At 46.0% G+C, this 288,358-nt stretch overlaps 4 protein-coding genes across 5 annotated transcripts; 3 read left to right on the forward strand and 1 right to left on the reverse strand.

The window, feature by feature from the left end:
* The first annotated feature begins 50,569 nt into the window (after window positions 1-50,569).
* Window positions 50,570-128,671, forward strand: lama4 (laminin, alpha 4). The gene is made up of 40 exons (XM_030110324.1): window positions 50,570-50,805; window positions 62,273-62,374; window positions 62,456-62,583; window positions 62,664-62,744; window positions 63,158-63,372; window positions 63,966-64,066; window positions 67,105-67,285; window positions 67,575-67,658; window positions 67,747-67,898; window positions 69,882-69,992; window positions 77,706-77,817; window positions 79,517-79,681; window positions 80,379-80,572; window positions 85,013-85,129; window positions 87,056-87,204; window positions 87,685-87,826; window positions 87,897-87,990; window positions 88,073-88,189; window positions 89,020-89,205; window positions 89,337-89,476; window positions 96,399-96,563; window positions 98,220-98,365; window positions 100,755-100,917; window positions 101,003-101,136; window positions 101,743-101,914; window positions 102,030-102,161; window positions 102,259-102,401; window positions 104,134-104,263; window positions 104,363-104,500; window positions 104,578-104,711; window positions 108,106-108,270; window positions 108,429-108,582; window positions 111,979-112,163; window positions 122,515-122,704; window positions 123,131-123,286; window positions 125,206-125,365; window positions 126,817-126,944; window positions 127,025-127,118; window positions 127,992-128,111; window positions 128,195-128,671. The coding sequence occupies exons 1-40, from the start codon at window positions 50,701-50,703 to the stop codon at window positions 128,338-128,340; spliced, it is 5,631 nt and encodes a 1,876-aa protein (XP_029966184.1). The 5' UTR covers window positions 50,570-50,700; the 3' UTR covers window positions 128,341-128,671.
* Window positions 128,672-130,983: 2,312 nt separating this feature from the next.
* Window positions 130,984-173,699, forward strand: tube1 (tubulin, epsilon 1). Its single transcript, XM_030110626.1, has 12 exons — window positions 130,984-131,128; window positions 133,865-133,938; window positions 135,067-135,119; window positions 135,220-135,268; window positions 153,217-153,332; window positions 154,599-154,720; window positions 161,534-161,721; window positions 161,795-161,967; window positions 168,360-168,500; window positions 171,523-171,663; window positions 172,253-172,427; window positions 173,482-173,699. Exons 1-12 carry the CDS (start codon window positions 131,104-131,106, stop codon window positions 173,629-173,631), a joined length of 1,407 nt encoding a protein of 468 aa, XP_029966486.1. The 5' UTR covers window positions 130,984-131,103; the 3' UTR covers window positions 173,632-173,699.
* A 318-nt stretch (window positions 173,700-174,017) lies between these two features.
* On the reverse strand, window positions 174,018-207,522 carry ccn6 (cellular communication network factor 6). Its single transcript, XM_030109774.1, has 6 exons — window positions 207,496-207,522; window positions 205,900-206,061; window positions 186,016-186,292; window positions 182,848-183,075; window positions 177,377-177,549; window positions 174,018-174,394 (listed from the first exon to the last, which is right to left on the reverse strand). The coding sequence occupies exons 1-6, from the start codon at window positions 207,520-207,522 to the stop codon at window positions 174,113-174,115; spliced, it is 1,149 nt and encodes a 382-aa protein (XP_029965634.1). The 3' UTR covers window positions 174,018-174,112.
* Window positions 207,523-248,871: 41,349 nt separating this feature from the next.
* LOC115401798 (organic cation transporter protein) lies at window positions 248,872-274,682 on the forward strand. 2 transcript variants are annotated; one of them, XM_030110127.1, is made up of 10 exons: window positions 248,872-249,273; window positions 260,645-260,748; window positions 260,872-261,026; window positions 261,675-261,843; window positions 262,101-262,224; window positions 265,982-266,088; window positions 269,535-269,746; window positions 270,936-271,044; window positions 272,220-272,432; window positions 272,984-274,682. In XM_030110127.1, the coding sequence occupies exons 1-10, from the start codon at window positions 248,935-248,937 to the stop codon at window positions 273,003-273,005; spliced, it is 1,554 nt and encodes a 517-aa protein (XP_029965987.1). In that variant the 5' UTR covers window positions 248,872-248,934; the 3' UTR covers window positions 273,006-274,682. The 2 variants fall into 2 exon arrangements, with proteins under 2 accessions (XP_029965987.1, XP_029965986.1); XM_030110126.1 differs by having other exon boundaries at window positions 272,220-274,682.
* Window positions 274,683-288,358: the final 13,676 nt, after the last annotated feature.

Consider the following 288,358-nt stretch of genomic DNA (forward strand, 5'->3'; position numbering starts at 1 on the left):
CCTTGTTGATGTGACACTCTCGGAGCAGAAGTTGATGTAGGAGAGCACAGCAGATGTGTGACTCTCCAGGTCTGCCCCTTCTGCCAATATCCCCCAGTCTGTGGTCTCAAAACAGTCCTGCAGGGCTGAGGTGGCTTCTTCAGTCCATACACCAACTGGTTTTGTTGACAGTTTCTGACTGCAGATCTTAGGTCTATAAGCAGGAATCAGGGACAGAGAGAGATGGTCTGAGAGTCCTAGATGTGGCAGGGGGGACGCTTTGTAGGCACCAGGAATGTTTGTGTAGACCTGGTCCAGAATGTTGCTTTCCCTCGTTGGAAAGTTCACATTCTTAGAGAATCTTGGCAGCACTGACTTCAGATTGGCACAAGATTCTATGGTACCCATAAGATACAGTAATGAAGATGGTGGATCAATAATAATAACTAAAACGTCAACTGCAGAGAGAAGTGATTTGTTCTCTTGTTGGCCACTTGTCACTCCTTTAATTTCTTAATTTGATCAAATACTCACTGAAAATGTTTCCATAAAAATGGGAAGTAACAGGACTCAATGAGCACCCTTGTCGGACACCCAAAAAACTGAGAAATTAAACCATTGGAAATGACTGCTGCCTTTGGTTCTTTATACAGTATTTTAACCCATTTAGTAAAGTCAAACTGTGATAAAGCCAAAAAAAGAAGCTGCCGTTCCACTTTATCATTTAGGGAGAAGACTGTAACTGGTACATCCGTTAACTGACTTAACCACATTACATGTAATAAATTATCAGGGAATGCGTGATGCCACTTAACACTCTTTGTAAGCAGAGCCAACACTTCTGTGAGGATTTTAGAGTCCAAACTCAGCAGGCTGATTGGCCTAAGGTCTGATGGGTCAGTACTATCTTTGTCCTTTTTTGGTATCAGATATATCAATGCTTCTTTAAAAGGTGTGAGGATGTGATCTCTTTCTAAAGATTCCTCATAAACTTTATTATGTAGAACAGGAGCAGATTTTATAATACTCTGCAGAGAATCTGTCATAATCCGTGTATCATTCGTTCAATTGATATTCAATTAAGAATCAAAAAACAAAATATTGAAAAATGAGTCGTTTTTCCTTTTTTCGTTTTTAAAACGAAAAGAAATAAATGAAAATTGGTTTGTTTTTCAATATCCTGTTTGTTAAGACAGATCAAATAAAGGAAAGTTGAAATACGGCCACAGAGCAGACTTTAATGTGATTTTTCAATTTCTTCGATCTCCGTGACCCGGAAGTTCTGTGTTTTGGTTTTTGTCGGCGGGAAGGTGGGCGGGTCACGGGACCCTGTGGGTCAGTTTAAGGCCAGCACACACTACTATACACTACTACAGAAGGATCAGGCCGAATTTTGCCCCGATCTTCTCCTCCCGACCGAAGCCGACAAGATCCGACTGTCGGGAGTATGATAATGATCTCGGGTCCGATCTTCGTGTCGTGTTCGGGGGGTTCAGAGAGATGTTTTCCGGTCGGAGCCTCTCGGGAGGCGTCGGAAGGGGAGATCGTAGATAATGAACATGTTTAATATTTCTGATCGCAAATCCTGTGGAGTGTGGAGCTCTGAGAGGCGCTGATCAGCTCCGAGCTGACCTGTCCACACCCTCGAAATAAAGCTCCCTGATTGGCTGGTGCTGCTGCTTAAAAAAATCCCCTCTCAGCTGCCAGAGATGGAGACATATTATGACAGTGAAAGAGAAAAGTCAGAACTCCTAAACTCAGCAGTGAAGAAAGTGAGAGGTTAATCCTCAATACCTGGATCGCTCCTGGATAAACTGGATTTCCTCCATTCAGACCCAAACTCAGATCTGCTCATTCATCTGCATCGCCAGTCCTGCAATAATCCCGATGTTTGAATTCATGTCCACTATTAACCATCATGGAAAAAAAAAAAAAAACAACTTTCCCTGCCTTCAGAGAGACGAGCGACGCATAATGAAATTTACCTAATCGCTTAAGAGCAGTAGCAGACTCTGACAAAGCTACTTTTTTAAATCACCATATATCTTAAATCATTCTTTTGTCCCCAGATTGGTTAGTTTACACCAGAATAAAATCTCGTTGAGCTTTGATTAGGTAAATTTCATTATGTGTCGCTCGTCTCTCTGAAGGCACGGAGTCAGGATATTAAAGTTGTTGTTTGTTTTTTTTTCATTTATTTTTTTCCTCATTCTTCCATGATGGTTAATGTAGGACTTGCGATGCAGATCGGAGTTTGGGTCTGAATGGAGGAAATCCAGTTTATCCTGGAGCGATCCAGTTATTGAGGATTAACCTCTCACTTTCTTCACTGCTGAGTTTAGGAGTTCTGACTTTTCTCTTTCACTGTCATATAGTGAATATATTTCACATATGTCTCCATCTCTGACGGCTGAGAGGGGATTTTTTTAAGCAGCAGCACCAGCCAATCAGGGAGCTTTATTTCGAGGGTGTGGACAGGTCAGCTCGGAGCTGATCAGCGCCTCTCAGAGCTCCACACTCCACAGGATTTGCGATCAGAAATATTAAACATGTTCATTATCTACGATCTCCCCTTCCGACGCCTCCCGAGAGGCTCCGACCGGAAAACATCTCTCTGAACCCCCCGAACACTACACAAAGATCGGACCCGAACTCATTAGCATACTCCCGAACCTTGTCTTCGGTAGGGAGGAGAAAATTGGGGCAAAATTCGGCCTGATCCTTAAGTATTGTGTGCTGGACTATACAGGTTGACGTGACCCGCCCACGTTTCCCGCCGGCAAAAACCAAAACACAGACGATAGAACTTCCGGGTCACGGAGATCGAAGAAATTGAAAAATCACATTAAAGTCTGCTCTGTGGCCGTATTTCAACTTTCCTTTATTTGATCTGTCTTAACAAACGGGATATTGAAAAACAAACCAATTTTCATTTATTTGTTTTCATTTTAAAAACGAAAAAAGGAAAAACGACTCATTTTTCAATATTTTGTTTTTTGATTCTAAATTGAATATCAATTGAACGAATGATACACGGATTTGTCATAACTGGGGGATTTTACAGCTTTCAGCAGCGAGACTGCCTTTCTAATCTCCACTTTGATTATTGGAGCATCAAGCAATTCAACATGTTCCTGAGGCAATTTATGAAGGGTAGGTTTGGAGGAGAAATTTCCACTGTCCTTTTGAAAATCGCTTTCAGGTATTTTAGAAGAATGCAGTGTCTCATAATACTGTTTAAATACATTATTTCTGTATGGAGCAGTGGTGACCAGTTCATTTCCTTGTTTAATAGCTGGGATGGAATTAAAAAAATCCTGGTTTTTATCTTGGCTTGCTCGCACAATTCCAGTTTTTTCTCCTCCCTCATAAAAACTTTTTAAACGGAACAGAGAAGAGAAGTTCTTTACAAGAGTTGAAAGTTTATTCAGTTGAAATTTTAACCCACAGGTGTCTCAATATAATTAATCTTTTTTTTCAGTTTGTTTAACTTTATTTCAAAATCTGTCTGAAATTCTTTTATATTTTGTAAGCTGTCTCTCTTCATTTTTGGTACAATATGTTGTAACTTTTCCCCCGTGTGTAAACTTTGGAGGCTTCCAAAATGCTACTTTCAATGTACTTCATGCTCCCCATATTAAATTTGAACTAGAATGTGTCACTCAGAGAGTGCAGACCTCCGCCACAGCTCAAATCAGTCACCAACAACAATAAGAACACCATATATAATAAAACAACATCTTATTCCTCCCCAACACAAACAATGTCTGGGAGAAAGCTGTTTGCTGCTTGTTCATATCTCAGTGTGTTTCCTCACAGTGACTGACACTCCGGAATCCCCCTGTTTTTGTCTCTTCTGGATCCTGGTATCCGGAATACTTCCTGATCTGGATCAGCAGCTGATATCTCTTAGGGCTACTCAACCCTGGTCCTCGTGGGCTGCAATCCAGCATGTTTTAGGTGTTTCCCTCTTCCAACACAGCTGATTGAAATGATCAGGTTGATAACATCCTGATCATTTGAATCAGCTGTGTTGGAAGAGGGAAACATCTGAAACATGCTGGATTGCGGCCCACGAGGACCAGGGTTGAGTAGCCCTGTCTTAGAGTCATTGAAGAACTGACACTGTAATTTTTTGCTAAGCCCCCTTGACATTTATTGTTGAGTTATGCCCAACTACAGGCCTGCTGACAGCTTAGCGGCACGGCATGCGGCGCAGCGTGTGGCGCGCGGAGCAGCGTGCGGAGCGGCGTGCGGAGCGGCATGCGGAGCGGCGTGCGGAGCGGCGTGTGGCGCGCGGAGCGGAGCAGCGCGTGGAGCGGCGTGCGGCACGGACAGCGCGCAGAGCGGTGCGGCACGGTGCCTGCATGCTGCGTCGGGAGCCGTGAGTGGGGTGCTGGATGGGCCCCCCCAACCCTGGGCCCGGGACAACAGACCTGTTTGTCCCCCTGTCGGCGGGCCTGCCCAACTATGTCAAAGACTCCCTATCCTCTCAATGATAAAGAATCCTTTAAAAACTTCCTGGATCCAGACAGTGATCCGGATCATCACTAAAATTTAATGGATTCTAAGTTAGCCCAAGACCCACCTTTCCACTAAGTTTCATTGCAATCCGTCCATTATTTTTTCCATAATGTTGCTAACAGACCGACCAACCAACCAACCAACAAACCAACAAACTGATGTGATTACATAACCTCCTTGGCGGAGGTAATGAAAAGTCTAAGATCTTCCCCAACTGATGTTTAAAGGACCTGTATCCTGCTTTTTTAGCTAGTCAAAACCCTATTATTGACATTAACATGGTAATAGTTTATTTTTGGCGCTAAGGAAGAGCCATTTTGTGTTAAATAAAGGATTTTCGGAGGTTAATTCTGAAACCCGGAAGAGAAAACGCTCTGTTTCACTGAAAATCCCGCCTCTCCCCCTGTGGACTTGACGTGCTTCAACCAATCGGAGCTGCGTTAGCTTCTCTAAGGGTTAGCTTTAGCTCTTTAGCTCTAGCTTCTCTACACGCGAAGACACGCGAAAACGTCTTTTCCTGTTAGAAACTCACCAAGCGCAGACCCTCCAGACCCTTCAGACCCTCCAGACCCTTCAGACCCTCCAGACCCTCCAGACCCTTCAGACCCTCCAGACCCTTCAGACCCTTCAGACCCTTCAGACCCTTCAGACCCTTCAGACCCTCCAGACCCTTCAGACCCTCCAGACCCTTCAGACCCTCCAGACCCTCCAGACCCTTCAGACCCTCCAGACCCTTCAGACCCTCCAGACCCTCCAGACCCTCCAGACCCTTCAGACCCTTCAGACCCTTCAGACCCTCCAGACCCTCCAGACCCTCCAGACCCTTCAGACCCTTCAGACCCTTCAGACCCTCCAGACCCTTCAGACCCTCCAGACCCTTCAGACCCTCCAGACCCTTCAGACCCTCCAGACCCTCCAGACCCTCCAGACCCTTCAGACTCTTGCTCTTGCTTGATTGTTGCTTTCAAACGATGGTTAAAGTTTATCTCCGTAATCAGAGATACAAAAAGCGGCAACGCCGATTGCCGAGGGCCTGGGGGGGGGGGGGGGGGCATCTCCTCGGGGGAAAATGCGAATCAGCTGCTGCTGGTCAGAGGAGAGTGGGGTGTTGTCTGGCGGGGGTGGGGTGGGAGAAGAGTGGTGGGAGGAGTTCAACTTTTGTGATGTACTTTGGTTTGAAGAGTTTCAAACGAGCTGTTTTCTACCCGAAGGGAGGGGCTGCTGTAGAGAGCAGCAGACTGAAAGAGATTACTCAGACATGCGTGGATGAAAGGAAAGAACATTGTGGGGGTGGTTTTAAAGGGAATTCAACTTTAGGGCATGCTAAAAACCCTAAAAAAGTGGATTTTGCATGATATAGGTCCTCTAAAGGATTTGTCCTGTAATGAAGGTTCTGAACGGTGAATGCAAAATTAAAGTACAGAAAGTCTCCTCTGAACCTGCTTCCGCAGAAATTCTCATCCTCACATGTCTGGATCTCGAGAAACTCTTTTATAAGTCTCGTTCTACAGAAAGCCTCCTCCTCTGAGTCGTTTCTACAGAAAGTCTTCTCTCAGTCTGTAATATATAAGTAGGGATTTTGTATGATAATAAAATGAAACACTTGAGCCACAACCACGCCAAGACACACGTGAAGGAACAGGTAATATTACAACGAAGACAGAGTTTACTATCAAAGCTCCTGATAAAAATAACATGATAAACACACAGCTCATGGGACATTAACAATTTCTAACATGTTATAGTTAATTTCTAAAGATGAACAATGCCACTCCTGCATTCCAACAAGGCTTTCTGCAATTGTCTCACAATTATAACCTGCAGGCCGCTGGGAGAATTGTTCCTGAAATAACTTCACCTAATTGTGCTGTGTTTACAGTCTGACTGTACTGTAAATAGTGACAAGCTAACATTCCCTTGGAACTAAAACTGCAAGCATCCACTCTGAGAGCCTCACAGACTGCAAAACAACCAGAGAACAGTATCACAGTACCCAGATATTTAAAACAGCAAAACAGTATTCTGAGGTAAGAGGGGAGACTTGCTCAGCTCGGCACTCTGTTCACACTTGGCGGAAGACAACCTGATCTCACAGAAATGCGTGAAATGAGCACGCATTGTTAGAACCAGAGGGTCCCAGATTGCTGCTTATTTCACGCAAAGTGCTGAAAATGCGTGCTGTCACCACGCAAACTGTCTCCACTAAAAGTCAATTACAATCAGTGGCGTGGTGGAGACACGCATTCTCAGCTTCAACGACGTCGCTCCGTGGGTGTCGTTTCAGAGATCCAGGAAGTGCAAATGTAGACTGATCGATATTCTGAAGAAAGATGTGATTATTATCCAAAGCAGTGCAGCCATCCGAGGCAGACTGTGTAGCAGTGGTCTGAGCTTCTGCTGAGTCAAAAAGCCCCGTGAAATATCAACTCTATTTTAAGAAAACACGTTTTATTGTCAATGTAACATCACGGAGAAGGACTACAATACCCATAATCCTCATGTTTAACAACAACGTGTCTGATTGGTCCACCTTACTGTTACCAGCAGATTAAAAAAACAAATTGAGCTTTTATCTTATTCCCTTGGTCCTTTTTGTTTTCAACATTGAATTTTCACTTTCTAATTCAATGAGTGAAAAGTTCTTTTTTTTCAATCTGAAAAACACTGGCGTTTCCCGTTGCCTAGGTAACGCTGTCGGCGTATCCGCTTAGGGTGGTGACAGAAAGAGAGCGAAACATTTATTTCCCGGTCGGTCCCAGTCATTATATGTTCTGAATTACACATATGATGTTTGTGGAATGAAACGATAATTTGTCGTGTTGAGAGTATGATGGTTTGTTGCTCTGATTGGTTCCCTCCACTCGCTCCTGCTCGGTGCCTTTCAAAACATAACAAAATCATTAACAATAGTTTATGAAAAAGATCAGAAGCCATACATGAACCACACAAAAAAAAAAAAAACCCTGAAAACGGAGATGTCTCTAAATTGTAATTTACAAAATGCTTTTCTACCAGTAAATGGTCTACAGTTATATAGCGCTTTTACACTGCATTGACAGAGCCCAAAGCGCTTTACACTGCATTAACACCTTCACCCATTCACACACACATTCACACACCAGTGGAGGCAGCTGCCATGCAAGGCGCTCAGTCCATCCACTGGGGGCAGTTCGGGGTTCAGTGTCTTGCCCAAGAACACTTCGACATGCAGACAGGGGGAGACAGGAATCGAACTAACAACCTCCCGATTGCAAGACGACTGCTCTCCCCACTGAACCACAGCCGCCCATAAATGTACATTTTATCTTCATATTTTCCACTTGATTTATGGATGTGATCTGTAGTTTTTTTTGTTTCAAAGCGCAATCAGTCTATTTTGCCTGCTGAACTGCCGCCAGGTTGGTTGTTAGGCTGTTGCTAAGGACTCTGACCCCCGAACCGCAAGGAAGTTGATGTGCGTCACGGACTGCTTTTTTTTTTTTTTTTACGGAGCGAGTTTTTGCTCTTAAACTAATTATATTTGTCTACAAATACGCTTCCGTGCATTATATAAAAAGTTCTATTTAATTTTAAAAATAATATTTATTTTGAATCAGATGTGTGTATTCATCTTTACACACACAGTTGCTGAAACATGTTTGTTATAAATCATCAATCAATAAATTGATCACTCTGTCTGCATTTATGTATTATAACATTAAGATCATACGTTTTCAATTGTTTTAATTGTATTCCAGTAGATTATGAAGTATTGACATAACGACAACAAAGAAGAAATAGGTGATAAATCAACTCATTTCTTTTAGATAGATAGAACTTAAGTCATCCCTTTGGTGTGTACCTGAGGGAAATGTCAATCTAAAAGCAGCACAACACCACCAGCGCCGTGTGTGTGTGCAGAGGAAAAGTAGCTCTGAAAAATGAACTTTTCTGAGCTGTTAACAGGGTTAGTGTGTGATTAGCTCACGAAAACTTCTTTTTGGTTGATGTTTCTCTTCATTCAGGCATATTTGAGTATTCTGTAAGAATAATTAGTTGAAGCTCCGGCTCCCTTCACACCACTGCCTTCCCACCGGTTTATGCCGGTCTGTGTGGCACCAACCATGAAAATCCAAATGCGTGTGCGCAGCATGGTAGCGTACTCCAACATCAAGGAGAACCTTTTAACATAGATGTGCATTGCTGAGACTTAGAGGTTTCAAACATCCTTATTTCATTTTGAATTCAGTCTCAACAAAAGATCCAGCAGACGGAGCTGCAGAGGCTTCTCTCCAGGTCAGTGTGGGTCCATGTATAAAAGATACACACTACAAGGCCTGTTTATTTCCTTCATGCTGTGAGAGCTGGATTATTGTCAGACAGTCCTTTAGAGGGGCCCCATAAAGTCACTAAACCCTCTGAGGCCTTCTCTGAGACATGAAGCCTGTTCTGACCTTTGACCTCTGTTGCGCTATGGCTCTTATTTGACCTCTACAGCAGAAACAGACCTGAAACCTGAACTGCGAGGCCTCTGGGAGCTATAAAACCATGACCTGTTGGATTTTTTTCATAAGCTCCTCACAAACAGGAAGTAGCTTCAGGAAGGAGGCGGGGCTTTGAAATTCTGCATATGACTTTCTGGCAGAGGTGTGAACACATCCCACAAATCTCAGCTTATTTGGAGCAAATCTGACCAAACGATGGTGTTTAATTGATTCTTTTAACTGGACACTGCGGCGCCCTGTACGGGCAGCAGAAAGGACCGAGTGGAGTCAAACCACCACAGGTGTGATTCTGAGGGAAAACAAACAACATCTTAAAAAATCAGCTTCTTAACTTGAATGGAAGCAACTCTATCAGCTGATGACACTGGGGGGGGGGGGGGGGGGGGGGGGGGGGTCATAGTATGTGACCTTTACACTCTCAGAGCCTTTGTGAGCAGTGTGGAGGATCAGCTGATGAAGATTTTGGGTTAAGAGTTCCAGTAAGTTCAAACAAAGTTCTCAATGAATAATTTGGCCACTATGTTTAAGATAAATTCAATTTAATCACATTTCATACTGCTGAGCCTCACATTTCTCCCTGAAACCTACATGTCAAACAAGCCTGTGTCAAGAGGAGGGAAAATAAAAAATGTGCCATAGGACTAAGATACATCACTGTAAAGGGCTTGATCCAGGGAGTAAGATTACACCAGAGTGGAAGTTTGAATTTGCTCCTGCTCAGAGATATTGACCCTTGAACTTTGACTTTGCTGCTTCTTTAAAAGCTTCTGACAATGAAAAATGCTAGAATCATGGGACCAACTGTTATACAAAGCTCTTGAACTCCACTATCCTGTCAGGTTTGACTTGATATTATCACCAGCAGGGGGCATCACAATATGTGGTAAAAACTAAATTTCACTTACAGTATGTATGTCAGTTTCATTTGAAAAAATAATCCAAAGAAACATGTTCCTCATCACTCTAAACCCCTAAATGTACTTATTTTGCATATTTCACTCTTCTATCTGGGGAAAACAGGTATTTTGAATACAGAACTACAACTGTTATGGCGTCATCATACAAATCAATTGATGACGTCATGAATCTTGTAGTTCTTTCTGGGGTTTGAACATAGGGTTACGTTTATGAGTTTATGAACGCCAATAAACCATATGAACACCTCAACATGTACTACTGGTAATTTGTAATCAGTGTCTTATGAATTGAGTATGAAGAAGTTCATTGCTTTGGATTTATTTTTTTTTTTTTTTTCCCTTGTCCTGTTCGGTAGCTGGGGCGTGCAATATTGTATGATTGTAGCCTTTTACTATCCGAACAGATTTTAATATTAGCAGCAGGACGAGACTGAGTCTCCTCCTGCTGCTGCCTTTATTTAAAGCTGGCATCCGGCATGGCTGAGGACAGGACCGGGACGGAAACGCTCAGAGAGCAGGGACAGAAAGAGAGAAAGATAAAGACAGGGAGAACGGAAGGGGGGGGGGGGGCGGCACAACCTATGTACAAAGTCACAATACAAAACAGTGTTGTCGACGCACCACACACAACCTAGAACAATCCCAAACCCCCAATCTAGACAACACCAAAACAGAGCCGACAACCAACACAGAAAATTACAGAACCATACATACATTTTTTTTCTTCTTCTTTTTTTCCAAACCATATTAATGAACAGAACAGGCCACAAAAATAAAAGGAGGTGTAGGGGAGGAGGGAAATGCAAGGACACCACAAACCGTATTTTTTTTTTTTTTTTTAATATAGCTAGTCGTAACTAGTAGTAACTAGTAGTAACTAGTAGTAAACTCGGGGCGTGCATCAAGAGAGGTCTGCTACAGATCACCATTAGTCTAACCACCACAAGAAGACAAGGTAATCCAGTATGTGAAGAGTGATTAAAGATCAACGTGATCATGTGAATATGATGGTGACAGTGATGGTGATAGTGATCATGCATATATGACCTCTGACCCCTGAGAAGGCCAGAAGCAGGCCAGAGAGGCCCTCAGAGCCCAGACAGCCGGCGGACATCACAGAGCCTGGATCCAAGCCGCTCCCCCAGGCAGACGCCCACGCTCCGGTCCAGAAACGGGGCAGAGGAAAGCCCCGGCCGGGGACCCCAGCGCTCCGCGGGGCCCGGGCCGAGAGCCCAAGGCCCAAGAGCCCAGGAGCCAACCCCCCACCCAGGCGGAGGGCCATGACCCCCCCGGGAGAACCAGCCCACACGGGCGGCTACCCACCCCAGGCCAGTACACCCCCCAGCGCCCACATCCAGGACCCCCCGCCACCCACAACTGCCGCCCCCACCCCCCCACCCCCCCGCCCCCGCCGCAGACAGGTATGCACCCCCCTGAGCCAGCAGCCCCCCAAACCACAGCCGCTCCAAACCCCCGGCCTGTGGGGAAAACAACAGCCCCCCCCCGCCCCACCCCCCACCAGAAGGAATCCGGAAACGGGGGCGCAGAAGACCCCATTGCCCTCCCTCCCCCCCCCCCTCCGTCTCGTGAGTGTTGATGGAGTATATGTTGTTTGCGATTAAAATTTGAGGGTCAGTAACCACACCGTGCCGCGAGTGAGGCCAAACGAGCAGTCCCATCCACCTGAACAGCCCCACCCCCGACACAGCTAACAACTACAACTGTTATGGCGTCATCATACAAATCAATTGATGACGTCATGAATGTTGTAGTTCTTTCTGGGGTTTGAACATAGGGTTACGTTTATGAGTTTATGAACGCCATTAAACCATATGAACACCTCAACATGTACTACTGGTAATTTGTAATCAGTGTCTTATGAATTGAGTATGAAGAAGTTCATTGCTTTGGATTTATTTCTGTGATTTGCCAGCGATTGTGTGACTGACAGATGCTGCAATTCCCGCGAGATCTTCTGTTCTCGCGATACCGACAATCCCGCTCCCAAAATCAGTGGGTTTTTGTCCATTGACAGTCTAAAGGATGATTTTGGCTCAGGGTTCTAGGCAGATGTGGAAGCACGGATGATTTGGCACATAAACCTGCAGACCAGATGTGCATATGAGACGCATGTGGCGGGTTATTGTGCGTGGGACCACCGGTGTTGCTTTGACTACGATTCCCATAATACTTTGCGGCCTGTTTGATCGTCGGTTCAAACACAACGGAGGACAGAGCTTCAAACATGAAGCTCCAGGCACATTATCCACCTCTAACCTGTCAGTCGCCACAATCTGTTGATATTTAATGCAAAGAGGAGTGTTTGTGGGCAATAATTAGTTAAAAAGCAAAATTCCGGTCTTAAAACATGCTGTCCGTGACGCACATCGACTTCCTTCCGGTTCGGGGGTCAGAGTCCTTAGCAACAGCCTAACAACCAACCTGGCGGCAGTTCAGCAGGCAAAATAGACAGATTGCACGTTGAAACAAAAAAACTACTGATCACATCCAGAAACTGAGTGGAAAATATGAAGATAAAATGTACATTTATTGGTAGAAAAGCGTTGTGTAAATCACAATTTAGAGACGTCTCCGTTTTCAGTTTTTTTGTTATTATTCAAGGCAGAAAATTATATTCGTGTTAAAACGTAGCTACTTCTCAGAGCACGTAAAAAAAGCGAGGAAAAAACCCACTCCTTCGGTCCGTGATAATATTTACATGACCAATATGAGACACTTGATTTTAAAATGTAGCTCTTGTCTTGGTCGTAATTTGGATCCTGAATTAATATTTGTATATGAATTAATGACCTATGGGGTCCTTTTGAAGGATTTTTCGTGAGGTGGAAGTAATGAGGAGCATGCAGTCCACTGCCAGGGTAAAATACACATTTATTCTGTCAGAAATAAACAACAGCTAAGAACCATATTGTTGTCATCACTTCCAGATGATCCAGAATTGCGTCTTGGTTTCCATGGAGATCAAGATGCGCAGTGCAGCGTCGGAGAAGCTGCAGCTGTCTTCTCTGGTGGCAGATCACGTTGGAGCCACTCTGAAAAAAATTCCCCTAAACAACAGGTATGTTAGAAATACATCAGGAGGGTATTATTAGCTCCAAAACAGCCCTCGTCTGAATCAGGGTGAAAACGGTGACGCCTTCCGCTGGAGCCCATGGGTCCTCTTGAATAATAAAAACATTTATTTCCTGGTCCCGGTCATTATATATCCTGGATTACACATGATGTTTGTGGGATTAAATGATCCGTTTTGGCGTTGAGAGTTTGAAGTTTGCTTCGCCGATCGCTTTGTAAAAGGTTGAGGGAAAAGACAAATTCCAAGTGGCATGTGTGACGTCATGCTCCGACCGTCCTGCACCGAGCGCGAGCGAGTGGAGGGAAACAATCAGAGCAACAAACCATCAAACTCTCAACACGACAAATTATCATTTAATTCCACAAACATCATATGTGTAAGTCAGAACATATAATGACCGGACCAGGAAATAAATGTTTCGCTCTCTTTCTGTCACCACCCTAAGCGGATACGCCGACAGCGTTACCTAGGCAACGGGAAACGCCAGTGTTTTTCAGATTAAAAAAAAAGAACATTTCACTCATTGAATTAGAAAGTGAAAATTCAATGTTGAAAACAAAAAGGACCAAGGGAATAAGAGAAAAGCTCAATTTGTTTTTTTTTTTTTTTTTTGCAGGCTGGACCAATCAGACACGCTGTTAAACATGAGGATTATGGGTATTGTAGTCCTTCTCCGTGATATTAGATTGACAATAAAACGTGTTTTCTTAAAATAGAGTTGATATTTCACGGGGCTTTTTGACTCAGCAGAAGCTCAGACCACTGCTACACAGTCTGCCTCGGATGGCTGCACTGCTTTGGATAATAATCACATCTTTCTTCAGAATATCGATCAGTCTACATTTGCACTTGCTGGATCTCTGAAACGACACCCACGGAGCGACGTTGTTGAAGCTGAGAATACGTGTCTCCACCACGCCACTGATTCTAATTGACTTTTAGTGGAGACAGTTTGCGTGGTGACAGCACGCAATTTCAGCACTTTGCGTGAAATAAGCAGCAATCTGGGACCCTCTGGTTCTAACAATGCGTGCTCATTTCACGCATTTCTGTGAGATCAGGTTGCGGAAGAAGCGATTGAAAGTGTAACCGGTCAAAGAATGTGTGTGTCCGTGACTATCTCGCATTTCCAGTGTATTTAGTGAGGGCAGGAATGCTCGTGGGTTTTTTGTTTTTGTTTTTCAGTGAAATGGTAACAGCTGCTCCTGACTGATGTGTTTGATGGAGGTCAAGAGAGCAGCCTCCTTCTGTTTACTTTAGCCACAGCCTTGGAAGGTAAACACTGGAAAGGCTGCAGCCTGCCATCGCAGGCCGAGCGAAGCCGTTTCCTGCAGCAGAACATGCCGAGCTACCCTGGGCGTTGGATTCCACTGGGTTGTGTCCACTGCAGTGTCCACAGCTGGGATTTTACAGGTCAGCACATTTCAGGTGAAAGCTTGCACTTGGATCATGGGAAGTGTTGGAGCCCAGGACCTCCGTCCGGCCGACTCCACCCGGTTCTTTTATTCTATGCTTGGTATAAGGAATGCCAAAACGACTGACTTGAGATTATTACCGTTTGTTTAAGTATAGCCAGATGTAATGCTCAGCTGGACCTTACAGGGAAAGATACAAAGTATTTCGCCCCGAAAGGATCCTGATTGTTGATGAGTCAGAGTTTATATTCCATGTTCTTCTGGGCGGGGCCCCGACAGAGAGGCTGGACTTTGTTCACTATTGGACAATTTTGTATTGATGTCAGCTGCCAACCAAGAGCTGACATCCTGATGGAGGATGTTTGGAACAGTAGTGAGTGTGTGTTGGTTTCTCCGGAACGTGTGGGTATGTTTACACTTTAGCACAGGGCTACTCAACCCTGGTCCTCGTGGGCCGCAATCCAGCATGTTTTAGATGTTTCCCTCTTCCAACACAGCTGATTCAAATGATCAGGATCGTTATCAGCCTGATCATTTGAATCAGCTGTGTTGGAAGAGGGAAACATCTAAAACATGCTGGATTGCGGCCCACGAGGACCAGGGTTGAGTAGCCCTGCTTTAGCAGAGCATCTTATAACCTTGGTGTACTTCTCTCAGGAAAGGCCGAATGTGCAGTTAATACAATTATTCCATGGTAGTAGTGATAATTAAAGTATATCCCTAACAGTTCCCCCCTTTGATGTGATTTCATCATATCACCAAACAAATGAATGTGTGTGAGTGTGTGTGAGTGTTAATGTGTATGCCGAGGTAGGGAAAATATCCTGTCATCAATCCTCAGTGACGTAGCCCCGCCCCCTCTCGGTACATTCCGATCTCAGACAGGATCCTTCACCGTCCCAAGACATATGCAGCTCTGTGTCACCGTGCTGAAAAGGCAGTTAAGAGCAGCAAGCGTTCTTCATTGCCGGACGCGTGTGTAAATCTGCATGTGTCGGGAAAGAAAGTGAAAAGAGAAAAATTAAAAGAATAAAAATAAGAAGGTAAAATAAAAGAGAAAAAAAAATAAATAAAAGAGAAAAAAATAACAGCAAGCGTCCCTTCACTGATCTGGGCCTGTCTACCTCCGTACTGACGGAAAACCTTTCCTCAGGAGCTCTAAACCCTGAATTACCACAGATCACAGCTCCAGCCATTTGCACAATTTTGTTTCTATAATAAGCATGCAAGCTATTTTCTAATGCTAGTATAGGAAATTAAAAACTTATATTAAGGTTTTTAATGCTAATCATTTCTAATCATTATGAGTGTCCAAAAATCATTTTAGTGTTACTATATTACTTTAAGATTTTTTTTTCTCAATCATTCCCAGTAAAATGTGATCTCTAATAACTATGTGATTTGTACTGTTAATACTATTATTACCATTATTTATTTACTGACTTTATTGATTGATTAATTTAGTTTTATTTTGTATTATTGTTATTTTTTCAAGAAAACATAATATATCTATTATTGTGATTAGTTTGTTTCAAACCGTAGTTTTCATTTTTAATACAATTGTAATTTTTTTTCTGATTTTCCTTTCGAAATCAAACTTAATCTAATTTGAAGGAAAGGAGACAGAAAAAAGAAAAAGAGAAAGTGTGTAACTGAATCAACCCATTTATTAATCAACCTATAAATCATCATAAAAATCATCCCAAAAAATTAATTATTCTAAAAATTAATCTAAAAAAAAAAATTATATATATATATATATATATGTATATATATATATATATATATATATATATATATATATATATATATATATATATATATATATATATATATCAACACCCGATCATTCAAACGCTGAGATGGGCGAGGTACGGAAGTTTCAGTAATGCCATGCGAGCCCCGTCATACGATGAGCTCACCGTAGATTTACACCCGTTTGAAAGATGGATTCATAAATGAGGGCCAATGAGTGTTTGTGCTGCTCACTCTTTTACAGGTCTTTTCCAACAAATTGAACATTTTTTACCCGTTACTACACCACCGTCTGCAGACACAGAAACACGTCTTCTGGACAGATAAAGAGTTCACCTGTACCGTGAAGCAGCTTTACATCCTCTTGATCTCTGTGTGCATTGGCATGAGACTGCATGACACAAAAATAAATAAACAAATGAATCAATAAATAGATAAAGTCAATGAATAAATAAACCAACAGCACCAGCCAGCATTTTCAACTCTGAAAAATGAAACTAGAAAATGTGATTTCCACTCAATCATTACTGTGTGAACAGTTTGTCTGCAGCTGTCCCAAGCCAAAGGGAAGCACTTGTGGCTCTTTCAGAGGAAATCAGGCCGATGCTGGTGAAACATCATTCTGGATCCTGCTGAGGAAACAGGAACGGTCCACGGGGAACAGTCTTTCTGTTCAAATATTGTTTAAGGTGCAGCGTTAAACGAGTCCACGGATGTTGGGGTTATGGCACAGGTGTCTCATTCTGTACAACAGCTTCAACACTGCTTCCTTCTGCTGCTCTATTCTCTCGCCCATGGGGGAAAGGCTGCCACTCCACTTTCTCCCGACACAAAGGGCTTTGGTACCCAATGATGGGAAAAGTGAGGTGGATGGGTGGGGTGGGGGTGTTGCAGATGATTGCACACCCATTCAAGTGGATGTTGCCTTTGGTGGTTAAATCAATTTGAGCTGGTGACGGCACAGCGAGTCTCCACCACTGTAACCCTCACAGATTACAACAGTGCTTTCCCCCTCCCCCTGAAAGCTCCTCTGAACTACATCAAACACTCCACCCGCCTCCACCTTCACCCCACACTGCCTTTCAGATAGAGTGAGGTTTTGAAAAGGAGAGGCAAAGAGGGGGACTGTGGAGAGGTGGGAGGAGCTAAAGGGTGACAAAAAAAAGAAAACTGCTGAGGAGAGAAGAGACTAGTTTGTCCAAAGCTGAATGCACAATGCCGCGTCACTCCCTCAAAGAGAAGGTTTTTGAAAACCAGAATCAAAACATTGCTCAGATGAGAGAGCCACTTTAGTTAGCTAACCCCCCCCTCCATCCTTCTTCTCCTCTCCTCCTCCATCTCTTCCTATTCCTCCACCTCTTTCTCCTCACAGCACATTCATGGATGCACACCAGAACAGCTTCTGCCCTTTTCTGTTTTCTGTTCTGGAGGTGAGGTGAAGCTTGTGGCAGCTGGCTGGAGGGTCAGTGATCTTTAATCCCAGCCAGGGACTCCAGCGCTGGCTGGCTGCTCTTCTCTTCAGCCTGGGTTGCGACACAGCAGGTTTGGATGGATTTTATGTGAATTGTGTTGAGAATGTGTCAACAGAGCTGTTGGACCAACAAAAAAAAAAAAAAAGAGGCTCAATGCCACCCCCTTCAGCTGAAAACGAACAGCAGCCGACTGAGCAGCCCCCCCCCCCCCCCCCCCCCCCCCCACAACTATTCATTCTGCAAATGTGCAAAATAAACAACATGTGGTGAAAGTTTTTTCCCCAGTTCATATTGATATGAAGGTCGATGAGAAGACGAAGTATTTCACATAGTTCTGAAGGCAGCGTTTCCATGACACAAAGAAGATGGTGTCACTCACATAGACATAGACACAATTACCTCCTCCGCGTCAGAAGGCTTTTTGTTTTACAACCGCCCTCTCAGCCCCAAAATTCGCTTTGACGGTCCAGCTCACAGCTGAGCTGACAAATTGACCTTTGGCGGCAACCGCAGTTGGGACGGATCCGTCCATGCGGGACCCACTCCTGGAGTCTCCTGTGTACACCTTCTCCCCTCCTGGGAGGATTATTTATGGCAGAGATGACCCTTTCGGGCCTCAGGTTAAATTACACAGAAACAACACACTCACATCCAGAAACTGTGGAGTGCTATTTCCTTAGAAAAACCTCAGCAAGCATTTACACATGAAAATTATGAGTAATTGTTACCTTGACTATCTCCAAATAAACCCTCACTTTACTGCAAAATTCTTTTTTAATAAAGATCACTAAGAATTTAAAATACTTAAATTTCAGAATTATCTAAACTTTTCTATAATTTAATTGAGTAAACAATGTGTTGTATGTTAAACATGACATTTTGAATTTAAAATATTCAAACAAACAAATTTGCATGCATTTTACTCCATGTAAAATTTAGAACTTTGTCTAACGTATTGATTTACAGTTGTTCCTGTCTAACAAACCCTTAGTGGTATCTGCACCTCCGCACTGGCGCCTACTCCCGTCTTAGGAGAATGATCCTTAAGCGGATCCTGCTCTTATACTTATGCCGACCCTTCTCTAGCCGCTATGCCTCCCCCTCCTCAGAAGATAAGACACACAGCAGCCTGAAGACAGTCCGCGCATGCAAGCGGACCCCTTTCACCCTTTCCACACCATAGTCGTTACTCATGCGGTTTGGTCATGTTTTGCATTCTGACTCCGAACTCCCACTTTGAATTTCTTTTAAATGAAATTTTCTTTTTTATCTTTAAAAATCACTTTTTAACTTTAAAGGGACTTAAGGCAAGATTTGTGAAAAACTACACATGCATTTCCACTTTATTCAATGCTAATGGGTCGTGAAGCATTAAAAACCTAAACTAACAGGCCAATCCGCGTATCTGTCTGCTGCCTTATTCAGGCTGTGTGCCAAATAATTTGTTGCTGTTCGGGGTCTGAATTTCCCGCGCAGTCGTGGGGACGTGACGTAAATTGATGCTGTATGCGCGCTGCCGAACAGGAAGAACATGGCCGCCGTGGACACGGACTCAGACACTGCTGGGATCAGGGGCGGCAGTGTTGCCAACTTGGTGACTTTCTCGCTAAATCTGGTGACTTTCCAAAGCCTCTTTTAGACTTTTTTTTTTTTTGTCAAAAGTAACTAGCGACAAATTTAGCAGCTTTTCCTGGTGCTCTGGAGACGTGACAGGACGTCTCCGCTGTCCTCAGCAAGCAGCGGTGCTGCGTGAGCCCCTCCCCCGTCCCAAAGCTCTCACAGGCGGCCGGTCTCAGCAGCGCCCCCTGCTGAGTCGGGGCCGATTGGGTAAACGGCCCGGAGCTGCTCCACGGCGGCGACGGGAGAGCTCCAGCAGCCGCGGCCTGCTTCACGCGCCTCCGTGGTTATGCGGCGGGTCCCCGCCGCTCCGCGGCCGGCACGGAGCGCGTCTCCGCCCGGGAGCGGAGATCCGGAGCTGCCGCGCCGCCGCTTGCTCCACGGAGGCGCCTGAAGCAGGCGGCGGCTTCCACGGGCCGAGTGGAGCTGCCCCACGGAGGCTGACGGGAGAGCTCCGGATCTCTGCTCCCGGGCGGAGACGCAGGGACCCGCCGCATAACCACGGAGGCGGAGAGGAGCTCCGCCACGGATTTAAAAATGAATCCTTAGATTAATCAATGCATAGAAGAACTATTTCCTAGATTAATGGATTACAAAAGTAATCGTTTAACGCAGCCCTATTATCAGCGTTATCTCGTGAGTCAAAAAAAAATAATAAAAAAAATAAAATATGAACGAAGCAGCACCCGAATAAATATTGGATCTGCGTTTGATTCATGGAGGAACTTCAGCTGCATTTGGGAGTGAAAATGGATGCTTACAAAAATCACATAATCTGCGCTGTGGTCCTGCAGTAATCCGCGACGTAGTAAACAGCAGGAGCATCCCTGGTGCAGCGCTGTGAAGACGGACTTTCTGTAAAATGTTTGTGGCGCTCCCGTGCCGCCTCGGCTGGTGGCTGCAGTTCCCCGCAGCGCCTATCGCGGCAGCACTGAGGTACATTTTGAAAAGTTGCCCTAAGTCCCTTTAACTAGGTTCTTTTGGATTAATTAAATCCGGTTTTAGACTTCACCTGGGCGGAGTCCAGACATCAAGCACACACTCAAAAATTTAGAAGCAGAATAAATTAATCTGCTTACCTCCAATTGTTGTGGCCACAGTGTGCTGAGTCGGTCCTCCTCCACAGACAAAAAATCACTCTCCGGTTGCTCCTCCTGGCTGGAGCTCGCCAATAATATGTCGTGGATTTTTATTTAAAAAGTATGCTAGGCCAGTCACGGTGCAAAAAAACCCCCACAAACATAATTTCTTGAAAAATCTCAAAATCTTCAAGTATATCCACTCTTGTTTCTTGAAGTCTTCAATCGTAGTTCTCCTCGGAACAATCAGGCAGAGTTGATGTCAGAATGCAAAAAGAGGACTTTATTTCCAAAAACCCCCTGGCAGCCAGGCCGACCAAAAAGAACTGGCGCGCCGATCGCTCTCCTTCTATTTATACTATTTTTTGGGAGTTCGTTGCATCTCAATTTGACATCTTCGTCAAGACACAATTGCTCTAAACCATTTGTTGCTTCTCAATTGACTCTCTTCCCCCCTCCCAACAAAGGTCAATGTCCGTGACCCCTTGGGAGGCCCTATCAGCCTCCATCAAGTCTCCATCCATCCTTACCGAATGCCAGGTGTTGTGCAACAACTCACATAGTGTCACATTCCTTGTCCAATCAGTCTCATTTGCGCAAGAGGGAAACAGAGAGGCAGTTGACCTGTAGTCTTAGCTTTAGAAAAAAGCAAACTGTCCAGCTGCCGAGAGGCTGCCGTAAAAATGAAAAATGGCAGGCAGGCGAACCTGAAAGAATACATTGTTTTTTCCACACATGAGTACACACACAACCAAAAACATGCATAATATGAATAATACTAAATAACATGAGATAATGAATACTAGATAAACATAATATGAAGAATACAATATAATTATTCAACAATGGCTGGCAAGGACGGCTGTTTTTTGGGGGAGGTCGGCTTTTCAACAGGCTTAAACCAGAGGGGTCTGGGGTTACCATGGCGACGCTGTAGGCAGAAGTAGCCCAGGGCATGAACTGAGAACGGAGAAAAGGAGGTATCCCAATCCCAGGATGTCACAGTGGATTTAAGTTGACTGTCATGTCATTTTGCCTCATTTCAGGCTTCAAACATAAAGATATACAATTTTAATTTTTTTTGTCAAGAATCAACAAGTGGGACCCAATCGTGAAGTGGAACAAAATTTTTTGGATATTTTAAACTTCTCAAACAAATAAAACTGAAAAGTACGCCGTGCAATATTATTCGGCCCCTTTACTTTCAGTGCAGCAAACTCACTCCAGAAGTTCAGTGAGGATGTCTGAAGGATAAGTGCTGTCCTAAATGACTGATGATGATAAATAGAATCCACCTGTGTGTAATCAACTCTCCGAATAAATGCACCTGCTCTGTGATCGTCTCAGGGTTCTGTTTAAAGTGCAGAGAGCATCATGAAGACCAAGAAATACACCAGGCAGGTCCGAGATACTGTTGTGGATAGGGTGGCCATACGTCCGGATTTAGGCCGGACAGTAGAGATGCGCGGATGGCTCATTTTTCCATCCGCAACCGCTTCTTAAAATCTCCATCCACCCGTTATCTGCCCGCACGAAAGATTTTTTATCAATTTTCAAAACCGAACCCGCCCGCCATCCGCAGAATAGTGTTTTGGCTATTAAAATGTTGCTTTTTTTTTATTTGAGTGCTTCAACCGCAACCCGAATGTAACTAAAATCTTAATTTTTCGACACGTCATCCGCCCGATCCGCGGTTATCCGCGGGCTCCGCGGCTATCTGCGGGTGCAACCGCAATCCACACATACTGGACAGTACGGATTTTAAACGCCTTGTCCGGCATCCGGCGCAGTCTCAAGCGGACGCTCATTTGTCCTCCTTTTTAGAGTTGCACCTGAATGCAACACTGCATGTCATCCAATGGTGTAAGACTTTTGGTTAAAAAAAAGAAACGCAGTTAAAAATGATTGGCTAATAGTAGTGTCACTCAATTCTCTGGTTTCTCATTGGTTGAAAAAATGTAACCAAGTGCTTGCTGCTACATCTAGTTGAACGTCAACATGCTGAAAAGACCGACGTCATTCAACTCAGAGTGGTCAAAGAGCAGCATTTATTAGTAAGAGCAGCAAAGGCGATTTACATGCTTATTGCACACTTTGTCAATGTGATGTTGACATTAGCACCCAAGGAAAGGCGGCCATTGAAAGGCACGTGGCACAGAGAAGCACCAATGCAAGAGCCTCCTCCCTCCGGTTATTTTTTCGGGAAGCAACGTCACCTGAAGATGAAAAGATAGCTGCTGCAGAACTTTGTAAAGTCTATCATGCACATTTGTTGTTTACATAAAAAGTTCTAGACATTTTTTGCACTGTACCTTGAAATGTTTTGAATCAATACAAATATTGTGAAAAAAATCACCTTCTCAGGAATAATATTTTTTCCTACATACATATGCGCCCCCCACTGTCCTCCTTTTTGGTGTTGTGGAAATGGCCACCCTAGTTGTGGATCATCACGCAGATGAACATTAACCATCGTTTGAAAGCTGCAATAAGTAAAGTTAGAGCCAAAATACCAAGAATTACAACAACCAAACAAGAGCAAGAGTCTGAGCCTGGTGAGGTTCCAACAGGGAAGGACATTTTCGCGTGTCGTTGCATGTAGAGAAGCTAACGCATTTTGATGATGCATTTGTTTTGAAGTGCTGATTGACTGATTGTCAGTCAAAGGAGTGACCGACACCCCCTGCATGAAGTTTGTATTAACTTGACTCCACTCTATCCGCTCAAAAGAAAAAAAACAAACACAAAACAGAAAAAAACACACACATGAATAAGCTGTCTGATTGTCAAATGCGGAGGTCAGATTCTAAGACATTTAACTGTTTCCCTCCTCTGTACTGTAGAACTTAATTTTTCTGACAGGCTCATCACAGTCCTCACAGAGAGGGGGGGGGGGGGGGGGGGGGGGTTCACGCTGACGGAGATGCCGAAATGAATGAATGACCTGAGGGAATGAGCTCTCCGCTTATTCCTCAATATCGGAATGGAGGGAAATAATGATTAACACCAGAACTAAAATGATTAACACTAGAACAGCCAGCATTCTTACCCCCCCCTCCAAAGGCCGCAGCGCTCAGCCAGACCGTCATACATTTTGCTGTGTTTTTGCTCAGGAGCACACCAACAGGTTGTTTTTCTGTAATCTAATGTATTTGAAATTAAGATAAATAAACAAAATATTAAGCCAAGAGGATCAGCAAACCTTTTAATGCCTCGTGTCTGCTTTATTAATGCCTCAAGTCAGGTTTTAAAATTTATTTAATTTTTAGGGTGCGCATTTCAGCAGCGTCACCTCTCACTCACACTCCGTGCACTCATTTTCCTGATAAACACGCACACACACGCCAACACACACAAAATAGTTGCATTATTAGCCATCAATCAAAAGCATATTAAAATTAGTAAAATAAGTCTCCCTGGCTGCGCGCCAGGACGGACACCCCCCCACACGGTCCGTCCTCACCCTGCTCATTTGATTCTGGGACTGCAGGCTCCACAGGACAAAGGTATTTATTCAGAAAATATGTTCGTTCAAAAATTAATTTTTTAAACGAAAAATACCTGGTTTGCTGTACTTTGATGGAGGATATAATATTTTACCTGAATCTGTAACTGGCCCCTCTGGAGACGCTGCAGTGCTCCAACTACCTAGTTCACTGTTGTGTTGAGATTTAATGCGTGAGTTTATTTATTTTTCACACCATTTATGGCATTATAATTTAGTTGTAAACTGACAGTAGTGTACAGTAATTCTCTATACCTGGAGGTGACGCGTGAGCGCTTCCATGCGCCACTGCAGGTTCTGCGCTGTACAAGCAGACACTTTCAGTGCACGGCGGGGAGCAGAGGACCCTTATTTAGAAAAAGGGTTCTATGTTCCATACAAAGCGGGGAACATACGACCCTTTTGGAGAAAAGCGGGGAACATAGGACCCTTATGTGGAAAAAAGGTCCTATGTTCCCCGGTCCATACAAAGCGGGGAACATAGGACCCGGGGAACAGGTACACTCCCATCTGGTCACGTGACCAGACAGCCGCTCGCGCTGCGCGCTCGTAGCTAAGCTACTCGATTTAAACAAGACATCAAACATGAAGCTCCAGGTGCATTCTCCACCTCTAACCTGTCAGTCACCATAATCACACAGTTTGTCCTCCAGTCCCCCGCCTGCTACGTGAGGAGAAGCGGCGCAGCTGGCACGAAAAAAAGAAACTATGCAAATTGACGTGCCGCAGCAGCATCGTGATAAAAAAAAAAGAGGCTTTTGGCAGAGTTGGTAAGCAGCTTACAGTCAAGTCGGCACCGACCAACTCGGCCACTTGAGAGCCCCCCCCTCACGAGGCCAACTTGGCTTTGATGCCGACTTGACTGTATCCCGGAGGCTGTGCCGAGTTGGCCAGGGCCGACCTGGAATGGTGCCGACCTGACTGTAGGGTAACCCTAACCCTTGCCACCCTGACCAGATTGCTCTTGGAACTGTATTTAAAAAAGAAAGAAAATAAAAACATATCACCTTAATACTAAATCACTATATCACTCCTTAATTTATATCCATTATCTCTTGTAGATATAAAAGCAAAAATTGATAATCTTGGATTATAATCACAAAATCATCCATCCCGGTGCCTCGCCACCGAGGAGCTTACCAACCACCCCAGTGTCTTCAGCTTGGGTGATGGACGAGTCCACCTCTGCACCTCAGTCTCTGCTAGTCCACGGAAGATGTGACGACGGGATTGAGGAGGTCCTCCAAGTATTCCTTCTGCTGTCGTTTAATCCGCCGTTCAGGTCAGTAGTTCTCCACCTTGACTGTAAACAGTGTTGGTGGTGGCACAAACACAAAGCTGGAAAACACACATAAAAAACTCAAGCTCGAGGTAACACATTCAATAGATGGTTTATGTGCCTTGTGCTTTTGCAAGTAGACTCCCTAAACTGAGTCGGGGATTTTTGCTGATACTTTACATACCAATATAAAGACTGAGATATTTTATTAAAACTGGCCAGACGTGGCTTTCAGAGCACAGAGTGACCGTGTTTCACCGCTCAGTTTCAATTGGGAAGCAAACTCCGTTTGCGCATGGTTTTACCGTTGACCAGCATGATGGCTTCCGTGACAGCTGTGGTGCTGCTTGTTCTGCTGAAGATGCAGCCTTTCAACGCTAGACTGACAGGCTGACAGTGATCAGTGTGGATCAGTGTGGATCAGTGTGGACGATGTCTGGTCCCCAATTCTCACCACATGAGGCCTGTGGGTGAGAAAGTCTCTGATCCAGAGGCACAGAGAGGCTACAGACCAAGCTGTGGAGCTTCAGTGTCAGCTTGCCCAGGATTCCAGTATTAAAAGCTGAATGGAGACACAGGTGTTGGGACGCTCCAGATGAGTCAGGGCTGTGTGCAGTGCTAATGAGACTGAGTTCTCTGTCCACCGGTTCTCTCTGTAGAACTGATGTCTGTCCAGAGTAGCAGTCATGACATTCTGGATGTAGCTGAAGACAATCCTCTCAAATCACTTCCTGAATGCATGCTTCAGAGCAACCGAGTGGTAATCACTGAGGCAGGTGAAAGCAGATGTTTTAGGCACAGTGATGGAGGACTGGAGGCAGACAGGAACTGAAGCTAGCTGCAGGGACAGGCTGAAAATGTCCACAAAAACACCAGCCAGCTGATGTGCACACAGCTTCAGGACCCGACCTGACACTTTATCTGGGCCTGCGGACTTGTTGGTGTCGAGCCTCCTCAGGTGGAGCTCACCTGGTGCTGCTGCTCAGGGTGGAGCTCACTTGCTGCTGCTCCTCAGGTGGAGCTCACCTGGTGCTGCTGCTCCTCAGGTGGAGCTCACCTGGTGCTGCTGCTCCTCAGGTGGAGCTCAAATTATGTTCCGTTACTGAAATCAACAGAGGATGACCTCTTACGGTGGAGATGCTTACCTATATCTCTTAAGGGGAGGGTTGCCACCATTAAAATGATGACTTTACCTAAGGTTAACTATTTATTTTCAATGATACCAACCAAACCATCGTCTGGCTGGTTCAAATCGCTGGACTCATACATATCTAAATTTCTCTGGAAAAACAAACCATCTCGTATCAGTTTAAAGACGTTACAACAGACTAAAGACAGAGGTGGGCTCGACTTCAGTAATGGGCCATTTTCACAGCTCCACTACTTCCTGAAATTAACTGTGCACATTCATTTCCTGTCTTGCATTATTGGCCAAAATGATTAATCCAGGTGTGTCTTGTTGCAGCAGTCTAAACAAGACACACCTGGATTAATCAGTAAAAAGTATACCTTTAATCAATTGCAAGGACAGTTACCTTTCGGGGTCGAAGAATTCTTAAACCTCAGTTCCCCAAAGTTGCTATCAAAGATATATAAAATATTATCAAAGGTAGAAGATAAAATCTTCCTTCCAACCTTAAAATGGGAGGCTGACTTATCTAACAACTTTGACCAAAATGCATGGTCACAAATATGTTTAAATGCTTTCAAAATGACAAAGAATTCAAATATACAACTAATACAATTCAAAATTCTGCATAGAATTCATTACACAGGACAAAGGATGTTCCAGATGGGTCTATCACAATCTGATATCTGTTCACATTGCAATGATAACATGACTGAAAACTACCTCCATGCCTTGTGGTCCTGCACACCAGTGCAGAGGTTCTGGCTTCAGGTGTGTGAAGACCTGTCAACATGGTTCACATGCAATATCCCTGCAACTCCCACACTGTGCCTTTTAGGTGATCTGGGTGAAATTAACATGTTGATAAACTCTGTCTACATGGTTCTCACCATCTTGTGCATCGCAAAGAAAACTATCCTTGTAAATTGGAAATCCAGAAATAATCTGAGTATCAGGCAGTTCAAGAATCTTCTATTAGATCATATCAGCTTGGAGACGATGTCTGTCTGTTCAGAGGATCAATCAGCTGAATCTGGTTCCCTCTGGTCCCCTGTGATCAGCTCCATCACTTAATGTAAGGGGAAGATGAGGACCTCTCTTCTTTGAGGGTCGGTGGTTGGTGGGGGGGGTCTCTCCTCTTTGAGGGTCGGTGGTTGGTGGGGGGGGCCTCTCCTCTTTGAGGGTCGGTTGTTGGTGGGGGGGCCTGATGGCTGCGGGTGGTTGGCGCTGTCTTGGGGTCGGGATCTGGGCTGCTTCGCTGGGGGCTGTCTTCGTGTTTGGTTTGGATTGGGCGTGGGGGGGCCGCCGGTTGTTGGGGCTGTCTGGCGGCGGTGGGGCGGGGGCCCCGGGGGGCCGGGGTCGGCGGGTGCCGGTTCATGTCCGGGCGGCCGGGGTGTCCTGGGGCGGGTGTGGCTGGGGGCCCTGGGCCCTGGTGCCTGGGGGCTCTCTCCTTCCGTGAGGGTGGGGGGCTCAACCTGGCTGGGGGGGCCGGTCGGCTCGGGCGTGCTGCCGCGGCCTGGGGGTGTTGAATGTGAGTGTGTCTGTGTGCGTTTGGTTTAGGGATGAGTGGTTGTGTGTGTGCGTGTGTGCATGTGTGTGTCAGCATGAGTGAGTGGGTATGAGTGTTGGGTTGGGGCGGGGGGAGTGAAGCGGGAGAGGACAGTGGGTGGGAGGGGTGGGCCGGGTGGTGGACGGGGGGGTGGGTTTCGGGTGGGGGGGGGTGATACCCTGGATCTCGGGGTGCGTGGCCGGAGCACTTGGGGGTGTACTGGCCTGGGGTGTGTCACGTTCAAACTCACAGACCCAAGCGCGGACAGAGACTCAGCAGATCAATAGTTCTTCGAACAATTATTTTATTTACAGAGGAATCAATACCGAAACCAAACTAATCCCGCTACTCCTGAAAATCACGGCGGCGCTTCACAAGAACAGAACAGGACTCCAAGCCTTCTGACAAGCCGTGAACAGAACAAGGACTGAGCCGTAACCTAATCAGTCATAACCAAACCGGGACTAAGGAACCAAGGAGCTAACAACTAAACCCAAAGACCCACCCCGGCAATCCAGCGAGGGAAAGAGCTACTGCGGATGAAGCGTAAAGGAAGAGGGTTCGTGGATGCTCAGCCAGAGGGGAGATTGTGTGGAAGTCCTGGCGCAGCAGCCCAGAGGGGTGAGGTCCGGAGAACCTTTCCAGCGGAGTCGGAGCGAAGCAGAGGAGGCTCAGAGACGTCATCCAAGGCGGGGCAGCGAGTGGTTCCTGCAGGTTGCAGAAGACCAGCTGATTTAAGTGGAGTGAAGCGGAGCACAGCAGAGTGCATCAGAATGCAGCAGAGCAACCCAGTAAGAACTGACTGTGGTGGTATTACGGTCCAACGCTGCACTGTGGTCTGAGGGAGCTTTATAGGGTGATGAATTGTTTGGTGAAGACCAGGCCCAGTTGCAGGTGGAAGCACTCAAGTAATCAGCAGCTTCCCTGCACCAGTCCACACCTCACTCACCAGAAGCATACGCCCACCTACAGAAAAGGAAAGGAAAGGAAGGAGGGGAGAAACAAAAGCAAGGCCTGCCACTAGCTGGATCCCGAGGTAAGGGGGTGTGACAGGGTGGGTAGCCGCCCGTGTGGGCTGGTTCTCCCGGGTGGGTCATGGCCCTCCGCCTGGGTGGGGGGTTGGCTCCTGGGCTCTTGGGCCTTGGGCTCTCGGCCCTGCCCGCCCCGGGCGTCCGGCGCCCGGGGTGGACCGGCTCCTGCCGGTCATGGCTCCGCGGGGCCCGGGCCCCGGGACTGCCGGGGTCCCCGGCCGGGGCTTTCCTCTGCCCCGTTTCTGGACTGGAGCGTGGGCGTCTGCCTGGGGGGGCGGCTTGGATCCGGGCTCTGTGATGTCCGCCAGCTGTCTGGGCTCTGAGGGCCTCTCTGGCCTGCTTCTGGCCTTCTCAGAGGTCAGAGGTCATATATGCATGATCACTATCACCATCACTGTCACCATCATATTCACATGATCACGCTGATCTTTAATCACTCTTCACATACTGGGTTACCTTGTCTTCTTGTGGTGGTTAGAATAATGGTGATCTGTAGTAGACCTCTCTTGATGCATGCCCCGAGTTTACTACTAGTTACTACTAGTTACTACTAGTTACGGCTAGCTATATTCAAAAAAAAAAAAAAAAAAAGGGTTTGTGGTGTCCTTGCATTTCCTTCCTCCCCTACACCTCCTTTTATTTTTGTGGCCTCGTCTGTTCACTGTGTGTTCACTACTATATGGTTTTGAAAAAAAAAAAAAAAGTATGTATGGTTCTGTAATTTTCTGTGTTGGTTGTCGGCTCTGTTTTGGTGTTGTCTAGATTGGGGATTTGGGATTGTTCTAGGTTGCGTGTGGTGCGTCAACAACACTGTTTTGTATTGTGACTTTGTACATAGGTTGTGCCCCCCCCCCCCCCCCACCCATTCTCCCTCTCTTTATCTTTCTAATAACCAAGATATCCTGGCTTACTCCCTTATCGTGGTTTTGTGAAACAGGCTGCAACAGGTCCACCCAATACTCAGGGCGTCAGACGACAGGTCTTTTGGGGTTTTTTTTACCAGGAAAGGCTGAGATGACTTTCAAAACTTCTACCTTACAGAATAGACAACACAGGGCTCTGTCTTCCAATAAGCTGTCTGCCGTGTGGTGTGTGTGTTCGCATGGTGCTAGAAAGTGACAGAGAAGTTATAAAGTGTCCTGTCAACAGCTTCAGTTGTGTCCAATCAGCTCACACTCAGACCAAGAGGAACAGTAAAACGACTGACTGGAAGTGTGTGTGCTGTTGGTGGGAGGAGAGAAGACCACTGCTCCCTCTCAACATCAGACTTGCCCAGAATAAAGAGATGTAAAACTGCTTGAATTAAGCTACTTTCACTGTGAAATGAGTGAAAAAGAAGTATTTCTTAAAGACAAAGTGGCCTTTCAACCAGTTACTTCTTCTTGCTGACATGTACTTTTTAAGTGGCTTTTTCTTAAATCAAGTGGAATGAGACATTTATACTCATCACACGTTTAAAGAAACTTGGAAGGATTCTGTCCTCAGTGTCCTCACCGCCTCCCTCCATTCGTGGTAATGGTGTGTTCCTGACAGAGACCAGCGCTGTGTGCTGCATGAATCACCACACAGCAACGTTCACATTCTTCTGTCAGCGAATGAATATGTTTCTCGTCGTCAACATGACAGTTTGAACCCTGAAATCATGAGGAGGAGCCGCTGATGGGATATCTGACAGGATTTCAGAGGATGCAGGACTCTCAGGACTTCACACACATTCACATGCTGTCACCAAGACGAGCTGTGTGGACATTTTCCCCTTCAGTTCTCGCCTCCTCGGGCCTGATGTATCGTAAAACATATATCGTTCCTCCCTTCCAGCTCCCGATGTGAAAATATTCTCTGTCAAACATCTGTTTGAGGAATGTAGGGACAGAGAGCGGGCCTGCTTCCTGTCTGTCTAACACACAGACACACAGACACACACACACACACACACACACACACACACACACACACACACACACACACACACAGATGTGTACTTCTTAGTTGTGAGGACAAAAGTTTCAACAGCTTAAGAATCTTCTGCTTCCACCAGTTGAGGAGAGCAGCTTGACTCATCAGCCATGCTCGCCAACATTTTAATCAGTAAAAAGGCGTGATGGCAGCACTGTACACTGCTTGGACAGCAGCGGTGTTGCACTCTGAAATTAGAGCGCTACTGTTTTGTTGTATGTGATGAATCACTTCAGAGGTCACAGCCAAATGCACTGAACACTCTCTGGATGACTCTTGTACCCCAGAGGTGACATGTTTGCAGTTTGGGTTACTGGGGGTGGGGGGTGAGCGGCGTGCCGCGTGGAGCCGTGAGTGGGGTGGTGGATGGGCCCCCCCCGCCTTTAATTCTGGGCCCCCCCCCAACCCTGGGTCCGGGACAAACAGACCCGTTCCCCCCCCCCCCTGTCCGCAGGCCTGCTGGCATGTAACCCTGTTATACAACATCTCATCACAAACACAAACCCATCAAGCTGCCAGTTTTCATTCCAACAAAAAGCAACATTTCACAGCAGAGAAACAAACTGCTTTACAGTCTTCAAATTACAATCAGAACCAGGGTTGGGGAGTAATGGATTACATGTAATAGAGTTACATAATTAGGATACAAAAAAGTAACTGTAATCAGTTACAGTACATAAATAATATGTAATCTCGTTACAGGTATATCCAATAAAGGCACGGATTACTGAGCGGGATTACTTTTGAAAACCGGTCTGAACATACCAGAATTACAACAGATGTACGTGGCGTATACAGACATGGTGAAGCTTTACGACACTTTACAGCACTTAACGGCACAGCAGAGCTGTGACGTTCAATGACCGAGTCATTCGTTAGAACGGCTCTTTCAAGTGACCGACGAGAGCCGGTTCACAGCTGTCTGAGAGCCGTTCCTGTGTTCAAACTGTCCACGCTTCCCTCACGTGTCTCCTGACTGCCTGATAAGTCCAGCTGTCTCCGCTGCCTTCATGTGAACGACCGAGTTTCAGTTTTCTGCAGCAGCTCCAGTCACCTGAACGCAGCAGCTAGCTAGCGGAAAAGAAGTGTCCAGAAACCGGAGTTGGCCGGTGTTTTGGAATAACTGATTTCCCTATTAACTGGCAACTGGGATTTTTTTCACGTCCCTTGTTAATGGTGGATGTTAAAAACCAGATAAAAAGTCGTGTCAGACCTGTAATGAGTCTGATTTCAACACTGACTGCTACTAGCAGCAGCAGCAGGAAATGCTAAAGGAAGTAAGTTGCCAGTTAACAAGGAAACCAGTTAATTTGAAACACCACAATGACGCTTTGTCAGAAGTGTTTATAAGAGGATAACACACAGCAGAAAATTCTCAATCAAAGGACATGTAGCAGCATTTTGAAGCTCTTCTCTGGGGACGACGTCCAAGGTTGACCACAATGTCAGAAAAACATCTCTTACAGGAGAGGTATTATGCAAATCCGTGTATCATTCGTTCAATTAATATTCAATTAAGAATCAAAAAACAAAATATTGAAAAATAAATGAAAATTGGTTTGTTTTTCAGTATCCCGTTTCTTAAGACAGATCAAATAAAGGAAAGCTGAAATACGGCCACAGAGCAGACTTTAATATGATTTTTCAATTTCTTCGATCTCCGTGACCCGGAAGTTCTATCGTCTGTGTTTTGGTTTGTGTTGGCGGGACAGTGGGCGGGTCACGGGACCCTGTGGGTCAGTTTAAGGCCTCCACACAATACAGGATGATCAGGCCGAATTTTGCCCCAATCTTCTCCTCCCAACTGAAGCCGACCAGGTCCAACTTTCGGGAGTATGATAATGAGTTCAGGTCCACTCTTCGTGTAGGGTGCGGTGTGTTCCGAGAGATTTTTTCCAGTCGGAGCTTCTCAGGAGGCGTCGGAAGGGAAGATCATAGATAATCAACATGTTTAATATTTCTGATCGCAAATCCTGTGGAGTGTGGAGCTCTGAGAGGTGGTGATCAGCTCCGAGCTGACCTGCCCACACCCTCGAAATAAAGCTCCCTGTTTGGCTGGTGCTGCTGCTAAAAAAAAATCCCCTCTCAGCTGTCAGAGATGGAGACATATGTTTGTGAAATATACATATACATTAATATACATTAAGCAAAATCCACTTTTTTAAGGTTTTCAGCATGCCACAAAGTTGATTTCCCCTTAAAACCACACCCAAAATGTTATTTTCCTTCATCCAGGCATGTCTGAGTAATCTCTTCAGTCTGCTGCTCTCTACAGCAGCCCCTCCCTTCAGGTAGAAAACAGCTCGTCTGAAACTCTTCAAACCGAAGTACGTCACAAAAGTTGAACTCCTCCCACCACTCTTCTGTTCAATAGCGCAGACAACACCCCCACTCTCCTCTGACCAGCAGCAGCTGATTCGCATTTTCCACTGAGGAGACCCCCCCCCCCCCCCCCCCACACACACACACACACACACACAGGCCCTCGGCAATCAGCGTTGCTGCTTTTTGTAACTCTGATTACAGAGATAAACTTTAACCATCGTCTGAAAGCAACAATCAAGCAAGAGCAAGAGTCTGAAGGGTCTGGAGGGTCTGGAGGGTCTGGAGGGTCTGGAGGGTCTGGAGGGTCTGAAGGGTCTGAAGGGTCTGAAGGGTCTGGAGGGTCTGGAGGGTCTGCAGGGTCTGAAGGGTCTGAAGGGTCTGAAGGGTCTGGAGGGTTTGGAGGGTCTGGACGGTCTGAAGGGTCTGGAGGGTCTGGAGGGTCTGGAGGGTCTGGAGGGTCTGGAGGGTCTGAAGGGTCTGGAGGGTCTGAAGAGTCTGAAGGGTCTGGAGGGTTTGGAGGGTTTGGAGGGTCTGGAGGGTCTGGAGGGTCTGGAGGGTCTGAAGAGTCTGAAGGGTCTGGAGGGTTTGGAGGGTCTGGAGGGTCTGAAGGGTCTGGAGGGTCTGGAGGGTCTGAAGAGTCTGAAGGGTCTGAAGGGTCTGGAGGGTTTGGAGGGTCTGGAGGGTCTGAAGGGTCTGGAGGGTCTGGAGGGTCTGGAGGGTCTGGAGGGTCTGAAGGGTCTGAAGGGTCTGAAGGGTCTGGAGGGTCTGAAGAGTCTGAAGGGTCTGGAGGGTTTGGAGGGTCTGAAGGGTCTGGAGGGTCTGGAGGGTCTGAAGAGTCTGAAGGGTCTGAAGGGTCTGGAGGGTTTGGAGGGTCTGGAGGGTCTGAAGGGTCTGAAGGGTCTGAAGAGTCTGAAGGGTCTGGAGGGTTTGGAGGGTCTGGAGGGTCTGAAGGGTCTGAAGGGTCTGGAGGGTCTGGAGGGTCTGAAGGGTCTGAAGGGTCTGCGCTTGGTGAGTTTCTAACAGGAAAAGACGTTTTCGCGTGTCTTTGCGTGTAGAGAAGCTAAAGCTAAAGCGCTAAAGCTAACCCTTAGAGACACTAACGCATGAAATATTTGTTTTGAAGCTCTGATTGGTTGAAGTAGCTGTCAGTCAAAGTCCACAGGGGGAGAGGCGGGATTTTCAGTGAAACAGAGCGTTTTCTCTTCCAGGTTTCAGAATTAGCCCCAGAAAATCTTTTATTTAACACAAAATGACTTTTCCTTAGCACCAAAAATAAATTAATACCATGTTAATGCCAACTAGAAATTGGCACTCAGAGAGGCAGACCTCCGCTGCAGCTCAAATCAGTCACCAACAACAATAAGAACACCATATATAATACAACAACATTGTGATCGGGGTGTGATCGGAGCGGAGCGCTTCGGCGTGCGGTGCCTCTCTCTCTCGCCCTCTCTCCCTGTGTGTGTGTGTGTGTGTGTGTGTGTGTGTGTGTGTGTGTGTGTGTGTGTGTGTGTGTGTGTGTGTGTGTGTGTTCATCTGAAAAGGAAAACCGAAAAGCAACATAATTTATGTTATTTTACTTCATTTTAATTTGAAACTTGACCGGATTCTCTCGTATTTTCCGTTCCCGACTTCCTGTGTGGTGTGATCTGCTCTGTCCAGCTTTACAACCAGCTTTACAATAGCGTGCGACCCGGCAGCTCCTCGAGTGTTGTTTCTGTTGCTTGTACAGCGTCTGAGGTGTCACCTTGTCAGTGATCAACAAAGTGGTTACTCAGATTGGACTACTTGCTGCTTTTGTGCGGACTGCTTCTCGTGCTCTGTATGTGTTACGAGCCGAGTGAACCTACCCGGATTGGTTTTCTCCCGCGCATCACCTTTAGCCGGGAGTCTTTCCTTCAGCTCCGGTTCCCCACGCTTCATGTCAGGCCGCCTCCGGGCATCCCACCGGAGCTCCGATGCACGGCAGCTAAACCCGCGCGCCGCAAACAGGGTAAACGTGGTGGATTAATCCGGCGACTGAAGAGGATGGATCTTCTGGACCGGCGTCGGCTCCCGGCTCTGCCGCCGATCGTGCTAGGGAACGCACAGTCGATCCGCCACAAACTGGATGAGGTAGAGGCGTGGATCACAGTCCGACAGGAGATCAGGAACGCCTGCCTGCTTGTCTTTACTGAATCCTGGCTCAACGACTCTGACCTGGATGAGGATCTGTCACTGAGCGGCTTTAGGGTCCCGCTGAGACTGGATCATGACAAGGAAGTTACTGGCAAGTCACGCGGAGGAGGAGTGTGCTGCTGCATTAACCAAAGGTACTGTGACACTGTGGTGGTGCGAGAGAAGATCTGCACACCTGACATAGAACTCTTGTGCATCTCTCTACGGCCTTTTTTCTTGCCGCGCGAGTTTCAGCAGTTATTTTCCACCATTGCGTACGTGCACCCGCGTGCAGACGCTGCAGCCGCTGCACAGCTGATCGGTGACGTCACGCACCGGCTTGACAGTATCTGCCCCGACCTCCAAAATTTATCCTGGGGGACTTTAATCACTGTCGTCTGGGAGATACTCTGAAGACTTATGAACAATATGTCACCTGTGCCACAACACAGAGGAACACGACCTGTGCTATGGCAGTGTGAATGGAGCGTACAAGTCAATGCCGCTTCCTCCACTTGGATCATACCTGTGTTTACCTCATGCCGCGGTACGTCCCTGTGTTCAGGCGCTTGCCACGCAAGGAAAAGACTGAAATGTTGGTCTGAGGACAGCATTTCTACTCTTCAAGCTTCGTTTGAATGCACAGACTGGGACTGCTTCTTTGATTCTTCTGATGATATTAATGAAATGTGTGACTTGATCTCTTCTTATGTCACGTTTTGTGTGGATTCAGTTATCCCGTCAAAAAAGGTTGTTATTTACCTAAATAACAAGCCATGGGTAACTAAAGAGCTCAAATCAGTTATCAATAAGAAGAAATTGATTTATTGCACTGGTGATCAATGGGAGAAGAAAGAAATCTCCAGAGAAGTGAAAGGTGAACTTAGAAAGGCCAGACTTAAGTACAAAGAGAAAGTTGAGGCCCAGTACACCAGTGGTGATATCAGAGCAGCTTGGCGTGGCATTAAAAACATGGCCTCTGGTAGCCATCAAAAGGAGGACAGGAAGCCTGTCACAGTTAATGGTGTGTCTGATTTTGAACTGCCAAGTGCTTTTAATTCTTTTTTCACTCGGTTTGAAAGAGTTGATGTGGAGGAAAATGTGTCAGATTGCAGGAATACTCTCAAGCCTGTAAGTGAGATTGTAATTTCTGAGTCACGTCACTGCCCTCTTTAAGAAGGCCAAAACAGGGAAGGCGAGGGGCCCTGATGCCATCTGTGGTCGTACGCTGCACCACTGTGCCACACAGCTCAGTGGTGTGTTCTCCAGGCTGTTCCAGTCTTGTATGGATCGCTGTAAAATTCCCTCTCTATGGAAGACCTCAACAGTAATTCCTCTTCCAAAATCCAGCAAGTCAAGAGAGCTGAATGAATTCAGGCCAGTCGCACTCACGTCACTCGTCATGAAATGCTTTGAGCAAATATTAAAAGCCCACATATTGCCCTTTACAGCAGGGAGACTAGATCCACTGCAATTCGCTTATCAATCAAATAAAGGATGGAGGACGCAAAGCTTTTCTTACTTCACACCATCTACAAGCACCTTGAAAATGCAGGGGCCCATGTCAGACTCTTATTTGCAGACTTCTCTTCTGCTTTTAATAAAATGAGGCCTCACATCCTGATTCAAAGGCTGGCTTCAGATTTTAACCTTCCAGACCAATTGTTGTCATTGTATTTGGATTTTCTCACTGATGGGGTCCAGCGTGTTCTGGTCTCATCCCACCACCTCCAACACGGGGTCTCCTCAAGGCTGTGTCCTGTCTCCTCTTCTGTTTATTCTCTACACCAACAACTGCAGATCCGCTGAGGAGAACAGATTTCTGATTAAATTTTCAGACGACACAGTTCTGGTTTATCTACTGTCACGAAAGGAGGGAAATCATGGTCCTGCTTTAGGCCATTTTGTTAAGAGGTGCGAGGAAAATTACCTTGACTTAAATGTTTTAAAAACTAAGGACATGGTCATTGATTTTAGACGGACTTCCTCCCACAGTGTCAGTGTCCATGGAGAAAACGTGGAAATTGTCAATAGTTATAAATATCTGGGCACGGTGATAGATGACAAATTAAGATTTGACATGAACACTGAGCACATTGTCAAACGTGGGCAGCAGCGGACCTACTTGTTAAGAAGGTTGAACTCTTTTAATGTGAACAAAACTTTTAAATAATTTTTACTGCTCATTTATTGAGAGTTTACTCACATTTTCTTTTATCTGTTGGTTTCAATCCATGTCTGTGAGGGACAAAAACAAACTGCAGAACATTGTCAAGACCTGCTCTAAAATCACAGGTGTTAAACTGAGAGACTTGCTGTCTCTGTGGAGCAGCAGCTGCTGGGTGAAGCACAGAGCATCGTGGCTCAGCCTCTTCATCCTCTGACTCCAGAGTTTATCTTGATGCCTTCTGGACGCCGGTATTATGCTCCAGCTAGGAAAACTAATCGTTTTTCAAACTCCTTTGTGCCTTCTGCAATCAAATTATTGAATTCCAGCTCCTAAATTGTTTATTGTATTGCTTGTTTTAATATCGTTCAACCTGAGTTCCACTTGTGGTTAAACTGGACCGTCTCATGTTGTATTTACGTGTGAAATGACTCGAGATGTGCTGCAAACGAATTGCCCTATGGGATCAATAAAGTTTTCTGAATCTGAATCTGAATCAACTGGCGCTCCACGGCGAGGAGCAGAGCGGCCGCGGTCCACGGCGGGAGCCTCTCCGCCTCCTGTATGAACCGTCAGAGAGGTTAACAGGGGCGGCGATCTGACAGTCGGTGCGCGGCGCTTCCCACTTCCGCGTCGGAAGCGGTGCGTCCTGTGAACCAGGCGTTTGTCCCCCCTGTCGGCGGGCCTGCCCAACCATGTCAAAGACTCCCTATCTGTCAATGATAAAGAATCCTTTGAAAATTCCTGGATCCAGACAGTGGTCCGGATCATCACCAAAATTTAATGGATTCTAAGTTCGCCCAAGACCCACCTTTCCACTAAGTTTCATTGCAATCCGTCCATTAATTTTTTCATAGTGTCGCTAACAATCCAACTAACCAACTAACAAACCGACGTGATTACATAACCTCCTGGTGAAGGTAATAATAGGGTTTGGACTTGCTTAAAAAGCATGATACAGCCCCTTTAAAAACATTGACCAAGAGTATGAGATGGGGTCTGTCACAAAGTCAAAGCTGTAGGAACATGAAGAGCAAGGGAAGAGATTTATTGAAGATTTCAATAAAAGATTCAACTTAAAGAAACTTTTACAAACATTTCAAATCAAATCGCAAGTTGTAAATGACCTATTTTACTACCAGGATCAGTCATGTGAAAGTGTGAAATCAAGCTGTGGCAGATCACGCGTTGGAGAACAACTTATGATCAATTTTGTTATCAGTAATAATTAATTATCATTATTATTAATACAATTTTCAATCTGATGTACATCAGATAACCTCTGGAGTGCCACCTAGAAAAGGAAATGGTATCCAATGCATTGCAATCAGCGTCATAAACTGGGTTAAGCTATTCATTTGGAATTCAGATTAATTAAATTATTAACAATCAGATACTTTTAACTGTAAAAATGGAATGATTCTGGAGTTCTTCAGCAGAAGAGGTCGACATTTCATTCATAATTGTGTAACATCAATAAACACAAGTGATTCCAAAAATTACATTGATTAACAATAAGGATAAAACACACTTATCTAGTTATACGAGGGGGGACCCAAAAGTTTCCGGACTGATTCTATTAATAAAACTAGAAATTGGCACTCAGAGAGGCAGACCTCCGCTGCAGCTCAAATCAGTCACCAACAACAATAAGAACACCATATATAATACAACAACATTGTGATTGGGGGTGTGATCGGAGCGGAGCGGCGTGCGGTGCCTCTCTCTTTCGCCCTGTCGCCCTCTCTCCCTGTGTGTGTGTGTGTGTGTGTGTGTGTGTGTGTGTGTGTGTGTGTGTGTGTGTGTGTGTGTGTGTGTGTGTGTGTGTTTATCATAAGCACTGAATCTTAGACGGCAGAAATTAGAGCCAGCTTTGGTGAGTTTGAATTGCTTATTGTGTTGTTGTTGCTGTGTCTGGGGGTGGTTAGGTGTTTGCACTGCAGTTTCGGTTTCTGTCTGCCCAGTAGAGAGGTCGTTGACGCGGGTCACACCTTCTATTGTCTGGCTCCAGTGACATCAGACAGGGGCGGGTCAGCCGGGCGCAGTCAAGTTGGAAACAGCTGTTACTCCGTCAGGTACTTCACAGCACGGACTGCGCTTTGGCGTCAGCCACAGCGTCAGCCCACAGAGGATAAAGACCTGCGAGTCTACCTGCGCGAGTCCACCGAGCAAGGACACCAGCTTCACTAAGGTCTGTCTGTCACAGTCTAACACACAATGTGTTTCTTACATATCCTAGTCATCGTCGGCAACTGGAAAAGACGCGTAGTCCTCCGCAAACGCAATCCACACAACCTGTCCGCTCTCTCTGGAAGTGGTCCAGCCCACACTCAGTTACCTTCGGTCTCTGGAACTGTCAGTCATAAGACAGAATAAGACAGAATTCATCAGTTCTCTGATGAAACTCTCAGACATTCTGGTCCTCGCCCTGACTGAGACATGGATCCGCCCAGAAAACTCAGCTACACCAGCTGCACTCTCTGCATCCGCTGCGCTAAGCCACGCCCCTCGCTCTACTGGCCAAGGAGACGGTGCTACATTAAGCCACGCCCCTCGCTCTACTGGCCGAGGAGACGGTGCTACATTAAGCCACGCCCCTCGCTCTACTGGCCAAGGAGACGGTGCTACATTAAGCCACGCCCCTCGCTCTACTGGCCAAGGAGACGGTGCTACATTAAGCCACGCCCCTCGCTCTACTGGCCGAGGAGACAGTGCTACGTTAAGCCACGCCCCTCACTCCACTGGCCCAGGAGGCGGTTCTGGCATTCTCATTCCGGACAACTGGTCCTTCTCCTCACTGCGCCCGTCAAACAACAACGCAACATTTGAATATCATGCTTTAACGGTCACTACTCCCATCAAAGCATATATTCTGGTTGTGTACCGCCCACCAGGGGGTAATCTGGATGGCTTTGTCTCTGAAATGGACATGTTACTCTCTGACATCCCTGATGATGGCACACCACTGATTGTCATGGGAGACATGAACATTCACGTTGACAAACCCCAGGCACAGGACTTTTTGGCACTGATGCCCCCCCCCCCCCCCACAAAGCTGGCAAAATCCTTGACTTGGTGCTGATTTGTAACTGCTCCATAGCAGAGGTGACGGTTACTCCACTACACCTATCTGACCATTTCCTGGTAAAACTTGCGGCTGCCTTTCTGCCGCTGCAGACACCGACACAGATGGTCTCCTTCTGCAGAAACCTGAAGTCCCTCACAGCAGCTCAGCTCTGTCCTGCCGGACTACTCTCACTTCTCATCGCTTCCTGTTAATGAGGCTACAGAAACACTCTGTTCCTCTCTGGTGTCCTCTTTGGACAAACTCTGCCCCCGGGTGTCCAAACCAGCCAAGAAAATACAACCAAGTCCGTGGCTCTCAGAAGTCCTGAGAGAAGAAAGAGCTGGACTCAGGGCAGCAGAAAGAAAGTGGCGTAAACCCCAAGAGCCTGCTGATTGGTCCTCATACAAACAGAAACTTGCTTCCTTTACCTCCCGCTTGCAGTCCTCAAAGAAAGCTTTTTATCAGAACAAGATCTGTGCAGCTTCTGATTCCAGAAAACTGTTTATGGCGTTCAACTCCCTGCTTCCTCCTCCAGCTGCTCAGCCGTCCACTGAGCTGATCCTGATATGTTCGCCTCCTTTTTCACTGAGAAGGAGGCTGCAGTCAGAACCAGTTCTCTGAGCCTGACCAGCCCAGTCAGCTCAAACCCACCACTGCTCCTTCTCTCTGCTCGTTTGCTCCTCTGAGTGAGGACGAGGTCTCCAGACTTCTTCTGAGCTCAAAACCGACAACATGTCCTCTGGATCCAACACCCACCAGCATTCTGCAGACCATCTTGCCCATAATCAAACCTGCAGTCACGCACATTGTCAATTCCTCCCTGGAAACCAGCATTTTTCCTGTTACTTTTAAACAAGCCATCCCCCCACTACTAAAAAAGCTTCATCTCAACCCAGCCCAGGTTGAAAACTACAGGCCAGTCTCACTTCTACCATTCCTTGTTCACCCACTAATAGGGAACGTGAGCTGGGATTAGACCGTCGTGAGACTTTTACCCTACTGATGATGTGTTGTTGCAATAGTAATCCTGCTCTGGAGCTCTCAGTATTTAACCAAGTCTCTGAACACCTGCAGAACAACAACCTGCTGGACCCTTTTCAGTCAGGCTTCAGATGAGACCACTCCACCGAGACTGCTCTTCTTTCAGTCACAGAATCTCTGCAGCTGGCAAGAGCTGCTGGTCAGTCCTCTGTCCTCCTGCTGCTGGACAGTCCTCTGTCCTCCTGCTGCTGGTCAGTCCTCTGTCCTCCTGCTGCTGGACAGTCCTCTGTCCTCCTGCTGCTGGTCAGTCCTCTGTCCTCCTGCTGCTGGTCAGTCCTCTGTCCTCCTGCTGCTGGACAGTCCTCTGTCCTCCTGCTGCTGGTCAGTCCTCTGTCCTCCTGCTGCTGGTCAGTCCTCTGTCCTCCTGCTGCTGGTCAGTCATCTGTCCTCCTGCTGCTGGTCAGTCCTCTGTCCTCCTGCTGCTGGTCCGTCCTCTGTCCTCCTGCTGCTGGACTTGTCTGCTGCTTTTGACACTATAAACCATCAGATCCTCCTCTCCTCACTCTCTGACCTCGGCATCTCAGGTTCCGTCCTGTTGTGGTCCAGGTCCACCTCACAGGCAGATCTTTCAGAGTGTCATGGCGAGGGGAGGTGTCAAGGTCACATGGCCTATCACCAGGGGTCCCTCAGGGGTCGGTGCTTGGCCCCTTACTCTTCTCTCTGTACACCACTTCACTTGGTGCAGTGATTCGCTCCCATGGCTTCTCCTACCTACCACTGTATACTCAGCTCTTCCTCCCTTTTCCACCTGACGACACCACAGTCTCAGCTGAATATCAGCAGGTCTGGCTGATATCTCCACCTGGATGAAGGAGCGCCACCTTCAGCTAAATCTGTCTCAGACTGAACTCATGGTCCGTCCAGCTGTCCATCTGTCCTCAGATCAGTGTCCAACTTCACTCCAGCCTACTTGTGCCACAAACTCAACCAGAAACCTGGGGGTCATGATTGATGACCAGCTGACCTTTAAGGTTCATGTGGCCTCAGTTTCTCGGTCTTGTCGTTATGCCCTCTACAACATCAGGAAGATCAGACCCTTCCTGACCCAACAGGCCACACAGCTTCTGGTTCAGGCTCTCGTGATATCACGCATTGGCTACTGCAACTCTCTCCTGGCGGGTCTCCCTGCACGTACAGTCAAACCTCTGCAGATGATCCAGAATGCAGCAGGTCTGGTCTTCAACCAGCCCAAAAGGGCTCATGTCACTCCTCTGTTCATCTCCCTTCACTGGCTTCCAGTTGCAGCCAGAATCAAATTCAAAACTCTCCTCCTGGCTTACAAAATATTTACAAGAACAGCTCCGGCCTACTTGGACTCCCTGATCCAGGTCTACTCTCCTTCACGCCCTCTTCGCTCTGCATGTGAGAGACGTCTGGAGCTTCCAGCCCAGCTCGGCTCTGAACCTCCAGCCAGACTCTTCTCCTCTGTTGTTCCCAAATGGTGGAACGAACTTCCTAACTCTGTGCGTTCCACCGAGTCCCGCTCTGCTTTCAAGAGAAAATTGAAGACTCAATTGTTCAGAGAACACCTAGGGTCTTAATCCGACCCCATGTTTGGGGAAGATTAGGTCAGGTGTTCTAAAACCCAGCACTTATGTACCACTGTGTCAGGTGTGCGACGGCGGCGGTTATTCAGCTTTTCCCTTTCAGCTGCCTCTATGGTGCGCCACCCAAAGCACCGCTCGAGTGCGGTGATTAATGTGGCCAGGATCCGCTCTTCTCCGGGCATGAAGTCGAAGAGAACTTGCTGGGCCTTGCCTTCCAAGGCCAGGGCTAAATGCGCGGCGGTGTCTTGGTCACTCCAGCTGTTGTGCGTTGCGGCGACTCCTGTCTGCTTGATGAAGAGCTCCAGTGAGCCGGCGTCGTCATACTTCGGCAGCTTGATGGCGGCTCTCGCTGGAGCGGTGGGTGGGCGAGCTCCCGCATCCACGCGATCGCCACCGTCCTCAGCCATCCTCGCCGCTTCTGGACGGTGCTTCGGCAGATCGCTGGACCCGTCGGGCCGGCTCGGAGTCCCCCACTGCGCGGCGATCCTTCCTGCGTTCTCCGGGCGTCTTCTCTCTGAAGCTTGCCGTGGCTCCATCCAACTTCTGACACCAATGTGGCAATTTTGAGCGGCCCCCGGGGCCTACTATCAGTCAAAATGGTGGCTTGGCAACAGTGCATTTTGGAGCAATCTCACGTTGAATTTGGTTGGATGAGTCAAAAATGCGCTTTTTCAGAGGGCTCTTATTTTGAAAATACAAATCAGATCTGGATGACACTTGGTGAATGGCACCCTTTGGGGGGGGGGGGGGGGGGGGGGTTGGGCTACTATCAGTCAGAAGTGGAATGGTTGCTCGGCAACAGGGCGTTTTGGAGCAATCCAACTTTGAATTTGGCTGGATGAGTCAAAAATGCGTTATTTAAGACGGCTTTTATTTTGAAAATTCACATCAGATCTGGATGACACTTGGTGAATGGGACCCTGGGGCGGGGGGGTTCTACTATAAGTCAGAAGCGGAGTGGGTGTATGTGTGTGACTATGTATGTGTAAGTGTGTATGTGTGTGTGGGTCTGTATCTGTGAGCGGGGTATGTATGTGTGTGTGGGTGTGTATCTGTAAGTATGTATGTATGTCTGTACGTGTGTGTATATGTGTGGGCGATTGGAGCTATGTATGAGAGAGTGCGGTGTCCTGTGGGGGGGGGGGCCCGGTGGGCCTGGGGGCGGTGGGCCCTGGGTCTGGGTCCTTCTGCTGCCCCCTGTCTGTCCTCACCTTCACTCCTCCTGATGCATGATGGGTGTGTGCTTCTTGGGTCGGTGGCTCTCTGGCCATGGTCGCTGTCCGCCCTGGTCCTGGGGGGGGGGGGGGGGGGGGGCGGGTGGCGCTCCTGGCCCTGTCCTTCATCGGGGGGCTCCTGGGTGACGGGGGTGCTGCGGCATCCCCGGACCCCCCTCTCCCCCCGCTCTCATGCACACACACGTAGGGCTTTGGGAGGCGGGCTTATCAGGTTGGGTGTGGTGGAGGGGGCCATCTAAGTGGCCTCAATCACTGCACGCTTCAGTGGCTCGCCTCTCAGTCTTAATTGCACTTAGTCATCTAACACGACCAAATACATACAAACACACACGTCGGGGGGTCTTGGCGCGCTGTGTCGGGGGTGGGGCTGTTCAGGTAGATGAGACTGCTCGTTTGGCCTCACTCACGAGTGATACATAGCTCACATACATAGCTCCAATCGCCCACACATATACACCCACACGTACAGACATACATACATACTTACAGATACACACCCACACACACATACATACCCCGTTCACAGATACATACCCACACACACATACACACTTACACATACATAGTCACACACATACACATACATATCCAGATACACACCCACACACTCACATACACCTACATAAATACCCACACATACAAAAACATATATACATACTCACACATACACACCCACACACATATACACATACACGTACACGCACCTTCCTCAACCCCCTAACCCCCACAGCCCACCACCCCCCTATCTACCCCCTCATCCACCCCGCCCCGTCCCCCACCCCCCACCCATCCACCCCACCCCCCTGTCCCCCACCACCACAACCACCCACCCCAATGCCCTGAATTCCGGGGCAGCAACCAGACACCAGGGCGTGCACCGACCCAGGCCGTGGCAGCACGCCCGAGCCGACCTCTCAGTCTTAATTGCACTTAGTCATCTAACACGACCAAATACATACAAACACACACGTCGGGGGGTCTTGGCGCGCTGTGTCGGGGGTGGGGCTGTTCAGGTGGATGAGACTGCTCGTTTGGCCTCACTCGCCGTACGGTGTGGTTACTGACCCTCAAATTTTAATCGCAAACAACATATACTCCATCAACACTCACGAGACGGAGTGGGGGGTGGGGGGGGGGCAATGGGGTCTTCTGCGCCCCCGTTTCCGGATTCCTTCTGGTTGGGGGTGGGGCGGGGGGGGCTGTTGTTTTCCCCACAGGCCGGGGGTTTGGAGCGGCTGTGGTTTGGGGGCCTGCTGGCTCAGGGGGGTGCATACCTGTCTGCGGCGGTGGGGTGGGGGGGTGGGGGGCGGCAGTTGTGGGTGGTGGGGGGTCCTGGATGTGGGGTTCGGTGTTCCCTTGCCTTCCGGGGGTGTCTCCCACAGGATGTGACAGTTGGATGACGCGGGAATGTGAGTGTGTTTGGGGTAGGATGGACTGTGTGTGTGTGTGTGTGTGTGTGTGTGTGTGTGTGTGTGTGTGTGCGTGCTTGTTAGCGTGTGCGTGAGAGTGTGTGAGTGTGTTGGAATGTGAGTGTGTGTGTGGGGGGGTGGGGGGGTGTACTGGCCTGGTGGGTAGCCGCCCGTGTGGGCTGGTTCTCCCGGGTGGGTCATGGCCCTCCGCCTGGGTGGGGGGTCGGCTCCTGGGCTCTTGGGCCTTGGGCTCTCGGCCCTGCCCGCCCCGGGCGTCCGGCGCCCGGGGTGGACCGGCTCCTGCCAGTCGTGGCTCCGCGGGGCCCGGGCCCCGGGACTGCCGGGGTCCCCGGCCGGGGCTTTCCTCTGCCCCGTTTCTGGACCGGAGTGTGGGCGTCTGCCTGGGGGGGCGGCTTGGATCCGGGCTCTGTGATGTCCGCCGGCTGTCTGGGCTCTGAGGGCCTCTCTGGCCTGCTTCTGGCCTTCTCAGAGGTCAGAGGTCATATATGCATGATCACTATGACCATCACTGTCACCATCATATTCACATGATCACGTTGATCTTTAATCACTCTTCACATACTCGGTTACCTTGTCTTCTGGTGGTGGTTAGAATAATGGTGATCTGTAGCAGACCTCTCTTGATGCACGCCCTGAGTTTACTACTAGTTACTACTAGTTACTGCTAGTTACGACTAGCTATATTCAAAAAAAAAAAAAAAAAAAAAAAAGGGATTGTGGTGTCCTTGCATTTCCCTCCTCCCCTACACCTCCTTTTATTTTTGTGGCCTGGTCTGTTCACTAATATGGTTCGGGGGAAAAAAAAATGTATGTATGGTTCTGTAATTTTCTGTGTTGGTTGTCGGCTCTGTTTTGGTGTTGTCTAGATTGGGGGTTTGGGATTACTCTAGGTTGCCTGTGGTGCGTCGACAACACTGTTTTGTATTGTGACTTTGTACATAGGTTGTGCCCCCCCCCCCCCCCCCCCCCCCCCCGTTCTCCCTCTCTTTATCTTTCTCTCTTTCTGTTCCTGCTCCCTGAGCGTTTCCGTCCCGGTCCTGTCCGGCAGCCATGCTGGATGCCAGCTTTAAATAAAGGCAGCAGCAGGAGGAAACTCAGTCTCCTCCTGCTGCTAATATTAAAATCTGTTCGGATAGTAAAAGGCTACAATCATACAATGTTGCACGCCCCAGCTGCCGAACAGGACAAGGGAAAAAAAAACAAAAAAAGAAGCGGAGTGGGTTGTTGGTAACAGGGTATTTGTTTTTGGCGTCTGTCCGTGTTTGGTGTGTGTTCGAATTTATTTTCATAGTTTGTTCTGACATTGTAGCAGGAGAATATCTGTTTCACTGTGCCTGTCACTTCATGTCGTGAAACTTAAGAAAACTAACTTGGTTAACCAAATCAAAAGGAAGATCTCATTCAACTTAACCCAACTTTTATTGTGAAGTCACTGTGAAAACGCTGTTCCCGTAATGCACAGAGTGTCCGCGCACCACAGAGTCAATTGAGTGCCAGGTTGACCGTGCTTTCTGAAATGAGGGCGGGCTTGACCGCAGTGTCTGCAGGACTCTGAGGAAAGTCTCTCCTGGAGCGGTGGATCCACCGCCTGCAGGACTCTGAGTGTCTCCTGGAGCAGTGGATCCGTCTACATTTTGACAACTAGTTCAATATTTTTCTATGTAATGACTCAAGCAACGGAATGAGGGCTGTTCTATAGAGAATCACTGTTGAGCATTCACAAGCAGGGATCATTTTGACTGACATGAGAAAAGCAAATGAAATGTTCCAAAACAGTATGGAAGCAATTGATGCATGTCCAGAAGCAATTTAAATTTGTTACAAGGTATGAGAAACTGTTTCTATGATGTTGTGGAAGTTGGGAAAATGTTGATAGTGATGTGATGCACCAAAGCCACTGAGAATAACTGCAGATGACGCTGTCAACTGAACCCTCGTGGAGCTGTTCATTCAAGCTGCTCTTCATGGTTTTGGCCACCAGATGCCAGCACAGAGAGCAGTATTGAAAAACTTTAAGTATTGAACCCTTCGCAGATGCAGGCCTAAATATTTCAGAAAGAGCCGTTGGGCCATCACTGCCTGCTGGCATGTAGACGCTGCAGAGAGAGAGGACGCCTGCTGCAGCCAATCGGCATGGAGCAGCACACAAGCAGCGCCCTGCAAACACCCATGCCTTCAGCACAGGGAATGAAACAAGCAGCCAGTGAGCTGAAGCGGTGCGCAGCCATACCTGTCAGCCAAATGACCTCTGACCCGGAAGTGACGCGCCAGTGTCAACAGGGAAGAAGGATTCTTTTCACCTGTATATAATATGTATACATAATATTTAATATTTATATTTATAGGCGGAGCGCCGTAATTGGCTGCCTGGGCGTCTTAAAAACCCTTGAAATTTCGTTGCACTTGTAACTTCGGTAACCTGTTGCGATGACAATAAATATGATCCTGATCCTTTATTGGAGTGATGATGTTACCTGAAAGCTTCAGATAATATCAGCTAAATGTTCCCTCTAGTGCAGTTATCCACATACATAATAAATACATGCGGAGCAATATTAACGATGATTAAAAAAAAAAAAAAAAACGCAGCCTCAGCCGGTGTTGCGTTCAAGTTGACTCAGGGATGTGAAGTCAGCTAATAACGAGCGGAGCGCTGTGCGACAGCTTCTCTGCCTGGAGCTGCTGCTGGGTGGAGGCTGGGTGGAGGCTGGGTGGAGGGTGGAGGCTGGGTGGAGGCTGGGTGGAGGCTGGGTCAGGCAGAGCTGGTTTACAGCAGCAGTACAGGATCTACAAGAGACCAGCCGCCATAGAAACACCCCAACAAGGTGGAGGAAGAGACGCTGAAGCTAGCACCGAGGCTAATGCTAGCTAGCGAGCTACCGCTAGCAGTTCACAAGCTAGCATGAGGGATTTTATATACAACAAATCACAGAAATGTGAAAAGACACTTAGTGAACAAACCATCAAGTTAACAGCTGAAACGAACCTTTAGTCTGATCACTAGTGGAACGTCTTTGATTTAATGGATGATGAGGGGCTGCATTTCAATGGAGACAGAGCCCTCTAGTGGTCATATAGCGCAACTATTAAAACTAGATCCCATTAAAACTGCTATAAAGCTATTTGATGTTTAGTTTTTTGTGTTACAAAAGTAACTTTATTGTTCATTATCTTTTACCTCATTTTTAAAAGGAGATAAAAGCTTAAATCTCTGAACAAAAAATAGTTCTCAAGCAGCTGTATCTCAGGTTATAGATATTCAAGTTAAATTGTTTTTGTTCTAAATTGTTGCCCTTTAAGAGGTAACCAGCTAAGTTTGCATTTTTATTGACCCTTTTTAATAATCTATTTGGTGCGTTTAGTTTTTGTGTTACAAAAGTGCACTCTGTTGTTGTTCATTACTTTTTATGTTTGTGTTCATTGCACATTTTGATTAGAAAAACACCTGTACCATTTAAATTAAAGCCAGTTTCTTTAGCTTAAATTGTCTTATTTTTCCTTTTAGGGTTTTACATGTTTAAATGCATTTTATATGTTATATATGTTTAAATTGGGGGAAAAAATGGTCAAACTTGCAAATTAGAAAAATCAATATAAAAAAGAATTGTGATAAAATCATGATCATGATATTGATTTTAAAAAATCGTGATATGACATTTTTGCCATATCGCCCACCCCTAACCTGCATCATGCCTGTGGACCAGTGGACCATGGACCAGTACCAGTACCAGTAGACCTGGTCTAGTCACCTGCCAATAAACCCTTTGTGGATTAAATTAAAACTGAAGGTGCTGCTGACCTCCCCTGGCCTGAAACTCCATCAACCTCTTTTGTTTCTGTCTATATTTTTCTTGTCATATTGAATTGTTTGTTTTCATCCTGATTGAAGCATTTACAGGCCTTTCTCTGTCATGAAACAGTGCAGAGTTTCTGGAAATGTGGCCTCTGCAGGACCTCTGTGACTCTGACACCCCTCTACTGCCTGCAGCAAACATATCAAAGAAAAACCTCTGACATTACCAGATGGTGGTTTTTCCTGCACCACTGTGTGAATGGCTTAAATGTGGAGGACCTTGTTCTGCTCTTGTGTGGAGGAAATCTCTGCCTTCTGTAACTGGAATGCGGCAGACTGTTTATTAGTCACTTGAGAGACAGAACCAGCACATGGTCAGCAGGCTGCATAGCTCGGACATATTTGGAAATGCTTACAATGTCAGTTAAAGACCAGCAGATCTGTGGGATTGCTTCTTTTACAAGTTTTCACACGTACTAGAATAAATGTTCACATCTTGAGGAAATGCTGTTTTTAGACCGGGACAATCCCTTCATTGTTCTTGTGTCCCGTTCAGCTCTTCCTGCTCAGCGCCTCTCGCAGTATCTGTACATTTACCAACTTTTGGTGATCTGACCTGTGAAAACAAACACAAATCTGCTGTGTGGGGCTGCCAAGTGGAGCCGGGACATCGACGCCCAGCCAGCTGAGGGAGGGCTGAGGGTGGGGGGGCTCTGCCCACTGAGCCCAAACTGAAAGAGTGTCTGCAAATGGAGACGAGGTCCTGACACTGCATGGCGCTCACTCCCGGGTGACTGGTGGCTTCTTCTGTTGCTCTTTTCCCTGTTGCTGTCCATTCTCATTCACTCTCTCTCTTTCTCTCACCATCTGCATGTGATTTAAGCAACTGGCTCAGGGGGGAGACATCAGAGCTGGGAGGGAGCGGGAAAGAGAGAGAGAGGGAGAGAGGGAGAGAGAGAGGGAGGGAGACAGGAAGCCCACTCACAAGTTAGTTTCAGAGCTCGGGTCGGGACGTGGGGGCAGCGTTGCTTCTGGACATTGGGAGCAGAGAACAAGTGAGCCGATCGAGACAGTTGACCACAGCCGTCCTCGGGTCAAGGAGACAGAGACTGAGACCCAGGCGTGGAAGGAGGACCACCGGGCAAACACAAACATGGCTGCTGCTTGTCTGTCCTGCCTCCTTCTCTACATCCTCTCAGGGATCGTCGACCCAGCTTCACCTGCCAGACTCGGGGAACAGCAGCAGGCACTGCTCAATGTAAGACGCTCCGTATTTCTTTCTCTGGCGCTGTGAGATGAGGGTGAGGGTCATGTGTGCACAGCCATGAAGGATAATTAAGGTTGAGTCAGAGTGTGGGCACTGTTTGCTGTTTGAATGTGGATGTGAAGCTTCAGAGTGGCGCAGTGTGTTTGTGTCATCAGACGAACCCCGAGGCTAAAGCTCCGATGGGCTCTGAGCTGCCCCTCCTGCCCCTCCTGCCCCTCCTGCCCCTCCTGCCCCTCCCTGACAGTTCCCTAATAGAAACCAGCTGCCAAATGTTGAGCAACAGCAGTGAGAAGAGAGCACTATAGACGAGAAGTCTTTATTGAGTGCTGGGACCCGGGCCTGAGTTCTCTACACATGAGCAGAACCCTGATCTCTTGAAAGCCTGGACATAAAGAGAAAACCTGCTGAAGTCCGAGTCTGGCAGCATTCAGTCACCATTATTAAATATCAGGATTTGTTTCTCTGTTCAGACTAAAAACTTTGAGGAATTTATGCTATTAGCTCCCAATGACTTTTATTCAGAGTCTGTTATCATCTCTTCTAATATATCGTTTCTTGGCCTGGTCTTCTTTGAGCTTCTGGATCCCTTCTGTTGCTCTGTTTTGTCCTCAGATCTTTCACGTTGTGAAGACTGATATTAACTTGCTGTAACACTCTGATCTGTTGATAATTATTCTACTAGCACACCAAACTCTATGGTGTTAGGGTTTAGTATTTGAAGTACTATTCTTAATGAGTGACCTGTAAAATGCCTTCATGCAAACACAAATCCATTTGAAATCTGCTTGTGTGAAAAACTAACTGAATGTGGAATCTGTGTCATTTTAGTCAAGTTTCTTTTCTTGCATTTGTCACTCTGACAACACTGTGCACATACAGCTCTGTGTTTACAGAAGCACAGATGATGTCGATGGAAGAAAAAGAGGAATTGAAGACTGAGGGCTTGATGTGGTTTTGCCATCTCGTGTTGTCGTCATGCTGCAGTGTTGCTCAGACTGCAGCAGACCTCTGTCTGCTTCCAGACTAACTAAATCAATCTTCGATCGACCAAGAACAAGAAGACCAAGACCAAGAAATGGAGCCTCCAGGAATGTGACCCAACTACAAAAAAATGCTTCCTCTATTCCAACATCAGCTGGTCCATCTTCTTGACTCACTGAGGACAGGGGTGTTCAGTCCTGGCGCTGAAAGACCTTCATGTCTTACAGTGTGTCCACAGGAGCAAAACCCACTGCGTCTGAACATGGCAGGCTTGATGGCAGGGTTGTCTGCAGGCCACTGGGTGGTGTCTCGATAAAAACAGACTTTCCTCCAATCACAACGCTGCAGGATGGCGCCACGGACAGAAGAAGACTGGGACTCATCGCCCTATACCGTCCTGCCTGTCCCTGACTGGACAGAAGCTCAGTCTGTGGATCTGTCTGCTCCTGGAATTCAGATCAGACCAGTAGTTAGAAACTCGCCTGTGAGGTGAGGAATCGGCCGTTCAGTTGCTGAATCTGTCTTGGTGTTGGTTCCAGTACAGCTTCTTCGGTTTCACCAAAGCTTAGCCATGTTTCAGACCTCTGCTCCCTCTGCTCCCTGTGAGGATTCTACTTTATGCAAATGAGCAGAGGGCAGCTCCAAGGCGACGCGATGCACCGCACCTAGCATGCACCACGGAGCAATTCATGTAGACCATGAATGGGATGTGAGAAAGTGCTGTCCCATCAGGTCTGTCCCAACTGCAACACTCCTGCCTGTTAGCAGGCTTTTGTACAAGCTCGTTAGCTTCAGGTGAAGCATTCGAACGTCCAGGACCAGGGCTGGACATGCCTCAGTGGCTCTGGGGGTTTTTGATGCCGGGTGACCACAGACCAAGAGGGGATACGTTGGACAGGTTTCAGTGGATCACAGGGCCAACTGCTTTGGAATACCATGCTGTGCCTTCTCTGCTGGTTAAACCAAAACCAAGAACCAAAAACCTCCACATCAGACTCCCATTCATTTCCTTTAGAATACTATTCATACTGCTCCATAGGCGGAGACAGCCTGATCTGGGTGGAGACAACCTGATCTGGGTGGAGACAGTCCGATCTGGGTGGAGACAGTCTGATCTGGGTGGAGACAGCCTGATCTGGGTGGAGACAGTCTTATCTGGGTGGAGACAGTCTGATCTGGGTGGAGACAGTCTGATCTGGGTGGAGACAGCCTGATCTGGGTGGAGACAGTCTGATCTGGGTGGAGACAGTCTTATCTGTGTGGAGACAGTCTTATCTGTGTGGAGACAGCCCACTGGGATCTGGGTGGAGACAGTCTGTGATGTGGGTGGAGATACCCCACTGGGATCTGGGTGGAGACTGCGACAGTGGCGGAGGTCTCCCTGTCCTGCTCTTTGCTTCGCTGCTCCTCAGCCTGTGGTCTGACTTCAGTCCATATTCTTCTAAATTCTTTGACGTGCTCATTGTCAGTAAGGAGATCCACCAGGAATCTGCAGAGAAAAAGTTTAGATTCCGCGGAGCATAATCCGGAATCTGCCAGGAGGAATTCTTGATTCCGCAGCTTGAAAGTTAATATTCCGCGGGCAATGAAAAACACCAAAGTGGTCCTTTATTGTGGATTTTCCTCTGTGATCGGTGACTGGGGAGCGGTGGGAACGGGACGGAGACAGACTGTGAGGACCATGTCAGAAAATAATGTTACAGTACAGGAGAGGAAAACGGAGTTTGAGATAAATTTCTTATAATTTACCCTCCACATTTGATAATAATTGAGCTTGTGTGTGTGTGTGTGTGTGTGTGTGTGTGTGTGTGTGTGTGTGTGTGTGTGTGTGTGTGTGTGTGTGTGTGTGCGTGTTTTACTTTTGACTCCAGAGTGGAGCAGTAAAAATAAGTTATTAGGAACTGTTTTTGACAAAGAAAAGCTACTTTTTTAAATCACCAAATATCTTAAATCATTCTCTTTGTCCCCAGACTGGATAGTTTAAACCAGAAAAAAACACTTTGAGATTTGATTAGAAAAACTTTCATTATACGTCGCTCCGTCGCTCTGAAGGCACGAGTCAGCGGAAAGTTTTTTTTTTTTGTTGTTTGGTTTTTTTTCCCCCATTCTTCCTTGACGGTTAATAATGGAGATGAATTAAAACTCTGGGATTATTGCAGGACTGGCGGAGATGCAGATGAATGCGTCAGATCTGGGTTTGGGTGTGAATGGAGGAAATGCAGTTCATCCAGGAGTGATACAGTTACTACTGAGGATTAACCACTAACCTTCTGCACTGTTTAGGAGCTCTGGCTTTTCTGTTTCACTGTCATATAATGAATATATTTCACTGATATATATTCATGTCTCCAGCTCTGACTGCTGAGACAGGATTTTTTTTTTTCAAAGCAGCGCATTAACACCTGGTGAGACGGAGCTGTTCAGCCAATCAGGGAGCTTTATTCTGAGGGTGTGGGCAGGTCTACTCGGAGCTGATCGGCTCCTCTCTGAGAGCACCACACACAACAGGATCTGCGATCAGAAATATTAAACATGTTCATGTACTATGATCTCCCCTTCTGACGCCTCCCGAGCGGCTCCGACCGGAAAAAATCTCTCAGAACACACCGCACGCTACAGGAAGATCGGAACCGAACTCATTAGCATACTCCCGACAATCGGACCTTGTCGGCTTCAGTCGGGAGGAGAAGATCAGGGCAAAATTCGGCCTGATCATCCTGTAGTGTGTGGAGGCCTTTACATGGAAAATGTGAGTTTTCTGCACTAGGCTTTAAAATCCGCAGAAGGTCCGTGAAACCGCGGACAGACAGGATTTCCGCGAAAAATTCTGCGATCGTGGAATCGTGGATTCCTGGAGGGTCGAAGTAATGCTTCAGTCAGTTGTTCCCTTTCTGTCGGTATGATGTCTTTTGTCACATTTCCTAATTGAAACGTCCTACATATTAAAGATATCCTCTCAGTCTCGTCTCAGTTGCACCAGCAGTTAATGCTTCAGATGCTTGTTAGACATGATGAAATATGCCAAGTAAAACTTTATAAATCAAAAATGTTGTGTAGGAATTCAGTTTCCAGTGTCGCTGTGTCCAGCCTGATCCGACAGCCTCCACTTCCCGTGTAGTTTTATTTATTTCTGCAGCCTTGACTTCCCTCTGACCTCGCATCCCTTGAGAGGAGCAGCCGGTCTGAGATTCTCATGAGCCGACTGAAGACCAGGATGGGCTTTAATGTGACTAAATCCCGTGCCTGAACCTCACTTCAAGGTCAGTGTGTGTGCTGCAGCCCGCCCTGTTAGAGGCCAAGAGGAAATTACATTCAACCTTCAAGTTTAACAGGATAATCCACGCCACTTCCCCGGGTGGGAAACTCAGCCACAGCAGATGTAAAGAGAATGTCAGTAAAAAAAAAAAAAACATTATGGAGAAGCAGCTGTTTGCTTTCCCACCCATCCAGGGGTGGAGCTGCATAACCAGCTGGACCCAGCTCGTCTGTAAAGTCAGATCCTGTTGTGCTCCAGCCTGCAGTCCTTCAGCGAACAAAGGGAATAAACAGAACCATAAAAAACTGAGGTATCTGGAGAAGACTGCCTCTCTCCTTCACATTACGCAGTCCGCTCATCACTCACACACTCTTCTTTGATGAACTTTTCACAGCGGTGCAGTTTTCCTCCTGACCTTCAGACGGAGTAGCAGTGTAGCAGAGCAGGCGGGCAGTGGCCTGTTTCGTTGGAAGAAAGCTCATCACTTGACCTCACCACCTTTATAGAAACACTTCAAACTGCTTCAGGACATCACCTGTCAATGTTGTGGAGGTATAAAACAGTTTTTGCATTTCCAAGGTTCCTCTGCTTGCACGATTGTCTGTCTGGCCGGTTTTACATCATGAGCCAAAAGTTCAGCAACCCTGGAACAGACTGAGTTATTTAGTTTAAACAGCACAAACAAACAGCTATTCAGATCATCCTGACGTCTCTGACCATCTGTGTTTGGGTCAGAAACAGCAACATAGTCTGTAACTTCCACATTTCTTCCATTTTTCTCCAAAAAAATGAAATTAAAGTTGAACGCACCTCCTGCCTCTAATACGAGGGGGTACCGGAAAGTTCCCGGACTGTGTTTATAAAATAAAAACAAGAATGATGTCAGATTTCTGGTAATTCAATCTCGCTACAGCATGTTCTTGTGCAGATGTCACGTGTGCAGGAGGGAGGACCCACGCGCAGGCAGTCAGAGAGAGTTGAGCTGGTTTATTGTCCAGGAAAGCAGGGTAACAGGAACGCAAACAAGCTGAGGTGCGGGCAGGGACACAGACAACACACACAACGGACCGGCAAGGACAAGTGAGGGCTACGGGCTTTAAATAAGGTGGACACAGGTGAGGCACATTAGGGCGCTAACGAGGAAGGAGACCAGGCAGGAGAACATGAGGAACAGACAAGCAGTAGAGACAGGGCATGTAAAAATGGGGAAAACAAAACCAAAACCAGTCCAGAGCGCCCCCACAAGGCTGGAGGGGCACGGGGCGTGACAGCAGATCTCTGCAAAGTATCGTCTCACAAAGTTACACAGGGAAAGCACACACAGCGGCGACGTCAGCACAGCGGGACCGCTTTTTCGGAAAAGCACAAAATGGCGGAACACATCACTAAACGCGATCAGCGCGCAAGCATCCGATTTTGCTTTTTGCTTGGAAAAACTGCATCGGAAACACTCACCATGGTCCAGGAGGCGTATAAAGATGATGCCCTGGGGAGAACGCAGGTTTCTGAATGGGATGAGGCTTTAAAAGGGGAGAAATGTCCACTGAAGACCAGCCCCGCTCCGGACCACCCGCATCCTCAGGAGAAGATCCGCGAGGTGGAAGCCGTGGTCCTGGCTGACGGGCGAAGGACGATCGGGGAGGTGTCCACCTTGACGGGGGTTCCGTGGAGTTCCTGTCAGGAGATCCTGTCCCAGGATTTGGGCTTGCGGCGGGTTGCAGCAAAGATGGTTCCGGGCGTCCTCCCTCCGGAGCAGAAGGCGGCCGGCGTGGATGTGTGCCGGGAAATCCTCCAGCACTCTGAAGAGGATCCTGGGCCGCTGGGCAGAGTCCTCACGGCGGATGAGACCTGGCGTCACGCCTACGATCCCGAGACGAAGCAGCGGTCGAGCCAGCGGCGACACCCGGACGCCCCTCGGCCGGAAAAAGCGCGCCAGTCCCGGTCAGCGGTAAAAACCATGCTGATCTGCTTTTTCGACGCAACAGGGGTCGTCCACAGCGAGTCTGTGCCGCCTGGCAGTCTGTTCACCAGGACCACTACATCCAGGTCCTGAGGGGCTCCCAGAAGCAGTGAGGCAGCAGCGTCCGGAGCTTTGGCGGGACGGCGAGTGGTGGCTGCACCACGATAACACGCCGGCGCACCGGGCCCTGCGCAGAATGCAGTTCCTGGAGAAAAACGGGATGATCCTGCTGCTTCATCCACCCTATTCGCCGGACTTAGCCCCCTGTGACTTTTTTCTTTTCCCAAGAATGAAGAAAGAGCTGAAGGGGCGGAGATTTGAGGATGTCGAGGAGATTAAAAAAAAATCGAAGCACTGCACGGGATCATTACGCACGAGTTTTCAAACGCCTTTGAAAGCTGGAAGACACAGATGGAACGGTGTATTCAAGTCAGCGGGGATTACTTTGAAGGCGACAGCTTTGAATTAGGGCTGTCGCGGTAAACCGGTATTGACGATAATCGTGGTGTTAAAAAAATGAAATTTCAATATTGTCTTCAAAATGCGCCAATGATAATATCGTATAGAGGATCTAGTGCCGCTTGAAACGTGTTGAAGTGTATTTTCAAAATCTGCTCCTGTTCTTCCGCCCTGCCTCGTCTCCCTCCTGCAGCCCCCCAGCCTCTCCCCCTCCCCTCACATGTAAACACAGCAGAGCAGCGGTAGCCGCACGGCTCCTAGCTAGCGCGGCTCCCAGTTAGCGAGCGTCACGAGTGAACTAAACATGTCGGCGGTGGCCGACAACGACAGCGAGACGCTCTATCCTGACCCGAAAAAAGTGTGTTTAGCAACACTGACTGCAGGTAGAAGCTAGCCGGGTAGCAGTGGGGCCCCATTAGGTAGGTTCCAGACGTGTCATTGTAATGTGTCCGGGGGGTTTCAAGTTGTGTCGCTGATATCCACCGTCTTCTCCGCCGGCCTCCTTCTAGCAACTGACCGGTGAGCACTCAGAAAAGGGTCCCATGCGGGGGATTTTCGACACGTTGTCGTTGCAGCGTCTAGCGTAGCGCCTTAAATTTGTCATGGAAATTGACTGATGTCAGCCGTCCCTCGGGGCCCCCTTCAGCTCGGGGCCCTAGCCAGTAGCGGCGCCTCTGCTGGAGAGAAGCAGCTGCTGCTCATTCCGCTTCGGATTTAAACAACAAACAAACAACAATCCTGGGCAGTGTGGTGGTGGGACAGGATTTCACCCCAACAGGGCCCGTGGGTTTTCAGAACACATTACGCCTCTGCTGTGGATCCTCTGTGAATCAGTTCATCAGATTTTATTTAGTTGAGTGTAACTACACTTTCTGCATGCAGCTGTACAGTTACTGTTCTCATATTGTTTCAACACCTCATTTGACAGGTATTCTGACTGTAATTCATCTGGGAAAAGAGAGAAAACAAACAAAATAAAATTAAAGATGAATCTGAATGTTTGTACTATTATTAGTTAAATTTTTGCTGATATCGTGATAATATCGTTATCGTGATATTTTTTGCCCAAGATAATCGTGAAGAGAAAATTTGATATCGTGACAGCCCTACTTTGAATAATTGTTAAAATAAAACAAATGAAAAGTTATGACCAGTGTCCGGTTTTTTTTCGGTACCCCCTCGTACCTCTTTCCAACTTCAACTAGCGGGTCGACCGTGTCTGCGACCCGCTAACTATCGCCTTTTTAGACGCCTTTCCCACTGCCTGAAGACCCACGTCTGACCGCCTGCTGGCGAGCCGCGTCGCTGCGTCTTCCCGCACTGATGGTGTCCCACGTTGATGACATCATCAGCGCGATGAAGCAAAGCGAAAGTAAACAATGCAGCGGAACACAGTCCCCGTTACCTGGAGACGAATCTCCTCTTCCACACGGATCCTGAGCAGCTCTCTGGCCTCGCTGTCTTGCCAGTGCTGGGTCGTCTGGACGAAGGAAATCTCACGCTGTGTCCAGAAACAACAGCTAGCATGCTAACGTAGCCGCGCTGTTTCAACGTCATAATGTAAGTTCCCGGATGCGTCCCTCCCACTAAAAGCCGATATAAAGCTGACCCGGTAAATTCCCGGGTCGATTGCAGGGTCGAATGACCCGGGTCGAAATGCCTGGTAAACCCTTTACACTGCCATGAGGAGTTAGCGGGTTTAAACGGGTTTTTTGGCCGGTGGGAAAGGGGTATAAGTCATAAGGGGAAACAGGACAGTGTTGTTCACGGTGGGACACCGATGCGAGCAGGGCGGAGGTCACGCTTCCTGGCGTTCAGGCAGAGATTTCTTCATTTCAGATAGTTTTGAATGTTGAGTTGGTGAAATATGTTTGAGTTTGATTAGTCTAGATAGTTGGTAGAGCGGGTCGTCTTATAACCGGAAGGTTGGCGGTTCGATCCCCGCTCCCGCAGGCGTAAAACTGTCGTTGTGTCCTTGGGCAAGACACTTCACCCACCTTGCCGAGTATGAAAGTTGTGAGAGTGAATGGTTGGTGGTGGTCGGAGGGGCCAATGGCGCAGTTTGGCAGCCTCGCTTCCGTCAGTCTGCCCCCCCCCCCCAGGGCAGCTGTGGCTACAGCAGCAGCTTACCACCACCCAGTATGGTGTGAAAGGGGTGATGTGATATTGCAGTGTGAAGCGCTTTGGGCTCTGTCAAGCAGGGTAAAAAGCGCTATACAAGTGTAGTCCATTTACCATTTACCATTTACCATCCCACCAAATGAGACCGCGGTGTGGACACATGCAACATTTACTTTACCAAGTCTCACAACAAAATATGTTCTTCATGAATTCAAGCACACATGTGCTTTGGAAACACCATAAAAAAAAAGGTCCTGAAATGATCACCAGAATAAGGTCAACATGAATTTAACAGTGCCCACAAGGTTACTCAGCAATGGGTCAGTGCTGCAGGAGCTTTAAAGTGTTAATTTGATTGAAGTCAAGTTTGGATACCTACTCTACTACTTTTATCCCTGTATGTTAAACTAACAGCACTTTTACTTGAGTATATTTATTAGTACTCACCCCACTTGTGATTTATTTACAAATTAAATATTCTTAAATAACACATTAGGACTGACATTTTAAGGTTAGAAATACTTTTTGGAGTTTCCTTGAAGTTGTTAAATGGCCCTTCATGCTCACCAGCTGTATATCAGAGCTTCTTTGTTTTCTCGCCCTTCTTCCATCACTGAGCGGCAGAGTACTGAACATCAGCATGGCTGGTTTCATATATGATTATGATTGGTTTTCAGCTTGAATTGCAAATTTTTCCTCAAGTTGTCACCAAAACGCAGACAGAGAGTTGTTTTTCTGCCAGATAAACTGTCTGCTCCACAGCCCGCCCTGTGTATATACAGTGCAGCTGTTTGGGCCGTCACACGCCAGGCCTGCTCCGCTTCACCATACAAATGGTAAACAGCAGGGATCTCAGCAGTTTGCTGCAAGCTTGGAGTTTATTACTTCTGAAGAAGTTGCAGATGGTTTCTGAAGCCTCCTTTTTCTCCAGAGCACCCGAGCCTTCTGCAGCTTTATTAGCATTTTGCAGGATGTGTTTACATGTGAGTGTGACACATGGATGTGTGTGTGGTGGTGGCGGATGGCTGTGGTGTTGGTCCAGAAGCAGCGAGGCTCCCAGGAAAAAGCTGTGCAGGAAGAGGCAGAGCTGCTGTCTGCAGGATGCTCCTCATAAGCCTGTCTTTGTCTCGCCACCCATCTGTGACTAAATCAAAGGAAATATGAGTCACAAGTGGGCTTACTTACTCTTCTGTATGTCTGCGGAATGTTCCGTCTCCTGACCGCTCTGAGCGCACATCAGGCCAGCTGACGGCAGCTCCGAGGTCAAACGGCTTCTGACCAGCGGCTGGAAACAAGCTGCTATTGTCCAGCTCACTGAACAGCCTGCTTCACAAGCTCAAAGGGTGTGTGTGTGTGTGTGTGTGTGTGTGTGTGTGTGTGTGTGTGTGTGTGCATTCATGTAAGACACAGCTCTGTGCTGACTTCACGCCATTCTGAGAAGACTTAGATAACAAATTGGAGGCAGGATGCAGTCTGGTTTCCTCACTCTGGAGTTTGAAGTTAGATTTACTGACTCAGTACATTTTAGTTCAGACTTAAAGAATATCTGAGGTGTGTACATTCTCAGCAGCGACTCTTCACACTGCCTTCATTTCCCCAGTGGGATTGGGAAAGTAAGATCAGTTTGGATTAGTTTAGTTTTGTAAATATTTCAAAAAGAAAAAAAAAAAAAAAAACATAAAACACTTTCTGGAATCCAAAGCAAGCTGCATGCTGTCAGTGCATCTCTGCATGAATCAATGAGCCAAACCTGGAAATGATGGAGCACTAGCATAATCATCTCAGCTCCTCAACACTGGCTCAGAATAACCATCATGGCCTGGTGACAGTCTGGAGGAGAGAAAGGCTTCATCAAGACCTGGGAAGTTGATCCTGATCCTGATCCTGATCCTGATCCTGATCCAGATCCTGATCCAGATCCAGATCCAGATCCAGATCCATCAGCATTTGGCTTCAGTGAAATCTTGCTGACCTTCAAAGATCAGTGAGGGTCTGCAGTTACGTCTCCTGGAAAAGTATTTGGAACCGCAGACTTTGTTTTCAGAACAAAACAACCTTTTTGCTGAGTCATATTCTTGCTGTGTGAAGTCTGCATGGTCTTCCCGTACCCATGCGGATTTCCACTGGATCCACTGCAGACATGCCTGTGAAGCAACCTGGGGCCTGTAAATTGTCTGTGACTGTGATTGTGTGCATTTCTGCTGTGTCGGAGCAGAAGCCTGTCCACGGTGGGACGGGTCTCACTCCACACAGGGACTCCCGGACAGGGTGACAGAACTCAAACCAAAAGCTGCTCTCCATTTCTTCCTCTGAATAAAACAGACGTCCTGTTGAGAGACTGGTAGATGAGCTGAGGGTCCAGGTTCTTCGCCCACCCTGGCACACCTCAGGTCCTGAAGCCTCAACTGGGCCACTTCTGGATATTCAGACACAGAGTTGAGATGATTGCTTTCAGAAGCTTGAATGCCTTTCTGAGGAGCACATGAGCAGGACTGGTAGCTTATTCACTGGGGTTAGACGTACCTCGGTTTGGCCCTGGCTGGTCTGGATCATTTTGAGGGGATCACTGTTCTGTGTCTTCAGGTTGCTTTCCAGAAGGTGGTGCTGAGTGTGCAGTCACTCTGGTTGATCTCCACTCAGCTTCACACCCTTGTGTTTTTCTCTGTCTGTTCCTGCTGCAGGTGTGCACCAAGGGCTTTTTCCTCAGCGAGAAAAACGAATGCCTGCCATGTAACTGCAAAGGCCATGCTTACCACTGCGAGGACATCACTGGCGTTTGCATAGTGAGTTCCCCGGCTTATTTTCCACCCCGAAAGCATCCTAGCGTGAAAAGTTGCCCTGATGAAAGGCGTTCCTCTGTGCAGAACTGCAGGGACCACAGCACCGGAGACTTCTGCCAGATGTGTGAGGACGGCTTCATGCCCACCCTGAGCCTGGACAGACGCCACACCTGCAGACCCTGCGCCTGCCCCCTCTCCGTCGCCTCCAATAAGTGAGCCGGTCTGTTCGGTCTGTACGGCCGCGGGGCTGCAGCGCTGTCTCTGAAACGCCGTCCTCTGCTTGTGCGTCCAGCTTCGCCGTGCGCTGTGACCGAGGAGCCGCCGCTCTGCGCTGCAAGTGCCAGGAAGGCTACGCCGGACCGGTCTGCGAGAGGTCGGTCCTGACCAGAGCCGCTCACCCAGCTGCAGGGAGCCTGCTCCACCTCCAGCCAGCTTCACATGACATCTTCTGTCTTTAATTCATTGAAATCTCGCTTCACGCAGTCTGTACCGTTGTATGACCTTGATTATGGTGATTACGTTTTAACCAGCGCAATCAGCCCCGCCCGCTAGGCCTCACGCCCCTCCCCCACCTGGTCCTTCTGTGGAAAGGGGTGGACCTTCTTTAAGGCTGCATATCGGAAACATATGGTGTAGATGTGTAGATAGAAGTGAAGCAGCTGAATAAACTGAATAAAAATAAGGTTTTTGTTTCAGTAAATCAAGATTTGTGTGCCAAAGATCAATAAATGACTTGTAGATAAGTTTTACTGTCTTTAAGGGCTCATTTACCATCTCCTCATCCAGGTGTGCTCCAGGATATTACGGCAACCCAATGGTGATTGGTAGCTCCTGCAAGAGGTGTGACTGTAACGGCAACTCCGACCCAAACCTGATCTTCAACGAGTGCCACAACGTGACGGGCCACTGCCAGCACTGCTGGGGAAACACCGCCGGCGCCAGCTGCGAGAGGTGTGCCCCCGGGTTCTATGGAGACGCCATCAGCGCCAAGAACTGCAGAGGTAGGAGGAGAGAGTTCAGCAGCCTTCATTCATACGCTCAGTGAAGCATTTCAGTCTGCAGGGAAACCCTCCAAACCCAGCTGGTCTTCACACATGATGGCAGGATGATTAAAGAGGCTGTTTTACATTCCTGTCATTCACTCAGTGACAGATGTCGGCCCTTTTCCCTGTTTCAGGTGACCTGCAGTAAAACGACTGACTGACCCCAAATAAAGTTTCTTTATATTTAACTAATATGAACGTTAAAATAAAAGCCAAATGAAAAAGGAATGGATTTATCAGAAGTTGTCTCCGGGGTTAGTGAAGTACTTCTCTTTGTTCTCTTTTCTTCTATTCTTTTCTATTTTATTCTATTATGTAATTTATTTCCTTGCTGATGTTTTGGACAGTGTCAGAGCTCCGCTGTGGAAAAATGAACCAAAGTCATTGTTGCAGGATCAGGGATTACCCTTCACCTCCTGAGGCCTGGCCAGGCCAAAAATAGCCTTCTCCAACATGCCCGCGCCATCATATGACCTCTAACTCTCGCATTGTGTGTGTGTGTGTGTGTGTGTGTGTGTGTGTGTGTGTGTGTGTGTGTGTGTGTGTGTCAGAGTGTGGGTGTAATAAATGTGGCACCTCGTCATGTGACGACAGGACAGGAGTGTGTCACTGTAAGCCCGGAGTCAGTGGACGGCTGTGTGACCGATGCGAGGTGAGAAGACGCTGCTGCAGGCGGAAACGCTGTAGCTACAGTCGCAGAAGGACGGTGAAGCCACTCCCCCACATCTACCATATCCGCCCCTGCTGGGGCACACGCAGGAGCCGAAGCATGGGAGGGGAGAACACACACATGCAGCACAGGTCGACCTGAGACAGGTTCACCCAGCAGCTACCGCTATCAATTCATCAATACAAAATCATATTCACATGAACAGTTTTCTTGCGAATGATGTTTCACTCTTGATTCCAAAGCATCAAGCAGCCATTGCTTATTTATTTAGCTTATTAATTTATTTTTTTAACTGAAGTAATAAGCAAACGATTGCTTATGAAGCAAAGTAATTAAAGAAGTTATTTGATTACTTTTTTTACAGATTAATCAGTAATCAGTAGTTGGATTACTCTTATGGAATAATCCTAACACTGTACATGAATAACCATGCTTGGAATCCAGTATTTACAATTCAGAAACAAATGGAGGGGTGCAGCAGTGAAGAGCAAACTTCCATACAGAGCGTCTTCCTCCACTGACTGCTGCAACTCTAGATTACAGAGCGTCTTCCTCCACTGACTGCTGCAACACTAGATTACAGAGCGTCTTCCTCCACTGACTGCTGCAACTCTAGATTACAGAGCATCTTCCTCCACTGACTGCTGTAACTCTAGATTACAGAGCGTCTTCCTCCACTGACTGCTGCAACTCTAGATTACAGAGCGTCTTCCTCCACTGACTGCTGTAACTCTAGATTACAGAGCATCTTCCTCCACTGACTGCTGCAACTCTAGATTACAGAGCATCTTCCTCCACTGACTGCTGTAACTCTAGATTACAGAGCGTCTTCCTCCACTGACTGCTGCAACTCTAGATTACAGAGCGTCTTCCTCCACTGACTGCTGCAACTCTAGATTACAGAGCGTCTTCCTCCACTGACTGCTGCAACTCTAGATTACAGAGCATCTTCCTCCACTGACTGCTGTAACTCTAGATTAAAGAGCATCTTCCTCCACTGACTGCTGTAACTCTAGATTACAGAGCGTCTTCCTCCACTGACTGCTGCAACTCTAGATTACAGAGCGTCTTCCTCCACTGACTGCTGCAACTCTAGATTACAGAGCGTCTTCCTCCACTGACTGCTGCAACTCTAGATTACAGAGCATCTTCCTCCACTGACTGCTGTAACTCTAGATTACAGAGCGTCTTCCTCCACTGACTGCTGTAACTCTAGATTACAGAGCATCTTCCTCCACTGACTGCTGTAACTCTAGATTACAGAGCATCTTCCTCCACTGACTGCTGCAACTCTAGATTACAGAGCGTCTTCCTCCACTGACTGCTGCAACTCTAGATTACAGAGCGTCTTCCTCCACTGACTGCTGCAACTCTAGATTACAGAGCATCTTCCTCCACTGACTGCTGTAACTCTAGATTACAGAGCGTCTTCCTCCACTGACTGCTGTAACTCTAGATTACAGAGCATCTTCCTCCACTGACTGCTGTAACTCTAGATTACAGAGCATCTTCCTCCACTGACTGCTGTAACTCTAGATTACAGAGCATCTTCCTCCACTGACTGCTGCAACTCTAGATTACAGAGCATCTTCCTCCACTGACTGCTGTAACTCTAGATTACAGAGCATCTTCCTCCACTGACTGCTGTAACTCTAGATTACAGAGCGTCTTCCTCCACTGACTGCTGTAACTCTAGATTACAGAGCATCTTCCTCCACTGACTGCTGTAACTCTAGATTACCAGAGCATCTTCCTCCACTGACTGCTGCAACTCTAGATTAAAGAGCATCTTCCTCCACTGACTGCTGCTACTCTAGATTAAAGAGCATCTTCCTCCACTGACTGCTGTAACTCTAGATTACAGAGCATCTTCCCCCACTGACGGCTGCAACTCTAGATTACAGAGCATCTTCCTCCACTGACTGCTGTAACTCTAGATTACAGAGCATCTTCCTCCACTGACTGCTGTAACTCTAGATTACAGAGCATCTTCCTCCACTGACTGCTGTAACTCTAGATTACAGAGCATCTTCCTCCACTGACTGCTGTAACTCTAGATTACAGAGCATCTTCCTCCACTGACTGCTGTAACTCTAGATTACAGAGCATCTTCCTCCACTGACTGCTGTAACTCTAGATTACAGAGCATCTTCCTCCACTGACGGCTGCAACTCTAGATTACAGAGCATCTTCCCCCACTGACGGCTGCAACTCTAGATTACAGAGCATCTTCCTCCACTGACTGCTGTAACTCTAGATTACAGAGCATCTTCCTCCACTGACTGCTGTAACTCTAGATTACAGAGCATCTTCCTCCACTGACTGCTGTAACTCTAGATTACAGAGCATCTTCCTCCACTGACTGCTGTAACTCTAGATTACAGAGCATCTTCCTCCACTGACTGCTGTAACTCTAGATTACAGAGCATCTTCCTCCACTGACTGCTGCAACTCTAGATTACAGAGCATCTTCCTCCACTGACTGCCGTAACTCTAGATTACAGAGCATCTTCCTCCACTGACTGCTGTAACTCTAGATTACAGAGCGTCTTCCTCCACTGACTGCTGTAACTCTAGATTACAGAGCGTCTTCCTCCACTGACTGCTGTAACTCTAGATTACAGAGCGTCTTCCTCCACTGACTGCTGTAACTCTAGATTACAGAGCGTCTTCCTCCACTGACTGCTGTAACTCTAGATTACAGAGCGTCTTCCTCCACTGACTGCTGTAACTCTAGATTACAGAGCATCTTCCTCCACTGACTGCTGTAGCAGAGCGTCGTCCAGTCAGTCTTCAGACTGACCCACACTGTGCTAACAGCTCAGCGAATGCCAACACTATATGATCACAGTTATGTGAACATTCATTTTACAGATTCAACCTGATTTTATTACGAAAACATCTGAAATATTGCTCTACTGTAGGGAAGAGTAGTGAGTTGCTGCAGTCGGCTGCACAGCACTCTGGGTCTTTTTTCTGCAGTCACATGTCTCACAGTGTTTCTCATCCATGTAATCCAGGAGGGCTACTCCGGTTTCTCCAGCTGTCAGGGCTGTCGGAGGTGTGAATGTGGGCCAGCCTCCATCCGCCCCACCTGCCACCCCCTCACTCACAGCTGTCCGTGCCGCCCGGGGGCAGGAGGCCGTTACTGCGAGCGCTGCCTCCCAGGATTCTGGGACTACAGCCCATCCGGCTGCCAGAGTAAGTCATCTGTCTGCAATAAGAGCATTTTTTTTAAGCATTTGAAACAGATTCCCAGAGGAAAGAGCGGAACGCCGGTGTTCCCACGCCCACCACTGTGGGTCAGAGGCCTGTGCAGAGGGCTGCTGGCTCTCCTACACCGTGCAATCCAAATCTATATGTGCTCACAGCTGCTAGAGCAGTCCCACACAGGACGGAGGCCTGAAGCCAGAGGGCCAGTCTGGACTTCAGAGCTGGCCTGATTCCTTCCCAGCTGCTAAGAATCATGAATTGTGTCTGTTTTTCCCAGAGTGTGACTGTGAGAGTGGTTACTGTGACACGCAGACAGGGGAATGCCTGGCAGAGGCTGCCACAGTCAGCCTGTGCAACAGCGGTAAGCAGAGCCAATACTCAGCTGAAGCACAAAATAAAAAGATTGGCAGATCTGCTTTCTGTAAAGTGGTGTATTTTTCTGATTTCAGATTGTGATGATTGCATCTGGCATCTGATTGGTGACCTGCGGCTGTCCAATAAGACACTAGATCAGCTGAAAGTTGGAGTGTTGAACATCTCCACTGGAGCCGCCGCTAACGACAGGCTCAAATACTTCAACTACACGGCTCACCGCCTGCAGGTGCACCAAACACCCCCAGTCCACCAGATTCAAGGCCTCTGACGCTGCACCATGCTGAAACATGCTGTCCTTCATTCTGGAGGAAGCAGTGGTCACTGTGCAGTATTTAGTTATTACTATTATTACTATTACAACAACAACAATAATAATAATAATACATTATTATTATCATTATTATTATTATTATTAATAATAATAATAAATTATTATTATCATTATTATTATTATTATTATTATTGTTATTATTATCGTTATTATTGTTGTTGGCAATAAAAGAAATGACGCTCCTGTTGCATCCTGAGCCACAAAGTGTAAAACCTGACATGACGAGTCGTGGATCTGTTTTGTCGCCGAATTTCTTTGCCTGTGCTCCCAGCATTCTTGCATTTTTACAATTCATTTCAATGTCATTGATTACATTTACATGTAGTCAAACCCCGTTCATAATCAGAACATTAGCAAAAACCCGGTGACGCTTGGTCAAGCAAACACTGCCAAATACCTGCATATGCTCATATTCCAGTTTTTAAAAACCTGAAAAAGACTCCTGGGTTACTCCCTTTCTAAACCCAATATTTGGTCATATAGACGCATATCGGAATATCCCCATTGGAAGGAACATTCATCTGTTCTGCGCATGTTCTATGTGGTGTCTGGCACCCATCCCACCAGAAATACACATCAGAGATAAACATGAGGAATCTCAGATGCAGCACAGTGCCACACTTTTAGATTGAGGACAGAAAAGACTTCCTTAGTGTGGTGAGGGACGTGGATATGATGTCTTTTTTTGACAGTAGAAAGTATCAAGACAGCAATATCTGCAAGATGGTAGTCGGAAAGTTGCCTGAAGCAGGATTAGTGAAGCAGGATTAGTACTCAGGCCAGAAAGCTGGAAGCCGCTGAAAACGGCATACCACAAAGTGAAAAAGCAGAACGGTACCAGCGGGTCTGGCCGAGCTTCCTTCACCCAGTCTGATATGATGGAGGAGATTTTGGTGAACAGACCCATCACTACAGCCAAATTTCATTTGCAGTTTCTTTTTCACGTTCATTCATTCTCTTAATGAACACTGTGTGGCACATGGCTCAGTACCAGCAGTAAACACTGGACTGTTGTCAGAGCCACTCGACTCCGCCTATTCCACCAGGTCTACGGCCGGACTCACTGGAGGGAATGGGTGGAACCAAAACCAGCAGCCACACCGGCCCTTTCTGGACCAGTTTAGAGACCCCTGGTTTAGACAGTTTGGGTGCGTTGCCCTGGCAGCGTGCACGTAGTCACATGCACACAACCGGTGTCGCACATGCGTCACACGTGCACACTACTGGCGTCTGGTGCACGCATGCACACGACTGGTCGACTGACGGCACAGCCAGACAATACAGATCGCTGTGCTGCTTGTTTAGCAACCTCAGGAACTCGCATATGATTGACTCTGGAACCAGGAAGTGTGACGGTCTCGCCCCGCCCATCAGAGTTGCTCCGTCACGGAAGTCTTATTTAAAAGAAAAAAAGAAAAAAAACTTGACCGAGACATTTATTGACTGAGATGGCATAGTATGAAGGCAATGACAGGAGAAGCATGGATGACTTTTATTGTTTTTATAGTAAATTACTTATTGTATCTTTAACTTTAATATTGACTCCATGTAAATGTAGCATTGATGCTACACTAGCATGCTAATTGTCTGCGGCTCACTCCACCCTCCCTCACCGAATCTCCTCTGCACCACCCTCCCTCACCTTGCCCCATTCTGCCCTCCTTGCTCCACCCCTCTCCACCTTTGCTCATTCTGCCCCACTACACACTCCTTTGCCACGCCCCGCCCCCCCTCCCTCACCCCACCTTGCTCCACCTTGCTCTTCGCGCCCCGGCCCCCGTCCCTGCTCCACCCGCCCCCCTCTCCCTCTGCCCATCCTGCTCCCCCCTCCCTCGCCCCACTAGGGGGGTCGTAAACGTTCCACTACTTTCCTTCCAGGCCCAGTTTCACGGCTGGAGGAACAAGTCAACAGTGATGAAGGAAGAAGCTGCTGAGCTGGAGGAGACGGCAGACGAAGTGACACTCGACCTCATCTGGCTTACAAATTCGGTTAGTGTTTTAAAATTTTAGTTAGTTTGAAATTTTTTTAAAAAATGTCACTTCAGAGGACTTCATTCATTCAAATCGATGTCATTTTACATTTTGCTGCATTCCTGTGATAATCTGTGATAATTCCATGGTTTCACACTTCTCTGAATTCTTTGTTTTTTCTTTCCAACTTAAAGGAATACTCTTTTGACCCACGCCCTTTCCCTATCATTGACAAAGTGAGCCAAGCTCAAAAATACCCACAAATCTGCACATGCGCAGTGCTCCGCGTAAGGATTTACCGGAGCACAACAGCAGCAGCTGGAAGAAGGCGACAAAACTCACCGGTCGCACATTTATATACTTCTGCTCCTTCCGGCTTCTATTGCTGTGCTCCGGTATATCCTTCTGCAGAGCACTGCACATGCGCACGTCTGTGTATCAAAACGTTATTTTAACGGATTGAAAAGAAAGCACGTCTCTTAAAATGTTTTATAACCATTGGGATTTACTTCACGTGCTAATACGCCGTCCCCTGGACCACTGGAAGGAGGAATTTGTCCACTTTCGTCAGTCCGGCTCTGTTTCCTGTTGACCTCCAGCAATTGAGCTAAGCTAACTACGATGCTAACAGCTGGGATCCAGCCACTGGATCCCAGAGAAAAGAAGAAAAGGTATTTTTCAGCTTGGTTCACTTTGTCAAAGGGCGTGGGTCAAAAATTATCGGAGTATTCCTTTAAGGAACCATTTGATTTCAAGTGGGCTGAACAAGAAATGTAATACTGTAGTTTCCTAATGTTTGATTACTAACAACTCCTAAAGGTTACCTTGGTCCTTTCGGAAATTCTGAAAATGTTTGCCATTAGTACCCTTCACACAACATTTCCAAAGAAAAATAAATCCAATCTGAGATGGAATCCACAGCAGTGTTTGCAACTGATGTTCCTCAGAACAGGATATCACAGTTTCTCTCTGGCTGTGATGCTAATGCTATTTCATTAACATCCATAGTTTCACTGCTGTTTTGTTTCGTTCTGGATCCCAATGCTTATTAAAGGCCGGTACACTACAGAATCATCGGGCTTGGTCAAAGCCAGCAAAGCCCAATTGTGGGATGTGTGTCAACTCACTGCATACCAACATGTTGGTTGTCAATATGGTGTCTGATGATGGTGTGGGGTGGGTTGTGTTAACGATCCACTCGAGAGGACTTGGACGGGGAGATCATAGATAATGATCATATACAGTATATGCACTCAGAAATACGTTATTGTGTGTGGAGCTCCGTGACAAGTCAAGAATTCAGTCCATGTCCCAACTCTCTCGTGATAAACCTCAAAATCCCGCCCGATTGGCTGGACAGCTCCGACTCACCAAGGTGTTGGTGGTGCTGCTTCTAAAATCCCCGCCTCGCCTGTCAGTGTGTACAGCAACAGTCCATGCTTCGCGGAGTGGTGGTGGTGGCGGTAGGCTGTGGGGGATTGTAGGCTGTATTGGGACCATGGAAAAAGTACCTACAAAAGTGAATTTCGCTCCACTACGCTGGATTTACGTGTTCAATGCATTTTTTCAAAGACAGTACCCTTCTAGACTCTGGGTTAAAAGTTCTACTTAGAATATTTGTCCAAACTTTGTCACCAGCCAGGACTGTCTTTATGAGAATACCCAGTGGTGGGCGCAGTCTGCTAATCAGCTAACCGCTAATTAGCCAAAGTAACATTTTCATTAGTGGATTAGCTGTTCAGCTAACTTTGAAAAACATTAGCGGACTAATTAGCTTCCGCTAAATGTACACGTTAGCGACTCTGGTTTCCAAGGGTACTTGAACGCCTCTTGTACGAGCTTCGTTACTGTGCAAAGTAATGAAAAGTCTCTTCTCTGCGGTGAAAAAATGCCGAAAATTGTTTCGAAAAAAACATGGATTTTGTAATGCATATAACTCCCAATCCGTTTGTCCGATTGAAACGATTCAAAAACTGTTAGAAAGCCCCAGAACTCAAGATTCCGGGGATATTTGAATGACTCGCATATATGCGCTTGCGCCATGGCGCGACATCAACAAATAATCCCCTATGCGCTCTCGGCGCTCGGGGCTCGCGGAGAAAATAGAGAGGAGCAGAGCGGGCGCGCTGCAGAGCGCGAACCGCTCCGCTCGCGGCGCTACCCCGCGCCGATCAACCGTCAGACAGGAGCTCGATCCGAAACTCGGTGCGCGTGCAGCGCATCCTGTGTGAACCAGGCGTTAGCAGTTAGCGGTTATTCTTAGCTTCAGCTAAATCTTTTAGCAGTTTATCGGTTTAGCGTTATCAAAGCTAACTTTTCAGTTAGCGGAAGAACGGTTATCCAAGCTAACTTTTCAGTTAGCGGAAGAACGGTTATCCAAGCTAACTTTTCAGTTAGCGGAAGAACGGTTATCCAAGCTAACTTTTTGGTCAGCTGTGCCCACCACTGAGAATACCCAAAAAACGAAAATCTGGTGCTGCTGTTTGTGCTTGTTTTAAGTACTGTGTTAATTCTGGCAACATAAAATCTTTATCAAATGTCATAAACACATCTACCAAACATTTGAAACAAGTACTGGTGCCTTAGTGTTCACATAGGTGAATTCAGAGTGAGAAATGTAGCTAATTTCTTGAAGGAAACACTTCAACTGAAGTGATTTGCACCCAGCAATGAAATATGTGGTAAATTTAGCTAAAAGATTATGTGTCATATATTAAAAATATCACAACCTACTGTCTAATGAAAGATATAAAATAAAAAATGCACACCATGGCCATAAATGGCTGAAAATCAACTGAATTGCGACCACGCCCTTTGAAATCGGAATAATGGCAAAAATGGAATAAGACAAAAAATAAATGCACAAACGGTCAGAATCCTTCACAAGCATGGTATAAAACATTTATTCAAATATGAAAATGTCTCTGAATATGAAAATATAGATTAAGCGGCCAAGCGTTCATAGCGACGTCGCTTTTTGATCCTTGGATGTCGGCTCTTCCTGTCATTGTGAAGCAGAATTCACCAAGCGTTGGATTGTTCTCCACTAACAGGGAACGTGAGCTGGGATTAGACCGTCGTGAGACAGGCTAGTTTTACCCTACTAATGATGTGTTGTTGCAATACTAATCCTGCTCTACTCACATGGTGAGTAGAAAGAAAAAGAAAAACTCTACATGCTGACATGGTGCGTATATCACTCATCAATATCATTTTCATCAAAGCCATCATCCCATACAGCTCTGTTCTGTTTCTTCTGAAACATTCTCATATGCTTGGCACTGACATAAATCTGTACAAGACAGTCTTGCAGACATACAAGAACATCTTTCAGTTTCACATTTAGTTGTATTACAACTACAGTGGAACTACCTGCAAAACTCTGTCAGGGGCAGGATTTGTAGTCCTCCAGTCACTGCCAGCTCCCATCCTCACTGTGCCACCCGCTGCCTCACATTCTACCAGTCAGACAGTGTTTCATAATCACTGCTTGGTAGTTTGCTCTCCTGCAGTGTCGGTACAGGGCATCACTTGTTGGGGGAATGGAGAGATCTGGCAAGCTGGTGAGGCCATACAGAAAGATTTGTATCGAGCATCATTTACATTTTTGGCAGATGACTGGCCATACAGGAGGCACATATAGAGGCATTTATTCAGCGTGTTAAAGGTAGGTTGGTCAAGTTTGAAACTGCTGCCCAGCTTTGCAGACCCAGTCAGGTGTTCTTCTGTTTGACATGCAACATTTCTGAAAGAACGGGCCGCTCTCAGGATCTCTGTGAATTCCAGCATGGAACTGTCATAGGATGCCACCTGTCCAACAAGTCCAGTCATGAAATGGCAGGGCAGTGGAAGGTGAGCGTCAGCTGCCTCTTCAGTAGATCCTGCCTGAAACACAAACAATACGGGGAAAGATGAGTATGTGTGTGTATGCATGTGTGTTTAGCACATACATGCATAAGCGTACATGCATATCCTTTTTTATGAGAATATGTCAATAACATTTAATCTTGTAGTATTTATTTTTTTTGTTTACAAGAACCGAGAGAGAGAGACATGATCAGTGACCTGTATTCTGAAGCATCAAGACCCTCTGGATTCTTCACTATGTCCACGGATGTTGTTCATAGCTTGTCCATTCGCAGCACTTCCTGGTCAACTATAAGCTTTTGACGGATGAGAGTCTCAGAAGAAACTGTAGCTGTCTGTGAAGGGTTCTGAAAAACACACATACACACACACAAACCATGTGTAAACGGTTACAGCCATGTCACATTTACATAATCATCCAATCAAATAACAGTGACAACAGGTTTGTTTTGCAATGACGAGCACAAAAGACCTCTCTCTCTCTCTCGCACAGCCATTAATCTGGGCTGGGCTGGCAGTAGTGACCTGTTGCTCAAACTACCCCCCCCCCGGCCAGTTCTTTAATGGCTGTTTTTCAAGTGTCAAACTAAACTTTTTGCTCAATGTAAAATAATCTTATATAATAATGCTAATTGACTTCATCAAATGACCTCAGACTTGGTCTCTATTTGTACATCTGTCTTAAACAATGACCAATACATCACAGTTGCAGCCCAGAATTCACGTCTGTGATCTGACCAGAAGCCCCCCCCCCGTGTGGCTTACCTGCAGTCAGTGTCTCGGCTTGTTAAAGTCTGTCCCTCTGTCGGCGATGCTGATTGAGAGGCTGATTGATCCGTCTGTCAGGTCCTTAGACGCACCGTGCAGAGAAAGCCGCTGTCTTAACAGAAGTTCTGTAAGTTTCCCGCCGTGTCCGTGTAAAGTCCTGCTCGTCTTCGCCCTGGACAGATGCCAGATGCATATCGCATCGCTTCGATACTTTTTCAGTAACTTTTGAAGGCGGCTTCCTTGTCTTTCTTTTCTTTTCGTCATCTATCGGTGATAGATACAGTCGACGCCATGTTGTTTGGGATCTGAAACCATGGCAACAGGACTCGGCTCCTATTGGTCCACATCACCAACGACCTCTGCACGCACTGCAAATCCTAGTCCTCCTGTGTAAATATCACTATGCCACATTGCAAAAAAGACAGACACAAATACGCTAATTATTAAAAAATGACTGGATACCGTGAGTAGAACTTTTTTTGGGGGTATTAATTCGCAATAGATACATCTTATAAAGAAGAGTTCGTGTAGATCCACTTGAGTGGAACGAAGCAACACAATATCGCTCAGCCAATACAGCCTATTGCACTGAAAGAGAGATGTGGATATGAAGGAATGAACTGAGGGAATGAGCTCTTCGCCAATTGTCAGTAGTGGAGATAAATGAAAACAGTTGGATATGGGCCTGTGACAATAACAAATTCTGCTGATCAATATATTTTTCCACAAATTATTGTTGATAAACAATATTAATGTTGTAATGGTGGATATGACAATATATCATAATGCAAGTACACCCTTTCAAATACTATTATTTTTTATTTCTCATGTTTTCTAATGGAAGTTGGAATGTTAAGATCTTTTAAACAACTTGAATAAAACAAATTCAGCACACTGGTTGGTCTGTGTTGATGAGCTCACCTTCTTCCTCATTTCGAAGCTGAAATATTCCCGCACTGGGGCTGATGTTTGACTTTGCATTCACTTTTTTGGGCCCTTGATGCTATTCAGAAGGCTGTGGTCTGCTAGCATCTCCACGTCTTTCCACAGAGACAAAAAAATCCTACATCACTGTGAAGAACATTCACTTCTATCATACAGCTGTGAAACTAAATCAGTCAGGTGCTGAGACCGACGGACAGAGTGGATCATCCTGGTCCATTTTTTCTCATGTACAGTTGAAAGCTTGCAGAATACAGGACAAGCCTATACAGCCGGGTTCCTCAATTAGCGGCACACTTGCTGCGGACCCAGGGCAAATGTATGGAAAAAAAAAGAAGAAAAAAAATCTTTCTTTAAACACTCCGTGTTCCGTGTGAGCACCGTTCTGCGCGCGCTCCATCGCACCGCACTGCCCGGCACTGCCCGGCATCCCTCGGTGTCGCTCGCGCCCCCCACCACCACCACAGGGCGCTGAAGTCCGGACCCATGCTTGTATATGAAAAAACAAATGTGGACCTTCAAGATTTGTATTTGAGGACCCCTGGTACACAGCATCATGAAGCTCCATTGCTGGAAGCCTTGCAGCTGTGTTGGTCAGTGCAGTGAATTCGCCCTCCAGAGGCTGCAACGGTAGCGACCCCATTTCCATCACTACCTGGGCGGTTGGACACCACTGCGGCATCTCCGTTGGTGAGAAATGCTGCAGCCTCTTGGCCGACAGCAAGGTTAATGATGGTGTTGGCGTGCCAGCTGTGACTGCTAGCGATACAGTTGATGTTGGCTCCGCCTCCACATGGAGACGCCACTTGTGCATCCCTCGCCCGAGAAGTAGAAGTGCATATGTTTTGGACTGGTTGACAACATGGCTGGTGTGACCGACTGTTTTTGAGGCCTCGTTTCAGCTTTTTCCCCGACTATCAGGCCCCCGCCATGGCCGTTAGCTGCACGGTCGGCATTAGCTTGTTGCCACTAGTGACGGTCGCTGGGGATTTTCCATTCAGTGATACTGTTGCCGTCTCGCCCGCTCGCTGTCCTGGGGGAGCTGCTGTGTGGTCGCTCCCTCTCTGGAACATACCCCAGCGGGATCTTCTGGGCTAGGTAGTCCAGGATCTGCTATGTGGGTGGCGTAAGCCCCCTTTCTTCAGCTTGTTGTAGTACCATTGTTTTGGCCTGTCGTGCACACCCTCGCTCCTAGCGGGTTGGAGCTGTCATGAAGGAGGAGTGAGCGCTGAGCGCCCTCTCTCTCTCCTATCTTTAGCTGAGTTGCGAGCCCGGTGATCTGCGTTTGCCGTCCAGGTGACGTAAGCCTCCTTCCCTCGGCTTGACTCATCACTGCTGTTTCTTTTGCCTGTCCGCTATGTGCACCCTTTCCCCCGGTGGGTAGCGCCACTGCAGAAACAGAAGGAAGATGGAGCTGCCAAGCAGCCATTCCCTCTCCTGGACATAGCCTTGGCCGGGCTTTCCCCCAGTGATCTTTGCTGTGCAAGCAATGTATGCCTCCTTCCCTCAAATTACCACACTACTGCTGTTTCCTTTTCTGACCTGCTGTGCGCACCCCCGCTCCTGGTGCATGGTGCCGCTATGAGCGCAGAAGAGGGAGCCGCTGGGCAGCTTGATCCGGCCATAGCTCATCTCATTGTGTCCCTGGAGGATTCTCTCGAGTCACCTGTGAGGTGTCCTCAACCGACGACCTCCTCATGAGGGCCTATAATGCTCGTGCATGAGATGGGTGTATTGGGAATTCCTTGGCTCAGAATCCTTGTGTTCACACGAGAAGTTTACAGAGGAATCGAGCCTGGTTTAACACCAGGATTTATAACCGTCTAAGGTCACCCAGGGGTCACAAATGACACCAGTGCGATGACCGCCAGCGGTCATCCAGGATTCATAGAACTGTAGTTCCATTCCGAAGTTTCGTTTTAATGAGGATTGTTTCTTCTTCTTCTTTAACCCCCTTGCAGTCCAACAGATGAGCCATTTCAATGTCTAAGACAGGCCTGTTTTGGCCCTACATTTTGTTTTTTGGTCATCATGGCACAGCTCGTAAAACAGTTGTTGTTGCTTAGACTTGTCGTATTTGCTGTTACAGACACTTTAAAACTGAAAAAGCATTTGTTTTGTCCCATCATTAAGTAATTTGTGTGGTTTCTCCAGGAGGGTGTTGTGAAGAGTCTGGAGGAGGAGCTGGATAATAACACCCTGGAGACCTTCACCCAGGCTGAGCAGCTCAACACCAACCTCACCCTCCTCAACGCCCGGATTGAAGGTACTTTACAGCTGTGCTCCCTGAGTCCCCTTAAAACACACACACACACACACACACACACACACACACACACACACACACACACACACACACACACACACACACACACACACACACACACACACACGTTGGAGAGGCAGCGCTGGATGCTGTCAGACATCGGGATGGCATCCAGCTGGGCAGCAGCACTGAACACAGGGAGGAGCAATGTCTCACTAATGTTGTGTGGTTTCCTTGCCTTCGCAATGCATAGCGGTACACGGTGTGACGCTTTGGTTGTCCTGGTATTCACAGTGCCAAAGGCCTCTGTGACCACCATTCATTAAGCCTCCGATCAGCGAACTCCTGCGGGTTGGTCGTTAACCTTTGGTGCTTGGCTTCAGTATGACACTGGAGTTTGGTTGCATACTGTGGTTAGCTAGCACCTCTGTGCAGATAACACACTGTGGCAGCCAGTGGCGGCGCCACAGTATTTTTTCTGGCAGGGCTGAGGCGGGGCTGACCCATATTGTGCAGGGTTCCAAAAAATGCCAGAGCTTCAGTGTGAATGTATATTTAAAATAAAACACCCCGGCTCCATCTCGATGCAGTGAGAACACGGTCGCTCAGCGATTTGTATATCCTGCAGAAAAATCATGTACAACAGAACCACCGTTCTGGCTGCGTTCCGTCTGCAGAACGGAGTCACCGCAGCACCGTCTGCGGTGACTCTGCAGTCCGCTGGAGGAGGTTGCCAGATCTGTCATGAAACCCGTTTAACTCAATAGAAAGCAGCCCAAAACGCCATCTTGGTTGGAAATGCACGTTAAAACTATATTTGTATAATTAAAAAACACATCATAAACACATAATCATTTCATCAACCCGTCCGACGTGTTCAATAAAGAAGCTTGATTTGGCAGAAACCCGCCCAACCTGGCAACACAGAGCCGCTCCGTTACATGCGCTGCAGTGGTGCTGTTGGATTTAAAACTTTTATTTTGTCTTGGTTGGCTTATGGTAGGGCTAATGCAATTCTTGGTGGGGCTTTAGCACAACCAAGCCCCACCCTGGCGCCGCCTATGGTGGCAGCAGAGCATCGTCAGGATCAATACATGAAAAGTTAAACTTTAAATAATCAGGGTCATATCTCCTCCGTTTTCTGCTCGCCCCACACTCTGTGCACTTTCACTTTAGATTCTAAAAATCGATCCGTCTGGCCTCTTGCCAGGTATTTAACTTTTTTTTTTCAGGTTTATTTCTTGTCTCTTACGCCTCCCTTCAAGCCCTCTGGCGCCCCCCAGGGAAGGCACACCTCACACTTTGAGAACAGCTGATTTAGAGGATATCAGCTCAATGAACTGAGTTTGGTGAGAGAGATGGGAAGTGAACCAGTCTGATGGATTGTGGATGATACCAATGGAAGATAGTCACTCCTTGAATCAGAGCTGTCACATGTGAGGTCAGGTTCCGTATTCATCCCAGTTTTAAGTTTAGTGGTCAGCGGAGTAAAATAAAACCTTTAAATTTAAACTTTCCTTGTTTTTTTATTGTGGGACAGATGATGAATATTTTCTTTGGAATGTTTGCTATTTGGTTCGTGGTTTGGCTGTGTGTGCCCACAGGCCTGTTGTTTGACCGCCCTGCTTTAAAATCATATGAATCCTGTGAATCTTGACAAGAAGAGATATTTGTTCTGATTGCATTTGTGTGTCCACAGATATGATCCGTGACTGGGAGCTGTACAGTGAATTCCAAGATGTAGATCCGGAGGTGGAAAGGAGGAACACGGAGGTGGCTCAGAGGATGGTGGGCTGGATGAGGAAACTGCACCTGTCACCACAAGAGCCCGTTGCCACCAACGAGTCCACGGGGGCCTATGACTGTGAGAAACACACATATTGTTCAACAACACCCCCCACGGTTATTACTGTATTTATTCTTCATACCTCAGTCTGATAACAGCACCAATAAAGGTCTATGCTTGTCATTGTCAAGAAGGTGTCCATGTTAACTCACTGCAACACCAATTCATTGTGCACCAACTCGCAGCAACACCAACTCACTGCAACAGCAACTCCCCTTCGACAGTGAGTATGAAGTGAATTCATGTGTTGGCATGCAGTGAATTGCCAAAGCAGTGAGTCGAGGTGTTATGCTGTGAGTCGACAGGGTGATGTACAGTGAGTTCCCATGGTCATGATTTGACAGTTCACTGAGCTGGCAGTACAGTGAGTTTACTGCTCCATGCACAGGGAGTTGACAGTGCAGTGAGTTGACAGTGCAGTGTGATGATCCACATTTGACTGGGAGATGTTCAGTGTTAAACAGTCTGAATGGATTAAGCAGATGTGCATTGAAGCTGATGGTACGCTATTCCTTCCATTCTCACTGAAACAGTGTGTACCCCAGTGGTTGAAGGAGGGACGTCATGGTCTTCTGTACACTTTCAATTTGGGATTGGAGCATTATGCTGGATGATTTTGGCCCCTTTGACACTGCTGGTATAAACATGAAGACACCCAGAGTCACTGAAACATCGTCACTTATTGTAAGGTCTCTCCTCCTGGTTGTTCTTGTAGTGCTGCGACGCGTTCGTCAGATGGAAAAGAAGTTGATGATGACCGACAACCGACTTTTCCCGCTCAGGGAGGGATTGTCCCACTTCTCTGCCGGCCTGTCGGAGGCTCAAGACCACCTCCTGAAGGCAGCCAGCACTGTGAAGGAGACAGAGGACAGGAACAGAGCCAGCATCCTCAAATTCCAGAGGAATGAGGTGATTTTCCAGGATCCCCTTCCCTATTCCTGTCTGAAGTCCTTCCTCCCTGTGTCTGTCACAATATTTGGCCAAAGTCATAGATAGTTATGAAATGAACTGTGAAAATGGAGGTGATTGACAATGCATGTGCAAAAACAAGCAAACATGATCCTGTGTGCGATAAATGTGATCCTATCCCGATGGAGATTATGTGCTTTAGGAGAGTATTATGAGTGATCGGGGTCAGTTATCAGGAGTAATCACGGTCTGTGTTGGTCGGAGTGATTAGGGTCTGTTATCAGCAGTGATCAGGGTCTGTGTCATCAGGAGTGATCAGGGTCTGTGTCATCAGGAGTGATCAGGGTCTGTGTCATCAGGTGTGATCAGGGTCTGTGTCATCAGGAGTGATCAGGGTCTGTGTCATCAGGAGTGATCATGGTCTGTGTCATCAGGAGTGATCAGGGTCTGTGTCACCAGGAGTGATCATGGTCTGTGTCACCAGGAGTGATCATGGTCTGTGTCATCAGGAGTGATCATGGTCTGTGTCATCAGGAGTGATCAGGGTCTGTGTCATCAGGAGTGATCAGGGTCTGTGTCACCAGGAGTGATAGGGTCTGTCATCAGGAGTGATCATGGTCTGTGTCATCAGGAGTGATCAGGGTCTGTGTCACCAGGAGTGATAGGGTCTGTCATCAGGAGTGATCATGGTCTGTGTCATCAGGTGTGATCAGGGTCTGTGTCATCAGGAGTGATCAGGGTCTGTGTCACCAGGAGTGATCATGGTCTGTGTCACCAGGAGTGATCATGGTCTGTGTCATCAGGAGTGATCAGGGTCTGTGTCATCAGGAGTGATCAGGGTCTGTGTCATCAGGAGTGATCAGGGTCTGTGTCACCAGGAGTGATAGGGTCTGTCATCAGGAGTGATCAGGGTCTGTGTCATCAGGAGTGATCAGGGTCTGTGTCATCAGGAGTGATCAGGGTCTGTGTCACCAGGAGTGATAGGGTCTGTCATCAGGAGTGATCATGGTCTGTCTCATCAGGTGTGATCAGGGTCTGTGTCATCAGGAGTGATCATGGTCTGTGTCATCAGGAGTGATCAGGGTCTGTGTCACCAGGAGTGATCATGGTCTGTGTCACCAGGAGTGATCATGGTCTGTGTCATCTGGAGTGATCATGGTCTGTGTTATCAGGAGTGATCAGGGTCTGTGTCATCAGGAGTGATCAAGGTCTGTGTCACCAGGAGTGATAGGGTCTGTCATCAGGAGTGATCATGGTCTGTGTCATCAGGTGTGATCAGGGTCTGTGTCATCAGGAGTGATCATGGTCTGTGTCACCAGGAGTGATCATGGTCTGTGTCACCAGGAGTGATCATGGTCTGTGTCATCAGGAGTGATCAGGGTCTGTGTCATCAGGAGTGATCAGGGTCTGTGTCACCAGGAGTGATAGGGTCTGTCATCAGGAGTGATCATGGTCTGTGTCATCAGGAGTGATCAGGGTCTGTGTCATCAGGAGTGATCAGGGTCTGTGTCACCAGGAGTGATAGGGTCTGTCATCAGGAGTGATCATGGTCTGTGTCATCAGGTGTGATCAGGGTCTGTGTCATCAGGAGTGATCAGGGTCTGTGTCATCAGGAGTGATCATGGTCTGTGTCACCAGGAGTGATCATGGTCTGTGTCACCAGGAGTGATCATGGTCTGTGTCATCAGGAGTGATCAGGGTCTGTGTCATCAGGAGTGATCAGGGTCTGTGTCATCAGGAGTGATCAGGGTCTGTGTCATCAGGAGTGATCAGGGTCTGTGTCACCAGGAGTGATCATGGTCTGTGTCATCAGGAGTGATCAGGGTCTGTGTCATCAGGAGTGATCAGGGTCTGTGTCATCAGGAGTGATCAGGGTCTGTGTCATCAGGAGTGATCATGGTCTGTGTCACCAGGAGTGATCATGGTCTGTGTCATCAGGAGTGATCATGGTCTGTGTCATCAGGAGTGATCAGGGTCTGTGTCATCAGGAGTGATCAGGGTCTGTGTCACCAGGAGTGATCAGGGTCTGTGTCACCAGGAGTGATAGGGTCTGTCATCAGGAGTGATCATGGTCTGTGTCACCAGGAGTGATCATGGTCTGTGTCATCAGGAGTGATCAGGGTCTGTGTCATCAGGAGTGATCAGGGTCTGTGTCACCAGGAGTGATAGGGTCTGTCATCAGGAGTGATCATGGTCTGTGTCACCAGGAGTGATCATGGTCTGTGTCATCAGGAGTGATCAGGGTCTGTGTCATCAGGAGTGATCAGGGTCTGTGTCACCAGGAGTGATCATGGTCTGTGTCACCAGGAGTGATCATGGTCTGTGTCACCAGGAGTGATCATGGTCTGTGTCACCAGGAGTGATCATGGTCTGTGTCATCAGGAGTGATCAGGGTCTGTGTCATCAGGAGTGATCAGGGTCTGTGTCATCAGGAGTGATCAGAGTCTGTGTCACCAGGAGTGATCATGGTCTGTGTCATCAGGAGTGATCAGGGTTTGTGTCATCAGGAGTGATCAGGGTCTGTGTCACCAGGAGTGATCATGGTCTGTGTCACCAGGAGTGATCATGGTCTGTGTCATCAGGAGTGATCAGGGTTTGTGTCATCAGGAGTGATCAGGGTCTGTGTCACCAGGAGTGATAGGGTCTGTCATCAGGAGTGATCATGGTCTGTGTCATCAGGAGTGACCAGGGTCTGTGTCATCAGGTGTGATGAGGGTCTGTCATCAGGAGTGATCATGGTCTGTGTCATCAGGAGTGATGAGGGTCTGTGTTTTTAAGAGTGATCAGGGTCTGTGTCATCAGGAGTGATCAGGGTCTGTGTCATCAGGAGTGATCAGGGTCTGTCATCAGGAGTGATTAGGGTCTGTGTTTTTAAGAGTGATCAGGGTCTGTGTCATCAGGAGTGATCAGGGTCTGTCATCAGGAGTGATTAGGGTCTGTGTTTTTAAGAGTGATCAGGGTCTGTCATCAGGAGTGATTAGGGTCTGTTGTGCATTGTGCTCTCACCAGCAGCAGCAGGACAGACCAGGCCACTGTGCTTGGCTGCCGTCTGATCCAGTCAGTCATTTTTCTACCCATGCTGCAGTGATCTAGCCATGCTCCAGTGATCTAGCCATGCTCCAGTGATCTAGCCATGCTCCAGTGATCTAGCCATGCTACAGTGATCTAGCCATGCTACACTGATCTACTCATGCTCCAGTGATCTATCCATGCTCCAGTGATCTACTCATGCTCCAGTGATCTAGCCATGCTCCAGTGATCTGGCCATGCTACAGTGATCTCGCCATGCTACACTGATCTACTCATGCTCCAGTGATCTAGCCATGCTCCAGTGATCTACTCATGCTCCAGTGATCTAGCCATGCTCCAGTGATCTAGCCATGCTCCAGTGATCTAGCCATGCTCCAGTGATCTAGCCATGCTACAGTGATCTAGCCATGCTCCAGTGATCTAGCCATGCTCCAGTGATCTACTCATGCTCCAGTGATCTAGCCATGCTCCAGTGATCTAGCCATGCTACAGTGATCTAGCCATGCTCCAGTGATCTAGCCATGCTCCAGTGATCTAGCCATGCTACAGTGATCTAGCCATGCTCCAGTGATCTAGCCATGCTCCAGTGATCTACTCATGCTCCAGTGATCTAGCCATGCTCCAGTGATCTACTCATTCTCCAGTGATCTAGCCATGCTACAGTGATCTACTCATGCTCCAGTGATCTAGCCATGCTCCAGTGATCTAGCCATGCTACAGTGATCTACCCATGCTACAGTGAGCAGGCGTGTCAGGGCAGGTTGGAGGGTTTGATTCCTGCTGCCTTCAAAACAGATCACTAAAACCAACGTTTCTGGTCCATGGCTCACTGGCCGCTGCCGATCCGGCCGGTTCCCACTGGCCTTCACTCAGTTCCCCTGATAGCCAGCACCCTGATAACACCCTGATCAAACAAAGCAGTGGAAATAGTGCGTGAGGATTGGCTCTACTGGACTTCAGATTAAAGCTAGCAGCCTGCATTATTTCATTGTTTTTTGACATACATGGAACCAAAGCAGCACGACTAATGAACAGGACACTGTGTGATAAAGAACAGGAAGCTGAGGCTCTCTTCAGTGTCCTGAGACAGCTGGAATAGGTTGGTATGTCACACACAAAGACAAAGCAATGAGCAACAGCAGAAGTTTCACACAGTCACTTTGATAGTTTGGTGGCAATCTGCTGCAGCTGAAGAGCCAGATGTTTCCAGGAAATGATCCAGTGTTTGACTTGATAGCTGACCGTGTCAAATCTGCTCAGTCTCCCAGTGAGCCCACACCACACTCATCACCCACGCTCCAACGGGACGATAAAATAGGAAATGTTCTGTCCTAGTTCAGCTCCAGGTCAGGAGGTCCAGAGTAAAATCTATCTGCCGTGTGCCTCAGTGACTGATGGATGTGTGTGCAGGCGAAGCAGCAGACGTTTACTGAGGAGGTCGTTTCTGTCCACAACACTCTGGAAGCAGGCCGAGGCTTCATCTCCGAGGCACAGAGGACCGTGGCTGAGGTGGACGTCCTGGTGCAGGTCAGCCTCACACGCCTGAGGGGGGTGAGGGGGGCTGCAGGTACAGGAACTCAAGGTCTTCCCGGTTCCATTTCAGAGATTTTTGGAGAATTTCAACATGATCTGTTTATAACTTTTTGAGTAACGTTACTAACAGACAAAACAAAAACCCTACTGAAAACATAAGCTCACAACCAATCACAATGTCATTCCCAGGCTGTGCGAGTTAGTTCTTGTACCAAATCAGTCCAAATAGACTAAGAATATATAGTTTGCTGGAAATTCAGCATGTTATAAACTCTGTAGACAGCAGGTGGCAGTATAAAGCTGGGACATGTCGATGCTTCCCTGTCACCCTCTTACCCCTTTCACACTGGCCAAAAAACCAGTTTAAACCTGCTAATTAACCGGGTCCTCGTGGCAGTGTGAAAGTGTTCACTCGGCATTAGACCCGGGTTTTTCAACCCTGCAGTCGACCCGGGTTTTTAGCGGGTCGCTACTATCGGCTTTTTAGTGAGAGGGGCGAAAGGGAGTGTGAAAGGCAGACGCGAGTCGACGCAGTAACTTACATGATGACGTCGACGCAGCGTGGCTACGTTAGCGCGCTACTTGTTGTTTCTGGACACAGCGTGAGATTTCCTTTGTCAAGATGACCCAGTATTGGCAAGATAGCGAGACCAGAGAGCTGCTCCTGATCCGTGGGGAAGAGGGGATTCATCTCCAGGTAACAGGGACTGTGTTCCGCTGCATTATTTACTTTCGCTTTGCTCCGTCTCGCTGATGATGTCATCAACGCGGGACACGATCAGCACGGGAAGACGCAGCGACGCAGCTCGCCAGCAGGCGGTTAGACGCGGGTCTGCAGGCAGTGTGAAAGGACACAAAAGGCGATTATTAGCGGGTCGAAAACACAGGTCGAAAACACGGGTCGACCCGCTACTTGCAGTGTGAAAGGGTTATCTGAGTCAGTAACATGGTGAGTTCAGCCCACACGCCTTTCTTCAGGTTTATGCAGCTCTTTAAATTCGCCACAGCCTCATCCTTGCTACTCTGAGTTTACTGCTCGCTTTCACTCGCTCTGCTTTGTACATGATTCTCATCCAGGATCCATCTTAAAGCTGCTGTAGGCAGGATTTAGCTAGTCAATGCTAATTTTTCTGTGTTTTCTTTGGATTAAATGTCAGAGTATCCATTGATAATCCTTTAGGAGTGTAGCATAACTGCTCTACCGCGAGGGCGCAGCGTTTCCATCTGTCTCTGTTCTGAGCTGAAAAGGAATCTCGACAGCTCCAGGTATCTTTGACCAATCAGAAGAGCCCCTGAGGCTCTAACCGTGATTGGTCGAGGGGCTGTTCATCGCACGTTCTTGTGGGAGGGGCTTAACTTGCGTAAGGGCGTGATGTCAGAGAAAACAGGACAGGATTGGCTGTGCTGGGTTTCAAATCGCCATCTTAGATGGGTCAAATCGCCATCTTGCTGAGGTAACCCTAAGCAAGATGGTTATGTTATTATATATTTTAAGTCACAGCACAGGTTTGTAAAAGGGACATTGTCCTCTTCAAATCCAGAATGCATGGCCGCTGTTTGTCACAAAGTAAAACAAGTAAAGATGTGTTACCAATCCAGAAACTGATTACCTTCAAATAAAAGAATTGCTCATCCAAAGTAATATTGTCTTACAATATCTTTTGACAGTGTACCTCATGTACATATGCATCAATATACTTTCACAGGATGACTTTTTTTTTAATCTAAAAATGTATTTCTGGTGCCAAAAGCCAGCACTGCATTGAACCGGATTTCACTTTGACTTGACGCACTGGAATGCAGACTTGTGACAGAGGTGAATGAGTCTGAGGAGTATCAGTGTCGGTCCTGATGGAGATGGAGTCCAGCTGCCCTGATCCTGTTGAGCCTCTCCTCACACACCTGTGTGTGTCGATGCAGAATGTGAGCGAGTACCACGCCGCCATCGACGGAGCTGCTCAGAAGCTGACGGAGAAGGCGGAGCGCCTCTCGCTGGCCGACAGAGACCTGGTCCAGAGAGCCGACCGGCACGCCGCCCGGCTGGACCAGCAGGCGGAGCAGCTGGAAGAGTGAGACGCTTTTCACACACCATCCTGGGAAAGACATTTTTAGTTCATTTATTCATTTATTTATTTTAGCTTGTGCAGCTTTGATTTGTTTTTTGTTTGTTTGATTTAATGGACCTAACTGTTTTCACCATGTTAGTTGTTTAAACTGTTTTGGGCTTTTTTCATAATGGATTCTGTTTTATATATTTCAGGAAATCTTGCTGTTTCCGCTGAATTAGTTTTATTTATGTTTTTTAATAGAAAGTTATTTGTCTTGGCTGTTTTACCTTTTATGACTCATTTTGTTTGTCCAGTGCGTCGTTCTGTTTTCAGCTTGTTAAGCACATTTAGTCATTTCCAGTACTTAAATGTTTCATTAATCTTTATGATGAGCTTTTCTGAAACTTTTCTGTTGATCCGTTCATTTGTGAGGATCTCCGTGAGTTCCTGGGGCTTCTCTGGCCACACTGCTCTGATGTTTCTCTGACGTTTCTCCTGCAGGGACCTGAAAGAGAGCGATGCCAATGGCTTTGTGCAGAAGGCCATTAGTGCTGCTAACGTGTACAACAACATCGTGAAGTACATCGACGACGCCAACATCACCTCCCTCACCACCTTCAACCTCTCGCAGAGAGCCGAGGACGTAGGTGGCCTGTTGGTCTGCAGGCTGGTCCATGCAGGGCAGCTGTGATGTTTGCATGTTTGTGCTGCAGGCCATCAGTGGGATCAACACGCAGCTGAGCCACCTGCTGACGCAGAGCGACCACGTCTTCAAAGAGTCGGTGTCTTTACACTCAGAGCAGACTGGTGGGTGAGGAGCTCCTCTCAGCCGGATTCTGTCCTGGTGAACTGCAGCTTTGACAGCTCCTTTTTCATTCTGCTGCTGCAGAAGTAGAATCTGAGGTGGCCGACAAACTCAAATACATCGAGGAGACCGAAGAGACGATGGACAAAAACACCAAGAAACTGTCGGAAATCATGCAAGACATCAGAGAAATTCACAAAGGTGAGAATGATCAGTGCTTTGCTAAAAAAAAAAAAAAATACAAATAAAGATGTGATTTCCCTAATGAGCTCATAAGTTTGTAACCAAATGAAAATCCCATATAGCCATCAAACAGATTTACCTTTAGAATGATGATCAGAGCTGAGAAACTGTTTTTGTAAAGCGTTCCCATATCGACCAGAACTGAGGTTTGTTGTATTGACAGAGTTTAGAAATAACAATGGGGACAAAAAAAAGCATTTTGAGCTGCTTTATTCCTTGTTTTAAGAGTTTCATTGATCCTTTCCCACCTTTCAGGCCTTGAGTTCTTTTAACTCATTTACTCAGTTCTAGCAGTCGTAATCACGATAGCGTTGAGCCGTTGTGTAGCTATCCATGCATTTGAAGGGCAGGCAGAGCAGGCAGCTGTCATCATTGCCTTCTGATTTAGCTGCTTTAGCCATTTTGGGCAATTCAGCTCTGATTGTTGTTCTCTCTGAGTTTTTTATTTTTAAGCAATTTAACTGTTTTCGCAATTTTAGCTTTTCAATTTTTTTTTATATTTTATATTTTTTCTATAGCCATTTAAGGCATTTCACATTCTCAATATAACTCTCTTTCACTCTTTCAGAGATGGTGGCTTGAAGCCTGTTACATGTTTTTTTTTTTTGTTTTTTTTTCAAATTCTGGTTTCCTCTGTGTGCTCTGCTGGTTTGATGTGACCAATCACTTCCACAGATTACTGTGCAGAAACAGATCCATCACACCAGGGTTTGTTCATTTGTTTTCATTCAGCCTGGAGAGGAAGCATGTTCCTGGTGTTCTTACTGCCTTTCTGTGTCTTTTTGCAGACCGAACAGCACAGCGTCTGAACTTCACCATGGAGGTGGCTGAGGAGACTCTGAACCGCTCGGCTGAGGTCCTGCAGACTATTGTTCCCATCAGCAGCAAGGTGGAGCAGTGGGCCAGCAACATGAAGAACAATGAATACTCCACCACCGCCTACCAGGAGGCTGTGGACTCTGCAGGAGAAGCAGGTAGAAGACTCAGCTTCCAGGAGTGTTTCAGGATCACATAAATGAAGAGCCTGATCACTGGCAGTCAGGACACAGTCTCACCACATGCACGAGTTTGAAGGTGTTCTGGTTTTGTTGAACCTGTTCTGCAGTGGAGAACCTGAATGTTCTGGTTCCTGAGCTGCTGGACAAGCTGAGGGTGGTGGAGGAGAAGAGGCCTGTGAACAATGTGACCACCAACATCATGAGGATCAGAGAGCTGATCGCTCAGGCCAGGAGCGTCGCCAAGAAGGTCAGTCCACTGCTGGGCAGGCTGGACGGCGCCACCAGTGCCATCCACGCCCTGCAGACCCTTCCATGTGTTTACACAAACTCCCTCAGACAGCGAGACGTTCAGGACGTTCCTGCTGATGCTGCGCTTCACGCATGACGCTGTCGCCATCAGCACTGCTGCCGTGTTCTGTCTCACTGATCAGGGTGTGTGTGTGTGTGTGTGTGTGTGCGGGTTTTCCTATGTTGAGGGGACAAAATGTCCCCTCAACATAGGAAAACCAGGCACAATGTCATTTGTGGGGACATTTCTTGGGTCCCATGAAGGGAAACAGTGTTTTCTTGACCATGTTGTTGTTACTGAAAAACGTAAAAGTGCAAAAACATTTCTTTAGGGCTACACTTTGTTTTGGTGTGGGTTAGGGTCAGGGTATTAGGGTTAGGGGTTAGACATGAATGGAAGTCAATGGAAGGTCCCCAAAAGAGGGGGAAACCCAACACTTCTGTGTGTGTGCGTGTGTGTGTGTGTGTGTGTGTGTGTGTGTGTGTGTGTGTGTGTGTGTGGTAGTGGGGGTGGGGTGGGGTGGGGTGGGGTGGGGGCTAAGACTCAATTCAGATTTACTTATATAAACACAGCAATTTCTAGGCTCTTTTACAGAGAAAAATATTTGATTCTGATCAAAATTATCCAATCTTCAACAAAAAAACAATCACTTAAGAAATTTGGTGGTTTAAAAACGTCCTTACGTCCTTTATCTGCTGTACCACAAAATAAAATTGAAATTAGGACTGCACAATAAATCGAATTTTGATCATGATCACGATTTTGGCTGCTGCGATTAAATTTAGATGATCGTCGCGATTTTTAAATTGAAAAAACGGCTCTGCTGCGTGTCAAATCAAGCACTTTTTTAATCCAACAATCAACCAACCACCAGGGGGCGACCTGAGCCGTGTAGCTCCTGCTGCCTTCAGGGACACTCCGTAAAAGTAGCTGCTGATGGACGCCACTGCGGTGTCTCAGTCAGCTGTTAGCTTAGCTGTTAGTCACCGGTGAACTAGCTGGCTTTGAACGATTCCTTCAGGCTCAAACATCAGTCGATGGAACGCATCTCAGCTTCTGTACCGGTGGAAAGAAGATGTAAACGCTGAGCGTCTCGGACAGAACGGGAAAAGCTGTTATTGACGGACAGTTCAGGATGTGAGCGGCGTAGCGGCGGCTTGGAGAGGAGGAGGGAATCATTGTTCTGGTAGGTTTCATTTCTGGGTTTAGCGTGGCTGTTTACTGTTCTCTTGTTGTTTTATCTTCATCTTGTTGTTCAGTGATCATCGTGTTGCTCTCAGGGGTTAGAATGCAGCAAGTGGCGGTCGCTCAGCTGTGAGGCGTTCAGGTTCCAAAGTCATAATCCGGCTCTTTTCAGAACAGAGGTCTGGTCAAACGTTTGTAAAAACTCACAGTCGGCGCGTCTATATGTTCATTTCTAAGGGAAAGCGATCGTTCACAACATTGACATGGTTCTAAATAGTTGTTTAGATTCTAATTAAAACATCTTCAGTTATGTGCGCATGCACACCAGACTTCGCTGAAGTGCTGAAGACGCACATCTTCAATTTGACACTTGTTTGTTTAAAAAAGAAGTGCAATAAAAAGGTATGTTTTACATAACATAATGAATAATCGTGATTACAATATTGACAAAAATAATCATGATTATCATTTTGGCCATAATCGTGCAGCCCTAATTGAAATAATAATAATAATAATAATAATGAGAAGAATGATGAAATACCTCACAATAGCAGCCTGGTGGTAATGTGGCTGCTGTCTTTAATCACCAGTTTTTTACATGTACAGTCATTAAAGCTCGTGTCCGGAGTTTACGTTTGTTTCCAATGTATGTATCATTTTTCAACAGAGCTTAAATGTCTCAGTCTGGTTCAATACTACAATATAATATTAGCATAAAGCAATATAAAAATGTATTTATGAGCCCTGACTTCGTCTCATAGACCCCCATGTTATCCGAAAAAGCGCCGGTCAGCTTCAGCCAATAGATTTCGAGCTTCCGCATTCTGGTGTTGTCAATCAAAGTGTGGAGCAGCCAGAGAACACGGCCGCTCGCCCAGCAGAGGAGAGTTAGCTCTGCAGCAGATATATCCACTGTCTGCTGAACATCCACCGGAAACAGCTCAACATGGAGGATGCTGTAGGACTCGGAGGCTCTCATTTTCACCTGATGGATAACAGCGTGCACAATTAAAGGAGCGTGGCTTGGTCGCTCATGAAAGCAGAGGGAGGGGGAACCTCGAGACATTGGATGAAAATAAAAACCTCACTCATTCAAAACTCCAGACACGAGCTTTAACATAAGAATATGTAAAATGTGGAGAATAAATAGAATATAAATAAAATCTCTCAAGCTAACTCCTAGCTTCCCATGTCAACAGTTTGGTACTATTTCAGTTTTGTGAATGACTGTTATTCCTTTGAAGTGAACATTTAGTGAGACTTCTTATTTGAAAGGAACATTACTCTTATTTTGAAACGTGAAGGCAACACCAGCGCACATCGCAGAGCCATCAGCAGCAGCATCTTCTACTGCTTATCCGGAACCGGGTTGCGGGGGCAGCAATCTCAGCAGGGATGCCCACACTTCCTGTCCCCAGACACTTCCTGTCCCCAGACTTCCTGTCCCCAGACACTTCCTCCAGCTCTTCCGGGAGGATCCCAAGGCATTCCCAGTCCAGCCAAGAGACACAGTCTCTCCAGCATGTCCTGGGTCTTCCCCGGGGTCTCCTCCTGGTGGGACATACCCGGAACTCCTCCCCAGGGAGGCGTCAAGGAGGTTAAATCCTAAAGAGGAGCTGAGCCTCCTCACTGCTCCTCTCGACGTGGAGGAGTAGCGGCTCTACTCCGACCTCCTCCCTGGTGACTGAGCTCCTCCCCCTGTCTCTAAGGGAGTCCAGCCCCCCTACGGAGGAAGCTCATTTCAGCCACTTGTATCCGGGATCTTGTCCTTTCAGTCCTGACCCAAAGCTCATGACCATAGGTGAGGGTGGGAACGTAGATTGACCGGTAAATCACCACAACGGACCGATACAACGACAGCATCACTGCAGCCGCTGCATCGATCCGCCTGTCAATCTCACCTCCATCCGCCCCCCACTGTGAACAAGACCCCAAGATACTTAAACTCCTCCACTTGGGCCAGGGTCTCTCCACCGACCTGAAGGGGGCAGGCCACCCTTTTCCGGTCGAGGACCATGGCCTCGGATCTGGAGGTGCTGATCCTCATCCCTGTCGCTTCACACTCGGCTGCGGACCGCCCCAGTGCATGATGGTCCGCGTTCGATGAAGCCAACAGGACAACATCATCTGCAAAAAGCAGAGATGAAATCCTGTGGTCCCTGAACTGGACCCCCTCCGGCCCCTGGTCCCTGAACTGGTCCCCCTCCGGCCCCTGGTCCCTGAACCGGACCCCCTCTGGCCCCTGGTCCCTGAACTGGACCCCTTCTGGCTCCTGGTCCCTGAACCGGACCCCCTCCGGCCCCTGGTCCCTGAAGCAGACCCCCTCCAGCCCCTGGTCCCTGAAAAAGACTCCCTCCGGCCCCTGGTCCCTGAACCGGACCCCCTACGGCCCCTGGTCCCTGAACCGGACCCCCTCCAGCTCCTGGTCCCTGAACTGGACCCCCTCCGGCTCCTGGTCCCTGAACTGGACCCCCTCCGGCTCCTGGTCCCTGAACCGGACCCCCTCCGGCCCCTGGTCCCTGAACCGGACCCCCTCCGGCTCCTGGCTGCACCTAGAAATTCTGTCCATAAAGATTCTGAACAGAACCGGTGACAAAGGGCAGCCCTGCTGGAGTCCAACATGCACCGGGAACAGGTCCGACTTACTGCCGGCAATGTGGACCAGACTCCTACTCCGGTCCTACAGAGACCAGATGGCCCTTAACAAGGGGCCCCGGACTCCGTATTCCCGGAGCCCCCCCATAAGACACCACGAGGGACGCGGTCGAACACCTTCTCCAAGTCCATAAAACACATGTGGACTGGTTGGATGAACTCCCACGAACCCTCGAGCCCCCTATGGAGGGTCTAGAGCTGGTCCACTGTTCCACAACCAGGACAAAAACCGCATTGTTCCTCCTGGATCCGAGGTTCAGCGATCGGTCGAATCCTCCTCTCCAGGACCCTGGAATAGACTTTCCCAGGGAGGCTGAGGAGTGTGATCCCCCTATAGTTGGACCACATCCTCCGGTCCCCCTTTTTAAACAAGGACCACCACCCCGGTCTGCCAATCCAGAGGCACCGTCCCCAACCGCCACGCGATGTTGCAGAGACTTGTCAACCAAGACAGTCCCTGCACATCCAGAGACTTACTCAAATCTCATCCACCCCCGGTGCCTTGCCTCCGAGGAGCTTACCGACCACCTCGGTGACTTCAGCTTAGTGATGGACGAGTCCACCTCTGGGACCTCATAGGCCTGTGACCAACAGCTCCAACTGTGGCTAGAACAGAAGTCCAGTAACAGAACACCACTCGGGTTCAGATCAGGGAGGCCATGCATCCAGACCCCCCCTTCCAGGTCTCACTGTCACTGCCCACGTGGGCGTTGAAGTCCCCCAGTAGAACAATGGAGTCCCCAGTCGGAGCACTGTCCAGCACCCCTCCCAGGGACTCCAAGAAGGCCGGGTATTCTGCACTGCTGTTCGGCCCGTAAGCCGAAACAACAGTGAGGCACCTGTCCCCGACCCGAAGGACCAGGGACCAGACCCTCTGGTTCACTGGGGTGAACTCCAACACCTGGCGCTGAGCTTGTGGGGCTATAAGCAGACCCACACCAGCCCGCCGCCTCTCACCGCGGGCAAGAGAAGTGGAGAGTCCAGCCCTTCTCCAGAGGTTGGGTTCCAGAGCCCAGGCTGTGTGTGGATATGAGCCCGACTATATCTAGCTGGTACCTCTCAACCTCCCTCACAAGCTCAGGCTCTTCCCCCCCAGCGAGGGGACATTCCATGTCCCGAGAGCCAGTCTCTGTGTCTGAGGATCGGGTCGCCGGGCACCCTGCCGTCGGCTGCCACACAGTCCACACTGCACCCGGCCCCTACGGTTCCCTCGGCGGGTGGTGGGTCCACCGGAGGTCAGGCCCACGTCGCCCCTTCGGGCTGAGCCCGGCCAGGCCCCGTGGGCAAAGGTCCGGCCACCAGGCACTCGCTTGCGAGCCCCAACCCCAGGCCTGACTTCAGGGTGGGGCCCCGGCTGCACCATACCGGGTGACGTCACGGTCCTAGATTTTAACTTCTTCATAGGAGTCTTTGACCTGCCCTCAGTCTGGCCCATCACTCAGGACCTGTTTGCCATGGGACACCCTCCCAGGGGCATAAAGCCCCGGACAACATGGCTCCTGGGATCACGCAGGCACTCAAATTCCCCCACCACTTTAAGGTAGCAGGTCAGTGGGCGGGAGTCATTGAAATGTATTAGTTTAAAAAGAGAGGCGTGGGACACGAAAAAACTGCAAAACGTGCTCCTGGACACGATTCAATAGATTAATTTGCATGACCAATGGCATGATCGCCTGAGACTGGGTTGTGTGCACTAGGAGTGTAACGGTATTTGTATTAGTGTACGGGGGTCACGGGTCAGTACACACAATCACAAGACGAATACAAGAGTGAGTAAAAAACCTGTATAAATCAGCTGACAAGATACGTCACAACAACATCACATGACTCTCTGAAGAAGACAGCTGACAGCTGCCGAAACCGTCAGGTAAATAACAAAATACCTCCCTGGTCTTTGGAAAAGAACCTTTGTTTTGGAAAGTACAAGCTTAATGAGAGATGCAGCGTGTGGCAGAGCGGATTAAACGGGAGAGTATTTGTTCCGCATGCGTTCCCCCATGTGTAGTGACGTGTGACGTGCCAGTAAACGGGAAGCAGCACAGTCAGAAAACCAGCAGAGAACGCCACGGTGGTTGAAAAACACTTTTTTAATAAAAAAAATCCCCGACAGAAAAAACATTGGAGAGGCGAGATGGAACCAAATCGCGCAACAGCGAGTTGTATAAAGAGCTCCATAGCAGAATACGAGCGATCGCCGGCTGGTGTTATGGATTAACTGGTTCCCGTGTTAACGAATGATGACAGAGGTCTGTGTAAACACATTTTGATTACAGCAGTTGTTAAAGTAAGACTCACAAAAGACTTTGAACGTATACACTCACTGTGACTGTCGATAACCGACGTTCTCCAGAACGACTACATGTTTCAGTCATGTACTGGTCACAAGTTAACACGGGCACCAGTTAATTCGAAACATCGGCATGCGGCGCAGACCTCACACCGAGACGAGCCAGGGGAGCAGCCGCTCCTTCAGCAGGTATCATGGAGATGTTGGGACATTATTTGAGCAGATATCAGCAGATAAAAACTCTCTGCTTGGCGCTGAGGACTGCTGCTGCAGAGAGGAAGACCTGCAAGTTCCTCGTGAGACTTTGTGCGCATGTCACAGGACGGTGTATAATCCGCTTCACCAGGGTCCTCCTTGTAAACGAGGATTCATGGTGGATCGCTTTGTATGCTGTACATGAACACACTCGCGTTTAATATGATTGTTTACAATCGGATTGAAAAAACACCATGTAAACTGGGCCAATAATGTGTTGCATGGGAAAGCTTGGGAAAAATGTTCTGGTACATTGTGAGCTTTTGTTACTTTTTCCCCACTGTACCGAAAAACGTACTGAACCGTGACCCTTCCACCGAGGTACTTACCTTACCGTGGCTTTTGTGTACCGTTATACCCCTAGTGTGCACTGCTGCAGTGGAGCGATTATTAGTGAGTTTTTTGTGGTCCAATCTTTTCTCGTCCCTGATGCTTTACTGATTCCTATTTGCGGTTTTCATTGATTCCGGTATGTTTCTGTCTTGGTTTCTGCTTCAGGTCCAAGTTTCCATGAAGTTTGATGGTCGGTCCTCAGTGGAAATTCATCCCCACAGCAACCTGGAGGATCTGAAGACGGTGACGTCCATCAGCCTGTTCATGAGGGTGGATCCTGACAGGGACCCTATAGAGGACCGATTCATCCTGTACCTGGGAGACAGGAATGTGAGGATCCAGCAGAAACACTCCAGCTGCTGAGCCATTCACACTCATCAGTTTTAAATAAGCAAACACACCAGTCCCACTAAAAAACAGATAAAAGAGCAGTTTGTGATGCTGGTGTACTGTATAGACAGGCAGCTGAGGCCTCTCAGGCTGCTTTCATACCAGGGAAGTCCAGGACTGGGCTCTCCTGTGTCGGTGGGAGGTCAGAATGATCACACCTTCCTCTGGCTGGGCTTGCTGCACTCTGCACTGTTGACAGTGGACCATATACAGACCAACCGCACAGACATGGCCTGCAATTACAGCAGCTGCTCATCTGTCAGTGGAAATGAGCGCTGACCAGACAGGCAGAAGAAGAAATCCGGCTCATCTGATTGGTGCAGACTGAAACCCGGAGCACCCGGCTAGCGGCTAACCGCTAACCACAAGCAATCATGATTTATAGTCTTTTAACCATTTATCAGTGAGCGTCTGTTCTTCCTCACCACTCCATGTCTGACCTCTGACCTCCAGACAGTTTCTGTCTTGGTGCATCTGCTTCTTCTGACTGGAGCCATTGGTTTTGTTTACTCTGCTAGTCAATGCATTGAGCAACAAACATTCTTTCGCTCCTCTGAAAGATTTGTTCAAATAAATTTGTTCAAATAAATTCAATGAAATAACCCATTACTGCTACAACATCTGGAAAGATGAACCTGAACTGATCAACTCCCTCCCTGAGTGTGTTGGTGCAGAATGCAGCTGCGCATCACTCTGGCATTTAGAGAAAAAGCCATCGAAATGCTGTAGCTCACCATGAAAGTGAAAGTAAACAAGACAAACAGTTTCAGACGCTTACATCCATCCATTCACAGCAGGTCATGTTTTCACCAACATCACTATTTTGATAAGATTGTCTCACAAACAAGGCAGAATCATTTGGAAAATGTTACTGTGTTTTTTTCATTTTCCTCGCCTGGGGTCTCTCGTGACTGGCACCAATCGCAGCTCCATATGGGTGAGGGCGGGGTCCACCTGGACAGGTGGAGGGCGGGGTCCACCTGGACAGGTGGAGGGCGGGGTCCACCTGGACAGGTGGAGGGCGGGGTCCACCTGGGCAGGTGGAGGGCGGGGTCCACCTGGGCAGGTGGAGGGCGGGGTCCACCTGGACAGGTGGAGGGCGGGGTCCACCTGGACAGGTGGAGGGCGGGGTCCACCTGGGCAGTTCAGCGGTCTGTCAAAGGGCCAACACACAGAGACAGACAGCCACTCATACCTGGGGACAATTTAAGTTAACCTGACATGCGTGTTTTTGGACCGTGGGAGGAAGCGGGAGTACCCGGAGGGAACCCACGCACACACAGGGAGAACATGCAAACTCCACACGGAAAGGCCCAGGCCAGTATTTGAACCCACCGCCACCGCACCGCCATTCCGCCGCGCCACCACCACCAAAGCACCTGAGCAGTGCAGCAAGCCCCTGTGAGGCCTCTGTCTCCGTTAGCGGCTGGGGATTTCACTCCACTGCCATCTGGGCCGGGCGCGTTCACTGAAAGGCCAAGCTGTTCGAAAACCACGTTCAAGGATCACATTAAGAATGAGTCTCTCCGGTGAAAACCACCATTGTAATGCAGTGATGGAAACATTTCCCATCATGGCTGATACTTTGTGTTTCAGGGAAGAAAGGATTACATGGGTCTGGCTATCAAGAACGACAACCTGGTGTTTGTGTACAACCTCGGGGGTGAAGATGTGGAGATCTCACTGGGTTCCAAGCCTGTCAGCCAGTGGCCAGCAGTCTTCAACTACGTTAAAATTGAGAGGTGAAATGTAAAAATGTGTGTGTGTGTGTGTGTGTGTGTGTGTGTGTGTGTGTGTGTGTGTGTGTGTGTGTGGGTGTGGGTGTGGGTGTGTGTGTGTGTAAAATCCTCATTAGGGGGAGGCTGGAGTGCTACACCAGTCACTTTCACACAACAGTGCATCAAGTTACATCAAAGCAAAAAGATGATTTCAAATCTTCATTGACCAAGTGATCCCAGCTGACATCAGAGGAGATATTAGTACTTTAGGTCAGTGTTCCTCACACCAGTCCAGAATGAGCTGTGGCTGCTGGTTGCTGGTTTTTGTTCCAACCGAGCAAGAGCACACTAGACTCCACCAAGTTTCACCAAGTCTGCAGCTGGATATACTTTGGACTCACTTGAGGAAATGGGCGGAGTCTGGAGTGCTCCTGCTTGGTTGGAGCCAAACAGGAGCACATCAGACTCCACCCACTTCCTTCAGTGAGTCCACCTGTAGACTTGCTGAAACAGGTGGAGTCTAGTGTGCTCTTGCTTGGTTGGAACAAAAACCAGCAACCAGCAGCCACAGCTCATTCTGGACTGGCGTGAGGAACACTGCTTTAGGTAATGACAGAATGCTTTCTATTGAAAGATGCAGTGTATTGATATTCAGCAGAACAGGTTTACTTTAAAGGGGCTGTATCATGCAAAATTCACTTTTTGTATGTTTTAACCTTGTTATATAGTTATGTTCTCACCAAAAACACCCCAAAGCATTGTTTTCCTTCGTGCCTGTGTGTTTGAGCTTTTCCTCGTGTTTCTGCTGCTCAGAGAGGCAGCCCCTCCCACCGTGAAAACGCTCTGTTTTCCCATGTTCACGTCACACGGTGAAGATGGCTCCCCCGAGCCCCCCTCCCACAGGCCCTCGGCAATCAGCGTTACTGTTTTTTGCAACTCCGATTACGGAGATAAACTTTAACCATCGTCTGAAAGCAACAGTCAAGCAAGAGCAAGAGTCTGAAGAGTCTGCGCTTGGTGAGTTTCCAACAGGAAAAGAGGTTTCGCGTGTCTTTTGTCGTGGATTTTTATATAAAAAGTATCCTAGGCCAGTCACGGTGCAAAAAACCCCAAACATGTATTCCAGAAAAAACGTAAAATCCTCAATTATATCCATTTGGTTCTTGAAGTCTTCAATCGTAGTTCTCCTCGCAACAATCAGGCAGAGTCAGAGTCAGAATGCAAAAAGAGGACTTTATTTCCAAAAAACCCCGGCAGTCAGGCAGACCAAAAAGATCGCTCTCCGCTCCATCTATTTATACTATTTTTTTTTAGTTCGTTGACTCTCAATGGACTCTTCGTCAAGACACAATTGCTCTAAACCATTCGTTGACTCTCAATTGACTCTTCCCCCCTCCCAACAAAGGTCAATGTCCGTGACCCCTTGGGAGGCCCTATCAGCCTCCATCAAGTCTCCAAATGCCAGGTGTTCCGCAAAAAATCATAGTGTCACATTTCTTGTCCAATGAGCCTCATTTGCACCAGAGGGAGACAGAGAGACAATTGACCTGTCGTCTTAGCTGTAGAAAAAACAAACTGTCCAGCTGCCAAGAGGCTGCCGTAAAAATGAAACATGGCAGGCTGGCCAACAGAAAAAGGATACATGTCTTTTCTACGCCTGTGTCTACTAGCATACTATAACTAACAGAGACATGCATGATATGAACAATAGTAAATAACATAATATAATAAGCATGATGTAAAGAATATTATAAAACTATTCAACACTTTGCGTGTGGAGAAGCTAGAGCTAAAGAGCTAAAGAGCTAAAGCTAGCCAGCGTATTTGTTTTGAAGCTCTGATTGGTTGAAGTAGCTGTCAGTCAAAGTCCACAGGGGGAGAGGCGGGATTTCAGAGAAACGGAGCGTTTTCTCTTCCTGGTTTCAGAATTAGCCCCAGAAAATCTTTTATTTCACACAAAATGACTTTTCCTTAGTGCCAAAAATAAACTATTACCATGTTAATGCCATTTCTAGGGTTTGGACTAGCTAAAAAAGCAGGATACAGCCCCTTTAAAGTTTTCAGTCACACTTTTCATAGATTTTAAATTTTGATGTGCTCCTGGTCACACAGTACTGGTTGTGGCATCTTGGAATAATCGGTGATGTTACTGTCAAGAGTGTGGGATCAGGAGGAGTTGGTCCTGTTCTCACTGCTTTGCACTGTTGATCAAATGCACACATTCACACTCCAGAGGAGGTAGCTGCCATGCAGGAGCTCATTGGGAGCACTTCGGGGCTCAGGGTCTTGCTCAAGGACACTTCCAAATGTGGGCAGTGGTGACATGTAGGCAGTCAAACCTGCAACCCTCTAACTGAGCTGAGCCGCCTCACCACTACCCTGTGGCCGTAATGTGGATCACTTTGTGCTGCAGGCTGGGCAGACATGGAAAAGTGTTCCTGACCATCCCCAGCCAGAGCTCCACAGACGAGCAGAAGTTCATCCAGAAAGGCCAAGCTCCCGGCACCGACTCCCTGTTCGACATCGACCCCAAAGACATGGTGTTCTCGGTCGGAGGCGTGCCGCCAGGCGTGAAGGTAGCCCCTGTAACTCCACGCACTCACGTCCCAGTGTGTGTCTCAGTTGTGATCTGTGAGTGTGTGTGTGTCGTGTTGGAACCAGCTGCCGCCCCCCCTGATCCTCGCTCCGTTTGTGGGCTGCATCGAGTTGGCTTCACTGAACAACGACGTCATCAGCCTGTACAACTTCAAAGAGACTCACGGAATAGACATAGTGGCGTCTCCGCCGTGTCCCAGGTACGAGCAGCAACATTTCCCATCAGTCAGAATCATCTGGAGCTAAAACTGATGTGTACCTTCAAACTGAAGAGAACACAGCTCATAAAGCATATTTATCGTGGTGAATTCATACAAAAACTGCATCCCAGGTTGCAGTTATGAAGTTTTATAACAGACATTTTGAGGAACAGACCTTTTATTGTATTTCTTTTTGTGCTCTTGTTTTTTTTTAATCTTTTACAGGAGTTTGAAGTTTCTCCATTTAAACTTTCATGTTTAATTTTCTGTTGTACAATCAATATTCAAATAAAATAATGTTCACATAAGTATGGATGTAAGCTTCAAGGTGCCACTGCACTTGTGGCTCCAGATGTTATCGAGCCCTGTTCAGCAGAAATCTGCTGTCGAGCCCTCAGCTTCTCACATTCGGCTCTCACCAACACTCTTCCAAACATATATTCACTACTGATATATGCGCAATTCACAAAGACAAATATGGACAGTTTCCGTTTCATGCCAATGCAAATGTGGAACTGCAGGACACTGAATTAAAAGGAAGTCATGGAGACGACCTTCACAACTCTAAACGTCCTGTGTGTAAAATACCTGAATTCTGCCTCTCAGGTACAAGCTGGCGTTCTCCCAGAGTCGGATTGCAAGTTACCTGTTCGATGGGACGGGCTACGCACTCATAAACAACATCGAAAGGAGAGCAAAGTTTGGTGTGGTCACAAGATTTGACATCGCAGTGCGAACAGTGGCCAATGATGGCGTCCTCTTCCTCATGGTCAACGGGGTGAGGACAGACTCGTTGCCATCATCACCAACACAGGCACAGGGACTCAACTTCAACTGTGAAAATGTCCATTTGACCAGAGTTTGTCAAAAAGAGGATTCTTCTGTGTTTCCAGGACAACTTCTTCCTTTTAGAGTTAAAGAATGGCTTCCTGCGCCTCATGTATGACTTCGGCTTCAGCAACGGCCCCAAACTTCTGGAGAACAACTTACCAAAGCTGCTGATAAATGATGCTCGCTACCATGAGGTGGATGGCTGTTTCCAGTATTTCAGCCTGAACTAATCAGTGTATCTGTCAGACAATTTATCTTGGACAATTTAGACAATTTATCTTATTTCTCCAGGTGTCAGTGATCTATCATCAGTCCAAGAAAGTCATCCTGTTAGTGGACAAGAGTCACGTCAAATCCATGGAGAATCCAAAAACCACACTGCCCTTCTCAGATATTTACATCGGCGGCGCCCCTTCCAGTGTGCTCCAGTCCAGGTGAGACTATCTACCTGCAGAAAACACATTAGTACAATGTTCGCCTTAAAGAAAACACTTTGTTTTATCAGGATGCAATTTGCAAAGTAAGAAAGATGGAAGAAAGAATGGGCCATTTTCACAGCTCCACTACTTCCTGAAATTAACTGTGCACATTCATTTCCTGTCTTGCATTATTGGCCAAAATGATTAATCCAGGTGTGTCTTGTTGCAGCAGTCTAAACCACACACACCGGGATTAATCAGTTTGGCCAATAATGCAAGACAGGAAATGAATGTGCACAGCTATTTCAGGAAGTAGTGAAGCTGTGAAAATACCCCATTGAGGGGCATTCTCAGTCTTGGTGTTGCAATCCCAGCACAAGTTTGAATCACGTTTTAACTTGTTTCCAGTTCTCAATAGTGAGTGTGAACTATAAGAAGTACTCATTTCAACCCTGTAACTGACGGGTCGACTGCAGTCATGAGGCATTATAGACACTTTTAGAGGCCCTCCTGCAAACATAGGAAACACAAACAACTCCAGTTCCTCATTGTTTTGAGGAAAACATATCAGGAGGTATAATGTGGAGCTCGCTGTAAATTCACCTCAAGATGTGGCTCTGAAACCGTTTCCTTAGAGTGGTGCTGAACCACTGGGCACGATCAGCAGAGAACTGGAACCACAGACCACGAGGTGTGCAAGACTGGAGCCAGTTCAGACAAACACAGAACACAGAACCAAACAGTGAGAGGAACGCTGGGAAATACCAAGAACTGCTGCACTGCACCACTGCAAGACAGACGATCTGGCTCCAGACAGGATAAGAGAGGAACACACAGGGGAACCACAGGAGAACCACATGAGGGAACACATGAGGGAACACACAGGAGAACCACAGGAGAACTACATGAGGGAACACACAGGAGAACCACAGGAGAACCACATGAGGGAACACATGAGGGAACACATGAGGGAACGCACAGGAGAACCACATGAGGGAACACATGAGGGAACGCACAGGAGAACCACATGAGGGAACACACAGGAGAACCACATGAGGGAACACATGAGGGAACACACAGGAGAACCACATGAGGGAACACATGAGGGAACGCACAGGAGAACCACATGAGGGAACACATGAGGGAACGCACAGGAGAACCACATGAGGGAACACACAGGAGAACCACATGAGGGAACACATGAGGGAACACACAGGAGAACCACATGAGGGAACACATGAGGGAACGCACAGGAGAACCACATGAGGGAACACACAGGAGAACCACATGAGGGAACACATGAGGGAACACACAGGAGAACCACATGAGGGAACACATGAGGGAACGCACAGGAGAACCACAGCAGGGAACACACAGGAGAACCATATGAGGGAACACACAGACGGAGACCTGGACGGGGACGTGGATGAGGACCTGGACGGGGACACAGGCGGAGACCTGGTTGTTGGTGTGGTCCAGATCACACTAACAGGGTTACTGTTCAGGTGAATGTGCTGAAGAGATGCTACAGGCTGAGCTGAGTGATGTGACCGACTCTGCATCAGTTCACTTCTGACCTTTTTATGATTTTAACTGAGATGTTTGGTCTTCATAAACTACAAAATGCATAGTTTTTTGTCTTTTTTCGTTGAAACAGCTCGTGGTCAGTGTAGTTTGCTCAGCAGCGTTACAGGGTGAGTCAGTTTAAAGTCCATCTCTGAGCAGCCAATGGAATGTGTGTGTGCAGGCCGGAGCTGTCCTCAGTGGTGGGCTTGAAGGGTTGTGTCAAAGGTTTCCAGTTCCAGAAAAAGGACTTCAACCTGCTGGAGGAGCCAGGAACCATCGGCATCAGCAGTGGCTGCCCTGAGGAGTCTTTTGTAGGTCTCACACACACACACACACACACACACACACACACACACACACTGAGCTATGCGTTCAGGATAGTGAGAGTGAAATCTGTTGGATTATGACAGATGTCCCACAAAGCCTATTTCAACGGGGAGAGCTACCTGGGATCCACCGCCAAGATTTCCCCCTTGGAGAGCTTTGAAGGAGGACTGAACTTCAGGACGCTGCTGCCCAGCGGCCTCCTCTTCTACCACAGTGAAGGGGTGAGCACGTCCTCCACACTGTCAGCATGACACATGTTTGTGCCCTCCCGTCTCACGACTCCTCTTCTCATGTTCAGTCTGAAGAGTTCAGCATCTCCCTGGAGAACGGAGCCGTGGTGCTGAACAACAGAGGCACAAAGGTCAAATCGCACAAGAAGCAATACAACGATGGACAGACGCACTTCTTAGTGGCCTCGGTCAACGGTCAAAAGTAAGTGTTGTCCTTCACTGCACAGCTCCAGAATGCCATTTGAAAGCAAGAACCTAAGAACATTGGCCAAGTCGTACATGGTGACCCTACATGAAACAACCTCAGGTTTTCTCAGTCTCAATGGATCGGGTATAGAAAATTCTTTCTTCATTTGGCAGTCCTTGGTTTTCAGTCCTCAGTTGAAGAACCACTTTCTCTTCTTTTGAAAAATAGCAAACATAAATTATGATGAGAAAAGCTAAGTCCAAAAGCTAACAGTTAAATCCGTGGAATCTGAACCAGCTGGTAAATGATCCACCAATAGAGCTTCATCTTCATCTCCATCTGAGAGGTCTGCAGGTGTGCAGAATCAAGGCCATCCCTATAGCCTGAGGCTCGTGCAACATTTCCCCGTGTGGAGCAGAGGAGAACATGTTGATAAACAGTCAGGAGAAGATGCTGGGGTCATAACGGAGATTGAAGGCTTCCAGAGACTGATGAGACAAGGTTTAAAAATAGTTGGGAACATGAGTTTTTTTTTTTTTTACAGAAAGTCAGCTAAATAAGTCTTATATGAAAGTCGCTGATTTATAGAGTATAACCTTCGTCGCCACTATGAAACACAAGATTCTCATTAGTTCATGAAAGGTGAAAGTTGGAGACTTGATGTCAAAGCTAATCTCCCAACAGTGTACCTGCAGGGGAAGTTATGGGATGGATCAGCTCCTTCATTGTCAGAAGTGGACGACTTCTCGCGGTGGGTGACTTTGTGAAACCGTGCGTGACGGTGGCGGCGGACACCATGTGCCCAAATCAGACGTGGGCTTTTTCTCAGATTAACTTATCACGGAACACGGTCGCTCGCCACATTGAGGATATGGCTGAAGATGTTGATGGGCAAACTGTCCAGGGAGCAGGTGCGTTTTCTGTCTTTTCCATAGCATTTGATGAAAGCACGGACATATGGGACTCGGCCCAGCTGTTCGCCTTCCTGCCAGGCCTTAATGAGGACTTCGCAGTGAGTCAGGAAGTAGCGGGCCTTGAGACACTGGAAGGCGTGGATGTTTTCATGGCTGTGCAGCGAGTTCTGGATAGGACCTGATAGTAGTGGAGAGACCTGCCTGGCATCAGGAATGCTGGAGTCCTGGCTGTAAGAGAACCGGCCTCACTGTACTTGTTTCAGACAAAGTCGGCTAGTGTGCTGGGCCAGTTTTAAAATACCACTGCAATTTACACCAAGAACAGCTCTGTGCCAAATCCAGCGGCCTGAAAAACCTGATCAAGATGTCGTTGCCACCGTCAGTAGCAAAGGCGCTCTCACACAGTCAGTCCAAGCTCTTCTGGAGGAGGTGGATACGCATTCCAGAGCCATGCCGTTCCACCAGGAGGTCCCATGGCTGAGCAGGGGGAACGCTGTTTGGCGTTTCTTTGAGGAGATCAGGGCATTTCAAGCTACAAAGAAAAATAGCATGCGAGTGGTTTCTGACAAAAGCTGGACATGTGAGCTGGCTTTTCTCGTGGACATCACCGAGCTGCTGAACTTCCTGAATCTTCAGCTTAGAGAGAGGGACCAGATCACCAGCGAGCTGGATGATCACGCCAGGGCCTTCAAGCAAAACTCCTGCTGCTCAGCAGACATCTCTCAACAAGTGAGTTCTGATTTTAATTTTGCAATCAACTCAAAATGCTTAATTCGGCTTGTCATTAATACTAAAAATGTTACTTGTGTGACCTATGCTTCCATATTTTCTATCATTAAACATTAGGTTGCTTCACTGAATGAAAAGCAACATATTTCTATGTCTTTAATTGTTTGTTTTTGTGTTTCCATATTCAGGAAATCTGGCTCATTTTCCCAGCCTCACAGAAGTTGAGTTGATGGAGGAAAACACACCACATTACTTCAGCATTCTCAGTGATCTTGTGGAGGAATTTGACAACCACGTCTAAGATTTTCAGGAGAAGGCAGCAGCTGTTTGTGCAGCCCATTCCTGTGCATGTGGAAGCAGTCAGTGAGGAGCTTCAAGTGGAACTGCTGGAACTTTAGTCTGATTCAGACCTCTGTAGCAAGTTCAGAGCTTCCCTTACAGGAGTTTTATAGATGTGTTCCTGCACACAGGTATGCCGAGACCCGCAAACATGCACAGGTGATGCCGTCCCTCTTTGGAAGTACAGATGTCTGCAAGCAGGTTTCAGCCTGTTCAATCTCAATAAGTGCAAATTGAGAAATGTACTGCTGATCTGCATGATATTCTCACTTAGTCAGCAAGTCAGCTGGAGCCTGACATTTGGAGGCTTTTAAAAGCCAAAGACAGGCTCCATGTTTCCTACTGACAGGCTTTCTGCATGTGCACCGAGGATTGTAAAAAGCCAGTTCCGGCCAGTGGTGAATGAAGCATCTTTAGACCATAAAGTCATTTTATTTGAGAGTCATTGCACCAAAGGACTATCTGTGGAACACAGAAGAACGTAGCCTATAGGCCGACGCCTAATATATGTCATGTTGGAGCATGTTTGGTGATGTTCGGTTATTTTTTCAACATGAATTAATGTAAATACAGTCAGAAGAAATAAATGAATTTGATGTGTGCATTTTCAGTAATTTCATGCTGTGAGACACAAAGACTGTTATTCATTTTTAAAATTATTTTGTTAGTTTTTATTTAGCACAATTGAGGTAAAGGGGCGACAGTAGCTCAGTTGGTAGAGCAGGTCGTCTTATAACCGGAAGGTTGGCGGTTCGATCCCCGCTCCCGCAGGCATAAAACTGTCGTTGTGTCCTTGGGCAAGACACTTCACCCACCTTGCCTAGTGTGAGAGTGAATGGTTGGTGGTGGTGGGAGGGGCCGATGGTGCAGATTGGCAGCCTCGCTTCTGTCAGTCTGCCCCAGACTGGGCAGTAGCTTACCACCACCCAGTATGGAGAGAATGAATAATGCAATGTAAAGCGTCTTTGAGTGTCCTGAAAAGCGCTGTATAAAAATTATTATTATAATAAATTATTATTATAAAGGGATATTTAGCTTCATACGCCTACTGCAACATGAATGTTTAGTTTTGACCGTCTTCACTGAAAAGAATTTGGACAGCCCTGCTTTAAACTGGAAGTGTTTAAGTGTTTACAGTATTTATAAACAAAAGTTTCCAAGGTGCAAGTCAGAATGAGAAGTTTAGACAGTACATAGTGCATAGTTTGTGTAGGGTGAGGTGGGGGTCAGGGGTGGTTCTCAAAAACTTACAACACAAAGTCAGATGAATGCGAAACAGTAAGGATCTCCCATGTGAAGCATGCACTGTGGCAATGTTAGTGAGCACAAATACACCCTGATGAGACTAAACTTTACACCTGTTCCTCTAACTGAGGAGACAGCGGTCAGTTTCTGATGTTTCTAAGTGGTTAAATGTGTCATTTCAGGTATTCATTGTTGGTAGACGACAAAGACAAACAAGAGAAGAAACGCCCAGCGTCAGCCACAGGATCCTCATCGGACCCCGCTGCAAAGAGTTTCTACTTCGGAGGGTCTCCCAAGAGCAGCTTCAAGAACTTCACCGGTTGCATCAGCTATGCCTACATCAACAGGTAAATTCTCATCCAGCGCTCAGCTGGAGGCGGACAGAGGGTCTGCAGCTGGTTCTGGTGGTTGATCCGCCTCCAAGGAGAAGCAACCTGACATATGAAGCCTGATTGGCTGACGACCGGTACGTGCTAATGTGTTGACAATTCATCTGCTTCTCCAGACAAGATCGTGACATTGAGCCTGAAGACTTCCAGAGGTACACAGAGAAAGTCCATACCACTCTGCAGGACTGTCCAGTACAGCGCCCCCCAGCTGCACTGCTGTCAAAACGCAGGGAGACCACATCACGGGCGAAACACAGCCTGCCACAGAAGGTAGGACTCCCATCAGTCCTGAGCTGCTGGAAGCTGCTGGAAGCTGCTGGAAGGTTTACGCTTCTTGCACTAACCCTGCAGACAGAAGCATAACTAAAACTGAGCGGTAGCATGACAGTCACACGTCAGCCCTGCAGTCACTATGGATAAACATCAGCTTCAACAGGGAAGGGGAAATCCGTTTGCCTCCTATCACCATTAAAGCCGTCAGTTCAGTCAGACAGAAAGTTGCCATGGAGGCCAATAGTATGTGTCTGCAGAGCCGGAGGCAGCACTTTCAGGACCGCACTGTGAGGACCTCACTGTGAGGACCGCGCTGTGAGGACCGCGCTGTGAGGACCTCGCTGTGAGGACCGCACTGTGAGGACCTCACTGTGAGGACCGCGCTGTGAGGACCGCACTGTGAGGACCTCACTGTGAGGACCGCGCTGTGAGGACCGCGCTGTGAGGACCTCGCTGTGAGGACCGCACTGTGAGGACCTCACTGTGAGGACCGCGCTGTGAGGACCGCGCTGTGAGGACCGCACTGTGAGGACCGCGCTGTGAGGACCGCGCTGTGAGGACCGCACTGTGAGGACCGCGCTGTGAGGACCGCGCTGTGAGGACCGCGCTGTGAGGACCGCACTGTGAGGACCGCACTGTGAGGACTGCACTGTGAGGACCGCGCTGTGAGGACCGCACTGTGAGGACCGCACTGTGAGGACCTCGCTGTGAGGACCGCGCTGTGAGGACCGCACTGTGAGGACCGCACTGTGAGGACCGCACTGTGAGGACTGCACTGTGAGGACCGCACTGTGAGGACTGCACTGTGAGGACCGCGCTGCGCCCCCTATCCAGCCATAGTTGAATAACCGGAACCGCACCGTCAGGACCGTGCTGCTATTGAGCCATAATTGAACGACCGGAGACCGCACCGTGAGGACCCCCGCTTTAGCGCCCCCTATCGAGCTATAGTTGAACAACCGCACCGTCAGAACCGCTCTGTCAGACCCACGCTTTAGCGTCCCAATTGAGCCAAGTTGAAGAACCAAACAGCACCGTGAGGACCGTTCTTTTTATGGAAAGAATCCCCTGCCACCTGCTTTAAAATGTAGATGTAGTTCAAGACAGGTATCCTCCATGATTTACTGTTTTAAGGATGATTTCCCTCCAAATAAACCAGCAGTTCAAAAAGTTACTGTTGTGAAGGATGATCACTGAAAATATTTGTACAATTTAAAATGTTTAAGAAGCAAAGTACAAATTCATGTACTGTTTATAATAAACGGTTTATTAAGCCAAATACTTATTGGTTCTTATCAAGACATTTTACCTGCTCAGTTGATGCTCACCTGCCAGTGGAAGCGTTAATCGCCATGATGAATGACCGCTGAGACGTGAGTTGATTGTTTTATTAGTTTGATGTTACAACACAAAGTAACGTTTGTTTAGAACATTTTATTCTCTGATGTTTGTGAAATCTTAAGTTGTGTGGCACAGCTTTTGTTAACTTCCTAAACTGCAAGAAACAAGTCGTTAGCTTGAGCTCAACTTACAGTCTAACTACCAGTGTTATAACAGCATTTGTACAACCAACACTTAGTTTGTTCGCTGATTTGTCTAACAGCATAGCCATATTTTAGTAGCTTTAGCTCCAAATGATGACGATGAACTCCAGCCAGCATCTTCATTAACACTTCATTAGATGATATAAACATGTCCAAAGGTCTCTGACAATTAAATTATGCTGTGATAACCTTGGATGCAAATGAATACTATTAATAATATCCATCCCTGCCTACTGACCAGGTGCAGCTCTTGTGATTACTGTCCATTCTGCAGCTCCACATTGTTCCAGCCAACAACGTTGAGTAAAGTCAAAGCCCATTTAGACAGCCATTTTAAAAGAGCCGTTATCCATGAAGGTGAGGTCTTCAAACTATTTCTAATGAAATACAAATGGTGTAAAAAATGTTAACGTTATGACTCATGAATGAATACTAACAATTTAGTCAGCAGGTGGCACTCACTTTTTGGCATGAAATGTTTACAATTAAAAATATATTTTGCATTAGTGAAAAGGTGAAATATGCACAGTTTATTGCATATGAATGAATGAATGTATTTTTTTCAAGATACAAAAATACAAAATAAATTAAGAATGTCCATGCTATGTATACTTATGTATGTTTGTCTTTCTCTGCATCCCTCAGAATGTAAGGTCACAGATTTTGCAGCAGGAGTCGGCGCCTCATTAATTCAGTTTTGTTTATAAACGTATCTAAAAATAATAAAATATAAATGTGTGGTCCTCACAGCGCGGTCCTCACAGTGCGGTCCTCAGTGCGGTCCTCACAGTGCGGTCCTCACAGCGCGGTCCTCACAGCGCGGTCCTCACAGTGCGGTCCTCACAGTGCGGTCCTCACAGTGCGGTCCTCACAGTGCGGTCCTCAGACCGCGGTCCTCACAGTGCGGTCCTCACAGCGCGGTCCTCACAGCGCGGTCGTCCTCACAGCGCGGTCCTGAAAGTGCTGCCTCCGGCTCTGCAGCGGTACCCTTCTCATGGAGGCTAGCTTGGTCTGGATTTTCAGTGTGAAAGCACACTATTAAAGTAGGACATTCTTCTGACGTTTTGAGTTGAGAACACCCACAATGCCTTGTGTCTGTACGACAGCAACCCAGTAAGTTCAAAATACATCAGTGCATTATGTGTATTGGTGAAACAAATGTAGGTACAGTATGTCTTCCCAGTGCTGTTGCATGTGGTGGGTAATGGCATGGCTGCACTGCAGAGGTCCTGTACCTATCAGCTCCACCTGCTGGCTGTTGATCCTGCACCCTGTCTGTCTCCCTCCTTCTGCTGTCCACACCTGTGCTTGGGTCCCTTGTCTTCCACACCTGGTGTATTCGGTCTTCCTGTTATCCATTGGCCTCCTGTCTCTTCCCCTGCCAGAGTGCAGCCTCATTTCTCCTGTTGGTCTGCCGGGTTGTCTGAGATGTTCAGCTTGTCTGGTGCACCTGTCCATGTGTTGGGAGAGTCACCATCTTCTGTGGTCACCTGGATTTTTGAACTCTCATGCGGCCCTGGATTCCCAGTGTGTGATCATGTTGGTTGAATAATCAACCTGCGTTTCACATATATCTGCTCTGGTCTGCTTCTGGGTTCACTTTGCCTCGTGACGTCAAATGGGGGTCACACAAAAAGCATTCTTAAACTGGGGGGGTTGGGGGGGGGATTGGGTTAAGTTAAAAGAAAAATGGAAATTTCGCCTCAGGTAACGTGTAATTGTACGTGAACAGAGGGAGTACAAGGGGGTTGATGCCTGTTACACACAGCAAGTGTCTGAGCTATGTTCATGGAAGCACTGCTCTGGAAGTTCATCCTGTTCAAGCTAACCTCAACAAATGCTCTGATAGGTAACCAGGGATAAACCCAGCATTCCTCCAGGGCTGGTGGAGCTGAAGAGTGATGATCCAGAGCTGAATATTGAGACCTGTTACCTATCCCCAAGCCCCAGAGCAACCAGAGAAGCTTTCTACTATGGAGGCATTGCCAACAGCAGGCAGCACTACGGAGACATCCCAGAGTCCTTTTCTGAGAGGTGGGTCCAAACTGCAGTGATATCTCCAGGACTGTCAGGACTGATCAGGCTAGGACTGGGCTAAATATTAGTAATTAGTACTTTTGAGTATCAGAATACCTTAGTTTGTGGATTTCCGGTTGAAATAGTGATGACGCTTAGGAGGTGAGGCAGTGGACGCTGAGCCCAAACTCAGACTGTGCTCCTTTGTTCAAACTGATCTCAGCCTGTGGATGAAAAGACTGTTGGACATTTTTTCTCAGTTCATCACCAAGTAAGCTTTTGTAGACACTTACTGTATGTCCCACTTTTGTTGACACAACTGTGTGAAATGTGAGCTGTGGACCAAAATGTCCTGCAGGGGGTTCATTCTGGTTATGTAGGTTTGCCTTGTAAAATAAAACATAAACAAATGAACAACCAATTTTTATTTAAACTTTTATGTATGAGGCTGTACAGAACAGGGCCTTAGTGGATGTAGAGGGCATTACTGGCTGTAGAGGGTATTATTGACTGTGGAGGGCATTACTGACTGTGGAGGGCAGTACAGACTGTGGAGGGCAGTACAGACTGGAGAGGGCAGTACTGGCTGTAGAGGGTATTACTGACTGTAGAGGGTATTACTGGCTGTAGAGGGTATTACTGACTGTAGAGGGTATTACTGACTGTAGAGGGCAGTACTGGCTGTGGAGGGTATTACTGACTGTAGAGGGTATTACTAGCTGTAGAGGGCATTACTGGCTGTAGAGGGTATTATTGACTGTGGAGGGCATTACTGACTGTGGAGGGCAGTACAGACTGGAGAGGGCAGTACAGACTGGAGAGGGCAGTACTGGCTGTAGAGGGTATTACTGACTGTGGAGGGTATTACTGGCTGTAGAGGGTATTACTGACTGTAGAGGGTATTACCGACTGTAGAGGGTATTACTGGCTGTAGAGGGTATTACTGACTGTAGAGGGTATTACTGGCTGTAGAGGGTATTACTGACTGTAGAGGGTATTACTGACAGTAGAGGGTATTACTAGCTGTAGAGGGCATTACTGGCTGTAGAGGGTATTACTGACTGTGGAGGGTATTACTGACAGTAGAGGGTATTACTAGCTGTAGAGGGCATTACTGGCTGTAGAGGGTATTACCGACTGTAGAGGGTATTACTGGCTGTAGAGGGTATTACTGACTGTAGAGGGTATTACTGACAGTAGAGGGTATTACTAGCTGTAGAGGGCATTACTGGCTGTAGAGGGTATTACTGACTGTGGAGGGTATTACTGACAGTAGAGGGTATTACTAGCTGTAGAGGGCATTACTGGCTGTAGAGGGTATTATTGACTGTGGAGGGCATTACTGACTGTGGAGGGCAATACAGACTGTGGAGGGCAGTACAGACTGGAGAGGGCAGTACAGACTGGAGAGGGCAGTACTGGCTGTAGAGGGTATTACTGACTGTGGAGGGTATTACTGGCTGTAGAGGGTATTACTGACTGTAGAGGGTATTACCGACTGTAGAGGGTATTACTGGCTGTAGAGGGTATTACTGACTGTAGAGGGTATTACTAGCTGTAGAGGGCATTACTGGCTGTAGAGGGTATTACTGACTGTAGAGGGTATTACTGACAGTAGAGGGTATTACTAGCTGTAGAGGGCATTACTGGCTGTAGAGGGTATTACTGACTGTGGAGGGTATTACTGACAGTAGAGGGTATTACTAGCTGTAGAGGGCATTACTGGCTGTAGAGGGTATTACCGACTGTAGAGGGTATTACTGGCTGTAGAGGGTATTACTGACTGTAGAGGGTATTACTGACAGTAGAGGGTATTACTAGCTGTAGAGGGCATTACTGGCTGTAGAGGGTATTACTGACTGTGGAGGGTATTACTGACAGTAGAGGGTATTACTAGCTGTAGAGGGCATTACTGGCTGTAGAGGGTATTATTGACTGTGGAGGGCATTACTGACTGTGGAGGGCAATACAGACTGTGGAGGGCAGTACAGACTGGAGAGGGCAGTACAGACTGGAGAGGGCAGTACTGGCTGTAGAGGGTATTACTGACTGTAGAGGGTATTACTGGCTGTAGAGGGTATTACTGACTGTAGAGGGTATTACTGACTGTAGAGGGCATTACTGACTGTAGAGGGTATTACTGGCTGTAGAGGGTATTACTGACTGTAGAGGGCATTACTGACTGTAGAGGGTATTACTGGCTGTAGAGGGTATTACTGACTGTGGAGGGTATTACTGACTGTAGAGGGTATTACTGGCTGTAGAGGGTATTACTGACTGTAGAGGGCATTACTGACTGTAGAGGGTATTACTGGCTGTAGAGGGTATTACTGACTGTAGAGGGCATTACTGACTGTAGAGGGTATTACTGGCTGTAGAGGGTATTACTGACTGTGGAGGGTATTACTGACTGTAGAGGGTATTACTGACTGTAGAGGGTATTACTGACTGTGGAGGGTATTACTGGCTGTGGAGGGTATTACTGACTGTAGAGGGTATTACTAGCTGTAGAGGGCATTACTGGCTGTAGAGGGTATTATTGACTGTGGAGGGCATTACTGACTGTGGAGGGCAGTACAGACTGGAGAGGGCAGTACAGACTGGAGAGGGCAGTACTGGCTGTAGAGGGTATTACTGACTGTGGAGGGTATTACTGGCTGTAGAGGGTATTACTGACTGTAGAGGGTATTACTGGCTGTAGAGGGTATTACTAGCTGTAGAGGGCATTACTGGCTGTAGAGGGTATTACCGACTGTAGAGGGCATTACTGGCTGTAGAGGGTATTACCGACTGTAGAGGGTATTACTGGCTGTAGAGGGTATTACTGACTGTAGAGGGCATTACTGGCTGTAGAGGGTATTACTGACTGTAGAGGGTATTACTGACAGTAGAGGGTATTACTGACTGTGGAGGGCAATACAGACTGTGGAGGGCAGTACAGACTGGAGAGGGCAGTACTGGCTGTAGAGGGTATTACTGACTGTAGAGGGTATTACTGGCTGTAGAGGGTATTACTGACTGTAGAGGGCATTACTGACTGTAGAGGGTATTACTGGCTGTAGAGGGTATTACTGACTGTAGAGGGCATTACTGACTGTAGAGGGTATTACTGACTGTGGAGGGTATTACTGACTGTAGAGGGCATTACTGACTGTAGAGGGTATTACTGACTGTAGAGGGTATTACTGGCTGTAGAGGGTATTACTGACTGTAGAGGGCATTACTGGCTGTGGAGGGCATTACTGGCTGTGGAGGGTATTACTAGCTGTAGAGGGCATTACTGGCTGTAGAGGGCATTACTGGCTGTAGAGGGTATTACTAGCTGTAGAGGGAATTACTGACTGTAGAGGGTATTACTAGCTGTAGAGGGCATTACTGGCTGTAGAGGGCATTACTGACTGTAGAGGGTATTACTAGCTGTAGAGGGCATTACTGGCTGTAGAGGGTATTACTGACTGTGGAGGGTATTACTGGCTGTGGAGGGTATTACTGACTGTGGAGGGCATTACTGGCTGTGGAGGGTATTACTGACTGTAGAGGGCATTACTGGCTGTAGAGGGCATTACTGGCTGTAGAGGGTATTACTAGCTGTAGAGGGTATTACTGACTGTAGAGGGTATTACTGACTGTGGAGGGCATTACTGGCTGTAGAGGGTATTACTGACTGTAGAGGGTATTACTAGCTGTAGAGGGCATTACTGGCTGTAGAGGGCATTACTGACTGTAGAGGGCAGTACAGACTGGAGAGGGTATTACTGACTGTAGAGGGTATTACTAGCTGTAGAGGGTATTACTGACTGTAGAGGGTATTACTAGCTGTAGAGGGCATTACTGGCTGTAGAGGGTATTACTGACTGTAGAGGGTATTACTGGCTGGGGAGGGCATTACTGGCTGTGGAGGGTATTACTGGCTGTGGAGGGCATTACTGGCTGTAGAGGGCATTACTGACTGTAGAGGGCAGTACAGACTGGAGAGGGTATTACTGACTGTAGAGGGTATTACTAGCTGTAGAGGGTATTACTGACTGTAGAGGGTATTACTGGCTGGGGAGGGCATTACTGGCTGTGGAGGGCATTACTGGCTGTAGAGGGTATTACTGACTGTAGAGGGTATTACTGGCTGGGGAGGGCATTACTGGCTGTGGAGGGCATTACTGGCTGTGGAGGGTATTACTGACTGCAGAGGGTATTACTGACTGTAGAGGTTATTACTGGCTGGGGAGGGCATTACTGGCTGGGGAGGGCATTACTGGCTGTGGAGGGTATTACTGACTGTGGAGGGCAGTACAGACTGGAGAGGGTATTACTGACTGTGGAGGGTATTACTGACTGTGGAGGGTATTACTGACTGTGGAGGGTATTACTGACTGTGGAGGGCAGTACTGGCTGTGGAGGGTATTTCTGGCTGTGGAGGGTATTACTGTCTGTAGAGGGCAGTACAGACTGGAGAGGGTATTACTGACTGTGGAGGGCATTACTGACTGTGGAGGGTATTACTGACTGTGGAGGGCATTACTGGCTGTGGAGGGCATTACTGGCTGTGGAGGGTATTACTAGCTGTAGAGGGCATTACTGGCTGTAGAGGGCATTACTGGCTGTAGAGGGTATTACTAGCTGTAGAGGGTATTACTGACTGTAGAGGGTATTACTAGCTGTAGAGGGCATTACTGACTGTAGAGGGTATTACTAGCTGTAGAGGGCATTACTGACTGTAGAGGGTATTACTGGCTGTAGAGGGTATTACTGACTGTGGAGGGTATTACTGACTGTAGAGGGTATTACTGACTGTGGAGGGCAGTACTGGCTGTGGAGGGTATTACTAGCTGTAGAGGGCATTACTGGCTGTAGAGGCCATTACTGGCTGTAGAGGGTATTACTAGCTGTAGAGGGTATTACTGACTGTAGAGGGTATTACTGACTGTGGAGGGCATTACTGGCTGTAGAGGGTATTACTGACTGTAGAGGGCATTACTGACTGTGGAGGGTATTACTGGCTGTGGAGGGTATTACTAGCTGTAGAGGGCATTACTGGCTGTAGAGGCCATTACTGGCTGTAGAGGGTATTACTAGCTGTAGAGGGTATTACTGACTGTAGAGGGTATTACTGACTGTGGAGGGCATTACTGGCTTTAGAGGGTATTACTGACTGTAGAGGGTATTACTAGCTGTAGAGGGCATTACTGGCTGTAGAGGGCATTACTGACTGTAGAGGGCAGTACAGACTGGAGAGGGTATTACTGACTGTAGAGGGTATTACTAGCTGTAGAGGGCATTACTGGCTGGGGAGGGCATTACTGGCTGTGGAGGGTATTACTGGCTGTGGAGGGCATTACTGGCTGTAGAGGGCAGTACAGACTGGAGAGGGTATTACTGACTGTAGAGGGTATTACTGACTGTAGAGGGTATTACTGGCTGGGGAGGGCATTACTGGCTGTGGAGGGTATTACTGGCTGTGGAGGGCATTACTGGCTGTAGAGGGCAGTACAGACTGGAGAGGGTATTACTGACTGTAGAGGGTATTACTGACTGTAGAGGGTATTACTAGCTGTAGAGGGTATTACTGACTGTAGAGGGTATTACTAGCTGTTGAGGGTATTACTGGCTGTGGAGGGTATTACTGACTGTGGAGGGTATTACTGACTGTGGAGGGTATTACTGACTGTGGAGGGCAGTACTGGCTGTGGAGGGTATTACTGTCTGTAGAGGGCAGTACAGACTGGAGAGGGTATTACTGACTGTGGAGGGCATTACTGACTGTGGAGGGTATTACTGACTGTGGAGGGTATTACTGACTGTGGAGGGCAGTACTGGCTGTGGAGGGTATTTCTGGCTGTGGAGGGTATTACTGTCTGTAGAGGGCAGTACAGACTGGAGAGGGCATTACTGACTGTGGAGGGCATTACTAGCTGTTGAGGGCATTACTGACTGTAGAGGGTATTACTAGCTGTAGAGGGCATTACTGACTGTAGAGGGTATTACTGGCTGTAGAGGGTATTACTGACTGTGGAGGGTATTACTAGCTGTAGAGGGCATTACTGACTGTAGAGGGTATTACTAGCTGTAGAGGGCATTACTGACTGTAGAGGGTATTACTGGCTGTAGAGGGTATTACTGACTGTGGAGGGTATTACTGACTGTAGAGGGTATTACTGACTGTGGAGGGTATTACTGACTGTAGAGGGTATTTCTGGCTGTGGAGGGTATTACTGTCTGTAGAGGGCAGTACAGACTGGAGAGGGTATTACTGACTGTGGAGGGCATTACTGACTGTGGAGGGTATTACTGACTGTGGAGGGTATTACTGACTGTGGAGGGCAGTACTGGCTGTGGAGGGTATTTCTGGCTGTGGAGGGTATTACTGTCTGTAGAGGGCAGTACAGACTGGAGAGGGCATTACTGACTGTGGAGGGCATTACTAGCTGTAGAGGGCATTACTGACTGTAGAGGGTATTACTAGCTGTAGAGGGCATTACTGACTGTAGAGGGTATTACTGGCTGTAGAGGGTATTACTGACTGTGGAGGGTATTACTAGCTGTAGAGGGCATTACTGACTGTAGAGGGTATTACTAGCTGTAGAGGGCATTACTGACTGTAGAGGGTATTACTGGCTGTAGAGGGTATTACTGACTGTGGAGGGTATTACTGACTGTAGAGGGTATTACTGACTGTGGAGGGCAGTACTGGCTGTGGAGGGTATTACTAGCTGTAGAGGGCATTACTGGCTGTAGAGGCCATTACTGGCTGTAGAGGGTATTACTAGCTGTAGAGTTTATTACTGACTGTAGAGGGTATTACTGACTGTGGAGGGCATTACTGGCTGTAGAGGGTATTACTGACTGTTGAGGGCATTACTGGCTGTGGAGGGTATTACTGACTGTGGAGGGTATTACTGGCTGTGGAGGGTATTACTGACTGTTGAGGGCATTACTGGCTGTGGAGGGTATTACTGACTGTGGAGGGTATTACTAGCTGTAGAGGGCATTACTGACTGTAGAGGGTATTACTAGCTGTAGAGGGCATTACTGACTGTAGAGGGTATTACTGGCTGTAGAGGGTATTACTGACTGTGGAGGGTATTACTGACTGTAGAGGGTATTACTGACTGTGGAGGGCAGTACTGGCTGTGGAGGGTATTACTAGCTGTAGAGGGCATTACTGGCTGTAGAGGCCATTACTGGCTGTAGAGGGTATTACTAGCTGTAGAGGGTATTACTGACTGTAGAGGGTATTACTGACTGTGGAGGGCATTACTGGCTGTAGAGGGTATTACTGACTGTAGAGGGTATTACTAGCTGTAGAGGGCATTACTGGCTGTAGAGGGCATTACTGACTGTAGAGGGCAGTACAGACTGGAGAGGGTATTACTGACTGTAGAGGGTATTACTAGCTGTAGAGGGCATTTCTGGCTGGGGAGGGCATTACTGGCTGTGGAGGGTATTACTGGCTGTGGAGGGCATTACTGGCTGTAGAGGGCAGTACAGACTGGAGAGGGTATTACTGACTGTAGAGGGTATTACTGACTGTAGAGGGTATTACTGGCTGGGGAGGGCATTACTGGCTGTGGAGGGTATTACTGGCTGTGGAGGGCATTACTGGCTGTAGAGGGCAGTACAGACTGGAGAGGGTATTACTGACTGTAGAGGGTATTACTGACTGTAGAGGGTATTACTAGCTGTAGAGGGCATTACTGGCTGTAGAGGGCATTACTGGCTGTGGAGGGCATTACTGGCTGTGGAGGGCATTACTGGCTGTGGAGGGCAGTACAGACTGGAGAGGGTATTACTGACTGTGGAGGGTATTACTGACTGTGGAGGGCAGTACTGGCTGTAGAGGGTATTACTAGCTGTTGAGGGTATTACTGGCTGTGGAGGGTATTACTGACTGTGGAGGGTATTACTGACTGTGGAGGGTATTACTGACTGTGGAGGGCAGTACTGGCTGTGGAGGGTATTTCTGGCTGTGGAGGGTATTACTGTCTGTAGAGGGCAGTACAGACTGGAGAGGGTATTACTGACTGTGGAGGGCATTACTGACTGTGGAGGGTATTACTGACTGTGGAGGGTATTACTGACTGTGGAGGGTATTACTGACTGTGGAGGGCAGTACTGGCTGTGGAGGGTATTTCTGGCTGTGGAGGGTATTACTGTCTGTAGAGGGCAGTACAGACTGGAGAGGGTATTACTGACTGTGGAGGGCATTACTGACTGTGGAGGGCATTACTGACTGTGGAGGGTATTACTGACTGTGGAGCGTATTACTGACTGTGGAGGGTATTACTAGCTGTTGAGGGTATTACTGACTGTGGAGGGTATTACTGACTGTGGAGGGTATTACTGACTGTGGAGGGCAGTACTGGCTGTGGAGGGTATTTCTGGCTGTGGAGGGTATTACTGTCTGTAGAGGGCAGTACAGACTGGAGAGGGTATTACTGACTGTGGAGGGCATTACTGACTGTGGAGGGTATTACTGACTGTGGAGGGTATTACTGACTGTGGAGGGCAGTACTGGCTGTAGAGGGCAGTACTGGCTGTAGAGGGTATTACTGACTGTGGAGGGTATTACTGACTGTGGAGGGTATTACTGACTGTGGAGGGCAGTACTGGCTGTGGAGGGTATTTCTGGCTGTGGAGGGTATTACTGTCTGTAGAGGGCAGTACAGACTGGAGAGGGTATTACTGACTGTGGAGGGCATTACTGACTGTGGAGGGCATTACTGACTTTGGACGGTATTACTGACTGTGGAGGGTATTACTAGCTGTTGAGGGTATTACTGGCTGTGGAGGGTATTACTGACTGTGGAGGGTATTACTGACTGTGGAGGGTATTTCTGACTGTGGAGGGCAGTACTGGCTGTGGAGGGTATTTCTGGCTGTGGAGGGTATTACTGACTGTGGAGGGTATTACTGACTGTGGAGGGCAGTACTGGCTGTAGAGGGCAGTACTGGCTGTAGAGGGTATTACTGACTGTGGAGGGTATTACTGACTGTGGAGGGCAGTACTGGCTGTGGAGGGCAGTACTGGCTGTGGAGGGTATTTCTGGCTGTGGAGGGTATTACTGTCTGTAGAGGGCAGTACAGACTGGAGAGGGTATTACTGACTGTGGAGGGTATTACTGACTGTGGAGGGCATTACTGACTGTGGAGGGTATTACTGACTGTGGAGGGTATTACTGACTGTGGAGGGTATTACTAGCTGTTGAGGGTATTACTGGCTGTAGAGGGTATTACTGACTGTGGAGGGTATTACTGACTGTGGAGGGTATTACTGACTGTGGAGGGCAGTACTGGCTGTGGAGGGTATTTCTGGCTGTGGAGGGTATTACTGTCTGTAGAGGGCAGTACAGACTGGAGAGGGTATTACTGACTGTGGAGGGCATTACTGACTGTGGAGCGTATTACTGACTGTGGAGGGTATTACTGACTGTGGAGGGCAGTACTGGCTGTGGAGGGTATTTCTGGCTGTGGAGGGTATTACTGTCTGTAGAGGGCAGTACAGACTGGAGAGGGCATTACTGACTGTGGAGGGCATTACTGACTGTGGAGGGTATTACTGACTGTGGAGGGTATTACTGACTGTGGAGGGTATTACTGACTGTGGAGGGCATTACTGACTGTGGAGGGTATTACTGACTGTGGAGGGTATTACTGACTGTGGAGGGCAGTACTGGCTGTAGAGGGCAGTACTGGCTGTAGAGGGTATTACTGACTGTGGAGGGTATTACTGACTGTGGAGGGTATTACTGACTGTGGAGGGTATTACTGACTGTGGAGGGCAGTACTGGCTGTGGAGGGTATTACTGACTGTGGAGGGTATTACTGACTGTGGAGGGTATTACTGACTGTGGAGGGTATTACTGACTGTGGAGGGCAGTACTGGCTGTAGAGGGCAGTACTGGCTGTAGAGGGTATTACTGGCTTTAGAGGGCAGTATTGGCTGTAGATTGTAGTATTTACTGTAGAGGGCAGTACTGGCTGTAGGGGGTATTACTGGCTGTAGGGGGTATCACTGGCTGTAGGGGGTATTACTGGCTGTAGAGGGCAGTATTGGCTGTAGATTGTAGTATTGACTGTCGAGGGTATTACTGGCTGTTGAAAGTAGTACTGGCTGTAGAGGGTATTACTGGCTGTTGAAAGTAGTACTGGCTGTAGAGGGTATTACTGGTTGTGGGGGGCAGTACTGGCTGTAGAGGGTAGTGGTGGGTGGAGCTCTCTCTGTTGAGGGCTTATTTTTTCTTGTTCTGCTGTTGTTGGGGTTTTCTTTTTCACTCTCAGGAGGTTTGCTGCACATCCCTGCTTTTCTGAACCAAACCCTCTCCTTTCTCCTTGCTTGTGTGCTTACATTCAATTGAATATATCCTTGTCCTTCCAGGTCCCACTTTTCTTTGTCCATGAAGACACATTCATCTTCAGGCATCATCTTCTATGTAGCTGATGACCTGGAGGACAACTTCATGGCTCTAGTCCTGGTCCAAGGAAGACTCATTTACATGTTCAACGTCGGAGAACAACAAGTTGAAGTCAGGACCCGGGCCCAGTATAATAATGGACTGTGGCACAACGTGAGTCCAGCAGGATGTTACATTTTTTTACAGCATATGGAGGATGATTGTGTATTTAAGTGGGGCTCAGATGGTAGAGTGGGTCCTCTCATAAACGGAAGGTTGGCGGTTCGACCCCGCTCCCGCAACTGTCGTGTCCTTGGGCAAGACACTTCACCCACCTTGCCTGGTATGAAAGTTGTGAGAGTGAATGGTTGGTGGTGGGAGGGGCCGATGGTGCAGACTGGCAGCCTCGCCTCCGTCAGTCTGCCCCCCCCAGGGCAGCTGAGGCTACAGTAGTAGCTTACCACCTCCCAGTACGGAGAGAATGAAGAATGCAATGTAAAGCGTCTGAGTGTCCAGAAAAGCGCTGTATAAAACCAATGCATTATTATTATTGTTATTATTATTATTAAGTGGCTCAGTGTGACCATTGTCCTTCTGAAGATTATCTTCATCCGAGATGGGAGTGCGGGCCGCCTCGTAATTGATGGACTTGTGGTGTTGGAGGACCAAGTTGAGAGCAGAAACATCTCCTGGAACGTCAGCAGTCCCTTCTACATTGGAGGAGTTCCTCCAGGTAGAGCACAGAAGACCATCCAGGTATGACATGAAGTTTGGTTTGTGACAAAGATCAAATACAAGTCATAAAAATGTGCAAGGATTATTTGAAACTGACCGTAGGATGTCCCACAGATAACATACCCATCAAGTGATCCGGTTTCGTTTTCCTCTGACAGGGCGAGAATACAATTTTATCAAATATGGCCAATTTGCCATTTCTGTACACCAGGAAAAAAAAAATATACAGCAAAAAAAAAAAAATGACTGAGAGAACCTGACCTAAAATCAACTGAACAGTGATTGGATCTTGGCTGTCAGTCAAGGTCACAGCCAGGTCTGTGTGTTTGTGATTGGTTGGGGGTGGGGCTTTGTGTCTGCCATCGTTCTGATTGGCTGAAGGGAGAGGGGGGAGCGTTTGTTTTCTTCATGGGAGCAGGGTGAGGGAGAGAAGGTTGGTTGATGAGAAAGTCCTTCCAGCGTGATCGGTGCCATGCTGAAAGTTTTTTTTGCTGGTGGACTTTAGTGAACCAGGAACATTCTGAGTGTTCTGGATCTGATCCAGAGTCCAGGGTGGTGAACCGCAGTGGATCCACTGAGCTCAAACTGAACACGGACTTATCCCCAATGCACACTGGATGCGGTCCGGCTGCGGAACAGCTGCGGTCCGGACACCGCAGCAAATCCGTAGTCATTAAAATAAATTCTGTGATTTACACCGGCTCCGGTCCGGCTGCGGTCCGGCTCCGGTCCGGCTCCGGTCCGGCTGCGGTCCGGCTCCGGTCCGGCTCCGGTCCGGCTGCGGTCCGGCTCCGGTCCGGCTGCGGTCCGGCTCCGGTCCGGCTGCGGTCCGGCTCCGGTCCGGCTGCGGTCCGGCTCCGGTCCGGCTGCGGTCCGGCTGCGGTCCGGCTCCGGTCCGGCTCCGGTCCGGCTCCGGTCCGGCTCCGGTCCGGCTGCGGTCCGGCTGCGGTCCGGCTGCGGTCCGGCTCCGGTCCGGCTCCGGTCCGGCTGCGGTCCGGCTCCGGTCCGGCTGCGGTCCGGCTCCGGTCCGGCTCCGGTCCGGCTGCGGACCGGCTTCCGGAGCCTCTGTGGACTCCAGTATCTTTCCACAAGGATCCTGTTTTTCCGGATGCCGCAGCCCTACCGCGTCAATCCCGAATACAGAAGGAGGTCGGGTGCCGGAAGGAAACGCAATACGTGTTCCAAAATAAGTGATTTCAAAATAAAATCTGTGTCGTGTGTTTGCCTTAATATTCTATTTTTTTACTTCTTCTGGTAGAATACAGGACAAACAACGTCATGTCGTCATTCTACGCTTTAGAAGAATGAACGCTTTTGTACTTCGTCACTGCAGGAAAGTCAAACGACACCAAAAGATCACGAAACAGCTTTCTGACAGGAGTGGCTCCGTGTTGCCAGATTGGGCGGCTTTCTGCCAAATCAAGCTTTTTTTTTTAACATGTCGGACGGGTTGATGAAATGATTATTTGTTTATGACGTGTTCTTTATTATACAAATACGGTTTTAAGGTGTATTTTCAACTGCGATGATGGTTTGGGCTGCTTTCTGTTGAGTTAAATGGGTTTCATATTGTTTTTGGGGGACAGCGACAGATCTGGCAACCTCCTCCAGCAGACTGCAGAGGCACCGCAGGCGGTGTGACTCACAGTGCTGCGGTGACTCTGGACCGGAGCCGGACTGCAGCCGGAACGCATCCAGTGTGCATTGGCTGTTAACGTCTGATTGGCTTAAGTGCTGACGTAAATTTGAAAACTATTGATTGTTTGATTTACTTAGTGTGTGAGACAGCCACCTAGTTTTCTGTATCTGTGGGATATAAAGTCCTTCAGTGAAATCCCCTGAATGAACGTCTGGGTTGAGAACATGTCAGGTTCTGAAAAGGGGGAGCACCACGTTACATGAGCAGTCCCACTAAAGAGGAGTCTTCCTGTTTCCCTCAGGGGATGTCTGCTCACGGCTTCACTGGCTGTCTGAAGAACCTGCAGCTGGACGGACAGTGGCTCTCCTCTGTGGCAGAGACATTCGGGGTCACTCCCTGCTTTCAGGGACGCTCCGAGCCGGGGACGTTCTTCTCAGAGGAGGGGGGATTTGTCCTCCTCGGTAAACACCTTCAAAACAATTCAAACATGGCGTTTTCAACGAAGGCTGTCTGGCTTCAGTCCTTTGCTTTATCTTGATTACGTATGCACTGAATCTCCACACAATACACTCAGCTTTTTGAACATCCTCTCATTTCAATACATTTTCAATTCATATAAAGAACAAAGACTAAATTTCAGAAACAGTCTCACTCAGATTATTCCATATGAGCAGTGTTGTCACTAACGCGCTACTAATTAACGCGTTATTTTAATCTGAATACTTTATTTCAGTAACGCGTTCATTTGTCCAAACCAGTAATCTGATTAAAGTTAGTTTCCTGAGTGACTGTGCGTTACTATTTTGTTACTGCCTCAGAATATATTGTAACGTTCTGCGATCCACGAAGCCCCAGACGTCCCGGGTCGTCCCAAACGGCTTTTTATTTTCCTGAGGCCAAGCAGACCATCAACAACACAGGGCTGCTGCTGCAGCTGTAACCCACGCCAAAACGCTCCACTCAGCTCTCTCCAACAGTCCTGAACACAACACCAGCAGGCTGGCTTCAGCCCCCTCTCTAATCTTAGAGCGCCACCTTCAGGAACAGTGGTGCAACAGCACATTCAACTGACTAAGATTCATTACAATCTGTGGATTTCTAAGAGAAAATGTTTCTCTGGCATCTGGAGTGAAGTCGCATGTCACGTTTCCCCGGGGAGGACAAAATGCCGGGTCAGGTATATTAAAGCTGTAATACAGGATTTTCTCGAAAAGACGAAGCCAAACGTCTGTAACTCGCTTTTTGAAAAACGTGCATGCGCCAGACCGTCCTGCCTGCTGGACGGCTTCTCCAGAGGAAACGCCTGCGGCTCCTCTCCGGGCGTGCACGGCTCTGTTTGCAGTGTCTGCGATCGGCCTCGCTCATTAAGCTGATTTTCCGAAACAGTTCCAGTTTCATGGTGTCAGACCAGCCTGCAGGTGTAACGTGTTTTACACCAGCATCTGTACCGTAAAGCCAACGAAACAGAAACAACAAAACATGCTCATGTTTCAAGTTCCTGCACTTTCAATAAAGTATCATTTAAACAACCAGCTGTCATTCTTATGTTGAGGCAGCAAAGGGAGGAAATCGGTAAAACTACCTAAGTTACTTTTAAAGTAACTTAGTTACTTTGATATTGAAGTAATCAATAAAGTAACTAGGTTACCTTTTTGATGAGTAATCAGTAATCAGTAATTGGATTGCCTTTTCAAGTAATCTGTGACAACACTGCACATGAGTATAGAATAGAGGGTTAAAGTCAGATATCAAAATATGATTTTTATTCATTTTGTGTTCTAGATCAACATTGGTGAACAAACTGGTTTGTAATCATATTTTCCTGAGTGTAATTGAGAATGTGCAGCTCTTCTACTGTCCAGCAAGTAGTGGGAAACTTAACCTGAACCCTGACCCTGACCTCCACCTCCAGATCAGTCCTTCCACCTGGGCCTGAAGTTTGACCTGGTGCTGGGCGTGCGCCCCCGTGTGGCCGTGGGGCTGCTGCTGCACGTGCGCTCCACACAGGGGTTCCTCTCTATGTACATTCATCACGGGACGGTAAGCCTCAGCTCCTGACAGAAGACACGCCTTTGGCTGCGCGCCTTCACATTGACAGCTGCCATGCTGTTCTTTCGCAGGTGGTGGTTCTGGTGAATGACGGCACCGACCAGTTCTTTACTCAGGTGTCGCCTCCACAAGGTGTGTGTGATGGTACCTGGCACAGGATCAGAGGTGAGAGTTCTTCTCTTTCTCCACAGTACACAGAGAGAAATCACCATCAGAAACGGGATTCTTCAAGCACACTGGAAAGAACTTGAGATGTGAAGTCCGGTAGAGCTGGATACATCTTCATATTGTTTTCAGTCATCACAGCTCGTGTGTGTCAGTCAGTCTCTCTGGCAGACAGAATGAAAAATCCATCAGTGAAGTCTTTTTGAAGCACTGATGTAGTTTAGCTGTTCAGGAGTGAGATTGTGAGGTTTGATGTTTTTAATAGTCTTTTTATTCCTCCAGGTGATGTTAGGTGTGGAAGAAAAATGTGTATTCATTAGTACCGTAATTCTGGTCCCTTGTGTGTTTTTGAAAGAGATCTTTTATTATCTGGAAGGACTCAACTTCCCATTTTGACTGAAAGACTTTTTTTTCTTTCAGAAGAAACTTCCTTTCTATAAATTCGTAATGGGTCTGTTCTTCACTTTTCTGGATGAAATGTTTGAAATCTGTCTCTGAATTCTCTCTCTGTGATCCAGATTGCAGAACAGCTTTCTCCCAGTAACTGAAGTCACACAAATAAAACACAATCTTAAGTCACTCTCTCATCCTTGCATGCTTTATTTTTCTCATTTAAAGCAGTAACGCCTGGGTAAACACCACCTTTTCAATGTTTTTTGAGATCAAAACATGCTTTTAACAGTTTGACTCTCTCCCAACACAGGATTTTCAATGTCACAAAGCACAACGTAGTCGTAGCAAATACTGGCTCATAATTCCCTTCATGAAATGTGCTGAAGGAATCCTACAAGTGTCAGTTTTTTCCACATCAAAACCCTTGTCTCTGATCAGCTTGACAGGTCAGTTTATACTTTCCTCATTGCTTTGTGTCAGTGAGGCGGGATGTGAATGTGGTCCATCTGGACGTGGATTCCCAGAGCAGCCACGTCGTGGGTCCTGTGCACCTCGGGCCAGCAGGCGGCGGGGAGCAGGTGTTCATCGGAGGAGCTCCGGGTGAGTCGGCGCAGCAGCCCCTCCGCGATCACCTCTGCCGGTGCAGACGCAGCTTTCTCACCGAGCCTTCTCCCTCCTCTCAGAGGCCCTCCTGCCCGATGGCGCCCCCATCCGGAAGCCGTATGTGGGCTGTGTGAGGAACCTGAGCATCAACTTCAACCGAGTGAGCTTCGACAAAGCGGCTCTCGTCAGCGGTGCTGTCAAAGTGGCAGACTGTCCGGCAGCGTAACGCTGACAATACCATGTGCTGTTAAACGTAGCCACTATGTGTATCACCGCCGCTTTAGTCTTCGTCTCACACTTCTGCTCGTTACACTTTGTCCTCCATGTTTTTTCCCCAGATGAAGAAAAGTCCCAATTTCAGTCACTGAAACAGAACCGTGCTGTGGAAGTCGGTCTGTTTCAGTCCATTATAACACACACACACACACACACACACACAGATGGTGAATGCATTTACACATTTTTCATAATTTCCCTTTGTTATGGCACATTTCGTTTCTGTAAAAGTAACAACTGAAATCATTCTTTTTACACAGTTTTATCTGTCAATTAAAAAAAACTACATCAATGAAAATATTTCTGTTTCTGCCTGTTTTTAACCTCCACACTAAAACATAGATCCTCATAAACAACAGACCGTGTAAAAGACATTTCAGATACCTTATTTTGTTATCTAGAATAGAAATACTTTATTATTCCTGAAAGAAAATTCCTTTAAGCAATGATCCACACCAAATAAACAGAAAGTTGAATATCAAATATGATGTTCACTGAGGAGTCCGAGCTGGTTCTCCAGGAGTGCTTCAGGCGCCCTGACTGGGGGGGTGTTTAGATCTGCTGCTCTGAGGAACGACGGTTCTGTGGACCTGGAGGAGTCGCCTGCTGGTGTGACTGGCTCCATCAGCACATGCACCGATCTCATCATCCCCTCCAAACAATGCAGAATCTTCCCCGACAACGAGCCGTGAATTCACGGGGAGGTGCGGTCCATGCTACCTCTTGCTGCATTTGTGTCCGGTGAAATACAAAAAGGCCAGATATGGCCTGTGCCATTCCATTGGTCGAGCCAAGGACCAATACAGACAAAAGCTTCAGGATCGTTACACCACCTCTGACTCTCGCATGTGGCAGCGACGGCAGCAGATAACGGACTACAGGCAGAGGTCTGCGTGGCACACATCCAGCCAGGCGGGACTTCCAGACCAACTTAACAAGTTCTACGTCGGCTTTGAGGTCCCAAACACTGACCGCCGTGCTGTGGAGCCAGGCAGCGAGAGAACAGAGGCGATACCGCTCTCAGGGACATCAGCAGAGTGTGGTCCTGAGCAGAACCAACCCTTTGGAAGGCAGCTGGTCCGGACTCCGTCCCGGGCCGCACGCTGAGAGCCTGCTCAGCAGAACCGACTGATGTGCTTGATCTGTCTCTGTTACATGCAACTGTAGCTGCCTGCTTTACATCCACCATAGTGCCACTTCCTAAAACATTACCGGTGGGGTGTCTCAGTGACTATCGCCCCTTAGCTCTCACCCCCATGGTGATGAAGTGCTTTGACAGGATATTCATGGAGCACATCGAAACAGCAGCTCCACCGACCCTCCATCCATCCCAGTTTGCATACCAACCGAACAGATCCACTGATGCTGCGCTCCACACGGTTCTCATGCACCTGGAGGGGGAGGACATGTCTGTCAGGATAGTAGGGTCATCAGGAGGGCCCACAACACACACCCACGGCACTCACTGTTAGAGCTCCTTCCCTCAGGGAGGCGCTTTGGGAGCGTGAGACCACGAACCACCCGACTTGCACACAGTTTCCTTCCTCAAGCCATTCGTCTTCCAAAAAAGTGAGTAAGTAAGTAAGTAAAATTTAGTTATGAAGCGCTTTTCACAGACGTCGGTCACAAAGTGCTTCACAGAGTAAAAATCACAAAAAATGATTCACAGTCCATAAGAACTTATAATATAAAGAGTACATGTTAGATAGTGTTAAATAAATGTCATACATGACTGTTAGGCAAGCACTGTGCGCCTTATAATTCATTATATATTATGCTGCTAAACCTGAAAGTTTTTTATTTCTTTTTTTGCATATTGTGTTGTGCATAGATTGTATTGCTTTGTTCTTTGTATACAACTGCATACAACGTTTTATTTAGATTGTATGCAGATTGTATTTTTTTAAGATTCCTGCACTATTTCTTTCTTTTTGCGCTTCCTTTAAGTTATTGTTACTTCTCTTTTTAAGCTCCCAGGAAGCTTGCAAACTAAGAATTTTGCTGCTTGGCATTAAACCTGACTGTTTATTTATTTATTTATTTTATTTTTTTATTGTGAATGTGACAATAAAACTCTTCAATCTTGAATAAGACAGGACAAAATATAAATTAAAATCAACACAAGGCTGTGTGACTAATAAAAGCACAGAAATGATGAAATTAATAATGACATGGCAAGCACAATTAACAGAGTCTTATGGCTACAGTAAGGAAGGACATTTATGCATTTTATTCTCATCAGTTTTGCTTGTTTTTTGAAACATTTGTCATCTTTTTTTCAATTTTAGAAATTCCGGTCATTTTAGTTTTTTAAATCAAAGAAATAAGTCAGTTTTAAAATGACTCTGGTGTGTACATTAAATTAAAACTGTATTTCATATTTCATATTTAATCAAGTTAGTGAAAGCTTCAGGGAGCCACAACAGAGGAGTCCAAGAGCCACGTGTGGCTCCAGACCCGCAGGTTGAACACCACTGTCACAGTACGCTTACATCTACTGAAATACGTCGTTAGAACTAGTTTTATAGGTCTGTGCGTTTCCATGGTAATCACGTGATTAACACGTGACTCAACCAAACAGCCGAGGCGGGAGCCCAGGACAGTTAAATCTGTGGATTTAAAGTCCGCTCTTTCACGGAGTTTGGAACGATGCAGTCATTAAATATGGCGTTTTTCTGAGGAACAGGGTGCTTTCTATAACCGTCCCGCTGTCATGACGCAGTCTGTTGTCGTCCAAGGTGAGTGAAATTGGAACTTTGGCCAGCTCAGGTTAGCTGGCTAAGCTAAGCCGAGCTAAGCCGAGCTAAGCTAAGCTAAGATAGCGGCGTGTTGTGAATGAATGTAGCTCCGGTGTTTCGGATTTATTAGGTGCGTTCACGATGGCAAAGCCAGAGGTAGACGGAGCCAGACGAAGCAGACGGCTCAGCCGTGGGGCGGAGTTATCAGTCTGCCTCCAACTCGGACAGCCCTATGTTCTCCATGTTGGTGTTTCTCATGACTCCACCGTGGGGGGTGTTTACAGGCCCGGCGTCCGGGGTGGCAATGCCCCCCGCCTGTGCCTCCTTGCCCCCCCTGGCTGTCAGAGGGGTAATTTTGTTTTCCTTATTAAAAACAAAAGAATTCATAATTTCTTTTGTGTGTCACATTGTGTTAATTCATATTCAGTTAACTGAAATAAATAAAATGTAAAAAAACAAAACAATTTAAAGTTACGTTTTGGCTTCTGTCATGTGAAGCGTGCCTGCTGCGGACCAGACTGCCTCGCCCCCTCAGTCCAAAAAATTAATAAATAAAGTTTTCAGTCTATTATATGCTTAAAAAAACAACAGCAAACTCCACTGGCTTGGTCAAGTCAATATGAAGTGTTGTGCTATTCAAAAAAAGTGGAGACTCCAGCTCTACTAAAGGTGACAGCTGGTTATTTTATCATTTGTTTTATTACTATTTGTGCTTTTTAGCAGTGTGATTAATGATCATATGTTGTTGGACACAGTAGAACAGGCCTCTGATCTGTGGATTCTGTTTTTGTGTTGCTCCGTTACTTTTTCGCCACCTTTGCATTGGAAGTGATCATTTATCTCAATTAAACGAGAAAACTATCACGTAGTTTTCTCGTTTAAACGAGAAACTTGATCGTAATGGTGAGAAACTACGTCGTCATACACAGATACTGCTTATAAACATATCTCCTCCCTGTAGCAGTTCTGCGTTTCTGTAAAAACTAAACATGTCATTCAGTGTTAAAGGTATTCTTCAGTATTGAAGATATTCCTCGGTTTTAAAGATACTTTTCGGCCTTAAAGAAGGTATATTGCCATTGCAGGGGGTGCGATAAAATTCTGCTTCGCAACATCTCTTGTAACAGCAACTTTGTTGTCATAAAATAAGCTGCTCCATAGGGGTGTGCGATATGACGATATAAGATCGTTAAGGATTATAAAGTCGGGAGGATCTCATAAATCAGAAAGATCGTTAAACCGTCCATAGGGCACGTTCTCCTCGTTGTTTTTTCACCTATAATTTTTTGGAGTGATGATGTTACCTGAAAGCTTCAGATAATATCAACTAAATATTCCCTCTCGTGCAGTTCTCCACATACATAATGGATACATGTGGAGCAACATTAACGATGAATTAAAAAACAAAAAGAACAAAAACGCAGCCACAGCCAGCGCTGCGTTCGGGGACGCAAAGGCAGCTAACAACGGGCGGAGCGTTGTGGAGCTTCTCTACCTGGAGCTGCTGCTGGGTGGAGGCTGGGTGGAGGCTGGGTGGAGGCAGGGTGGAGGCTGGGTCAGGCAGAGCTGGTTTACAGCAGCAGTACAGGATCTACAAGAGATCAGCCGCCATAGAAACACCCCAACAAGCTGGAGGGAGAGACGCTGAAGCTAGCACCGAGGCTAACGCTAGCTAGCGAGCTACCGCTAGCAGTTCACAAGCTAGCATGAGGGATTTTATATACAACAAATCTCAGAAATGTGAAAAGACACTTAGTGAACAAACCATCAAGCTAACAGCTGAAACGAACCTTTAGTCTGATCACTAGTGGAACGTCTTTGATTTAATGGATGATGAGGGGCTGCATTTCAATGGAGACAGAGCCCTCTAGTGGTCATATAGCGCAACTATTAAAACTAGATCCCATTAAAACTGCTATAAAGCTATTTGATGTTTAGTTTTTTGTGTTACAAAAGTGTACTTTATTGTTCATTATCTTTTACCTCATTTTTAAAAGGAGATAAAAGCTTAGATCTCTGAACAAAAAATAGTTCTCAAGCAGCTGTATCTCAGGTTATAGATATTCAAGTTAAATTGTTTTTGTTCTAAATTGTTGTCCTTTAAGTGGTAACCAGCTAAGTTTGCATTTTTATTGACCCTTTTTAATAATCTGTTTGGTGTGTTTAGTTTTTGTGTTACAAAAGTGCACTCTGTTGCTGTTCATTACTTTTTATGTTTGTGTTCACTGAACATTTTGATTAGAAAAAAACCTGTACTATTTAAATTAAAGCCAGTTTCTTTAGCTTAAATTGTCTTTTTTTCTTTTAGGGTTTTACCTGTTTAAATACATTTTATACATTTTGTATGTTTAACATTAGGGGAAAAATGGTCAAACTTGCAAATTAGTCTAGAAAAATCAATATAAAAAAGAATCGAGATAAAATCGTAATTGTGATATTAATTTTGAAAAATCGTGATATGACATTTTTGCCATATCGCCCACCCCTACTGCTCCATATTATTAAATCGATTCTTCTAAATTAAACGTCTTCTGCAGTATGAAATATGTATTATATCTTTGTCAATGTCAAGCTGTTCTTTATTATTAAAGTTGTTCTTTAATATTAATGCTAATCTTCAGTATTAAAGCTGTTCTTGGTTATTGAAATAGTTTTTTTTTTTTTAATTATTATTAACGGTGTTCTTTATTGATAAAGCTGTCCTGCAGTATTCAGTTTGGCCCTTGTGTTTTACAGTGGGACAGTGTGGAAACCAGGTCGGCTGCAGGTTCTGGGATCTGGCTCTGCGAGAACACGCCCATGTTAATAAGGTGAGCGCCAACAGCAACGCCTTGTTCTAGGGGTGCAATTTGACAAGCCTGAACAGGACAAACACCCATGGGACCAAATCCATTACCAAGGTTCAACTGGGGTTAGTCCGTATAATAATGTAGTGTTGAGTCGTTATGTAGTCTCAGGTTTTGTAAGTTGTTGCTTGGTGATATAATGGAAATGTTCTGCTTTTTCTGTTTTAAATGCTTCAATAAATGTGATGTACTAACAAAACGCACAATAACAATCGTACTCCATAGGGATGGTTATGCCTTTCACACCCCATGATCACCACCCACACAATCATCCCCCTCTCACCTCTGAGTTGATCCCTTTCTCACCCTACAGTGCCCTCTCTTAATAACCCCCTCTCACTCTTTAACTATGCTTATTTCACCCCACAGCTGCCCCTCTCACCTCTGTATGTAGCCCTTTCTCAGTCATATAATCGCCTCTCACTCACCACTTGTCTGTCAAATTTCCACTTTTGTTTCTCATTACTCAAGCTGTGTTTCAGCTGAACTAACAACCTGAAAGTGACGCTTTAGTCTGAGTTTGAAGTCTTGCTGGCCTTAAACTGGACATTTGCCTGTGGCTTGGTTTGTGAACATGGCTTGCTGTGGTCAGCAGAACTCTTGCCCTCATCCTGGAGCCATGCTGTAGCTATGCTGTGTGGCCTGGAGCTCTCTCAGCGTGCCGTCAGCACGTGACGGCATGTGGGAACATGTGGTCCGGGTCGTTGAGGATGTGCACGTGTTCCAGAGGAAATAGCTGTGTGACAGATTTATGTGTCATCCTGCTGCAAGCTGTGAGAGTCTCTCCCTCTCTGCTCTGACTTGTGGACTTGATGAACCAGTTGGGGTCTGCCTCTGACGGCACTGCTGGAAAGACAGCACAGTCCGTGTTTGATCTGCGTCAGCCTTTAGTCCCATCCATTACAGCCACATGGTGTTAACCACAGTTATAAACGTTGAACATGTATCTTTGGGTTCTGTTCATGAAAAATGGGACAAGAAACAGTTTAATGAGTGTAGTAGGAGTAACCCCTGTTCAGTGGAGTCAGATCCTGTTTGATCCTGTCGATACAGAGAAGTCCATCACTCACCATGTCTCTCGTCTCCTTTCAGAAAGGACTGTATGATGAGGCTCTGAGCAGCTTCTTCAGGAATGTGGACTCCAGGTAATTGTACCTGTCTTCATCCTGCAGCTCACATGAGGTTGAGTCCCAGCAGTCCAATTGGTGTCCGTCTTTTAGTTAGTTATTTTTTTTGTTTTTATAGGGGAGGCGACAGGGGAGCTGGTGGGATAATCCAACATCTGAAGGCCAGGGTAAGTTCTTCAGGGATCCTAAAGAAGATCACTGACCGCAAAGGAGGCCACAAAGTGCTTATCAAATGAAGCCCTCGACTCTCCCCTCACAGTGATGGGATGCAGTTTCTCTCTAAAATCCTATGTGAGTGTGGGTCCTAAATCCTTGATGCAGACTTTTAGATGTCAGGTCCATGTTTGACATACATGACATGAAAAAGTATCTGAACCTTTTGGAATTTCTGACATTTCTGCATAAAATCACCATCAAATGTGACCTGGTCTTTGTCAAAATCACACAGATGAAAAACCAGTGTCTGCTTTGACTAAAACCACCCAAACATTTATAGGTTTTCATATTTTAATGAGAATAGCATGCAAACAAAGACAGAAGGGGGAGGAATAACCAACTTTACTCTGCCGAAGGAGACTTAAAGAGCAGACCAATTTTTACCAAACAATTTAAGTCAGGTGTGTGCCCAATCACTGCCCTGTCCACTATAAAACACACACCTGGTAAGAGTTGTCTTGATGAGAAGCATTGTCTGATGAGCACCATGGCTCGCTCAAAAGAGCTGTCTGAAGCCCTGCGATCAAGAATTGTTGATTTGTATAAAGCTGGGAAAGGATACACAACTGGATGTTCATCAATCGACAGAGAAGTCGTCTACAAACGGAGACAGTTTGGCACTGCTGCTTCTCTCCCAAGGAGTGGCCGTCCACTAAAGATGATGCCAAGAGTTCAGCGCAGAATACTCGGAGAGGTAAAGAAGAACCCTGGAGTGTCTGCTAAAGACTTACAGAAATCACTGGCACAGTCCAATGTCTCTGCACACATCAGCTCTATGTAAAAGAATGGCCAAGAATGGTGCTGATGGGAGGACTCCACGGAGGAAGCCACTGCTGTCTCAAAAAACATTGACGCTTGTTTAATGTTCGCAGAAAGGCGCTGGGACACTCCACAGAAGTTTTGGCAAAATATTTTGTGGACTGATGAAACCGAAGTTGAATTGTTTGGGAGGAACACACAACGTCATGTGTGGAGGGGAAATGGAACAGCTCACCAACATCAACACCTCCTCCCACCGAGAAGCATGGTGGAGGCAGCATCATGGCTGCCTCAGGGCCTGGACAGCCTGCAATCATTCATGGAAAAATTAATTCAAAAGTTTATCAGGATGTTTTGCAGGAAACCCTGAGGCCGTCTGTCAGACAGCTGAAGCTAAAAAGAGGATGCTTGCTGCAACAAGACAATGATCCAAAACGCAGAAGTAAATCCACTTCAGAACGGTTTCAGAAGAACAAAGTCCACCTTCTGGAGTGGCCAAGTCAAAGTCCAGACCTGAACCCTATTGAGATGCTGTGGCATGACCTCAAGACAGCCATTCATGCCAGACATCCAGGAATCTGACTGAACTGCAGCAGTTTTGTAAAGAAGAATGGACCAAGATTAGTCCTGATGGATGTGATCTGCAGCGACAGGAAGCGTCTGGTTCACTGCAAAAAATCCAAATCTGAGCAAGTTTTTCAACTTGTTTTGAGTGAAAATGTCTCATTTTACTTGATTAAAGATAAATTTACTTAAAGGTGCCTTAAGGAGTTTGCACGTTTTATGCGAAGCAGCGCCCCCTGCAGGCCTTGGGCGTAATGCAGCTTAGTGAAAAACTCGTGCCTGTGGCTCACGTGCACGGAGGAGGGGGACTCCTTCCTCGCTCTTTTTGTAGCGCTCAAGTAAAATTTACGGGTTTTTTTCTTCTCCCTGGTGGAGTCTGTGTGGAGCTGCAGTGCTAGAAGCCAGTCTGTTCTGACTTTCTGGAAGATCCTGCTCAGTTGTTGCTCACTAAGTAAAGTAAAAATTTCTTAATTTAAGAAAAGAAATCTGCCAATAGAACAAGCAAAAATTTTATTGATTTCAGAGAATTTTTTTCTTAAATCAAACCTTTTTTTCTTGATCAAATATAATATTTAAGTAAATTTATCTTAAATCAAGTAAAATGAGACATTTTCACTCAAAACAAGTTGAAAAAACTTGCTCAGATTTGGATTTTTTGCAGTGTTGAAGTTATTGCTGCCGGGGGGGGGGGGGGGGGCACAAAATATTAAATGTGATGGTCCAGTTACTTATTCCTCCCTCTTCTGTCATTGTTTGCATGCTATCCTCATTAAAGCTATAGTGCATAACTTTGGGCGCCCTCTAGCGGAATTCTGCGTTCTTACAACAATAAAGCCGGCGCTTCCACCCCCCCCCCCCCCCCCCCCCCCCAACCACTGCCACGGTGATTCGCGTTTCCACAGCGCGAATCATCGGTTGGAATAAACGGTTTTTATTCTGTGTGAATAAGGACAGCTGGTGGAAAAAAAAAGATGGACTCTTCCGAAGAGGTAATTATTGTTTTCTTGTTTTTGTTTTTTTTTTTTTGCCACAGAAACGCAAATAGCTTATTACAAACGGGAGACAAGGTGCCTGCTAATTTGTACCTGGCAGGTTTGCCTTCTCCGTCGGTCACTTTCCTTCTCCCAACCGTCCAGGCTTTTTTTTTTTTTTGATGGTAGGATCCACTTCAGGACTCTTTCTCGGCCGTTTTTTCGGATTATCCGCCATGCCGCTTCCTCATTCTGCCTGAGCTCTGCCTGTTGCTATGAGACCCTCTGCGCGTCCTCCCCCTCCCTTCTTGTTATGACGTAAAATGCGTAATTTCCTGCACGCCAGCGCGGGAATGTCGCAGGTCGACACGCAAAGCAAGAATTCTATATATTGAAAAATCCCGCGACGTGTTAGAGGAGCCGATGGGCTTAATCTGCATTTTGTCATCTCCACTAGCAGTGGCCTGGCTAAAACAGACATTCATAGACATTTAAAAGTTACGCACTATAGCTTTAAGATATGAAAACCTATAAATGTTTGGGTGGTTTTAGTTAAAGCAGACATTGTTTTTTCATGTGTGATTTTGACAAAGATCAGATCACATTTGATGTGATTTTATGCAGAAATGTGAGAAAGTCCAAAAGGTTCAGATACTTTTTCATACCACTGTACTATGCTCTCTGCTGACTCTCCCGTCACACATCAAATACTTTAAATGGGCACTCATTTCTCCCACAATAATCCTGCAAGTTATGAAACCCAGATAACTCCATCAATCAAGGACCAAACTGTCCGAGTGAATAAAGAAAAATAAAAAACACATTGGCCCTTGTTTATCAGTCCATTTTTAGACGGGTCTATATCTGAGCGGTGAGCTCATCGTACGACGGGGCTCGCGTGGCATTACCGAAACTTCCGTACCTCACTGATCTCAGCGTTTGACTGATCGGGTGTTGATAAATGCGGCGGCTGAATTTGATGGCCATTAACACTTTTCGCCCTGAAATATTTGTGGTTCTGAATCCCCGCCCACTGAGGTCAAACACGGAAAAAGAGCGATTTTGGCAAAAAAAGAAACTTCTTGGAGCTGGAAATGGATCCTGTCAGAGATGTTCTGATACCATTTTTTGCCTCTCGATACCGAATCCGATACTTTTAGGCTCCGTTCACACTGCAGGCTCAAGTGACCCAAATCTGATTTTTTTGTCCCTATGCGACCTGTCTTTGATCTTTTTACGACAGTCCGAACGACACAGATCCGGTTTTTTTCAAATACGACCCAGGCCACTTGGATATGTGGTCCTAACTCCGATACGTATCTGATGTTTGCCATGCGACTTCAGTCTGTACGGCCAGGTTGCATTTATCCGACCTACACGTCACAATATGGGGGGCTGAAGACGTGAGTCTAATGCCGGGCGGACGCTGTGCGATTTCGAGGGGATTTCACGACGATTTTGCTGTCGCAGACCACGCTGCGTCATCGTGGAAACATCGTAGCGCCAGGACGTCCGGTCGGGAGGTCGTGAGCCGTACAGTGTGAGAACACGAGGAAGGATTCATTGCTGCTACGTTCTAACGCTAATGCTGCGACCTCCCGATCAAACTTCTGGCATGTCAGAAATTCTCGCCGTAGCTCGTACAGTGTGAGTGGCGTTACGTCACGATTCTACGTTCACACCTGCGCAGAAGACGCCGGCGGAGCTAACTGTATTCATCATAACGTTATCGGCTACAGATGAGGAATTCGCCGGGGCAGTATAGTGTTTAAAGCAACATTGGCTGACTCAGTGCGGCTCCATGCTAATGCTAATTGCTAATGCTAACGTGAAACTATCATAGCTACAGTAAAACAATATATAGTTTACATGAATGTTACCTCAAGCTCCTGATGAAGGATGGACATCCCATAACGACCACGTCTCCTCAGCCATTCACGTACCCAAATCCTTTTCATAAAAAAGCGCATGTTCCACTGCTCACGTTTTGACTCTCACAAAAATACGGAACAAAGTGTGTTCCTTTTCAGCTCAATACGGAACGCACACTTTTATGTCCAAATACGGAACGATTCCATTTTTCAAGGAACGGTTGGCAACTCTAAAGTGCAGCCCCAATATTTTTATACTCAAAGGGAATTTAAATAGAACAATATGAAACAGTGTTACAATGACAACTTAAAGGGACTTAAGGCAAGATTTGTGAAAAACTACACATGCATTTCCACTTTATTCAGTGCTAACGGGTCGTGAAGCATTAAAAACCTAAAATAACAGGCCAATCCGCGTATCTGTCTGCTGCCTTATACAGGCTGTGTGCCAAATAATTTGTTGCTGTTCGGGGTCCGAATTTCCCGCGCAGTCGTGGGGATGTGACGTAAATTGACGCTGTATGCGCGCTGCCGAACAGGAAGAACATGGCCGCCGTGGACACGGACTTAAACACTGCTGGGATCAGGGGCGGGCAGTGTTGCCGACTTGGTGACTTTCTCGCTAAATCTGGCGACTTTCCAAAGCCTCTTGGCGACTTTTTTTTTTTGTCAAAAGTAGCGACAAATTTAGCGGCTTTTCCTGGTGCTCTGGAGACGTGACAGGACGTCTCCGCTGTCCTCAGCAAGCAGCGGTGCTGCGTGAGCCCCTCCCCCGTCCCAAAGCTCTCACAGGCGGCCAGTCTCAGCAGCGCCCCCTGCTGAGTCGGGGCCGATTGGGTAAACGGCCCGGAGCTGCTCCACGGCGGCGACGGGAGAGCTCCAGCAGCCGCGGCCTGCTTCACGCGCCTCCGTGGTTATGCGGCGGGTCCCCGCCGCTCCGCGGCCGGCACGGAGCGCGTCTCCGCCCGGGAGCGGAGATCCGGAGCTGCCGCGCCGCGGCTTGCTCCACGGAGGCGCGTGAAGCAGGCGGCGGCTTCCACGGGCCGAGTGGAGCTGCCCCACGGAGGCTGACGGGAGAGCTCCGGATCTCTGCTCCCGGGCGGAGACGCAGGGACCCGCCGCATAACCACGGAGGCGGAGAGGAGCTCCGCCACGGATTTAAAAATGAATCGTTAGATTAATCAATGCATAGAAGAACTATTTCCTAGATTAATGGATTACAAAAGTAATCGTTTAACGCAGCCCTATTATCAGCGTTATCTCGTGAGTCAAAAAAATAAATAAAAAAAATAAAAATTTGAACGAAGCAGCACCCGAATAAATATTGGATCTGCGTTTGATTCATGGAGGAACTTCAGCTGCATTTGGGAGTGAAAATGGATGCTTACAAAAATCACATAATCTGCGCTGTGGTCCTGCAGTAATCCGCAACGTAGTAAACAGCAGGAGCATCCCTGGTGCAGCGCTGTGAAGACGGACTTTCTGTAAAATGTTTGTGGCGCTCCCGTGCCGCCTCGGCTGGTGGCTGCAGCGCCTATCGCGGCAGCACTGAGGTAAATTTTGAAAAGTTGCCTTAAGTCCCTTTAAATCTAGGAATTTATGTTGTTACATTTTTAAATTAAAGTGCAGACACAATATTGTAAAATGAAGTCATTTAGATAAAACAGTATAAATAACAGCAGTGCAACAGTAACTTAATAAACAAATCTGGGTTGGTTTTTTTTTTATTACGGTGCAAACATAACAGTAAAATGAACAGGGCATTTAAATAGAGCAGTAAAAAAAATAGTTCAACACCAACTTAAAAGATTACTTTCTTAAATGTTATTGTCCAAAACCAATCTATGAAGTCACATTCAAAAAATAAAAATCCAAAGAGCAGAAGCTGCACTCTAAACCAAAAAATAGGCATCTTTAAAGTCCGAGTAAAGCAGAAATAAATTTGTGTTCTGAGTTTGTCACACTGCATAAACATTTGTCATTAACCACTGAGCCAAATTTGAATGATTAAAAAAGTTGCTAAGTATATTAAATAAGGTCTCAACGTCATGGAAAAACAAGCTCTTCTTTCTGCTGTGAAACGCTGGGGGCGTGTCAGCTGGCAGCGTTGGAGCCACGCCCACAGCGGGAGGGGGGCCGCCTCCAGCTGGGTCCGTCTCATGAGGCTGTTAGCGCTAGCTTCCATGGAAGCTAACGCTAACAAGCTAGCGCTAACAGCCTCATGAGACGGACCCAGCCCTACCAATGTGAGCCATCAGAGCCAGAAACTGACTCTGAGTCAGATGCTGAGGAGCTCAGCCTCGTTCCTCACAGTCTCCATCACAATGCTCATTTATGTGTTTTAATTAAACAGTGGGATTCCCCCGGTCTGCACCAGTTCTAAGCCAGCTGCTAGGCGCCAGCCGAGTCGACCCGGGAGCCGCGGGTCCGCAGCTGGGAGATCCGCGGGAAGGGCCCGGCGCGCGTCCAGAGTCGCCGCCAACCCGACCCCCTCCGAAACCGACCCGCCTTCCGCGGCGGTGTCGGACACCGCGCCGCGGAGGAACCCCCGCGACCCCCAGGTAGAAGGCCTCCCGGACCCGCGGTTGCGGGCCCGGGGTGAGCCCCACCCCCCACCCCCTCACCCCCCCGGAAACGAGGGCAACCTGCGAGGCGGGCCGCGTGGGTTTATTTAGCTCACGGCATCGTTACCCTGCACACTGTGGCACGCAGGGAAGATGCACGAGCGATGTGGAGGTGACATGCCTGGTTAGCTGGTTAGCTTGCTGCAAACTGTCGTACGAGATGCTATCCGAGGCTCGAAAGCTAGCGGGAAAACCAGCGATGCTAATGCGCTACATGTATTTATATTGCTCAGCATCCGGGGGGCGAGTTTATGCCAATGTGGGCCGCGTTACGTAAAGGCCTCAGTATGCTCCCCCGTGGCCGCGACGGCGTTCCTACAACGTCCACGTCGTAGTCCTACAACCGGCTACGCTGGGGCTTGATGTGCGCCTCCCGAAAATCGTGACTTCGCGTCGAGGCGACGCATGGTGACGTGAACGTCGAGGGCTGTGATTGGTCCGCTTTCGCGTTGTTTATAGAATAAAGTAGAACTCACCCGGAATGCTTTTCTGATCCGAACAGTGCTTCAGGAGAAATTTAGATCCAAAACTGAGCGGCGCACATCCCTATACTGTTAGCAGTGTTAGCACTGCTAGCAGACGGGGCTATGTGTAGAGCCACTCCTAAAACAGCTTTAATCGTCCAAAAGCTCATTAGTTTCACCAATATTTCATCACGGTCCGCTCAGCCTCTCCTCCTCCACAGCCCGGTGTCGCCAGATATGTCATATATGCAGATATATGTTCGGTAAATGCACGCATGTCTAGAAATCTATGTCTATAGATCTATGTCTAGGTAAAGCCGGAGCTACGGAAGCCGCATTGTTGTTGTGACTGCTAGCGGCTTGGCAGAGGAGGGCGTTCCCTTGACGCAGGAGCAAGATATGTTCAGTAGCGGCGTAGGGTTGCCGGCGTAGGAACGCCGTGGCGGCGACGGGGGAGCATACTGAGGCCTTAACGCGGCCCTCATTTCTGACCTGCCCATTAAATCCTGAACACAGAAGCGCTCCAAAAAGTCTGTGAAGTCTACCTCCAAAATTATGTCATTAATAGGGATGGGACGAGATCGATCGAAATGCTGTGAGATCTCGCGAGATCGAATGCCGCAAGATTGAGTACGTTTATATGCAGGCAATAACTCTTTATTAACTGGAATATTGACGGAATGATACATTACAAGGCGCACAGCCATATAAACACGTGCAAAACCCTGAATGTGCTCATATTCATATTTAAAAACCCGGTCGAAAAGGACATGAAATACTGTTCTGCCATGTTCTATCTGCAAGGAATCTTGGTCTTTTGAGTCCACAGACTACTTGTCATACAGTTTAATTGATACGACGTAAAGAAAATGTGCGGAAACGATCGTTCAGTTCTTCTCTTTTATTGAAAAAACGCTGCATCGCATCAATGAACATTTCACTGCGTCTTGCCGGCTCACACTCTTCTTCTAACAACATGCAGAGAGCCTGCAGCCTGCAGCCCTTCCTCTGTGGTGTCTGTGTAAAATAAGGTTGAACATGCAAACAGCACACCGAGTGGCATGAAGTGCAAATGCAGTCATGGCGCTGTCTGTGCGCCACGGTCTGGACGTGAATCCCCCCCCCCCCCCCGTCTCGTCTCGATCTCGTGGACTCAATCTCGTGAGACATCTCGTCTTGTGGAATTTGTGTCTCATCCCACCCCTAATCATTAATGTAGGAATGGCTGTTATATGTTGTAAAGAAACACATTTATGACCTATTTAAGGTGTTTAGAAGAAAATGGCTGATTTTGCTTTACATGGACTTGAAGGGGCGCTGTACGTCGGTCACCTGATCCATTCTTCTTCTTCTCAAGAACAGCAGCTGCAGCACAGCCAAAGGACTGTGTCAGAGCTAACGACCAGCAGATGGCGGTAGTGCAACCAACGAGATGCAGGCTGCCGTAGAACATTACAGAAGAAGAAGTTTCAGTGCTAACGGAGCTGACCAGTAAATAGATTACTAATTTAATTAATGACGTGGTCTCGGATCGGTGCCTGGACTCCAGGACTCGCCGATACCGATGCCAGCATTTTCGGGAGTATCGGCGCAATTTCTGATACTGGTATCGGAATCAGAACAACTCTCGTCTGAGGTGAACGTAAATCTGGAGGACCTCTTTGGAAGACTAAAAACTGGAATTACAAACAAAAAAAAAAAAAATGCAGTCTGGAGGACGATCACAGCAGCGATGAACAGCATCGCCTGGGCCAACGACACCGGCTGAGGTCTGAACAGATTGTAGGTCCGTTAATTTAACCCTGATATTACAAATAATGAAGCTGACTCACGCTATACAGCTCAGATGTTTACTGTTTCATTTAATTATGTCTCAGAGCCAGACAGCAGCGCCACTGTAGCCCGGTCTCCTCCCCACAGCGGGACGCTCCCACCGAGACACACACACCCAGCACCGGACCCGGTGCCGAGCAGGACCTCGGACCGAACAGGACCCGGGACTCAGGCCACATCATATTAGCCCTTTAGCTAATATGTTATTTTCTAGGCTACTGATTACTGATTACATCACTGATTAAATAAATAATTTGCTGAAGCTCAGAGTATCCAGCAGTGGTTCTTCAGGTCCTGTCTCCTCCGTCCAGCCTCCAGTGGCCTCTGCTGGTTCCCACATCGGGTCCTCTTTTGGCGCCAGTACATCTAAAGTCACTCCATCATCCAATTCAATATTGTGTCAAACTTCACAGACCAAAATAAAGTCACACTCCTTTTCAGGGCTGAAGAGCAGCGCCCCCTGCTGATCTGAAGCTGTTCGCCTTTTTGCACTGTTAAAACAGCTCCTCTCCGTGGCAGGATGGACCGGTGGAGTAAGCCTTTAACTGGCTCAGTTTGCTAGCCAACTGAGCACATCCCAGCAGCCTCTGATTCAGCTGGACCAGATGCTCGGTTATGAAGCACAACACAACAGAGTCACACAGCCGCTTTGGTTCGGACAGTTCAGACAAGGCTTTTCCTTCACTCTGCATAAAAGCAGCAGTCTTCCCTGAGCTCAAAAAATCTTTGGAGGACTTTGCTGCTACTCAGCCACAGCACTTCTGTTATGGTAAGGCACATCGCCGTGCTCCGAGCCCATCTCCTGCAACGTAATAATAATAATAATAATAATAATAATGCACTGGTTTTATATAGCGCTTTTCAGGACACTCAAAGGCGCTTTACATGGCATTATTCATTCTCTCCATACTGCTGTAGCCACAGCTGTCCTGGGGGGGGCAGACTGACGGAAGCGAGGCTGCCAGTCTGCGCCATCGGCCCCTCCCACCACCAACCATTCACTCTCACAACTTTCATACTAGGCAACGTGGGTGAAGTGTCTTGCCCAAGGACACAACGACAGCCTGCGGGAGCGGGGATCGAACTGCCAACCTTCCGGTTATAAGACGACCCGCTCTACCAACTGAGCTGCTGTCGCCCCCCGCAGATGGAGCTGATGGGGATTCAGGCCCGAATGAAACTCGCTGTTTTCATGACTGTGGTCACAGTGCCCTTCCCCCCCAGCACCGTCCCACACAGAGCTCCTTGACGGATACTGCAGTGACATGTTTTCAGAGGCGTGTGACACTTCCTCTTTTGCATTTGACACACCTGCTCACAGACCTTCAGCATGCACTGCTTAAAAACGCTCCCTCTGAACAAGACTTGGAGGCGTGGGGGTTTCTTCAGTCACAGTCACTGCCGCAGTGCTTTCGGCTGTGTATTTTGTGAACACACTCTGCTGCCACCGCAGTTTGCCTTTTAATTCTTGGGCAAGTTGTTGCTTTTCTTGAAGGCCAGCTTTGGTATGTCAGTGTTGTTTTGGCAGCCTATTTTGATTTAGTTTTAGTCTTAGTCTTTTGGACGAAATGCTCATTAGTTTTAGTCTAGTTTTAGTCATTTTTACACTTCATAGTTTTAGTCTAGTTTTAGTCGACGAAAACCAAATGAGTTTTAGTCCAGTTTTAGTCATAAAAAGCCTTAAAAGGAAAAAAGACAAAGGAAATTGTAAACCAAACAAACATAATAAAATATACTTAAATGGCACAAAAACAACAGAACACACTGATGCCTTTGAATATCAAATAATAAACTGGACTAGTCTGACACTTTGCAAACTCAATGCAGTGCTGATATGAGCTCTGCAGACAGATGAGAGGACTGAAGGAGGCTGCTGATACTTTCAAGCTGTTTTTATAATGTCCGGACTGATATAAAGGCTGAGATCTTTTATTAAAACTGGTCTGTTCTGTTTCTGTGTTACTGATCTGAACTGGTGAGAGCAACTGCCTGCTATTCTTTTGTAGGAGCGATAAAACCAATGTTGAGATGGTTATTAGGAAAATACGACCATTTAAACAACTGAAATAAACAAAATTAATTCCTTGGGCACTTGATGGTTTGAAACACTTGTAAGTCTTCAAAAGTGAAATGACAAACAGAACTTGAGTTTAATAAACTTTGTAAGTATCCCTTACCTGAATTTTCTCCATACACATTTTAAACAAAAGTCAAAATACTTCAAAATAAGATAACACCTGAATTATTTTTCAAAAAAGAAAAAAAAGAAGTAAAGATTTATTAGGTACTTGGGGAAAAAAATCTTCACTAATCAATGGTGGGCTCCTGTTGCAGTTTCACAGTCAGCACAAGCAGTCAAACAGAGGATCAGATCCTCCGTCTCCACTACCAGGCATTCTGTATTATTTTCTGCTGGATTCTGATTAAAGTTCATCCGTAAATCGCTGCGTCTTTTCCTCCCGCCGAGCCCCGGCGAAAGTTGCTCCACGCCCTCTAGTGGCCGGTGCTGCGGCGCAGGCTGCTCAAACAGGAAGCAGCTCGTGAATTTCTGATATTTTCAGAATAAAGCAGCCGATCTGCGTGAACAAGCTGGAGGAATCACATTTGTTTTCATTTATTTTGAAAGTCAAATACTGACATTTTCGTCTCGTCTCGTCTCGTTAACGAGAACAACAGATACGTCTCGTCACATTTCCGTCTTTAAAGAGATATTTTTAGCTCGTCGCGTCTCATTTTAATCACGGAAAAAAGGGGCGTTGACGAATTGTTTTCGTTATCGTCATCGTTAACGAAAACGACACTGGTTTACGTAGCTCCGTGTTTGCTGTCAAAATGCTGGCGTAGATTATCGTCTTTGACAACTGCCACCGCCACAAAAGACACACCAGTCTTTCTCCTTGAAGCACAAACAAGCATTCGCCTTCCCATCTTTCTTGAAACAGTCCGCTCTCTCCATCAGCTTTTCTCTTTCTGGACATTTTGGGGTCATTATTTAACCCTCCCTTGTTGGCACTGACGTGGAAACACTGCCTGTAGTGGCGGGGAGCCGTTACCTGCTGGGTATCACAGTTCACAGGCATTGTGGGAAATGTAGATTTTGGTCAAAGCATGCTTTTCACCTGTTTTTTTAGACAGTCAGACCTTTTATGCTCTCGCTGGCCACATTTGGCCCGCGGGCCATGAGTTTGACACAGCTTGTTATTAAAAAAAAAAAAAAAAGATTAAATAATGGCTTTTATCAAGGTGTTTTTTTTTTAAAGTTTCCCTTCCATGAGTTCCAGCTGTCAGCCCAGCTCTGATGTGTGTATCAGTTAGTGGTGAAACGGATCACTAAACTCACGGGTCGGATCAGTCCGCGGATCAGGAGTCACGGATCGGATCATTTTTCGGATTGGCAAAAAGCAAAAAAAAAAAAAAAAAAAATCTGTTTTGTCTGTTTATTAGAAACTTAAAGTTACACTAAGGAACTTTCAGTTTTCGTTGATTTTGGCGGCGCCAGTGGACAAAAGCGGTAGTGTTTTGCCTGAAGTAACACTACAGTTCCCATGAGCACTAGCGCGTGGCGTCGTCAAATGCTGCTCCCGGTCGCATGCTGTTGGGCTGAACTCGCTCACGTGTTTCCAGTGGCTGTGAAGGATGGATAGCGACGAGGTAATGAATCTAATGATGGCTAAACAATGTTATATCATGATGCAGAAAATAAACGTTTAACTTTGGTAAACGTAACTTTGTTTTTCTACCGCTTTTCCCCCCTCTGAGACCACAGACATCCACCAAGCAGCTCACATAAATAGTGATCCCCCCATCACTACAGTCCTATATTTATTGTAAATGCACATTGTTGAATGATATCAATCTGCATGAAGTGTGATTACTGTGCTCCGCTGTGCTTCCAGCGGGCGATATGGCCAGTCTGAAGGGACTGTGAGTGAGCAGGGCCGTTTCTATAATGTTAATGGGTTAATAGGCAATCCGGATCATTACTAAAATGTAATAATTTGTTCCCTTTACCAATTAGGACATTTCCTAAAAAAATAATTCAAATCAATTTTGTAGTTTTTGAGTTATCTTGCAAACAAAGAAATAAACAGCAGACGGCAAAAACATAACCTTCTTGGCGAAGGGAGGGTTAGAATCATTTCACAGTAAACACACACATACAGATCCTGGCAGGAAGGTGCTGCATTGCCTGATTATTAATCCTGCACAATTTGCACAAATATACTTTCAAGTCTCTCAGGGAAAGTGCTACTACTCAGTTTCTTACCATTTTATTTTTTTCTGTTATAATTGTATTATTAGGATTCTATATGGCTAATTCTGCATTCATTTATTACTAAAATGATTCTGATGTTGATTAAACATAAAAAAAAATGTTACGTTTGTGACTTTTTTTTTCAGGAATTCCCTGTCCCAGAAACTACCTCCACCTCCTCTGAGTGTCAGCCCCCACGCACTAGTGCTGGAAGAGGGAGGGGCAGAGGGAGAAGTAGGACACCAGAAGACTTGAACCCCGAGACCCAGCAGAGAGTACAGGATCTGCACCAACGCAGAAACAGAGAGATGCAAGCCAGAATACAAGCACTGGACCACAATCAGAGGGGAGAGCTCCTATAAGTGTTCCTATCAACACCTGGCTTGGTGTTCGACATTTTGGACCTGCTGGAGGACCCTAATCGTCAGAGTCCCAGGTGGAGGTGATCTACATCGGTGCTCCTGCGCAAACTGTAACGAGATGAACACTGACCTGGAGAGAGTTTTCCAGACCCAGGGGGACAGTACACCGGATTCCTGGTCCGCAGACTATGTAGCGTGTCATTGTTTGACTGCACTGTAATAAGTTTTTATAGTTTTTTTTGTACAGAATTTGCCTTTAGACTGTCCACTTGTTGTGTGTGTGTTTCAAAATAAATACATCTGTGCAAAACAAGACAAACATTTATTTATACACCGTCTTTCACTGTTTTCAAATTTCAAGTACTTTGTCTTTGGCACTTGTTCCTTCACAGTAAAGTGAGTAAGTAATAAAACAGGACCCAGAGAAAAAAGGAAAAACAGGCACATGCACACTCTTAGCGTGAATGCAATGTGCATTTTTACAATGGCAGGATATGTGTATGTTTTGATTGAACAAACTATAGCCACCATAGAAATGCTGCTGTTTTTCTGCAAGGTATGAACACGCAGAAGTCACGTCAGTAAACAAAAGTAATAATGCAGTAACACTCTTACCCGTCTGAGCTGTGATGCACTGTTTGTGACAGAAGTCCCTCCCCTTCTGTCCTGCACCACTCAGCATACTGTTCCATGTGAGTCCTGTGCAATGTGCCTGAGCCCATGAGCAAACAGCATGGGACCTTTGGTGAATGACGCAACTCATTATGCCAGTGTTGTGAAACAGTAGGCAAGTGTTCCCAGACAGATGACCAAGGGCTCACACCATCAACCCATTTACAGAAACTCACCTGGCCTCTAATACACCAGCTTCTTCTGCCTCAGTGCCTTCTTCCAGGATTTGGACACCCTCTATCAGTTCTCCCCTGAGTCAAAACAGAAAAACATTTGAAAAATACTAAACTCTGCCCAAAACAAACAAATGCAGGCCCTGGGAAAAGTACCTATCATGGTCCGACTCTTCTGTTATGCTGGAAACTATACGCTGCAGTGGTTGGAGATGTTGCTTGTGGGGAGTAGAAGTTACTTGCTCCTTTTGATAGCTGTAGAGAAATAAGAAGTATGAAACTGATATAGATCAAGAGAAACAAAATATACACACAGGAAATAAAAGCACTACATAACAATCATCAAAAAACCATCTTTTATGTCACAGTAGAGAATTATAAGATAAGAATAACAATAAGTAGGAATACAACATCAAATATAACAATAATTAGGGAACAACATTGTATACCTTACACAACACAATGTCCAATAGGCAAACATAACAACAAAACAATATCTTGTTTTCATTCTGACCTGAATATGTCATGTTTACTGGCTAACTGAGATTGTAATCTTCAAAGTTAGGCGCTTGGTGCTGCTGAAGTGAGCTACATAAATGGATTTCAGGACTGACTAAATAAACGTTACATGTAGAATTGCAAACATGCAACAATCCCTGTAATTTTACCGACAGCGCAAGGTGCTATTGATGAACAGGACTTTGAAAAGTCATACCTCAATGCACAGGTGTTTTCTTTTACTGATTATTTAGAGCAAACAACACGGTTTGTCTTGTTTTGCGATCACCGTTTGTCAACTAAACAAAAAGACGACCAGAATTCAGTTTTTCTCTGAAATTATTGCATAAGAATCATCAGAAGCTACTATCACGTACATACAAAATGACACAATAATACTACAATGGTTCTGTATGGCTGATCTTTCCACAGCAGGAACTTTATATTTGCATTTTGCAGTCATCGCATTGTTTTTACCTCCGCCAAGGATGTAAAGTTTTCGCCTGCGTCTGTCTGTTTGCTACAGCTTGTAGTAGCATTACTGTGAGCACACTGACGTCATAGAAACATGCAGGCAGCTCTGCTCGCTCGCACACATCGCCGAGTGAAAGCATCGCAGTAGTTTGTAGTTTGCTGTGTGGCTGTTCGTGTCGGTGTGTAACTGTGAAATATCAAGCTGATGGCTAATTACTGCTACCACGCAATTTTCCGATCGCTAGCATTAGCATTTGATTTGAGCATCGAAAGCTACTTACTAGTCCAGCAGGAACAGAGCCAAGGCAGCGTCGGTCGGAAATCCCTCCTGATCTTTCAGCTCACGCCAGCGAGTGAAAGCCGGGCCAATGTTGATCCTGGACTGTGCTTTTATCCGAGTAGCCTCTCTTTTTCTTTTTTTTGCCTCCTCAGACAAAACTTTTGGCTTCTTTCTCTGTTGTCCACCTTCCGCCATGTTTGCAAAATCCCACACTGGAGTTCTGTCCTTATAACGACAGGGGAAGTGACGCATGCCGTAAAGCAGTCCGCACATTTTGTAGTTTTTTAGCGTGCAGGGTTCCTACCACCCTCCTCACAGTTTCTTAGTCAAAGTAAAAACAATACTGACGTCCTCAGCCCGTGAAAGAGGGGTCATTCAACTAGTTGTAAGCCGATGTATCATCACAAAAGATATTAAAATGTTTTATTAAGGTTGAAAAGTTCCTTAGTATCGCTTTAAATTATTAAATTTAAAAATATAAAAGTAGTGCACAAGGCATAATAGCTTCTTTTTAACATAATTGTTATTGAAAAACAACTTAAAGTGCAATTTATACGAATATCTCGTTCATTTAAAATATAACAATGGACCAAAAATCAATTTAAAGTGCAACAGCAACATAAAAAGGCTGGTTCAAAATTAGCAAAATAAAACTCAAAGGTAAACATAAGCAGACATCTTCCTTGAAACAAGGAGAATGAAAGAACCTGACCGGTCGGACTGCAGAGGGAGAGGCTGCTAAATGCTGCGGTGTCGCTTCAAATGTGCGACCTGCTGGATGTGTTTCCACTTTCATACGGCTTTTTTCTGCCACAGCGCCGACACACACCGCCGCGGTTTTGCCCACTGACCTCTTTCCTTCGTTGTCATATTTGACAGGGAAACCAAAATGCAGGGGATTTAAGTGTCGTTCAAGCTCCTCCTTTCCTCCGCTCGCCACAAGCTGTGTGCGGACTGAGCGCAACTTTATCTTTTTTTTTTCTTTTTTTAGAAATCGATCCGCGGGTCATGTATGTGCCGAACCGATGACGATGATCCGAACGGATCACGGATCAACGATGATCCGTTGCACCACTAGTATCGGTGTAACTGGTGTCCAAGGAAATTGTTCTCTGGCAAATCCTCTGCCCTGTTACAAAGCACTTTGTTCTGTAGAAGTGCTATATCAATAAAGTTTATTATTACTACTTGTTCAGAACACACACTGCGATAACACATTAATGTTTTTGTGATGAATTAATCATTAAGTTTTCTGTCATCTAAAGCAGCCTCATACCGACACTGCTGCTGAGGCTCTCAGGCTTGCTCAGAAGTTGTGCAGTCAAACCTTGAAGCTTCAGCATGTTGTGTGTTGAGCAATGACATTGAGGATGAAAGCCCATGTGCAGGTTCAAACTCACAGCGCCTTCTTTCGTCGGTCACTAAAGTCCTCGACATGTTCTCCATCTTTATTTCTGCTGCTGCCTCTCGTCCTTCTTGTGTTTAACAGTTTTTCCCTCATTTCATATCATAACTTATAGTTTCATCTCTGTATGTGTGAATTGTTTGAGTTCTTAACATCTGCCTGAAATTAGATATTCACATTGTGATGCCTTCAAACCATATTTTAACCAACAAATCAACTTCAAAAAAGGTGACTGAAATGAGTTAATCTTTTTTTCTTAGTGTTAAAAATGAAAGCACAATCAGCAGAGTGAAACTACACATCTGTATTTGTCAACGTTTTTTATAACAGAAAAATGTTTCAGTAGATTAGAGCATCACCAAATGTTGATAAGATAAGCCTGTATTTATCTCCTGGTGGGGAATTCACGGTGTTGAGTGTAAGTAACACACACATGTATATGACACACACATATTCACATGTAAAGGGACTGTGTGAAAAAGCACAGAATATAGCAATGCACTTTAAATACTCCGGAGACAGCTGAAGGCTCCGGATGGAGCAGATAGATGAAGGGTGTAGAGAACAGGAGTGCCGCCTGCTGCTTCAGGCTCACACCTGATGAAAGCTCCTGTTCATCCTGGAGACAGCTGCAGTCCAGGGTCGTAGGAGGTCACACAGGTCAAAGGTCACAGCAGTGTGTTCCTCTCTGCAGGCGGTCCTGGTGGACATGGAGGAGGGCGTGGTGAACAAGCTGCTGCAGGGCCCCCTGAGGGAGGTGTTCGACAGTACGCAGCTCCTCACAGACGTGTCGGGCTCAGGAAACAACTGGTGAGAAAGCAGCGCCACGTCAGCCACTCACAGTGGAACTGAGTCAACCCAGTGATTCGATTGAAACCTGTTTGAAAAGCTTCTTCACATTTTTAAGTTGAGCTATATCATACGCTATGAGAGTATTAAATAATCTGAGAGAAACTAACCTAAATCACATCCTGGATCCTCACATGGTTTCTGAGAAACATGGACACGTTGAAGTCCCACTGCGGTGTTTCCCCGAGAGCCAGAGGCTACATGTTAGATGCAGCTGAGTGGATAAAGGAGAAGAAGAAATGGCCAGACGTCCACCCTCACCTGATCGACACACCACTGTACCATTAACACTGAGCAGAATGACCTGTGACCTCTGGTAATGAGTGAACTCCCCCTGACGTCGCTGTTTCGTTCTGTTCATTCTCACGGGACAAGAGAACTCTGTAACTTCCAGTGAAACTCAGACATTACAGCCAGATATGATCCAGATGGATGCGTCCATTCATGGTCTACATATTAATTTATGATATTTTTATTATGCAGAATTGTTGAGTCTTTACGCCCACTACCAGGAAGCCCTCTGGGATGACTGACGCCGTACTGTAGATCAGCTGGTTGGCCTCAGTGATGTTCTGGGTCGGGATACTGAGCAGTGCTGTGTTCACATCGTCCAGTTGAGATCTTTCTGGGTGCTGAGGTAGTTACGTTCTCCAGGACTTCATGATCTTCTCTTTCAGGCCAGCGGCTCCCTCCTGGAGCGGTTCTCCTGTTGGGGCTGGGTACCCAGTCACGCCATGCTGACCTGGCGTCCTGACTCATTGTCGTGGTATATTTGTACCGTGGATGAGGCTCACTGCACCTCATCAGTCTCCAGCTGCGACAGTAGTTTCCTCCTTTGGCTATTCAAGCCCTGAGCGAGTAGTTGTGTCTTCCTCAGTATAGATGTGGGGTTTGCTCTGACAGCAGCACCATGCTCTCTGATCTTGTCCATACTCGTCTTTTTGCTCCAGTAGCCGACCTGTCATCAGGTCCCTGGTTCCACAACACCTGACACCAACCTCGTTAACCAGATTGGAGACTATTTTCCAGGGATTTTTTAATCTAAGATGGAGCCGTTGTCAGCTTGTGTCCTCTCTGTACTGTCAAAAGTAAAAAGTAGTGAAATGTTAAAACTTTCTTCACTTGTGAGCCAGAACAAAATGAAACTGTTCGTTTATCTTCATCAGTGATTCACAAATGTTTTATCCAGAATTTCTACTCTGCCCAACCCCCCCCCACCCCATCCAGGGCAGTGGGACACCTGACCTATGGCTCGGTGTACAGGGAGCAGATGGTGGAGCAGCTGAGGAGAGCAGCAGAGCACTGCGACTGCCTCCAGTGTTTCTTCATCATTCACTCCATGGGAGGAGGTGAGTGCTCTGGAATAACCTCACCTGTGTGAAGGAAGTCACAGATGCCCATATGATTGTTCTGTCCATTGTGAGGAGTCCTCCTGTTACGTTAAAATTCTTTTTGCTTGAGATTTAGAAGTTGAAACAGAAGAGTTTAAGCTACATTATGAAGAATCACAGTGGTATGAAAAGGTTTGGGCACCCCGGATCATTTATCAAGATTTTCCTTTATAAATCACTGGTCGTTGGGATCAGCAGTTTCAGTTAAATCCATCATATAGCACACAAACAGTGATGTTTGAGAAGTGAAATGAAGTTCATAGGGTTAACAGAAAGTGTGCAAAAATTACTTAAGCAAAAGTAGCAGGTGCATAAATGTGGGCTCCACAAGAGAAAAATTTCATTATTATTTAGTAGATCCTCCTGTTGCAGAAATAACAGCCTCTAAACGCTTCCTGTAGCTCCACTGAGGGTCGGGATTCTTTTTGACCGTTCTTCTTTACAAAACGTCTCCAGTTCCGTCAGGTTTGATGGTTTCCAGCAGGACAGCCGCTTTAAATCACACCACAGATTTTCAGTAATATTCAGGTCTGGGGACGGAGACGCCGTTCCAGGACGTTCTAGTTGTTCCTCTGCTGAACGCCTCAGGAGAGTCTGAGCAGTGTTCCGGGTCGTTGTCGTGTTGAAGTATCCAGCCCCGGCACAACTTCAACTTTGTCTCTGAGTCTGGAACATTGTTCCATACTGACTGGAATCCATGCCACCTTCAGCTTTAACCAGACTGCAGTCCCTGCACTGGCCACACAGCCCCACTGCATGATGGGACCGCCACCACATGTTACTGTGGGGAGCAAGTGTTGGTCTTGGAATGCTGTGTTCTTCCTCCATGCATATCGCCCCTTGTTATGTCCAAATAACTCATTTTACAGTCATCAGTCCACAGCTCCTGACTCCTTTTTTTTGTTTTGTTTTGTTTTTTTTTCCCCCTTGTCCTGTACGGCAGCTGGGGCGTGCAGTATTGTATGATTGTAGCCTTTTACTGTCCGAACAAATTTTAATGTTAGCAGCAGGACGAGACTGAGTCTCCTCCTGCTGCTGCCTTTATTTAAAGCTGGCATCCGGCATGGCTGAGGACAGGACCGGGACGGAGACGCTCAGAGAGCGAGAGACAGAAAGAGAGAGAGATAAAGAGAGGGGGAACGGGGGGGGGGCACAACCTATGTACAAATTCACAATGCAAAACAGTGTTGTCGACGCACCACAGGCAACCAAGAACAATCCCAAACCCCAATCTGGACAACACCAAAGCAGAGCCGACAACCAACACAAGAACTGACAGAACCATATATGTATATGTATATACATATACATATATATATATATATATATATATATATATATATATATATATATATATATATATATATATATATATATATATATCAGGCAACCAAGAACAATCCCAAACCCCAATCTGGACAACACCAAAGCAGAGCCGACAACCAACACAAGAACTGACAGAACCATATATGTATATGTATATACATATACATATATATATATATATATATATATATATATATATATATATATATATATATCAGGCAACCAAGAACAATCCCAAACCCCAATCTGGACAACACCAAAGCAGAGCCGACAACCAACACAAGAACTGACAGAACCATATATGTATATGTATATACATATACATATATATATATATATATATATATATATATATGTATATATGTATGTATGTATGTATGTGTGTGTGTATATATATATATATATATATATATATATGTGTATATATATATATATGTGTGTGTGTGTGTGTGTGTATATATAAATTTTCTCCTTTTTTTTTCCCCCCCTGACGAACCATAGTAGTGAACAGACCAGGCCACAAAAATAAAATGAGGTGTCGGGAAGGAAGGAAATGCAAGGACACCACAAACCTTTTTTTTTCTCTTTGAGAATATAGGTAGTAGTAACTAGTAGTAACTAGTAGTAACTAGTAGTAAACTCGGGGCGTGCATCAAGAGAGGGCTACTACAGATCACCATTATTCTAACCACCACAAGAAGACAAGGTAACCAAGTATTTGAAGAGTGATTAAAGATCAGCGTGATCATGCATATATGATGGTGATAGTGATCATGCATATATGACCCCTGAGAAGGCCAGAAGAAGGCTAGAGAGGCCCTCAGAGCCCAGACAGCCGGCGGTCATCCCAGAGCCTGGATCCAAGCCGCCCCCCCAGGCAGACACTGCCCCACCGCCGCCAGACAGCCCCAACAACGAAAGACGTTTGAAAGACGTTCCAAACCCAAATTTGGTTAATGTTCCAAATAAAAATTTCCAGTTTACTTGATCAAAAGCTTTTTCGGCATCTAAAGAGATAATTATGGATTCTAAATGATGTATTGTAGAGTAATCTATTATATTAATTAAAGCCGCAAGCGGCATTGGTCGGGACCCACGACGCCAACCCACGACGTCCATCCACTAACATGGGAGTTGTTAGCATCTGTCATCCACTAACATGGAGTTGTTAGCATCTGTCATCCACTAACATGGAGTTTTTAGCATGTCCCATCCACTAACATGTAGTTGTTAGCATCTCTCATCCACTAACATGGAGATGTTAGCATCTCCCATCCACTAACATGTAGCTGTTAGCATCCCTCATCTACTAACATGGAGTTGTTAGCTGCTTTTGAGAGTCACTGAATGAAGGCACTGAGTGTCAGAGTTTGATTGACAGCTGCTGTCAGCTGTGTAACTGCTCTGCATGCCCATATATGGTCATGTGAGTTAGAGTGGAGAGAGGACAAAATTAAAGTTTCTGTTTGGGAAACAACTGCTCCTTGTTCCTTTCCTGTGTGGCAAAACTGAACAAAAAATATCACGTTTGATAGGAAAATTACTTGTCTTTCAGTTGGTGAGGCTTTCAGAGCAGTCAGACTTTTAGTTTGGACCCCAGAGGCCTCAGTTTATGAGAAGCGCGAGATTTTTCCCCATCCGGCTCCATTATAACTGAGAGCAAAAAAAATGCAGAGCGCACACCTTTTCATACCTGTGAAAACATACATATATCATGATATTTTCCCCTCTTATGTTACATCATCTTGTTCGGAAGGACCTTGTGAGGTTTGACGTGTGCTCAGTTTGTTGATAGGAGTCACGGATTAGCCACACTTAGCGCTTGTTTGAGGTGCTGAAAAAGGCGAATTTTTTCATTTTTTTCCCCCATTATAACGGATGAGGGCCGGAGCAAGGCAGGATTTCAGACTTCCAACTTTGAACACTAATAAAATCCACACCGTTAGACTTTTGACAAAGATTTGAACAACTTTTGTAGAGAAACTTCTCCTCTATCACGTCGCGGGACTCTGATGTCTGTACGGCAAACGGTCTCGGAGGAGATAATTTTTTCGTGAGGAGTGATTTTGGGCAAAATTTTACTTTGAAAGGGAAATTGCGGACTTCCTGTTGGATTTAGGTCAGGGGTGTTAGCATGTGAATTTTAGATCTCGATGAGACGAACGCGTGAGTGTTGGTTTGATCTCTCTACGACATTCCTATGGGACGTAGCGACCATTTTACTGTTTGTAGGTGGCGCTAGAGAGCAGATGGGGTCAATTTTTCAATTTTATAAAATTTTTCGCCGGTCACGATCTGTGTGCCAAATTTGGTGACTTTTTGTGCATGTTTAGGGGGTCAAATTTGGGGTCAAACTCCGGGCGGTAAAATAATAGACGAACAAACGGACGACGAACAATAGAGACCTTGCCCTCCGGGCTCGGTCCCTAACGAGAACGACGAGAAACGGATGAATAACAATAGAGACCTTGCCCTCCGGGCTCGGTCCCTAACGAGAACGACGAGAAACGGATGAATAACAATAGAGACCTTGCCGTCTGGGCATGGTGGCCTCCGGGGCTCGGTCCTGAATAATATCTAAGAAAAAGAAACAAACGAAGAGCTGAAAACAAAGACTGATCAACATCATGGTTCAGAGGAAATATACAAATAGCTCGCTCAGAGATTTCAGCTGTCAGCTTCCACTGTGAGGAACATGGTGAGGACATGGAAGACCTCAGGACCCCTGGAGTTCAGGCCCGGAGAAACATCTCTGATAAGCAGAGGCAAAGCATGGCGAGAACGGTCAGACTCGACCACAGACCGGGTCCAGAGACCGGCTCCAGAGACCGGCTCCAGAGACCGGCTCCACAGACCGGCTCCACAGACCGGCTCCAGAGACCGGCTCCAGAGACCGGCTCCAGAGACCGGCTCCACAGACCGGCTCCAGAGACCGGCTCCACAGACCAGCTCCACAGACCAGCTCCACAGACCGGCTCCACAGACCGGCTCCACAGACCGGCTCCAGAGACCGGCTCCACAGACCGGCTCCAGAGACCGGCTCCAGAGACCGGCTCCAGAGACCGGCTCCAGAGACCGGCTCCACAGACCGGCTCCACAGACCGGCTCCACAGACCGGCTCCACAGACCGGCTCCACAGACCGGCTCCAGAGACCAGCTCCAGAGACCGGCTCCAGAGACCGGCTCCAGAGACCAGCTCCACAGACCGGCTCCAGAGACCGGCTCCAGAGACCGGCTCCACAGACCGGCTCCACAGACCGGCTCCACAGACCGGCTCCACAGACCGTCTCCAGAGACCGACAACATGATCCTGCTGAGATGGCGTCACTGAGCATCGTTCAACTATTCAGCGCACTCTGCACCAGGAGACGCTGTCGGGAGAGGAATCTGGCGGAAGCCTTTTCTACGCTCAGCCACAAACAGAGTGGCTGCTGCTGAGGCTCAAGTGGAGAAGCTAGCTTCATGTTGGAATCAGGTGCTGAGTACCACAGGAAGTCAACGACTCTGGCAATCCTCAGAAACTGTGAAACAGTACATGAAGGATTTTGGTCTTTGCGATGCCTGGCGCTCTCACCACCCCACTGCAAGAGAATACACATTCTTCTCTTCAGTTCACCATTCCTACTCTAGATTAGATTATTTCTTAACCAGCAGCACACTGATGAATGACATCTCAGAAATCAAAATTCATCCCATCATCATAAGTGATCATGCACCAGTTTCATTTACTCTCAGAAATAAGAAGAATAAACCACCAACTAGAAACTGGAGATTTAATACATCATTACTTAAAGATCCAGAGTTTATTAGCTATCTAACCAGAGAATGGTCTATATATTTAGAAAATAATGACTTGCCAGATACTTCAGCATTTGTTCTTTGGGAGGCAGGGAAAGCGGTGATGAGGGGAAAAATAATTTCCTTCTCCTCACACAAGAAAAAGAAAGAAGCTTCAAGAACTTTAGAATTGGAATTAAGAATTAAATGGCTGGAGGAGGCTTATCATGTCTCCCCACAAGAGAACATACTGAAGGATATAAGGAAAGCTGAACTTGAACTGAATGAAATTCTAGATTAAAAAAAACACAATTCCTGATCCAACGACTCCGTTTAGAGAACTTTGAGCATAGTAATAAATCTGGAAGATTCCTGGCGAATCAGTTAAAAACAAATTAAAGCCGCAAGCGGCATTGGTCGGGACCGAGCCCCCCCGCGGGCCCGCGACTGAGATGTCCTCGTACCTTGCTGGCCGAAATCCAGGTCAGCGGGAGTTTTGCTACTCTGTAAAAATCCATTTTCTTGATTTTACCTCATTTTCTGTTGTAAACAGGCTTTTAGTTTGAAGGAATTTTGGGCTTTTATTTTGGAAAGGTAGTATATGCTGTCATTGACATTGGTTAACCCAAAATTGTTATCAATGTGTTTTGGTTGAAATGTCATTTTGCACAAAATATTGACTTTTATTTTGAAGGGGTTTGAGGCAACCTTTTAGACCTCAATGAGACGAGCGTGTGTGTGTTGGTTTGATCTTTCTATGGCATTCCTGCGGGCTGTGGCGACCATTTTCGTTTTTGTAGGTGGCGCTAGAGAGCAGATGGGGTTGATTTTTCTATTTTATGAAATTTTTCACCAGTCCGGATGTGTGTACCAAATTTGGTGAGTTTTCGTGCATGTTTAGGGGCTCAAATTTGAGTTTGTTTCTGCGACGGAATAAAAACTAGCATATATCTGTTAGCATCTGTCATCCATTAGCATTGTTCTTTTTAGTACAGTTAGAATCTCTCGTCCTTTAAAATGAGGGTGTTAGCATCTCATCTATTGGCTCATTGAGAGTTGTTCTGAGGCTCCATGTCGCTACTCTTCAGAGAAGATGCAAAAAGAACAACTTCCCCCTGGCCATCTGAAGTACCCTTTCTCATGACTGGCTTCACCTGTGTATGGAGGTCAAGGGTCAGTGAGCTTACCAAACAAACTCTGTGTTCCAATAAGTAGTGCTAAAGGTTCTCAAATCAATAAAACAACAAGGGAGCCCAAATTTGTGCTCCTGCCGGCTTTAGTTTAAGTAATTTTTGCACTCTTTCTGTTCATCCTGTAAACTTCATTTCACTTCTCACACATCACTGTTTGTCTGCTATATGACGGATTTAACTGAACCTGCTGATCCCAAAAAATAATTTATAAAATGATTTATAAAGGAAAATCTTGAAAATGATCCGGGGTGCCTGAACTTTCTCACACCACTGTGGAGATGGACACGAGGATTCAGAAGAGGATCCTACTGATCAGACTTTCATTCCTCTTAGAACAGGAATATAACAAGCAACATATATAAATACTGAGAAACTTTTTTTTGTGTGTTGTTTTTTTCTTATTCTAAGTAAAACTAAACTTTAACTAGAAAAATAAGTAGGATTAAAAATTGTGCATGCATGTGTGCGTGTTCAGGTACGGGTTCAGGTCTGGGGACTCGAGTGCTGGGACTGCTGGAGGAGGAGTTTCCTGAAGTGTGCCGCATCGTCACCGCCGTATACCCATCAGCCGAGGACGACGTGGTCACTTCTCCCTACAACAGTGTGCTGGCCATGAGAGAGCTCTCTGAGCACGCCGACTGCGTCTTACCTGTGGACAATCAGGTGCGTGTGTGTGCGTGTGTGAAATAAATAGAAGCAATTTGTCTCCGGTTCTGAAGGGGTTGTCTCCCTGCAGTCTTTGCTGGACATTGTGAGCCGGATCAGCCTCATGGCTCACGGTGCAAAGCCCGAGCTGGTGATCAGAAGAGACGGCACACTCGCCTCAAGGCGAGGAGGCATTGCCGGGGCAGAAAAGCCCTTCGACGCCATGAATAACATCGTGGCTAACCTGCTTCTTAACATCACCAGGTACTGTGTAAAGTTCATTCATATAGATAGATATGGTATTCATATAGATCACTCAAATATACATGAATGAAGAGAAACACAGACTAAACTGAAGTTTTTATGAGGTAATCACCCACTGGCCATGTTAAAAGCTCATAGAAGTCCATTTTTCCTGAGTTTCTTTAAATCAACAGCTCAAACTCATGCGTGAATTAAATGATTAAATTAAATGATCCAACACTGCAGTGTAGTTTGGGATTATGTAGAGTCAGAGTGTAATAAAGTTGTATACAGTCGAGCACTGAACACAAAATGCACTTTCGTTTTATTTGAGTCAGTGAGACGAAAACTTCAATAATTCCGTAGTTACAGGTGCCTATCTCATTGTTGCTGTGCTTGATGCTAAACACAAATTAAGAAAAAAAAAATTAACGTGAAGGATTTATTTTTGTGTTGTTTAGGCAAGTGCCTTTTCCTTATTTTACTCAAGCATTTGCAATTTATGCCATTAAATAAAGGTTTAATGAACTCTCATCTGAATTGTCTTTATTTTTAGTTAGAATATACCTTAAACACCTAAAGCTGAAATCTAATTATGGTTATATAAGAGCAGCTTCATGGTGGTGCGATAAACTATGTTCTACATTTAATTTATATATGATGCGATTAGTTGACTAATCGAAAAAATAATCAGTGATTAGTCGACTACCAAAATAATCGTTTGTGGCAGCCCTACAGGACAGTCAGCATTTCTACATGTTGGAGACAGGCTGCTCTCTGGGAGCAGATGTTCTGCTGCAGAGAGAATCCGCTCCGACGGGGTGAAGCTCTGAAACATAACGGTAGAAAACATCAGCGCGACATCACTTCTTATTAAAACACATCACTGTTAGAGCGTTACAGAAAACATGAAATATGTGCTAAAGGCAGCTAATGGATCAAATCGTCACCACTAATGTTAACAGTTATGACTAAACAGCAAGTTAGCCCTCTATGCTAATATTATTAGCTTACGAGACGACGGGCAATCATGGTTGTCCCGAGCCACGACGTGCTTCTGTTTCGGCTGCTCATGCATCGCTGTTGTGCTGCCGTGGAAGGCCGGTTCTGTCCTGCAGATGCTGCATTGCACTTTTCCGTGAGGTTTTCTTGTCATGCTCCCACACTTTGAGCTCCGCTGCCGCCGGGCGGCCATGTTGTCGCAGCTGACAAGACTGCGCATGTGTTTCAAACAGAACGGCAGACGCGGCAGTGGAGGGTACCGCAGCAGTTTTGAGACAAAAACAAACATTAATTTAAAAAAAAAAAAAAAAAACACGACTAGTCGACTATTAAATTAGTCGTCGATTATTTTAATAGTCGACATAATCGTGATTAATCGACCAATCGTGGCAGCCCTACTCCACTGCCACTGAGAAGAACATCCACAGCGGTGAAGACACGTTAGCTCCGTCTGCATGCTTCGCAAGGCGCAGCACTCCGACAAGCAGTAATTCTTCTTCTGTGATGTTTTATGGCAGTTTGTATCCCGTTGGTTGCATTACCGCCATCTACTGGTCATTATAATAAGCAATTTTATTAAACCCACTAATTTAATCGGTTTCATTTATCAGATTAAATTAATTTATCGGACCGATAAAAATGACATCATTTCACCCCAAATCGGCTGATGATTTTTCAGACCGATAATTATTGTTCATCCCTACTAATAGGGCTCAAAAGGACACGTGATATCTTGCAATGCATTGTGGTCAATGCGGGCGGTATGCGGTAACGTCTGTTTATGCCAGCTACAGGCAAGACCGTGTTGCTCTTTTAATTTTGTTTGGCGAGTTTCTACAAATACAAACATGGTGCAGTCGTGCTGTGTGCCACAGTCATTCCCACCATCGCTCCAGTAAAAAAAAGAACGAAGCGATGACATGTTTCTCATTCCCAACTTGGAAGCAGCGGCAGGGAGCTCGGATATGTGAGCTAACAGAGACGCCGCCGTCAGACGACCAAACATCACATTCAATGCCGTCACCGACACATGTTGGACTGTTCACGGCATCTTCAGATGGTGAGTTCTGTTATATTACTGGCGTGTTGCGGTGTTAGCAGTGTTAGCTGGTTGCTAGCGTTAGCCACGGACACAGCCTCAGGGCAGTTAAAGCAAACACTCTCTCTTTCCTCCACTTCTTTATCGATTACTTTTGAATTTATATCATAACTGTCCTCACTCATAGGAGATTGACTTGGATAGTACATTGTAACTGACCTCATGTTAAAAGTCATAATGTTCGTGTGTGTTTTTCAGGGAGACCTGCTGATGAAGTGAATGAACCTCATCCAGACTGAACCTGTCGTTACATCTCGACACATGGAGGTGAAAGCTGCGGATTACCAAAGATTCCAACAGAGAAAAAGGAGACAACTGCTGCACCTGAACCTCACACACCAGATGTGTATCAAGCTCCACAACAGAGCCACATGGTGGAGAATGAGCAGTGTGTCCGTTGTAAACATATGAATGGTGAAATTAGGTCCATGGTGAGATGAACCACTTTTGTTTATCTGGATTATATGTGACCAACTTCTGTTTTTTTTGTAAATAAAATTGACTGCTAACAATCTTCCTCTGTTTAATTCTAATATTTATCCTTAACATTTCATAATGTCCAGGACAGGTAAATCTCCTCAGCTGTTACTGCTCATATGGTGACAAAACCCAGCCTCTGCTCTAATAAGTTAATAAGACTCTGTGAAAATAAATATTGTAGCTGAGTAGCTATTTATGAAACTTCATTTTAATGGGAAATCCTCTGAAACTGAACCATTTACCCATGCAATAATGTCGGACCATTCCTTGTTTCAAAGTCTTTTCTGTTTATTACCAACCTTGTGTAGCAACGACACTGTTAAAGTTACAGTTACAGTTCAAATAAGGTGCAAAAGTCTTTGTGGAAACAAATATCACTGCAACTATTTAAAGTACGATTAGATTGTGCATAAACAAATAACACTGCAAATAAAATGAAGGAAAACAATGTGCAACTTGCAGTCCACCAGGTCCACACAACGAAGTCACAGAACTTTGCAGCCTCACAAAGATGTGAGTCTGTCTGGCTGTAGTGTTTCTGTGTCTGGCTGTAGTGTTTCTGTGTCTGGCTGTAATGTTTCTGTGTCTGACTGTAGTGTTTGTGTCTGGCTGTAGTGTTTCTGTGTCTGGCTGTAGTGTTACTGTGTCTGGCTGTAGTGTTTCTGTGTCTGGCTGTAATGTTTCTGTGTCTGACTGTAGTGTTTGTGTCTGGCTGTAGTGTTTCTGTGTCTGGCTGTAGTGTTTCTGTGTCTGGCTGTAGTGTTTCTGTGTCTGGCTGTAGTGTTTCTGTGTCTGGCTGTAGTGTGTCTGTGTCTGGCTGTAGTGTGTCTGTGTCTGGCTGTAGTGTTTCTGTGTCTGGCTGTAGTGTTTGTGTCTGGCTGTAGTGTTTGTGTTTCTGGCTGTAGTGTGTCTGTGTCTGGCTGTAGTGTGTCTGTGTCTGGCTGTAGTGTTTCTGTGTCTGGCTGTAGTGTTTCTGTGTCTGGCTGTAGTGTTTCTGTGTCTGGCTGTAGTGTTTCTGTGTCTGGCTGTAGTGTTTCTGTGTCTGGCTGTAGTGTTTGTGTTTCTGGCTGTAGTGTTACTGTGTCTGGCTGTAGTGTGTCTGTGTCTGGCTGTAGTGTTTCTGTGTCTGGCTGTAGTGTTTCTGTGTCTGGCTGTAGTGTGTCTGTGTCTGGCTGTAGTGTTTCTGTGTCTGGCTGTAGTGTTTGTGTTTCTGGCTGTAGTGTGTCTGTGTCTGGCTGTAGTGTTTCTGTGTCTGGCTGTAGTGTTTCTGTGTCTGGCTGTAGTGTGTCTGTGTCTGGCTGTAGTGTTTCTGTGTCTGGCTGTAGTGTTTGTGTTTCTGGCTGTAGTGTGTCTGTGTCTGGCTGTAGTGTGTCTGTGTCTGGCTGTAGTGTTTCTGTGTCTGGCTGTAGTGTGTCTGTGTCTGGCTGTAGTGTTTCTGTGTCTGGCTGTAGTGTTTCTGTGTCTGGCTGTAGTGTGTCTGTGTCTGGCTGTAGTGTTTCTGTGTCTGGCTGTAGTGTTTCTGTGTCTGGCTGTAGTGTTTCTGTGTCTGGCTGTAGTGTGTCTGTGTCTGGCTGTAGTGTGTCTGTGTCTGGCTGTAGTGTTTCTGTGTCTGGCTGTAGTGTGTCTGTGTCTGGCTGTAGTGTGTCTGTGTCTGGCTGTAGTGTTTCTGTGTCTGGCTGTAACTGAAAAGTCCATCCATCCATTTTCTACCGCTTATCCGGGGCCGGGTCGCGGGGGCAGCAGTCTCAGCAGGGATGCCCAGACTTCCCTGTCCCCAGACACTTCCTCCAGCTCCTCTGGACACTGGACACAGACACACTACAGCCAGACACAGCGTTATCAAAGTTAGCTTTGATAACTCTAAACCGATAAACTGCTAAAACATTTAGCTGAAGCTAACAATAACCACTAACCGCTAACGCCTGGTTCACACAGGACGCGTCGTGCCGCGCACCGACTTTCGGCTCGGCGCCCGTTAACCTGTCTGACGGCTCATAGGCGCAGGGAGCAGCTCGCGCTCTGCAGCGCGCCTGCTCTGCTCCTCTCTATTTTCTCCGAGAGCGCGTAGGGGATTATTTGTTGATGTCGCGCCATGACGCAAGCATGTACGCGAGTCATTGAAATACCCCCAGAATCTTGAGTTCCGGGGCTTTCTAACAGTTTTTGAATCGTTTCAATCGGACAAACGGATCAGGAGTTATATGCATTACAAAATCCATGTTTTTCGAAACCATTTTCGGCGTTTTTTAACCACAGGGAAGCGACTTTTCATTACTTTGCACCGTAGTGGAAGCACGTACGAGAGGCGTTCAAGTGCCCTCGGAAACCAGAGTCGCTAAATTTAGCGGAAGCGAATTAATCCACTAATGTTTTTCAAAGTTAGCTGAACAGCTAATCCGCTAATGTAAATGTTAGCTTCGCTAATTAGCGGTTAGCTGATTAGCAGACTGCGCCCACCACTGGATGTCTCCACCCCCATACTTCACAGTAGTGAAGGTGTTCTTGGGATTGTACTCATCCTTCTCTCTCCTCCACACACGACGAGTGGAGTTTACACCAAAAAGTTCCATTTTGGTGTCATCTGACTACATGATTTTCTCCCAGGAACCTCTGGATCATTCACACGGGCCTGCACATGTGCTAACTTCAACGGGGGAACCTTCTGTGCAATGCATAAATAAGCATGATAACAGACTGACCATGTACATGCTTCATTTTCTATAAATAATCTGTAATGAAACAGCAGGTAAACAGTCCGGAGTGCCAGAAAAGCTCCGTGTGGAGGTGTGGATCAGTGCGCGTGCGTGGAAGGCATGAGGCCAAAATGCAGCATGGGAGAAAGCGTGCACGGACGCTCTAGAGAGGACGCAGACGTGGGGAGCATGAAGCTTACAACCCTGGATGCGGAGATGCGGAGAACATTTATGACAGTGAGCTTTCACAGGAGACCAGTAGGGGGAGCACTAAAGGAAATCTTGCATAGTTTCTGCTTTAATGTTTGGACAGTAACAGTTTGATTTTTTTTTTTTTTTCACATGTGGATTGCGTGTCTCTTTACCAACATCTGGTGAAAATTTCGAGTCAGTAACACCTTTACAAATGTGTTTCCTCAGAAAAATTTGTGTCCAATCATAATTTTAGCCACTGTATGTTTTGATGGGTGAATTTCTCTTCAGTCAAGTGGGATGAGACACTGTGACTAGAAATGAGGACAGAACATGAGTTAGGATTTGGAGTTTTTGCAGCGTGACCACCAGAGATGTGGGGGTCTCCCCTAACGGAAGAGGAACCGTAACTGTGGGCATCAGCACTCCGGAGGTGGTGAGCTCCACCACGTCCTGTGAATCATGCATGTGAGGCTTCAGCGGACAGACATGCATGAGCAGCTTCCTTCAGATGGAGTCCAACCCGGCGGGGCCGGCGGCTTTTCATGTTAAGACAACAAGATGAAATGAACACGAGATACAGAGTTCAAACTAAATATGGCTGCAAAGGTTCAGACACTTTTAAATGGCTCAAATAACTGAAATGTTTTAAATGAGCACTATTCTCTCCATGAAATATCATGAGCTCGGTTTGTAAACTTGAGCGGTGTGTCTTTATGTTGAAGGTGAGTCCAGACCTCAGACCTCTGGCTTGATGTGTCTCAACTCTTCAAGCACAACTGAACTATTGAAAGACACGAAACAGGAATACTGCTTTTATTTTAAAATGAAGATTGTCTCTACAATAAGTGTTGTGCTGCAGCAGAAACCTTCAGTGTGTAAATGAGTGCAGACTGAAACATCTCTGAAGCCCCTCCAGCTTTCCTCTCCTGCTCTTCTCATTGCAGTTCGGCTCGTTTTGAAGGCTCCCTCAACATGGACCTGAACGAGATCGCCATGAACCTGGTGCCATTCCCTCGCCTGCACTTCCTGGTTCCCAGTCTGACGCCGCTGTGCACGCTGGCGGACGTGAGCGTCCCCAGCAGGAGGTCTCTGTAGACACCTTTCTTTCTTTTCCTGTGGACACATGGAGCAGGAGCAGCTGCTCACCAGGTCGCCTGGGTACAGCCTACTTCTACCATGACGAGCTAACGCTGGCCACCTTTACATGGCCATATATGCACATAATCTGATTGTAGGGGAAGTGGATTGTAAAGGTTCATATAAACACACACGCTTCACTCAGAGAGGATTGTATTTCAGAGCCGATTGTACGAGCTATACCAGTTAATCTGAAACATCGGCAGGTAGAGCGGAGCCCCGGTGCTCAACACGTGGCGCTGGGCGGGGCGGGGCTCCGGCGGGGGAGGAGCTCTCTGAGCAGCGTCTCATGGAGACGATGGGACATTATTGATCAGATAAAACTCTGAGGACTGCTGCTGCAGAGAAGACCTGGAAGTTCAGCCAGAGACTCTGTCCTCATGTCACAGGACACCGTATAGTCCACTTCACCAGGACCCTGGAGAACCAGGACTGATCGGGGTTCGCTTTGAACTCCGTCCATGTACACAGATGAGTTTAACACCATTGTTTTCAGTCGGATTGAAAAAACACCAGTGAACTGGGCCATTTGAGAGGTTGTCCATTCTGTTTGTTCACAACGGTCTGCAGAACCAGACCCAGAGGGACTTTCTGCAGAACCAGACCCAGAGGAGACTTCCTGTAGAACCAGACCCAGAGGAGACTTTCTACAGAACCAGACCCAGAAGAGACTTTCTGCAGAACCAGACCCAGAGGAGACTTTCTACAGAACCAGACCCAGAAGGACTTTCTGCAGAACCAGACCCAGAGGAGACTTTCTACAGAACCAGACCCAGAGGGACTTTCTGCAGAACCAGACCCAGAGGGACTTTCTGCAGAACCAGACCCAGAGGAGACTTCCTGTAGAACCAGACCCAGAGGGACTTTCTGCAGAACCAGACCCAGAGGAGACTTTCTGTAGAACCAGACCCAGAGGGACTTTCTGCAGAACCAGAACCAGAGGAGACTTTCTGCAGAACCAGACCCAGAGGGACTTTCTGCAGAACCAGACCCAGAGGGACTTTCTGCAGAACCAGACCCAGAGGGACTTTCTGCAGAACCAGACCCAGAGGGACTTTCTGCAGAACCAGACCCAGAGGGACTTTCTGCAGAACCAGACCCAGAGGAGACTTCCTGTAGAACCAGACCCAGAGGAGACTTCCTGTAGAACCAGACCCAGAGGAGACTTTCTGCAGAACCAGAACCAGAGGAGACTTTCTGCAGAACCAGACCCAGAGGGACTTTCTGCAGAACCAGACCCAGAGGAGACTTTCTGCAGAACCAGAACCAGAGGAGACTTTCTGCAGAACCAGACCCAGAGGGACTTTCTGCAGAACCAGACCCAGAGGAGACTTTCTACAGAACCAGACCCAGAGGAGACTTTCTGCAGAACCAGACCCAGAGGGACTTTCTGCAGAACCAGACCCAGAGGAGACTTTCTGCAGAACCAGACCCAGAGGGACTTTCTGCAGAACCAGACCCAGAGGAGACTTCCTGTAGAACCAGACCCAGAGGAGACTTTCTGCAGAACCAGAACCAGAGGAGACTTCCTGTAGAACCAGACCCAGAGGAGACTTCCTGTAGAACCAGACCCAGAGGGACTTCCTGCAGAACCAGACCCAGAGGGACTTTCTACAGAACCAGACCCAGAGGAGACTTTCTGCAGAACCAGACCCAGAGGGACTTTCTGCAGAACCAGACCCAGAGGAGACTTTCTACAGAACCAGACCCAGAGGGACTTTCTGCAGAACCAGACCCAGAGGAGACTTTCTGCAGAACCAGACCCAGAGGGACTTTCTGCAGAACCAGACCCAGAGGGACTTTCTGCAGAACCAGACCCAGAGGGACTTTCTGCAGAACCAGACCCAGAGGAGACTTTCTACAGAACCAGACCCAGAGGGACTTTCTGCAGAACCAGACCCAGAGGAGACTTTCTGCAGAACCAGACCCAGAGGGACTTTCTGCAGAACCAGACCCAGAGGAGACTTTCTGCAGAACCAGACCCAGAGGGACTTTCTGCAGAACCAGACCCAGAGGAGACTTCCTGTAGAACCAGACCCAGAGGAGACTTTCTGCAGAACCAGAACCAGAGGAGACTTCCTGTAGAACCAGACCCAGAGGAGACTTCCTGTAGAACCAGACCCAGAGGAGACTTTCTGCAGAACCAGACCCAGAGGAGACTTTCTGCAGAACCAGACCCAGAGGGACTTTCTGCAGAACCAGACCCAGAGGAGACTTTCTGCAGAACCAGACCCAGAGGAGACTTTCTGCAGAACCAGACCCAGAGGGACTTTCTGCAGAACCAGACCCAGAGGGACTTTCTGCAGAACCAGACCCAGAGGGACTTTCTGCAGAACCAGACCCAGAGGAGACTTTCTGCAGAACCAGACCCAGAGGAGACTTCCTGTAGAACCAGACCCAGAGGAGACTTCCTGCAGAACCAGAACCAGAGGAGACTTCCTGTAGAACCAGACCCAGAGGAGACTTTCTGCAGAACCAGAACCAGAGGAGACTTTCTGCAGAACCAGACCCAGAGGGACTTTCTGCAGAACCAGAACCAGAGGAGACTTCCTGTAGAACCAGACCCAGAGGAGACTTTCTGCAGAACCAGACCCAGAGGGACTTTCTGCAGAACCAGACCCAGAGGAGACTTTCTGCAGAACCAGACCCAGAGGAGACTTTCTGCAGAACCAGACCCAGAGGAGACTTTCTGCAGAACCAGACCCAGAGGAGACTTCCTGTAGAACCAGACCCAGAGGAGACTTCCTGTAGAACCAGACCCAGAGGAGACTTTCTGCAGAACCAGACCAAGAGGGACTTCCTGCAGAACCAGACCCAGAGGGACTTCCTGCAGAACCAGACCCAGAGGGACTTTCTGCAGAACCAGACCCAGAGGAGACTTCCTGTTAGTCCGGTCGGGATGAGGGAATAGGAGACACCGGTAAGACAGACAGACTGATGGTCTTGCTTACCCCCCCACCCCCCCTCCAGGCTGGATCAGATGTTCAGTGACGCCTTCAGTAAAGAGCACCAGCTGATCCGGGCAGACCCCAGACGCAGCCTGTACCTGGCCTGTGCCCTCATGGTCCGAGGCAACGTGCAGGTGTCCGACCTGCGCAGGAACATTGAGAGGTGGGACTCACACACACACACACACACAGGTTGGTATTTCTATCCTTGTGGGGACCTTCCATTGACTCCCATTCATGTCTGACTCCTAACCCTGACCCTAACCCTGACCCTAACCCAGACCAACACACAGCCTAACCCTAAAGAAAGGTTTTTGCACTTTTACTTTTTTCAGTAACAACATGGTCAAGAAAACACTGTTTCCCCTCATTAGGACCGGAAGAAGGTCCCACAAGGCACATCGTGCCAGGTTTTCCTATAACGAGTACACACACACACACACACTGCCTCCATGCAGCAGCCTGATTCATGAGTCTTCACACACACCGGCTTTCAGTGCGTCATGTCGCCGAGCTGAAGGAAGACGGACTCATCCATCAGCTCGGTGTGTGAAAAGGAGGATGAGCAGGTTTCCCAGCAGCAGACGTGTGAAGACACATTTAATTACCAGACATGTCCCAGCAGCAGCTGTCCTGCACTTCTCTTCAGGAATGTGTTTCTGTGCTTCTCTGTGAAAGCAACAGTAAGATCAGCATTTGTTGATCACATCCAAACCGTCTGTCCTCTCTGGTCCCGTCGTCTCTCCGTCCAGGCTGGAGCCGTCGCTGTCCTTCGTGCCGTGGAATCGGCAGGGCTGGAAGACGGGGCTGTGCTCGGTCCCTCCGGTGGGCCACCGCCACTCCCTGCTGGCTGTGGCCAACAACACCTGTGTGAAGAACACCTTCAGGGAGCTGAGAGAGCGTTTCTGCAGGCTCTACAGGAGGAAGGTGCTCTTCTTCAGGACTCAGATCTGATCTAAAAGATCTTCCTTTAAGTTGATCATCACACTTCATATAGTGGCCCCGTCCACACGAAGACAAAACGCTCATAGTTCCAAAAACGTTTGTCCGTAAAGATGGAGTTGATTCAGTATTTATGACCGTCCACACGACTGTTTTCAAAACGGCCGAAACGTTGCAGTAACATGCCAGGCCGCTAGGTGGCGCTTCATTGACAACAGCTGGAAATCGTGGTCGATCCAACAGTACATGAAGCTTCCTGCTGACCACTTCTTGACTAAATATGAAGGGACGTCGATGTTTCTGTTCTTTCTGCGGAAATCAGCCTGAAACAACTCAACAGCTCTTTTGGACGTGACGACTCCAAGATCTTCTGGAAGGATTTCTGTAACTTTGTAATTAATAATGTAGACAAGGACTTTACTTTGAGGTGGGAAAATGTGTTTTTTTGTTTGTTCGTTTCTTCAGAAAACAGGAAAAGAAGGACGGAATTTTTTTATCATCAATGTACTAATCCTAAAATTAAAATTCTTTAATCATAAATGCAAATACAGCAGGCAGAAGCCGTCATTCACCCACTTCAAAAATGTTGTACTCTCTTGTATAAAAATGTTAAAAGACTCTGAAAACAAAAAGACTGTTAAAAACTATCAGTATCTGTGAGAAATTTAAACCCTTTGAAAGAAACTGCCGGCTTATTGTGTACACCCCGGCATAATGTTTGCTATGTACTGTACGTGTATATTTGCACCTTTTTCCGTCCACATAACGTATTGACTTCTCCCAGAGGGCGAGGAGCATTTCACTCCGTATGACAAGAAGTGCTTTTGGACAACATCGTCTACCCTAGCTTTAAGCACCTAGACCTGAATTTACCATATTTTTCAATATTGAAAGCATGACAGGAACAAGAGTTTTCCTTTTATTTCCAACAGCAACTCCGACTGTTAACATGTGGAACAGGAAGGTGAGGTGAAGCGTCTGGAGAAAATCAATCCACATCCTGATGAAATGAAGTTTTGTTGTTTTTGTGCTCCTGAAGGCCCACCTCCATCACTACCTGCAGGTGGAGGGGATGGAGCAGAGCACCTTCTCCGAGGCTGCAGCCTCCCTCGACTCCCTGATAGAAGAGTACGATCGGCTGGACGGCACAAAGATGGCCGACGCGTCCAGACTCGGCATTGCCACGTGAAGCACCACACCAAACTGCCTGATCTCTGTACAGACTTTTCAACTCGCATGTAATTTATGTGGGGAAAACTAAACCTTGACATGAAAAGGATCGGCTCATTCCTTCATTTTAAACTGCATTCATGTGTCAAAATATCTGTAAGAAGTTGATAGAATGTTACGGAGACAAGGACCAAAAAAATAAAGAATCTTGAAAGAGGCAAAAAAAAAAAAACCTCCAAAAAGGTGGAAAAAGACCCCTGAAAGGTGGCAAAACAAAAAAAAAAAAAGCCCCTTGAGAGGTTTAAGATAGACCCCTGAAAAAGACCAAACAGCAGAGCGAGCAGCCAGTCTGAGTCGGGATGAAGTTTTGTTGTTGTACACTGGACATATTTCAGGCACTCACTGCCGACTGTCAACCGAAGCCATCTCTCTTGATTTTCCCGTTGTAGTTTGAGATGAGCTGGGTTTTCCTCTGCGGACCTCGGCCTGATGGGAGTGTGTCACAGCAGACGCAGGTCAGAGAACATGTCTCCCGGCTCGCTGCACTTCCTCTGACACACACAGGAAGTGATCCACTGCATCTTCCACTGCGTGCTGGAGCCTCCCCTGCAGGCGAAGGTCACCGAGATCATGCGTGACTTGTTGGGTGTGCAGCAGCGGTCGTCCGTGCACGTGCCGCAGTACGTGGGTTTGAACTTCCTGGTGCTGGTGCAGCCCGACAGCGTCAGCTTCTCCGCTCTCTTGGCCTGAAACTTGGGCCGACACGTCTTAGCCTTTGCCACCTGCAGGAGGAAACGAGGCTCTGATGGACGAATGCAGAACAATACACACATTTATTTGTTTACATAATTCTGTTGAAGCATGGCTGAAAAGCAATGTCTGACTTTCATTAGTTAAATTTCATAGAATTTTTTTATTACTTTGGTCAGATTGAGCGTTCTGCAGGACTGTTGCCACCACGGACTGGAATGTGTTTCAAGCTGCAGCTACGACGGAGGACTCTTCTGTGACTATAGATGACTATGCTGAGCATGTCAGTGGGTACATTAGCACTTGTGTTGCGAACATCATACCCACTACACAAGTCAGGAAGTTCCCCACCCAGAAGCCCTGGGTGAACACCGAGGTCCTGCACCTGCTGCGCTCGCTCTGCTGCATTTAGATCTGGCGATGAGACGGAGTACAAGGCTGCGCAGTACCGACTGCAAACGACCATAAGAGCGTCCAAGAGGCAACACAGTGAAGACAGAGGGCTTCTACTCTACTGCCGACTCCAGGAGGATGTGGCAATGTCTGGATCACATCACTGACTTCAGGACCAGCTCCAGCTCCACCGCCATCAGATTGTCAGACAACCTCCCGGATGACCTCAATGCATTCTACACTGGCTTTGAGGACGCCACCGAGCCCAGCTCTACAGAGCACCGCAGACCTCGAACACTCAACTCTCTTCTCCCCCGCCAATCTTCTCATCAGCCCAGGTGCTCAAAGCCCTGAGGAGGGTCAGGCCCCACAGAACCCCAGGTCCAGACAGTGTTCCCGGGCGGGCCGGGCTGATGTCTTCACTTCCATCTTCAGCCTCTCCCTCAGTCAATGCACCGTCCCCACCTGCTACAAAACCACCACCACCACCGTGCCCTCCCCAGGAAGAACCCTCCTTCCTGCCTGAATGGCTGCAGGCCAGTAGCTCTCACTTCAGTCATGATGAAGTGCTCTGAGAGAGTGGCACTGCCCCACATTCAGGGCAGCATACCGGCCACCACAGACCCCCTGCAGTACGCCTGTAGGCCCAACAGTCCACCTCTGACGCCATCGCCGCCGCCCTCCATCTCTCCCTCTCCCACCTGGAAAATAAAGACTCCTACGTCAGGACACTCTTTGACTACAGCTCCGCCTTCCACACAGTTATCCCCCACAAACTCACTCACAAACTGTTATCTCTCGGGCTATACCCACCCCTCAGTGACCGGCTGGACTTCCTGACTGGCAGGCCCCAGACTGTCAGGATAGGAAACAGAACTTCAGCCAGCATTACCACCAACACCGGGACCCCGCAGGGCTGCGTTCTCAGCCCCATCCTCTACACCCTGTTCACCCACGACTGCGTCGCCTCCCACCCAGAGAGCATCATCCTGAAGTTTGCGGACGACACTGCCGTGATTGGTCGCATCACAGGCGGTGATGAGGCGGCCTACAGGAGGGAGGGGGACAATCTGGTGACATGGTGTGGAGACAACAACCTCACTCTCAACACAGACAAGAGTAAGGAGATGATAGTGGACGTGAGGAAGAAGAGGAGAGCCCATCAGCCACTGTTTATCCGGGACCTTGAGGTGGAGAGAGTGAGCAGCTTTAAATACCTGGGGTTCACATCAGTGACGCCCTCACCTGGACTCTCAACACAACACAGGTGGTGAAGAAGACTCAACAGCCGCTGTACTTCCTGAGGAGGCTGAGGAAATTTGGTACGTCGCCCAAAGTCCTCAGCAACTTGGACAGCTGCATCATTGAGTCCATCACTGTTTGGTACGGCAGCTCCACTGTGAAGGACCGCAAACGCCTGCAGAGAGCGGTGAAGACTGCCACAAAGACCACCAGGACTCCTCCAGCCTCTCTGCAGAGCGTCCACCGTCCCAGAGTCCACAGGACAGCTGCCTCCATCATTAGGGGCCCCACCCACCCCCAGCATGGACTATTCACACTCCTAGTACCTTCTGGTGCGTGGTACAGGAGTGTGAAATGCAGGACGACCAGATATAAGAACCCTTTCTTCCCAACGGCCATCAGACTCCTGAACCACTGAACAATAGCCCCCCCATGGGCGTTGACCTACAATCTGCACACATGAATAACTTTGTATTACTATTTAAGTTAATCTGTTGCACCCCATATTAATCATCTTCGCATGCTGCACACATTTATTATTACATTACTGTATATGTGTATATTTAGCCTATATTTACAGTGTTTCTGTTTCATTATATAGATATTTTATTTTCTTTATCTATTTTTACATCTTTGCATGCTGCAGAGATCATTTTACTTGTCTACTTTTTGGCTCTTGGCATTGTGAGCAGCAAAGTAAGAATTTCATTGTTCAGGGAACGTGTTTCTTTACTGTGCATATGACAATAAATCTTTTGAACCTTGAACCTTCAAGTTATTTCTCTGACCACTGTGAATTTTTCTTTCATTAAACAAAGGGTACAATTTTTTCCTCATGTGTATGATGAAGATCAATGGTGGTTCAGTGCATTTATTACATCACTCAGCAAGTTCAAATGTAGTCTCATTTGTCCATCATATCTTTATTTTTGCTGACAAGCTTCATTGGTCCTGTTTTGCCTTTAAGAGTGATGTTGGTCATTCAAGACTTTTGGAGGGTCGACGTGTTGCTGTGAATTTTTCCAACTTCCTGAGTTTTACATGCATTAAACAGATTGTTCCAGATTGAAGCTGTCTTCAGTCTTTTGCAGATGTCTTGTGAGAAACATTCCATTTAGGTGGGTAATGTTGGTCATTTTAAACACATTCAGAAGATGTTTTTTTTTTTCAACTGTTTAATGGACAGAGCTCTGTCAGTGTTCTTACTGTGTTCTGACAGAAAGTCATCATGATATTGTTTCTACCCCAAATACACACACGGACACAGCAGCAGCTTTTTGGATGTGTCTGCTGTCTTTTCATGCTCAGCCTGGTTTTTTTTGTGAAAGCCGTGTTGCTCTAAATGGAAATTCCCAGCACTGCGTGGGCTCCATGGTTACCTTGATGCTGCTCGTCACAGTCTTGTCGCAGGGTCTCAGCAGGCACAGGCGGCGGTCCTTCCTCATCTCGCACTTGTTGTTGTCGTTGTTGATGCGCACGGAGATGCCGAGGCCGCAGGTCACGGAGCATGGGCTCCACGGGGTGGTCTGCACCAGGCAGTTCTTCTTCCAGGCTAAAGGAGGATCCCTGTAAGCTTCAGTGTTACAGTTGAAGAGCACCGTGTCAACAGCAGCCAACAGACAGCAGCCGCCGGCGTTACCCAGCCAGTCAGAGCCAAAGAGTCTGCATGTTCCCTCTGAGCCAGACTCCATTCAATTCAGCTTCATTTATGAAGTGCCAATTACAACATAGTTGTCTCTAGATACTTTGACAAAACAAACCCAACAGATCCACATGAGCAGCATAAGCAACTGTGGAAAGGAAAAACTCCCTTTTAAAAGGAAGAACCCTGCAGAACCAGGCCCAGAGGAGGAGAACCTGCAGAACCAGGCCCAGAGGAGGAGAACCTGCAGAACCAGGCCCAGAGGAGGAGAACCCTGCAGAACCAGGCCCAGAGGAGGAGAACCCTGCAGAACCAGGCCCAGAGGAGGAGAACCCTGCAGAACCAGGCTCAGAGGAGGAGAACCCTGCAGAACCAGGCCCAGAGGAGAACCCTGCAGAACCAGGCTCAGAGGAGGAGAACCTGCAGAACCAGGCTCAGAGGAGAACCCTGCAGAACCAGGCTCAGAGGAGGAGAACCCTGCAGAACCAGGCCCAGAGGAGGAGAACCCTGCAGAACCAGGCCCAGAGGAGGAGAACCCTGCAGAACCAGGCCCAGAGGAGGAGAACCCTGCAGAACCAGGCTCAGAGGAGGAGAACCCTGCAGAACCAGGCCCAGAGGAGAACCCTGCAGAACCAGGCTCAGAGGAGGAGAACCTGCAGAACCAGGCTCAGAGGAGAACCCTGCAGAACCAGGCTCAGAGGAGGAGAACCCTGCAGAACCAGGCCCAGAGGAGGAGAACCCTGCAGAACCAGGCCCAGAGGAGGAGAACCCTGCAGAACCAGGCTCAGAGGAGAACCCTGCAGAACCAGGCTCAGAGGAGAACCTGCAGAACCAGGCTGAGAGGAGGAGAACCCTGCAGAACCAGGCCTAGAGGAGGACCCTGCAGAACCAGGCCCAGAGGAGGAGAACCCTGCAGAACCAGGCTCAGAGGAGGAGAACCCTGCAGAACCAGGCTCAGAGGAGCGGCGCTCCAGCCGTGTCTCCCACTTCACCAATGCGTCGTCAGACTCGTGCGTAATTGTGCCATTTTTTGCCGGCTGCGATTTTTCTGTCCCCTCCTCCACATCTGCAAACCGCTGTCCCTTCAGCTGCTTCTTCAACCTGGGGACAAGAAAAAGTCCCTGGAGGCTTCATCTGGAGAATCAGGTGGATGGGAGAGGAGATTCATCTCATTCTCCTCCAGAAACGGCGTGAGGCGCAGCGCCGTGTCCGCTGGCGCTCTGTGGTGGTGGATCAACCGGCTCCACTCCGCCACGACGCTCTGCTTCCTCCTCACATCCTCACGGAGCGTCTGAGGACTTCCTGTAGTAGTCCTGGTTTACAGTCTGACCTGGAGGGACGGACTCGCTGTGGACGAGACCCTGGACAGCCGAGAAGCAGCTCAGCATTGTTTTCACGCTGAGCGGACCTGACGCGCCGACATCTGGCCCTTCTCAGACCCCCGGACCACTCCTGGACCTGAGTCTTCCCCAGAGCAGCATCCTGTAGGCTTGCTGCAACAAGCTGAGTGTTTCTGCTGCTGGTTTTCCAGCAAAAAGCAGAATTTAATGTTTACGCGCTGCTCTGGCTTCACAGTCAATGTCACCATTTTGGAAAAAATCACAGACCTCCTCTGCACTCTGTTGCTATAAATAGCTCCTGACAGGCGTCAGTGTCACTCTGGGAGCTCAGATTTCTCACAGATGTGCACGAGGCTTACCTGCAGCACATCTGACGGCCAGAAGTCGGAACTCATTATTATTAGTATTTCATGACCAAATTCCGGTTATTTTTGGGTACCCCCTCAAACATTTCATAAACAGAGAGAACACAGACTCACAGAACACAGGAACAATCATCAGTGACACAGAGAAATTACAGTGAAACCAGAGAAAGGAGCAGAACTGGGAGCTGGTTCTACATGGTAGGAGCCCGGGGTTCAGTAAACCTCCTGCATCCACTGGGTCCGGGTTACGTCAAACAATCAGTGGATCAGCTGTTTTGATTGATGCCCAGTTAGAAACCGATTACACCCGTTGAGTCCAGGTTGTTTCATTAGATCAATGGATCAGCCGCTGTCAGCACCTCTATGAGGACCACCATGGGAACCTCTATGAGGACCACTGAGAGCACCCCTATGAGGACCACCATGAGAACCTCTATGAGGACCACTGAGAGCACCCCTATGAGGACCACCATGAGAACCTCTATGAGGACCACTGAGAGCACCCCTATGAGGACCACCATGAGAACCTCTATGAGGACCACTGAGAGCACCCCTATGAGAACCACCATGAGAACCTCTATGAGGACCACTGAGAGCACCCCTATGAGGACCACCATGAGAACCTCTATTACCCCTTTTCGACCAAACTGGCTCCCGGGCCAAATTGGGGCCTGGGCCACAAGGGTTCAAGCAAGCCCCGGGCCTCCTGAAAACTGGCTTTGCTTTTCTACTCCTCGGGTACCACGGAGGCGGAGGTGGAGCTACGTCACTGCGTCATTGCAGAACGTCAGAACGTCACTGTGGACGCAGCCGCTCACATGTTAACCACAACAACAATGGAGGACGCCCATGAAGTGTTTCTGTTTTTCATGGCGAGCTGTCCAATCATCATCCAGCTATTAGCCATACCCACCCTCATCTCATTAGTGACGGCATTTGAGAATGAAGGTAAATATCAGATGTTCTATTGCTTAATGGTGAACCTGTTACCGTTAGCTTAGCTGCTACCCAGTACGCTCTGCAGTCATGTCTCCGCTAAACAGATTCAGTAAATATGTGATGATGTCTGTGTTTCTCTTTCTAGATGATCTTCAGGACTGAGCTGCAGATCTCCTGCTGCCTGGTTCCTCCTGGTTCCTCCTGGTTCCTCCTGGTTCCTCCTGGTTCCTCCTGGTTCCTCCTGGTTCCTCCTGGTTCCTCCTGGTCCTGGTTCCTCCTGGTTCCTCCTGGTTCCTCCTGGTTCCTCCTGGTTCCTCCTGGTTCCTCCTGGTCCTGGTTACTCCTGGTTCCTCCTGGTTCCTCCTGGTCCTGGTTCCTCCTGGTTCCTCCTGGTTCCTCCTGGTCCTGGTTCCTCCTGGTTCCTCCTGGTCCTGGTTCCTCCTGGTCCTGGTTCCTCCTGGTTCCTCCTGGTTCCTCCTGGTTCCTCCTGGTCCTGGTTCCTCCTGGTTCCTCCTGGTCCTGGTTCCTCCTGGTTCCTCCTGGTTCCTCCTGGTCCTGGTTCCTCCTGGTCCTGGTTCCTCCTGGTTCCTCCTGGTTCCTCCTGGTTCCTCCTGGTCCTGGTTCCTCCTGGTTCCTCCTGGTCCTGGTTCCTCCTGGTCCTGGTTCCTCCTGGTTCCTCCTGGTCCTGGTTCCTCCTGGTTCCTCCTGGTTCCACCTGGTCCTGGTTCCTCCTGGTTCCTCCTGGTCCTGGTTCCTCCTGGTCCCTCCTGGTCCTGGTTCCTCCTGGTTCCTCCTGGTTCCTCCTGGTTCCTCCTGGTCCTGGTTCCTCCTGGTTCCTCTGTCACGCTGCCGCTGGACACATTCCAGCAGCAGCAGTTTGTGCTAAACTTCTGTGAGGTGGGACTGATTTCAGTACTTCTGTGATCTGATGGAGGATTTTAATCTTTCTGGTGACTGAAGGTTCTGCGTTCTGTTTACAGAACATAGGGATGATGTCATTGTTGTTCCCATCGTTTCATTAAATACACTGAAGTGAGGAAATCACCACGGTGTGTTTGTCCTTAAGCGCCCTGCTGTCATGATGCCATTAAATTTCCACGTTTCTCATAAACTTCTCCCAAAAGCTGAATTACTTTTCTGTAAGTAGCGCATGTAGACAGATCATGTAATCAGATTACTGTGCAGCTGTAGGTTATTTTTACCTGCATGGTGCGATGGTAACAAATATGACACAAAATATGCATCTGTTATTCCAGCTGCTTTTATTCACACCACACCGGAAAAACACCAAAGATAAATAATATTTATACAAAGGAAGCAGTTCAGTCTGTTCATGTTGTTTAGCTCCCCCTGCTGGCTGCTCCAGCTGCTGCAGGTCCGAAAGCTCCATCAGACCGCCGTCAGAACCGCGCTTCGTTCTGCTGAATAAAAGCACAGAAACACAAACAGCTTAATATTTTCTACATTCATCAGCAAACTAACAAATGTTGTGCTGTGCAGTCATGAGTTGGTACTGCAAACAAATCTTACCGGGCCGGGTCTGGTCTGGAAGGATGCAGATCCAGAAGTCCTGCAGGACGGTACCGGTGAACTGCTGAACGGTACCGGTGAGTTTAACGAGGCTGCTGAGCTGCGACTCTCTGGTGAACTGCGACCCAACAACTCTATAAAACAGAATCAACACAAATGACTGCGTTTCAGAGTTTGGATCATTTCTAGCTTCATATCCACAGCAGGCTGACAGCTCGGTGCTTTATGAATGAAACTCACCAGGATATGGAGTCATCAGGAGCTGCTTCACCTCCCGCTGGATCCAGACCGGGTCTGTGCTGCTCCGCCAAGGTTCTCCTGAACTCTGCTGCAGACCACAGCACCAGGAGGCCCCGGGTCTCCTCAGACCAAAGCTTTATTCTTAAAATCCGCTTCTTGGCTAAATTAAACTAAGTTAAATGCTGCTCCGCCGCCGCTTTATGATTAAAAAAAAAAAAAAAGATGACTCCGTGTTTTGCTGGAGGAGACGTAGCCCCGCCCCCCAGGGTTGGACGTAGTCAACACGTGGCCGGACCCTGATCTGGGGCTGAGCTGGCCCAGCTCAGAAGTGGTTCCTCCAAAGCCCGGGTTTTTGGGGTGAACCTGTTCAACCTGTTCAAAGTTGGTGGCAGGACCCGATTCGGCCCGGAAGCCAGTTTTTGTGGAAAAGGGCTTAATGAGGACCACCATGAGAACCTCTATGAAGGTTTCATGGAGAACCACAGTGAGAACCTGGTTCAGAACCTTTGTCCGTTCTGTACAGTTGAAGCAGTCGCTTTGAACTGATCAGCTAAAACTGAAGGTTTTTTTCTCCGAGCTTCTGACAGGAAAACTTTTCTGGACGCTTCCACTTGACTGACATGACTGAATTTTCTAAATCAACGGTTTCCACATTAAGACATTTCCTCATACTATTTTGAAAACACCAGTTGGGGTGAATGGTCCATTTCATTCCAGACACTTTTAAAATGATGTTTTGTTTGAATGACTTTGCTTTTTGGAGACGCCGTCACTCCCCAGTCACAGGAACACACCTGACATGTAGCTGGAGCGCTGCTGGAGCGTGTTGTGGCCCAGCAGGCCTGCTGGCACGCTGCCCCTCAGCGGGGCGGGGCCCTGCAGCGCCGCCGGCTTCTGGATGAAGGCGGGGACGCAGCCGATGGCGCCGGCGAGGCACGTGCACTTATAGAGGGGCGACGTCTGGAAAGCCTCCCCGTTCTCATAGTGAACCCCACTCAGGTCGCAGCCCACCGCCATCAGGTCTGCAGGGGGGACAGGGTCAGGGGTCAGAGGGGAGACAGGGTCAGAGGTCAGAGGGGAGACAGGATCAGGGGTCAGAGGGAGGACAGGGTCAGGGGTCAGAGGTCAGAGGGAAGACAGGGTCAGGGGTCAGAGGGGAGACAGGGTCAGAGGTCAGAGGGGAGACAGGATCAGGGGTCAGAGGGGAGACAGGGTCAGAGGTCAGAGGGGAGACAGGATCAGGGGTCAGAGGGAGGACAGGGTCAGGGGTCAGAGGTCAGAGGGAAGACAGGATCAGGGGTCAGAGGGAGGACAGGGTCAGGGGTCAGAGGTCAGAGGGGAGACAGGATCAGGGGTCAGAGGGGAGACAGGGTCAGAGGTCAGAGGGGAGACAGGATCAGGGGTCAGAGGGAGGACAGGGTCAGGGGTCAGAGGTCAGAGGGGAGACAGGATCAGGGGTCAGAGGGGAGACAGGGTCAGAGGTCAGAGGGGAGACAGGGTCAGGGGTCAGAGGGGAGACAGGATCAGGGGTCAGAGGGAGGACAGGGTCAGGGGTCAGAGGTCAGAGGGAAGACAGGGTCAGGGGTCAGAGGGGAGACAGGGTCAGAGGTCAGAGGGGAGACAGGATCAGGGGTCAGAGGGGAGACAGGGTCAGAGGTCAGAGGGGAGACAGGATCAGGGGTCAGAGGGGAGACAGGGTCAGAGGTCAGAGGGGAGACAGGGTCAGAGGTCAGAGGGGAGACAGGATCAGAGGTCAGAGGGGAGACAGGATCAGGGGTCAGAGGGAGGACAGGGTCAGGGGTCAGAGGTCAGAGGGGAGACAGGATCAGGGGTCAGAGGGGAGACAGGGTCAGAGGTCAGAGGGGAGACAGGGTCAGGGGTCAGAGGGGAGACAGGGTCAGAGGTCAGAGGGGAGACAGGATCAGGGGTCAGAGGGAGGACAGGGTCAGGGGTCAGAGGTCAGAGGGGAGACAGGATCAGGGGTCAGAGGGGAGACAGGGTCAGAGGTCAGAGGGGAGACAGGGTCAGGGGTCAGAGGGGAGACAGGGTCAGAGGTCAGAGGGGAGACAGGATCAGGGGTCAGAGGGGAGACAGGGTCAGGGGTCAGAGGGGAGACAGGGTCAGAGGTCAGAGGGGAGACAGGGTCAGAGGTCAGAGGGGAGACAGGATCAGGGGTCAGAAGGGAGACAGGGTCAGAGGTCAGAGGGGAGACAGGGTCAGGGGTCAGAGGTCAGAGGGGAGACAGGGTCAGGGGTCAGAGGGGAGACAGGGTCAGAGGTCAGAGGGAGGACAGGGTCAGGGGTCAGAGGTCAGAGGGGAGACAGGGTCAGAGGTCAGAGGGGAGACAGGGTCAGAGGTCAGAGGGGAGACAGGATCAGGGGTCAGAAGGGAGACAGGGGTCAGAGGGAGGACAGGGTCAGGGGTCAGAGGGAGGACAGGGTCAGGGGTCAGAGGGAGGACAGGGTCAGGGGTCAGAAGGGAGACAGGGTCAGGGGGGTCAGCTCACATGCAGGCCTTTACACTCCATTCTGTAATGCAGCGGTTCCAGAGTTGTTTTCCTGCACACCTCCTGCGCTCCCCCCTGAGCTGACGCCCCGCCCCCCTCCCACCATCGTTCAGCGCTGCATGGAGATCATCTGCATGTTCCTGCTGCTCGGTTCTCCCTGAACTCTGCAGTGTCCCCAGCTGATGGATGGACAGACTCCTGATGGGGCGAGAAGCCCCGGGTGTTTCCCCGTCATCCACTTTGCTGCGTCGCTCCCAGTCCAGCCCGTCGGTCCTCAAAAAACATCACTGATATGGAAGATTTCCTCTCCAGCTGTTCAGGTAGCAAGGCACTGACAGAACAAAGAAATCCTCCTGCATCATTCCTTCAAAAAGGTAGCGGACATCCGGGAGCAGATAGGCCAGATGTGGCACATCTGTAGATTGGTCTAGTGCGGTGAATAAACCTCACTGTTCGCTTCACTCATCTAACTCCTTCAGCCAGGACATCTTCAGAAATGGCGTCGATGCAGAGCCCCAGCCTAACTGGACACAGGAATCAGGCCCCACTGTTTGGTCTCCTCCTCTCCAGTCATTCACTCCGCTCTGCAGCTCCTGAGCGGCGGCCCTGTTCTCCCTGTTCTGTAACCGAGCAGACACGAAGCCCGTCCAGCGTCTCTTGTAGACCCGCTGCATGAATGAAGCTGCATTTGGTTTTGTCTTTTCTGAGCTTTAAAAAATGTTTTTGGCTTCTATTGCCATGTTTGGAGTGCAGGTGGCGACGGAGTTGAGATCCATCTTTGAGGGCAATCTGGAGTATAAATAAAAGATAAAGTTCATCATATTTCTGTTTTCCACTAATCACCTCCTTTTTGACGTCCGCTTCCCTCCTCTCCCTTTATCCTCAGCCTCCCGCTCATTTTCTTCTCTCTGAGCCTTTCCGTCTCTGTTGCCTCCAAATGCTTGCTGTCTCTTGGTCCTGCTCCTCTTTCGTGACTATTAAACTTCTTATGCGATGTCCCCCGTGACAGTTTTGCTGATTTCAGCCAGTTAAGCCTTTTCGAAGAAATGAATGGAACGAGTTGGCAGGCATATTCTGCGGTGCGCAGAGGAAGACAGCTGTCTTCTACATTTCTACCAAAAGCTAAGAAATTATAATTTTTTTTTAATTGAAAATAAAAGGGATTGCAAAGAAAATTTTTATTGTATGGAAAACCTCACTTGAAAAATCAACAATGCAATTGTGCAATATGTCACCAGACTGTGTTTATATTCTTCATCTCGTGCACCCATGGACAGCAGCTCATGCACGCCTGGGGGTGCGCACGCCACACTTTGGGAATCTGCTGCTGTAATGGAGTGACCTATATATAAACATAGATTTTTTTACTTTAACAGATCTGTACATAAAGGAAGTGGTTTGAAAGTGTAATGGCAGCATGAAGAAGCAGTGAAGCAGCTGTGTATCACAGACTCACAGGCACACACTCCCACTTCGAACCGCGGCTGGTCCAGGGAGAAGTCGCAGTACATGCCCTTGTGCGGGTCGCACACATCCCTCTCGTTGCACGGCTGTCCGATCTGCCGGGCGCAGGTCTTGCAACAGCCGCAGCCGTCGAGCACGGAGCTGACCCCCGGGGCGCAGTGGGGTCTCTGGGGGCATTTGCAGGGCCACTGGCAGAACTGCCTCCTCTCAGATGCAGCCCTCCCTCTGTCATTGATCAGCTGTGCATTATTCTGAGCCTTGCTGAAGCACTGGGGGGGGCACAGGAGAAAGTGTTATAACGTATGTTTCTACACTACAGAGAGGCACCGACAGGGCACAAGTCTGGAGGCCTCCAGGTTAAACAGTCCGGGGACTGTGTTTCCACCCTGGTGCGAAAGGAAGCAACAGAATGAGTCCAGTCAGCCTGTTAAGCCGCATTTTGTAATAACGGTGCATTTTGTAATTAATGCCCAAAATGTAATAATTGTGTCATTTCATTTTGTAGTAAAGCCGCATTTTGTAATAAACTGCCGCATTTCGTAAAAAACTGCCCCAAGGCATTTTGTAATAAATATTGCCGCATTATGTAATAAATTATTACATTTTGAGAAGATCATTACAAAATGCACTTGCAACTTTTTTATTGTCTGCAAAATGTAATAGCATGGTGAATTATGTAATAATACCTGTTTTTATTGTTCAAACAATAAACTTAGATTGACTTGGAAGGTTACAGGAAGCTTGAGATAGCCTTTGAGCCGTGTTGTGGGAAAAAAAGTGCATCTCAGTCGCAATACTTTCTACAATATAGCCTAATAAACCAAGCATGCTTCTGTAACCCAGTGTCCCTTTCATCATTTTACCTTTACCGAAACTACGAACCCTGACCTGCGACCTCAAGGTGGTGGAGGAGCTTGAGTGCCCGCGTGATCCCAGGAACTATGTTGTTGTGGGCTTTAAGCCTCTGGTAGGGTCTCCCATAGCAAACTGGTCCTGGGACTAAGAGTCTGGGTCCTCAGACTAAGAGCAGGTCTAAAACCTCCAATGAGAAACGTTAAATCAAGGACCGTGACGTCGCCCGGTATGGCGCAGCCTGGGTCCTCCCTGGAGCCAGGCCTGGGGTTGGGCCTCGCAACAGGCCACGTGGGCAAAGGCCCGGCCAGGCTCAGCCCGAAGGGGCGACGTGGGCCCACCCTCCGGCTGAAGCACCACCGGCTGAGGGAACCGTGGGGGCCGGGTGCAATGCGGATTGGGTGGCAGCCGACTGCAAGGTGCCCGGCGACCGATCCTCAGACACAGAGACTAGCTCTGGGGACATGGAATGTCATCTCTTATGGGGAAACAGCACCTTCTCAAAATTTAATACTTTATTACATAATGCGTTGGGGCAGTTTATTACAAAATGCAGCTTTATTACAAAATGAAATGACAAAATTATTACATTTTGGGCATTTATTACAAAATGCACCGTTATTACACAGACATAGGCCAACATGTCCAGACACACACACACCGACATCTACTCACACACACGTACAAACACAAAAACACGCACACACTCTCACACACAAACATGACTTGTCGAGCGTCTTCTTCTTCTTCTTCTTCTGCTCTTTAAACTGGAATTTGACCCCCTGAACATGCTCGAAAACTCACCAAATTTTGCACAAAATTCATTTCCGGCGAAAAACATTTTTTAATATGTGTTTCAATATTGGGATTTAAAAATTGGCTCTACAGCGCCACCTGCAACACCCAAAATGCATTGCGTCAATGGGAGGGGGTCTTTGTCGAACAGCCACAAAATTCGGGATACACATGCGCCCTGTCAGGATAAACAAAAAATATTATTATGACCTTACCCTCAGAAAAGCAGGAAAGCAGCGAGCTGGGATTGAATTTTCATAAATGCTGAGTCAGCGTTTTCCAGGACGTCGTACAAAATGTTCGTTTTGATCGCGCGCTTCTCCAAATGAGCTGAAATTTGGTGGACACCATCTACACAAGTAGACAATTAAAAGTTATCCAAATCATAAATCTTCAGATCACGGTTTCCGCGTGGCAACGCCGCAAAGTTGATGTCAAATTTTGCCATTTTTTGAGTGTGATAAATGGCTGCCATTCGGACATAACATATTCAATCTCAACCAAATCTTAAACACTTAATGACCCTTCCTATCTGGACACATTGACAGTGAAATTTTGATAATCGGCATTACAGCGCCCCCTACAGAATCAAAATAAAATTTGTATGGGGTGTAAAATTATTAGTTTGTCAAAAATGAATGAAATTTGGGTGATAATTCCTTCATGTGGTCCCAATCAAAAAAGCAAATGGTAACCATATTGTAATTTTAACGGTGTTGCAGTGGCGATGGCTGAAGTTCCCCATGTTATTCTAATGGGCCCAAGTGAAAAATCTCCCATTTTGACCGTTTTCCATGACGTCGTACAAAATGTTCGTTTTGATCGCGCTTCTCCAAAAGAGCTGAAATTTGGTGGACACCATCTACACAAGTAGACAATTAAAAGTTATCCAAATCATAAATCTTCAGTTCACGGTTTCCGCTTGGCAACGCCGCAAATTTGATGTCAAATTTTTCCCTTTTTGGTGCATGATAAATGGCTGCCACTCCTACATAATGACTCCAATCCAAACCAAATCTTAAACACTTTTTGACGAGGCAGGTCAGGTAAGCAGCGGGCGAGGGCCTTTTGACGCCGCTTGTGGCTTTAATTATTATTTTTATTGAAGGTTTGGTGGAACCTTGGTGGAATCTAAAGCCCAAGTTCCACTGCATGCGTATTCGGTCCATCTGCGCTCCGCTGCAGCAGCGGAGCCGATACGTTTCCATTATAAGCAATGCGTGAAGTGGTTCTTCCACTGCCTGCGGCACCGCTCCGTCTGCCGGAGCTTCTATTTTTGCCAGATGCCGGACCCCGGCGCAGCAATTGATACATCATTCACAATGTCGTGCGGGACAGGCAGTTGAGCACAAACACAAAATAAAACATCCGGAGATGTTTCAAAATAAAATAAACCATCTCAACAACGGAAAAGCGCCACCCCTGGAAAACGTAATCAGGGTGGAGACAGACCTGGGGGGTATTGCACAAAAGTAAGGATAAATACATCCAGGATAAATGAAAATGTGCGGCTTGAGTAAGCCTTGCCGTTGTTTTCTCGGATTAATCAGTTGCACGTTTGCCGAGCCAGGATGAAAAGACGCGGCTTCCTCCAGCCAGGCGTGGAGCATCAGGATCAGTGGCGTCACGGCGTTCTTCAGAAGACCACGAGATCGATCACAGAATCACAGATTGAAAATGGAACAAGGAAGAGCATCTTACTTCCCACGGGATGAGCAGCAGTGTGGACTATACCACGGCTGTCGGGGGGGCTCACTTAAAAAGGGGGGTGCCCCAGAGCGAGGACTTTACACAAAACACATCCACTACGACTGTCCATCTTGGAACTCCTCCCACCCTCTGCACCAAACTGTGAACTCGTTAAAAAGCTCCTTCAGCAACAGACTGGTGCACCCTCGGTGTAAGAAGGAGCGTTTTCGCAGGTCCTTTATTCCAGCGTCTGTCAGACTCTTCAGTGCCGCTGTATTAATTCCCCTGTGTGGTGTTTTTGATGTGCTTTTGCCTCCTCCGGTCTGCATACTCAACCATCTGTTTATGGGCTGTGGCGCATGCCCCATCCTCCTGTTTCTGGTGCTAAGGACGTGCACGGTGTTGCCTGCAAAATGTGTGAAATGCTTGCCTGCAAACTTTTTTGCACTTTGTGTTCTTGTTTTTCTATTTATTGATATTTATTTGCAACTGTGGTACTTCTTCTTTGGCTGCTGTAACAGTGAAATTTCCCCTTTGTGGGATCAATAAAGTCTTATCTTATCTTATCTTATCTTATTAATTTCACTCCATATATTCCAGCCTGTACGTCTGCTTTAAGTGACGTTTAAGGCATAGCGCCCCCACGCTTCAATGGTGAGAACAAGTACTGCATGCAGGCCGGCAGCTTTATTAAAGTGAAATAGTGATGCGCAAATCATACACTAAAAATGACCTAATTCTGCATATGATCCATGATTATGATCATACAAAAGTGATAATAATAAAATACAGAAAATACACGGGGGAAACAGCATTTTGCCAATATTTAGGATATTTATTTAAGAAAATTTCAACTCTGTGTCGTGTTCTCTATTGAATCAATTGTCCTCATGCTGTGTTCTGTTTCATCCCTCATCTGTCATGAAGAACAAACCTGTCGGCCAGAACAGAACCTGCAGCAGGTGAAAACCAGACAGAAAATATTCTGCAGTCTGGTGAGTTACTTAAGTGTCGCCCAAAGAGCAGTTATCAAATGAAGTGATGAATCTGTTTCTTCTGAGAATGAATTTCTGTCTGATTTTAGCCTTTAAGAGTGGAGTCAGAATGATGTGGGACCGTTCACTCCTGAAGCTGGAGTCCTGAAATAGGACGATTTTCCTATTTTCAGGAGACAGTTAAGACAAAATGATGCTGTCTGTTATACTGTGTCCATTTCAGTGGTGAGAGACATTTATCTTTCCTTTGTTTCTCATTTTACTCATTGTGTAGCTTCAGGGTTGGTTTATTTTATTTCTTATTTATTTTTTACATCAGTGTGGTTTAGCACCAGTTTCATTAAGGTTTTTTTCCATTGTCTTTACAATAATTGTGAACCTTTTATTGTAGGACTTGTATTAATAAAGAAAGGATTCTGAAATGTCTGTGCTGAAAGTTATGTTGGTCTTCATATAATCTGAGCAACAAAATAATCCTAAAGTCAACCAGACCCTGCAGATGCAGCGACTACAGTAGTAAGATTTGGCTGCAGGAGGATTAAATGATGTAATGTGTAGAAAAATCAAGGAAATGCTGTAAGCCACGCCCATTTCTCACATTGTTGACAGCAGCTTAATCTGATCCTGGTAGTTAGCCTGCTGTGGAGCAGCTAGCTGCAGAGGATACATCACCATGGTGACTGGTCCGGGATAAACTTGGCAGCTTTTGTGCAACTGACTTGAGGCTAACTTTGTCCAGGATCACCACAAGATCGCCACAGGATCACCACAGTTTGCCGGCTTAATCCCTTATCCTGGTTTTGTGCAATACCCCCCTGGTGTCAACGGTTCAGTCTCACCCCACTTCACCATGGAGGAGGAGCGTGTGATTGTGGAGGTGCAAAACAACAACATACTTTATGAGCCGTCACATGCTTTTCATAAGGACAACCACAGAAAGGACGAGGCGTGGAAAAAGTTGCCAAAGTTGTTGGTGTGGATGGTAACTAAATTATATGTTTATATAAAGAAAATTAAGCAGAAAAGTAATATAACTTGAATTTAATGATACAGAAAACCATCAGAAACATTGCAATAACTGTCCCAATGCATTGTTTTAATTTTGTGAATTGTTCTGATGATATTGTCAACTAAATTTGAGTTAGAGCTATAGTGCGTAACTTTGGTCGCCCTCTAGCGGAATTCTGCGTTCTTACAACAACCAAGCCGGTGCTTCCACATGACGTACGCCCAGGTGTCCCCGGTGCCCCTCCTCCCCCTCTCCCCCCAACCGCCGCCACGTGAATCACCACTCGAAACGGTTTTTATTCTGTGTGAATAAGGACAGCTGGTTAAAAAAAGATGGACTCTTCCGAAGAGGTAAATATTGGCTGTGTTCGAAACCGCATACTTACCTACTACTCATACTAACTTATTGAGTATGCAGTGTGTTTACACTGGCAGTATGCGATTTTGAGTATGCGAGAAGTTCCCGGATGCATACTGCATTCGCCAGAAATGTTGAGTATACATCGTGTGTTCACTACTCATACTGAAATTGCCCAAGATGCAACGTGACGGACATTTGAATAAACTTTATCCAGTTCACAATGACTGTTTCTTCATGATGTACATTTAGCAAGCTGAGTATGGTTCTAGATTTAGGGCCAATCCCAATTCTACCCCTTACCCCTACCCCTCAGCCCGTGGCCCTCCCCCTATCACTCTCCTACCCCTTTTAGAATAGGGCTGAGGGCTAGAGCTATCTTTGCAGCACTATGAACTGGGATCCCCCTCGGCCCTTTAAGCCCCGCCGCGCTCCTATAACAACAAAAAATTATGGATATTAGAAATGATAGAAATTACATTAGAAATTACTTTTATTTTTTAATAATGGTATTATTCTTTACCTTATATTTCCTTTTGAGGTTCTCCCACTTTTTTGAAGCTTGCTGGGCTGTAACTTGCCCTTCCAAGCCATTTTCTTTTATGAATTTCCTAAAGTAATACAGATATATTTATATAAACACGTTTTATTACTGACATATTAGAGCTTAGACGAATAATATAATTTACTCCTAATGTGTTTTGGCGCTGTATTTTGATTTCAAAAACTTTTCTTCCTTTTTAACCTCTAAACCAGGGGTCCTCAAATACAAATCTTGAAGGTCCACATTTGCTTTTTCTATACAAGCATGGGTCCGGACTTCAGCGCCCTGTGGGGGGGGGGGGGGGCAGCGATACCGAGGACTGCCGAGCAGTGCGGTGCGACGGAGCGCGCTGGATTACACCACGCAGAGCGGTGCGGTGCAGAACGGTGCTCACACGGAACATGGAGCGTTTAAAGAAAGATTTTTTTTCTTTTTTTTCCATACATTTGCCCTGGGTCCGCAGCGAGGTGTGCCGCGGTCCGGTCGTGGACCGCGGTCCGCTAATTGAGGAACCCGGCTCTAAACTGAATCAGCAGTCGGGTTTCATCGGGGGTCCCTGTGTCTAACATATTACGTTAAAAACATGATAAAGGATGACGTTAATTCAGTGATTAGTGCTCTTCAGAAGTTACAAATTCACGATTGGAAACGGAGCTGCGCAGCGCTAAAACGTCAATCCATGACTGGGACACTGTCACGCTAGTTTATCTATAAATTCAGTGAAGCAAATACACTTTTTATAGCTTTTTAAATAGTATGCAGAAAGCAATCTTACATTTGTGCGACTCCGTGGTGGGCGCCATGTTGTTTTTTTCTGGCCAATGTGAAACTCCGCCTACCCCGATAGAGAATAGGGAGCATCGATGCAGACTTCGCTGAAAGGGGTGAAATAGCCCTCCCCCTCTCCCCTACCCCTATTCAAAAAGGAGAATTGGGATAGCCCTGAAGCCTCGTGAACGCGCATATCATAGGGGTAAGGGGTAGAATTGGGATTGGCCCTTAATCTTCCCTCCATTGTTTGTGCTCGTAGGTATGTCATATTACGAGATTTCTGACTGGATTGACAATGATTAAAAATAGTAAAAACGAAAAACAAAAAAACAAAAAAAACCCTTACATCTGAGAACAAGTCCCTGCTGAAAGCGACCATGATGTACCGAAGACGGCGAGCCGATCTTTGTTGAAGAGCCGAAAAAACTCTCCGTCAGTAAGGCATCATAATTGGCATAATAAGTGGTCCGTTAACGGGACACCGGTCCAAACGGCGACGTTAAGCGAGATATATTGCTGAAAGGTTGGCTTCTTGTTTTCAAAGTAAAAGCACAGATTTATCACTGAGGTTGTTTTGCATGAGAAAGGGAAAGGGGGGGTTTATTTTGGTGAAAATAACCGGAAGTGCGTTGCTCACTGCAGCTGGCTTGAATTTCGCCGAATTCGTCCGAACAAAATCATAAACGGCTGATATTCGGACAAATAAACGACACACTCGGCTCTAAACCACCACTTTGTCGCCTAATTTAAAAAAAAATCTCGATGAAGTTCTACATTTGACGAGTTTAGAGCTAAAGTGAAATCAGCTTTAGCAGATCGATTTCTGCTCATGGAAGAAGTGCAATGCATTGTGGGTTATTATGTAGTATGCTGTAGTGTAAACGCTTCGCATACTGTTTGATGGACTGAGTAAGCAGGATGCAGGATGGATAGTATGAGTATGTAAGGATGTAGTAGACAGTATGCGGTTTGGAACACAGCCCCTGTTTTCTTTTTTTTTTCCACAGAAACGCAAATAGCTTATTAAAAATGAGACAAAGTGCCTGCTAATTTGTAACTGACAGGTTAGAGGATAAATAGACCCAGTGGTCGTCAGCCGAAATCCTTTGTTGTCCGTTGGTCTCCAGTAGCTGCTTCTTGATGAAAGACGGAGTGTTACACACAAAGTAGCATGTGGCTTCCTCGTCTGCCTGAGACTGTGAGCTGAGCCTGTTGCTATGAGACCCTCCGTCCTCCCCCTCCCTTCTTGTTGTGACGAAAAATGCTTAATTTCCTGTGCGCCAGCGCGGGAATGTCGCCGGTCGACACACAAAGCAAGAATTATATATATTGAAAAATCCCGCGACATGTTAGAGGAGCCGATCGACTTAATCTGCATTTTGTCATCTCCACTAGTAGTGGCCTGGCTAAAACGGACGTTCATAGACATTTTAAAGTTATGCACTATAGCTTTAATTACAGTAGAGTGATACTTTTAATGTTACACTTCAAGTTCAACTTTTGAGGGGTGAGGACAGAAAATGTTTTACACTGACTAGTGACCAAAGTTTCATTTCTGTTGCCTGAAAAGATATAATAAAACATTTAAAAAAGTGAAGGGTGTGCTCTCTTTTATGAGAAAGTATATTAAACAAGTTCTGAGATAAAGCTGTACTATATTCCATATTATATTATTTCACCACCACCACAACCCAAACAAAAAATATTGCATTAATATAATTTCCTAGGCTTTTGTTAAACAAAAACATGATTTAAATGAACAAGCAGGCCTGAATAATTACCAAAGCTGTACCGACCCATGCTTGAGGCTGAATCTCAATTATCTCCAGTGCAGGGAGGTCAACAGGTCAGCTTCAGGTCTTTGTTTGCTACTACTAACTAGGGTGACCAGATGTCCCGCTTTGTGTGGGACAGTCTTTTACATACTTTTCACGCGTCCTGCAAATTGAGATAATGTCCTGCATTGACAGCGGCACTTGATTTTTTTTTAAAATGCAGTCTCACCGAGGCTGCATTTCATCTGGCGCTGATCAAACAGCTGTGTGTCTGTGGTCGGGACAGAGCCGTCCTCAGGGGGCGGGGCTAGCTCTGGGATGATCTGTCAGTCAAGCCAGACGCGGGTGTGCGCCCGCTGCCTGACCCCGCCCCGCCACAAACAACAAGAGCGTCGCTTCGGCTGCAGCAGCAGACATGGAGGAAAAAGATAATGACACGACTCATAAAAAAAAAAAAAATACAGCAAAGAGTGGGACACCATTTCCTCCTCCTGGTCAGACCAGTGCAGGCCACTGCACCAAAGTTTTCTGTGATGTTCGTCAGAGCAATTTTTTCGTTTCACATGGAGGTGAATATGAAGTGAGACACCAACAGTCCCAGACTCACAAACCAGTCCCAGACTCACAAACCAGTCTGAGACTCACAAACCAGTCTGAGACTCACAAACCAGTCCCAGACTCACAAACCAGTCTGAGACTCACAAACCAGTCCCAGACTCACAAACCAGTCTGAGACTCACAAACCAGTCTGAGACTCACAAACCAGTCTGAGACTCACAAACCAGTCTGAGACTCACAAACCAGTCCCAGACTCACAAACCAGTCTGAGACTCACAAACCAGTCCCAGACTCACAAACCAGTCTGAGACTCACAAACCAGTCTGAGACTCACAAACCAGTCTGAGACTCACAAACCAGTCTGAGACTCACAAACCAGTCCCAGACTCACAAACCAGTCTGAGACTCACAAACCAGTCTGAGATTCACAAACCAGTCTGAGACTCACAAACCAGTCTGAGACTCACAAACCAGTCTGAGACTCACAAACCAGTCTGAGACTCACAAACCAGTCCCAGACTCACAAACCAGTCCCAGACTCACAAACCAGTCTGAGACTCACAAACCAGTCTGAGACTCACAAACCAGTCTGAGACTCACAAACCAGTCTGAGACTCACAAACCAGTCCCAGACTCACAAACCAGTCCCAGACTCACAAACCAGTCTGAGACTCACAAACCAGTCCCAGACTCACAAACCAGTCCCAGACTCACAAACCAGTCTGAGACTCACAAACCAGTCCCAGACTCACAAACCAGTCCCAGACTCACAAACCAGTCTGAGACTCACAAACCAGTCCCAGACTCACAAACCAGTCCCAGACTCTCAAAAAACGTGGCTCAGAAGAGCAGTTCCCGTTCCATCAATACGTTCCTGCTGAAACCCAAACAACTGGAACACAGATAAAGTGACAGCAGCTGAACTAAGGAGCGTCTGACAGGATGTCCAACACTCCATCCATACAGGGCAGAACACTGGCAGTGAGCTGCAGGATGTCTTATCTGAATATGAGCTTCAGGATTGTTCTGTCAGAGCAAACACTTTAATAGTGTGGTGTTTGTGTTTTATATCTTTTTGTGCCTTCAGTACCACAATGTTTATTTATTTATTTTATATTTTATTTATAGAGGAGTAGCTCCTTGAGATGCACCATCTGCATCTCAAGGGGTTCCTCTGAAATAAATGACAATTAACATAAAGAGCATGGCATAAAATGTGGCGCTGCACAGTAAATAACAGGTTAATACATCATTTAAAATGCATTTGGTAGAGCTCTAATTAGTCTGCTATTCTGAACTGCATAAGTGAGGTGAGCTCCTTGCAGCATTTTTTATTCAGATTGTTGGATTTGATGTGTTGAGCCTATGGGTGAATGGAGCCGTCTTCAGGAGCCTCATCTTGTACTTGAATATGTGGTTCTTGATTGTTCAGAACAAACTCTTTAATGTTGTGGTGTTTGGAGTGTAGCGAAGGTTTCTTTGTTATCTTACATGAACCTGGGAAAGTTGCATTAAAATGAAATATCATATACTTGAGCAGAATACCGGTACATTTTTAAAAATTAATTATTGAAGACAACCACGACATCTTGGTGTCCCACGTTGTCCCACTCAGACTAGTCTCTGTCCCACATGTGGTAAATTGGGATCTGGTCACCCTACTACTAACGTTTGAATGGATGTGGTTATCTGTAAATAGTAACCTTCCGTGTCTGTATATCGCATGATTATACATTAAATTGCGGGAGCTGGTTGATCCGGACCGCAGACAGATCCAGTGGGAGCTGATGCGGGTCAGATGACGGACCGGATCCAGCGGAATCCCGGCGTCAGGCTCCCTGTCACTCCGGAAGGTATGCAGAAAAAGTACGATGCAGAGTGGAGAACCAGCGACTCATGAGGTTTGAGCCCTGTCAGATTGGACAGCCTTCGGGAGTCCAGACACTGAAGAACTTCAGTAAGGCTTTAGATTTAGCAGATTCAACCCCTGACCTGCCAGAGTGGTGGAGGAGTGTGAGGTCCTGGGTGATGGACCAGACCAAGAGCAGGTCAAAAGCCCCCATGAGAAAAGTACCAAGGACCAAAAATGTTCACAAGTCTCAAGTCTTTCGTTACAGGTCCAAGTGAAGTCTCAAGTCTCTGAAAAATAATAGTAATGATGAACTAAAGGGTAAAAAATGACTGCCTACATTAAGCAACCCCTTGACTATAAGCCGCTACTTTATCAGATTTATTCATGTATTACTACTCATGTACAGTTTTATTGGGATTTCAGGGATTCCCAAGTTATGGCTCACGGTCTCTTGGGGGTCCGGGATGCCTGTTTGACAACTGCTGCTGTAAACATGCTGTTACCGTGCAAACTTATGATTGTAGTAGTATTGTATTAAACAAAGAAAGGAAAAAGGAAATAATTAATAACTTCTCAGTCTTTATTAGTTTGTGAGATTTTTTCAGTTTGTTTTGAGACTAAGGTAAGGTTGTCATGTCAGAAAATACTATGCTTTGTTTCATCTGAAAGTGCAACTTTCAGATGAAGCTGAATATGAAACTCTAGTTTCATATGAGACCCACTATTTTGAGGTGGAGTAAATGGATCTTGTTTTCCATTGTGTTTTGTTCCGGATGTTGTTGGTGTTAGTGGCTCTGTTTTTATATGTATTTGAAGGTGTTATAAACCACCATTTTTGATGTCACAGTGCATTTGGAGTGATCAGTTAAGTCTGGTTGACAGTGGAAGGAATACTTTGAGGGCCTCATCAATCCCAGAGACCAATCATATAAAACCATCCATCAGAAAAGAGGATGAAGAAGCCAGCTTTTACAACAAGCTCTGCTATCTGGTGTTTTATTTTAAAACAGATTTTACAATGGCAATAAGTTTTGCAGTCTTACAAACCTTGTCTAGCTTTTTACAGTACAAGTACATACTCTCTGATGGTACATGATATGCTTGTTTGGGCCTGGGGGAGCAAACTTCTCTTGGGAGAATGTTGTCCTACAAAGGTTATTTTATGTGTTAGAACAAACTCCTCAGCGGGTTTTGGGGCTTGCCCTCGGGTCACCACTTTTTGTTTACCAAGATAGATGCAAACAGCCTCTGGCACACAGATTTTAGATTCTTCAAGGAGGATTAGCTGCCAGAGAGCTTCTCTAGAGTCAACCTGCTGAGAGGAACACCATCTTTCTAACAGGTTTTCCTTCTCCCTGGCAAATTCAGTGTATGTTTGCATTTCCTGCTTCCTCTGGCCTCTAAAGCGTTGACACAAAGTCTTCAGAACCGGCTTATATACTTAAGAACAGTGTCTTTCACCAGTCATAACCTAAACTCTCGATGTTTAAAGCAGAAAACGCCTCCTGGGCTTTCCCAACAGCAACACTCTGTAGGAGTAACGTCCATGAACGCCTGTGCCACTTAGAAATGACAGCCACACGTTCAAAATGGGGAAAACACTTCTCTACAGATTTTTCGTGGAATGAAGCCACTGATCTAATATTGCTGAGCAACATCAAAAACATTCTTCTGTGAAGAGAAGCCTGCCTGATTCCGATCTCCTTTAAGAGACATTTATGATTCAGCAACATCTTTTCTTTTTTGAGTTGATTTCATTCTGTTTTTCAGCAGGTTCTTTTTACTTTAAATCCAGCTCCCTTTGCTTTAAATGCATGGCAGTCTGGCAGAGTGACATAGAAGAAATGGGCAGGACAAACTCAGCCTCACCTTAGGACTGTGGTTTAGTGGTGAAAGTCTCACATCGCAGCAGTACACAGTGTTCGCTGTATGGCTGGTGCAGCCAAACACGTCTTTATAGAGTTAATCTTGCCTCCTGAAGACAGGGGTAAGCTGTCCCATCTATCCAAGTCCTGTTTTCATTTCGAGAGCAGGGGGTTGATGCTTAACCGTGAAAGGTCTGATTCACTCCTAAATACTTCATTTAAAGGTTGTATAGAGGATTTTCCACGGAGGGAGAAATCCAGTGACAGTTAGTCCTTTTTGAAATGCTGCCATGCGTGACCCACACCCCCTCCTCCCTGCTCTCTCCGGAGGACCGCCTCCTCCTTACGCAGAAAGTAGCAAGTAGCATGTAGCAACTTAGCATCATAGCGCTAACACATAGCTACCAACCTGTCCTTTTGAACAACACAAAACACAACGAATATGAGTAAAATCCTGTACTTGCGCCAAATCCTGTCCCTGAGCCGTCCCTGGTCTCGGTGGATCAGAGGAGGACGGGGAGGTTTGTGTGGAGCTGCAGGACTGGAGCAGACTCACGCTCGGAGCTCACAGCGGGTCTGTGTGGCTGCAGCCGGCAGACGTGAACAACCCCCCCCCCCCCCCCCCTCCTCTCACTCTCCGGACTTTTTTTTTTTTTTCCCTTGTCCTGTTCGGCAGCTGGGGCGTGCAATATTGTATGATTGTAGCCTTTTACTATCCGAACAGATTTTAATATTAGCAGCAGGATGAGACTGAGTCTCCTCCTGCTGCTGCCTTTATTTAAAGCTGGCATCCGGCATGGCTACCGGACAGGACCGGGACGGAAACGCTCAGAGAGCAGGGATAGAAAGAGAGAAAGATAAAGAGAGGGAGAACGGAAGGGGGGGGGGGGGGCACAACCTATGTACAAAGTCACAATACAAAACAGTGTTGTCGACGCACCACACACAACCTAGAACAATCCCAAACCCCCAATCTAGACAACACCAGAACAGAGCCGACAACCAACACAGAAAATTACAGAACCATACATACATTTTTTTTTTTTGTTTGTTTTATTTATTTTTTTTTTTTCCGAACCATATTAATGAACAGACCAGGCCACAAAAATAAAAGGAGGTGTAGGGGAGGAAGGAAATGCAAGGACACCACAAACCCTTTTTTTTTTTTTTTTTTTTTGAATATAGCTAGTAGTAACTAGTAGTAACTAGTAGTAACTAGTAGTAACTAGTAGTAAACTCGGGGCGTGCATCAAGAGAGGTCTGCTACAGATCACCATTAGTCTAACCACCACAAGAAGACAAGGTAACCCAGTATGTGAAGAGTGGTTAAAGATCAACGTGATCATGTGAATATGATGGTGACAGTGATGGTGATAGTGATCATGCATATATCACCTCTGACCTCTGAGAAGGCCAGAAGCAGGCCAGAGAGGCCCTCAGAGCCCAGACAGCCGGCGGACATCACAGAGCCCGGATCCAAGCCGCCCCCCCAGGCAGACGCCCCCGCTCCAGTCCAGAAACGGGGCAGAGGAAAGCCCCGGCCGGGGACCCCGGCAGTCCCGGGGCCCGGGCCCCGCGGAGCCACTCCGCGGGCCTCTCCGGACTTTTTCATACAAGTCTTGTTTTAAGATTAAACATACATTTTCGCCAAATGGCAGCAAATTGTCTGAAGTCTACATGTGAAAAGGAGTTGATTGCGGCAGCAGAGCTTAGCATGGGGGGAGTGGGGTGGAGCGCGTGGGGGAGTGTTGTGCCGACAACAGGAGGGGGGGTACGTAAAGTGCGTAGGAGCATGACAGTTACGCTAAAAATGTAGAGAGGTTGATTGACACGTTAGAAAACCAATAGATAACGAGGCTACCTCGTTATTGATTGGCTAAAGTAATATTGATTTTACAACCTCCAGAGTTGATTAATTTTTATTTTATTTTTTTTGATCATGATAAAAACAAGGCTGCTGCAGCTTAGTAACGCCATTTTTTAGCTTTAATTCATTTTTGTTAGTAATAAAGATCTTCTATACAACCTTTAAAGGTTGGCTTTAAAGGGCCTGTATCCTGCTTTTTTAGCTAGTCCAAACCCCATTATTGGCATTAACATGGTAATAGATTATTTTTGGCGCTAAGAAAAAGTCATTTTGTGTCAAATAAAAGATTTTCTGGGGCTAATTCTGAAACCTGGAAGAGAAAACTTTCTGTTTCACTGATAATCCCGCCTCTCCCCCTGTGGACTTTGACTGACAGCGTACTTCAACCAATCGGAGCTTCAAAAGAAATACATCATGTGTTAGCTTCTCTAAGGGTTAGCTTTAGCTCTTTAGCTCTAGCTTCTCTACACGCAAAGACACGCGAAAACGTCTTTTCCTGTTAGAAACTCACCAAGCGCAGACCTCCAGACCCTTCAGACCCTCCAGACCCTTCAGACCCTCCAGACCCTTCAGACCCTTCAGACCCTCCAGACCCTCCAGACCCTTCAGACCCTTCAGACCCTTCAGACCCTTCAGACCCTCCAGACCCTTCAGACCCTCCAGACCCTTCAGACTCTTGCTCTTGCTTGATTGTTGCTTTCAGACGATGGTTAAAGTTTATCTCCGTAATCGGAGATACAAAAAGCAGCAACGCTGATTGCTGAGGGCCTGTTTAAAATGATTACATGCAATATGACTCTTACATGCAGATGAGTTAGGCTTTAGTTCACTGTTTTGAATGTCAGCTTTATAACCTGATATTTTTCCAAATTTAGAAAGTAATCACAATAACTGAGGAATGCCAGAACACATATTCAATATAAATAATTACATGTCATCAGCATAAAGAGAGACTTTGTACTCCGGACCCGCATGGAGCATCATCTAAATATTAGATCTCTGTTGTAAAGCCAACACCAGGGATCCATAGCCGATGGGAGTGAAGGGGACTTCCCTGTCTGGTACTGTGGCAGCGTCGCCACACACTGCTGGATGCAGCTGCGATACGTCTGCCGACAGCCCAGTCGATCACCACCTCTCTTCGGGCTGGCAGTTTGGCCGGCGCTGCCGGAGAGCTGAAGCGGGAGTCTCAGTACTTAAATTTTCACAGATTTGTTGCCATCTACATTTTTTGTGGAAACATTGTTGATTTAAAGTGTTGCTCTGTATCGTTCTTTTTTGTAGAATATACCGACATGTTTGTTCTAACCGATTAATGTGGCTAAAATTTAGCTAAAGCTAAAACACAACCTTACCCACAACTGCCCCAAGATTTCAATATTTCTTCCACACAAAGTGCTCTTAAATTGGATGCATTTCTATATGAATTTCCCATCATGCTTTGTGATATGGTCCTTCTTCCACCTTTACCAACAACCAATTTACAAACAACCATTACCAAGTACAACACCAAGAAACTTCTTCCTTGATCAGAGTTTGATGTGGACTCACACTGGGCCAACGCTTTGTAATCAGATTGTTTTAACCAGGTCTGTGTCTAATCTGGTTACTTACCCACTGTGCAATGTGACGTTGAAATAACGTCTAATTAACTTAATTTTTTGACCTCCATATCAGGTCTTTTGGAGGTGCAGAATGAAAGTTTTTATTACGTCTTTTTTGGACGTCGTATGGAGGTCTGATTCTGACGCCGTGCCGACCTCCAATGCAGAGTTGGTTTTAGTTAAACTGAACAGTACCGCAGCAAAAGTGCATAAAATTCTAAATTAAATTAACCACACTCCAACCACTGGGCTTGCAGTCAGAGGTTAAGGCATATTCTTTCAGTCATTTCAGCATTTCATTGCAGACGGGTGAAACACGGGTTTCGAACTTACAACTTGCTGTTCAGCAATCCTCAGCCTTACCTGTTGAGCTATAAGTTGACTGTGTATGTCATCTGTAAATGGGAGTGTAACCACTAGTTTGCAGAAAACTACTTGAATTATAGTGCAATACACATGAAACAAAGTGGTAGTTTTAAAGATGTTTGTTTTGTGTTTCCTAAAAGTTCACAATTTGATGAAATTACGTACTAAATTTAAACGCTTGGGTGGCTCTTTTATTAGACAGGGTTAGGGTTAGGGTTAGGGTTACCTTTACGAGACAATGAAAACAAACAGACTCAAAGAAAAAGAAATACAAGGCGCGGTTAACATTCACACAAACACTTTTTCAATGGTAAATTTATCAATGCTTTCTGGATGTTGAAATAACATTTTTCAACTGACATATTTTAGCCAAATTTTTAGAAGTCATGATTTTAAAAATACTGACGATTACATATAGGGGAGAGCGGGGTAATTAGTGCCAAGGGGCAAGTAGTGCCACCCCTATTATTTAGAAAACCATAGTAGTTTTTGGTCATGTGACCACATATTTTTGAAGAGGCGTCCATTCCGCTCATCTTGCAAAAAAGAGAGACACATGGCTGGAGAGGTGAGCACATTTAAGTTCAAAAAACATTTTTTTGCCCTCCAAAGTAAAATTTCCATGGTTAAGGTTTTTTGATTGCTGTGTTTGAACAATTATAGAAAACTTTGAAAACATTTCACACATGTTTTATTGCTTTAGTGAGCTACATCATGACTCTATACAGTTAACATGATGCTAGCTGAGAACAGCTGGGGGAGGCATTTTTTTCAAAATGGTGGGCCTGGGGTCATTTGTGCCAAAGGACCTGGGGTAAGTTGTGCCACTGGCATGACTCAACCTAACTTATGATTATTTACTATATATTACTTTATTGTATTTTATTGTCATTGTACATCTTATTCTTCCATTTGATCACTAAAACTATGAGTCATTCTTAATTCCAGATCAGAATCCATCATGTCACGCAGACACAAACAGAAGACAGACAGGGTTCCAACTTTTAAAGCTTCTGAAGCGAAGCTATGAGGCCTGTTGATGGAAAGTCCATCTTCACATTTAGAGAGAATGATGAAGGAGTCATCCCTCGAGGTGATGTGCTTAAAAAATGTCCCACACCATAAAAGCGTGGTGATAGAGCCAGAAGGGAGCGCTAGTTCATATTCCACTGCAGCAGTGGCCAGTGGAACGTCCAGTAGGTCGAATATGTGAAGATATTCAGATGCAGATGCAGTCAGGTGCTCATTTTGGATTTTTGATTCTGTTCTTAGCAGGTGTTGATGTGGCGCTGGGCCTTGTTGAAGCAAACTGGCCTTTGGTGATGTTAAAACTTTAAATAAGCATTAAACAAGTACTTTTCTATTTAATTTGTCTTGTTTTTATCTAGCATGATCATTTTTATATAAACTTTATTTCAGACACAGTTGATCCATATGAAAAATACAAAAAACATTACAAAACACTAAATTTTTGACATTAAAATGATCTTTTTTACTTCAGTTATCAGAGGCACAATTTACCCCAGTGTATTCTGACTAATGGCACAATTTACCCCGCACTTGGGGTAAGTTGTGCCACAAAACCACTTTTTTTTCCAAAGCTATATTTCTCACACAGTTTATTTAAGATCCAAAGTCACTGCTCCCAGGGATGCACAACATCCTAAACTATATGAACATATTTTAGTTGCAGGCATTCCTGTTATCCCCTTGCGTAAAAGCACTTTAAGTAAAAAATGGCACTACTTACTCCACTCTCCAATACATCTAAAAAATGTTGATATTTCAATGTTAAATCCACAGAGAGTTTACGACACAACTTCAACCATTTAGTGTCAACGTTGTTTTTTTACGTTGAGTTAACGTTTTTCATCAACTGACATTATTTCAACTAAATTTCAACATTTAAGGTCGGTTGAATGCCAGCTGGGTCATTATGACGTCAAAAAAAGGTCTGAATCTTGGACCGATTTTTCACGTTCTGCTGACGTCTGGATTTGGTCTTTGGATGACGTCCAAATCCTGAATGTCATTATGACATCAAAAAAAGGTCCAATAATGACGTCTGAATCTTGGATCCATTTTGTACGTTCTGCGTACGTAATACGGTCTTTGACTGACCGACTCAATAATGACCTGATCTGCACGTCTTCCTGACGTCAGATGTTTGGTGGGTACAGTCAGTTCTGTTAGACTTCCTGTGATCTGAGCACACAGACCGTCTGGCTTAATGCCAGCAAAGCAGTATTAGCATAAACGTCAGGAGGTGAGGGTGAATTTGTGAACATATTTCACAAAGCACTGAGTTGAATCATTCAAAATGAACATACAGTTCAAAGTGTTTATATATCAGTAATTTCAGATTTCAGGAAGGATATACTGAATCACATTTTTATCTAAAATGCTCATTTCTGTTCACAAAGCGAAACATATGGAACACTTTCAATGCTATATTTTTATTGGTCTGTCCTCTCAAGGTCAGTTTAGAAGTGTGATCCTCACACTGAAAGCTTTATTTGACAGTTTCATTGGAGCGAGGTGTCTCAGGGATCACGGTCTAACGGTCATGGCTTTGCATTGATGAAGTCCACTGAAGGTTGAAATCTCCTCTTGGTGTCTCTGAGGGTCACACATTATGCCAAAAATCTAAAGTTTGTCTGCCAAGTTTACTGAATGAGCTCATTTCACAGTGTGAAAACAGCTCTTCAGAGTCCACTCTGCTTTTACAAGCTCTTAACTCCAAGAACCCTGAAGACTTGCTCCCAGAACCTCTGTATGCAAATTAGGAGAAAATCAGAGCCAGATGAGAAAAAGTCCAATGTTGAGTCAGTTTCCTGCTCCAGACAGCAGCCGACTGTGTGTGTGTGTGTGTGTGTGTGTGTGTGTGTGTGTGTGTGTGTGTGTGTGTGTGTGTGTGTGTGTGTGTGTGTGTGTGTGTGTGTGTGTGTGTGTGTGTGTGTGTGTCTGTGTGTCTGACCTGTTGAGCGAGGATGAGCAGCAGGGAACGGCAGAGGAGGGACAGCATCTTCCAGGACTGGAGCCTTGTGCGACTCCAGCGGAGCGCTCTCGGGATGAGGCATGGGAAGGTGGGATGGACCCGTGGGTGGGGGTGAGGGTGGGAGGTGAGGGCAGGAATGGGCTGGGGAAAGGGAGCGATTGGGAGAGCAGACCTGTCGGAGAGCAGGGGTACAAAGCACTCCTCTGTCTCCTTTCCAAACACACCTTTCCGCATCTCACTGATCCAGAAGGGAAATATTTGTCTTCATAACGAGGCCTTCAAGTGCTGCCCGTGTGTTTATTCTGAGTCTGTGGGCCTCGCTCTCTTTCACCTCCACTTTCATTTGTGAGTCGTGTGCAGCGGGCAAGCTGCACAGTACCCAGAAAAGTTGGTTTCCAGGAACAAAGTGGGCTTCGTGCCCAAATTGTGGAGTGAAAACAGGCTTTCATGAGTGGTTCTGAAGCAGTATGGGCCAAATAATGTGTACTGACATGTATTTGAGTTCACATTCCACCATTATTTACTCTGAGGAGAGAGAGTAGAGAGGTCCTTCTCATGGCCGAGTCTCCACCCCATTCACATACAGTCAACGCCTCTTTGAGACTTCACATGAACAAACAGCTCCTATTTATCAGGGTGACCATACCCTTTCAGTGCTAAACTTCAATCTGGGGTAGCATTGTGAGGTTCCCTGGAGTCAGTTTAGCTTCTTTCACAGAGGACATGCTTACACAAGCATTTTAATCCATCTGTAGCTTCAAATAAAATGGAATTCTACTTTAAAATGACCTTTGAAATACCAAATTCTGAATGAAAATCATTATTCTGAATTAAACCTAATTCCGAAAAAAATGGCAGGCTTATTCTGATTTTCAAGCCAAATTAAAGTTGCCATGAGTAGGAAATTTACTATGACAACAATTTAAATCATCTGTACTTGTTGTCTGCCATTGAAGAAACATTCCCACAATCTGTGCTCTACATCAACAATGTTTTGGTCAAGTCTTTTTTCTTTCAAACTGAGCCCCAGTGGGCGGGGCTGGACTGTCACTACTTCCTGGTTCCAGAGCCACTCATATGTCATGTGTAATCCAAAGGTGGCCAGACAAGCAGCACTGTGTTCTGTTTTATGTCTGCACCACCAACCATGCGCAGTGTGGGTGCACCGCCGGCCGTGCACAGTGTGCTGCTGGTGTGCCAACTCAAGAGAAATTAAATAAAAGCAAATAAATATGTTTTCCATGCAAACCCTAATTTGGAATAACTATTCTTTAGCACAAAGGAGAATAGTCCAAAAAGGTTCATTGGTCTTCCAAGTTATAATCCAAAACAAAGGTTCTTTTCCAAAGAGCAGCGAGGTATTTTGTTATTTACCTGACGGTTTCGGCAGCTGTCAGCTGTCTTCTTCAGAGTGTCACGTGAACAGACTCAGGACAGACAAAACACTCAAGAAACGCACCAATTTGACAGCAGAGGACAGAACCCGGCTTTTACATTTTGTCTCCACATCAACATATTTCTGGAGGATCTGGAGGAGAAGGCCATCAACACTGCACCAGCTCAGTGTGGACTCACTATGTGGAAGAGGTACGTGGACGACATCCTGGAGAAAATAAAAAAAGGACACACACAAGAATTAACAAAACATCTCAACACAATCGACACCACCGGAAAAATACAGTTCACACATGAAGAAGAAGAGAACCAGGCAATAAATTTTCTGGATATCAACATTTCCCACAAAGAGGACGGCAGCATTAAAATAAACATTTACAGGAAACCAACACACACCGATCAATATCTCTTATGGACATCTGAACACCCCACAGCGCACAAACTCTCTGTAATAAGAACACTGTTTGACCGGGCCAATATAATCACAGACGAGGAGGACAGGAGGAAAGAAGAACAACACATCATCCGAGCGCTCAAACAACTGGGCAATACAAAAAGGAAGAAGGCAGGTGCAGGAGAAGAAAAAGAGACCCAAGCCAAAGGAAAACAACAGAGATGGATGGAGAGCAGCACGATGGTAACCCTCCCATACATCAGGGGCGTCACAGAGAAAATACAAAGAGCAATGAAAAAACACAACATCAGTACTCCAGTAAAACCATATAGAAAACTCAGACAAACACTTGCACACCCCAAAGACAGAATACAACCGGAACAAAAATGCAATGTAATCTACGAAATTCCATGTAAGCTATGTAACAAAACATACATTGGAGAGACAGGGAGGACTTTCAGCACACGAAAAAAGGAACACAAGACAGAATGTGAGAAAGAAACCAGCACAGCACTGACACGAGCAACAGAAAGAAAAGCTGAACAGGAACAACTCAAGTCGGCCATTTCAGATCATTGTAAAGAGAAAATCACATTCTGGATTGGGATGGAGCGAGAGTCATCGGGACAGAGGAGAACAAACACCGACGCTGGATAAAAGAGGCTATTGAAATTCGGAAACGTGCCCAGAGACAGTGAACCGGGATGAGGGGGGCTTTCTGCTTTCACACACCTGGGATGCTGTACTCAAGAAGTCGGACTGCAGATGGCGCTGTTCTCCCGCTTCCACTAGTGGGAGAATAGCGCCAAAACCTGTATAAATCAGCTGACAAGATACGTCACAACAACATCACGTGACAAACACTCTGAAGAAGACAGCTGCCGAAACCGTCAGGTAAATAACAAAATACCTCTCTGGTCTGTGGAAAAGAACCTTTGTTTTGGATAAAGGAGAATACTTTAATTCCAAACCATTAATTCTGAATGAAAAAACATCATGTAGTCATTGTGGCCACTGTGTTTCCATTAATGTATCTCAGAGATCCTGGAGCCGTACTTCACGCATCATGAAGAGAGAGCTGTGTGGTTTATCCTAACATTCCTGTAGTTTATTTCATTCATTGTAAAAATGAAAACAAAAGGATTCAAAACAACACAGTACAAAAGTTTTCAAATTCCAGAATAAAGGGGAGCAGAAAGAAGAACAAACTCTGCTCCTTTATATCTGACAGTCATTTGATAGGGAAGCTTCCTATGTCAGGAACAGGCGCCAACCTCATAAAATATGAAGATAATGCGGAAGTGCAAAAAAGATGTAATTTCGGGGTTATTCCGGCAGGGGGCGATGATGCTGGTTTCAAAAAGAGCCCCGGTCTCATTGGAACCCATTCAAAAATGCCGATTTTCAGAGCGCAAATAAACATATAAAGCGCCCGGTTTCAGAACATGTTCTGGTCTCTGTCTCTAGTTTCTAAAACCTGCTGCTTCACCAGACTCTGATTTTCAGATAAATCATCTGTTGATTTTATATTACGAGTTAAAGTTTTGCATAAATCACCCTATCACAGCGCCTCCTCTGTCCCCGTGATGTGGTCACGTGACGGGCTGGACCAATCACATTCACATCCGGTTTCAAATGTTTCAATATGGAGACGTCCTGCTGGACTCGCAAAAGTCTGCAGAACGACATTTGGGAACGCAATGGATGACGTCACGAAAGCTCCATCCATTATATTAGCGATCTATGGTCAGGAATGACAAATTATGGGGTACTTTGCACACGTAACCCGGTACAATCACAAGTTACTTGTCAAAAATTGTAATCTGTAACTTTAACTATTGAAATGAAAAAGTGATACTCCAGAGTACTTTTGGTAACACTTTATTTGAATCACCCCTGTATAACACATTATAAGTACATTATAGCACTGTATAACTATAATTATAAACAATGATCACAATGCTTTATAACATCAGGACCTAACCTGAATCCTAACCCTAAGCCTATGCTGTAAAGTGAGTTATAAAGCATTATGATCATTTATGAGTGTTTATAACCACTTATAATGTGTTATACCAGGTGCATAAAGTAAAGTGTTACCGTACTTTTAGATTACTTCACCAGTACAACTTTAAAAATAAAGACAAATGTGCAATGTGTCATCTGCTCAGTGTCTTGACAACTCAGCAAACACACAATGCTCATAGTATTATGAATACATGCTGAACTCTGTGCGAAGCCCCAATTAATACTAACAACATCATGGGCACTGTTTGCTAGGGGCAATGCGGGCAAGCTGAAGGAGGTGCACCGTGCACTCCATAGGGGCTCATGCACAGCGTGCATTACCAGCTAGTAGTCAAAGATCCACTGCAGGGGCTCCTATGGTTGCCTCTGCTCCTTGGTGGGCACAGGGACGAACAGTACATTCAAATACACGATGTACCACCTATAGGATTGTTATTGGAACAAGACTTCATCAGTAGGGTAAAAGTAACCTTAGTGGGTGAACAATCCAGCACTTGGTAAATTCTACTTCGCAATGAGAGAAACAGCCAACGTCCAAGGATCAGTAAGCGGCATTCCTATGAACACTTGGCCATCACAAGTTAGCTATCCCTCCTGCTTAAAAGCCAGTGTCAGAAGAATGATGAGGCCTGGATTCACACTGACAATCAAGATCAAGCCAGCTTTTTCCCTTCTGCTCTAGTACTTTATATATCTATGTTCAGGGGTGCGCATAATATTTTTTGTCTGGTTCTCAGGGGAGAAAATTGGGTTGTTGCTTGGTCCTCACATTTTTAAATATATTTTTTTCCCACGCTCTACAGGAACAACAAAATAGAGGGATGCGTGGACAATGCTACATAGCCTGCTTTAATTTCAACTGAAAATGAAGAGAAGCAGCAACAGAATGTCTGAAACCTTGTAACTTTCACAAAATATAATGGTGTTTAAAGTTCTGAAAAATAAAAATGCTCGTATACGTATGGTGTCTATGGTCCGCGTCATTTTGCTCACAACAGCAGAACGTTGCACTTGAAAAGAAAGCTCATAGGCTACGGTCAGACTGCAGCCTGAAGTGACCCAAATCCGATTTTTTTTGCCCCTATGCGACCTGGATCGGATCTTTTCATGACAGTCTGAACGACACAGATCCGATTTTTTTTTCAAATGCGACCCAGACCACTTGGATATGTGGTCCTAAATCCGATACGTATCTGATCCTTTGCCATGCGACTTCAGTCCGAAGTCACATTTATCTGACCTACACGTCACGATATGGGGAAGATGTGTGTCTTACCGTGAGAGTGGGGGGGGGGGGGGGGGGGGGGGGGGGTGCTGCAATGGCGGCGGTGTAGTAGGGCGTGTTTAGTGAGGGCCCCCGAAGGCTTCCTAAATTGAGCATTTTTTCCCTAAATACTTTTTCAACCACGGCGTATTTTGGGCTCAATAGTGGACACTAACTACTTTAACGTCGCAAAAGATATTGAAATGGCCTCAAATCTATGGAAATACAAGTACACGCCGGGACACGGAGGAAGGCCGAGCATGGCCCCGGACCGGAGTCCTCCGAAAGCCCCGACAGGCGACTCGTCTCCGCCCTCCCCGAGACCCAGCCAACTTGACAAGATGGCGGACCTGAAAGCAGAGGTTCTCCAGGATCTGAAAACTGAAATCTCGGCTGTGATAAAGAGAGAGATGAAAGAGGCCCTTGCGGAGGATTTTAACACTCTAAAGCTGGAGATACAGTCGGTGAAGACGGCGCTAATTAACAACCCACCCAGACCAGGACCAGGTGCAAGTCAGAGTCACCGACATGGAGAATGGACTTTCCACATGGTCTGATGAGGCTGTGACCTTACGGGATACAGTGGCTGAACTGAAAGCGGAGGTGAAGGCGCTGAAGGGAAAATGCGAGGATCTGGAGAGTCGGTCGAGGAGGTGGAACGGGGGATACTGGGAGTCCCGGAGACGGAATCCAGCACGACAGTAGCGGTGGCCAGAATGCTGAAGGAGGCGTTACAGCTGGGGAGGGAGCCGCTCGTGGATCGCGCACATCGCTCACCTGGCCAACAGAAACCAGGTGGAAGGCCACAGTGATTGTGGCAAAATTACATTATTACCAGGACTGTGTGGAGGTCCTGCAGCTGCACTTTAAGGACGCACCGATTACAGCGGTCCCCGACTTCACTGCGTCTGTGGCCAAGGCTCGAGCTGAGTTTGTGGGGTGAGGAGGCTTCTTCGCGATCGACGAGGAGTGCGCTATGGATTACTCTATCCGGCACGGCTTCGCATTACGCATGGGGAAGAGGAAGTGGTGCTTGATAAACCGGACACCGCCATGGCATATATGAAGGAAAAAAATCATCACAGCGTCAGAGGACGGACCTTGAACAGTGACAGGTGGGCAGGATCATCATCATTTTTTGGACTTCTCGGTCAAAATCCCCTGCGTCCCTGCAGGGAAAATGAGGTGTGTTCATTACATAATCATTTACATTAACGGGTTGTTTTCTAAACATTATAATTAACTAAGGCTGTGACTTTAACGCGTTAGTTACGATTAATTAATTACAGAAATTTTAACGCGATAAAAAAATTATCGCAAATTGTCGCGGAACGTTTGTCACCGGACGAGTTTCACCCGGACATATTTCGCTGTGACACAACAACGAAACAGCTCCCGACTTGGTGACTTTCTCGTTAAATCTGGCGACTTTCCAAAGCCTCCTGCCGACTTTTTTTGTCAAAAGCGACGAGCAACAAATTTAGCGACTTTTTCTGGAGCTCTGGAGACGTGACAGGACGTCTCGTTCTGCAGCTGCTGTCCTCAATGAGCTGCGGTGCTGCGTGAGCCCCTCCCCCGTCCCAAAGCTCTCACAGGCGGTCAGTCTCAGCAGCGCCCCCTGCTGCAGGCAGAGCAGAGAGCAGACCCACACCACTCCTCCACACTTCAAATGAATCGCGTGTGCGCAAATACGCCGCTGCTCACTGCTGACAAACCAAGAATCAACAGAAGAAAGTTCATTTGTAGTTCTAAACATATTTAGGGTGTTTTTTTAACTCACATTGTGCTTCTCCCATGACGTTATTCCTCTCTCCTACAGCGTCCATTACAATTACATGCAAATTGCAAATTAGGTAACGACCTCATCTAGCGACTTCTGGCGACTTTTAGGACAGCCAGAAGTGACTTTCCTTACTGGGGAGTTGGCAACACTGCTCCCGACGACAGCGCACTGCTTGGTCTCCTGCACAGAAAATTTAGATTTAAAAAGCCAGCGGATGGCAGCGTGGATAAAACCACAGCTGGATGCATATTGTGCAGCAAAGAATTTGCATCCCATCGCAGCACATGGAGCCTGCTGTATCATCTGAATGCTAAGCCTGTCGCAGCAGCGGCCAACATGCAAGCCTGGCATACAGCTGGAGCTGAAGAGGACGTCACTCCGACTACTTCAAGGACCCTCGCCCAGCCCAACAGAAGTTACACTAATCAGTGTGTATTGGTTTATTTGTCTTGGTTAAATTCCTCCTTCCTTGCTGAAAAAATGAACAGTATTTTGTTGCTTAAGCTTATGTATCACTATACTGATTCACTATACCAAAACCCATTAGAAAAAGAAAGGTTCTCACTGATCTCGGGTCAAATATCGATATGCGATTAATTGAGATTAATTAATTACAAAGGCCCCAATTAATTAGATTAATTTTTTTAATCGAGTCCCACCCCTATAATTAACATGTCAGGTTAAAATCACCTTTTTTCCCTTAATTATTGTTATCTAGGCTTGGGAGCATTTGGGAGCCCAAGCAGTTAAGGCAGTATTACCCAATACAAGCACAACAATGTGTGGATTTGTTTTTTGTTCGGAAGTGAAATTTGCTTTATGTCTCCTAGTTCGTTTGGGAGACGGGGTTGGCTATAACGGATCTTCACTGTTGAAAAGCTTTTATTCTGTTTACATGTGTGCAGTGATGTTAGTTTGTCATGTACTGCCTGAGGTCCTTCATGATGTCTCGCACGACTATGATCAGACACCCACATGGCTGTCCAGTTCACTGTGTAACTTGGAATGTGAAATCCCTAAATCATACTTTAAAATGTAAGAAAGTCAAGTCACATCTTAAGCAACTAAACACAGACATGGCATTTCTGCAGGAGACCCATGTGTGCTGTACTGACGGTGCATGTCTGAGCAAGAAATGTCCCGGTCCAGTATTTCAGTCAAACTTTCAGGCCAGAGCCAGAGGTGCAGCCATTTTGGCTAGTAAACATGTACAGTTCACCGCATCGAGTGTGACGACAGATTCTGCCGGGCGGTTTGTAATAGTGGTTGGTAAATTGTATACACTCCCTGTCATCTTAGCGTCTGTCTATTCCCCTAATTGGGACGACTCTGATTTCTTCTATAACTTTTTCTCAATGATACCAGATATGTCAGCGTATTATACTAAGCAGTGATGTCAACTGTGTACTTTCATCCTTAGATCTCAGTACATCTACTAAAATTACTCTCACCAAGTCTGCCCTTTCAATTAAATCATTTTTGGAGACATACGGGGTGACTGATGTGTGGCGCAGCCGTAACCCCTCAACAAGGACATGTTCATTTGATTCGCCCGTCCACATGACATATTCTCACATTGACTATTTTTTCATAGACAAAAACATTTCAAACTTAGTGAAGGAATGTGACTATGGCGCCATTGTCATTTCCGATCGTGCCCCCCTCTGTATGAAACTATTTATTCCAGATACACACTCAGTATTCCGCCCATGGCAATTCATTAATTTGCTTCTTTCAGATGAAAATTTTGTTAAATTTATCAATGCAGAAATACATTTTTTCTCAGAAATTAACCAAACCTCAGGTATGTCATTCTGTACCATCTGGGAATCTCTTAAGGCGTATTTGTGAGGTAAAATAATTTCATATTGTGCACACATAAAGAAAGAAAATCTGAAACAATTGAGACAGATAAATGAAGCTATTGTGTTATTGGACAGGGAAATGTGCCACGCCCCTTCTTCAGAGCTGGCTAAGAAACATATTTTATTGCAAACTGAATACAACACTTTATCTGCTAAGCAGGTTGAATATCGGATCTCCAAGTCAAAATGTGGGTTTTACGAACATGGAGAGAAGGCGGGGCATCTGCTTGCACACCAGCTACGTCAAAGATCAGCCTGTCAAACAATTTCAGCAATCAACAATGACAAGGGTATTAGATACTCAGAAAATGGAGAAATCACTTCATGCTTTACTAAATTTTACCACTCGCTATGCTCTTCTGAATCTGCAGCGGTGGCCTCTGATTTTGAGACATTTTGAGACATTTTTCAAAGACCTCAGTCTCCCTTCAGCGAACCCTGAGCTGGTTGCTGGTTTGGAGAGGGACATCTCGGCTACAGAAATAAATTTGGCAATAAAAGACATGCAAAGTGGCAAGTCTCCGGGACCAGATGGATTTTCGGCTGACTTTTATAAAAAGTTTTCCGACTCCCTCTGCCCAGTACTACTGTCAGTTTTCATAGAATCCTGAAGCACAACAACCCTCCCAGCTTCTATGCGTCAGGAAATTATTACCCTGTTACTTAAAAAAGATAAAAACTAGGGATGAGCGAGTACACCACTATCTGTATCTGTATCTGTTTACCCATCCAAATTATCTGTACCCGTATCTGTACTCGAAGGGGGCGTGGTCTAAACCGGAAGTGGGCGTGGTTTAACTGGAAATGGGCTGGGGCAGAAATTGGTGCACTATTTTAAGTCTGAAATTGATATGGATTGCTCAGAAGTTGCTATATTGATTCTTCATTTGAAAACTATTTACAGAACAGTCTCAATGATACAATGTACAGATTTTATTTTTTTCATTTTAGTCTGAACATGAATATTTTCAAAGTTATATAAATGATTATTTATTCACACAAAAGCCTCAGAAATAAAATTTGAATATTTTTGGTCACAATAGTAAAGGAACTATTTACAGAAAAAGTATTTTTTATTGAGTCAGAACATGAATATTCTAATTGTATGAATGCCTCCCCCCATGATCCCCACCAGAATCTCCCCGGCGTCCAGGGAAACCTCTCATAAGCCCCTGCTGAGCTTCCTGGTCATGTCCGCCCTGCAGTGCCAGGACATGACCGGGACGTGGACCTCGGTCCAGTTATCATCTCTCTCCCACAGATCACAGCCTCCCAGTGGAGCACAAGCCCAAATTATAAAAAAGAAGAGAAAAAAGGAAAAAAAAAAAAACCCGAGGGAAAACAAAACTTAAAAACCCCCGAAAAAAAAACCCCCTGAGCCTGCACAATCGCCCGACGTTTCAACCTTATAAGGTTTTCCTCAGGCGCAATGCAGCTACAAAGAAATAAAATACCACATTTTTTATTTATCAGCTCCGACTGGCTTCTCTCACAAGGATCCTGTCGTCTCGGTGGAGCAGGAGCAGAATGAAGGACCAATGAGGATCTCCCATCAGCATGAGTACGAATAATGACGGACAATGCTCAGGCTGGACTCGGATTCGGAAAAAATGCATTATCTGTAACGAGTACTCGTTTAAAACAAGTATTCGGCTTATCCCTAATAAAAACCCCCTCGAGTGTAGCTCTTATCGACCTGTGTCACTCCTGAATACCGACGCTAAAGTACTGGCAAAAGTATTGGCAAAGCGCCCAGAAAAGGTCATTCCTACTATTGTTTCTCCAGATCAGACGGGGTTTGTAAAAAATCGGCAATCCTTTTTTAACATTCGGCGATTATTCAATATTTTATATACCACCACTCCACCTGGTCACATGGATAAGGAAATGATATTATCTTTAGATGCTGAAAAGGCTTTTGACCGGGTGGAGTGGAACTACTTGTTCAAAGTATTACATATGTTTAAATTCGGCCCAAACTTTTTATCATGGAAAAGACTGCTTTATTCTTCCCCATTGGCAGCTGTCCGTACAGACCATAACGTACCATCCTACTTTCAGCTTGAACGGGGCACAAGACAGGGATGTCCTCTTTCGCCGCTTTTGTTTATAGTTGCAGTTGAACCGTTGGCTGCAGCTGTACGGCAAAGACAGGATATAAGGGCAATGATGCGTATGGGCTCAGAGCATAAATTTCTATGTATCCTGATGATACACTATTGTTTCTTTCAAATCCTATATCAAGTATCCCCCCACTGTTGAAATTGCTTTGTCTATTTGGGAAAATATCTGGCTATAAGAGAAACCTTCAGAAAAGTGAGATGATGCCGTTGACACCACTAGGAAGAAACCTCCCCCTCTCAATTCCCTTTAAGCACAGTCCAAAAAAGTTTCAATATCTAGGAGTTTGGGTAACACGCAGTTTTAAAGATCTATATAAAGAAAACTATCTACTTCTGTTATCAAATCTTAAACAGGACATAGCGCTTTGGGAATCGTTGCCTCTTTCCATGGGGGGGAGGATTAATTCGGAAAATGATAATTTTGCCTGAATTGTTATATTTGTTTCAAAGTATACCCTTTTTTCTCTCAAAGTCCTGCTTCACTAACCGAAACAGTCAAATATCTTCTTTCATATGGAATAATAAACATCCAAGATTGGGTAAGAAAATATTACAGTTACCTCGTCACATGGGGGAATGTCACTTCCTAACTTCATGTATTATTACTGGGCGGTCAACAGCAGAGCAGTGCTATATTGGTTGAGAAGAGATAATGCTATACCAAGTTGGGTGAGTTTGGAGAAAGACTCAATCATATCTAGCTCTCCTGCAGCACTGCTCTGTTCTGCATTGCCTCTCAAACAGTCAATCTTTTCATATTCTTCTAATCCAGTGGTTGTTCACACAATTAAGATTTGGAATCAATGTAGACGGTCCTTTAAGTTCACCAAGCTATTACCGTATTGGCCCGAATATAAGACGATGTTTTTTTCCAGAAATTGCATCCTCAAAAGTGGGGTGGTGTTATAATGGCGGACTTACGGTAGATGGTCAATACCCATCCGCACCGCTAGATGGAGCCAAAGTATCACTGAGCAGAGAGCGAGTGGAGCGATGAGATGAGATCAAATGATCTGATGAAAAATGGCGGATCATCTGGAACAAAGGGGCTGAACGCTGGACAACTGAGCAAACAGCAGAGGAGAAGTTATGATACCAACTTTAAACTGATGGTGATCAACGCAGCAGAGTCATCAAACTACTGCCAAGCCGCCAGGAGGTCTGGTGGAGCAGAGCCTCGTTCTGACTGGAGAGCACAGAAAAAACACTCCAGATGCTAACGCTATGAGAAAAGCTTTCCTGGTCCTGAGAGACGCTTCAGAGAGACTGATAGAAGGGAGAGAGAAACGTCTCTGAAAGACGGACAGACGGAATGTCCACCACCAGAGCCTGATTCAGCTGAAGGACCTGGACAGTTATTTACATCATTTATGCAGTTTTGACCCCTTGAGGTTCTTATTTGTTGCTTATTGTTTCTTATTTTGAGAAAGAGAATATATTTTTTCATTTTATATCACGTGAAATGTTATCTCAGTTGTGAGTTTTTGAGTTTATAATAATTGTATAATAAAAAGTTGTTTTATGAGTGACCTTATTGTCTTCAGCGGTTTTTTTTTCCATAAAATGATCTTTGAAAAATAGGGGTTGTGTTATAATCGGAGTCGTCTTATGTTCGGGCCAATATGGTACTTAGGGCACCTGTTTCAGATAATCATATGTTTATCCCCTCGGTGAGCGACGAGGCTTTTAATATCTGGGACAGAAAGGGAATACACTCTTTGTATGACCTGTACATTGATAACACATTTGGGTCTTTTGAACAGTTGGTGGACAGATTTAATATTCCTAAATCACATTTCTTTAGATATTTACAATTGAGAAATTTTGTTAGATCTAACTTCGAACGCTTTCCCTTTTCTCTCTCTTGTTCACTGATGGACGATCTATTAAACTGTCGTACTGATGGAAATAAGATGCTGAACATAATATATTCCCTGTTTGCTTCACATCATGAAACTAATCTGGCTCAACTGAAACGGAAATGGGAAACAGATTTGTGCAGACCCATATCAGATTTAGACTGGAAAGAGGTTATAAGGAATATCCATTCTTCCTCGATCTCACTTAGACAAGCTGTGGTTCAGTTCAAAGTGGTGCATCGTCTGCATCGGTCCAAAGACAAATGGTCTAAGATCAAACTGGTATTGGACTCATCATGTGACCGCTGTAAACAAATGCCGGCTACGCTTTTTCATGCATTCTGGACGTGTCCGAAACTTTATGAATATTGGCGAACAATATTTGAGGCTTTTCCTGACATCTGTGGAAAAACTGTTGATCCTTCTCTTTGACAGCCTTATTTGGAGTAGTCTCTTGAAATGGTGCCTTAAACAGACACCAGATGGACTTGATTGCTTTTTGCTCTTTGCTAGCTCGAAGACTTATTCTGTATAAATGGAAGGATCCATGTCCACCAACATTTGGCCATTGGATTAAAGAGGTCATGAATCATTTACATTTGGAAAAAAATCCGTCACACTACAAAAGGCTCCATTGGAAAATTTTATGATCAGTGGCGGCCATTTCTGACTTATTTTAAAGGTGTATCTTCTGACAGGCTAACAAAACTTTCATTTTTTGTAATGTATTCAAGCTTTGTATTTCTTTTTCTTTTTAATTCATTCTATGATCCGGTATAGCTGGGGTGGGGTGCTGTTTGTTTGTTTTATTTAGTTTTGTCTTTGTAATTGTTGTTGAAAAACAATAAAAAGACATTGTTAAAAAAAAAAAGATTCAAATGATTGCTCAATGTTCAATTGTAAAAATGCGTGTTTTATCAGTTCTTAAAGGACCTATATCATGCAAAATCCACTTTTTTAAGGTTTTAACCATGCCCCAAAGTTGAATTCCCTTAAAAACCATCCCCAAAAGGTGATTTGCCTTCTTCCACGCCTGTCTGAGTGATCTCTTCCAGTCTGCTGCTCTCTACAGCAGCCCCTCCCTTCGGGTAGAAAACAGCTCGTTTGAAACTCTTCAACCCTAAGTACATCACAAAGTTGAACTCCTCACACCACTCTTCTCCCACCCCACCCCCACAGACAACACCCCACTCTCCTCTGACCAGCAGCAGCTGATTCGCATTTTCCACTGAGGAGACCCCCCCCCCCCCCCCCCCCCCCCCGGCAGGCCCTCGGCAATCAGCGTTGCTGCTTTTTGTATCTCCGATTACGGAGATAAACTTTAACCATCGTCTAAAAGCAACAATCAAGCAAGAACAAGAGTCTGAAGGGTCTGAAGGGTCTGCGCTTGGTGAGTTTCTAACAGGAAAAGACGTTTTTGCGTGTCTTTGCGTGTAGAGAAGCTGGAGCTAAAGAGCTAAAGCCCTTAGAGACGCTAACGTAGCTCCGATTGGTTGAAGTTCGCTGTCAGTCAAAGTCCACAGGGGGAGAGGCGGGATTGTCAGTGAAACAGAGCATTTTCTCTTCCGGGTTTCAGAATTAACCTCCGAAAATCCTTTATTTAACACAAAATGGCTTTTCCTTAGCGCAAAAAATAAACTATTACCATGTTAATGTCAATGATAGGGTTTGGACGAGCTAAAAAAGCAGGATACGGGTCCTTTAAATGAATCATCAATGCTTGAAAAGCTGCAGATTCCGTATGTTGTTTGTGGGTTCTGCAAACACTGAAGCGCTGCTGTGTGACGGTCTGTCCTCTTCTGCGCATGCGGGACACTTTTGGGTGGTATTTCAGTTCAGACGGGAGATCACATACAAGTCGCATTTTATTGTAAATGTGAACGAACTTGCAAAAAAATTGGATTTCACAAAAAAATCCGAATTGAGCATTAAGCCCTGCAGTCTGAACGTAGCCTTAGTGAGCACCTCCCCCCCCGGTCTGACAGTACGGGTGAGATGCGCACCTTGCTATCCTGGTAGGTAAATGATAGAGCTGGGATTTCTGGCTCTTTGAAGGGAGCCGGCTCCTGAGGAGCCGTTCATTTGAAAGAGCCGTTCAAAAGACTGGCTCCCTGACGAACGTCACGTGACTCTATTAGAGATATTACCCTCATTATTGTAGAGTCAATCCGTTACTTTCTGACAACCGACACGGTTACTGTCCGTTATGAGTTGTTATCTGGTGCTTTAATTTGTTTGACAGATTTCAGAGATGTTTTTTCTCTGATACACACGCTGCTACATGTTCTTTAACTGAGCATTGTGTGTGTGTGTGTGTGTGTGTGTGTGTGTGTGTGTGTGTGTGTGTGTGTGTGTGTTACATTGCTAAAACCTCTGATAAAGCGATAAATACAGTGTTACAATTTAACTGGTTTCCTTGTTACCTGGTGACTGACTTCCTTTAGCACTTCCTGCTGCTGCTGCTAGTAGCAGCAGATGTTGAAATCAGACTCATTAAAGGTCTGAACGGCTTTCTGTCTGGTTTTTAACATCTATCAGCAACAAGGGACGAGAAAGAAACCCAGTCGCCAGTTAATAGGGAAACCAGTTATTCCAAAACCCCGGCTCCGCTCCGGTTTCGAGACACTCCTCCTCCGCTAGCTAGCTGCTGCGTTCAGGTGACTGGAGCTGCTGCGGAAAACTGAAACTCGGTCAGTCACATGAAGGCAGCGGAGACGGCTGGACTCAGGAGACACTCAGGAGACACTCAGGAGACACTCAGGAGACACGTGAAGGACACATGGACAATTTGCTCCAAGGAACGGCTCTCAGACAGCTGTGAACCGGCTCTCGTTCACTTAAAAGAGCCGTTCAAACGAACGACTTGTTCATTGAACGTAGCAGCACTAGTAAATGAGCGTTACAATGTTTCATCAGGTGCGAATTTTTTAATTTGGTAGCGCATGCGCACTAGTGCACCGCTTATGTGCACCCCTGTCTATGTTGTCTTCTCCTCATATATCTCAGGCAGCTGCCTTAAGTGTGACTTAAAGAGTCACAATGACCGTGGACGGCGTATATGTTTGCTATATTCACTCAAAAGAAATGAACAAGGGCATTTGCTTGTTCAATAAACTACAGCTATGTTCAAGTTAAATTAAACAATCATGTCTATGTTCATTAAATAGTTTGTCCATGTCTGTTGAACATGAATTAAAGAGAAACTGCATGACTTATTTTCACTCATGTCACTTCAACGAGAATGAGGTCCCACAACTCAACTATGATTCAACTGCACATGTGCAACCCTTCCCACTGGATAAAGCAAATTTTCATGCGGGAAATCACCGGTTGATCCAACGTCAGTAGATACAACATGGCAGCATGTGTCTCCGTTCCGTAAGTAATCCAGTGCTAAGTTATAGTTACTTGACCTGTATGAGACAATTGTCAAACTGACAGTTTCCTCCAAAACAGATTTTATCAACTCATGTCTTAAAGTAACAGTTGCTGAACTTTGATACTGCTCTAATTTTTAGGTGTGGGTTGTTTTAATCTCTGAAAAGACCGATTTTTGTGCTCTGAGTGGAAACTTCTGCCTGACCCGCTTGTTGTGTCAAAGCTAGTGTGCAGCCAGGAGACATGAGCTGCTCTGCCATGACAGACTTGTTTGCAAGCGTGTGTGTGTGTGTGTGTGTGTGTGTGTGTGTGTGTGTGTGTGTGTAATGGAGTGACAGGTGGAGGGAACTGACATACTGACGTGCAGCCTTGGGTAATTCCGGTGTGACAGTGAGTGAGAGAGATGGTGTGTGTGTGTGTGTGTGTGTGTGTGTGGGGGGGGGGGGGGGTGGGTGGGGGGGGGGGGGGGTTGTGTGTTTTTGGGGCACATGGATTTCTTTAAAAGTTCTTTTTTCCAATTAATGTTCTAAAACAGTCTCATATAAATGTGAAATGTTCATTTATTTATTGTAGCACTTACTCATAAAAGAGATATTTGTTTGTTCTTTTAAAAACAATGCTTGGAAAAATTTTTCAAAAATGTCTTTTTTTTGTCCCTCCAGAAGTTCATCTCAAAAATAAGCAGTGCCCCCATGCTCTGAAGATTTGCATGCGCCTCAGTATTATATGGTAAGCTAATAAATTTGTCATATTTGTTTAGGTGTCCAAAACACAATAATTATAGTGTAAGAAAAATAAGAGACAGAATTGACGATGATGTTGTCTAAAATTAAACAACAGTATACAAAAGATACCATCATTATCAGTTGCCCCCAGCCAAATGTCTGTTGGATCTTTGTATTGAGCATTCCTATATCGTTTGCCAATGTCATTCTATCTTCTTCTTTCAGTGATCTGTATGTGTCAGTGCAAAACTTGTACAACCAGTGAGAGTAGGTAAAAGGTAAAAAGGTAAAGGGCCTTTATTTGTCTTTAAACACTGAATGTAGAACAAAATTCGTCCTCTGCATTTAAGCCATCCTTCGATGCTGCTGAAGCGTTCTGTAAGGAGCAGTGGGCTTGCTGAGAGCGCCCGGGAACCCATCTCCAGATGTAGAGCCACGCTAGTGGTCAGAATCACCTGACTGGACGTAAAAACTGCTTAAACATTACATGAATGATTCTCTAATTAGGGGTACATTTCACATCTCCCATAAGGTGGAAAATTGAATACACCTTTTTGATTAAAAAATGACTTGTATCCATGGTATACCCCCCAAGTGTGCTAAATTCAGTATTTGCCATAATTAAGATAATTTTGATTTTATTATATTTTAATTATAATACACAATTTATTTGTTAGCTTGTCAACTGTGTTACGGACAAATGCAATCTCACACAATAAACATAAAGGTAGCAGCATGTTGACAGATACGTACTTTCAGTCCGGATACTTTTAATAAAAATGAGCTTGTAGCATATCGTCCACCTCACAACGATGGGATGCAGCGCCCTTTGTAAGTTACTGACATTTTGTTAAAGAGTTATTGAGACCGAAAGTCCGTATCTGTCAATATGCTTCCAACTTTACTGAACTGTTCAGTATATGAATGATATAACTAATTTGTGGGAACGAATTAGTAATTCGTGCGCACCATTTAATTATTTTGAGGGAACGAATTAGTAATTCGTGGCCACAATTTCATTTTTTTTTTTTTTACCATGTCATGTCCGGGGCTGCGTAGTAAAGGATGACAAATATCAATTAATTTTTAATCATCTTTTTAAATTTTGATTTAAAAATTGGAGGAGCAAAACCTGAAAGTCACTAATTCGAACAGCACAAAATCAGCACACCCCAGTATAGAAGACACATTTTCTGCTAAATTAACAATTGATCTGGTGATTTTTTTTTTGTACTAAATAACAGGCAACAGTCTCCCAGTACACAATACTCATTGACAGAAGTGAATTTTTAATAGAAATATAATAGTTAGGCCTATACTACTCATAGACATGAAATGTACCCCTAATTAGAGAATCACTCACATATTCCACCACCATTACGGATGAGGCCAACATTATGTGTGCATATATGTGAATTGTCCATGCACATTCAATCTTTCTGTGACTCGTTTAATCTTAACAAGTTGATCAACCTGCCAACAAGGCCAAATCTTCAGAAACCTCATAAGTCCACTTTGATTGATTTAATTCTCACTAATGTGCCTCATAAATCCTTTGGGCATTTTCTGCAATGATATAAGTGAATTGTATTCTTGCTACTTGCAGGGACATTTCAATCCCCAAATGTAAACCAGGTACTGTTTTTAAGAGAAATTTAAAAATGTTTAATGAACAGGCCTGTCGTCTTGAATGGGTCAACTGGGATTGTATATGCTTGTTGCCAGAAGTTGAGCTTGCATGGGCATTTTTTTAAACAGAGTTTTGAAAACATTTTAAACAAACATGCTCCTTTTAGGAAAGTCAGAGTGAAAGGACAAAACAACCCCGGTTTTCCCCTGAGTTGTCAGATGCTATCCATCAGCGTGACTGGGCGTGGGCCAAAGCCAGAAAAAGTGGTTCTGCATCTGGCTGGTTATCTTTCAGACAACTGCGGAACAAGTGTACATCTTTAATCAAAAAAATCCCAATCTAAATATTACTTATCTGTGACAACTGACAACCTTAACAATCCACAGAAATTTTGGAAAGCAATTAAGTCTTTATCTACTCATAACATTTCTCACAGTCTTCCCATTTTTTCTTAAAGACTCAGTTCCAGTTTATGACAGAAGTGAGGTCTTGAACTGCTTTAATAAGCATTTTGTATCATCTGGCTGTTTGTTTGGTTCCTCACGGGCTTCCTCAGTCACTTCCTGCTCTGACACTCCTGTGTTTTCTGGAGTTCCTTTTAATTTTGTGCTTTTTACTGTGCAGCATGTACATAAAGCCCTTAAAGTTTTAGATCACAGACAACCTCCTGGACCCGACTTGAGAGAACTCTACTTTTCTAAAAATAGCAGTAGACCTTGTAGCACCACCTCTTACACTTCTTTTTAACCTCTTGATCGAAAACAAAGAAGTTTCTTCAGTCTGGGAGTCTGCCTTTGTTATTCCCTTACTAAAAGGAGGAGATCCTTTGATTTTAACCAATTACAGGCCAATTTCAAACTTATGTGTCATGTCAAAAATCCTCAAATCTCTTGTCAGTGATCAGCTAAAAGAGTTCCTATCCTTAAACGAACTTCTATCAAAGTTGCAATCAGGTTTCAGGAAAAAACACAGTACCGTCACTGCAGCTACTAAAGTGATCAATGACATATGTGTTGCTGTTGATAAAAAGCTGTACTGTGCTTCACTTTTTATCAATCTGTCAAAAGCTTTCGACACTGTGGACCATGCTATCCTAAGGCCCTGTCCACACGGAGCCAAGCTCAGACAAATTCGCACAAATGTTTGTACTAAGTCACCCATCGTCCACACAGAGCCAGCATCACAGGGCTCTGAAACTGACAAAGTTTGAAGCCGGGTCCCAGAGTGGAAAAATCTGAAGACGCGCCTGAGACGTCTCTGCTGTTACGCCTTTGACGCATATATATATTGAGAGGATTGCGTCATCGCCCCGCCTCTACAACAGGATGCATGCGCGCAAGTCCGACAGAACCACAACAACTATGGCGCTCTGCAGTATCGTGTACGTGCTTCAGACACTCACTTTGCTTTTATGGGTATTGATGCAGAATCTCCGTCTGCTACACCACCACCGTGAGCAGCAAGAGTTGCTGGAGAACTGCGTACACCATGTCCTCCTTGAACAACCTCGTAAAAGGAACAGAAGGGCCAGCAGGCGATGTTTTTGGGTCAGACCTCAGCAGAGTGATTTTCATTTGTTTATAGCATTCTGTATGACTACTACCTCTGCAGAGTGATCTTGATTTGTTAACACTTTCGTGTACGACTTCTGTAAAATATTGTTGATAAAAAGGTATGCTCTACTCCAAATGGCGCTGGAAACTCTTATTTATACACAGAATAAAGATGCTTTTGTACAAGCGTTCTGTTATTTATTTCAGAACAGTTAAAGGGGCTGTATCCTGCTTTTTAAGCTAGTCCAAACCCTAGAAATGGCATTAACATGGTAATAGTTTATTTTTGGCACTAAGGAAAAGTCATTTTGTGTGAAATAAAAGATTTTCTGGGGCTAATTCTGAAACCCGGAAGAGAAAATGCTCCGTTTCACTGAAAATCCCGCCTCTCCCTCTGTGGACTTTGACTGACAGCTACTTCAACCAATCAGAGCTTCAAAACAAATACGCTAGCTAGCTGTAGCTCTTTAGCTTTAGTCTACACACAAAGACACGCGAAAACATCTTTTCCTGTTAGAAACTCACCAAGCGCAGACCCTTCAGACCCTTCAGACCCTTCGGACTCTTCAGACCCTTCAGACCCTCCAGACCCTTCAGACCCTCCAGACTCTTCAGACCCTTCAGACCCTCCAGACTCTTCAGACCCTTCAGACCCTCCAGACCCTTCAGACCCTCCAGACTCTTCAGACCCTTCAGACCCTCCAGACTCTTCAGACCCTTCAGACCCTCCAGACCCTCCAGACCCTTCAGACCCTCCAGACCCTCCAGACCCTTCAGACCCTTCAGACCCTCCAGACCCTTCAGACCCTTCAGACTCTTCAGACCCTCCAGACCCTTCAGACCCTTCAGACCCTTCAGACCCTCCAGACTCTTCAGACCCTTCAGACCCTCCAGACCCTCCAGACCCTTCAGACCCTCCAGACCCTCCAGACCCTTCAGACCCTCCAGACTCTTCAGACCCTTCAGACCCTCCAGACTCTTCAGACCCTTCAGACCCTCCAGACCCTTCAGACCCTCCAGACTCTTCAGACCCTTCAGACCCTCCAGACCCTCCAGACCCTTCAGACCCTCCAGACCCTTCAGACCCTTCAGACCCTCCAGACCCTCCAGACCCTTCAGACCCTTCAGACCCTCCAGACCCTTCAGACCCTTCAGACTCTTCAGACCCTCCAGACCCTCCAGACCCTTCAGACCCTTCAGACCCTCCAGACTCTTCAGACCCTTCAGACCCTCCAGACCCTTCAGACCCTCCAGACCCTCCAGACCCTTCAGACCCTCCAGACTCTTCAGACCCTCCAGACTCTTCAGACCCTTCAGACCCTCCAGACCCTTCAGACCCTTCAGACCCTCCAGACCCTTCAGACCCTTCAGACCCTCCAGACCCTTCAGACCCTTCAGACCCTCCAGACCCTCCAGACCCTTCAGACTCTTGCTCTTGCTTGACTGTTGCTTTCAGACGATGGTTAAAGTTTATCTCTGTAACCGGAGTTAGAAAAAAGCAGCAACGCTGATTGCCGAGGGCCTGTGGGGGGGGGGGGGGGGGGCTCAGGGGAGCCATCTTCACCGTGTGACGTCAACGTGGGAAAACAGAGAGTTTTCACGGGTGTGGGAGGGGCTGCCTCTCTGAGCAGCAGGAACATGAGGAAAGCTCAAACCCACAGGCACAAAGGAAAAAAATGCTTTGGGGTGTTTTTGGTGAGTACATAACTGTATAAAAAGGTTAAAACATACAAAAAGTGAATTTTGCATGATACAGCCCCTTTAACAGAAAGGCACATAATACATTAAGGAGCATATTAATAATTCACATGGTTGTTGAACACTTCAGTAAGTGCTTTAAAGGAAAGTAGCAGTTGCTCAAATGTAAACAATGCATGAATAAGAACTCCACTGTCTCAATCCCGGACTCGATGGAGCGTGTCGCCAGAGAACCACCCCAAATCTGTTCGAAGTACAGGAGTACCACGCGTCCTTGGCCACTGCGTCTCCCTGTGTCCACTGCCTGGCGATACATTAGCGTTGTATTCTTGATTTTTGCCGTTAACTGGGCTTTTGTTATTGATGTAGGGTTGTGCGGGAAATCCAGGTCAGAATCTCGTGGTTACTGTGCCTGGAAGGCAGCCATAATATCTTTGTATTTTGTCAGACAGCTCTCCCAATCCACATTCTCCTGTAGCTTACTGGTTTTATAGTCCTAAGTTAGCCGTAGCAGTAATTGTACCTCGTCGTCCGTCCACACCAAACTTTCCCTAACTTTCGCTCCGGAGGTTGCCATCTTTTGCGTTTGATTACAATACAACGTGAATACAACGTGCTTTTATACACATGCGCACTACCCAACTATTATTGCACTGCAGTGCCATCAGTGGGCTTGGCATATGTATTACAGCGTTTACATGCGGCTTCAGTTCACTAATGTGGATGCTTTTTTTTTTTTTTTTGCTGACTCCGTCTTTACGCAATTCGTTTTGTAAAATATGACCGTTTTGGCTCCGTGTGGACAGGGCCGAAAGCATAGGCTTCTCTGTCTGGGTTTGTTAAGCGATGCTGTTGCCTGGTTCACAAAGTCTCTGGATGGCGGGACTCAGTGTATTAAAGGTGTAATGGACGATGTTTTAGCCAATGAATGGCGTGATGCGAGTGTCAACTATGGGTCCTCCGACATGTCAATCACGCTGGAGAAATGCTTGCATCACGCCATCAAGCGCGCTCGTAGGAGCAGCAGAGCAGGTAGGATGGTCTGGCACATGCGCGTTTTTCAAAAAGCGAGTAACAGACGTTTGGCTTCCACTTTTTCGAGAAAATTGTCCTTTATACCTTTAAGTATGATGACCTTTGTTCTGACTTTGAGAATGTCCACAAAGCGGTGCCACAGGGGTCATTATTGGGACCCTTGTTGTTCATTGTGTACATCAATGATCTCGGGCAAAATGTGTCTGATGCCAATATTTATTTATACACTGATGACACTATTATTTATTGTTGTGGTTCAGCAGCTACCAAAGCCATTGGATCCCTACAGAAAGCTTTTGATGTGGTTCAGCACACTTCTGTCACTAAAACTCATCCTAAATGCTGACAAGATCAAGCTAATTTTGTTCTTAAAAGCTAAGAAGATGGAGGCCTCTTGCACTATTCCAACAGTGTTCACTCTTGAAGGAAATGTTATAGAGGTGGTTCATATGTACAAATATCTTGGTATCTGGCTTGATGACTCTCTCACTTATAACCCCCATATAGATAACATGGCAAAGAAACTCAAACTGAAACTGTGTTTTTTTCTTTAGGAATAAGTTCTGCTTTTTTTTTTTCCAACGTGAAAAAAATGCTCGACACTGCAACTTTTTTGTCAGTTTTAGATTAAGGAGAATTGTTTTAAATGGATCCTACCGCTCAATGTTTTCGCAGGATAGACAGTATTTATCATGCTTGTCTAAGATTCATAGCAAACTGTAAAGCCGAGACCATCACTGTGACTTGCATTCTCGTGTGGGACGGCCTTCCTTGTCCACTAGGAGACTTGGACATTGGTACACTTTCATCTACAAGGCCATGGTTGATCTGTTGCCCTCCTACATCTCTGACTTAATCACTCAGAGAAGTGTTGACTGTCATTGTCTGCGCTCAAATGATTATTTTCTGCTTTCTGTTCCATTTGCCCGCACAGAACTCGGAAAAAAAGCTTTTCTGCACTCTGCTCCCTACACTTGGAACAAATTGCAAAAGAACTTTAAACTGACTAAACTCATTCCCTTGAGCTCCTTTAAAACAAGGTTGAGACAACTCGAGACAGCATCTTTTATGTGTCACTGTTTTTCTTAATCTCAATTGTAATTTATTATATTGTGTATTTATTGTAATTTGTAACCCCCCGGACTCCCTTGACAAAGAGGTTTTTAATCTCAATGGGACTTCCCTCATTAAATAAAGGTTAAATAAAATCAATTAATAAATAAAAAGACGTGGAGTGAACTTGGCTTATTGTTCTCGGCTTACACAGACAGCCTCTCACTCAGTGATGTAAATGTGTGTCATGTGAATGTGCTGAACGAGTAAATCACAGAGATTTCTTTGTTCATATTGGAAGACATCTGCAAAGTAACAGGACAGTTAGTTGTTTGTTTTTTGGTTGTCCTTTAAAAACAAATGTTTTCGCCCTTTTTATACACACAAAAAGAGGAAGCACCATCCACATACACTTAAAGATTTTAAAGCCATTGTAGTTAGATGTGTGGACCCAGCTCCAGGGTCATATCGTAGGGCTGGTGTGTGTGTGTGTGTGTTTCAGCACCCAGAGTTAGTAAGGGCCCCTCCCTTTTCTTCTGAGCAGACTCCAGAGAAGGAGGGAGGAGGAGGAGGAGAGTGGAGGACGGAGGAGGGAGGTGGAGTTTGCTCCTTCTCAATGGCTCCACCCTTGGGTGGATGCTCTGTAGCTACAAACGGACATGTACATGTGCTCATATGGGTGGATGCATGCGCGTTCTCAACGGACGAGTTGTGTGCTCCCTTTTTAAAAACTCTGAAGTTCCAATTCTACAATTTTATTTAGCAGACGCTTTTATCCATAGCCATGTATGTCATGCCCACTCCATGCTGGGGACTACATTGTCTCTCCAGGGGAAGCGACTCCTGAGCCCACACAGGTCAAGCGGCCACACCTTACTCCTGAGGAGAGGGAGCGACGTTTCTGTGAGGGAAGGTGTTTTTACTGCGGCCAGCTAGGGCATTTCCTGGCAGACTGTTTGGTGAGGAACCGATCTCCCTGGAGCGTTACGGTGGGCAGTTTACGGTGCAGTTGCCAGCTGGCCGCCGCCGGTCCCCGGCTGGCCGCCGCCGGTCCCCGGCTGGCCACCGCCGGCCCCCAGCCGGCCACCAGTTCTCCGCCGGCCGCCGCCGGCCACCAGTTCTCCGCCAGCCGCCAGTTCTCTGCCGGCCAGTCTTTTGAGCCCCTGGGTTCAGTCCACCACTTGTACCCCACTTGAGTCCTCTGCTGATCGGGTCCCCTTTTTGCAGCTCTGAGGAGGACGGTTATGACCTTGGGGGTGGGGACTTGGATCCGGACATCGACGACACCCTGGACATTCCGTGCCTCTTCCCATCTGAGCAGGGTAGGAGTGAGGGAAGCACAGAACCCCATCTCCAGAGGAGTAGTCAGTGTTGTCGGTCTAAGAAGAAACGTTCAGCTGCCAAGCGTCGTTCATAGGCGCTTGGGACCACTCGAAATTCCCTTTGTTTTGATCTGAGTTTCCCTGCTGGCCCTCTGTGTTTTGTGCGCCCGCCAGTTTTGAGACCCAAAGTTTTGTGCGCCCGCCAGTTTTGAGAACCAGAGTTTTGTGCGCCCGCCAGTTTTGAGAACCAGAGTTTTGTGCGCCCGCCAGTTTTGAACCAGAGTTTTGTGCGCCCGCCAGTTTTGAGAACCAGCGTCTTTGTTTCATGAACCCGCTAAAGCAGGGGTGGGGAACCCTGGTCCTGGAGGGCCGCAAACCTGCATGTTTTCCATGTCTCAGTGCTTCAACACACCTGAATCGAATCAAGATTCATGGCCAAGTCCAGCAGAAAGCCAGATAACGAGCCTCATTGCAATCAGCTGTGTTGAAGCAGGGAGACATGGAAAACATGCAGGTTTGCGGCCCTCCAGGACCAGGGTTCCCCACCCCTGCGCGAAAGGCTTGTGTTGGTGATGTACCTGTGAGGGGTTTTTGTTTGTTTTTTGGCCCCGTTTGGTTTTGGACCCCATTTCTGTTTGGGCCTTTGTGAGGGGTAGCTTGCCCTCCCTTCCGTCCCCTTCCTCCGCCCGGGTTGGGTTTTTTTGTTTTGTGGTGTGCCAGGAGGCGCACATTGAAGGGGGGATACTGTCATGCCCACTCCTCTGTTACTAGGAAGTGGGTCTGCCTTGCTGCTCTCTCTCTCTCTCCCCTCTCCTGTAGGTGAGCAGGTTGTGTGGGCGGCTCATCAGTGCATTGGCGTCACCTGTCCGGGGAGTGGCCTCATCTGTTACACCTGTGATGCTGCCTACTTAGGCTGGCTCAGTCCACTCTCTGATGCGGGATCGTTGTTCCACCTCAGTCAGTTTTTCTGTCTGAGTTTCCCTAGTCTGGGTTGGATTTTGTGCCTTGACCCCGTACCTTCTCCGTTGCAGCCTGGACCACCTTGTTTAACCTCCTCACCCGCCACCTGCTCACCAGGCCTCCAGAACCTCAAGGCCTATTCATACTCCACAAGAACAAAGTTCGGCAAGGGAGGCGGTGCGAGAACAAAATGACGTCATTTTGTTCTCGCACCGCCTCCTTGCCGAACAAATTTCGGCAGCCTCGAGCCCTCCTCGTGTAAGAACTTTGTTCGGCTGGGTGATCGAGAAGTCTTCTCTGATTGGTCAGATTTTCCTGCTTCATCTCGACACTCCCCCAAAGCGGAGCTGACTGAAGGGACGGTATTGAACGGAGCATAAAGCTCCAAGTTTTTCAACAATCCCTAATAAAGTCAGCTGAATTCGTCTTTAGAATGATTTAACTGTCCAGGTATGTGATTACATTACTTGTACCTCTTTCTGTTTAACAAAATGTAGAACTGTAGAACGGAGAACTACATTAAAATTATTCTGGACTCAGATCATGTTTAAGGTGATTTTATTTAATGACTGAAGTGAACACATTTATAAAAGAAGGATTTCATGACTCTGATAAACTTCAACCATAATGGCTTTATTATATATCGCCAATAAAGATACCACAAACACATTTCTCCAGGAAAAAAATAAATACAACTTGCATAGTCCTCACATCGCTCCCAAAGAAATTTGAACCAGAATTTAAAAAATGATATATTTCTGAATGAAACGTTTTTAAAAGACATGGCAAAAATTATTCACATTGATTGCTGTATTTTTTGTGTGTGTTTATTGTCATTCAAAAGATAACACAAAAATATACATTAAAGGAAAGAATATACAAGAAAGAATATACAAGAAAGAATGAAAAAGGAGCAGAAAGAAGAAAAACTTGTAATGTCTGCCCCTTCTTTCATCAGATCATATTTTCCCAATATTTACAAACACCGTCATCTTTTTCACCTGATTTTACACTTGTTACATTTATTTAAATATTTTTGTTGGATTCTTGATTTTAAAATGAATTAATAACAGCCCCTATAATTCCCTCCTGCAGGCTCCAGTCCTGGAGGAGTCTGGAAAACTCCAGAAAGTCATTTCTTGAGAGGATCAGAGTCCTGACGGTTTCTCTCTGGTCCTGGAGGTTGCTGGTTCCTCCACCCTCTGGTTCCCACACCTTCTACACTGCCACTGAGCAGGAGCAGCAGTGCAGATGGAGTTGGTGGATGTATCTCATGGGTGGTGCATCAGCTGCATCTGTACAGATCATGAAAAAAATCATTTTCAATGCCTTGCCTGTTAGAGCTTTTTCTTCAGCATGCCACTGGATATATATATATATATATATATATATATATATATATATATATATACATATATATATATATATATATATATATATATATATATATATATATATATATATATATATACATATATACATATACATATATATATATATATATGTATATATGTATATATATATATATAATTTTTTCATCATTTTATTTATACATCATTATAAAAATAATTCCGAATATATTTCAATTTCTACATGATTTTTGCTCCTGCTTTGACCATAAAATCATTTATTGATCCGTCTCTAGATCCAGTGGCATCCAGTAGTATAGATCCAGTAGTATAAATTAATATTGGTGGAACAGCGCATATCTGTCCGCTATTGTAACAAGTGTGGCTCCTCAACAGACTATGAAAAATAATTTAGACACTTATTACTTATATTGTTTTTTTTTTTTGTTTTTTTTTTTTTGGGGGGGGGGGGGTATTACTGGCTAAATAGATTAACATTGAAATATTTAATGAAGTTCTCATGATCAAATCTGCAGCTCTGATCTGTTTACCATCCAACAACCTGCCTTGCCTCCATCCAAAAATAAATAAATAAACTTTTACAGCTTTTGCAGAATAAAATGGGCTTATTTCTATTTATTTCATGTACAGACGAGAGTAATTCCGTGAACGTGAGCTGGGTTTAGACCGTCGTCACAATACCTGAATGAGGACGGTGAAGTGGTGAATTCTGGTGAACCAGGAGACTGGAGTCCTCTTTTCTTCATCTGCTCATGGAAGGAAGCTTCAATAAGTAATCCTTCAACAATTCTTCCATAAAAACGCCACTGTTACACTATCCAGCCATGTAGAGTTGCTGGAAAAAGTTGCTGGAGAAGCGGAGCCAGCACTGAGGGGGGCGTGGCCTTTGAGTTCTCGCTTCGGCTGGAGTATGAAATGTCAGGGAGCTGCCGAACTTTCTTCGGCAGCTTGATGACGTCATCCTGCCGAACTTTGTTCTTGTTCTTGTGGAGTATGTAGGGGCCTTCAGACCCGTCCATGCCTGCCGGTGGCGCAGCCGCCGCCTCAGACCCGTTCTTGCCTGCCGGTGGTGCAGCCACTGCCTCGGACTCGGGCCTTGGACCAGGTCCAGTCAATAAACCCTTTAAACCCAGTCCTACGGTGTCGGTTTGCCTATTTGCATCTGAGCCTCTATTTCACCTGCCGTGACAATGTACAACACAAGCAAGAATTAAGACATAACTAAAAAGTGCTTCAAGTGTGATTGGTCGAAGGTGTTGCCATCAAGTTGCAGAAGATTTGCCAACCACCAACCTCCCATTTTTCCTTTCTAAACTTAGTCAGTGCTAAATAAGTGCTGGGTTTTGGACCACCTGACTTATTCTACCCCTAAAGTTAGTGGAAGGAAGCAGAAAAGAGGAATGAGAGAGAAACTAATGTCAAGGCTGCTGTGCCAAGCAGAGGAGATTAGCGTGAAGCTTCTCTTCTACTGTCCAGAGGAGACAGCGGCACAGCATTAACCCCTTAAGCTCAGACCGGCCCGCCAGCAGGCCTTCAACTTCTCACGATGCATTCATCTATTATCCAGACGCATTTTGCATATTCCACAGACTTACTATGTACCGTTAGAAAGCTGATATTCTCATGAATCCACTGGTATAAACCACTTTCAGATGTGATTACCACAGCGGGTAGTATAAACACATTTGTCCAACATACAGCAAATTAAGTAAACAGCGCAACTCACCTTTGGAGGCTCATAACTGATCACAGATGATCCATAATCCAGCAAAAACTGCCACAGTACAAACGTATGCATCCAGGCAAAGCCAGAAAGTATAGCCTTTTGTCCAAAACATGTCTTGAAATAAGCAAATAATCCAGAATAAAGGCCTCAGTATACTCCCCCGTCGCCGCGTAGACGCTGTAGCCCTACGACGGGCTACGTCAGGGCTACGTCGGGGCTTGATGTGCGCCTCCCGAAAATTGTGACTTCGCGTCGTTTCGACGCGTGGTGACGTGAACGTCGAGGGCTGTGATTGGTCCGCTTTCGCGTTGTTTATAGAATAAAGTAGAACTCACCCGGAATGCTTTTCTGATCCGAACAGTGCTTCAGGAGAAATTTAGATCCAAAATTGAGCGGCGCACATCCCCATACTGTTAGCACTGTTAGCACTGTTAGCAGACGGGGCTATGTGTAGAGCCGCTCCTCAAACGGCTTTAATCGTCCAAAAGCTCATTAGTTTCACCAATATTTCATCACGGTCCGCTCAGCCTCTCCTCCACCGCAGCCCGGTGTCACCAGATATGTCATATATGCAGATATATGTTCGGTAAATACATGCGTGTCTAGATACGTACGTCTAGAAATCTATGTCTATAGATCTATGTCTAGGTAAAGCCGGAGCTACGGAAGCCGCATTGCTGTTGTGACTGCTAGCGGCTTGGCAGAGGAGGGCGTTCCCTTGACGCAGGAGCAAGATATGTTCAGTAGCGGCGTAGGGTTGTCGGCGTAGGAACGCCGTGGCGGCGACGGGGGAGCATACTGAAGCCTTTAGACGTGCCACCGCGTGCGCACGCGGCGCGTCTCTCCACGCACGCGTCCGATAATAATCCATTTTTTTTATCAGATAAAAACATCCAGATCGCTCTCACTCTCGCTGAGGATATCCAATATGGCGACTGATCGGGTTCCGTTGCTTATTATTCATTTTTCAACCAATCAAGTGACTCATCCCTCCCTCCGATGGCTAACCAGCCAACCGCTGCCGAGACTGATGGACCCACGTCATCGATCGTCATCACTCGTCATCAACGTATTCTGAGCCAATCACATCGGTAGAAACGTTTGACTGACAGGGCTGGTAGCCAATGAGCTTGCTGAACGGCTGGCTGGCCCGCTAGCGGGGTTTTGTGACTTCTCAGACATCTGCTGAGGGATGCACCTGCTGTCTGTCCCTGCTCCTCTCAGTCTGAGGGCCTTATCCCACACTGAAGCCTCTCTGAAGTGATTTTTTGAGTACTTTATGAGTTTTTGGAGTGAAAATAATGTAAAAATGGGCCAAAAACCAACATATACCATTGTACAGAGGGCATCCAGAGGGTATACAGAGGATGTCCAAAATTGACCCCGCCTGGGCATAGCAGTACAAATACATGTGTGAAACACTCATTTCTTGTAGTACTGCTCTGACATTTTGACCTGAACTATGTAAGACCCCAGGCATTAGCAAAATTGTGTTTTCAAGCTCTCACAGTGCTGCCACACTTATTTCCAGGTGTTTTATGAGGGAAAAAATTCAGGCGAGAATGAAATTCATCCTAATTCAGTGTGCTGCAACATAAATAAATCTGTGGCAGTAGCACCTAGAGTAATTCTGACTGCACTGGGTGAAAATACAGGTTGTCAGCTTTCAAATGAGACCCCAACCATGCATGTACTCCAAACAGTTCAAGAACAGCATTCAGTTTACTTTGGGTACGTCTTTAGTTGAACTTTTAGGCGAAAATGGCCCCGAGCTTCAATCAATCAATCAATCAATTTATTTTTGTATAGCCCAGTATCACAACAACAGTTGCCTCAGAGGGCTTCAAGATGTTACATTGGTCGGTAAAAGTAAAAACAGTGAATAAGCATAATGGTAATCTGTCAATATTTACAGTAACGAGACAGAACGAAGCAACCACCGCCTTCGACCCTCACATCCGGCAAGAAAAAACTCCAAAAACCCAGTGGGAAAAGAAGAAATCTTGGGGAGAACCACAGTATGGAGGGATCCCTCTCCCAGGGACGGACAGCTTTGGCAACAGTTAGCATGAGACAATAAGAAGTAAAGCCTAGGACAATGTTGAGGACAGTCCGTTGGACGGTCCAGCACAAGAACCATGGATCCCAGCAGTAGAACCGAAGCCAGTCCACGGGCAGGACCGACAGGAGTGTCCTCCCGGTCCAGACGGAGCTTGTTCATAGGTCCTCGTAATAGTGGAGTCAGCAACTGAAACTGGAGAAGACTCCCCCTCGAAGGGGGGGACAACAGGTGAAAAGCAATGAACGGACTAAAGGGAATAACATTCAGACATTAGAGGACAGGGCTCAGTGCACCGTACTTCCCACAGCATTCTAGCTCCTAGGCCAGCTTTGTGGATACTTAACTGTTTAAACTAGTATTTAGTTAGTATAGTTTAGTTTAGTTTAATTTAGTTTGGTTTAGTTTAATTTTGTTTAGTGTAATTTGGTTTGGTTTAGTTTAGTTTAGTTTAGTTTAGTTTAGTTTAGTTTAGTTTAGTTTAGTTTGGTTTGGTTTGGTTTGGTTTAGTTTGGTTTACTGTAGTTTGGTTTGTTTTAGTTTAGTTTAGTTTAGTTTAGTTTGGTTTACTGTAGTTTGGTTTGTTTTAGTTTGGTTTAGTTTAGTTTAGTTTGGTTTAGAGTCCCTAGCTGACCTGATCATAGGCTGCATCGAAGAGAAACGTCTTGAGCCTAACCTTAAATGTGGAGACTGTCTGTCTCTTTGACACCACTTGGAAGCTGGTTCCATAAAAATGGTGCCTGATAGCTAAAGGCTCTTCCACCTAGTGTCCATTTAGAGACTCTAGGAGTCACCAGTAACCCTGCATTTTGAGAGCGAAGTGCTCTGATTGGTTGATAAGGCGTTAAAGCATCTTGGAGATAGGTCGGAGCCATCCCATTTAGGATTTTGTAAGTGAGGAGAAGGATTTTAAATCTAACTCTAAACTCGACTGGAAGCCAGTGAAGAGATTTTAAAACGGGAGTAATGTATTCACGTCTTCTAGTTCCAGTTAATAATCTGGCGGCCACATTTTGAACCAACTGAAAGTTTTTTAATACACTTTTTGGGCAGGCTGCGAGAAGGGAGTTGCAGTAGTCCAATCTCGCAGAAACAAATGCATGGATGAGTTTTTCTGCATCGCTTCTAGGTAGAATGTTTCTTATTTTAGCTATGTTGCGCAAGTGGAAATATGTTGTTTTACAAGCCAGGTTGATGTGTGCTTTAAATGAGATATCCTGATCAAATAAGACCCCGAGGTTCCTCACAGTAGAGGAGGAGGATACACTGACGTTGTCTAAGGTGATAATCTGTTTGGATAGACAGTCTCTCAGTTTATGGGGGCCTAGTATAATGACCTCTGTTTTGCCAGGATTCAGACGGAGATAGTTCGTAGTCATCCAGGTTTTAATTTCTCTGATACAGTCACTGAGTCTGTCTATTTGATTAGTTTGATCAGGTTTCATAGATAAATACAGTTGTGTGTCATCTGCATAGCAATGAAAATTGATATCGTGACTTCTAATTATGTTCCCTAAAGGAAGCATATATAACAGAAATAAAATTGGCCCGAGCACGGACCCTTGAGGAACCCCATAACTGACCTGGGAGCACGGTGAGGACTGTTGGTTAACGTGAACAAATTGGTACCTATTAGATAAATAGGATTTGAACCAGCAGAGGGCTTTTCCTCTGATGCCGACCTCACATTCTAACCTCTGCAGGAGAATATTGTGGTCGATTGTATCAAAAGCTGCACTGAGGTCTAGGAGAACCAGGATTGAGACTAGACCTGCGTCAGCCGCCAATAGCAAGTCATTAGTGACTTTAACTAACGCAGTCTCAGTGCTGTGATAAGCTCTATATCCTGACTGACATTTCTTAAGCTTAAAGGGTGAAGAGTGTGTGCGCTCCAGAACATGGGTCCACTGCGCTCCGATGGTAACGATCAGCAATCACAAACAATAATCACACAACTAACTAATGGGCGGGGGTTATGGTTCTTTGAAAACTTACTGTAGAAAGAAGGTGAGATCCACACGGTCTGGTCTATCGATCTTCTTAGGCTGCTGGGGGAGACGGGACACACCTGTGAGGTGAGTGATTCTGGTCCGACCGGGCTCCATATGGAAGGGCGCCTGGAAACCTTGACCCCTTCAAGAGAGAACTTCAGGATCTGGTCCTGGTTTGATCTGAGGATTTGTTGGCTCACCGTTATCTTTAGCGGTTTACTTAAAACCTGGCTCCTGCCATGTTGAACCAGCTCCCAGTTCTGCTTCACTTCTCTCCTTTCTTTCATATAATGTTTCAGAACCATGGTCATTGACCATTGTTTCTCTTGTAGTCTGTTTATACATGAAATGTATGTTGATACAAGAACCGTGCCTTCCTGTCCTGTTCCTTTCTCTCTCTGTCCCCTCACCCCAACCAGAGTAGCAGAAAGCCTCCATCGCTGAGCCTGGTTCTGCAGGGTTCTCCTCTGAGCCTGGTTCTGCAGGGTTCTCCTCTGAGCCTGGTTCTGCAGGGTTCTCCTCCTCTGAACCTGGTTCTGCAGGGTTCTCCTCCTCTGAGCCTGGTTCTGCAGGTTTCTCCTCCTCTGAGCCTGGTTCTGCAGGGTTCTCCTCTTAGCCTGGTTCTGCAGGGTTCTCCTCTGAGCCTGGTTCTGCAGGTTTCTCCTCCTCTGAGCCTGGTTCTGCAGGTTTCTCCCCCGCTGAGCCTGGTTCTGCAGGGTTCTCCTCCTCTGAGCCTGGTTCTGCAGGGTTCTCCTCTGAGCCTGGTTCTGCAGGGTTCTCCTCCTCTGAACCTGGTTCTGCAGGGTTCTCCTCCTCTGAGCCTGGTTCTGCAGGTTTCTCCCCCGCTGAGCCTGGTTCTGCAGGGTTCTTCTCCTCTGAGCCTGGTTCTGCAGGGTTCTCCTCTGAGCCTGGTTCTGCAGGGTTCTCCTCCTCTGAGCCTGGTTCTGCAGGTTTCTCCTCCTCTGAGCCTGGTTCTGCAGGGTTCTCCTCTGAGCCTGGTTCTACAGGGTTCTCCTCCTCTGAGCCTGGTTCTGCAGGTTTCTCCCCCTCTGAGCCTGGTTCTGCAGGGTTCTCCCCCTCTGAGCCTGGTTCTGCAGGGTTCTCCTCCTCTGAACCTGGTTCTGCAGGGTTCTCCTCCTCTGAGCCTGGTTCTGCAGGTTTCTCCTCCTCTGAGCCTGGTTCTGCAGGGTTCTCCTCTGAGCCTGGTTCTGCAGGGTTCTCCTCCTCTGAGCCTGGTTCTGCAGGTTTCTCCCCCTCTGAGCCTGGTTCTGCAGGGTTCTCCCCCTCTCAGCCTGGTTCTGCAGGGTTCTCCCCCTCTCAGCCTGGTTCTGCAGGGTTCTCCTCCTCTGGGCCTGGTTCTGCAGGGTTCTCCTCCTCTGAGCCTGGTTCTGCAGGGTTCTCCTCTGAGCTTGGTTCTGCAGGGTTCTCCTCCTGTGAGCCTGGTTCTGCAGGGTTCTCCTCCTGTGAGCCTGGTTCTGCAGGGTTCTCCTCCTCTGAGCCTGGTTCTGCAGGTTTCTCCCCCTCTGAAACTGGTTCTGCAGGGTTCTCCTCTGGGCCTGGTTCTGCAGGGTTCTCCTCCTCTGGGCCTGGTTCTGCAGGGTTCTCCTCCTCTGAGCCTGGTTCTGCAGGGTTCTCCTCCTCTGGGCCTGGTTCTGCAGGGTTCTCCTCTGAGCCTGGTTCTGCAGGGTTCTCCTCTGAGCCTGGTTCTGCAGGGTTCTCCTCCTCTGAGCCTGGTTCTGCAGGGTTCTCCTCCTCTGGGCCTGGTTCTGCAGGGTTCTCCTCTGAGCCTGGTTCTGCAGGGTTCTTTCTTTGAAAATGGAGTGTTTCCTTCCCTCAGTCTCTTCTTGCTCATGTGGATCTGTTGGGTTTTCTCTGTAAAAGTGTCCAGAAATGACTGTGTTGTCATTGGTGCTGTATAAATAAAGCTGAATTGAATTGAATTGAATCTTCATAGCTGCGGTTCTGCTGACATGATGACATCAGCCTCCAGCCAGCAACTGACCAATCACCATGTATGTTCTGAAGCTCCCTGCTTTGTTTGGAGTGAGCCTCACGTACGCTATCGTGAGGTGGTGTGGTGGCATTGCACCACTGTGTGGACTCCAGCTGTGACCGCATGGGAACAAACACCATTGCTCTCTGTTCTCTGTTATGATTTGTCCATGAAACAAATGTTTCACCGAGTATTTGATCCCGAAATGGTGCATTTAAAGCCGGAGTTCGTTTAGGCAAGGGAAAAAGGAATTAGAGGGAAAAACTGCTGTTCCAAGGGCGAAGATCAACTTGCTCTGCAGCTCAGCAGGGACCACAGCAAAGCATCAGCATGTTCACTGCACACAGAGATGTGTTAATAAGTACAAGTCCTGTTTTCCTCTTTGAGGAATGGGCAAAAACTCAGTCATCTCAAAATTGTCATGAATCCCTCTGATAACAATTGAAAGTTGAGCAGTGTCCAACATGTCATTACTTTCATCCAGTGCCAAGGAATCTGATTTAAATGACTCCTTTCGTTTTAGTTTTGCTTTCTCGCTGAGTCTTTGTCAATAAGCTCAACACGCTGAGTCACTAATTTAAAAAAAAAAAAAAAAAATTTTCTTGCTTTCAAGATGTTTCAGGATGTTTGTCCCACAGTCCTGTCTCGACCACGCACTGTGGACTTTTCTTTTCTTTTCTTGGCTCCCTCCTTGCTGCAGATCAGTTCAGTGCAGTGGCAGAGAAATAGAGCAGCTACCGGCGGATGCACAAAGTCACGTTAGTGAAAACTCAGCCTGAGAAATCCATGCAGCCACAACTGTGATATGATTTCATCTGGACAATTCTGTACCAGTCTTAGGTGAGCCAGATTAAAACAGCCAAGGGGCCAAATGTGGGCTGCGGGCCGTAGTTGTCCCACTGCAGGGTTAGGCTGGATATATTGTTTTGATGGCCAGAAGATGGGCAGAAACATCTCAAGGCTGTTGTTACTTGATAAATTGCTTGATAAAGGAGCACGAAGGAAACTTTTGAAATCTTTGTCAGATCTGATGAGATTCTGTTCTCTAAAATCAATCTGGTGTTGGTTTTAGTTCTTTTTCCAGGTTTTTCCTGTTCACTGGATTTCTTTGTGTTGTATTTATTTAGTAGTGGAGCAGGTCAGCAGTGCATCACAGTCTTTAGTAATGTGATAACACACTGAACTAGCTCACTTAACTTAAAGGGATACTTCGACATTTTGGCAAATTGGCCCATTTAGCGCAATTCCTTAGTCATTTCGAACAGCATACTTACTTTTTTTTTGTCAGGGCGAGCTGTTGTTTATCCAGAGGTGAGTTGGGGAAGGTTTTCAGGACGGACACAATGGAAGTGAATGGTATTTTTGCTTCCCCTCGTCAAACTCATCAAATACACAATCCAACAACCCCAAAACACTTTGGTGGACACGTTATAATCCACACATTCACTACGCTGTGGAATATTAATGCAAAATTACGAGATTGAGTTGTTTTTGCGAAGATTGCTAAGACGGAACTACTTACTAAACATGGCGTCTGGGCGTAGTGATTTCAAAAGAAAAAGTAGTTCCCAGTATTTGCTTCAGTGTCGTAACGCTACAATATCATTTGTTGGTGTTCCACAGCGTAGTGAATGTGTGGATTATAACGTGTCCACCAAAGTGTTTTGGGGTTGTTGGATTGTGTATTTGATGAGTTTGACGAGGGGGAACAAAAATACCGTCCACTTTCATTATGTCCGCCGCGAAACCCTCCTCGACTCACCACAGAATAAACAACAGCTCGCCCTCACAAAAAACAGTAAGTATGCTGTTCAAAATGACTAATGAATTGCGCTAAATGGGCCAATTTACCAAAATGTTGAAATATTCCTTTAAGTAGCAGTTAAGTAGCAGTGCAGTTTTAAAGGGTGTGTTTCATTTGAGCATTCCTCGCTCTTCCCTCTCATATAGCTTTTGCAAAGGAGTTACTGCTGTCTTTTGACAATGTTGACATTGGAAAGCCACCACAGATCATTATCTTCTGAGGGGGGTTTCTTCAACACCTGAGATGCAAACTTTCCAGTTTTCTGCAGGGACTTTGCTCAACCAACTTTTTAATGAGCTCACTGGGAAACCACAAGCAATTCCTTCATCCTGGTTTGGGACTGACCTCTAGACATGAGTGGATGTGCCACTGGGACGTCAGTGGGGATGGTGAAATGTGATTTCCTCCATGTCTGGAATGCAGCCACATAATTACCCCTGTAGAAGGGTGTGGTTGTAAAGATGTACTGCTTTTCAGACAGTGAGTATTTTGGCCTTAATTTGACTGGAAGCAAACACCACAAAAAAGCTGAAGATGAGGGAAATGTGTGGCCTCCCCTGTATTTCTGATGGCATACATTAGGGCCATAAAAACCATTTAGTCTTCAGGCCACGCAGCCCCGTCAAACCTCAGCTGGGCTGAACCCCTGAAAAGTTAGAATTAAAGACCTTTAAATAACACACCTAAATGTTTCCCTTCCTTAAACAAAACCTGTAATGAACACCTTGGTTTTATCGTTCAAAATCTCATCTGATATCCTGAGCTGTTAGCTACCTGAGAGAGGTAACTTAAAGGTGCATTAAGGAGTTTTTCAACTTTAAAAATACTTATTTTCCACCATAAATATGTTACACATTCTTAATGATGTGTACAATGAGCCCTGACATATTCATAACAAGTACCTCTAACAGCGCTAAATTGTCACTTGAAAGTTGCAGTGCCGGTCTGGCTCCAGAATGTTTTTGGGGAGAATTTGAGAGGAATGACGTAATGCGCCTCCCGCTGGTCTGATGTCCTTAGGTTTCGTTTTGTCCGCCATAACTCCGCCAGATGCTTAGTGAACAACAACTGAGCAGGATCTTCCAGAAAGTAAGAAAAGACTGGCTTCTTGCACTGCCACAACTAAAGCGTAGTGAATGTGTGGATTATAACGTGTCCACCAAAGTGTTTTGGGGTTGTTGGATTTTGTATTTGATGAGTTTGACAAGGGGAACCAAAAATACCATCCACTTCCATTGTGTCCGTCCCGAAAACCTTCCCCGACTCACCTCTGGATAAACAACAGCTCACCCTCACAAAAAAAGTAAGTATGCTGTTCGAAATGACTAAGGAATTGCGCTAAATGGGCCAATTTGCCAAAATGTTGAAGTTTCCCTTTAAAGACAGTGGGGAAGACACCCGTCTGAAGAGAGCAGTTCATGATATTTAAAATCTGTTCCTGGAGGAATCCATAACATGATTTAAAAAGTGGTGTGAATGGGATCTAAAAGGCAGGTTGTTGAGTTTATTTGGGAGAAAACTGGACGAAGAGTCCTTCATCAGCCAGGTCCAAACTGTCCAGTGTGTCCTCAGACGTGGACAACGGTTCAGCTGTGGTCACTGATAAACTTGTTGGCCTGATGTCCATGATTTTAGTTCTGAAGTGGTCTGCAAAGCTCTCACAGAGAGCGTCTGCTGGAACCTGAAAAGCTTTCTTAAATTGGTGCCTGGTAGAGAAGAGGAAGCGGGGGTTGTTTTATGGTCTGAGATCAGTTGAGAGAAATGAAAAAATTGTTCCTGTTTCACTGCATTGTTATAAATTCTGAGTTGTTGACATAGGATCTCGTAGTGCACAGTCAAGTTGGATTTCCTCCACCTCCTTTCAGCACTCCTGCAGTTTCTTTTTCTAATTACCTCCGCCAAGGAGGTTATGTAATCACATCGGTTTGTTGGTTTGTTGGTTAGTTTGTTGGTTGGTTGGTTGGTTGGTTGGTTGGTTGGTTGTTTGGTCTGTTAGCAACATTACGGAAAAAGTAATGGACGGATTGCAATGAAACTTTGTGGAAAGGTGGTCTTGGGCTAACTTAGAATCCATTAAATTTTGGTGATGATCCAGATCACTGTCTGGATCCAGGAATTTTTTAAAGGATTCTTTATCATTGAGAGATAGGGAGTCTTTGACATAGTTGGGCATAACTCAACAATAAATGACAAGGGGGCTCAGCAAAAAATTACAGTGTCAGTTCTTCAATGACTCTAATGGTGCGTTCACACCAGACGCGTCGCGGGCGTCGTCGACGCTTGGGACGCCTCGAAGCTGACGCTTGTGACGCTTCGAGCACGACGCTTGACACCAGGTGGTCACAAAGCTCGCGACGCTCGCGATGCTCTTGATGCACGTCAGTTTATTGGCGTGCGGGAGGCTGATTTCTGTTTCCCGCTATGGCGGATCGCATCAGGAGAGCGGCTTGGCTTTATATGTTAAATAAAGCTAGACAGCGTCGTCGTCGGAAAAGTGGCTATTGGCTGCTCTGCTCCTCTCTGCTCTGACTGCAGCAGGGGGCGCTGCTGAGACTGACCGCTTGTGAGAGCTTTGGGACGGGGGAGGGGCTCACGCAGCACCCGCTGCTCATGGACGACAGCAGCGAGACGTCCTGTCACGTCTCCAGAGCACCGGAGAAGGTCGCTAGATTTGTCGCTAGTTGCTTTTGACAAAAAAAACGTCTCCAAGAGCCTTTGGAAAGTCGCCAGATTTAGCGAGAAAGTCGTCAAGTTAGCAACACTGGCCGGCCCGCATCGGTGCTCGGATCACTCGTAGTGACGTAGCAGCGGAGGGATCGTCTCTGATTGGTTGACGCCCAGCGGCAGCGCGTCGAAAGTTCAGTTTTCCCAACTCTCAAAAAGCGACGCTCACAACGCTCCTGACGCCGGGACGCGCGTCGTGAGCGTCGAAACGCTGGAAAAGCGACGCTCATGACGCTCCTGATGCGCCGCCTCACCGCCCGCCGCTCCACGACGCTCGTCCACATAGACTTTGCATAGAAAAGCGCCGCTCACGACGCTTGCGACGCGTCCGGTGTGAACGCACCATAAGGCTACGTTCACACTGCAGGGCTTAATGCTCAATTCGGATTTTTTTGTGAAATCCGATTTTTTTGCGAGTTCGTTCACATTTACATTAAAATGCGACTTGTATGTGATCTCCCGTCTGAACGGAATACCACCCAAAAGTGTCCCGCATGCGCAGAAGAGGACAGAACGACGTCTCGCAGCAGCGCTTCAGTGTTTTCGGAACTCACAAACAACATACAGAATCTGCAGCTTTTCAAGCGTCGATGATTTATTTAAGAACTGATCAAACAGCATTCTTACAATTGAACATTGAGCAATCATTTGAGAGCTGCGCTTCTAATCAGCCGCGCCGAGCTCCTTCTGTGTGTGTGTGTGTGTGTGTGTGTGTGTGCGCGCGCGCGAGACAGAGAGAGAGAGAGAGAGCGCCCATGTGGATATTAATATTTTTCCTCCCCGTTGTCCTGGCGCTGTAGAATTTAGCGAATGAGAAGGAAGAGAGCCAGGTCTTTGGCCATGGCGTTTTGTGGGGCAGCGGCAGCAACATCCGTCCAGAGAAACACAGCCAGGAGTGGTGGGACGGTGATGTGAGAGGAGTTCAATAATTACGGAGTTCAATAATAATTTTCGGATGACAAGAACTCCCTTAATGTGCGTCTGCGAGCGCCTTTTTTTAACACTCACGGTAAGACACACGTCTTCAGCCCCACATCGTGACGTGCAGGTCGGATAAATGCGACCTGGCTGTTCAGACTGGAGTCGGATGGCAAAAGATCAGATACGTATCGGATTTAGGACCACATGTCCAAGTGGCCTGGGTCGCATTTGAAAAAATCGGATCTGTGTCGTTCAGACTGTCAGGAAAAGATCCGATCCAGGTCGCATAGGGGCAAAGAAATTGGATTTGGGTCACTTCAGCCTGCAGTGTGAACGGAGCCTATGAGATATCAGCTGCTGATCCAGATCAGGAAGTATTCCGGATACCAGGATCCAGAAGAGACAAAAATAGGGGGATTCCGGAGTGTCAGTCACTGTGAGGAAACACATGCAACAAACAGCTTTCTCCCAGACATTGTTTGTGTTGGGGAGGAATAAAATGTTTTTCAGTATATATGGTGTTCTTATTGTTGTTGGTGACTGATTTGAGCTGTGGCGGAGGTCTGTGCTCTCTGAGTGTCAAGTTCTAGTTTGTAGATGTTATCATTTTTTTCTCCACCGGGAGATTTATTTTGAAAACCGAACTTGTTGTGTATTTTGTGCAACTAAGGCTGCTGTAGTGAAGATGCACCCAAGGCATTATGGGTAGTGTAGTAAGTGTTCAGAGTTCTCATCCAGCAGTCTAAGTTGTTGTACTAATTAATAAAAAGGTATAAATGGCTACCTGAGTCCGCATCCTTGTTATATAAAGAAGATAACCTGAAAAGAGACCAAAACTGAAGTCACGATTTAATGCAGAGAATTGGATTTGAGGTCAAATGCAAGTGCTTTTATTAAAAGCAAGAAAAGAATACACTGAGGTCCGTGGTGTGACTGTTTGTGTCTTTCTCTCAGCAGCGCTGTGCTGTTTGGCTTCAGTCCATAGCGTCCTGCCTGGGTTAGGTCTGAAAACTTCATCATGGAAACAGATGTTTTTCACTTTCATCTGCAGCCACACATGTTCAGCCTTGAAAATGAATAAAACATGCCTCTTACACTTGTAAATATAGTTTATCTCTCAATACAGTTTTGAACAGTCAATGTTTTATTACTCATTTTACTCTTGCGGTTTCTAGGTTTTGATCTGTTTCAGTTCTTCCATCATAACTCTTTTCTGAAACTCTGTTTTCTTCTGACACTTTTCTTTATTTGGATTTCATCCTGGTTATGTTACCAAAAGCAGACTTTGGAAAGTCAACATTTTTCAGCTCAATGAAAGGCAGTGTGCAGGACATGTCTTTGAATGTACATCTGTGGTGTTGTGCTGTGTAATGAAAGAGTTTCTGGGGTTTGGAGAGCAGCAGATTGTTGCATCTCAGCCTGGAGCTTGTTTGTCTTTCACTTTATGTCTTCAAGGCAGCCGCATGCTTTGACTGTTACACACTTGCTGACTTCAGGATACTTGCCGAGTACTTCACAGTCTGTGAGGTTTTTGGTTTTTTGTCTGGTTGCAGTGTGAAACAGAAAATGGAAGTAACCAGAGATGTATTGTGCAATAAAACCACAGTCTGATGTGTTTGGGGAACTGATTTGATCACCAATAGGTTTAAATTTCTCACTGGATTTTCATTCATATGCTTTTTGTAGTGACTTTACACAGTTGTACCAACCTTGAGAAACAGAGTTGTGCTTCGTTGCATAAGTTTGTAGATATTTTAGTTTGTGTACTGAGAAACGAGGGTTGCCGGAGGTTGTTGCCTGCATTGTGTTCGCAGCGGGGTTGGGTAGAGAGGATTGGAAGCAGTTTTAATCCCTCAGGGGTTTTCCTTTGTGCCAGCAGTTCCTCCAGTGGGAGAGGAACCAGTGAGCATGCAGGAATGTGCCTGTCTTTAAGTCCTCCTGACAGCAGCTGAATGAGTCTAACGACTGAAATATGAAGAACATCAAAGTGCCACAAGACACCTGAGAACTTTACATTCACAGACCCCATTCCCCTCCAGTGTGAGAACTTTCTGCCTGTGTGAAGAGGCTGATGACAGCTGGGCTCTCACCTTAGTGTGCCGGCAGCACCTGATAAAAACTGGAAATGGGTTACTTAATTCACTTGTGTGCTGTGAAAGGAGATTGTGAGTGGCTGAGCCACTACTGCACTCCTCCCACAGCAGAAGACGCCTCCCTCCGGCTCAGGTCCACTCCTCCACTCAGAGGTTAAATCAGCCTCCGACGGCTCGGCAGCTCCTCGAGGCTGACAGACACAGGTGTGGCAGCATCTGCTCCTCTTCATCTCCACCAGCCTCCCGCCTTCTCACAGCAGCCGCAGAGATGCATTTCGATGAAATTATCCACACTGTCGGCGGGTTCGGGAAATTCCAGAAGCTCTTGTATGTGTGGATCAGTCTGCCTCAGATCTTCCTGGCATTCCACATGCTGGTCTCCATCTTCACCGGCGCCGTGCCCCCCCATCGGTGCCGAGGGTCCGGTTCTTCAGCGGGTTCTCCAGGCTCTCTGAACTTCAGCCTTCTGACCTCTGGAGAACTGTCCTGCCCGGTCCACTCAAACCAGAGTGATGCCGGGGCTTTTCCTGAGGGGCAGCCTAATGTGAGCTGCAAAGGGGGCTGGGAGTACAGCACAGAGACCTTCCAAAGCACCATTGTAACTGAGGTATGTGGAAAAACCAGTCTGGATTCAGGCAGCATGATGGGGGAGAACATGCAGGCGGGATCAGGCAGTTTACTGCGCTGGCCTGTGAGGCACAGCTAAAGCATGAGTTCAGAGAGGAACTCCTGTGGTGCAGGCATCGCTCCAGCCTCCTCACACACGCTGGCAGATTTTGTAACACATGAGCGTGAGGGTGGGCCGGGTGGAGCGGTTACATGAGTGGGGTGATGTGATTGGACAAGGCGCTGTCACATGTGGCAGTGACTGAGGATCTGTGCTTGATTTAGGGGGCTGGAAGTTATGTTATGGATGTTTGGGACTCTGAAACATTCCACATACGAGTCGTGGCTATATGAACGGCTGAAAGAGACACGTGCAGAGGATTCCTGGCATTGTTTGTGGCTGTGTTTTCTATTTCCTCATCCTTGAATCAAATGATAGCTTCCTGTTCACATTTTCAATTTAAGCAATCTTAGTAATAGATCACAGGTAAGAAAATCACTGCTGATCTTATTTTTCTTCTTTTCTCTCATCATATTCAGGATGACAGTGATAAGCTGCCTCCCCTACTCAATCCGTCTGGGACATTTAAAGCTACCCGGAGCAACCATTTACTTTAAACCACAGTCACGAAACATGTTTAGAATTTAGAATAAAAGTATCAAAACATAAACTTTTCAATGCAGTTTTGCTATATTCAATAAAACTGCTGATGTTTAATTTCTTTTGAAATTATGAAATTTAAGAACTTGATGGCATTTGATTACAGTTTTACCAGTTTTTGAAATTTTAACAACATTGGCCATTTCCAGTGTTTCAAGTATTTATTTATTTATTTTTTTCTATTTTTGTTGTTTTTGTCTTTTAAGATTTTGGCTGCATTACTATTAGCCTCTAAAACTAATTTAGATCAACATGGCTCAACTCCAAAGAGACCATAACAAAAGAATGAGATGCCACACAGCTTTTCAAGTTTTCTTACTTCAAATGTAAATCTTTTTTTCAAACTGACTAAAATGTTCTGTTTGTACACAATAAACCAATAAAAGAGAAGGCTTGGAGGAGAGAGTGGTATCACTCCTCCACCTTCTGCTAAACTACCAAACAAAAGAAGAGGATCCATTTCAGAACAGACGACCGGCATCCCAAATGAGGGAATAAAATCCTGCCTGTTATTCATTCCTGAAGCAAATAATGTTGTTTCACAAGTCAAAACCTCGTTCAATGCAGGTGTGTCTGCTTCCTCTCAGCCTTCTCCAAGACCCCCCATCCTGAGCGCAGATGATACTCAGGGGGAAGGGGCAAGGGAGGAAGAGGAGGGGAGAGGAAGAAGAGCAGGGGGACATTTACAGATGACATCAACATGACATCTAGTTTACTGAAGCCATCATCTTCATTAAAGTTATAGATAACTGTTATAGATCAGATCCATCCATAAGAATTTACTGATAGAATCATCGTGTTGAAGAACATTAGTTTGACTCAGAAAAGAAGGAAACAATAAACCCTCTCGATCTGACAACTTCCTCACTCTGAGCACCACTTCACTGAAACGCTCGTCCTGTTCAGACAGTTTGGTGTTGCACAACAGGAAAGGGTGGAGAGTCCTCAGACATGCCCCTGGCACCAACTCCTCAGGTTTTTCCCACGAGACAGCTCATCTGTCACTTGAGCCTCACCAGTAGTTTCAGCGGTAACCAGCACTGAATCAGTCAGACTGTGGGAGGTAGAGGAAGTCAGATTCTCACAGAAATGCTTCACTCAATATGACACATCTTATAACACCGCTGACATTCGGGGTTGATGACACATATAGCCCTGATCACAAATGTTTTCTTTAATCTCATTTTGACCAGGCATCAAGGCCAGTGAACTTTCTACAAAAGTATGGAATCAGCAGTCTTGGATGAGCACTCTCTCAGACACTTTATTCTGTAGAACAAACTCAGATAAAAAGCTTGAAACAATAATGAAGATTTTCAAAAGTGCAACTCCTTGGCATTCAGAAACACTAAAAGAAATGAAGAAAACACATTGTGCTGGATAGTAAATATCACTTTTATCGACCGAGCACAGGGAAAAAAATAAGGAATCATTGCATTGATTTTCCCTACCATAGATAAATTAAGTGCACCCCATCAATTTAAATCACAAGAAAGTTTTTGCATCACTGGCTCATAATTAACTTTTATCAAAACTTTTAAATTGGAAAGAAACAAAATGCCCAAATATTTAATTCCCTGTTTTGGCCATTGAAAGTCACCTGGTTTAAAAAGGTTGGGTGGACAGTTGGCTGATAGAGGTAATGCTTCAGACTTGGACCAGTTAACCCTATAGCCGGAAATATCCGAGAATGTCTTTATAATTTTAAACAAGGCAGAAATAGATTTGTCAGGCTCCGAAACAAACAGTATAATGTCATCTGCGTACAGCATTAATTTATGATTTATACCACCAACCTGTACCCCGGGAAAGTCTTTTTCCATTCTTATGGCCGTGGCCAGTGGTTCAGTCACTAAACAGAACAACAAAGGGGATAACGGTGAGCCTTGTCTAGTACCTTTTTTCAGTTTAAATAGTCAGAAATAATATTATTTGTTTGAACAGCAGCCAATTATAGAACAAATAAATACATTTTAAAAAATATTCACCAAAGCCATAGGCCTTTAAGACAGTAAACATACAATTCCAGTCCACCATGTCAAATGCTTTCTCTGCATCAAGGGAAATGGCTGCGATTGGTGTCTTTTGATCTGCCACAGACCACATAATGTTGATTAAACATCTTATATTATCAGCAGAGCTTCTACCCCCAATAAAACCCACTTGATCGTTATTTACTAGGGTAGATATTACTTTAGATCAGGGGTCACTAACTAGCGGACCGCAGTCCGGATCCGGACCCAGACGCCATCCAATACGGACCCGGACTTATATTGAGCGGAGCGGAGCGCGGCGTGCGGAGTAGTACAGCGTGCGACGCGCGGATCGGTGCGACGGCGCGCAGAACGGTGCGGCACGGTGCCTGCATGCGGTGCCCGTCCAGCTTCACATGTCCGCGTGGGTGTACGTTGCGCGTTGGTCCGCGTGACGTAAAAATCGTCATGAATTCCTGTCCGCTAGGGTCCTGCGGAGCGATCCGCGGACGTCTGCGCAGCAGCCAGTTTACTTTTTGCATGGATCTTTTTAAGTTGTCCTAACTTCACTGTTAATTGAGTAATCAGTACTAGTCCAGCATATTAACACCAACTTAAACAGTCACTTAAAGGTGCATTAAGGAGTTTTACAACCTTAAAAATACTTATTTTCCACCATAAATATGTTACACATTTTTAATGCTGTGTACAATGTGCCCTGACATATTCATTACCAGAACCTCTAACAGGCTAAACTGTCACTTGAAAGTCACAGTGCCGGTCCGGCTCCAGAGTTTTTTGGGGAGAATTTGAAAGGAATGACGTAATGCGCGCTCCGGCTGGTTAGGTTTCGTTTTGTCCGCCATTACTCCGCCAGATGCTTAGTGAGCAACAACTGAGCAGGATCTTCCAGGAAGTCAGAACAGACTGGCTTCTAGCACTGCAGCTCCAGCAGACTCCACCAGGGAGAAGACACTGACATCTTACTGGAGCGCTACTAAACGAGCGAGGAAGGAGTTCCTCTCTTCCGTGCACGCAAGTCACAGGGACGAGTTTTTCACTAAGCTGCATCACGCCCAAGACCTGCAGGGGGCGCTGTTTCGCATAAAACGTGCAAATTCCTTAGCAAATTCCTTAATGCACCTTTAAATATAAAGTAATATCAAGTTGAATTATATTGTTTTTTTGAGTATATTATTTAATTTTCACATTGGTTGTACTTGATATATGTTTTAGGTGCGACAAAAAATTGAGTACAATGAACATGTTTTCATTATGTACCTAGGAAATAAATCAAGCAGTATTTACTCAATAATTAATAAAAATTCCATGGAATATTTAAGTTGTTGTAAATATATACAAAAACATTTTCTACTCAAAAACATCCATGCAAAAAGTAAACATATTATTTATAGTATACGCAACTCATTTTACCTAGAAGAAATGAAAAGACCCAGAATTCATAAAATGGAAACTTTATTTTATAAAACATTTAAATGAATTACAAATATTAATAACAGTTAAATCAAAAACTTACATTTCCATTTGTGTTAGTTGTGCATTTGTACTGTGTTATGTATGTATGTTGTTCGTTTTTGTGTGTAGTGTGTGTGTGGACAGTGTTTTATGTATGAATTTAATGTGTGTGCATCTAGTGTGCCGTGTTGCACATGTCCTTTAATTCGTTTTAGATTTCAATTAAAATTAGGCCCTCCACTCAAAATGACCAAATATAAAACTTTTAAAGGGGCTGTATCATGCAAAATTCACTTTTTGTATGTTTTAACCTTGTTATATAGTTATGTACTCACCTAAAACTCCCCAAAGCGGGTTTTTTCTTCGTGCCTGTGTGTTTGAGCTTTCCTCCTTCTTGTGCTGCTCAGAGAGGCAGCCCCTCCCACCGTGAAAACGCTCTGTTTCCCATGTTCACGTCACACAGTGAAGATGGCTCCCCTGAGCCCCCCTCCTCCAGGCCCTCGGCAATCAGCGTTGCTGCTTTTTCTGACTCTGATTACAGAGATAAACTTTAACCATCGTCTGAAAGCAACAGTCAAGCAAGAGCAAGAGTCTGAAGGGTCTGAAGGGTCTGAAGGGTCTGAAGGGTTTGGAGGGTCTGGAGGGTCTGAAGAGTCTGGAGGGTCTGGAGAGTCTGAAGGGTCTGAAGGGTCTGAAGGGTCTGGAGGGTCTGAAGGGTCTGAAGGGTCTGGAGGGTCTGGAGGGTCTGGAGGGTCTGAAGAGTCTGGAGGGTCTGGAGGGTCTGAAGGGTCTGGAGGGTCTGGAGGGTCTGGAGGGTCTGGAGGGTCTGAAGGGTCTGGAGGGTCTGGAGGGTCTGGAGGGTCTGAAGGGTCTGGAGGGTCTGGAGAGTCTGAAGGGTCTGGAGGGTCTGGAGGGTCTGGAGGGTCTGCGCTTGGTGAGTTTCTAACAGGAAAAGATGTTTTCGCATGTCTTTGCGTGCCGAGAAGCTAGAGCTAAAGAGCTAAAGCTAGCCAGCATATTTGTTTTGAAGCTCTGATTGGTTGAAGTAGCTGTCAGTCAAAGTCCACAGGGGGAGAGGCGGGGTTTTCAGGGAAACGGAGCGTTTTCTCTTCTGGGTTTCAGAATTAGCCCCAGAAAATCTTTTATTTCACACAAAATGACTTTTTCTTTGCGCCAAAAATAAACTACTACCATGTTAATGCCATTTCTAGGGTTTGGACGAGCTAAAAAAGCAGGACACAGCCCCTTTAACAGAACCAAAAAAATGAAGAAAAAAGCGTGCACACAGTTTATGTGTCCATGAAAAGTTTTCGGCTCTAGATTCAGAGAATAAGTGTGAATGACTTAAGTCAGTGACTTCAAGCAGCTGTGACTGACTGAGGTAGGAGGACAACTAATGAATGATGCCTTTATGATTTAAAGTAAACTGTGGGCCCTCCACTCTCAGTCACCAAGTATGAGCTTTTTAACAGAACCAAAAACATGAAAAAATACTATGCATACAGTAAACAGCTCTAGATTCAGGAAACAATCATGAAGTTAGTGACTTCAAAGAACTGTGACTCTGACTGAGGTAGGACATTTGGAAAGTCAGCAAACTAATGAACTGTGCCATTTCTACTTATCCATCCAAAGTCCATCAGCGCAAATGGGGTGTCCATTTTGAGTTTTAGTGATGAGGTTCAAAGGGGTTTCCTAACAGCTTTTGCTTCAGAGATGTGACTTTTAGGCTGCTTTTCTGACTGTTGAGTTGCAGGAATACCTTCTGAAATACCTCACACGTGTACTTCAGCTCTCGTGGGTAGCTCAGATTGAGGGCATAAATGAGGCCCATCAGCAAAGCACAGGCCCCGGGCCCGTCCAGCCCCTGCAGGACCTCTGTGCCCTCCATGACGATGGCCGCTCTGGCTGGATCAGATGCTGCAGCACCTTTGGTGACGAGAATCTTCATCATCCGACTGTGAACATCTCCAGTTTGGCTGTCAGAATCCTGAAAGAAAGAATATCAGATACAATGAGTATCCATTTTCATTAAGCTGGCACTTTCAATTCCTCTACACAAAGAAATGCCCAAAATGCCCTGGAAATGGTATCTATTAACTGCCAATCGAAATTTCTGAGAACAAGCCTATACACACACAGTGTCCTGTAGATGGTGCCTGCAGCGACAGCCGGGAAAACAGGTTTTGCTCTCATTTCTTGTTTTAACACAGTGGAAGGCAAATGCTCTGAGGAGTATTCGGGCCACCAGGAGTTAAAGGGACAATTTCCAACATTTTTCTGGAACAAATTCATAAAAAAAAGGAAAAAAAAAACCTGAATTTTTTTCAGCAGCCCTAATCATTTTCTGTGCAAATTCTGTAACATTTCTCAAAAAAAAAAAAAAAAAAATTGAAATCACATTTCTACTTAGGATATGCGTGAAAATAAGACCAGTTCATTTTTTCCCTTTTGATCAAGTGCTGAGCAACATGCAGCAGTGAAGAGAAACAAAGGACAGGATAGGAAAGACAGATACTGGTGAGTGATTTACTAAGACATCATGAAAGGAAATTTCCATTTCACTTCAGCTTCGAGGTGTTGTGAGGGGATTCACTCTCACTTACCACATAATCCTAAAGATGTCTTCATTTTCTTCAAGGTAGACCACTAAGCAGCGAATAGCAACCTCTCTGCGAATTTCAACTGTGTTGATCTGATGGAGAATTGAAAGAAAAAAGGCAAATAGATGTTTTTATTTTACGACGATTTAAGTTTCTCCTTTTGTAATATACCTTAAGAAGTTCCATGATTTTCTGGCTCTTATATTTGGCAGCCCCTCCTCTTGACATCATCAACGGCATCAGTCTTGGTATGCAGTGGTCCAGATTCGCCATAAAAGTCGACTCCAGATTGACAGTGGTTATTCTTTTATATTCTTCCTTGATCTGTGTGACACAACATGAAGAAACATGGTATATGAGATATAATGAAATCACTCACATGAATCATTCTCCCATTACCTATTCCAAATACAACAAAACACAAAAAGTAACCTGTGCTGGAAGAAATAGTGATGTCCAAATCCAAGATTTTCTTCTGTCAGGCAATTCTTTACTTTCTTCATCATAACACTTTCCACACTCAATATCTTCACCATCTGAATCATCCCCTGCTTTAACAGGATCACATACCTGTGCACAAGCTCAGTCCTGAAGTCATCCATTGAGTGTGGAGTGTGTTTGCGTATCCTGTGAGAGGCAAAAGTAGCATAAATGTTCATTCTGAAAAGGCAATTTTCAAACACGCATGTGACAGTTTCATGTTTTTGTATATGACAGCCAATATGCTCGAAGTACTCCCTCTCTGTGGTGATGGAGCTCAAGGTACAACATGGGCATTGAAAAGACAAGACATCATTCACTTTGGCCGTTTGATGAGATGAGTGACTTCTTGTCATGTGTGATTTGAGGCTGGCCCATGTTTTAAAAGAGCAATCGCATTTCCACAAGGTGCCCAGAACTCTCATGCCATAGCCTGTGTTTTAAAAGCTCAGTCTTTCTGGGAGCTTCTATGTGCAAATTTTACAGCACCAGTTCATTGTGAAAACAATTCTTTGAAAACGTTCTGAATACTGCTGAACAATAAATCAGGCACAATGAATTGATCAATAACAGTTGCCTGTAATTCTGGCGCGCTCTGAGCAGTCAAGTGGCTTTCAAGTGGCATGGCAGACACGTGGTAGGCGAACGGTCCTCCAGCAATATATTAAGACACCAACAGACGACTTTTCAGATGGTCCAAGTGCAAAAGATTAAATTCAAATGTAGACAGAGCCTCGACTTCCCACACTTACAGCTGCTGACATCTCTTGACCGTGCTCTACAGTTGATGCACATGCTCCTCTGAATTTCTTCTTCTTCTTCTTCATGAGGTTTATTGGTGGTTGGCCACCTTTCAAAGGTCATTACCGCCACCTACTGACACGCTGTGTTGGTCAGGGTTCATTACCCCTACTCTTTCTTTGCTCCAGGTAAATAAATGGAAAATAAATACATTTATTTCATTAACCAATAAATCAAAAATTAATTTAATGAATTAATTAAAAACCAAATAACATAACAAGAAATGATATTAAACTTATTCTATATTCCATCTCTGAACATTGTCATATACTCCTGCTTGTCAGAAACTCCACCACCATCTTCAATTTAGCCCCACTGCCCCTAACTATGTTTCTCTTCTAAATTCCTCTTCTTGTTTGGGTCTTCTAAAGTTACAGGTTTCAAAAGATTATTTTAGCTGAACAAACTTAATATTTCATAGATGTTGAGATGATGCAGTTTTGTGCTTTCAAATTTGACAAGAAAATGAGTCTGGATATTTGTTTTATTTTCAAGTTCGTTTACCTGGATGAGTCAAGTTGGTTACTTAGTTAAACAAGTAGATGCTGCAAACTTAAATGCCTACATTCTAATTGTGTATTTATTTAAGTTGAATTTACTACACCCTTGTTTTATTCTTTAGAGTGTAGAGCCTCCCATGCTATACGTCGTGAAGAAACTGTGAACCAGTTAGTTTTAAAATAATGCATCATTTCAAGTCTTGATGAAATCAAGACTTTGATTTGTCACAAACTCATCAAGATTAAACTATTTGTTAAGCCCTGAAGCACTCTGAGAAGTCAATCCAGTCGATCAAGAAAGAAACTGTGGTGTTTTTTTATGCTTTGTTGCTGTTTTCTGAAAACTTTTTGAAAACTGCATCTAGAGAGCAACATTGCTAAAATATCTTTGTTTGAAAAGAGAAAAAGCAAGCTCAGTAAAATAGTGAACACTTACTGCACTATTATCAGCTTACATGGAGATATTACTTCTATACAGATCCTACTGGACTCATGCTATGAAGGATAGAGAAAAGGAGGAGAAAAGTTTGTCATATCTGCTTATTTACAGAAACAGTAAAATGCAAGTTCAACACTTTTATGCATGTGTGATCAACAATCAGAAGAACATCTGAGTTTCTTTTCTAAAAAAAAATATCAGCAGATGGACTAAATGTTAATGATGAGAGTTCCTTTGGAAGATTGTATCATTCCTCCTCCTATATCTGTAAATGTGAGTGTCATACCTGTTTCGTCTTGTCCTGTTTTAGTTTCGACTCTCACCTGTCTGGTCTGTGTTCCTGCACTCTGCCGTCTTGCTGTGCTTTCGTTCCTGGATGTGATCCACCCTCCTCAGTGAATATAAACCCTCTTCTTCATGTGTCTGTTGGCAGATCATCCACGTACACTTATGTTTCGTGTTTGTCCTTGAGTTTTCTTATGATCTTTTCATGGTTTCGAACTTCTTGTTGGATTAACGTTTGCCTGTTTTCCAAAACAAACTGTTTGTACTTTGCGCTCTGTGTTCCAGTCTGCACTTGGTTTCTACCAGCAATTCTTGACAAATTGTTGTCCATGAAACAAAATAAGACCAACTGTTTTATATACACATAATTCAGAGAAAGCTTCATGGAACCACGACAGACGAGCTGATGGCCTCTGATATTCATACCTTTTGATCGGCTAGGTGCTTCAAGAAAGAGGATAAATGGAAATGAAAAGAAATTGGATAAACAGCTACACCAGGGGTTGGCAACTTGGCTGGGCCAACATTTGTCTCTACATTTAAATAGTGGGGTAAGTGGGGGTGAGGGGTGCGAGGACACACAATAGTGGGCAGAGTTTACCTAATCAAAGCTTAAAATTATTTTATTGTGATCTGAACTGTCCGATCTTGAACTTTAAAATAATGATTTCAGAAATTTGGTGGATTGAAAAAGTAACTTGTATTTGTTACAGACTGTCACTAATAACTTCATTTTCTACTGTTTCACTCTGTTAAAAGTAAAAAAAAAACACAAAAATAAGCTGAATTAAGAAATATCTGACGATGGAGTTACTGTGGCTGCTGTCTCTAATTATGAACTTGTTAAACAAACTGTCTTTTACTCCAAGAATTTGTGCGAAATGTGGAACACTCAAGGACGCTGTACATTGCATTATTCATTCACTCCATTCTGGGAGGTGGTAAGCTACTACTGTAGTCACAGCTGCCCTGGGGCAGACTGACGGAAGCGACATTCTCAACTATATTTCTGCTTTCCATATTGTTAACAGTTTAGTGCTATTTCAGTGCTTTGAATGACTTCTTTGAAACGAACACATAGAAATGCCAACTGTGCATATTTATGAACGATTGACAAGACCGCTGATCTGAAAAGAGCCTGATTTTGACTTTGGGACCTAAATGCCTCAGAGCTGAGCGACCGTTTACTGCAGTGTCCTTCACTCCTGTGAGCAACACGATCACTGAAAAAAAAGATAATGATAAAACAACAAACAGATCAGTGAACAGTCACGCCAAACCCAGCAATCAAACCTACCGGAACAATGTCCCACAGTCATTTTCACTGGTTCTCTCCAAGCCACCGCTATGCCGCTTATGGACAGTGAACTGTCCATCAATAGCAGCCTTTCCCGTTCTGTCCAAGATGCTCAGCGTTTAAATCTCCTTTGCACTGTCTCAGAAGTTGAGATGTCCCACTCAGTAACACTGGACTGTGAACAAATCGTTCAAAACCTGCAAGTTCGCTGGTGGCTAATAGCTAAGCTAACATCTCACTGAGATGCCGGCAGTGCCTAACAACATGTCGCTTTTATGAAGTGCATCTTTCAAGGTAGCAGGGAACTCACACAGCACAACAGGTGACTCTGACTCAGAGGTTTTCAATTGGAGGAAGTTTTTGATGGGGCTGCTTACTGAGAATTTAATGGACGATGTTACTGCCTCCATGAATACAGGAGCCTCTGATTTTCAAAATTGTACGGTGGGCCAGGTATTATTGATCGTGGGTCAGTTTTGACCTCACTATTTTAATTAAGGCTTGTCTTGTGGAAACCATGAATGTCTGCCTTCACTGTTAACTCAGTATGAAAGTGCTATATTTTTGAACTCCATTTTCCATATCAAGTCAGTTAGAAATCTCAAAAATAATCTGACCTCACATGGGTTTCCTGACTTCAGTCAAGCTGACCGGGGGTTTTCACCTTTGAACTTGCTGTTCTACTAAATACAGTCTAGATCTCAGTGAACCTTCCTGGTGAAAATAAGGTCAACGAACAGAAACAGAAGTGCCTTGTTGTGGCACCACAGAGTTTGCAGAGTGACTAGAGAGATGTCAGCTGATTCTTCCTCTGAGATGACCTTGCTTGTTTTTTGTTGTTGTTGTTTGATTCCCAGTGGGACCTGGTCTGTGACATGGCCAGCTTGAACCATGTGGGCTCTTCCATCTACATGTTTGGCCTCCTTGTTGGAGCATTGTTGTTTGGAATCTTAGCTGACAAGTAAGTTCAACATCCTTTAAAATCATAATTAAATTAAGAAATGCCCTGGTTCTCTGTTTCTGTGTCGTGATTCACTTTCAGGTTTCTATGTCTTGGAAGCTTCTCAGATGTGTTGTCTCTTAGGTATGGTCGCAGGAATATCATCCTTATCAGTCTGGCCATCCAGGCTGTGTTCGGGGTTGGTGCTGCTTTCGCCCCAAACTTCTACATCTACACTGCTCTCCGTTTCATGGTGGGAACATCCATCTCTGGTGTCATCATGAATGCTTTTGTTCTAGGTGAGTGTTGTTCAAGCCCTCTTCATTGCAAAAGAAGAGTAAAGTCAGAACAAAAACAGGTTAGAAGAGGCGTAGGTCATCAGTAACAACGCAATGATTAGCACCTCACAGCAAGAAGGTCCTGGGTTCAAATACCAGCCAGGGCCCGGGGCCCTTAATGTGTGGGTTCCCTCCAGGTACTCTGGCTTCCTCCCACACTTCGAAAACATGCATGTCAGGTCATTTGCCCGAAGGTGTGAATATGAGAGTGAATGGTTGTCTGTCCCTATGTGATGGGCCTGAGACCAGCTAGAGAACTGTCCAGATCATAGACATTACAAAATGTTAAAGTAGTAACACTGAGTAGAGGGGGAGACTGTTCCAAAATGGCAGCCCCATGGCTGGCCAGCACCAATAGGTAGTAGTAGTTGATGCATCTACTCTTTGTATGACTATGTTGGCGAGCACAGCAACGTCACCACAGGAAAACTCAGTGCTTTGCTGACGTTTGTATCTGTTACTGTTGTGTTTATTATCAACCGCGATAGAAGAAAAGTTTCGGCCAGGCCACTGGCCCATTCAGGAAATCTTCAGACCTCCCGATGGCCAGCCCGCCCCTGCTTGTGGACGAGGAGCAGCGTCTGAACAGACATGTGTTTATGTGCACAGGCACTGAATGGACCGGCTCCAAACAGCGCATGCTGGCAGGGATCGTCACTGACTACTCATTTGGTGTAGGCTATATCCTCCTGGCCGGAGTGGCCTACCTCATCAGAGACTGGAGGAAACTTCAACTGGCTATCTCAGCTCCAGGTTTCTTCTTCATCTTCTACATCCTGTGAGTGTGAACTAATTTTCTCCTCAGAAACACTGAGACTGAGCTAACCTGGATGAAAAGCTGCTGGTTCTGCTCATCCACAGGGTGGTCTGATCCAGCAGAGGAGGTCCTGCAGATCAGACTGCTGCAGGAGGTCATATGTTTCATCAAAATTCTGTCAGATAGCACAGCCTGGACAATACTGAGCAGGTGGTCATTATAAAATGGTGATAAACATAGGCAAGATGATTTCAGGATGGCAAACTTTTCATTCCTAGGGTTTTACCAAAGTCCGCTCGCTGGTTAATGATCAACAACAGGAATGAAGAGGCATGGGATCTGATCCGGAAAGCAGCTCAGATGAACGGGAAGAACTTCACTCAGGACCTGGAGATGTGTCAGGTACCAAAATCACACACCATCAGCTGCATAAATTACTAGCAAATTGGACTCCAATGATACCATCCCATGTCCTGACTCATATCCAGCAATGAAAGACACATTTTGACACTGTGGGAGGTCATAACTGAAAGCTCACTGGCTCCTTCTTCCTTGTTTCAACAAGGCTTTAATCCTGCAGTCTCCTTTTCCCAGGTTCAGACTCTCTAAACGATATGTTTAAGTGTGTTTTATACACTACTTGGACACTGTTCTGTGAGGCAGGTTTCCATCCATCTGTTTTATCCACAAAAAAAATTAAAAAAAAGCTGACAATTCACAAAAAAGGTTTGACGCTTGGAGGGGGTGGATTTGTCTGCATATCAATGAAAGAAAATTCAACTTTTTGCCATGGAAACAGGTTTTGTGGATACCCGCTTACTTGGCGAGAATACACTTGCCAGTCCTTCGAGTACAGACTTGCGACAAGGCGAGAACTCATCAAAGTTAATGCACACTTGGAACGAGCGTACTCTTCGGAGTTCTGAGTTCAGATCAAATCATTATAGTGGGAGACTTTAGATGTTGACACTGAGAGCCTCAACACTGCGTTCAGTTCATTGCTTGATACAATTGACTTTTCACAGGAGGTGAATAAACCTGCTCATTACTTCAATCACACCCTCCATCTTGTATTCACTAATGGTATTGACATTGATCAATAACAGTTTTTCCCCACAACCCTGTACTGTCTCATCACTTCCTGTTATCATTTGAGTTTACATTGACTGGCTTTAAAGCACGTGAGAAAAAAATTAAACTTAGAAGATGTCTGTCAGAGGATACTGTGGCCAGATTCAAGGAAACAATCCACCAATATTAACTTCATTCCATCTGTGGACCCAATAGACAGCAGCTGTCCTAGCATTAGCTTTAGCATGAGCATTAGCCCCAATCAGGTTGATTTAGTTGTAGGTGGAGCGGCACAGCACACTATGTTTTTCATGGTTTGGATTCATATACACAGGCCAGAGGTTATTTTGCCTACCTTGACATGTTTCGGCTGCCAAGCTGCAGCCTTCCTCAGAAGTGTCTCAGAAGTGTCGCTGCAGCTTGGCAGCCGAAACATGTCAAGGTAGGCAAAATAACCTCTGGCCTGTGTATATGAATCCAAACCATGAATACAAAAAAAGGCCTAATGAACCTTATCGGACACTATGTTTTTACTCAACGCTGTGTGTTGACTCTGTTACTGCTTGCGAGAGGCATTCTGGGTAATTTCGCTTCTCAATGCTACACAAGTCTGGTCCAATGCAGACTCGATAAAGTGAGCAGAATAAGTCCACATCCGGCTATTTTTTGTGTACTTGGTGAGATGCCAGTTCACAAGTACACAAGCAGAGAGAAGAAGGCGTATTGAGAAATGATCCATGTCACATGTCCTTCCACCTCGCTCCAGGACATCAGCATTACTGGGCAATAGGGAAGGTGAGGCAAGTTGCACTGGTGCATTTGTGTCTCCCATAAAAGCAGCTTCACTTGAAATGCCTTCACTGCATCATACATGTCAGTGATCATGCGGTCACGTCCCTGGAGCTGGAGGTTTAAGGCATTGAGATGAGCCGTTATGTCAATCAGAAATTCCAACTTGAAATTCCACTTTTCATCCTGCAAAACGGTGAAGTCTTTTCCTTTACTGTCCATGAACTGACAGATTTCGTTGCTGAGCTCAGAAACTCTGTTGAGAAATTTTCCCCAACTTAACCAACGCACCTCTGTGTGTTAAGGAATGTCGGCAAACTCTGAATCTATCTGCCGCCTAAAGGACTGGAATTGGTGATTTAAACCTTTAGCTCGAATAAAGGTAACGGTTTGTGTTGCAGTGCTCATTACATGGTCAATCTTCAGGACTTTTCCACACAGTGCTTACAGTTCTCCTCCTGCATCTTTACTCGCATCCTTCTCACTAGTCCACTTTTTTCACCGCACATAGCCGGTGCTCCATCAGTTGTAAATCCAATAAGTTTGTCCCAGTTTCATGTCGGTTACACTTTGACAAATGTTTTCAAAAATGTCTCTTCCAGTCGATGTCCCGTGCATTGATTTAATGCCCAATATTTCCTCTGTAACACGCAAATTGGAGTCCACTCCACGGATGAAGATGGCTAGCTGTGCAATGTCAGTACTTTCATCCACAGCAAGAGTATGCAATAAAGTCTTTGCTTCTACCACTCAATTGTGTTTTTAAATCAGTGGCCATCTCACAAACTCAATCATCAGTCGTATTTCTACTCAAGGTTACATTTGCTAGCATCTGCTTTTTATCTGAACATATAACGTCACACACCTTGACCTTGCAGCTCTTCAGAAATTCTCCCTCGGTAAATGGACGGGCTGATTTGGCGATCACTTTGTGATTTTGCATGGGTAAATAACGTCTGCTGGAATATCGGGTTCTTCTTCGACTCTTCTACTTTCTGTATCTTCTGCTCTGCATCCAGGTCTTTCAGGTTATCCTGATGTTTTGTCTCATAGTGTCATCTTAGATTAAATTCTTTCATTACAGCAACATTAGCTCCACAAATGAGACGCACGGCTTTACCGGCAATGTCAGTAAACAGATGTTCAGCCTCCCATCGGTTTTGAAAGGCTCTGTTTTCACAATCAACTTTTCTCTTCGGCAGTGGTGGGCGCATTCCGCTAATTAGCGAAGCTAACATTTTCATTAGTGGATTAGCTCTTCAGCTAACTTTGAAAAACATTAGTGGACTAATTAGCTTCCGCTAAATTTACACATTAGCGTAGTGGTAGCTCTGGGAACCAATGTAGGCCGACTACGTCAACATGAAAGCACAACACGTGATTGGTTGACGAAACAGCTGCTGAACAGCAGCATGTCTAGTTTCCGAGGGTACTTGAACACCTCTCGTACAGGCTTCCGTTACTGTGCAAAGTAATGAAAAGTCTCTTCTCTGCGGTTAAAAAAACGCCGAAAATTGTTTCGAAAAAACATGGATATTGTAATGCATATAACTCCCAATCCGTTTGTCCGATTGAAGCGATTCAAAAAAACTGTTAGAAAGCCCCAGAACTCAAGATTCCGGGGATATTCGAACGACTTGCGTACGTGGTTGCGTCATGGCGCGACGTCAACAAATGCACGTGCGCATTTGACGCACCGGCTCGTCAATGGAGTCCTGAGTGCTAACTCGTCAGTTTGCTGAGTCCATAGACAGAGTCTACAAGTCACTCATATAATAAAAGTTTGCGATTAAGGGTTATTGTTAGCTTCAGCTAAATCTTTTAGCAGATCATCTGTTTAGCGTTATCGAAGCTAACTTTTTAGTTAGTGGAAGAACGGTTATCGAAGCTAACTTTTTGGTTGGCTGTGCCCACCACTGCTCTTCAACATCGTGAGGGGTAAGCATCGCAATAACTTGTAGCAACAGAAGCTAGACTTGATTGACGAGGGAAGTGTTCAGCAGCTGAAGCGCTGCATTATGGGATCTGTAGTTTGCTTTTTTCAGCGCTTCATACTGCCTGGCCATTAATAACATTAATATAAAATGATTTCATGGGCCGAATATAATTGCACACTGGGCCGGATGTGGCCTGCGGGCCTTGAGTTTGACACATATGTTTTAAATGAGCCTGTTGAATGAGAGAGTCAGTTATATCTCTTTAGAAATGGTTTGGAGATCATTCAGAGCTGAAAACTTTTCTCAGTCACTTGATATCCTGCATTGTGATATCTCTATTTACTCTCTTTTTATCCCCACAGGTGTATAAAGCTGAAGACAAAAGTGAGATACAAACAAAATACTCGATCTTGGACCTTGTTCGAACTCCGAGGATGAGGCAGCAGTCTCTGATTGTCTTTTATTTGTGGTGAGTGACAGCAGACATCTGTCTTCCACTTCTGTTCAATTCAAGTTAACGTCAGGCTGAAGAGGCTTATGCCTCCAGAGAATGTTCTGTGGGACAAAACTGAGAAGAAACACCTTCAAAATATAAAAAAAGGATTGTTTACGGCTGATCAAGAAACAAGCCTTTAAAGCCATTACAATTCAGTTCACTTCTATTTCAATACAGTCAACAATTGGAGAGAGAGATCCAGAACCACTTCTCTATAGGGTGGAGGGATTTAGACCCTGGCTACTGTAAGGGGAGGGATTCAGACCCTGGTTCAGGTAGGGCAGAGGGATTTGGACTCTGGATTCTATAGAGGGTAATAATTCAGACCCTGGTTCTTGTAGGAGGGAAGGATTCAGACCCTGGTTTCTGTAGGGGGGAAGAGAGCAGATCTTCGGGCCTCAATTATGAATCCATGTGTAGAACAGGTTCTAAATTTTGTCTTATGAATGAATTTTAGAATGTGTGTGCGTCAGGACTGGACTGGGAGACTTTGTCAGGCCAGGAGTCAGTCATCCAGCAGGCCTACTTTTATATGCATGCACACGCACACACGCACACACGCACATGCACACGCACACACACACACACACACACACACACACACACACACACACACACACACACACACACACACACACGCACGCACACGCACACGCACACACACACACACACACACACTATACAGTTCAAAGTATTACACAGATTGCATTTCTCAAAAGCCAAATTAGCAAGGATATTTCAGAACGTAGACCCATCGTGTAATAAAGACCCCAGTTACCTCTTATCATATGTTCTGGTCTTGTTCCAGACTTGTCCCTTTTTTGTCATTCTTTTTTGATGCTCTGTGTATTGCGTATGCTTATATGATTTCACCTTCTCCCTTGGTCGCTGTTTTTGGCTTTGTTTTTTTCTGACCCAACTGGATCTGTTACCCCTGCTCATTTAAAGAGGGTTATTGCCTTTTCCTCTTTATTAGCCAGATGCTTGATTCTATTTAAATTGAAGGATGTCACTCCTTCTTCACATCATGGCTGGACTAAAGACACTATGTTAAACTTAAAGCTGGAAAAGATCAGATGTACCCTCAATGGTCAAGTCAACAAATTCCACAAAACCTGGGAACCTATAACTTATGTGAACAGTTTACCTGGTCTAGAACTGGAACTCTGAATGTTTATACCTGCCCTTGGACAGTCCTGTGATAAGGAATGTTATGTGTACCTGTTTTTGTTTATTTTTGTCTGTTGTCTTTGATGCATATTTTTGAATTTGGGTTTCATTTGATTTTTCTTTTTGTGGGGATTGTCTCTAATTGTTTTTGTATAATAGAGAGTATGATTGTTTCACACTGTGATTGGAAAACTACAAATAAAAAAAAAAAGAATTAGGCTTCGGTTAGATTTAAGGTCTGGCAGGGTTAAAGCGATATTTCAACATTTTGGCAAATTGGCCCATTGAGCACAATTCCTTAGTCATTTCGAACAGCATACTGTGTGGATTATAACGTGTCCACCAAAGTGTTTTGGGGTTGTTGGATTGTGTATTTGATGAGTTTGACGAGGCGAAGCAAAAATACTACCCACTTCCATTATGTCCACTGTGAAGCCCTCCTCGATTCACCACAGAATAAACAACAGCTCGCCCTCACAAAAAACAGTAAGTATGCTGTTCGAAATGACTAAGGAATTGCACTAAATGGGCCAATTTGCCAAAATGTTGAAGTATCCCTTTAAAGGTGCATTAAGGAGTTTTTCAACTTTAAAAATACTTATTTTCCACCATAAATATGTTACACATTCTTAATGATGTGTAGAATGTGCCCTGAGATATTCATCGTAAGTACCTCTAACAGCGCTAAATTGTCACTTGAAAGTTGCAGTGCCGGTCCAGCACCAGAATTTTTTGGGGGAGAATTTGAGAGGAATGACGTAATGCACGCTCCGGCTGGCCTGATTTCCTTCGGTTTCGTTTTGTCCGCCATTACTCCGCCAGATGCTTAGTGAGCAACAACTGAGCAGGATCTTCCAGAAAGTCAGAACAGACTGGCTTCTAGCACTGCAGCTCCACACAGACTCCACCAGGTAGAAGACACTTACATTTTACTGGAGCGCTACTAAAAGCGCGAGGAAGGAGTTCCTCTCTTCTGTGCACGGAAGCCACACGCACGAGTTATTCACTAAGCTGCATTACGCCCAAGGCCTGCAGGGGACGCTGTTTCGCATAAAACGTGCAAACTCCTTAAGGCACCTTTAAAGGGGAACGGTCGTTTTTACAATCTGGACCTTATTTCACATTCGTCACAACAACATTTACTCACCCGTTTGACTTTCGTGTGATTTGCAGTTGGTTCGGAGATAATTAGCTCCTCCCATATCCATATAACGGCAGCGGGCGGGGCACCGACATGCAGCCGTTACAGACGCTCTTTTCTCTTATGTTTGTTGTGGTGTGGTAGATACATGTAAATTTATTAAGTCAGCATCACTTAGCGCTATTGGGAAGTCTGTAAACCGGCTATATTGAGCAACTCTCCGGGAGCGCTGAAGCGATGATGTCATCACACTGCGCCGTGGCGCACATTCATTCTGTTTGTTTACATGGAAGTAGCGTCTCTGCTCTGCAGTCAGACCACGGCATCTCCATCGGCTTTTTCAGGCAGTCAGAGTTTATTTTCAGCTGGTTGTAACTTTGGTACAATGGTTCCAGTGTGCAGACATCCTGCTGTGAAAGTAAAATGACCAGCTGGACGTCACTGAGCTCACAGGCTCCCACTGCGTGACCGGGATTTATTGAAGCTATGGCTAATAGCGCTCAACACGGACCCCAGCATCAAAGTTCAAACTTTACCACATTTGGATTATCGGGTGTGTAGTGCCCACTTCACATCGGAGGACTTCTTCCCAGTTCAGGAATGAAATGAAGGCCAGAAGATCCAGAGAATGAACCTCAAAAAGAATGCTATTCCAGCGGCTGCAGGAGGAGGACAGGTCGAGGTAACGTGATGCTAACGCTATTCATTTTTTTCTTTACTAATGTCTCGAGGCTGGATGTTTACTGTTTAGTTCATTTGAGCAACAACAAAGGATGATACAAGTATATCTGTCAATGACAAGAGTTGTACATAAACAGTAAAATATTCTGTACACTGTTGCTCAAAAGGAGTAGGAACAAGTTTATAACATTCTAGCCAACTCTAGACATTAGTAAAGAAAAAAATGAATATTTTTAGCATCACGTTACCTCGACCTGTCCTCCTCCTGCAGCCGCTGGAATGGCATTCTTTTTGAGGTTCATTCTCTGGATCTTCTGGCCTTCATTTCATTCCTGAACTGGGAAGAAGTCCTCCGATGTGAAGTGGGCACTACACACCCGATAATCCAAATGTGGTAGTTTGGTAAGTTTGTGTATGTGTGTTCCAGGTTTGTGAACATCCTGGTGTACTACGGCCTCTCCCTCAACATTTCGGACCTGGGGATGAATATCTACCTGACCCAGATGATCTTCGGTCTGGTGGAAATGCCGGCTCGCACCATCACTCTGTTCACACTCAACCGCTCCCGCAAGTTCTCCCAGCTGGCCTTCTTGCTCGTGGGTGGCTCCGCCTGCCTCCTCAGCATCTTTGTCCCTAATGGTGAGGACACACAACAAGGACAAGCAGGGCTTTGCCGCCTTTCTAACCGATGTAGAATATTAGGAGCTACATTCAGCATTTCTTTTTATTGCCATACATTTTTTATTGAGTACTTTACAATATACAGTGTATCATGCACAAAATGGACATTGTCTCTCTGCCACTCTTCAAGTCCAGACTCAAAAGCATCTGTTTAAATCCACCTTTCCTCCTTGATTCGCCTGACCTTTTAACTTTTTTAACTGTTGTTTTTCTTTGTACAGTGACCTGGAGCGTCTTGAAAGGCGCTTTGAAATGAAAGGTTATCATTATTATCATCATTATCATCATTAGGGGGCCAAGCCACGGATAGCGCACCTCTACGGTGTAGTTTTTTTGGCGCACAACGCGTATTCTGAGCACGCACATCCAGCATGGCGGAGAGCCTGTCTTCCTCCTGAAAGTCAGCGATTTGTATGGCCTACAGAAAAATCACATAAAAATCATATACAACCGTTCTGGCTGCGTTCCGTCTTCGGTCCGGAGTCACTGCAGCACCGTCTGCGGTGTCTCTGCAGTCCGCTGGAGGAGGTTGCCAGATCTGTCATGAAACCCGCTTAACTCAATAGAAAGCAGCCCAAACCGCCATCTCGGTTGAAAATGCACGTTAAAACCGTATCTGTATAATTTAAAAAAAACACGTCATAAACACATAATCAATTCATCAACCCGTCCGACGTGTTCAATAAAGAAGCTTGATTTGGCAGAAACCCGCCCAGCCTGGCAACACAGAGCCGCTCCGTTACATGCGCCGCAGTGGCGCTGTTGGATTTAAAACTTTTATTTTTTCTTGGTTGGCTTATGGTAGGGCTAATACAATTCTTGGTGGGGCTTTAGCCCAGCCAAGCCCCACCCTGGTGCAGCCTATGTATGCAGAGGTGTGCCTATAACAATTTTATAGACAAATGCTATTATTTATAATTGTGGCGGAGAGTGGGTGGTGGGGTGGGGGGCGCAAATTGTTTTCTTCTTACTATGGGGGGCCTAACAGAAAATAAATGAGAAGCACTGCTTTACAAGAATGGTTACACCCTTTGCTTTGACAGAAAAAGATTAGTGATACACTTTTTTTACCCATTGGGTAAAAGTGGTAAAAAATGTTGTTGCTGTTTTGTTTTTTTTGTAACTTGTTTTTTTGTTTTATTTTTAGACCTGTCAGTCCTCAGAACAACCCTTGCCATGGTTGGGAAGTTTGGGATCACAGCTTCTCTGTCCATTATTTATGTCTACTCAGCTGAAGTGTTTCCTACTGTAATCAGGTGAGAATTCCCCACTCATGAGGTCTAACCTCCTCTTAAACCTGTGCCTGCATGATGCGATATGACTGTCAGTTTTCACTGTGAAATGGAGGTTATGAAGGACAACTGCCAGTTGTGATTGTTTTGCAATTGAACTATGATTCCTGAACTTCAGGCAGTCACTCATCTCTTATTTGCATGCTTGAGGAATTATCATTATCTAATTCTCTGTCACACCTTTAACTGACTAATTCAAACTTTAGATAATAAATAAATAAATGAATAAATAAATAAATAAATAAATAAATAAATAAATAAATAAACAAGTTCACAGAAACAGGTGTCACAGAGACAAAAAAAAAAAAACTCAATGAACAACCCAAGAAAATTTAACAATAAGCTCAAGGTCCACTTGAGCAATGTTCAATTGAAAAGCGTCTTTTATTAAAAAAAAGAAAAAAAAATCTTAATTTTCATGGTTCTAGTCAATAAGAATTTCAGATTTCACACTGGACTCTTTGGAAGCACAAATACTGTAGTTTCTTGTCTATAAATTATATTCTAGTCTTTGACGAAAATACGGCTACCTTCATCCACTGCTCTGTGCACAGTTTGACAGGCAGAAACAGTCTGATCTTCTGCTCAATGAACAGTTTGCTCTTCTGGTCTGTAATGAACAGTTTGATATTGTGGTCTGTAATAAACAGTTTGATCTTCTGCTCTATGAACAGTTTGACCCTCTGCTCAGTTATAAACAGTTTGATCTTCTGCTCGATGAAGAGTTTGGTCTTCTGGTCTGTAATGAACAGTTTGATCCTCTGGTCTCTGAACAGTTTGATCTTTTGGTCTATAAATAGTTTGATCTTCTGGTCTGTAATGAACAGTTTGATCTTGTGGTCTATGAACATTTCAGTCTTCTGGTCTGTATTGAATAGTTTGTTCAGCTTGGTACTCTGGTCTATGAGCAACAGTATATGATTTGGACTGAGATGAAATTTCAATGTCTGGAATAGTTCTGCTTCTTTTTCTTGAAGCTGATGTATAACTGTGTGCTCCCTCTGCATGTGCTGAAAACGTCCTTCATGTTTCTTTGTGTATGACAGTGTATTACGAAGATACTCTTCCTACTCAGACTAAAAAATTACTGAAGAAATATCACTTTTATCACGTTGTCCCTTTCTTTCTCTAATGTTCAGACAAAATGGGATTGGTATGGGCTCCATGTGTGCACGTTTGGGTGGTGTCTTGGCCCCTATGATGCACTTCCTGAGATTACTGAGTCCTCAGGCTCCCATGATCCTATGTGGCCTCCTGCCCCTGCTGGGAGCTGCTCTCACCCTGCTGCTGCCGGAGACAGCCAACAAACCTCTTCCCGACTCCATCCAAGACATCGAAGGACACAAACTCAGGTTCAAATCTCTCTCGCTCTGTTCTGCCTGTCAACAACAGGCCTGACATAAACATTGGAGACATTTTAGTGTTACCATCCTGTCTTGGAAGATTCTTTTCCAATGTTGCTGATTGAATGTGAAACTTTTCTCAAATGAAATTATGAAAACTGCTTTTTCTGTAGCCTTCAGGGCCTGAACAGCAGCTGATACAACCAGTGATCATAGCCAAATGATCAGTGATGCAGGAGTGAAAACTAGTGAACTTATTGCTAGCAATAACAATATTTTGATAACCTCAGAATTTTCTTGGTCTAAAACTGAGGATCCAGTGTAAAGAGGCCTTAAAGACTTCATTGTTATGTACAAACAGTTGTAGTAGTTTAGACATTAGATAGCAAAGGTGCAGCAGACAAGTACCTCTTTTATTGTGTTGGTAACTTTACCTGGAAACAGCCTGTCTTTTGTGTGTTGGATTGGGACTGACTGGAAAACAGATGTTTTTTCTCTCTTTTGTTAAAATATAAGCTGGACATGTGAAGTTTCCTGTGATTTGACACTGATCTCCACAGGTCATCTCACACCTCTCAGTGAAGCCATTCGCCGAGCCTGACTGACTCTGTGATATCACCAACCTGAAGATCTGTTGTCTGAACTGACTCTGGTTCCTCTCAGGCACTTGACCTGCCCAGAAGTTGATTTTTGCATAAACTTCCAAGGTGTATACTAACTCACACCTCCAGGTTCGGATCAGGCTCAGAAGCCCTGTTGTCCCTGGACCCACCTGAGGGAAGGCAACTGCTCACACATTCTCTTCTTCTGGACCAATTTCCTGCATGCATATGGCCAGGTCAAAACCTCACCATAGAAATTACTGTGAACACACAAGGTTTGCAACTAAATTTCCAGCAAGAAGGATAACCAGGCTGCGTTGGCATCCCAACACCATGACGGCAAAGACTCGAACCTCCAACTCCTCGGTACTGCAACTCGAGGACAAGGACACTGCAGTGACTGTTTCTGGAACCACACCAATTTTCAGTTTTTGCCTTCAAGCTAGCAAAAGCAGCACACAAGTGACTTTCTTTCATCCATTCAAGAATCAGTAAAGTAACGAGGCACAACTTACCAACTTCACAGGATTAACCAGGCTGTTAAACTTACTGTGTGTGAGTTATTGAGTCATTGTGATTGTTTGCAGTTAGATTATATAGTGAGTCATTTTACAAGCTCCTTCAGTTTCCAACACCCTCTAATGGGCACAGTTACACACATCATGATGTGCGTAAATACCACCAGCACCCCCTCCGATGCTACAACTATAAGCAAGGACTGAACAATTACTTCTGATGAAGAAGTTTGGTAACTTTTTAATCATGGCCATCATTCAGGTCTACATGTTTAAACAGAAGCAGCTTAGCATCATTATCTAGTGATTTAATGGAGGTGAAATGTGAGTGATATGGATATCACAAAGAACTGTTCGGTGGCACACAGGGGAGAGGCTTCCCCAACAATGGGAACTTTAACAATTAGAACTTGCTCAATTTTCCACCAGTTTTGAAATGGTTCACTTTGTTATAAACATCATACATCTAGTAATGACACTGCATACTTGAATAATGAATATTATTATATAATATAACAATATTTAGGGCTGGGCACGTTAACGCGTTATTAACGCATTAACGCACTGCTTCTTTAACGCCGACAAATATTTTCATCAGGTGTTAACGCCCCCCCACGCCCCCCACTGTAGACACACACATTGCGCTCCAGCTGAGCGTCAAAAAAGCACACACATCAGCAGCGGCGCTTTCTGCGGTGAAACACGGTCCATTCCTCATTATTTGCCATATTGAACTCAGCCGAATTATCAGAAAAATCAGGAGGAATAGGCTGGTATAACGTACAAACTGAAATAAGGAGCGCAAATATGACAAAAATGAAAGTGAAACTTAAATCGCGTCTTTTGCCGACAGAACGTTTTGGCCCGCTGGGCGGTCTTCAGGCGCTGAAAACACGCAAAATAAAGTAAATTTCCCTTCAACACACAATCTGGCTTCCTGAGGCACAAGTCGGCGTGACTGAATTTATTCGGTCTTCTCTGTCTGAAGGTCAAACATAGAATTTGAGGAAGTGTGCCTCATAACAAACTTCGTTTTTCATCTGCTCTGCTCTTGCTGGTGTGTGCGTGCGTGTGTGTCTGTGTGTCTGTGTGTGTGTGTGTGTGTGTGTGTGTGTGTGTGTGTGTGTGTGTGTGTGTGTGCGTGCGTGTGTGTGTGTCTGTGTGTGTGTGTGTGTGTGTGTGCGTGCGTGTGTGTGTGTCTGTGTGTGTGTGTGTGTGTGTGTGTGTGTGTGTGTGTGTGTGTGTGTGTGTGTGTGTGTGTGTGCGTGCGTGTGTGTGTGTCTGTGTGTGTGTGTGTGTGTGTGTGTGTGTGTGTGTGGGTGCGTGCGTGTGTGTGTGTGTGTGTGTGTGTGTGTGTGTGCGTGCGTGCGTGTGTGTGTGTGTGTCTGTGTGTGTGTGTGTGTGTGTGTGTGTGTGTGTGTGTGTGTGTGTGTGTGTGTGTGTGTTCTTGTATTTCTATCCTTGTTGGGACCAAATGTCCCCACAAGGATAGCAAAACGTGGAGCGACGTGCCTTGTGGGACCTTTTTCTGGTCCTCAGTAGAAAAAACAGTGTTTTCTTGACCATGTTGTTGTTACTGAAAAAAGTAAAAGTGCAAAAACATTTCTTTAGGGTTCGGCTGTGTGGTGGTGTGGGTTAGGGTCAGGGTAAGGGTCAGGGTTAGGGGCTAGACATGAATGGGAGTCAATGGAAGGTCCCCACAAGGATAGAAATACGAGACTGTGTGCGTGTGTGTGTGTGTGTGTGTGTGTGTGTGTGTGTGTGTGTGTGTTCGTGTGTGTCTGTGTGTGGGGGTGGCAATCTTGGTAAAGGCTTGGTATTTTAAGTTATTAAGTTATATTATATTTGATGAACTGTAAAATTATTATTGTAAAGTTATGCTTCTTGCAAAATTCTTGCAAGAAAAAAAAAAAAAAGTCCCTGTCCCTGGCTGTGGGCAGAATGATCATTACAGAGTACTTTTGAATTCATTATATATATTTTGTGCATAATGTGATTAATTAATTGCATAAAACTATGCAATTAATCGCAATTAAGAAATTTAATCGTTGCCCAGCACTAATAATATTATTCATGAACAATGAATAATTCTAATGATGTTAATACATGTTTAGCCTCAACATGTAATAATTCAAATAATTTCATCATATTAGTAATATTTATGTTTTTTTCTTTATAATTTCTCTCATGTTACTTGTCAATGTCTTTAACATCTTCAACATAAAACTTAATAACCTGACATACATAAGTAGCATATTTTTTCAAAAATATTTCATTGGTCATCCTTTATTTTATTTGTTGTTGTTACATCAATACTTCATAATCTTCACAAGTACAATAAAAAATTGCAGAGATATGATCTTATGATCTTATAATAAATGCAGACAGACAGGTTGATTGATTGATTTACAACAGAAGAGGAACTAAATTGTTCTAGCAACATTTATATGCTGCTGATTTAAAACCAAATAATAAATGAGTATTTTTTGGAAAATCACAACAGAATTTGTTATTTAATGCACAGAAGGGTATTTGTGGACACATACAATTAGTTTAGGAGCAAAAACTTTGTCCTAAAAAAAAAAAAATCAGTCTGTGATGCACACCAACTTTGTTCCAGTTCGCAGGTCAGAGTTCTTAGCAATTAGCATAGCAACCAGGATAGCAACAGCTCTGCAGAGAAAGCTTCGGAATGCAAGTCAACAAGAAAAAACTGCAGATCACATCCATAAACTGAGTGAAAACTACAAAGATAAAGTATATATTTGTCTCAAGAGAGGCATTGTGTATATTAAAATGCTGCTATTTCTCCATTCTATAGCTTTTATTGTGATTCATCATTTGATCTGTTTCAGAAACTGTTTCAAAGATTTTACAATGTTTTGAAAATCAAACTGAAGTCACTCAATACAGAGAATCGTATTTACGGTATTAAGTGCAACGCGCTTTGCTAAGAAAAAAAAACACCCCGTCAGTCCGTGACATGTCCATGACATTATTTACATGGCCACTAGGGGGTGCTTTATGTTAAAACTTACCCCACGGTGTGATTTGAGGCATGACTCAACAACCACTGTGGCCGTGTTTTAGGGGAGGACAGTCTCTTTTATACCTATACGTCTATGGTTGGGAGGGACAGAGAAGAAAAGCAGGACTTTAATGCCTACTTCTTCTCTGAAGCTAACCCTGTTGGAAGTCAGTTTGTAGATGTGTACATGTGAATGAGAAGTGCAATGTCTTAGTGTGATATGTCTGGGATTGTGAGTTGCCAGATTAATAATAGCATGCAAAACCCTGTGTTGGTGTTAACCATAACTACCATGAGTTTATAGGTGGGCAGCTAGTCCTAGTATCATCTCCAGTAAAGCTCAATCACAAGTTGCATAAACACATGTTGGTGGAACTCCAACAACTCTGTGTTTAGTCATTCAGCTTGTGCCCAGTAACCAGTCCTTGAGGGCGTCCTTGGTCTCAAGTTGCAGGCTTTTGAGTTCAAAGAAAGCGGTAGCTTCTTGTTAGCAGTTAGTAGCCCTGTGCCAACTGTCTGTCTTGCTGTGTTGGCTGGCGGGACAAGCTTTGCTCCCAGGAACAGGTTGTGGTCTGAGGAGCTGGACACTCCTGTGGTGAAGCTTTGGTTGACTTGTGGTCCAGGAGGAGACAGTGTGAGCTGAGGCTTTCCTCACTGCAGGGTCCTGGAGTTGATGACAGACCGGTGTCGCGGCCTGGAGGTGGAAGCAGATGCAGCTCTGATGCAGTTTGGTTACTAGAGAGAGGCAGGTAGAGGCAGGAAGAGGGGGTGTGTCACTGTGCTGACCCCCACTCAGCTTCAGCCATGTGGGTGACATCTCTCTCTCTCTCACACACACACACACACACACACACACACACACACACACACACACACACACACACACACATACACACACACACACACACACACACACACACACAGTATGCTCCGCCTTCTCAGCTGGAGTCCGGCAGAGGACAAACCAAGCTGACAGCGGTGAATTAGAAAAACTGTCCAGAAAGACCAGCTCATTGTCCGTGTTTGGTGAGATATCCGTTCTTTTAGGTGTGCAGTAGAATGAAATGTTCCCTCTTCTCGGGTCCATTCACCAGTCGTTTGACTGTATTAGATTTTTTTTTCTGGATTATTGACCTTATCTCAGATTACTCGTTTTGGGCTCTTGTAAATAACTGTTAAACTCTGAATCAGCCTCAGTCCTTTTTGGGGTCCTGAACCACTTCTGACATAAATATCATACCTGAGGCCAGAGATCAGAGATGCAAAAATTCAAAGGAGAGTCTGAAGTTCATATCGGATGAGTTCTCTAAACAAAGAAACTGCTGCAGCGGAAATCTGCAGCGGAAATCCAAACAAAGTCCAGACAGTTGAGTTATGGATGCCTTGGTTTTTTTGTTTTTTTGTTTTTTTTCCCCACTGTATCTCAATGGACTGCATCATGTTGAAATTGCACTTCTGTTCTTTTTGAAGGTTGACTGTTTCATGTTTACCTGTACGTCGGATCACTGACAACCAAAAGGAGATAATATAAAGTTGCATTTTGAACTGAAACAGGTCTGATCCTCCTGAGCTGTGTTCAAAGAGGATGACATTAAAATGACTTCAATATCTGTGTGAATTTCAATTGATGTTTTGTATTAAAAAAAGCACTCTGACTTTTGTTTTGTGAAATAAAGATTTATTAACACAGTTTATATTGATTTTGTGTCTAGTTTAATTCTGACAATCTGACAAAAAAAAAAAAAAAAAAAAAAAAAGCAAAATCTCTGCTCATACATCATAGTTGAGTTCTGTTCCTAAAAGGAACCTGTCCGTCAAAGGATGTTTTCACATACTCGCTGTTGCCAAAGCTGTCCGTCTCTGGGAGAGGGATCCCTCCATACTGTGGTTCTCCCCAACATCTCTTCTCCTCCCACTGGGTTTCTGGAGTTTTTTCTTGCCGGATGTGAGGGTCTAAGGCGGTGGTTGCTTCGTTTTGTCTCGTTACTGTGAATTTGACATATTAACATTATGCTTATTCACTGTTTTTATTTTTACCAACCAATGTAACATCTTGAAGCCTCTGAGGCAGCTGCTGTTGTGATACTGGGCTGTACAAAAATACATTGATTGATTGATTGATTGATTGATTGATTGATTGATTGTTGCTTCTATGTCAAACCTTGTTCACATACCAATGGCTCAAGCACACTCTGACAGGTGGACTTGAAAGGGTGAACTCACAGTCAGAGGAATTGAAAACGATCTGATTGTTCATCAGAGAGGAAGACCATTTGGCTAACATGTTGCTGTGTCTGTGTACATTTTCATGCATTAAATTTCTTCCCGCCATATACCTTGAACCTCTCTACTGTCCTATCTAGGTCTACAGTGCCCTCTGGAGGTTTCTAAGTGCAACAACACAATATTTCCATTTTTCTTGAAAGAATTACTCTTGGCATGACCAATATACAAAAAAAAAAAAAAAAAATAAATAAATAAAAAAGAATAGGATCCAAAGTAAATAGCTGAATCAAGTCTTAACCATCTTAAATCACCCATCTGTGGGCAGGATTAACACAAATCACTTAAAGGTAACCCTAGCATTACAACAGAAACACAATTAACCACTGAAGATTATTGTTCACATGCGAGATTCTTTGTTGTTTTTGTTTCCTTGAGGTTTAGTTTCAGAACAACTTGATTTTTTCACATCACAGCAGAGAGTTTAGGTGATGATAGTACTGTCGCTGCCTCGATTCTGTTTTCCTTTGTATACTGTAAAACCGTTCTCAGACCTGCTCTTAAGGCTCGCCCATGCTTCACATGTCCACGTGTCCGCATCCGCTTTGGAGCTTCCTCGCACCACCGATGCGCACGCGTTTGCACCCATGCTACATTTCTGAACTCATGACGGCACGCGTTCCACGCATGCACACGTATGCCTGCTCCATCCATCCATTTTCCACCGTTTATCCAAGAACTGGTCGCGGGGGCAGCAGTCTAAGCAGAGATGCCCAGACATCCCTGTTGCCAGACACTTTCTCCAGCTCTTCCAGGGGGATCCCAAGGTGTTTCCGGGCCAGCCGAGAGACACAGTCTCTCCAGCATGTCCTAGGTCTTTCCCGGAGTCTCCTCCTGGCGGGACATGCATTGCATGAAAAGCCAGATATTCGGCCCTGTACATTGTTGTAAATGTGCCTTGTTTGCGACAATGTACGTGTGTTTCCAGGTTCTGCACTCCTTGTGTGCCTGTGGCATATAGAGTATTTGCAGTCATGTGACCCGGAAGATGGCAACCAGAGGACTGCCGCCATATTGGAGTGAAAACAAACAGTGATACGCAGTTTCATTCATATACATGTTTGGTGTTCTTTACGTTGAAAATGTCGACTGATAAGGAGAGTAGGGATATCATTGTGTTGTCAGATCAAGTGGACAATCTTTACGTAACACACAAAGACCGATACCGCGAGAAACTCCGGATTTCAGGCTGCAGGATGACCCGTATGCACGACTGAGATTCAAGAACTCCTAGATCTGGAGTACACTGACATTTACTGTTATCTAATCGACAGTTCTCCGGCGTACACAAAAGCAGTGGTGAAGGCGTACAAGAGCCTGGATTCCTACAAGTATTTTGTTTCTGACTTTTTGGAAGCACTTGAACAATATCGAATCGACAACGTTCTCATGAAGTCTAGTGCGACTGCATTTGCGTGACAAATGAGATTTTGCACGAGACACATGAGTTTTATGGCTGGAACAAATATGCAAAACAAAACATCCTGCAGAAACATCACAACCCTCCTCATCACATCTCCTGCACAGCAGCAGTGGGCAGGATTCTTCTGATGTTTGTCCCACAGTTCTGTGTGCACTGTGTGTGTGTGGGGGGGGACCTAAAATGAGGCCCCCACGGGTGGCAACAGTGTTCTCTTGGCCATGTTGTTGTTAAAAAAATGTAAAAGTGCAAAAACGTTTCTTTACGGTTATGCATTGTTTTGGTCTGGGTTAAAGGAATACTCCACCCATAAAATGATTTGGCCTCATTTTCTACTCACCCTCATGCTGAGAAACACTCTGGAGCACCTCTTTGATGTCTCAAATGCAGCTGGAGATCCAGGGGTATTTTCGCTGTCAACAAACTTCCATATAACAGGGACCGTTAGAGCCCGGAAGAAAAAGGTCCATAAAGTCCACAAAACGTGCCTATTTTCCTTCATGCTGCTCGTCCGCTGTAATCCAAGTGTCCTGAGCGGGTAACGTCCATAATTAATTCTTAAAGCTAGGGTAGACGATGTTGTCCAGAAGCATTTTTTGTCATACTGAGTGAAATGCTCCTTGCCCCCTGCGAGAAGTCAATACATTATGTGGACGGAAAAAAGTGCGAAAAAAATCTGACCACTGTAGCGGCCACAGGAGTGTAAAAACTCCGACCGCTCTTAAGGAACCAATCAAATCCCTTCGCTGTTCTACCAGCCCCCTGCGCGTTCATTTCAGTGGAGTGCACTGGCCCTGGTTCAGTGCGCGCGCCCGTTGCCAAGGAGCTCACAGCGCTCGCGGCTCGCGTGAAAAATAGAAGGAAGCAGAGCGGGCGCGCTGCGCTCCCATGCGCGTTGTGTGCGGGCAGTCAGAAAGGTTAATAACATTGGAGGCGATCACAAACTCCGTGCGAGTTGCGCTCCCACGCACGCGCACGGCACTTCCGCGTCCAGTGCGTTCGCTGCCAACGGGAGCTCCTCCAATGGGGTGGGAGCTGGGCGGAGCCTTTGTGAGTTGCTACATTCGTGCTACATGCTAGTTTTCCAAGGTCATTTAGTACATGTTAAGAGCCTAAACAGTGCTCTCTTGTACTTCCCTGCACTAGGGAAGCCTCGGCAGACCAAGCCAGACGCTTGGCGCTTTCAGCAGGACACCAAAGTCAAAGCTTTAAAACAGCAGCCAATCACTTTTGTGATTGTCCACAGCTCGGTTACTCACAGCAGAATATAAACAGCGGAACTTCTTCTTCTACGCTTGCAATTTATAAAAGTAGTCGCTGAAAGCGCCAAGCGTCCGGCTTGGTCTGCCACGGCTTCCGTAGTTCAGGGTGCGCGCAGACGTGCACTGAGGAAGTACGATATAGCACTGTTTAGGCTCTTAAAATGTACTAAATGACCTCGTTAAGAATTAATTATGGACGTTACCCGCTCAGGACACTTGGATTACAGCGGACGAGCAGCATGAAGGAAAATAGGCACGTTTTGTGGACTTTATGGACCTTTTTCTTCCGGGCTCTAACGGTCCCTGTTATATGGAAGTTTGTTGACAGCGAAAATACCCCTGGATCTCCAGCTGCATTTGAGACATCAAAGAGGTGCTCCAGAGTGTTTCTCAGCATGAGGGTGAGTAGAAAATGAGGCCAAATCATTTTATGGGTGGAGTATTCCTTTAAGGTTAGGGTTAGGGAAAAGGTTATTGGTTAGATATGAATGGGAGTCAATGGCAAGTCCCCCACGGGAATGGCAGACCAGACATGTGTGTGTGTGTGTGTGTGTGTGTGTGTGTGTGTGTGTGTGTGTGTGTGTGTGTGTGTGTGTGTGTGCGTGCGCATGCATTCTGATCAATGGTGCGGTTTTTGTTCTTTTTTGTTTTTATGACTGTTTTTACTGTTCATCACGTTGCGTTATTTTAAAGAATATGAAAATGCAAATAAATATTTAGACTGAGCTGGCTCTGCCCACCACCATCACTGCTCTGTAAAACACAGCTTCACTTTTCACGGACATTTATTCCAGTATTCAAACATAGGCAGAGCTCCTAATAGACCTTGGATGACTACCTGTCCCTGAGCCACATGTGACCAAATCTTGTTTGTTCACGCTGTAACAGTTATTGTTATTACATTACATCACCAGACGGTGGCGCCTCCTTAATTTGTCATGTTCTTTTTCCAACCTTTTTTTTAAAATCTGTTCTATATTACACTTGTGTCATGGATACAGCCATGTGCACATGGACCACTGTGCTCACTCCAGTAATGTGTGGTAAAGTTTATTGTACTGTTCCTGAAGTTAAAATATACAAGTGTGAGAACTAGCAAATCTGCGCTCATTGATTCATCCTGCGGCACAGGTTTGGACAGCGCTTCTCAGCCCACACCACCACACATTACAACACACAGCAAATTCTATGTAGATTTCCCAGTGTAAAACATTTGGAGTTACTGGGTGTTAACCTCGGTGGTGTTTTTACACCTGCCATGCCGATAAAGCTCTGGTGGTGGAGCTGTTTCAGGGTGTCAAGTGTCTATACTCCTGCCTGAGTTAAACTCTACAGTCTCCTCTTCTGAGACCTGATTTACTCCAGAAAAAAAAAACGTCTTTGGTTTCCCCCTTGTCTTTCAAAAAATTCTCGTCCACACAGCATCACACCAGGAAATATCTACATCCACACAACATTAAATGACTCAAAATGATGTAGGGCTGCAACCATTTATCATTTTTGTCGTTGACTGTAAGACTTCTTTTTTTTTGGCCTGAATTTCCTTCTGTCATTCTTAATGTTGGGAGAGATAGACAACAACAGCTCAACATTCAGCATTACATTTATTCAGCCATGAAACTACAACAGATGAAATGGTTTCATCAAAGTCTCAAGTCTGTCTCCTCTCCAGCTCCTCCATCATCCTTTCCACCCACATCTGTTGGCTTTTCTTCAGCTGAGACTGAGAGGTAGTGATGGGAATTCTGGCTTTATGCAGAGAACCGGCTCTTTCGGCGCAGCTCACTAACGGCTCTTCAGATTTTTTTGTTGCTTTAATCAATATATTAACAATAATAATGTAACATTATGCACAAAATGAATTAATAATTAATAATAAAAAAATGTGTTATACTACTATATTATAATAGCCTTTATTTTTTCACTCTACAGTGAACTTTTAACTTATTTAAACTTTTAACTTTTTTATACTAAGCAACTTTAAAGTCAAGCAACACAGAATCCCTGAAAAACACACAACACAACAAAATACAAATGAAGAATATTTACTTTTCAGTGCAACAACAAATAAACTGAAATACAAGAATAAACTTTTAGCTTTTTTATACGTAACAAATTTAAAGTGAAACACAGGATCCCCGAAAAACACATGAAATATAAATTAAAATATTTACAGATGTACAAAAAATAAATTATAAAATACAAAACAATTTTAGCTTTTTATACACAACAAATTTAAAGTCAAACAACTGAAAATGGCTGAAAATCTAGTGCAATCATTTTAGGCAGCTCTTCGTCATTTTTTTTCTGTCTTGCAGGGGTCAAAGACTTCTCCAAAAACTTTTTCATTGAGCTCTGGGTTGATGTTTTAGGCAGCTGTGGTGGTGTGCTGCTGAATGATGCTGTTGACACTGCAGCAGCAGCAGGAGCAGCAGCAACAGTTACAGATGACACACTGGCACCTTCATTAATACCAGGTTCAACTGGTCGCTTCTCCAGTGGAACTGTGGGGTGGACAGTTCTCAGGTGCCTGTGGAGGTTGTTGGCTGAGGCGGCTCTATATGAAATTGTGGTCATGCAGACAATGCACTCTGCTTTGGAGCCATCAATATAATTAAAATGAGTCCAAATTTGTCTCCTTTTCTTGGTTTGACCCATATCTTTTTTACTTACTTTCTTTCTTTTTGTCCTCTGTATTGCACTCTCTCTCCTCTCTTGACCCATCCCTGTGCTCACTGTGCTGCTGCTGTGTGTGTACCAGGCTGCCGCCCCTCCCCCTTCTGCTCAGTGCACTAAGTAGCGCAGACACAGAGAAAAAAAGTGTCTGGAAGGGAGCCGGCTCCTGATTGGTGGGGAGCCGGCTCCTGTCGTTCACTTCAAAGAGCCGGCTCACAGAGTCGTTACGTTCGCGAACGATACATCACTACTGAGAGGTGCTCCTTCAGTCCATCCTAAAACCAGTCTGTCTTCTTCCAAACAAGAGAAAATCACCACAAAACGCACCAGGGTGAAAATACAGCTTTCTGAGAGGTGTTCTCACTGTAACATCACTTCCTGTTTCCTCTCTGCTCTCTTTTAATGGATAAAAGTTGTTAAAAGGCTTAATATGTCAACATTCGAGTACATGTCAAATGAAGGCAACGAAGCTTTACAGGGTTATTTTTACAGCAACATTAAAGGTGCTGTAGGCAGGATTCTGCTAGTCAATGCTAATTTTTCTGCGTTTTCTTTGGATTAAATGTTAGAGTATCCATTGATAATCCTTTAGGAGTGTAGCATAATTGCACCACCGCGAGGGCGCAGCGTTTCCATCTGTCTCTGTTCTGAGCTGAAAAGGAATCTCACGGCTTCAGGTATCTTTGACCAATCAGAAGAGCCCCTGAGACTTTAACCATGATTGGTCGAGGGGGGTTCGTCGCACGTTCTTGTGGGAGGGGCTTAACTTGCGTAAGGGCGTGATGTCAGAGAAAATAGGACAGGATTTTGCTCTGCTGGGTTTCAAATTGCCATCTTAGATGGGTCAAATCGCCATCTTGCTTATGTAACCCTAAGCAAGATGGCGGAGATGTGGAATCCTGCCTACAGCACCTTTAATATGAAATGACATATAGCAGGGGTCACTAACTGGCGGATCGCGTTCCGGATCCGGACCCAGACGCCATCCAATACGGACCCGGACTTATATTGAGCGGAGCGGAGCACGGCGTGCGAAGTAGTACAGCATGCGACGCGCGGATCGGTGCGACGGTGCGCAGAATGGTGCGGCACGGTGCCTGCATGCTGCGTCGGGATCCGTGAGTGGGGTGCTGGATGGGCCCCCCCGCCTTTAATTCTGGGCCCCCCAACCCTGGGCCCCGCACAACAGACCCGTTTGTCCCCCCCTGTCGGCGGGCCTGGAGCCCAGTATGATCAGTCCACCAGGATCCTGACAGTCACTCACTGCCCAGCAATATGCAAATGAATGTTCCCTTAGAGTTGCTTGGATTTTGGGGCACCACAAAAAACCATTTAGTGATGGGAGGTTGCATGAATTCATTTGATTTGATAGTCAGCTATTGATGACATGCAGACGCTCATAGAACTACTAGGTTACATCAGCATATATCACACTCATTCAGTTAGACATCATGATGTTCCGGACCTTTGCTTTAACAAAATATCCCTGACCGGACCTCTGTGAATTTTAGTTGCATACCCCTGACATATAGTGTCATGAGCACTTTAAGTATCAGTTATCTTATTGATAAAGAGCTTTCAAAAACTCACTCACAAACTGAAAATACAAAACACATTAAAGAGGAATTAACTGGAGATAACGTGGATACACTAACCCCATATGACCTGTTAGTAACTAAAGTGATACCAGAATAATCAATTACTTTTGTTCATTAGTTATTGTCCTCAGAATCAGATTCTGTTAGGGGGGAATTGGTCCTGGATCTGTGGTGGCCATGTGAATCACATTAGGCATCACAACAGGACCTCAGAGGACAAAGAGACAGTGGCGTCTTATGTTCCAGCAGTGGAAAGTGGAACGTGGCTGAGTGGTGACGTTCTCTCAAACACTCTCATTGTTCCACAGGCCGTGACAGAGTCTGCATTGCTGCTCTCTCCATAGAGACCAGGCAGAGGACACTGAGGGCGCTTTCACAACAGCACTGTTTGGTCTAGACCAAACAGTTTCAGGGATAATCTGGTTCGTTTGATCTGGTGTGCCCTCCCAGGTGTAACTCTGGTCTGGTCCGAAGAGGTAGATTGTGGTCTGCCTGAAAGTCCACCTGAGTCTCACTTCACTTGTGGGTCAACTGTGGTTTGTTCTGCAGACAGTGTGGACTCACATCAGTGGAGAAAGAGAGAGGAGGTGGCATAGCACAGTGCATTTTGGGTAGTAAACAAAGCTAACAGTGTGAATCTGAAGATGCCGACACTAAGTAGAAGAAAATGTTGGACAGCGTGTGATGGTCAGATGTGGAGCAGTGAGGAAGTGCAGGCATTCATTGATAGATGGTCAGACAACTACATACAGCAATTGAAAGTCCATTTTGCCAGTGACTGTCATTATATGCTAGTATCGCCCATATGGTCACCCAAAAGTCTTACCCTAGACTACTCCCAAGCACAGTGCACATGATCCCGGCCGTGTGCTTTGTGCACAATGCTGGCCATGCGTAGAATGCCGCCAATATGTGCCACACTGTCAAAATGCAATAAGCAGGCGGTGCGCCGTGCTCCACAGGTTTGACATCCTGTCACTGTCCAAAATCGAGTAAACTCTCCCAAACTGGCAACCTGTGTGGCGCTCTCTAAAGGGGAGGAGGAGTGGGGGGGGGGGCAACTTAATATGAGCCAATGTTACTTATTAAATTCTATGTATTCACTCTGAAAAAGTCAAGAATAAAACTTTCATCACAAGATTCACCAATGATTCCTGGTTCTGCTCATGTGATAAGTGAGTAGTGCACTCACAACATATTGGGACTGTTGGAGTCTATGTAAAATGGTGCTGGTGTTCCCCCTTATATCTGTGAGTTTTCTGTTGATTTATTTTGCCTTTTGATGGGTTTATACTCTTACTACCACTATTGCCATGATGAGGTAAAGGGAACAGATTTATTAACTGCACATCAGGTCGTTGTGACATGTGTCCCTGGAAGAAGTGCACCAAGTTGATAAGATGTTCTGCTAAATTGTAAACATGTTCTGCAGAAACACAGTAGTGTCTCAAACATCCCTGATAATTATATCAGCTCTCAGTAGGCAGCTGACATCAATACCAAACTGTCCGATTGCGAAGACCAACCAATCTGTCGGGGCTCCCGTATGACTAACTACGTGTGAACTGGGACAAGAGTTTATGAAAATAAGGAGACTGGACCCAACATAATCAAAAAGCTCCTTCAAGGACTTTGCACGGATAATGCCTACAGGACAGTTAATAGGATTTATGCCATGACTCCCAAAGAAAAACTTTTTTCCTGCTGATTCTCACTCTTGCTGCATGTTTCCCTCATGACCATTTATGGGCATTCAGTTCTTTCAATCAGTGACTTTAAAAACTATCAAATCTCATTTTAGCAGTTAGCAAAGTATGAGGACGGTCTGAGTCACAGGCCGGCAGGTCGGCTCGGTTCCAACCAATGCTGCTTTCAGCTTTAATTTAATTCAGGAATTTCATGTACTGAATGTGTACGTGTACAACAAGGGAAATAAAGGGAGTGTGGTAAGCATCCACAGCTTTCCTAAGGAGAGAAAATTAAGAAAAATGTGGGAAGATGCCCGTGGGAAAGTTCAGCTCCCCAAGTATCCATACCTGTGCTCAAAAATCACATTAATTGCATGAAATAATAAATATTCTAACATATTAATTCACAGAACAAATGTTACTCATTTCACATTGTTTAATACAATTGAAACTAAAAAAAAATAAAAGTAATTTAAAAAGAGCCGCAGATCTGCTGACGCACTGAATCAAACCCGCCTCTGACAGAAAATTGTTGCATCTGAGATTATTCATGAAGAGAGCAAGCAAAGGGCTAATGAAACACGTCTAAAAGACAGTTAAATTTACTGTCATTTTTTAAAAAGAAGGAAGGGGTACGCGATGATGACTCAAAACGAGTCCGAATAACACCAGCAAGTGATGCCGAGCCGAAGCAGGGAGGAAGAGGAGTATCCGGACATGCCGTGATGTGGGCTGTTTTGGACTGTTATGTTAAGCACACTGTGTATTATATTAGGCCGCTGTGCCAGATTTTAAAAGATAACAATCGAAGATTTTTGTGATCCATTGTAAGCTCCGTGCAGCTCCTGCTGCTTTGAGGGACA

The sequence above is a fragment of the Salarias fasciatus genome, chromosome 15 (genome assembly GCF_902148845.1).
Source record: "Salarias fasciatus chromosome 15, fSalaFa1.1, whole genome shotgun sequence".
NCBI classification, from domain to species: Eukaryota; Metazoa; Chordata; class Actinopteri; order Blenniiformes; family Blenniidae; genus Salarias; species Salarias fasciatus.

Excerpts from the sequence above, each read along its gene's own strand:
- lama4 (XM_030110324.1), top strand. The coding sequence starts at position 50,701 with ATGGCTGCTGCTTGTCTGTCCTGCCTCCTTCTCTACATCCTCTCAGGG. Across the intron at positions 67,286-67,574 it reads CAGCCCATCCGGCTGCCAGA|AGTGTGACTGTGAGAGTGGT; the intron begins GTAAGTCATCTG and ends TGTTTTTCCCAG. Across the intron at positions 89,477-96,398 it reads CCAGGAGCGTCGCCAAGAAG|GTCCAAGTTTCCATGAAGTT; the intron begins GTCAGTCCACTG and ends TTTCTGCTTCAG.
- LOC115401798 (XM_030110126.1), top strand. The coding sequence starts at position 248,935 with ATGCATTTCGATGAAATTATCCACACTGTCGGCGGGTTCGGGAAATTC. Across the intron at positions 249,274-260,644 it reads AAAGCACCATTGTAACTGAG|TGGGACCTGGTCTGTGACAT; the intron begins GTATGTGGAAAA and ends TTTGATTCCCAG. Across the intron at positions 261,844-262,100 it reads TTCTTCATCTTCTACATCCT|GGTTTTACCAAAGTCCGCTC; the intron begins GTGAGTGTGAAC and ends TTTCATTCCTAG.
- tube1 (XM_030110626.1), top strand. The coding sequence starts at position 131,104 with ATGACGCAGTCTGTTGTCGTCCAAG. Across the intron at positions 161,968-168,359 it reads CTGCTTCTTAACATCACCAG|TTCGGCTCGTTTTGAAGGCT; the intron begins GTACTGTGTAAA and ends TTCTCATTGCAG. Across the intron at positions 171,664-172,252 it reads CTGCGCAGGAACATTGAGAG|GCTGGAGCCGTCGCTGTCCT; the intron begins GTGGGACTCACA and ends CTCTCCGTCCAG.
- ccn6 (XM_030109774.1), bottom strand. The coding sequence starts at position 207,522 with ATGTCGTCCACGTACCTCTTCCACATA. Across the intron at positions 186,293-205,899 it reads TGCTCATCCTCGCTCAACAG|TGCTTCAGCAAGGCTCAGAA; the intron begins GTCAGACACACA and ends TGCCCCCCCCAG. Across the intron at positions 177,550-182,847 it reads GCGCTCCAGCTACATGTCAG|CCTGGAAGAAGAACTGCCTG; the intron begins GTGTGTTCCTGT and ends ATCCTCCTTTAG.